Source organism: Mustela nivalis, assembly GCF_964662115.1.
Source record: "Mustela nivalis genome assembly, chromosome: 14".
Classification (NCBI taxonomy): domain Eukaryota; kingdom Metazoa; phylum Chordata; class Mammalia; order Carnivora; family Mustelidae; genus Mustela; species Mustela nivalis.
In genome coordinates, this window is record NC_139033.1 from 11812590 (window position 1) to 12052492 (window position 239903).

The window sequence follows — 239903 nt, forward strand, 5'->3', positions numbered from 1 at the left end:
AAGACCCTGAGATCATGACCTGAGCTGAAATCAAGAGTTGAGTTGAACACTCAACCGACTGAGCCTCCCAGGCACCCTGATAATAAGAATATTATTAACAATATGAGTACTAATTTTTTTTTTTTTTTACAGTTCTCTTTGTCCTTAGATTTCATTTTTTAGTCCTGGAATGCACCAATTACTGTCTTAAAGTTCTTTTTGAGTTGTGTTTATTTAATTTTGCTTTTGTACTTAAGGATAAAATAATTACCTGGTCCCAAAGTCAAGTACACAAAGCAAGGTACATTCAGAGAAGTCTAGCTTATTCCCCTGCCCTCTCCACCCTGCCCTTAACTCGCTCTGTTTATCCTCCTAAGTGCATGTGCATGTATGTACGTGCATGTGTGTGTGCACATGTGCATGTCTAATGAAAGTAACGACATCTGTATACTCCTAGGTCCCCTGTGTCTTGGAGAATGGAAGCCTATCATACACTTGCTGGCACCTTGCCTTTTTCTTTAACAGTATCTCTTAGAGCCCATTCCACAACAGTATTTGAGTTCCTCTTGCCCTTCTCTGGCTCCGTGATCCTACAGGGTGGGATGTGCATACCTTATTCAACCAGTTCTCTGCCAGTGGTCCCTGGGGCAGTTCCCAGCCCGTGCCCTCATGGCAGTGCGGTGGTAAGCCACTGGCACGTTCGTCTTTCCGAGTTTCTGGCCCAGTGTCTTTAAGATAGGTGCACAGAAGAGGTATTGCTGGCTCAAAGGGTAAATCTATATGCTTTTTGTTAAGTTTGATATATTAATTTGCCAACCTGCCTTCCAACAACAGAAGGAAGCCCAAGATCATCTTTTGAGTGGGGAGTGGGAGGCAGCACCAAGAAGGACCCTCTCCTCTAGAAGTTACGGTAGGCCAGTGTGAAGCCTAGAGCTGCTACATTTTGCAACAAGGGAGGAAACTAGTCTGAGGAGAAAACCAACACAAGGGGAATAACAGGGCCAAAAGAACAGCAGACAGCCAGCCAGGCTTGATCAGACCCTACCTGAAACCTATCCTACTACCAGACTTATTCAGTAAAGAGGCAAATTTCCTTTATATAGGTCAGTTTGAATTAAGTTTTCTGTTACTTGTAGCCAAGATCGGCTTCTTATGTTTTCCATCAACTGGGTGAGTGATGGGGAAAAAAGGAGCTTCTCAATAAAATGGTTTAAAATTACTATCAAATATCAACAGTTGTATCATTCAAGTTCGTATATTTCTGTTTTCCAGGAAAAAAGTTCACAGATCACCTTCGTGGTCCAGCCCAACACCACACCTTCTGGTGGCAGATGGGGTGGAATTGTGTGAGAGGTCGTTTTTGGTGCTCCTTCTCCCTCTGCTTCCTTCTCCAACAGCAGAGGAGTGAATTCCTCCCATGCTGATGGGAAAGCATGTTGTAATCCCTCTAGATGAGCAGTCATAGCCTAAAGTTGGAGGGTGTAGAAAAGAAACATTGCCACCAGCACAAACTGGTGTGGCTCAAGAAAGTGGACGTTGCTGGTGACAGCCCAAGAAAAGACCCAGACCAAGCTGGGTAATGCCCGTGTTCTGTTCGGCGCCAAACCCGGTGCCGGTCCCGGTGTCGGCCCCCTTCCCTCCCACCTCATTGTGAGTGCCAGGCTCCGCCCTGAGCACAAGGTAGGTACTCTCATCCCCATTTGACTGAGTGATGAGGAAACTGAGGCAGATTGTTACTACTAAGCAAACGACACTTTTTTTTAAATTAAACATTAGCCTAGCCCAGTAGACACGCCCTAAACATGCACCAAGTGAATGAATGGTGCCTATTTTACCGGGGTTGCAAAAGCTGTTAACTCGTTAGTAGCTTTCTTCATTCAGGGATTATTTATGGCAGCTACTTTGCACCAGGCCCTGGGAAGACAGAGGACCTGCCCTCATGGATTCAGTCTGGTGGGAGGCATGCGCAGTAAGGCAAGAACTGAGTGTTGTGGGTAGGTGTGCATGAGGCAGGCACCTGGGGGCGGCCTGGTCTGGGGGTGTTGAGAGACCCTGCTGGGGAAACGCCATCGTGACAGAGCTGAGCATGAGAAGGGACGGCTGGACCCAGCTGGTGGGCACAGCATTTCAGAAGGAGGAACAGCAGATGCGCCAGCCATGGAGGAGGAGCCTGGCCTATGAGAGAAAAATCGAGGCCGGCCGAGCAGGAGCAGAGTAAAGGAGTGTGGGCCGGTCATAGAGGAGCAGACTTCAGACAGGCAGGGCCTCCTGCGTTTTGATCCCAAGAGCCAGGGGAAGCCAGAGAAGTTTGCTGAGCTTTGTGATTCAAGAAATAAGCACTTTATTCCTTAACTGGTGGTAAAGACATGTTTTTTAGTTTTATAGTATTCTGCATAATTATTTGAGTGTCTGTGATATTTCCTAACAAAGAGATGAGACTATGTCAAAACTGCTCTCAGTACAGTGTGGGGAGCAGGTCTGAGGAAGGTAAGAGCGGGTGTGCAGAGACTGTTACAAGCAAGACAGTGGTTACATGGCCTGGAGTAGTCGTCGTGGAGACAAGAGAGGATGTCCCCCCGTGACATTGCAAGGCAGAATTGTAGGGCTTCACATGAATCATAGGGTGGTTGGGTGAGGGGTAGGGAAGAATCAAGATCCTTTTTTTTCTTTTCTTTTTTAAGATTTTATTTATTTATTTGATAGAGAGCATATGACCACAACAAGCAGGGGGTTCATTCAGCAGAGAGAGAGGAAGAAGCAGACTCCCCACTGACCAGGGAGCCCAGTGCAGGGTTTGATCCTGGGACCGGGGGTCATAACCTGAGCCGAAGACAGATGCTTAACCACTTCACCGACGGAGCCTTCCAGGGACCCCTCAAGATCCTCCTCTAAGAGGAAAAGCCACATGCCTAACAAGAAGTTCTATTTCCATTCTAAAGACAACAGGCGGGCGCCTGGGTGGCTCAGTGGGTTGAGCTGCTGCCTTCGGCTCAGGTCATGATCTCAGAGTTCTGGGATCGAGTCCCGCATCGGGCTCTCTGCTCAGCAGGGAGCCTGCTTCCTCCTCTCTCTCTCTGCCTGCCTCTCTGCCTACTTGTGATCTCTCTCTGTCAAACAAATAAATAAAATCTTAAAAAAAAAAAATAAATAAATAAAAAATAAATAAATAAAGACAACAGGCACTAGCACCTGGTGCTGCCTAGTGGGGACTCTGGGACAGACAAAGCTGGCTTCAGATTCACCAGCGGTGACATGAGGCATGTCCGTCAGCCTCCCTGAGCCTCCATCTCTTTCCTTTAAGATGCTCAGTGGTTGTGAGTATTAAACAAGGGCGGGCACAGAGAACGTTTCCTCACACGGTGCCAGGCACAACAACCAGTCAGTGGAAGGGCTCTGTCTGGTTGTTATGGAAAATCTAGATTTTTTTTTTTAAGACTTTATTTACTTATTTGACAGAGATCACAAGTAAACAGGCAGGCAGGGGGTGGGGGGAAAGCAGGCTCCCCACCTAGCGGAGAGCACGATGTGGGGCTCAATTCCAGGACCCTGGGATCATGACCTGAGCCGAAGGCAGAGGCTTAACCCACTGAGCCACCCAGGTGCACCAAAATCTAGATTTTTTTAATATCTGAGTTGGCGGCAGGATCTGGTTTGGATCCCAGGTCACCAGCTTCATCCACTGGTTCTCAGGACTCCCCTGCAGTGCTTGACAGAAATACAGTGACCTGGCCTCACCTCCAGAGAGTCTGATTGGGAAGCTGGAGCCCAGGAATATGTGGTTTCATTGAGTTCCGTTCCAGAGTGATGCAGATCCTAGGGTCCACAGACCACACTCATAGAGGCCCTGTTCCAGACCCTACTATAATAAGACACACTGACACTCCCCCACCTCCCCCCGACACACACCACTGCCCAGGTGGTGGTAAAAAGAGGCCTGACCTCTCTGCCTCTGTTGGTCACTCTTCGGAGGCTGTGACAGCAACACCAATCAAACCTGCTGCAGCACAAAGGGAATCCGTTGGCCTGTGCAACTCACGTGAGCAAGGCAGCTGTGAGCGCAGCACGGTGTAGCCTCCCTCTAGCCATGAGATGCCTCTGCTCCTGTCTGTGTTGGCCTGACCCCGGGCAAGCCTTCTCCATATGCTGCCCCCCAGGCCCAGGTGCAGCCATCCTTGCAAATGACAGTCTCAGCAGAGGAGCTGTCAGCGGAGGGTCCCAGCCAGAGGCGCCCGTGGAGCCCCCCTGGCCTCGTGGGGTCAGCCACTCTCGAACCGCTTGAGCTGAAACTAGGGACAGCTGATGTTACCAGGAGAAGGGGGACAGTTGCCGAGCAGGAGAAAACTGAAGACGGCCACCACACTCCAAAGGGAGCGCTGCGATGAGAACTATCCCTGCAAACAGTGAGTTCTGGCAGGCGTGAGCCCCCAGTCGCCAGCCAGAGATGGTCAGGCTATAGCCAGAGAGCACTTTGTTTTGTTTTAAAGATTTTATCTATTTATTTGACAGAGATCGCAAGTAGGCAGAGAGGCAGGCAGAGAGAGAGGAGGAAGCAGGCTCCCCGAGGAGCAGAGAGCCCGATGTGGGGCTCCATCCCAGGACCCTGAGATCATGACCTGAGCCGAAGGCAGCATCTTAACCCACTGAGCCACCCAGGCGCCCTCCCAGAGAGCACTTTGTAAGGTGCTGCCCCAAGAACAGAAGTTTTCTTGCAAATACTTCTCCAGCCTCTAGACCTCAGCTCCTAGAATGTCCTTCCTCTGCTTTTTCCTAACCCAGGAAACCCAGCTTCACTATCACTTTCCCCAAGAAGCCACCCGCCCCAGCCACCATGTGGCTTTGCCTTCTGTTTGACTGTAACCATAGCTCCCAGAGGCAGAGTGGGCTCGAGTCCTGCCCTGCCCCTTCATAGCTTGGTGACCTTGGACAAGGGCCTTCATTCTCTGGGCCCTGTTTCTCTCATACATCTAGTACCTGGCCATTTCCCGAAGTTCTCCCTGCCCCTCCTCAGCCATCATCAACTTCTAGCTGTGTGCACGATGCTCGAATAAAGGCATACTTCTCGTGGTCCCTTGGCGCAAGGTGTCCCGGGGCTAAGGGCTCCCCATGGGGTGGGAGCAGCAGCGTAGGAGCCTGGTCTGAAGGGACGGCAGGCATGCATCTGGCTGGCTCACACCCTCAGTCTTGCTCCCTGAGATGCACGTGCTGCCACCTTTGACCAGAAGGAAGGCCCCAGGAGTGGCAGAGCAGTGATCCAGAAGCCACTCCATAGAACGGAGCCACCTTACCTGCTCTGCAAGTCAGGCCTCCCACCTTTGGCAGGAGAAGTACCTTCGAGTTTGCTGAAGCCATGATAATTTGGGGCCCTCTGTTGCAGCAGAACATCGCCCGAACTCAGAGTCCCTGCCTCCCGGGGTTGGTTGTGCAGGTTAGAGAAGATGTGGTCAAGATGCCTGGCCCGGGGCCCAGTGCGCAGTGAGCGCTCCCTCGGGCGGGTGGCTGTTCTCTGCTCCCAGTTATCCTAGCCGTGCGCTCCGTGGGCCTCATGCGTATGAGCGGGCTGTTGGCCGGCCGCCTCCCGCACTGGGGCGAGCACTTCACGCTGGTGCCTCTGTCTTCTCTCTCCCTCAGCTCTTGCCTGGTTCCTTGGATGCCAACAAGAGAAACGAACTCTGGCCAATTATCGGAAGACTGCAAGGCGCCCACAGGATGGCAGGGGAGGCCGAGACCCAGGCTTGGCACAGACAGACGTCACCGTGGCTGAGCTGCCACACTGCTGATCCCGCCCAGATGTGAGCAGATGCCAACAGTGCGGGGTCTCCTTGCGCCTCTCCCCCCAGGCCCCTTCCAGAAGAGGGGACACCTTGGTGAACACTTCCACCAGAGCAGACCCAACAGCAGTAAGTTCATTCCCCAAAAGGACAGTAAAATGGTCACTGAGCAGCGAATGTCCCAAGTATGGATGGGGTCTGGATGCTCTTGGAAGTGAGCAACAAAGACCCCGACCCACACAAGAGTGAACTCCATCACCTCTCAAAAACGGATGCCTGCATGTGGCTGCTCACGGTGAGTGGGTCGGTGGGTGGTCAGCGGCATCACTGGGGCCCAGGTGCTTCCCACCCCTGGCTCCGCCCTCAGGCTTCAAGCAGGAGCTCCAGACCTGAGGAGGAGGGAGAGAGGAAGGCCCCTCCTGTGCCTCTCCTGGGAAGCCCTTTCTGGAAGCGTAAGTGCAAGGAAAGATGGAATCACCAAAACGGGTTTGGACTAATCTCCTGAGTGGAAGGAAGTTGAGGGGTTAATCCCAGGTCCACTTCTGGGCAGATGAGGGACCCATGCGGTGGCAACTTCTCCAGCTGGTCAGGAAGGCTGAACCACATGGTTGAGTATTTTCCATGAGTAACCAGCAGGTGGAACAAGGCAGTGCGGCCCAGTCCTTGAGTTCGAGGTCCTGCTCGTCAACATGAGTCAGAAGATACTTACAGGGTCTTCTGCCCTCATCGCCCCAACGTTAAGCCTCACCCATGTCAATAGGCAGGGAAGATTCCAGAGAACTGGAGAATTCGGCTCCCAAGCATTAGCACCCACTGCTCCTGCCGCAGACAGGTAAGGAGTCCATTGAGAACCTCAGAGAACGTGTCCCGCCCCGGCTCTGCCGCTGACCGGCCGTGTGGCCTTGTACCTAACTTTCAGAGTCGCTGTTTTCTGCATGAAAGTGGGGACAAATACTCAGCACACGTTTGCCCAACATTCTTCTATTCTAGGGACCATCTAGGCTGGGGGCTCTGCGTGGGCCCTGCCAGTCCTCCCTCTGTTGTCCCCTCTCTCGGCTTGGTTTTGTGAGCGGCCACTGCTCCGGGTGGTCCCTGAGTCTCTTCTCTGTGTCCCTCTTCTCTGCACTGTCCCTCCCGGTCAGCCCACTCGCCTCAGCTTCTTACCCTGACACTTGGACCACTGGCCCCCTGGCCTCCAGGACCCACACACCTTTGGCTTTTTCTTCTACCTCCAGTTACCCTCTGTGGCCCCTCCACAGGCTCTCCTCCTGGCTCAGCCTCTAGCTCAGCGCTGGGCCCTTTGTCCACACCCCGGGAGGAGGCTCTCAGCCTGCTTCAGGGTTTTCGATACCAGCTCTGTGCCGACGACCCCCTCAGAGGAAAAACCCCACGTGTTTCTCCACGTCCTGTACTTTTGTTTCAACAAATGTGTGGGTTTTCCACACCCAGGAGTTCCGGCACTAACAGCCTGGAGTTAGCGCAGACCCCACAGGCTAAGTGCTGTCCCATGAGACCCCGCACCCTGCCCCCCACTACTTCAGATGCCATTTGAAAGTCCAGGTCGTCACCTGTGCCTCTTTCATCAACCAGACGTTCCCATGATCCCTCCGCGGGTTTGATAACTTGCTAGGATGGCTCACAGGACTCGGGAAAATGGTTTACTTATAATTAAGGATTTATTCTAGGACACAAGGCACAAACAGCCAGATGGAAGCCATGCACGAGGCAAGGTTTTGGGCCCAATACCTTGGGGCCCTCTCCAGGCATGTAACCTTCCCAGCACTTCCCTCCACCTGCTCACCAGCCAGGAGAGTCTCTCGACTCTTCCACTTAGAGGTTTTTTTTTTTTTTTTTTTAAGATTTTTTATTTATTTATTTGACAGACAGAAATCACGAGTAGGCAGAGAGGCAGGCAGAGAGAGGGGGTAGGCAGGCTTACCGCTGAGCAGAGAGCTGGACGCGGGGCTCGATCCCAGGACCCTGAGATCATGACCCGAGTCGAAGGCACAGGCTTAACCCACTGAGCCATCCAGGCGCCCCCGACTTAGAGTTTTGACGGGAGACTCCATGGTGCACTCACAGCTGATTCACTCACTGGCCCCTGCTGAATCCTGCAGCCTCCAGTTCCCTCCACTCCCCCGGAGGCTGGGGAGTGGGGGTGAGGAAGGGGGGTAGAGGTGAGACTGAAAGTTCCTGCCCCCGGCAACCAGCTCCCCCCATCTTTGGGGGTTTTCCAAAAGTGACCTCATTCACATACACTCAGGTGTGTCGGAAAGGGACTTGTTATGAAGAACGGCAGATGTTCCTTTCGTCTTTATCACTTCTGGAGCCTTTTCAAGAGCTGGGGGCAAAAACCAAGTATTATAAGATGCTCCTAGTGCTCTTATCCCTTAGGAAATTACAAGGGTTTTAGGCGCTCTGGTCAGGAGCCATGGGCGAAGACCAAAATATCTATTTCTTCTATCACAACATCACACCCCGAACCCCTCTCCCAAGTTCCAGATTCAAATCCTACTGCGCATGTGACCCCTCCACTTCGATAGTTCAGATATAGTCACCAACAACTGGGCTGTCCCCTCCCGGGCTTTTCTGCCCCAGGGGTGGCACCACGCCACACTCGGGCGCACTTCCTCGCCTTCCCCCTCCATGTCTGGTGCACACGCCGTCCGGTCTTGTATTGGTTCTACCTCCCGAATCCCTGCCCATTTTTCTGTTCCTACTCCCAGCCACTACCTGGCCTGCTCTTCCACTTGTGCCTTCCCTGAGACCAGCTCCCTAGCCCGCCACCAGAGCTCCCTCAGGAAAAGCAAACCGTATCAGTGGATGAAAAAATAAGCAGACCATGGCACAGCCACAGAAGGGGATATTCAGCCACAGCAGGAATGAGGTGCATGGAGGAACCTTGAAAACATGCTGAGTGAAAGAAGCCAGTCGCAAAAGGCCACATATTGTAGGACTCTGTGTGATGGAAATGTCCAGAACAGACAAATCCACAGAGACAGGAAGCAGGTCCCTGGGCGCTTGGGCTGGAGGGGAGAGTGGGAATGCAGACCAGCTCCTGAATGGGTACCAGGTGTCCTTTTGAGATAATAGGGAAGTTCTGGAACGGAGTAGTGATGAGTACTGTCCCACATTATGCATGTACTGACCGTATATAACGGTTCAAGTAGTAAAGCTTATGTTATGTATGTTTCACCACAATAATAATTTATCTTATCTTGACCCTCCCCTGCTTAAAATTCCCATGCCTTCTTGCACTTCGCATGAACTCCAGTGCTTCCTGTCCCCTGCTCTCCTCTATGACCTACTTCTCCCCACTCTCTGCCCCTCCCACCATGTTGGGATAATTCTGGCTTCCTTTTGGTTTTTCACCAAGCCAGGCTCTTTCCCACCCCAGGGCCTTTGCCCATACTGTTCCCACTAGGTAGAAGGCTTTCCTCTCCCTTCATGATCAGCTCTCCCTCAGTTTTCAGTGTTAATTTAAATGGCACAGAGAGGCCTTCCCCAACCCGCCTACCTCAGTGGGACCCCCTCTCTCTCCCCAGCACTGTAATTCTCTGCCATAACCCTGTGGTCGTTTCTTTCACAATACCACCACTGGGTCTTTGTGTGCCTCCCTACAGAGACTAAGTTCCTTGAGAGGAAGTGGGCTCTGTCTCATTCACCTCTGCGTTCTCAATGCTTAGCTCATAGTTGGCACTCGGATGCTGCTTGCTCAATTAAGGAAAGAACATCAGCTAGCAAGGGAAGGGATGGAGGCAGGATTTAAAGCCAGATTTCTTGGATGCCGACTCCTTTCCACTCCTCCACGTGATTCTGAACTATGTATAAAGCAGAAGCTTGAACCAAGTACCAGAGGAGGGGGTCAGAGTTAGCCATAACCTTTTAATGTAGTGACGTGATCACGTACAGGTCCACCAGGCTTGTGTGGCTGTCACCTGCTCTAGATGAATCACACCCGCTGGCGAAGCAGCCTCTGGACCCAGACGCCAGAGGCAACTCTGGAAAATCCAAACAGGGCCCCGGCTGAGGTCTCACGCACTTCTCTCTCCTCCTTGCTCTTTCCTCGAATCCTCCTAGAGCCAGGACCAGGGTTTTGCCCTAGAAAGGGAAGTAGTCAAGTGCAGCAGCTGAAAACACTGGCCCGGAGGAAACAAAACCAGCAGAGGCAGCCCTCTCTCCCACTGCGTCGAGCCAGAATGAGCCCATGCCCTGGCCCAGTGCCAGCTCTCCTGGGGCACAAGCAGACCAGACCCAGGGCTCATGCTCTGCCCTTCCTCAAAATGCTCCCCAAACATTAAAAGGCAGGCTCCCAGAAAGCTCCTGGGACAGTGACTGACTTGTCCTTGAGCAAGCTGGGCTTACTGCTCGATAAGAAATGTGCAGTGGGGGGCAGGGACTCCCTTGTGCAAGAGGACTGCGTTGGCATTGCTCAAAGCAGAGGACAAGTCCTTCCTCTAAAGCGGGAGTTCCTAATGCTTCTTTGCAACAGGGGTCCTCTTCTCCGGGGCAATGTTTTTAACTCTGTAATACAGAATGCCTTGCATTACAAACGATCCATTATCTTGAAATGCTGCTATTGAATTATTATTTATTTTTTAGATTTTATTTATTTATTTGACAGACAGAGATCACAAGTAGGCAGAGAGGCAGGCAGAGACAGAGGGGGAAGCAGGCTCCCTGCTGAGCAGAGAGTCCGATGCAGGGCTGATCCCAGGACCCTGAGATCACCACCTGAGCCGAAGGCAGAAGCTTTAACCCACTGAGCCACCCAGGCGCCCCTGAATTATTTTTTAAATTGTGATAAATACATGAGAACTGACAGCTGGTTTAGTAACTACAGGAATCTTGAAGCAGTGGCGACTATAACCTAGATTTTAGGATATCTGCAATAACCGTCTTGTGATTTGAAGATATCTGTGATGTCGGTTGATGACAAAGCCGTGGGTACTGCTAATACAAGTGTGGGCTGTTACCTGCATTCATCACGGCAGGAAATGTTCAATTTCAGTTGATGAAAGCAAAGTAATTTTTTCCTATCCTAAATGACCAGCCTCTTAGACTCTCTGGACCGTAGAGGAACGTGCCGGAGCCTTGCCTCCCCAACTCACATGGGAGCTCTCTGAGGACCGAGCTGCTTATCTTATAGTAAGTTTCTGGAAAGGGTCTGCCTACCACACGGCAGGCATCCAACATGGCTCTGTTGAGCCCCTTGGATCTTCTAGGCAGATAATCACATAGATCACAGATGGGACATTCCCTCTTTTCAATCTTTGTCCTTCTCGCCTCCTTTCTTGTTTCGCTGCATTAGCTGGGGTCTTCCCTACGATGTGGAATAGAAGCAGTGACACTGGGCAGCCTTATTCTCAGTGTTCATTTATTAATTCATGCCGTAGAGATGTAAAGCACCTACCATGTGCCCGATGTGACAAAACTGAGATCTTTTCCTGTCCCACTGAGGAGACTGAGGCATTCTGTGGACAGAAATATTGAGAACATGACCAAATTCTCCCTACTTGCTAACCTGCTCTCTTAGGAGCCTGATTGCTCAAGTATACGGAAATAAGTCCCTGCTGGTGGTCGCAGGCTCAGGGCACAGCTAAGGCTGGCAGCTGTGGGCTTCCCCTGGACCACAGCAGAGCCGGCAGGGAGGCAGCACGTGGGAAGGATGATGAGAGATCAAGCCAGGGGTCCGGTTGAGGCCACCAGCTGTCTGCACTAAGCTTGTCACTGCAGGCAGAAGGAATTGTTAGAGCCAATGGAAAGAGGGATGCAGCCCTGGGGTGGGCAGTTAGGTGATACCTGCTGATACCTGTTCTCTCCGCCTCTTCCCACTCCTGAGGGAGTGAATGCGGAGACCAGGCCAGTGCACACACCCTCCACTCTGTCCAGCGGGCACTGGTAGGGGAGGGACATTGTTAATTAAAAACAAGATTGGGGCGCCTGGGTGGCTCAGTGGGTTAAGCCTCTGCCTTCGGCTCGGGTCATGATCCCAGGGTCCTGGGATCGAGCCCCACATCGGGCTCTCTGTTTGGCTGGGAGCCTGCTTCCTCCTCTCTCTCTGCCTGCCTCTCTGCCCACTTGTGATCTCTCTGTCAAATAAATAAATAAAATCTTTAAAAAACAAACAAACAAGATTGATGTGTAAAATGGACCAGAATAGGGGGCGCCTGGGTGGCAAAGTCGGATAAGCGTCCGACTCTTGGTTTTGGCTCGGGTCATGATCTCAGGGTTGTGAGATCCAGAGTCTGCTTGAGATTCTCTCCCTGCCTTCCCACCCGCCCAGATAAATATTAAAAAAAATAAAATGGGCCAGACTGGGGTTAAGGACTGGAATAGGAATGTTGCAATAAGAAAATGTGACCGCGAAGTCAGATGAGACTGAGTTGTTTTTGTTTGTTTTTAAGAGGGGAGAGAGCATGGGTCGGGGGAGGATGGGGGAGAGGCAGAGAGGGAGGGAGAGAGAAAGAGAATCCTCAAGCAGACTCCCCACTGCGCGCGGAGCCTGACTCGGGGCTTAATCCCAGGAGCCTGAGATCATGACCTGAGCCAAAAATCAAGAGTCCGACACACAATCAACTGAGGCACCCAGGCTCCCCTGGACAGAGATGTTTTTAAGAGAGCCTACTGCCCTACAGGTGGGGGGGGGGGGAACAGGATTGGGAAAAGGAGACTCCATGGAAGCCAATGGAAACAATACCACCCTGATAGGCAGACGACAGCCCGCCTCCCCAGATGTCTCCATCCCACTCCCCAGGATTCGTGAATAAGCTACCACACCTGGTGGAAGGGACTTTGCAGGGGTGATTAATCAAGGACGTAGCCAAAGGGGATTATCCAAGTGGACCCAAGGTCATCACAAGGTCCTTTCAGGAGGGAGAAGGGTCAGATCTAGTGGAGAAGGGCTGATGATAGCAGAGGTCAGAGGGCAGCCGCCACAGCTGAGGAATGCAGGCCCGCTCTGGCAGCTCCAAAAGGCAAGAATCCCCCCCTAGAGCCTCCAGAAGGAACAGAGCCCTGCCATGACCTTTGATTTTAGCTCTATTAAGACCATTGGCACTACTGACCTCCAGAGCCCTAAGATAACAAATCTGTGTTTTAAGCCACTGGGTTTGGGGTAACCTGTTACAGCAGCAATGGGAAACTAATACCGCTCCCAGGACTGAGACTCCTGCCCCCAACTAAACCAGAAGCAGGGAGATGTGAAAGAGAGGGCCTGCTCCACCCCGAGGTTTGGGACAAACGGTCTTTTTAGGAAGACGGAAGCTAATGGAAACTGATTCCAGGACAGTGCCAGGAATGAAGTGCGAGCAGTGCTGGGGCACCCCGGGAGGAGAGGGACATTGCCGCTGGGCCCGGAAGGTAAGGAGTCCCCCTGAGCAAGGGGGCTCAGCCTCCAGGCAGGAAGGCACCCTCCTCTGGCGCGGAGACCTCCTTCCCGCATTCAGGAGTGGCCGGGCCTGCCGGCTTCGAGGTTGGCCATGCCTTCAGGACATTCTGCCCACTCTCCAACCTCTGCATGGCACATACAGTGCAGGGGACAAGCAGAGCCACTCAGAGCCACCCCTAAGGAAACCGGACAGGGGGGCCACCGGACATCAGGCCCAGCCTCCCCGAGTGCGTATGGTGGGGAGGGGAGTGGACCCGCCCCCACTCCATCCCGCCGGAGGAAGGAAGTGGTTCCCTCCTCCCACCCCTTCCCTCTGGCTAGCCTGGGACCGGATTCTCGTGATTCGCGATTGGCTCCCACGGGCGGGACCTTTGTCCATCTGCAGGAGCGCAGGAGGCCCCGCCACGCCCGGGCCTACGGAGCGGGAGGGGGCGGGGGAGGGGGGCGAGCCGGAGACCAACAGGGAGACAGACGGGCCAGGGCTAGAGCCCCGGCCCGTGGCGGCGCAGGGTTAGAGGGCGGGCTGGGGGGAGGGGAGGGGGCCAGGAGGAGGGGCGGGCAGGGAAGGAGGGAGGGGCCGGGCGGCTCCGCGGGCGCCGAGCTCGCAGTCGCTGCGGTGGCCGCCGGCGGTTGGGGCGCAGGGTAAGTGCTCCGCGGCTGCGACGCGGCCGCGCCGGCTGTAGGCGCTCTCCCAAGCCGTCCCAGCCCGAGCCGTCCGAGGAGCGGACCCTCACCCTCCCCGACCCCCTCCCCCAGCCTGCCTGGGACCCCGCCCCCAGTTGCCCTCGGTTCCGGCGTCTGACAGCGCCGGCGGGCGCGGGCGGACTGGCACTCCCCCGGGGGCCCCTTGCCCTGTGCAGGGAGTACTGGAGTCCGCTGGAAACAGGGCAGGAGGCCTGGTGCCGCGGGACCTGGGAGGGAAGCCCCTCTTGGCCTCAGTTACCTCCCCTTGAAAACGGGAGCATTGATAAGAACTACCCTTTCGTCCCGGGCTTACCGTGCAGACAGGTGCCTTCATCACCCGCCGAGGGCAGCAACAGGTGCGGTGAGGACCACGCTTGTCTCGTCTTACAGGTGAAGACGCCGAATCTCGGGCCAAGCCACTTGCCTTGGGTCACCTGGCCGAAGCAGGCAGAGCCAGAACCTACACCCAGGTGTGTATGAACCCCTAAATCCTTTTATTCACCATCCCTGCCCCTCTCTGCCCCCCCCCCCCACCCAGGAAGACTGCGGGGGAGAAGTGAGGATGAAGGTAGTCCTGGGTACCCCAGGAGGAGGCTGAGATGAGACAACCGCCGGGGCCGCATCCCTTCACCTGGGAATACCCCCCCCCCCAAGATTTTATTTATTCATTTGAGAGAGAGAGCATGAGCAGGGCGAGAGGCAGAGGGAGAAACAGACTCCTGGCTGAGCAGGGAGCCCGAGGTGAGGCTCCATCCCAGGACCTGGAGATCAGGACCTGAGCAGAAGGCAGCTGCATAACTGACTGAGCCTCCCAGGCACCCCACCTGGGAATACTTTTAACCACTCCTCTCTTGGGGCAAGGTGTGCTGAGGAAAGAGAATGGTGGGTTGGGGACAGGTTAAACTGCAGGAGGCAGCGGTGCTGCCCCCCACAGGAGCTTACAGACCTCTCCCCACCATCTCTGCTGGGGGCAAGGGCCCTTACAGCCCCACTGTGGGGCTTCATCTCTTCATCACTCCGTTCCCTCGACTGTCCCGGGGGCTAAGCATGGTACTTACCGTACAGCACTGCTGAGATGAAGTGAGACACTTGGTACAAATGCTTAGCCCAGCACCTTGCCCAAGGCTACCACGGAGCTATGCCCACCGCCCCCACACACACCCTCCAGCTTCTTCCCTGTCCCTCTGAAAGCACACCTCTGTGCCTGACACCTTTAACCTCGGGTCAGTCAGGGCTCTTCGAGATATGCACAATTTCCGGACAGCTTCTTGAGTAAGCCAAGGCTGCCAGTGGCAACTTCTCGCACTCTTGAGTCCCTAGGGGAAAGACTAGGAGGAGCACCATTTTGAAAATCTTTGGGCTGACGTTTGCACAATTCCAGAACCACTCCAAGGTCCCCAGGCCCTCTGCGATCACAGGTTTAGAGAGAAGGAGGAAGCCCTGACTCTTGTTGCCCCAAACCGGCTCCTCATCTCCTCCCCCTACATCTGAGCCCGCAGCGGGTTCTGCTCCTCAGCATGTTCTGAATCTGACCAGCCCTCTGCATCATCTTTTGCCTCCCAGCCACCGCTCTTGACCTCAGCATTGCCTCCCAAGCCCTCTGCAAAGTCAGACTCTTGTGTCCTGCCCCTGTCCTTGCACCGCATGTTCCCTGCAGACCCACTGACCTCCTCTTTCTTCCTTGGACCTGCTGGGGTTTTGTTTTGTTCTGTTTCTTTGTTTTTGTCCCCTTGGGACCTTTGCACAAGGCCTTCCTTCTCCAGGGAATACTCTTCCCGGCCATCTTCTTGTGACTTACCTCTTTGCAACTCTGGGACTGCTGTCCAAGTTGCCTCCTCGCCTTCTCACGTCTTCCCTGACCACTGCACCTGCAGGAGCCCCACTCGCCTGCTCTCTTCCTGCATTACCGTTACTCCTTCTCTTTCTTCCCATGCTTAGCCTCAGGGGATCTTACCTTGCTTACGTGTTTCCCTGGTTCCCTGTTTGTCTACCCAGCTAAAGTATCTGTCTCCCAGTGCCCTGACCTTTTTCTTCATCACTTCGGATTCCCACCCAGAACCCAGCACAGTGCCTGGCATGTAGTAAAAGTTCCAATTTTGTTGTACAATTGCCAGTCATGTGTGCAACCGTCAGAGTTTGACTTGTCATTGCTTAACAGCCTTCTTTCTGTATTTCTACATAGACCTCAGAATTGTTATTCCTTCTAACAGCCCGCTGCCTTTCTCAGCTGTTCTCTAAAGTGGGGCTTGTGGCGTCTTTCCAGGTTCTAGCCATCATATCCAAAGTAGCTTGTCCACATTGCACCTGTGTTTTGGTACTCAATGATTTGAAATAATAGCTCCAAACTGATGTGTTCAAGTCAAGAGTATGATTATTTTGAATGCACTTGGCACTTATCACCAGAGGGCTGTTAAGGAAAAACAATGCCTGGCAGTGTGCAAGTTTCCCTACAGCCCCACAAGCACTGAGTTTTATCACTTTTGTTTTGTCTAGTTTAATGGAGAGGTCATGTATGTAATTTTCTGTTGCTTGAATTAGTGAAGCTGGTTGTTTTTCTATAAATGTGCTCTTTCTATTTCCTGCCTTGTGAAGGAAGGAAATCTCCAGGGCACCTTAACAGCTCCCTTCACCTTTGCCTGTGCTAAAGGTTCCACTTGAGCCCGTCTCATGAGAGCAGGGTGAGGGCCCCCAGGGGCTAGAACAGGAACACACTGAGCTAGCTGAACTGTGCTGGTTGCAGAAGCCATCCTGCCAGTCGACCAGCAAGAAACCCTCTGAGAGGCCCTTGTGCCTACAACCCATGCTACTGAGGAGAGAAAGAACTTTATTTTTTTGTTTAAGTCTTTATGAAAATTTTTTCCAGTTGATATTTTTTTCTTAAATCATCAAAGGACACGGTGTGCAGGGTTATTTATTAGAACATTGGGACAGCAAAAGATTGGGAAGTAATCCAAATTCTGATCACTAGTGGGACTACTACACACATTCCTCCAGGGGAACCTTGTGGAGTCATTCCAAGGAGTGCATTCAGTATAGCGCGTACTGATTGAGAACAACCAGAAATACTGTATTAGTCTCCAATAGCCGCCATAACAAATTACCACAAATTGGATGGCTTAAAGCAACATAAATGTATTACTTTACAGTGCTGGGGATTTGACGTCCACACTCTGTCTCAGTGGGCCAACATCAAGGTGTTGTGTGGCCAGGCTGCATTTCTTTTTTTCTTTTTTTTAAAAATATTTTATTTATTTATTTGACACACAGAGAAATCACAAGTAGGCAGAAAGGCAGGCGGGGCGGGGGGAAGCAGACTCTCTGTTGAGCCGAGAGCCCCATGCGGGACTCGATCCTAGGACCCTGAGATCATGACCTGAGCCAAAGGCAGAGGCTTAACCCACTGAACCACCCAGGTGCCCCCAGGCTGCATTTCTTTTGGACACTCGAAGGGAGAACCTCCAACTTTTGGAGGCTATCCACATTCCTTGGATTGCAGTCCCTTCCCTCGGTCTTCAAAGCCAGTAGTGTAACATCTTCAAATCTCGGACTCCAGCTTCTGCTCCTGCACTCACATGTCCTTCTGTCTCTGATGATTCTGCTCTATTCAAAAAGACCCTTCTGATGACATTGGGGTCACCTGGATAATCCCCATCTTGGGAGCCTTATTTGAATCGCATCTACAAAGCCCCCTTTGCCATGTACAGTGACATATTCACGGGTTCTGGGGAGTAGGACAGGTACACCTTTGGAGGGAGGGGGTTCATTATGGAGCTTACCACACCCTAAAGGGAAGTAAGCAAGGTTTCAAGCAGTGTGTGTGTCGGCTCACATTTGTTGAAGTTTAAAGAAGAGAAAAGGAGTAGATATAGATGTGCTTGCAAAGGCGTAGAATACCCCTAAAGACCACACAGGAAACTGCTAAGAGTGGCTGCTTCTGGGAAGAATGGGTAGAAAGGAAGCTTACTAGTCACAATATATCTTTTTGAATTGTTTCAGTTTTTTGGTACATACCTGTGTCACCTACATTAAAAATAAATTTTAAGAACTAATACATACTCATTGTAAAGGGTCAGACCTTCCAGGAAGTGAAGGAAAATACCTACAAAAATCAGTCCCCTCGACCACTCCCTTTTTGTCCAACAATAACCACTGTAAACAGTTTGGCTATATCTTTATGGACTTATTTTTAAAAATGCATATGTAATTTTTCACAGATTGGGTCATACTATATATATTATGCTGTAATATATATTTACATATACAATATATGCACTTTTTTTTTTTTTTTGGACAGAGAGATCACAAGTAGGCAGAGAGACAAGCAGAGAGAGAGGAAGGGAAGCAGGCTCCCCACTGAGCAGAGAGCCTGATGTGGGGCTTGATCCCAGGACCCTGGGATCATGACCTGAGCTGAAGGCAGAGGCTTTAACCCACTGAGCCACCCTACATATACACTTTAATGTATGTCTATGCGTCTTTATTTTTTTTTTTAGTTTAAACTGGAGTGAAATTCACATAACATGAAATTAACCATTTTACAACTCTGAACAGTTCAGTGGCGTTTAGTGCGTTCCTGATGTCACGTAATGACCACCTCTATCCAGTTTCAGAACATTTTCATCAAACCAAAAGCAAACCCTGCCTCTGTTAAGCAGTCAATCACCATCCCCCTCCCTACCTCCTAGTCCCTAGCACCCACCAGTCTGCTTTCTGTCTCTGTCTCTGTCTCTGTGGCTTTGCATATTCTGGGTGTTACATATCAGTGGAATCATGTCATATGTGAAGTTTTGTGTGTGGTTCCTTTGATTTCGTGTCCAGTGGAATCATGTCATATGTGAAGTTTTGTGTGTGGTTCCTTTGATTTCGTGTCCTGTTCTAGGGGTTCATTCATGCTATAGCATGGGTCAGGACTTCATTTCTTTTTAAGACTGGATAACGTGCCACTGTATGGGTGGAACATCTTTCATTCATCCATTCATCCCCTAATGGACACTTGGGTTACTTCCACCTTTTGGCTAAGAGTTTTTTTTTTTTTTTAAGATTTTATTTATTTATTTGACAGAGATCACAAGTAGGCAGAGAGGCACGCAGAGAGAGAGAGAGAGAGAGAGGAGGAAGCAGGTTCCCAGCTGAGGAGAGAGCCCGATGCGGGACTCGATCCCAGGACCCTGAGATCATGACCTGAGCCGAAGGCAGAGGCTTAACCCACTGAGCCACCCAGGCGCCCCAGGCTAAGAGTATTTTTGTATATGCATTTGTCTGAGTTCCTGTTTTCAATTCTTTTGGATATGTACCAAGGATGTGCATCCTTCTACATAAACTTTGAGCTTTATGCTATTTTCAGACACTGTTAACGTAAGCAAGTTAAAAATAATTTGTATCAAAGTGTCGCAAAGCACACACTAAGATAAATGATAGCAGGATGTCAGATCTAGACCAACGTTTTCTTATTTTCCAGATCCAGAGAGGACAGGAAAATGGCTGCCTGGGATGAAAAGGTAAATTATTTCTGATGGACCAGCAGTGTTAAAGGACCCCCCCGGGCTTGAAGACCATTCTGTTTGGTGTTTCAAACAGGATAAAGGGAAAATACCTGTTTGGGATGCTTCTGCTATCCCGAAGTGTTCAGTCGCAAAAGTGAAAACTATAGTAGGAATTCACAAACCTCAAGATACCCCAGTAATCTGAATCAGATCCTTTAAAGCCCACCTCTGCATTTTAATAATAACCATGTGTCATGAGCCCCGGACCTTCACCTCACTGAGACCTCTGTCTCCTTATCTGGAAAAGGGAGAGAAAATTACCCTTGTTCCAGAAGGCTTGTTGGGAAGAGTTGAGGAGACCGTGATCTCAAAATGCTAGGCTGATACTGCCCATTTTACAGAGAAAGACACTTGGGCACAGAGAAGTAAAGCCACTTGCTCAAGATCACACAGGTAGGAAGTGGCAGAAATAAGATGTCACCCTGGCTTTACCTCCTGTATCATGTGATCATCCCAAGCAGAACTATTAAACTCTGTCCTTGATATCTGGGGTGCAGGGTTGTTGGGCTTGGGGGGACATCTGTTATGAAGGGTAAGGACAAGGTAGAAAGGAAATGTGGCTTCCGTTTTAGTTGTTTTGTGGGAGGTTCCGGGGGAGCTAGCAGGTAGAGCTGGGGGCTCAGGGTAGCAGCAGGGTGATCAGTGAGTGTCCAAGAAGCAGGGTCATGGACTGATAGTGATGCCCTTTTAATGGTAAGAATCATTTGGATTTTAAGGCTGTTTAGAGTGGCAGGGAAGTGGCCCATGCTGTATGCTACCAAATCTGATTTCAGAAAAGTTGGAATCTGGGGAAAATGTTCCTCTTGGAATTCGATGAAATATAGCAGGAGAAGCATTAGCAATCATAGCATGAACATCTCCTGAGCACCCACTCCGTGCCAGCTATGTGCTCAGCGCTTTCTGTATGTTTGGTTGTTTAAGCCTCTCAACAACCCAGTGCATTAAGTGCTGTTACTTCTTTCCCGCTGTTACAGATAGGGAGATTGAAGCACAGCAAGGGTTATCGATTTGCCCAAGGTCACACAGCTGGCCAGAGGCCCAGACCCACGCTGCCTGCCTTCCACGCCCTAAGTACGGATGAGTGATGGTGCCCTGTATGCTTTTCAGACACAGTCGATCCCAAAGATAGGCTGGGTCTCCCGGGCAAAGAGCTCCTGGCAGGAAGGGAGCAGAGAAGGGGGATTGCAGCGGCAACAAGGGCTCTCGGGGGCAGATTCCTTCCCTCGACGAATGTTTATCCGTGCCAGCGGTGTCCCGGCACCAACCTCATCTGGCAGGCTGTACCAGCAGTCCAGCAGACGCTGGTCCCTGCCTGCCTGTGGCTTCCTCTTCCGCTGAGCGAAAGATCCCTGTCAAGTCACAAAACAGTGCGTGTGAAGGGGCACGTTTGCCGAGCCATTAAGGAGTGGCCATGGTTCATGTGGGTCCCTCCCTGGGACCACTGAGATCAGAAGGGCCTCCGACCGCATCAGATCACAGGCCTCTCTGTCTGACACCTGGAGGGCTGGAGTAGGTAATCAGGTGCTGAGGGATGACCGGGAAGGTGTTGTAGCAGAAGAAGTGGCCCTTGCGGAGGCCCCGGAGCAGGGCAAGGTGGGGAGGGAGCAGGGGCATGGCAGGAAACTGGCGGGGACCGGCAGCCTGGGAGGGATTTGTGATTGAAGTGCCCAGAACCTGGGGCCACAGTGGTCCTGGCGTGTATGCAGAATGGGGGACTGATGTTCAGAGGAGAAAGACCACTTTCCTTTGGAGGGTCACGGAAAGTTCTGCAGAAGAGGCAGCCTTTCAGCTGGGGCCTTGGGATTTGAACTCATGGAATCCAAGGAAAGGGCATTTCCAGTGGCAAGAACAGGATAGACAAAGACCAGGAAGCGGGCTCTCCTGTAGAGCTCCACAGAGCAGAGCAGAGCGGAACGGGCAGGGGCGGTGATGGAGGAGGGAGAACCCTGGGGCCAGAGCGGACTCTCTGCCAATCTGGAAGACGCTAGTAGACCACCTGCTGCTCTGTGGCTCCAGTGGGTGGACGGCCTGGATTCCAATCCTGCCTCCACCCATGGTGGGCTGCATGACCTCAGACGAGTTTCTGAAACTCCCCGAGCCTCCGTGTGCTTGGCCATGAGTGGGGTCAACAGTCCTCCCATGTACTTGGGTATTGGACGTACAGTGCCTGCCACCGCAGAGTGAGGAACTCCAGGAGTTCAGCGATTTTCATTCATCAAAGGCCAATGGAAACACAATTCCTACTTTCCATCACTTGTAGTTCCCTGTGAAAGCAGGCAAACCAAAAAAGCCAAAACACTTGGTGCTGGTTATTCTGGGGTGAAACCAGCTCATACCTAGTGAGGGGCAGGATCACCCCCTACAGTTGTTCTGGATAAAAATTCAATAGTGTGTGTCCAGAATCATGGCAGTATTCCTCATCAAAACTGGTCCTCTCTCTTAAAAGGAAATGACCCAAAAAAGGAAACTAACTGCTAGCACCCTATTCCATAGCCCGTCAGGTGCCATTGATAGGAGATGTGCCATTATTTTGTCCTATGGAGAAACGTGGTCTTGGAATTGGTGATAAACGTGCTAAAAATGAGGAGAAATCAGAGTCCATAGTGAGAGCATTAACTTCTTGGTGCAGTTTCTTGGCTGTTAAAAAGGCATAAATCTATGCACCTAACTAGCAGGAAAAATAAAATACAGAATTGTCTGCCGTCTTTGATTATAATTAGAGAGAAAGAGACCTTAGGTGGATAAGAAGTCTGGTGTGTTGGGATTATCATGAATTCCTTTCCTTTTGCTCCCGTTTTCACGGAGCTGAGAGAAAAAAATCTAGGGTAAAGGTCTGTTCCCTGGGGTGAATGACAAGCTGGGGTTGGGGGCTGTGCAGGGGATCTGACTGACTGGAGCCAGGGAGCTGGTGGGGTGAGGGGGAGAGGTTGAAGGCACAGAAGCAGCAGAATCACAGAATGGGGGTGCAGAGCCAAGGGGGGGTGGAGGAGGGAATAACTTCCGGGACGGGGGAGGGGCACAGAGGCCCGCCAGTACCAGGAGCTGACAAGAGCTGGGGAATATTGGGCCAGGACCACCTGTAGCAGTTGAACCTCTATTGAGTCAAAGGACAAGTTCCTTTTAGTAATTTACCCTTCTGGAGTTAAAAAATTGTTTTAATCAATTGCTTTTAGGAGCTTTTGAATTGTCCTGCTGCCCTGGTGTCTGAGGGAAAAATGGCAGTGTCGTAGGAGGAACTGGTGGGGTTTTTCAGACCTGTCTCACCCGTAGGCAGCTCTGCAGAGCCCATCTCCTTGTGCCTCTGAGTTCCTCTTCTGTGAAATGGGAACAGTGATACTCCTTCTCGAAGTGTGGCGATCAGAGCTGCTCACTGAAGCAGGGCCGGGCTACGGTAAAGTTGCCACCTGGAGCAACCTTCGAGGTTGTTCTCTGGGTTCTTGGCCATCAGCTCGCCTCGTCCTCCTCTTGGATGATGCGTGTTACCAGCCACATCTGGGGAACCTGGGAGCCAGTGTGCTTAGCCATCGCGCTAGCCCTTTGCTCATTTCTCGTGAGGCTCAGGGTTTACTTGCCGTGCCGGTGCTCACCCGCGGCTGCACATGGGAGGTCCCAGCACCCAGGCCACCCCCAGACCAACCGAATCACGATCTTGGGGCTGGGACCACGGCCTTGGGTTTTTTAAAAGCTTACAGGTGGTTCCAAAGTGTAGCCAGGGCTGAGAGGCACCGGTTAGACTGCGGCTGGGGAGGGCCTCTCTCCGTGGGCTGCTTTGCAGTGAGGCAGGGGAGAGGGGCGTCCTGAATTCAGTTCTTCCATCTTTTCCTGGCCAAAGCATTGCTAAGACGCTGGGGCTGGGAGTTGCCCGGATGACTCGGTCAAAATGGTGATAGGTCTTCGTTTCTGGCTGAATAACTGTTGTTCTTTTTTTCTTGATATGTTTTCATTTTCTTTATGCTTTCATAATAAAATAACATGACTTACGCTTCCCAGTTAACACGGCTGATATCACATACTTTGAGCAGGGCTGTCTCCTCTCTGGCAAACCCTTCCCAACCCCAGGGAAATAGACCAGGCCTGTGCTCCGAATACCTGTGTCCCTTTGCAGCTCATTGGTGACTCCCGAGTCCTTTAACGGGCTGCTGGCTGTCATTTAAGCAACGGAGTAGAATAAAATGGAAACCACCAGAGTGCTCGCACAGAGAAGCTTGGTCGTAGATCTCGTGTCTGTCAGTGTGTATTAAAAGGCAGGATTAAAATTTGTTTTTCTCACTGAGTAACCCTGGGCTGAGCTCCCTGCCCAGCGCCCAACCAGGGTGATGTTCAAAGAGGTCGTTGCAAGAAGAGGGGGCTTTGGGTCAGGCAGCTTCCCTCCGAATTCTCTCTCTCTGGCTGTGGGCCCTGGGGCAGATTGTTTGGCTTCCCCCAAACAGAAGTGTTTCGGTCCCTCCTCCTGGGGTTGTTGCAGTGTGTTCTGGGGAAGAAGGGGTAGGGGGTAAGGGGGGTGGTTAACGCCAGGCTCCTGCTACTACAGAATGTTCTTTCCCCCATCTTCTCCCTCCCCACCCCCCCACCCCGGGCCTCGCCATCCTCTTGGCCATCCAAGGCTGGGAGATGACTCAAGATGGGAGGGATCCTGACCCTGCAGGAAAAGGAGAGAAATGTTGCAGCATCCCCTGGGGTACCTGGGCCTCGGTCGGGTGCCTTAGCCCGTAAGCAGCAGCCCCCACAAGCTGGTCAACCACCAGTGGCGGTGGTTTTTGTCAACCTCAGACTTCCTCCCCGCCCTAGAGAAGGAAAAGCTGCCACGCTTATTTAAAGACTTCCCTGATTTTAAAAATAGGCATTCCTCAGAACCCAAATCCCCAGGGTGGGGGGGGGCAGCAGCCCTGGGGCAGGTCATCTTGCTCCTGGAGGTCGTCCTGCCTCCCCACAGAGGAGAGTTTGCTGGGGCATGGCGGGGGGGGGGGGGGGTGCGGGATTCGTTCCACCATCCAGGCTGTGTTGTGCAGGAACATGCAAGACGGGCCCTGATAGTGGGGGATAGACCCAAACACAGGACTCACTCAGTTCCTCCAGGAGCCAGTGGTGACCCTGTGGGTCAGGTGTCTCCTGGGAAGCTTGTGAGAGACGCGGTGCTGGCAGTTTCTGCGGGGGGCCGGTCACAGGGGTACCTTCTGTCCAGCCCTTGCAGACTCCCCGAAGGAAAGCAAGTGTTCCCAGTAAGCCCCGTTGCATACACAGTCTAGGCCCCGTGAGCTCTTCATATCAGTGAGTGATGGAACCTTCCAGATACTAGCCAAGGGCCAAGCAGGCCTTTCAAAGGATGGCAGCCTCAAGCCTGCTCTGCCCCGGGAGTGATGGGATTATGTCTTGAGACTGAGACGTGCTCTCTGGCTACTGATGGAGCTGCTGTGTCCTCCATGTGAGAGGGGGGGGTGAGGCTGGCTGGTGACAGAGGGTGGGAGAAGCAGGTGGCCCCGGGGTTCATGATGAATAGGCTGTGGGGGAGGGGAAGGAACGTGAGCACAGGGGGACAGCTTCTCTGAGTATGTTTTAAGCGCCCTGGACTAGAAGACAAGAGACCCAGGCACATGCCCAGGACTGTCTGCTGACTGGAGGCATTTGCTGGGTTATAGGGCCTCAGTTTCCCCATCTGCTAGGGGAGGGAAGGTTGCACCTCAGAACCTTGATTCTATGTCTCACAAAATCCTCTTCTGTGGCCTCAAAAAATCAGCTTTTCTGGTATCTGTTGTTTTCCCCTCATTGGCAGAGCATTTTAGCAAGAACAAAACTGGTAGACTTGAGTTCATAGTGGCTGGCTTTACCACTTATGTTTCTTTGTTTTTAGGTGTTTGTTCTGTTCCATTGTTTTGGTTTTCTTACCCAGAGATTCCAGTAATGGATGTATTGATTCAGTCTCCTTCCTGCCTGACCCCCAAATACTTCATTCACCGTTCAGTTCTCTGTAGATGGGATCTCCCTCCAAAAATGGCTATTTCTTAGGCTTACATCTGATACAATAAAATCTGAAAGTTTTTCTTCACCCTCCAACCCAACCTCATGCCCTTCTCAGAGGGAATATTTGATTTGGGTTATCGATTTTGTCTATTTTTTTGGTTGTTGTTTTTTTGTTTTTGTTTTTGTTTTGTTTTTTAGATTTTATTTATTTTCGAGTGAGAACAGGGGGAGGAGCTGAGAGAGAGAGAGATTCTCTAGCAGAGCCTGACACAGGGCTCAATCCCAGGACCCTGAGATCATGACCTGAGCTGAAACCAAAGTCAGATGCCTAACTCACTGAGCCACCCGGGCGCCCTGATTTTGTCTGTTGTTGACAAGGATGGCATATGATGCAGTCTGGTCCACAATGTGCTGGGTCTCACTTAGAGTCTGTTTAGATCAAGGATGCCTCTCTGTGTCCGTGCCTACGGGTACACCCCCGATCGCCCTCTGAACAGCCGCCTGGGGTTCTCTAGCACAGGTCTGCCGCAGAGTGTGTAATGTTGGACTTTGAGGTCATTTCCAAGTTTGGGCTGTCGTAGCATCACTCTAGGGACCATCCACGTGCTTACGTGTGAGTCCCTTGTCAGGTCAAATGATAGGGACATTTTAGATTTTGATAGAAACTGGTTAAGGCCGAACTCCTTCTTTGCTCTCATGCCTGGCTCATTGGAGAAACTCATTTTTTTTTTTTAAGATTTTATTTATTTATTTGACAGCATGTGCACAAGCAGGGAGAGCAGCAGACAGAGGGAGAGGGAGAAGCAGGCTCCTTGCTGAGCAGAGAGTCCGATGTGGCTCAATCCCAGGACCCCGGGATCATGACCTGAGCCCCAAAGGCAGACACTTAACTGACTGAGCCACCCAGGTGCCCCCAAACATCTTTTCAAAAATGAAAGAAACTGCCCTATTGCCCTCCTAAGACGAGTACCCCTTCCCTAACCGCTGTTATCCTGCCACACCATGTGACTCTGGGCAGTGGATCTCTTCTCTCTGCGCCTCAGTTTCCCCCTCTGGAGTGGAGAGCCTGCCCTGTCTACCTCTCAGGATTGTTAGAAGCTACAAGTGAGAGTAGAGGCGGGCGGAGGTGGCCTGTAAGCTGTGACCAAAAGGAAGAAGTTGCTGCCAGGATGGGTGGCAGGAACAGGCCTTTCCCAGTGGTTTTGCAACCTCTGAAGGAGACTGCTTTCTCCTCGGAGCCCAGGATGAACATGTGGCCCATGAAGGTAAAGGGAGGGAGCAACCACCCATCATCGGCTGACTTGGGTGCATGTCTCTGCCTTAACTTCCTGGAGCCTCTATAACAAATAACCACAAACCAGGTGGCTTAAAACAACAGAAACGTATTCTGTCAGTTCTGAAGCCTTGAAGTCTGAAATCAAGGTTTTGGCAGGGTTGGTTCCTTCTGGAGGCTTTGCAGGAGCATCTGTTCTCTCCCTCTCTCCCAGCTTCTGGTGGTTGCTGGCGAGCTTTGGCACCCTTGGCTTGTAGACGCAGCACCCCAGTCTCTGCCTCCATCTGCGCATGGTCCCCTCCTCGTAAGGACATCCGTCTTTGGACTTATGGCCCACTCTACTTTCAGGATGATTTCATCTCAAAACCTTTTAACTAGTTACGCCTGCAAAGACCCATGTTCCAGGTAAGGTCATATTCTCAGGTTCCAGGTGGAAGTCCATGAATTTGGGGGCAGCTATGTTCAACCCATGATACGGCCCTAGAAGGCAGATCCCCGTCCCTGGCCCCAGAGCCCTGTGCTCTGAAACACGGGCTCCCAGTCACAGCAGCCCAGGAGCAGATCCTGGCTCTGCCATTTTCCAAGCGCATGACTTGGGACAAGCCACCAGCCTCACCGAGACCCAAAATGATGGCCTCAACCTCAGGGGTTTGTTAGGGACAAAATTAAATCGTGCATTTATAAGGAATTTTAGTGGTATGTTAATATACTGAAACAAATAACGGATCAAACAAAGCCAGACTGAGGTCATGGCTCTTGCATCTTCCTGGAGTTTTGGGGCAGGTGATGCTGAATGATAAGCAAATCAGGTCCCCAGAAGTAGGCTCTGGGAGGGAGCAGGGACATGGGGACTTCAGGGACATCAAGAGTCTGCCCAATTTCTTTAAAAATACCTTTCTCTGTGATTTGTTGGATGACCACAAAATAGGGACATTTCCCCTCCTACGGGGGATAGTTTCTGACCAAGCCCGTAAAAACAGACATTCCTAAGAACATGTTTTGTCTCTCTTCTACATCTGTTTTTTCTCATTTCTGCCCCCTCTCTCCCAGGCAGTAATCTTTCTGGGATGATACTTATCGTGTGTAAAAGAGAAGTAGGTGATGCATTTACCTTTCGGGGGTAACTCTTGTGGTTTGCTGTTAATTCACTTGTTACATAGTTACCGAACCCCTGCGTGTGACTGAGGGGGGAGGAGTCCCTGCCCCCCCCCACCCCCAGAGTTTGCAGACCAGGGCAGGAGACAGACAGCACTGAGATGCCACAGCACTCGATAGTCAGTAGCAAGAGAGGGAAGTAGAGGAAGAAGGCTCACGCAGCAGGTGGCCACTAGGGTAGGCCTCCCCGGGGAGGAAGAATCTCGAGGTCTGTAAGATCTGAAAGAGCAAGAGCCTGCAGAAGGCAGAAGATTCAGCAGCCAGTAGGCACAGGTGTGCCTAGTCCTGGAGCAAGAGGGAGTGAGGCACTGGGTGCATCTGGGGTGTGGCAGAGGCAGGGGCCCTGGGGAGGAGCCCAGGGGCTGGAGAGACCAAGAGAGCTTTGCTTTGTCCTGAAGGCAGTGGTTGGCAGGGGGCAGGGTGGGAAGCCAAAGGTCCTGGGGGAGGGGGCAGGTGAGAGCAGGGACACAGCCCCGTTGTCCCTGCAGAAGGGGGACCCTGGTCCCCCTTTCTCGTGTGGATAAAGGGCCAGGCAGGAGGCCAGGTAAGGAAGGAGGCTTTGCAGGCGTCCAGGCAAGCAGCACTGGCAGCAGGAGAGGGTAGGAGGGTGAAGAGAAGGCGGGCGTGAGCAGCCTTGTCTAGGAGGTTAGACCGACAAGCCTAGAAGGAGACAGAGGAGCCTGAGCTGAGCTTTGGCTCCTGGCTTGGGCAGCAGCGTGAAGGTGATGCTGTGCGCTAGGGAAACAGGGAAGGATAAGGGGATATGGGGAGGGGCACGTGGGTGGCTTCCTCGGTTAAGCGTCCGCTATTGGCTCAGGTCATGATCCCAGGTTCCTGGGTTCGAGTCTCCCACCAGACTCCTTGCTCAGCGGGGAGCCTGCTTCTCTGACAAATAAATAAATCTTAAAAAAATAAAGAAAGGAAAAGAAAAAGAGTGGGTATGGGGGAAAGAGAAATCAATTCAGTTTTGGTCCTAGGGGAACTAATGACCTGGAAGGGTACCAGACAGCAGGCTGGAGACTGATTTGCACACGAGACTGATTTGCAAATGTTCTCAAGGTTGAGAACACAGGTGTGCTGCGACCACCAAAAGGGGAGAGTTGCCCAGCATGAGCACAGGGTCAGCATCGGGGTCTAGGGGACTTCCAGGGCTGTGGGCGCAAGGACATGGAGACAGGAGAGAAATCAAGAGGAAGATGGTCAAACAGAGCCAAGTTAACACTGAGAGGAAGCAGGACGGTCAGGGTGGGAACCCCGTTGTGCACTTTGGTACGGAAGCCTGATCCTGGAGAGAGAGGTGTCAGGTTGTAGTGGGGCAGCAAGGGTTAATGTGGGGGACATGGAGATGGGAGCTGTCCAGTGCCAGGGAATGTACTGGTTTTGATTCTTGGGGTGGCAAGTGACAGAAACAATTCGATCTGGCATAAGCCACAAAGGGACTCTGTCGGTTCCTGAGACTGAGGAGTCGGGGGGCGGTGGGGGCTGCTGCAGAAGCAGGTGGCCGGACGGTAAGCAGAGGAGTGTGATATCCCCGGACGGCGGTGAAGCTGGAGGACTGGGAATGAGAGTTTGTGTTGCTGAAGAAGAACGGTGGGCACCCATGGGGGGCTGGTCCAGGCCAGGCCCAGAGGGTGGTGCGCTCTCTGAGTAGCTCACTGAGTCAGTCCTTCCTCCCGCCCAGGCAGGGTGGGAGGAACCCGAGAGCCCAAAGTGGGTGGTGAGTTTGCCGAGGCCCACGACATTTTCATGAACAGCTATATCTTTGACCTTTTCTGAAACTTCTCTGCTCTTGGTATGTCACATTTTTGACTTAAAACCAGAGTTGTTTTCTGCTCTGCTGGGTGCCATAAATATTTTCATCCCAAATTACTGAAAGTTGCTTTTTACTGGTCGCACGGTTTCAGAAAGAAAATTTTCCTCTCCTGTAAAATATAAATGTGGTTTTTGCAAAGCACCCCAAGGCTGCTACCATGCTGAGAACTAGCACCGGAAGTTTCCATCTGACAGGTAAAGTGTTTTAGGGGGGAAGTTATGGCCAGGAGCTGCTCAGAGGGCTTCAGGTTAGCTGCAGACCTGGCTCTTGGTCACCCATGGGACCCTAGCAGGGGGGGGTCCAACCCGAGACAAGCAGACCACTGCCCTCAGCCAACGGATGCTTGATGGGCTTCTGCTCTAGGTCAGGCGTCCCATGAGACTCTGGGGACACAGGCCTTGCTTTCTTGGAGCTTAACTGCTAGTGTGGAAAGAGGAGTCATAAACAAATGGCCACATACACCAAAAAGTTCTGATTAGAAACTGTAAAAAATACAGAGAGAGGTTATAAAATTGAGAAGTGTTCTGATTTAGATTTTATGGGTCAAGGAGGGCCTCTGTGAAGAAGGGCCATGTCAGCTGAGCCTTCAGGCTTGAGTAAAAGTGACCACGCTCAGAGTTGGAAGCAGAGTAGTCCAGGCTGAGGGTAGAGCCTGGGGAGAACACAGAACTTGGAGGGACAGAGGACAAGCAGCGTGTCTGGAGTGTGGTGAGCAGGTCATGGAAGGAGATAAGGACAGATCCCACAGGGTCGTGCACAACATAGGAAGACTCTTGGATTTTTATCCAAAAATCAGGGGGCAGTGATACAAGCAGGTGCTGAGATCAGGGGTGAGGGTTTACTAGGCCTGCTTGGGCTACTGGTTGGAGAACACCCTGGAAGAACTGGGTCCAGGGAGAGAAATCCACAAGGAAGCTTTTGCAGTCTTCTCTTTTTTTTTTTTAAATATTGTATTTATTTATTTGACAGAGAGAGCACATGCACAAGTAGGGGGAGATGGAGAAGTAGGCTCCCCGCTGACCGGGGAGCCTGATGCAGGGCCCAATCCCAGGACCTTGGGATCCGGACCTGTGCCAAAGGCAGATGCTTAACTGACTGAGCCACCCAGGGACCGCGAGGCCATTGCAGTCTACAGGGTGACAGGATGAAGACTTGGGCTGGGGTGGTAGAAGAGGAAGAGATGAATAGCATATGTGGGGAGAGGAAAGCCAGACATGCTCCAGGATCATGGATGCAGAAGGAACCAGAAGGTTCACACTTAGGAGGTTATGCACAGGTCATAAGTTCTCCTTGGACCTCTTAGAATCTGAGGAAGCCTCAAATCAGGAGCTCCTAATGCACTTGAATTCTACAGAAGACGGGGCAGAGGAGGCCATCTAGAATCCAAACTGTGGGATTCCTAGGGGGAGCATTTGGGGCATTCTCCAAACTCATCACCTCCAACCTCGCCCTGCAGTCTTCAGAGTGTGGACTTCCCCAGGGCACTTAACAAGAAAATGTTGGGGTTTGGGGAGGCTTCTGAGAGAGGTGGTATCCTTTGTCCAAATTGGGAGCTTGGAAATGTCCATCATAGAGTAGATGAAAGGACAGTGGACTGAGGGCAAAAGAGTTGGAGTTCTGTACTCCCAAGTGCACTGAGACCTTGAGTAAGCCCGGGGTGCCCATCTCAGAAGTGCTCCCATCTCTGAAAGTGGGGAGATCAGGTCATCCCTTTGGACTCTAACCTTTCCTGAGCTCATGAAACCTATTATGAAAAAAAGTATGCATCAAAGGCGTTCTGTTGGAGGGAGATAATTTTATTTTACTTTGGAAGGTGTAAAAATATAAAAGAATACAAATACTGGGCACCTGGGTGGTTCAGTCAGTTGAACATCTGCCGTTGGCTCAGGTCATGATCCATGCCTGGGTCAGCCCCGAGTCTGGCTCATGGCTCAGCGGGAGTCTGCTTCTCCCTCTCCTCTCCCTCCCTCTGAACCTTCCCTTCTCGTGCTCTCTCTTTCTCAAATAAGTAAATACAAACTTTTAGAAAAAAAAAATACAGATATTATGAAGTACTTATATAACCACCACCCTAAATTGACAACTATTAACATTTTGTCCTATTTTCCTCAAATCTTTGTGTGATTTAAAAAGATGTTTGTCCATAGCATTCAAGTACTTCTTTTTTTTTTTTTTTAAGATTTTATTAATTTATTTGGCACAGAGAGACACAGTGAGAGGGAGCTCAAGCAGGGGGAATGAGAGAGGGAGAAACAGACTCCCCACTGAGCAGGGAGCCCAGCACGGAGCTCAGTCCCAAGACCCTGGGATCATGACCTGAGCTGAAGGCAGATGCCCAATGACTGAGCCACCCGGGTGCCCTAGCATTTAAGTACTTTTTGACTCCTTCGGTTCTGAGCCCTTGCCCCTCCCTAAGGGCAAACACCATCTTGTATTTGGTGTCTCCTTTCAGTCCATTCGTTTTTATGTTTGTCCTCCCTGGTGTTCATTGAGCTTCTTGGATCTACATATTTATATTTTTCTATCAGATTTCAAAATGTGTTCAGCCCATTATTTCTCCAAAATTTTTCTGCCCCAGTCTCTCTCATCTTTTGATACCCTGGTATATGTATATTAGACCGCTTGATATTATCCCTAAGGCTCTGGGTTTTGTTCCCCTACCTTTTTTTCTCACCATGTTTCCACTTGATATTTACTATTGTTCTGTCGTTAAGTTCACTGATCTTTTCTTCTACAGTATCTAATCAGCTTTGAGCCCTTTCGGATTTTTTTTTACAGTTTCCTTTTCTCTTTTTAGATTCTCTATATGTTCCTTCATTAAGCTCATATTTTCTTTGAAATCCTTGAACATATTTATAATAGCTATTTACAAGTCTTTGTTGGCCAATTCTATTATACATCCATTTTGGAAAACTAGTGTTTCTTCTCATTATAGGCTATGGTTTTCTGCCTTACTTGTCTAGTAATTTTTTTTTTAAGATTTTATTTTTTTGACAGAGACACAGCAAGAGAAGTAACACAAAGCAAGGGGAGTGGAAGAGGGAGAACAGGCTTCCTTTGGAGCAGGGAGCCTGATGTGGGGCTTGATTTCAGACCCTGGGATCATGGCCTGAGTCAAAGGCAGACGCTCAACAACTGAGCCACCCAGATGCCCCTGTGTAGTGATTTTTTTATTGTATGCTATACATTTATAAATGCTACATTGTTGAGTATATTTTGTTGTCCTCTGTAGTAGAATTTGAATTTTGTTCCAACAGGAAGTCAGGTTACCTGGGGATCTGCTTGATCTTTTCCAGGCTTCTTTTTAAGTATATTTGGGACAGGTCTAAGGTAATTCTTACTATAGGGCTAGATTATGCATACTAATAAGGCATGACCTTTCTGGAATTTTGACTAAATTCTCAGGGTGTTCAACAAGATATCTCTACTCTGGATGTTTGGAACTCACACATCTCCCAACCCAGCCTTGTGTCATCTCTGGCAGTTTCTCAGCTGTTTAGAATTCAGCCAAAGTTGGATTTTGGGGGATTTCCTTCTCTGTAGAGCTTTCTAGTCTCAGGTACTTTGCCATGCACATTCTTGAGGGAGGAAGGCTCAATAGTCTTGCTGCCATAGTCCAGAAAGTACCTTTAGGCAGAAAGCCAGGGTGAGTGTGGGGGTTCACCTTGTCTGTTTCTCTTTTCTCAAAGACCACTTTAAATTTCATTCATTGTATCCAGTTCTATAGTTTTTTTATGGCAAGAGCCCTAATCTGCTACCAGTTACTCTGTCATGACCAGAAGCAGAAATCCCCTTCTTTTGTATGTTTACACTTCCATTTTATACATTCCCAAAACAGCATATAGAAATACTTTGCATGTATTTTTAAATTTTTACCTAAGTGGTATTATGTTCATATTCTTCTATATCTTCCTTTTCAATTCAAAATATATGTTTTTTGGGGGGATGATGGGCAGAGGCAGAGGGAGAGGAAGAGAGAGAGAATATTAAGCAGGCCCCACACCTAGCACAGACCCCGAGATGGGGCTCAGCCTCACAACCCTAAGATCACAACCTGAGCCAAAATCAAGTCAGACACTTACCTAACTGAGCCACCCAGGTGCCCCTAAATGCAACATATTTTTAAGTTTTCTAATTTAGAAATATTAGAAAAGTATTTTTCTAATATATAGTCTAATAGTCTAATAATATTATATAATATATATTTTAAAAGACATTTTTCAAATATATTTTCTTATATAATATCACTAATAAGTGCAATAAAGAAAAAGATTTGAGAGAGAACACGTGTGCCCATGTACAGGAGGGGGCAGAGAGATAGAATCTTTAAGTAGACTCCCTGCTAGGTGAAAAGCCAGACACGAGGCTCAATCTCATGACCCATGAGATCATGACCTGACCTGAAACCAAGAGTCGGACACTCACTCACTGAGCAAGCCAGGTGCCCCTCAACATATTTGTAAAGACATATGCACATTTATGTATTCATTTAGTCACTTAAATATTTGGATGTTTTTGAGTGTGTATTAAGTGCCAGACACTGGATAGGCCATTAGCTCGAGATGGAAAAAGTTCTCTCATGGACCTTAGAGTCTTGGAGGGGGGTGGTGTAGGCAGATAATAAACAGATAAATAAGTTCATATGTAATGTCACCAATAAATGCGATAAAGAAAAATGAGGGGCGCCTGGCTGGCTTAGTCAGAGCATGAGACTCTTGATCTCAGGGTTGTGAGTTTGAGCCCCATGTTGGATATAGAGATTACTTAAAAATAAAATCTTTAAAAAAAAAAAAAAAGAAAGAAAGAAAGTGAAGCAGGGTAAGTGGATATGGTGTGGCTGGGGGAGTGCAACCAGACCAGGTTTCAGCAGAGGTGATATTTGAGCAGAAGCCTGACCCAAGTGAAGGTGTGAACCGTGCAGTTGTCTGGGGAGGGGAAACATTTCCGGGAGGAAGGCCTGAGTATGCTGGGGAAGGAAAAAAAAAACACACACATGTGAAAGTTTTAAGGAAGGGCAGGGCATGATCTCATTTCTATTTGAGAAAGTTCTTCCAATTTCTGGATGGAGAATGGACATTGGGAGGAGGTGGGAGTCTGCTGTAGTCATTCAGGCAAGAGACAGCAGGAAATAATGGGGAGAAGTGGTCGTACTTGGAAAGGAGTTAACAGGCAGGGCCAGCGAAATTTACTGCTAGATCAGAAATTTTTTTTTAAAGATTTTATTTATTTATTTGATGGACAGAGATCACAAGTAGGCAAAGAAGCAGGCAGAGAGAGAGGAGGAAGCAGGCTTCTTGCTGAGCAGAGAGCTTGATGTGGGGCTCGATCCCAGGACCCCGGGATCACAACCTGAGCCGAAGGCAGAGGTTTTAACCCACTGAGCCACCCAAGCACCCCTGCTAGGTCAGTACTGAATGAAGAGAAAGACATTTAAAAAATGATGCCAAAGCTATTGGCCTAAGGAACTAGACAAATGAAATGCCCTAAACTGAGATGGGGGTGTTTTGGGTGTCAAATGAATAATTCTGCTTTGAACATGCATGCTAGGTATAAGAGAACTTCTAGATAAGGAAGGGTGGATGTCCTTAGCTGAGACTGGGATTGGAGCTCGTGTTTCTGTAGAATCCACGTACAGACGGCTTTTAAAGCTGTGCTTCTGAATGGGAAGCTACCGGAACTGAGTATGGAAAAGAGACACCTGAGCCCTCGGTATGTTGATACTTAAATGTAAGGTCCTCCTCTTAGGGAATCCAGCAAGAGAGACTGGTAAGAAGTAACCGTCGGGCTGGGAGGAAAACCAGGAGACTAAGGGATCCTAGAAGCCAGCAAAGGCAGGAGTGACCTGCCGTGTTCAGTGCTGCTAAGTGGGTAGCTGCGGATGGCATCAGTGACGTTGAGTAATGCAGTTCATCCATTTTTGGGGCTCTGTAGCTGTCCCTCCTTCCTCCATCTCCCACCATTTAGGTGAACATTTGCGGTGATCATTCTTGAACAAAGCACTGATTCGAGCACATGTGGGGGTGTTTCTCTCTGGAGCCTTTCTAGGGATGGAATCACTTGATTATGAAGAGAGAGATGCACAGCTTCGACTTGACAAAGCAGTGCCAGATTGTTTCCCAAAATGGTGGTGCCAGTGTCAGTTCCTATGTTCAGTGTTCAAGAGCCCCCACTGTGTCACATCTTTGCCAGTATTTGCTATTGCAGACTTTAGAATTCTTACCATGCACATTTTCCTGAGTCCTAGTGAGGTTGTGTCTCTGCCATTTGGGTTTCCTTGTATATGACCTATCAATACAGTTGCCTAGGGGTGCCTGGGTGGCTCAGTGGGTTGAGCCTCTGCCTTCGGCTCAGGTCATGATCCCAGGGGCCTGGGATCGAGTCCCGCATGGGGCTCTCTGCTCAGCAGGGAGCCTGCTTCTCCTCATCTCTCTCTCTGTCTGTCTCTCTGCCTATTTGTGATCTCTCTATCAAATAAATAAATAAAATCTTAAAAAAAAATACAGTTGCCTAGTTTTTAAAGGAGTTGTCTTTTTTTTTTTAATTTGTATGATTTCTTTATATATTCTGGACACAGAACTAAACAATGCCTATTAAGTACATTGCAAATATGTGTGTGTCCCACCCAGTCTATGGTGTGTCTTTCTAGGGTTGTGTATGGTATTTGTGTGTGTGTGTGAGAGAGAAAGAGAGAAAAAAGAGAAATATAAAAGCTTTTAGTTTTGATGAAGTCTGTCCATTTGTTGTGTGTCTTATTTAAGCAACCTTTCCCTATTTGAAGGTCATGATGGTATTTGCTTATATTTTGTTCTAAGACTTCTAATTTTTTTTTTAATTTATAAAAAAAATTTATACCTGTTACAGTTAATGCATCTGAAATTTATTCTGTGTAGGGTGTGAGGTAGGGCTCTTTCATGTTTTTTGTTTTTTTGTTTCCTATCATGAAGGTCAGGTGTCCTGGCCTTTCCTGCCTTTTCCCACTGATCTGTACGCCATCTCCATCACACCCAGTGCCCTACTGGGGCATGGGTCTGATTGGGCTCTTTTTTTCCTGTTCCACTGATCATAGTCCCCATTCTTGGACCCTTACCCCAAAGTTTTCATTATTGAACTTTATAGGAAATTTGATATCTGGTAGGGTCCGTTGGGCAAAGGGAAGATTATTTGCTTTCTGCCTTGAAGGCACTTGTCTTTAAACCTCTGTCCATCACGCACTTCGAACAGCACTGGTCACGCTTAGGAAAATGTATTTGCTGCTCACATTTCAAGAACTGATCTGTGGCATGAAGGGGGCGGCCCTCCCTTTTCTGTGAAACTCTGGGTACTTTTACTTTTGGCTTTCCACACCCCTGCCCCGCCAACTCTCACCTCCGGTTTTTCAGGTTGTGATGTCTCTGAACCATGGGGCCGCTCTTCCGGTATTTACACGTGGTGGGTATTTTGTGACCGGGCTGTGGTACTGATTTCATTGGTTATTGCCAACCAGACCATAGTGACAGGCCTGATGGGGTCTGGGGTTTCCTGTTGCCTCACCGGCACCGGGACTCTGGATTCCAAAAATAAAAGCACGAGAAACCACCGTGACCTCACGGTCCCCGCTCGCCTGGTGCTCCGAGGGCCACAGGGCTCTCTTCCTCCCCGTGGCCTGGCCCAGCCTGGGCCCTGCTCCCTGCCAGAGCAGCGTGAGGTCCGAGCGGTGTGGACGGGCTCAGAGGCCTCCCCGCCTCAGCGCTGCCTCTGTTTCCCCTGCCCGCAGGCCAGCTCCCGCAGGGCCAGGGTGGCCCCGACCCGGAGGATGAGCAAGTTCTTGAAGCACTTCACCGTTGTCGGGGACGACTACCACGCCTGGAACATCAACTACAAGAAGTGGGAGAATGAGGAGGACGAGGAGGACGAGGAGCAGACGCCACAGGCAACCGCCTCCGGGGAGCAGGGCAGAGCCCCCGACCCGGCGGCGGCCCCCGACCCCGCGCCCCGGCCCCCCCTCGACTTCAGGGCCACATTGAGGAAGCTCTTCAGCTCGCACAGGTTTCAGGTAGGCGGGCAGAGGCCCAGGATGCCTGGGGTGGGGCAGAGCCGCCAGCCAAGAGTCACGAGGCCGGGGTGGGGGCCCGTCTCTGCCAACGCCCTGTTCATGTGACGTCGGTCTCCTGAGCCCTAACCCTGGGTCAGGCGCCCCGTCCAGCGCTGGGCAGACCCCGTGCCATCAGGGGTAGACTCATGGTTCAGACTCAGTGCGAGCTTTGTCCCCTGACAAGTGAAGGAACAAAATGTAGGCTGTCCATACTTGGACGTGAGGAGGAAGGAGGCAGTGACCTCTGCCGTGAGGGGATGAGCGTTGACAAGGGGACACTCAGAGAAGCCAGACACGCAGGACCACCTGTTGTCTGAGTTCGTTGATGCGAAATGTCCACCACAGGCAAACCCACAGAGAGGACGGCAGACTGGGGGTTCCAAGTCAGAGGGAGGGCAGAATGGCAAGGGCCTGCTTAATGGATACAGGTTTCCGCGTGGAGTCATCGAGACGTTCCAGAATGGTAGTGGTGATGCTTGCACACCTCATGAGAGTGCTTGGTGCCCTTGAACCATATGCCAACTTCAGAATGGTTCACATTTTGTCACGGTAGCTTTAGGTTATGCAGGTTTTACTACCTACACAAAAAGTCAATGAAAAGGTAGACATCGGAGGCAGAGAAAACGTTCTTGCATTCATTCGGCCAATACCGAGTGTCTGCCCTGAGTTGAACAAAGCCAAGAGGATCCTGCGCCTCCCAGACTTATCACCCTGGGGGCTTCGGTCTCCTATTTTGTGGAGTGATCTGCCTGGTGTAGCCTACCGCTGACCTCCAGGTGCGCTGAGGGGAGAACACGAGAGGGACACACGGACTTCAAAGAACAGCAAAGGGTTCAGTGTCTGTCAGCATCTTCTGACTTTGAAGGACAAACGCAGGCCGAGGCTGGTGGGTCCTGTCTCAGCCCCCAGCCCTGAAGTGGGCAGGCAGGTGTCTGGAAGCCTGTTCTGAGGGCCCCAGGAGAAGACAGGAGGCCCAGGACACTAGGGAAGCACGTGGCCCCTTGTCAGCCCAGGTCCCGTAATGGAGCCATTCTGGGGACCCTGTGGCAGGTGTCCTAAACCGAAATAAACTAGTCCCTCCCCACAGCTGACTTCCCCTCTGGAAACAGAAACAGCCCTTGCCTCTCCCATGGCCGCCTTTGTTCCAGGGTAAAATAGAAAAAAAAATTTTTTTTTTATTTTGGTCTTTTTCTCGCTTTCGCATAGCTTAGAAAAATGAAACAGGCCAAACTCCCCAGCAGGCCTCACAGCTCAGTGCGTTCCTCTGTGGCTGTGACAGGAGAGGAAACATGATATTAAGTTGTTGGGGTTGAAATCCCAAACCCTCAATTTCAGAAGCAGAAGGAGCCAGTTTCCTTCCAGCTGCAAGGGGAAGCCGGGGTCTCCCTGCTCTGGGAGGTCCTTCGGCTCCTGACGGGGCCACAGGGCTGCCCGCTGAGCCAGGACCTCTAAGGAGAAGCAGCAGCCTGACCATTGAAACATAATCAGAGATGCTTAGTCATTCACTGGACAGTTCCTTCTTGAACACTTTTGCAGGGGGGAGGCGGTGGAGCACAGAGCAGCAAGCATGGGGTACGCCCCTGTCCTTACTCTGAGGACCGATGGTCTGTGGAGAGGCAGGCACTCCAGGAACCATCACCCGGACTGATGCTGGTTGCAAGTGAAGAGAAGCCCTCTGTAGGGAGACAGAAGGGGGCTCTGAGAGATCCTGAGAGGAACACGTGACCTAGGACTGGGTGTCAGGACATGTGGTGGAGGAGGCGACATTTCATCTGATACCTGAAGGTTGGCCAGGGGTAGCCCTGTGAATGGTGAAGAGAGGAACTTTCCAGGCAGAGAGACTGTGTTTGCAAAGGGCCCAAGATAGGAAAGGATCTGCCGCACTCCTAGAATCGAGAAGGGTCCATATGGCTTACGAGTAGCGAGTAGAGGGAGAACTTGGTAAGACAGGAGGTGCTAGAAGGTCTTCTGTGGGCACTGGGCGGCCATGGAAAGTCTAAGTGTGTGGGTGGAGGGAGTGACATGACTGGATTTGTGGAGGGGCTCAGGGAGACCAGCATGGAGTGGGGACACCAGTTCAGGGCTTTGATCTCAGCCAGTAGAATCAGCACACGAGAGGATTCTGGAATCCCTTTCTGGGATACATTCTCTCTACCTGTTCCCATGGTTCGAAGCAGCCTAGGTGGCCTGGTGTACAGTTAATTGCCGTCACTTCTCACACAGGATGGTTCAAGACAGGAGGGAATACGGGGCGTGTCGGGCCTCTGTGGAATCCGTGGGTGGACAGCGTAGCTGAGCCAGGGGCGGACAGTCGTGAAGGTCAAGGAGCTTCACTTCATTATCTGCTCACTACTGCGGGGCCCTGTACTAAGCACCCGTCCCACGTTACCTTAGGTCATGCTCCGGCTGTCATTCGAGGGAGGAAAATGTGGTCAGCCCTATTTTCTCCCAGATTCCCACGGGAGGCTCATTGGCCTTGAGAGGTGGGCCAGGGTCGGGGGAGGCTAACACGGGAGCCGGCCCAGGGCCAGCGGGCGCCTCACCACTGCCTGCTCCTGCTGGGCCCAGCCCCTTTCGGCCCTTCTGGGTGCGGAACTAACCAGCTTCCCTGAATTCTCGGTGTTTCTCTTTGTGACATGATTCCCCTCCGAAACAGCACTGCCTTGTGAAGTGGCCCATTCAGGGTCTGGGGATTAGTTGACAGAGGCCAGGACCGGGACCCAAGCATTGTAGTTTGGTGACCTTGGGTCAGTCTGTCTGGCTCCTCTTAACTGAGGAGCTCACATGAAGTTGGTCGTTGTAGTCAGTAATTCAGTGGCATTTATGTGGCACTTCCACATGCCGTGCAGCCAGCACCACTGTCTCTTTTCCATCATCCCAAAAGGAGATCTGGTACCCATCCTACAGTAGACCCCAGACACCGCTGATCTGCTGCAGGTACGGACTCGCCTGCTTTGGGTCTGGCTGCTGCTCTCGGCCTCATGGCTTTGCTGCACACTCCCACCGTGGTATGTGGCAGCGGCTCCTTTTTTTTTTTTTTTTTTAAGATTTTATTTATTTATTTGACAGAGATAACAAGTAGACAGAGAGGCAGGCAGAGAGAGAGGAAGGGAGGCAGGCTCCCCGCTGAGCAGAGAGCCCAATGCGGGGCTCGATCCCAGGACCCTGAGATCATGACCTGAGCCGAAGGCAGAGGCTTAACCCACTGAGCCACCCAGGTGCCCCAGGGCTCCTTCCTTTTACGGCTAAAAATTCACTTTGTTTTTGATGTCTCTGTGCCTTGGTTTTAGACCAGATGAGCTCTCATGTCCTGTTAGCTCTAAAATAAAACCAAGGATGAAGGAAGAAAGAAAAGGGAAAAACCACCCGCCGGAGGCTTGAATCTTTATTGAGCTACTGAATTTGGATATGTGTGAAAACGTCATTACTTTGCCGTGCAGTTTTCACAGTAAACCACGTGCTCAAACGCTTTAATTGCTGAAGCGATTAGCTAGGGGCTGAAGTGGTCAGGAGGTTTACTAGTCCATTTTTGCCAAGGCCTGTTCGGTTCACCTGAAGCTGCCGGCACTGGCGAGAAAACGGCAGATGATCCCAATGAATCCACCTGAGCGTGTCGGATGGAGGAGGCAGGGTCCCGAGGGAGGCAGGGGGGGGGTGTCCAGAATTCCCAAGGGAAGAGAGGGGTCACACACTGTCTGTTGGGGTTCCTCCCGTTGCTGTTTCCACCACCCTGCCATTAGGGCCCCCAGCAGTGTCCTCACCACCTCTGTCGCGCTGGGTTCCCCACCGTCGGTGAGCGCGCACACTCCCGGCACCCTGTCCCCACCATCTGCCCATCACCCCCCCCCCCACGAGCCTGTTATGTGGACGGTGGACGTCGCTTAATCCCACTGCTTCAAGGACGGCAGTCCCTGGAGGTACTTCCATGACTCAGATCTCTGAGGCAGATCTTTTTAATTATCTATTGAGCATCTGTTCTGGGTGTACCCTGGCAAGAAAACCTCCAGAAATAGGAAAATTAAAACTTAAAAAAAATTTTTTTTTGCCATCTAGGAATTAGCAGTTTGGCTTGAGAGATGCTGAGAAACAATGAATGAATACGGAGGGCCGGTGGTGACTGTCACTCAGTGAGCCAGGCAGAGCAGATCTGGGAGGACAGGCAGTGCCCCGGGGGGCCCGGGGCCGGGAAGGTGCGCAGCTGTGGGCAGCGGCTTCCCCTCCCTGGCATCTTCACCCAGTGGTTTTCCCTAGATGTGTCTGGCCCTTAAAGATGGAAGGAGGGTCCCTTTTTAGGTCTCATGGTTTCTCTCTCCTTCCCTTGGTCTACAGGTTATCATCATCTGCCTGGTCATTCTGGATGCCCTCCTGGTCCTTGCTGAGCTCATTCTGGACCTGAGGATCATCGAGCTTGACAAGAATGACTACACTGCCAAGGTAGGGGGCCAGCGGCCCGTTGATACCATTCACTTATGGGCGCCTGGGTGGCTCAGTGGGTTAAAGCCTCTGCCTTTGGCTCAGGTCATGGTCACAGGATCCTGGGATCAAGCCCCGCATCAGGCTCTCTGCTCAGCAGGGAGCCTGCCTCTCTGCCTACTTGTGATCTCTGTCTGTCAAATAAATAAATAAAATCTTAAAAAAAAAAAAAAATACCATTCACTTGTGTCTTTCCGGAGGTGGGCAGAGGGGGGCTGAGAGCACCCTTCTGGGAGTACCAAGTCCTTAACAGAGTTGACTGGGTGCTTCTAACCAAAGAGCAGAGAAAATGTCTTCTTTCTTATAGACAAGCATTTACTATAAGCAGGAAACCTCATTTCACTCGATGGCTCGAATCTCGAGTGGTGCTAGACCACTAAGCTGAGGCGTCGTCACTGCTTCTAGATAGAGGGAGGGTCTGACCAGGAAAGGGATACTGTCCCATCTTTAGTGGCAGATGAGCTATTTCTCGGCCTGTCAACATTCTGACGTGGTCCCCATGCTGGAGATCTGCCCGCTGTTTATTCCCCAGTTCACAGCTGCTGCCTGAGCCCATCTGAGACATTTGTGCAGGCTTCCCAAGGCAGCTGCTGGCTCTTCCTCTGTGGCCAGCCCGAGGCCTTCCACAGATGGGTGAATAGTTTTCCTCTCCCTCTACTTTTAACATGATCAGGGACATACCTGCTGTACTGTCTTTAAAGTTTTTTTTTTTTTCTGAGAGAGAGAGAGCACAAGCAGAGGGGAGGGGCAGAGGGAGAAGCAGGCTCCCTGCTGAGCAGGGATTTCCCCCACAACCCCAACCCCAACCCCCCCACTGCCCAGGATCATGAGCCAAAGGCAGACGCTTAACCAACTGAGCCACTCAGGTGGCTGTCTTGTGCCTTTTCCTTCAACTTTTTATGATGAAAAATGACAAATACACTTTTTGCTACATTGCTTTATCTCTCTCTATATATCCATAAACACGCTCATGTATTTTCAACCATTTGAAGGTAAGTTAGACATCAGGACACAAATACTTCAATATGCCTAAGAATAAGGTCTTTCTCCTACAGAACCATAATCGCCCCTAAAAAATTATTAATAATTCCGTAATGAGCAGCTTATATTCAAATTTCCTCATTTGTCCCAAAAATGTTATAATAGTTCTTGGTTTGTTTTTTTTTTTTTCAAACTAGAATCCAGACTTCTGATACGATACTTGGTTATATCTCCTCAGGCTCTTTTAATTTAGAAGAGTTCTCCCACCTTTTTTTCTTTCTTTTACGGTTTTATTTGTCAGAGAGAGAGAGCACAAACAGGAGCAGCAGCCCGCAGAGGGAGAGGTGGGCTCCCTGCTGAGCAAGGAGCCTGATGTGGGACTCCATCCCCAGGAGCCTGGGATCATGGGCCTGAGCCGGGGGCAGATGCTTAACCGACCAGGCATCACTCTCCCGCCTTCTTTCCCACCCCGAGTCCAGCCAGTCATCTCGTAGTGTGTCCCACGTTCTGGATTTGTCTGTTTCCCCAGAGGTCCTTCAACTTGTTCCCTTAATCCCCGTGCACCAGAGGTTAGGTCCAGAGGCTCCGTGAGCCAGAGCGTTCAGCTAGTGGGCTGTTTCCTTTACAGCATGGCATGTCACTACAGGGCTACTCGCTGGCATCACCAAAGGCAAAAAGTATGAGCTCCTCCACTGTCCAGGGCCACTCTCCCTTTGCAGTTAGAATTTGCCATGCTAAGATCCTCTTCCCCAGTTCGCATCCACCGACGGTCACTGCCCAAGTCAGTGAGTACACTGGGGGATGCGAACTGAGATTTCTGGCATTCATTCTACATCTGGTAGGTGGGTGGCTTTGTTGGTTTTATACATTTATAGAAGAGCTTCCTTTTTTCCCATATGTGTATGTAGCACCAAGGACTCATGACTTTTTTTTTTTTTATTCATTGTATTACAATCATAGTCATTCTGTTCAGGGTCCAAATTGTCCTGCTAAATTTCGTCACCGTCTCTTCAGACTGATTGCTCTATCCTTTTAAGATGACTACATAGTCTTTGAGCATTTCCTTGCTTTCTGGCCCCAAATAATGTCCCAGTTGCCTTTGTACTTTCCCTGTCCTAGAATGAAAATGGTTACTTTACTGAGAGCTAGTATTTCTTTTTTTATAAAGATTTTATTTATTTGACAGAGAGAACACAAGTAGGCGGGGCGGGGGGGGGGCGGGAAGCAGGCTCCCTGCCCAGCAGAGAGCGCGATGTGGGGCTCGATCCTAGGACCCTGAGACCGTGACCCGAGCCGAAGGCAGAGGCTTAACCACTGAGCCACCCTGGTGCCCCAAGAGCTAGTATTTCTAAATCAAGATCCAGGAAGCCTCCTCAATTACCATCTACCTAAGTAATCATTTTTAGTCAATACCTAGGAGTCAGCCTTGGTCTTTAACAATTGCATTGTGCTCCCTATGGAGGGACTGTAAGGGATTTGACAGGTGCCCTCCAATAGAATTTCTATTCTATGAACAAGGTAGAAAATCTTATGTCTGCAAATGATGCTACAGCAAAGATCCCTACAACATGCCTTTGTGCCCGTGTGAGCAGAGCTGTGGGATGAAATACGAGCATTTGGAATTACTGGGCCGAAAGGCATGATGGTTTTCAAACCTGTGTGGCCCCAGTCAGAGAACAGCCCCTGGGGAGTTTGGGATGGGTCAAGTGCATTTGCTCTGTGGTGCCCAGGCAGGGGCTCTGCAGCCCAGCACATGTGTGCGCCCTGCTCCAGCCTTTGGGCAGCCCTGGATCGTTCTCACTGTGCCTCTTCTGTCCTCTCCAGGTCTTCCACTACATGAGCTTTGCCATCCTGACCTTCTTTATGATGGAGATATTCTTTAAGTTATTTGTCTTCCGCGTGGAGTTCTTTCACCACAAGTTTGAAATCCTGGACGCCTTTGTGGTGCTGGTTTCCTTCATCCTCGACTTCATCCTCCTATTCCAGAAGCACCAGTTTGAGGCTCTTGGCCTGCTGATTCTGCTCCGGCTGTGGCGGGTGGCCCGGATCATCAACGGTATGTCCCCTGTCCTCCCAGGCCACAGAGGGACAGCTGGCTGGGCGGAGCCTGGGACTGGACCCAGAGGTCATGGTTCCTCCTCTTCCTGGCTAGTGTTTTCTAGAGAAAAAATGAAGTGGTCTGATTCGGTGTCCCACCACTGCCTCTGTGGCTATAAATTCATACCAAGTTACAGATCCTTTAAGAGGAACCACTTTTTTCCATTAGGCCTCGTTTCCATGATTATTAGAAGATATTTGTAGAAAGGGTCAGACTAAACTTTGATTAAGTTCCTCCAGCTTGATTCTGAGAACACCTTTGTTTTTAATTTGGTGTTTCCTGAAGAATGTTCTACCGAATCCCATCCCTCTCAGAAGGACACCATCCAGAAGGGGTGAATGAAGTAAGCCGACAAATGCTGGACACTAGATTCTGCCCCTTCAAGGAAGTCAGAGCACTTGTGGGCATGAGGAAGACTGAGAACGCCGAGTTTCCCAAATTGACCAAGTGGGGAAGTAACACCTGTTAACCCGTTGTAGACTTTGGTTGTAGGGAACACTCTTGGGGAAATGGTGGAGGTCCTGTTCCTCACACACACCCTCGTGGTGTGGGGAGGCTCCGTGTCTGAGAAGCCATGTTTCTGCTGTTAACTGCTCAGCTCTTGGGGAACGAACCCTAGTCAGAGGTGCCCAAATGCTGTGAACCCACCCCATGAGTCACCTCCAGTGCTTCTGGAAGTCTGGTATAGACCGTTCACAGGGTGTCTATTTTTGAAGCGCTACCCAGTGATTTGGGAGTCCCTAGATGAGGGCCCAGCACGACAGGCTCAGTCATCGCCAGGGAGCGAGTGAGGCAGGCCTGTCCGACACAGCGCTCCTTCACTGGGCAGCACAGTGGGCCCTGTCCCAGCCTCGCCTGCTGGCAGGAGTGTCACGTCTCCACCACAGGGCTGGGTGAGGGGCTCTGCCCGTGGGCACCGGGGGCTCCCCCTGGCTTTAGAAGCCAGTGTGGATATACTCATGAAAGCCCATTAAGAAGATTCATTTGGGCTCTGTCAAGGGAAGTAAAGAAAGTTTTTCCACTTACTATTGAATATGCTTATGTTAATTGATTACTCATTTAATAGAAAAACGCTCTGTGCAAAGGTTATATATCACGGAGGTAGATAAACCATTACGGTGAACGACTCATGAACACAATTACTACCCTTTACTCTCGTATCACACCATGGTGAGATTTGCTTTTGCGGATAAACCAAATCCCTGAGATTTGTTCACTTCCTTGGTCTGGATGGTGGCAGGCCACAGGACTGCCTAATGCCCGCTGTGGCACTGCCATCACATTTTGTGGCAGGGCATGAGAGGTCTAAAAAAGCAACACAGGGTTCAGTTGGACTCAGACAACCAAGAATGCCAGCGACCAGGGGCCGGTGCTCCCGGGCCTCACGCCCACCCAGTCCAGACATGGCCGCTCTCCCGTGGAAGGCCCCGAGCATCCCCAGTTGCTGCACATTCTTTTGAGGCCACGTCCCCACTGTGACTTGGGCATGTGGGAGCCATCAGACATGGCTGATGTCCCCTCTGTTGGCCAAGCCTTAGCTGTTCACCTGACAGCTCAACTCAACTGGCTGGGCCTGTGGGAGGCGGAAAACCAAAAGTGGCAATCTCCCGGCTCGGCAGCAGCGCTGTCGTGAACAAGCTCTGTGTGAGGGAGTTTCACACTCCTCTGGCCAAGTGACCAGTAAAGGATTCCTTGGCCCATGTGAGCGGGAGGGAAATATTTCCCGACTGGTTAGTGAGGAGCTCAGAAATGAAAAATCTGACCTTCCTGGTTCTAATGCCTTTAAGCGACAGACCGTTTTGTCTGCCACCACTCTGCCCAACTGCTGTATACACTCAGAAGGAAGACGGAGGTTTCTTTTCAAGTGGTTAAATCACAAACCTGTATCACTGACACCCTCAATTATTTTACAGGAATAATTATCTCAGTTAAGACACGTTCAGAACGGCAGCTGCTGAGGTTAAAACAGATAAATATACAGTTGGCCGCCAAGATCCAACACCTTGAATTCAGCTGCTCTGAAAAGGTAAGAAGACACTTTGGGAAAATGCCGTCTGTTTGCCTTTAGCGCGGTGCTTGTCCCTGCCAGGTCCTTGCTCGGACACTGCCCTTGGCTCAGTTTTCCTTGTCCTCTCAGATTAGGCATCGCCTCCTTCCCCAGAGCTGTGCCACGTGCCCCTCCCTGAGGACCTCTTGTCACTGCTGTCCCCCGGCGGACCCCAGCTGACTGTGGCAGGTCTGCTGGCAGACCCCACCAGGAGCGGAGCATTCATTCAGTTTTGCGTCCTTGGGGCCCACTGGCGAGGTGCGGCAGGTAAACTGAGTTATGTATCTGCTTTTGTAATGACAGGAACGAGAAATTGAAAGACTGACCAAGCTATTGAGACAGAACGGACTCCTTCCTGAGGTCAACTAGACGTGTGCCTGCTCCATCCCAAAGAGAAGACCCCTGCCTCATGGGTGTGTACCTCTGAGGACAAAGGCAGCTGCCCGCCCCCCAGGGCCATTTCGGCGGGGGGGTGGGGGGAGGAGGTTTGGTTTGATGCTTTTGCCTCCCCCCACCCAGCTCTGGTTTTGGGGGCCGGGAGGAAAGTCTGTGGGAAGGCTTGCTCTGTCTTGGCATGACCGAGAGCTTCCCACCCCATTCTCACCATGTATCACAATGTACCACAACCTATGTCTTCCCACGTTGAACTCTGGACTGTTGCTTGAAAATGAACGACAAAGCTGGAAAACTACAAAGTTGTATATAAAATTTAATCTCATCAAATATACTTTTTCACATTTCGCATGTATAAGGAACCAAGGCGTCCTCTCATATGATGAGCATTCTGAAAGACAAAAGAGGAAAGGAAGCTACCTTAGCTACCAGCCCGTTCTAGAAAAGTCTTACTGTCTTAAGCTGTTCTAAACAGCTCCTCCCCATGCAGATGCCGCCAGAGGCTGTTCTCAGGTGCGCAGCCCCCTCGTCTGCAGCCTCCATCTTCTAACTGCTCTACCTTGTTCCACCTCCTGACAACATTTTTCTCAATTACTGTACAATTAACATATAAAAGCAACTCCTTCCCTTGGGCCCTCCTGCTCTGTTCTTTCCGGCATCCACCGCTTGGAACTGCTCTGCGGCATCCGGGGAAGCCCACCACATGGAGAGCTCCGGTGCCGGCCACTGAAACCGCAATTAGACCGACGACTCCACAGAATAAAGACACTGGGGGCAAGATCCCCTCATGAGGCCGAGTCCTCTACTTGCAGGATTTTATACACAATATTTTGCTACTTTTGTACTCGTTTCTGAACTACAAACAATGAGTATTTTAAAAATAACTCACGCTGAAGCAGAGGACGCATAAGCTGGACCAACCCTCGACACCTGCTCTACTTCCGGGTCTGTGCCCTTTACCATCGTCCCAAAGGTGCATTTGGTTTCCACACGTGACCTACATGCTGACGGGACTGGAAATCACCAAGACCAGACGGTGCCCCGTTCTAAGGTCCAACCGAGGAGAACAAAATTTCCACAAGGAGGGGGGTGTGTGGTCGGAGGGTAACCCCATGGGTCAGAGGCAGAACACCAGGATGTCTCCAAGGAGTCCAGGCCCTACAGCACGCGATTCTAGAGGCGATTAGCAACTTACGTCAGACAAACGGAAAGAAGAAATTAAACGGCAGCTTGGCGTTGATGGTTGGCCGAGCTCTGAAGCCTGCCTCGGCAGGTGCAGATGCGTCCACAAAAGTAACTGCAGTGGAAATGAGAACCGTCCTCTCGCTTCCTGAGTTGGTCTGTAATGAAGAGAGTGTTGCAAGCCCTGCCTTCCGCCGTGCGCTCACGTGCTCAGGATAACAAACCGGGACAGGCCGCATTCCCTTCGGCCGGAGCACGGTCGGTGCCTCTCCGAGGCATGCGACGGGCTCCTCGGCTGCTCACTTGGGTGATGGAGTTTTTCCCTAGGTTGTCCTAACCCACCAGTGTCGGTCACAACTCCATTTTCGAAGAACTTTAAAGATCAAATCTGAACAAGAATGCTAGTGTCGACTGTTGTCAGTGGGATTTTTTTCTCTAATAAAATGATTGCTGAATTGTTTTAAGAATTCAGATTAAAGTTCAATAATTCTCTCACGAAATAAATTTCATTATCACACTTGAGTTTTGCCTGGACTCACATCTTTACCCAGACCTTGAAACCCAAGTTAGACCTACCTCAGGAAAGGAAGATGACAGGAGACTTGCGGTCACATTTACTACTTTAGCTTGTGGGTTTAGTAAGGACCCGTATTTAGTCCACTTCACTTCTATCACCAAAGCCACAGGGAGCTGGCAAGAGTCCTACACAACAAAATGCCATTAATCAATCTGAACATTACACAACCTCATGTCAGACTTAATCTGCAGTTCAGAGTTTTAATTATAAAATGTTTCACATATTACAAAATGTTCTGAACAAGAGAGTGAAGAGACTCGAAGTTCAGATAAAAACAGCTGAGAGCACATATTTTCAAGTACTCAGTGCTCCAAAAATATTTTAACACCTAAAGCATCATTTTCCATCCTCTCCTGTTTCGGAAGAAGCTGGTATTACTTGGAAGTTGTGGAGCTCCCAACACCAAACCATGGAACCTTGGGCCTTAACAGCCTGACCTCATCCAGCTCAGAGATTCCCAAGGAGAGAAGCTGGCATTGGGTGGGGGGGGAGGGAGAGGATGGCATTAGTCATAGAAGTTAAACCCAATTGCTATCCACAAGAAATAGAAATGCTTTCCTTTATTTAACCTCATCACTTGGCGATTAAGCTGTTACACGGGGTTGGGGGGATGACACACAGTGGAGTCCGTGAACGGTAAAAGACACGAACTCTGAATTCTCCGTGTGGCCCGAGCAGGTTGGAGATGTGGGAGCGGGCCTGAGGCCTCTGCCCCGGGAAGAGTGGCCACGGGGGCCAGGGCCTTCCCAACCTTGTCCTGGGCCTTTACATCGTGTTTGTTGGCAAATGTGATAACCACTGAAGCTGCACGACAGGTAGAAAGGAATTCTACTGTAATATTCTACTTCTGTGTATGTTTTAAATTTTCCCACAAAAACAAGCTTTTTAAAATATGCCTCTTCAGGGCATGAAAAGCTAGCAAGCCTGCTAAATTTGGTTCCTGCCAAAGGCACGGATGGAACTCCTTAGCTGGGAACTGCCTTTTAGGAAGGTTGCAGGCTGGAAAAGTCGGTGAGGATCTGTTATTAGAAGAGGCAACACGCAGCCAGCAGACGCGGGCCTGGCGCAGGCTCAGGGGCCGCTGCCCCCTGAGTTTCCTGCAAAGTAGGTGCAAAACCCGCTCCAGGCCTCTGAGCTCCCTGCACCAGCACAGACCTGACAGTGCACATGTCCGCGCTGCCTCTCCTCCCAACCTGTTTTCCCTACTGAGGGGCCAGCAACAGTGTCTTCGCCCGTCTCTCAGAAGCCAGAAGCCAGGCGCCTGCTTCACTGAGGCCGCAGAACTGAGCCAAGACTGAGCAGCTGAACAGCAGGGACTGAGTCATCAGCGGGCTCTGCTGGGGACTCAGGAGGAGGCCGGATCAGAGCTGGAGAGCGAGTGCTCACCCCCATTGTCCCCCGGCTATAAATATGCTAAGCAGATAATGAGAGGCCTGAGAAGCTGCCACCAGCAAAAGCTGGGCGATTACAGGATAAGCGGGAGAGCGAGCCGCCCACACTGACGGCTGAGACAAAAGAGAAAGGTGGGCAAAGGAATCACGTGTGATCAGGAACCTCTTTGTAGGACGTCAACTTCCATTAGACTCTTCGGGGAACTTTGGAATGGAAAGCGCTCATGCGTGGGCTGCCTTCATAGACCAGGGCACAACGTCTGGGACAGGGATGCCCACAGGAGGAGTCTCGCTTCTTGCCACGGTCCTCACACTCCTCTGTCTCATGACGATGCCTCATGTCACACCAATGATCACAGGAGCAGTCAGGATATGGTGGTGAATCCCTATGTTTGGAGCGACCCCGAGGCCCCACAGATGTCACCTCATTGAACTCAACAACCACATGAGGCTGATACTAGAGATCTCACTCCCTATTTCACAGACGAAGAAACAGCTCAGAGCCTCAAAGGCAAGAGAGCTAACAAAGGGCAGAATCAGTTTTCCAGACCCAGGCCCATCTGATAACAAAGCCTGGGTTCCTGCCCAGAGCCACCCGCTGCCTCAACAGGTGGCTCCCCTAGCTGCCTCTACCCGCCCCCCCCCAACCCCGGCAGGGGGGGGAGAGAGACAACTCACAGGTGGCCTTCAACTTCCCCTTTACCTTCACGTGGGATGCCTGGGTGATGAAGTGGACCGGCACCCAGTCCAGCACATCCTGGGCCTGGGAATTTCCGAAAGGGGCCACATAGTCCGGGAAGCCTTGGCCCTGCAGGAGGCTCTTCACTCTCCGCACTGCGAGCTGGCACGTCATGGCTTTGGGCAGTCTTTCGGGAAGGAAAAAGAGGCCAGTGGAATGGGGCTGTTGTTCACTCCAGCTGTTCTCTCGGGCCTCACCAACACGCATGCCCTCACCAGTTGCCTTATTCTCTCTCCAAACGGATTATTTGACAGAAGCCAAATCTCTAACTCAGAAATCCTGGTTGGCCAGGGAGAAACAAAACAATGTTTCCCAAACTGCATTCCATTGAGAGGCTCTGTACAAGGAGAATTCTGTGGCCAAAAGTTTGGGAAATATTGCATTCCTATGTCCCTCCTGGAGCACACCATATTAAAGGCTCTTATATTAAAGACTCACCATATTAAAGGCTCTGAGAAGTCCTTATGGTAAGGAATTGTGTTTTTCACTTCAATCTGGTGTTCCTCAAACACATTAACTGTACCACAGACATATCCCTACTGACTCTTTGGAAATGTAATCCAAGGAACACCTTCTGAGAAATACTGGTCTAAATGGATCAGAACCAGTAATGTAAATGGTGTCTGTTAGTCTAACAAAACAATGATGTAATTATCCTGGGGGGACATAGTGGCTGTGTGGTAGGGCAAGGGAAGAAAGGGGAAAGAGACAAATCCTTGTCTTCCATAGTGGGAACTCAACAATTCATAAAACCAAAGTGTTAGGAAGTAGTATTACTAGGAAGTAGGTTATCGACAGATTTGGCGGTAAATTTTCAAAAAACCAGCTATAGGAGCTGCAAGTGATTGCCCGCAGAGTGGGAGAAATGAGGGTAGGAGCTGGCATCTTTATAAGCCATGCAGGGCTGTTTGACATTTGACACTATATATATGTTTGATAGGAGAAAGATAAAAACAGAGGTCACATTCAGGCTTCTGCTCCTTGGGTTTGCTGCAATACGTATATTAAGATTCAGAAATACTGGAAGGACTTTCAAGCAAAGTATTTTTACTGTGACCTCAAGTGCTGTGCAACCTTAAAACCTACAAAAGCCTTGGGATTTGTACCCTGCCACATGTGACTGGAAAAATGACTGCAACAGTTTTCCTCTGGATCACGACAAACGGTTTATGGTTGTGAAAATTACAATTAGAAAACACCAGTACAGTCACTAGTGCTAATGGGTCACACCGCGGCTTTCACAGGTGCTCGCTGGCTGATACGGAGATTTGATCAACTCAGACAAGTTGCAAAAGCAGCAAGTTCTTCTCTTACCTTAATTTACAGCCAGACTGCATGTCGTAACCAAATAATACTGGGGCCCGGATCCCCTCCACTGCGAAGCAGTCTTGCTCGGCTAGGCTACGAAGAATAGTAAGTTGTCCGAATCTGTTCATGGTCTGAATAATCCCAGATATTCACAGAAAGTTAAGGGACTATCACCCAGGACTAAAGCAGTCTGATTCTCAAACCATGGTGACAGGTGTGTGACAGGAGACATGACTGAAACCCAAATATCCCTTCTCTGGGCCTCTGTGATCTTGACAGTTATTTCCCAGGGCAGAGCAAAAAATAGTTCTATTTTCCTTGAGTAGATTCTCAGAAGAAAAATCCTCAGAAACTGTTCCTCCAAAATCATTCCAAGTTTTCCAAATGACTAAATTTAAGAGTTTTTGCTTGCGTGTGTAATTAAATATATCTAAAAGTCTGTCAACTTTTCTGTCCTAAGATTTTCATTATAAACCACATTTCCCGGGGCCATGCTGTTCCACCCCCAACCACCAGTGTCCACATGGTCCTGTCTGCTGTGCAGCAGATCCACCACCCCTAGAGCAACCCCTCTCCAAGGAGTCCAGGCCAAAACTACCCTCCAGCCCCCAGGACCCTCAGCAACAAAGGGAAGAGCACCACACACACATAGACCGGGAAATCAGCCTTCTCCACAGAACCAAAAAGGATATCCCTTCTGAGGCCGAAATCCGGCAGCTAACGGGAGCCCCACGACATAACCAGGGTTTCCGCTGAGAGGAACTGGCTTTGTATTTTGCTGAAAGACAATGGAGAAATGCCCCCCATAATTTTCATTTTAATAAGGAAATAGGGTGAAAATAAAACACTTCTCACAGTCAAATCTGGGATTTCTAACCAATAAAAGAATTTCTCCCCCTACTCAGACCTATAAATATATCTGCTGAGTGTAGGAGTACATCGTTCTATAAAAGAAGGAGCTCCCGAGGAGGAGAATCTTATTCCAGGAAAGGAAAAAGATACAAGGACTCTGCCTGATTTTGTTACAAACACATGCTACATAAAGCCCTTTGTTTAGTACAAGTGGAAAGATGCTAAGACTTCTCAACAGATCTCTTTTTTTCACTAATAAGTTGTGATTTTTTGACTTGCAATTAAATACATGTACAACATTGATCAAACTCACCTGAATGAAATGAATTTCAAACTTCTGCTCAAGTGCAACCACTGCGCGGCTCACCGTCCCCAGAAGGAGAGCGAGGCCAGCCTGGGCTACCTCCCCTGCGTCTGTGTACGTGATGCTGTACTTCGCCTGAAAACAAGAGGGAACTCCACACACACCTGTGCCCGCTGCGTTTCGGAAGCTGCATCGGGAACTCAAGATACACAGAGTGGGCAAGTCCTTTCCCATTTCTCTACTCGTGGAAGCTTGTCTCTCCAGTCCCCTCAGCTTTCGGGGGGTAACGCCTCAGCACCACCCCCCGCTGCCAGGGCCATTTGAGCCTCTCTCTACCTAGTTACAGGAATTCCCAGTCAGCAGGTTTGAACAGAACGTGATCGATCTCTGCAGGGGAAATCTGTTAAAACAACAGCAACAAGGACACATTCTGGGGCGCCTGGGTGGCTCAGTGGGTTCTGCTCAGGTCATGATCTCAGGATCCTGGGATCGAGTCCTGCATCGGGTTCTCTGCTCAGCGGGGAGCCTGCTTTCTCTCTCTAACTGCCTCTCTGCCTATTTGTGATCTGTCAAAGAAATAAATAAAATCTTAAAAAAAAAAAAAAAAAGAAAGAAAGAAAACACACCCTGACATATTCTTGAAAGTCCCTAGGTTTGTGGAGAAAAATCACACGTGACTGTTTCAGAGCCCTTACCTAAAGAAGCATCCTCTAATGGTACAGCGGGCCGGCAAGCAGGAGGGCAAGTCAAGAACCAATACCCCAGGATGAGCCAGAACCTTCTGCGGAGGGCGTCCAGTGACCCCTCAGGACCATGTGGCTTGAGTCTGCCACACACAGACTCATTTGGCTTTCCATGCCAAATCGGGTACCTACCTCGAGAACGACGTTAGTGCAGATTTTAACATCCCCAACCTCGACAAGAGTCTGGTTCAATTCGACCGTGTCCTCCAGCCGGGTCAGTGTTTTATTCAGAGACTGCACGAGGACGGACTGAACAGTGACAGGGATCTGCGAAGGGAAGGAGAGCCGGCTCGCGGAGGACACTGCCCCGCGGAGGACACTGCCCCGCGGAGGACACTGCCCCGCGGAGATGAATGGTCCCAGGGACAAGAGCCTGAAGATAAACCTCCGCGAACACACTGCTGAGCAGGGAAAAACACGCAACAGCACAACACGCAATCTCTTAACTGTCACTCGCAAAAATGCAGATGTTTACACATGCATGCCCGTACATAGGAATTACTAGAGAATATAACCCGAACTTAAAAAGTGGTTCTCTCCGAAAACCTACGTTCACACAAAAACTCGTACACAAATGTTCTCAGCAGCAGTCATACAGCCAGAAACCGAAAACAATGCAAACGTCCATCAACTGATAAATGGAAAAATAAAATATCTTATATCCATATAAAACAATATTATTCATCCATAAAATGGAATAAAGGGCTGATTCATTCCACCACATAGATGAATCTTGAAAACATGCTAAGTGAGAGAAGCCAGACACAAAAGGTCACATATTACGTGAGCCCATTTATAGGAAATGTCTAGAACAGGGAAACTCGTAGAGACAGAAAGTAGATTAGTGGCTGCCCAGGGGCTGAGGGAGAGGAGTGGAGAAGAACAGGACAGCCGGTTAATGAGCACAGGCATTCTTTCTGAGGAGATGAAAATGTTCTGGAAGTAGGTGGTGGTGATGGTTGCACAAGCTTGTGAATGCACAAAAAAACACTGAATTGTACACTTAAAAATGGTGGGTTTTACGGTACATGAATTATAGCTCATTCACACACACTCACAGCTCCGTCACACCGCCCAGCGCGTGCACGCGCTCCCCGCCACAGCACAGCGCCTACCAGTCCGCGCAGTCGCTCTGTACGTGCACGTGCTCCACAGTCCCAGGACACATGCCCCTAATCCCCACACCCTCCCTGTACACAGGCTTGACCCAGTTCATGCACAACCTCTACACACACCCTTACATGTACATACTGGGCGGTGGGATCATGGGAAGAGAAAACAGAGACAAATCTTTCAAGCAGAATCAGGAAGTCCTGAATAACCCAATGCTATTAAAGGACATCTTCCATGTGTGGCCACTGGCAGCAGAGTGACAAGCAGCGAGCAATCCTTTATACGGCTCAGCCCTCTAAGGAGTTGGGCCTCTTCATACTGTGTGACAAATCTGACGCCCGCACTAAATGGCAGCACTTCGAAACCACTGTTCAGGAAGGAATCTACCTTGTTATCTAGTCATTTACATTGCTTTCAACTGTGCCCTCAATTGTGTACCAGGCTGTTTATAATCAAAATCACTAAGTATTTAAGCTGTCATTTTATAGATAAATAAATAGTCCTTAGCTGTCTGCTCCCATGACCAAGAAGACCTGTGACTGTCCTTATAAGTCAAACCTCTAAGAATGTGACATGGTTCAGAGGCAAAGACAAGCTGTCATGTGACAAGGGTGGCCGAAGGGCAACACCAGTCCCCACAACACCGTCTGTGCAACAAGCCCTGCGGATGAGCGTGAGAGCTACGGAGGCGGTCCCTGGCTACGAGGTCGAGAGCTCTTCAGCTTATGTCCTCGAAAGACAACCCTGGAGTCCTTTATCTTTATAACCTACTGATCCCTGGTTCCGCAGTAATGCAGGCTTCCGAGAAAATGCACACCCTTCCACACCAGCCTCTGACAGAGCCGTTCCAGTGGTATGTGGGCATGGTTGGCAGAAACCAAAGGGTCCAAGTTAGACAAGCTTTGGAAAGACGGAGGGACGAGTGTAGATGGCAAGAGCTGCCCTGGTCTATCAAGAGCCACTGGAATGGTCACAGAATGAAAATGGTAGGGCTATTCTGGTTTCCTGAATGTCCTATTCGGCCGTATCCCATTCCCACACTACCCTGTGGCAAAGGACTAATGGATACTTTTTTTTTTTTTTTAAGATTATTTATTTATTTATTTGACAGACAGAGATCTCTGAGAGAGAGAGAGAAGAAGGGAAGCAGGCTCCCTGCTGAGCAGAGAGAGCCCGATGCGGGGCTCGATCCAAGGACCCTGGGATCATGACCTGAGCAGAAGGCAGAGGCTTTAACCCACTGAGCCACCCAAGCGCCCCATAACAGATACTTAACAATGAAATTATAGAGCCATAACTTCATCTGTCATGGTTTAATAGATATTCAATAGGTAGATTCAATAGATTCAATAGATATTAACTATTCCAGGCAATCCTAACAGGCTGCATTTAATGAGAAGCCTGGATCCAATATTTATATTCATCACCTAACAAATCTTGGAAGTTGCCTTTTAGAAAAGAACTTCAAGCAAATCTCTGATATCAGTTGACATGTTTGTCCATTAGAACTCTGGTATCTGAGTTATAAGCCCCTGTCCACCACTTCTGGACTGCATGGCTACAGGGTGCACAGAAAGAATATGCTTGAAGCTTGTAACTGGGGGCCTGGCACAAAGTATAGCTCATCCAGGGTCGTGGTTGAGAGTAAGGTCTTTTGGGGATTCCTGTTCCAGGTCTGCCACTTCCTCACAGCCTTGAGCAAGCTAATCCCCTGCTCTCTAACTCCTGCGCCAAGGAGGGACAAGAACAGGACCTGCCTCGTGGGCTTACTGGACCACTAACAGACTTCAAACATGCACAGGACTTAGAACAGAATATGGCACACAGTACATGCCTTCCCGTAACATCCCATCATACTCACAGTAGGTCTTCCCTGCTTAACTGAATCCATCTCCTAGGCATCCACTCATTGAACACACAACCCACTGAGTGCTCAATACATACTAGGCCCCGCCTCAGCACTACAGATATGTCATGAACAAGGCTGATGGGCTTGCTGCCCCCATAGACAGTTCAAAGTCTGAATGGTAGAATCAAAGCACTTTCTAGAGGCTAGAGGTATTTGAGAGCTAGTCTATTATATGGTTTTCACTCTCTGTTCCTGGGAGCCACAAGGTTCCTCAGAAGGAAAAAAAAAATAGAAAAAACAAACAAAACAAAACAAAAGATTCCTCAGAAGGACCAAAAAGAAGAGAGAAGTGGAGGCTGGGCAGGTGGAGGGCTCTGGCCCCCACCCCCGCTCCAACCAGGGGCTTTGGATTCAATCCAAGTTACACACTGGGAGAGTTCTGCTTGAGATCACATTTGAAAAAACTTTGTAACTAAAACAAGTTTGAAAAACACCTTCACAGATGAGGAAATCCAGGCCCACACATAGAGGTGTGAAGTCCAAAGTCACAAGACCATTTCCTTCCAAGTGTCTACCTCAGACACGTCTGTATCTCGAGACTTAATGAAATCAGTGACAGCAGGTATCACTGTCCCAACTGCCACCTGGGTGCCAGACGCTGCACAGAGCCTGTCACATGCACTCCCCCACTGGGACATCACGTCAGCCTCGGGGCGGACACTTACCATCTGCTGGACAACTGGGGGGAATGAGGCACATGTCACAGGAGAAAACGATGGCAAAGCTGAATTTTGAACCAAGGCCGGCCAATCCCACAAGCTCTGGGAGACCGTAACAAGGCCAGCGCCCCGGGCCTCCTTGGGGACTGTACTCACAGACCCAAAAATAAGGGGTGTTAGATCCATGTTCCTTTGCTCTGACATATCCACAGAAAGATCTTGACCACCGGATCACAGCCTGACAGAACCCCTGAGCTGGGGTCCAATAGAACCTACACCCACAACTCGACCCCTGAAGCTACCCCAGGAGTGTTCCACCCCTACACAGGTGTAGACATACACAGGCAAGAGGTTTCCATCTTCTACCAGAGACAGACAGTGTCTTGGGAGCTAGCCAACTCTGGACAAGAGACCAAGACCTCAAGGGAGGCCAGGAAAGCAGAGAAGCCGATCATACCCATTGTCCGTGAACACAGTCCTGCCATTTAAATGTGAAGAAGTGCTAACTGCAAAAACAGGGAATTTGGAAACCTCCCCCTTTTGTAATTACGAAAGGTTGGGCCACTACAGAGCTTCCTCATTTCATTCTTTTGGCAAATGTTCTTACTGGTAGTAAGGTATCCTTGTAACACTAAGTGTATTCATTTCAAAAGGCTTAGAAGTAAGACAACGTATTATAAACTAGCTTACTTTCCATCAAGAAATACTCTTACCTCTGCCTCTGTTCTTAAACCAGGAACCTAAACAAAAAGAAACAACAAATTTTGTTAAGTACCATGAAAAGCATTTTTATTGCTTTTTCAGACTTCGGGTTAAAGGGCATAATCACCTTATTAAAGACTTCATAAGGAGGAAAACGGAATTTCCTTAATCAAGACTGACAACCCACGTATTTTCATATCTATGTCATAATCAAAGAGGTAGCTGCATCTTCCTTCTATATTCATTTCCTTCATATTGGAAGCTTCATAGAACACAGCAGCCCCACAGAGCTGGTCTCAGAAGTCTCCCTGCTTCAGCGTAATCATTCGGTACTTTCCACATGGTCACCAGTGACACAGCGCTGTGGGGAAGATGTGGCTCCTAGTCTTCTGGTGACCCTGCTGTGCCCGTCCACACCAAAAGGCCACCATTGCTGGCCCAGGAAATTTCCAGTGCCTCCTAACTGCTCTTCCCACCTACAGCCCGAGCCCCTCAACAGTGAGCTCCTCCCTCCCCAACAGAGCCAAGGACTCCTTCTAAAGGAGCCCTCCCTCATTTCCCATCCCCGCCCCCCGCCACTTCTCGTGAGGGGCGAGGGGGCAGAGTAGACATGTTTGGGGAGGCCTGTGCTGAGAGAGTTGTGCCTGCACCCCTGACAGGCTACAGCCAGGACCGCCAGGAGAAGGCATATAACTGGAAGAATTCACAGGCCTACGTAGCTGACTTATGAGAAGAGGGGAAGACAGAATGGGAAAGGAGAAGAAAATCTTCAACTCAATCCTGAAGACTGCAGTCCAGATGAATACTGATGTCATGGACCACCCTACTCCCTTCCCGTTCCCTCCAAAATAAGGAAATCAGGTGGTGGAAATTCACAATAATCATATGATTTTTTTTTATCATTGAACAAAATCTTCACCTCTTACAACCCTCCATGGCATGCCCCAAATAAGAGGCCCAGTGGCCTGTCCTATCCCACTAGGCTTCAGTCACTACAACCAGAAAGAAAGGGCCTCTGCACTGTCTTGACCTCCCATTGACCTCTTCTTTGCCAGCAATCCTCTTTCCTGCCTGTTCGTTCCTGCTGATTTGATCTGACAACAGAAAGTGGATTATCTTTTCTGGCCTCTCAGGTATCTTCTTGGTGCTAATGTGATCATTTCTGTCACAGACATTAAGATGTTTTTATAATTTCTGAAGTTTTGTGTTATTAAATAAAGTCCTTTTTTTTTTTTAGGAGAAAGAATTATTGGTTACCATCAAAATGATTGAAAGCCAAAAACAAAACAATGAACAAAAGCAAAATATGAACTATATAAAAATAAAAACCATTTAAGTGATTATTTCAGTATCTTTGGTATCAGCATACCAAAGAACTAGAGAAGAAAAATTTAAACTTGAGTTGTCAATCATGTACTGCAATTATTCTATACTTGTCATACTTCAAAAGGGTGAAAAGAACAGAAAACAAATCTGACGAGTAAGTTTCACTTCAAAATAATTCTTACCCTCAGAATTTTAGGACTGCTGTAATAAGCCATGCCCAGGGCTTCAATTTCTTCACACTGTTCCAAATTTATTCTTCTGGTGCACTTAACAGCTTGGTTCACCAGAAATGCTAGAAATCATAACATTCCCAAGGGGGGGAAAAAAAATGAGAGAATACATTTTTCAACTGTTCAATGGTAACTAAAAAATTGTAATCTAAGTAAAACCATAAAATAAGTTATAACAGAGATATACAACATGTTTAAAAGGGCTTAAAAATTATATTTTTAGGGGTGCCTGGGTGGCTTAGTCATTGAGGATCTGCCTTCAGTTCAGGTCATGATCCCAGGGTTCTGGGATCGAGCCCTGGCCTGGGCTCCCTGCTCACTGGGAGACCTGCTTCTCCGACTCCCACTTCCCCTGCTGTGTTCCCTCTCTTGCTGTCTCTCTCTCTCTCTCTGTCAAATAAATAAATAAAATCTTTTTAAAAAATTATATTTTTAATAGGTAATGCTCTCACATGATTCAGAATTCAAAGGGCACAAAAAGATACTGAGGGACTGTCCCTCTGATGCTTGTCCCCTCCGACCCACCCCCCAGCCACCACCAGAGACAACTGCTTGTCCCCAGAGACAATCAGCATCAAGTTTATTGTGTATCTTTCTGGAAATATTCTATGCAAATAGAAGTGTGTGTATACATATATTTTTAGTATTTCTTTCCCCTTTTGGTAAAAAACAAATGCTATATATTCTACCCTTTGCTCTTTTTACTGACAATGTATCCTGGAGTTCAGGCTATCTTAGAACATGAAGAGCTTCCTCCTCCTCTTTTTTTTTTTTTTTTTTTTAAGGGATAATTAGTATTCTATTATAGATATGTCATAATTTATTCACCAAGTTCCGCATTAACAGACACTTAAGTTGTCTTTGCCATCACAAACAATGCTGCAATGTACTATTTTGTAAGCGGGCCAGATTCTGTAGGACCAACTCCTAGAAGCAGAACAATGGGTCAAAGGGCATATTCATTTGCAATTTTGACACATATTGCTAAATTGCTCTTCACAGAGATTGTAACAATTTGCAGTCCTGCCAGCAGTGTAGATAAGTGCCTACTCCTCCAGAGCCTTAAATTTCTTAAGCTTTGCCAGGCCATTACATGGAAATGGTACCTCAGTTTGGTTTTAAATTGCACTGTTCCTATTGTGAGCAAGGTTGAGTGTCTTTTCAACAGAATCCATTTCTGTTCCTATACGAAATGATGCTTCATTAAGGCCACATGTCACCATACGCTACTGAGCTCGCTTCTTCGCAGTGGTGCTGTCTTAAGGATTAGAGAGCCGCGCCTGAGGCCTCCCACTGCCAAGACGGTCACTCCAGAGACTCTGTGAGGCTCCTGAAAGGAGAAGCACGTCCTGTGGGAGGCGGCTGTGTGGGCTGTATCCCTGCTCCACCACTGCCTGAGTGAGCCTGAACAAGAGACTGAATGTTTCTCAGGTTCCTCGTCTAAAAAACGAATAGCACGACCTTCAGGGATTACTGCGGCAATCAAATGGGAAAACACATGGAAGCACACAGTAAGTGCTTAATAAATACTAGTTATTGACAAACTTTAGCTCCAGTGGAGAAAGAACTCTCCAAAAACTAGAAGGGTTAAACAACTGAGCAGGCTGGCTTCAGGTAGTGAGTTCCCCATCACTACAAGTGCTCAAGCAGTGACTGTGTGTGGTAGAAAAGATATGGTTGGAAATCTGACCTGCGTAACCTTTGAGGCCTCTTTCAACTCTAAGACTGTTCCAATTTTGAAGCCTGTTTAATTATGACTACTATAAATTTAAGCTTAGAGCAAACTATGTAGAGAGAGAATGAAAAATACCCAGTGTCTTACCTGCAGGGTTATTATCAGTGCACAGAGATGACATAAGGGGAGAGGGAAATCTCAAGAAGGAATCTGAAGTCTGGAGAGGAGCCCCATACTGCAAAGAGACCAACCAGTAGGCGTTACGGCGCTATGAAAGCCTTCATGCAACACACACCGGACACCTACCTTGTGCTAGGCAGCGTTACGGGCACCAGGAACCAAGTCATAAGCAAAAAACCAGATGCGGTCTTTGCCTACGTGGAGCTTACACCGGCTGCTCCACCCCTTTCTTTCAAGGATATGTGTTTCTGTGTATGTGCATGTTATTTTATTGGCAGGCTTTCTTTTTTTAAGATTTATTTATTTTAGAAAGAGAGCGTGTGTGTGTGTGTGCACGCGTGTGCACACACGCACGTGCAAGGATGCATATGCAAGCAGGGAAGGGGCAGGGGGAGATGGAATCTCAAGCAGACTCCCAGGCAGAGTGCAGAACCCTATATCAGCTCCATCTCACAACCCTGAGATCATGATCTGAGCTGAAATCAAGAGCCTGATGCTTAACCGACTGAGCCACACAGGTGCCCCTGCAGGCGTTTTTGTTACAGAATTCCTCTAGAAAGGTATATAAGAAATTGACATAGTGTCTGCCTGTGCAGACAGGAACTGGGTGGCCAGGAACAGGGGTGAGAGAGGTGGTTTTTAAATTTTATTTATTTACTTGACAGAGAGAGAGTTCACAAGCAGGGGGAGCTGCAGAGGGAGAGAGGGAGAAGCAGGTCTGCACCGAGCAGAGAGCCCAACATGGGGCTCGACACAAGGACCCTGAGATCATGACCTGAGCTGAAGCCAGATGCCCAACAGACTGAGCAGCCACCCAGGCGCCCCAAGGTAATTACTTTTTACTAGCAGTAATTCTTTAAATAATAACATAGTACACATTAAAATCATAACACTGATGGGCTTTCCTTCCCCAAACCAAACCACATAAAACCTTTCCCCAATATTCAGAACAAAATTTACAGCTATTGTGCATACAACCAATTTTCTTTTTTTTTTTTTTTTTAGATTTTAATTTATTTATTTGACAGAGAGAGATCACAAGTAGGCAGAGAGTCAGGCAGAGAGAGAGGAAGGGAAGCAGGCTCCCTGCCGAGCAGAGAGCCCGATGCGGGGCTCGATCCCAGGACCCCGGGGTCATGACCTGAGCCGAAGGCAGAGGCTTAACCTACTGAGCCACCCAGGCGCCCCACAACCAATTTTCTTGAATTTAAAAGTAACCAAATGCTTGGGCACCAACAAGGATATGGGGAAACAAATCCTCTCCTTCACTGGACCTGGAAATTTAAACTCCTGTAATCTTTCTAGAAGGCAATCTGACATGGATATTTTAAATTTCCATTCATTTTGACTAAGTTGATCCAGTTATAGGAAGGTATCCTAAGGATTAAATCAAAGACACAAGTATCTATAAGAATGTTCATTCTGGATTATTTATAATAGAAAAACTGGAAACAAATGTCTGTTAATGGGTCAATAATAAAAGCTGATAAATACACAGAAGGGATACTTTTTATCATGAATACATGTAGCTTCAACAGTGGCTCTACCAAGTTACTTTCCTATATAGAAGTTTTTCTTATCAGTTAAATGGAACAATGACATATCCCTTTCAGGGTTGTGTGAATTAAGATCTGGAAAGCTCTGCAAGAAATGTTAACTTTCACACTGATATGAGAAGATGCATAAGATTTATCACTGAATAAAAAAGCAAGATTACAGGGCGCCTGTGTGGCTCAGTTGGTTAAGCAATTGCCTTCAGCTCAGGTCATAAATAAATAAAATCTTTTAAAAAAAGAAAGCATGCTTACAGAACAATGTAGATGACTATAAATCTTACTTCTCTACAATACTATACATATATTTTTATAGGTACATTTCAACCAGAATATAAACCAATCTGTAAACAGTGATTTGCAATGTGCATTTTAGTGGACACAGGGGCCTTTCCATCCCAGGTACCTCCATATTTTTAACTTTTAGAACTAGCACATGATGCTTCCGTATTTCTCTTTAAAGATGCTTCCAGGGCCGCCTGGGTGGCTCAGTGGGTTAAGCCTCTGCCTTCAGCTCGGGTCATGATCTCGGGGTCCTGGGATCGAGCCCCACATCGAGCTCTCTGCTCAGCAGGGAGCCTGCTTCCCTCTCTCTCTCTCTCTGCCTGCCTCTCTGCCTACTTGTGATCTCTGTCAAATAAATAAACAAAATCTTTAAAAATAAGTAAATAAAGATGCTTCCCAAAAATCTGAAACTTATTCAAAGTTAATATATACAGCATTTACAGGTTTACTAATGAATGTATATAAAATAGCACATATCTTCCTTAAGTCTGCAAAACTAAATAGAGCTTTGAGAAGAGGACCCAGGCACCCAACCAATCCACTCCGTGCCCCTAGCAATATGACTCAAGACCTCTGCTGCGTCTTTTAAGATGGAAAAGTACAAAGATTTCTGCAGAGATAAATGCAGGCTTACTAATGAATAAATAACTTTAACCCCTATGTTAAAACTCAACTACTCATTTTTAATTTTTGTGATCTTTGATTTCTAGGCACGAACATTACGTCTTTACCTCTATAATGTGAATTTTGTCTTGAGGAAGCCAATTTTGCTAAGAATATACTGAAAAATTAACTAACAAGGATGGGATATTTGCAAGAAGATGAGTGAACTTAATCAAGTTCTTGGCTCACCTTATATTTAGCAGGAGTTAGAGTGTCCGACTGGGTTGAGAAAGAAATCTCTGATTCTGAACTGAAGGAAAAACCATCAGATGTTTTCATCAATTTATCAAAATTATTTTCATCAGGCACTTCTGGATTAATAAAGGATAACGCAGGTTTATCTGTTTTTAGAAAAAGTATTCTAAATCAGCATACAATATGTACATGATATATATAACATAATATTTTGGAGACAGTTTTTAGTCGCATTAGGTTAATGTGTAAAAAACAGCCTCTTTCCATATTTACTTTACCCAGAATTTCTTGAGTCTTATTAAATAAACAGGATCTTCAGACTCAGCCTGCTTCTCTAATCGTGTGTAAGTAACGGTTTCTAAAGCCTTCAGGCAAACAGCACAACAGAAGGCAATAATAACCAATCTTTCTCCAGTCCATGGACTGTGGAGCCTGCTGCATTTACCTCTAAGGCAAAGCTCTCTGCAGATGGCCAAGGGACAAATGATTTTTTTTCTACCCTCACACAGCTACCTCCAAACCAAAGCCCAGGAGAATAATGTGCTGTGTATAGGATATCTTGGGAGAAGGAGGAAATGGGCTGGTATGTTCACTTGCCTGGTGTTATGTCACAGAATCTGACAATGACTGAGCAGCCATTACTTTAGATTACAAATCCCAGAACACTGGGTAGCTCTGGGTGGCTCAGCCAGTTAAGTGTCCGACTCTTGATTTCATCTCGGGTCATGATCTCGGGATTGTGAGCTTGAGCTCCGTGTCCATCCTGGGGTGGAACCTGCTTAAGATTCTCTCTCTCTCTCCCCTTCTGCCCCTCCCCCTCTCCCCTCCATTCTCTTCCCTTCTGTCTAAAAAAAAATCACAGAGCATTCGCCTAGTTTTAAACTGCAAGGGAACAAATTCAAAATATAAAGATGTTCTGAAAAGATGATGAAGCTTAATTGATAAAACCATAAATACATCTCTGATCTTAGATATCTTGTTAACATTTTAAACTTAACATGTACTTTGGATCTAAATACCTATTTGAGCTAAATGCTCAGATAAAAATAAAGATCCTGTTTTCATGCAAATATTCTTAGTAAAAATAAAAGAGAAAAAAGGAAATTGAAACCAAAGCTGAACCTGATTTTCAAACATTAAACCATGAGGAAATTAAAAAAAAATTACACACACATAACCTAAATAAACCTAGATTCCTATACGTGTCTACATATTATAAACATCAGTGAAATAAAGACCACTACAAAGCTACATTAGTTTTAAAGAAAATGCTCATGCCCAAAGGTCTATAAAGTTACTTGCAGCAGCGCCTGGGTGGCTCAGTGGGTTAAAGCCTCTGTCTTCAGCTCAGGTCATGATCCCAGGGTCCTGGGATCAAGCCCCACATTGGACTCTCTGCTCAGCAGGGAGCCTGCTTCCTCCTCTCTCTCTCTGCCTGCCTCTCTGCCTACTTGTAATCTCTGTCTGTCAAATAAAATAAATAAAATCTTTAAAAAAAAAAAAGTTACTTGCAGTGGCCTGTGAAACAGCCTCAGAAGATGCACCTTAGCCAAACCATAAAATTATTGCTTTAAATCTAACTGAATGAGACATATTTCCATAAAAGCACTTTTAAGATTTTATTTATTTATTTGACAGAGAGATAGAGAGTAAACACAAGTAGGCAGAGAGGCAGGCAGAAAGAGAGAGAGAAGCAGGCTTCCTGCTGAGCAGAGAGCCCAACTTGGGGCTCGATCCCAGGACCCTGGGATCATGACCTGAGCAGAAGGCAGATGCTTAACCAACTGAGCCACCCAGGTGCCCCTCCATAAAACAACTTTTTAAAGAAAAAACTTCCAGGGCTTCTCAAAGCATGTCACCATCAAATACTTACAGTTTGTAATATGAACGCAGAAAATAGATGGATTAATCTGGTCAACAAGTTTAAATATCCTTTGAGGTGGATCTGCTGTAAAATTCAATGAATAGATGGCTGCTTTCTGACTACAAAACTGACTATCACCCCTGAAAATTAAAAAAATAATAATATAAAATGTTAAGGCATATGCACACAATCTTAGCTAGATTATTTTAAAACTGTCAGATGCCTGTACCGTACTGTGTTAACAACTCCACGGAAGATATTTATGAAAGCATGATGTTAGAACTGAATCCACTTTTACTTAGTTTTTTCAGTGCTAAAGGGTCTGGCATTTGAAATTTTTTCCTCTAACAGGGAAAATATTAAGACAGGTAGAATAACCTTAAAGGAAACCTTGTCAAGTATGGAATACAGATCAGGGTATAATTTTGATGTAAAGGAATCCTGTAAACTCTGACACAATCAATCACATAAAATTTTGCACAACTTCAGATTGTTTGTTAGTACCCAAAATGGATTCAAAATTCCTTTAGAATAAAGTGGTCTTTAAAGGACTGTGAAAATCAGAAAATATTAAGTCATCTGGAAGTCTGGGGGCTTAGAAGTTAGGGTACAGTCAAGACTTCAACCAATCCCAGACTTAAGAAACTCTAATCAATTTGATACAGATATAGTGTGGAGATAGAGATGCAACAAAAAAGGATCCCAATTTACCCACTGCTTTAAAGCCTTTTCTCAATATGTATTGCCCCAATATTTCCCATGTCATTGATAAGTTTTTGCAATATTATACAAAATGGCTTCACTGTATACCAACTTACTAAGATACTCCAATTTGTTTTAGCCAAATCTTCTGCTGTCGATTTGGGCTATTTCTAGTTTTCCCAGATTAATATAATACTATAACGTCATCCTTGCACATATATCTTTATGAATGTCTCCAGCTATTTTCTTGGGCTAGGCTCCCTGAAGTAGAATTGCTGGGTCAAAAGCTAGGTGTGTTGTTCAAGGCTTCTGAGACATACAGCCAGATCTCCCTCCAGAAAGGGAAGATGCTCGCTCACCAATACCACAGTAAGAGTGCGTAGGTCCCTGTGCTCTTGCCAATAATAGATACTATCCAGTTTCTCCCCCCTGCCAATTTCATGGGCAAAAATCTGTTACCTCGTTTTAATTTGAATTTTCTCATTTACTAGGGAGCTTAAACATTTTTCCATATGGTTATTGCTCAGTGGTATCTCTTCTTCAGTATGGTGCTTCTTCATATCTCTTGACGATTTTTTATTAAAATGTTTGTCTTCTCAAAAAAAAAAAAAAAAAAAGGAATATTTTCTCATTGGTCTGTGAGAATCCAGATCTTTAAGAATCTCTTCTGAGGGGCGCCTGGGTGGCTCAGTGGGTTAAGCCGCTGCCTTCGGCTCAGGTCATGATCTCAGGGTCCTGGGATCGAGTCCTGCATCAGGCTCTCTGCTCAGCAGGGAGCCTGCTTCCCTCTCTCTCTCTCTCTGTCTACTGTGATCTCTCTCTGTCAAATAAATAAATAAAATCTTAAAAAAAAAAAAAAAAGAATCTCTTCTGAGTATCATGAGTTGTAAATACTCTTTTCCTGTTTGTGACCTTTCAATTTTACAGTGCTTTTTGTTATATAGAATCATTCTTTTTTTTTTTTTTTTTTACAATTTTATTTATTTATTTGATGGAGAGACAGCGAGAGAGGGAATACAAGCAGGGGGAGTGGGAGAAGGAGAAGCAGGCTTCCCACTGAGGAGGATGCCTAATGCGGGGCTACATCCCAGAACCCTGGGATCATGACCTGAGCCGAAGGCAGACACTTAACGACTGAGCCACCCAGGGGCCCCGAATCATTTTGGTGCATTATCCTTCCCCCATCTGACTGGAATTACACTTATAAATTAAGTTTTTATAAGTTAGTTTACATGTTTACATAATGATTCTTCCTATCCCAGTACATAAACTATTTCTCCATTTAGTCAAATGTTCTTTTTTTTTTTTTTAAAGATTTTATTTATTTATTTGACAGAGAGAGAGAGATCACAAATAGGCAGAGAGACAGACAGAGAGAGAGATGAGGAGAAGCAGGCTCCCCGCTGAGCAGAGAGCCCCATGCGGGACTCGATCCCAGGCCCCTGGGATCATGACCTGAGCCGAAGGTAGAGGCTCAACCCACTGAGCCACCCAGGCGCCCCTAGTCAAATGTTCTGTCACTATATTTCAAGTTTTCTTCACATAAATTCTGAGTACTTAAGTTTTTTCTTTTTTTTTTTTTCTTTAATTTTATTTGTTTATCAGCGAGAGAGCACAAGGTTGGAGGGAGCAGCAGACAGAGGGAGAAGCAGGCTCCCCGCTGAGCAAGTAGCCTAATGTGGGACTCGATCCCAGGACCCTGGGATCATGACCTGAGCTGAAGGCAGACACTTAACCAACTGAGCTACCCAAGTGTCCCTTAAGTTTTTTTTTCTTATATGACATTTTTTTTTTTAAGATTTTATTTATTTGTTTGACAGAGACCACAGTAGGCAGAGAGGCAGGCAGAGAGAGAGAGAAGGAAGCAGGCTCCTCACTGAGCAGAGAGTCCGATGCGGGGCTCGATCCCAGAACCCCTGGATCATGACCTGAGCCGAAGGCAGAGGCTTTAACCCACTGAGCCACCTAGGTGCCCCTTATATGGCATTTCTATTGGGTGTTATGAGTAGGATCCATTTCCATTATATTTTTTGATGGTTACTGCTGAAGTATAAAGAAGCTATCATTTTATAAGTGGCCACTTTTCCAAAAGCTTTGTACAGTTCTAATGGTGTATCAGCCATTACTGTGGACATAAAGAATATTTTTGAAAAAATATAAGTAGTATATATGAGAAAACATCTAGCACTGAAAAATTTACAAGGCCTCTGGGTCTTATAGGATGTGCAGGAGTCAGACAGAGAAGAAATGGCTAATCCAAGGGTAAGAGTGGCATTTGCCAAGGATGGGTAATGTACTGATGTGGTCTAGAAAATTCTGAATACCAAAGTTAGGCGGCATGGAGGATTCAAGATGGAGTTAGTAGGAAACAGGATCTGAAAGAGTTTGGGAATGGATCTAAATCCAGGCTAAGGAGTCTGTAGGGAATGAGAGCTTCTGAAGGCTTTCAGCAACTGAATGACAAGATGAGGTGTGAGCTTACACTGAGGGAGGAGGAAGGGACAGACACAAGGGCTAGTGTGAAGGACACAGCAGACTGGAACTCCTTACTCTCCCCCTTCTAGTCTCCCAGAGTGGATCCATTTCAGTTCTGCATATTTCTCTAGTCATGACCTTCAGCATGGCGGGGAGGGTACCTATTCATTTGTATCTTCCTCAGTTCCCTGCCTCCAGGCTTAGTCCCTGTGACCCATCATCCGTGCTGCGGGAGAACTGCTTCAGATGGGAATCTAATCCCCTCACTCCCTGCAGCCCTGCAGAATTCAGGACAAAAATCCAATCCTCTCAGCATACACACAAGACCCCTCGGGATCGGCCCGTCACTGTGGCACACTCCTCTCCGCCCCCTTCTCCAGCCACACTGAGCTAACTGCAGTTAAGGCAACAGCCATTCTCCTTCACCCCCAAGACTCCGCCACGTGGCTCCCTGGACCTAGAATGCCTTCCACTGATTCCATGCTGACCAGTTTCCACTCATCCTCCAGAACCCAGTTCAAACTGTCTTTTCTAGAAAGCGTTAACTAGTCCAATAGCCTAGGTTAGAGCCTACTCCTCTGAGTTATCTCAGTGCCTGGGGCAGAACTGCCAGCCACTCCTTTATCTCTCCACTCAGTGGGCTCCAGGAGGGCAAGGCCGCATCCAGCTCAACCTACATCCCTGGTGTTCGGGAGAGGTCCGGCATGGTGTGAAAGGAGGCCAGATGTAAGAAGGCGGAGGGGAGGCAGGAGTCAGGGTAGCCCCCAGGTTCAGGCTTAGGTGTCTGAGAGAACAATGGTAGAGAAGTCAAGAGAATACTAGAGGGTGTGTTAGGGGTAGAGGGGAAAAATTCATTCACTGATTCAACTCACTTCTCACGAGGGCCAACTACGTGGCCGGAGTTGTGCTAGGCACTAGTGGCATAAGGGATAGTATTCTTGCTCTCAAGTGAAGTTTACATCTAGTGAGGAAAACAGATATTAATCCAATAACCTTAACAATAAATTTACAAATCATTAGATGATAGGATTAGCTGTTAACTGTTTACCAGATGTAAACCTACATAATGAAGATAATCAATTAGTTGGGATTATCAATTTTTATTTCATTATTTCTACACTTCTTATTTAGGAGAAAGTCATAAGCAAAACTAACTCAAAAAAATTCTGAGATCCTTTCCTGAGGGCACTATGGATTCAGCTCTAACTTCTATACCAGGGGTCCACAAACCATCCCTAGTGTTATAAATGATGTTTTACTGAAACATCGTCATGCCCATTCATTTACATGGCGGCTTTTGCTCATCAGTGGTAGAGGTGAGGAAGTTGCAACAGAGACCACTGACCTCTGAAGCTTAAAATATTTACAATGTGCCCTTTTACAGAAAAAGCTTGCTAACCCACAACTAAATAGTCTATATCTAAAATTCAGTATTACCTAATGAAAGAAAAAATGTCATCTAAATTAATAGAGCCAAAATCTCACTCTCGGGCTTTTGATACTTACTAAGGCAGAAAAGCAGAATGATTTCTAACAAAGTCTGAACCGTGCTGCAGTCCAGATACCCAGAAAAATAAACTGACTACAGCAACATACCATTCTCCAAACATTTTTAGAACATTAGAAGCAGACTCCGTTTCCCAATGGTCAGTAATATACTTTCTCATGAGGGGCACCTACCTGGGTGGCTTAGTTGGTTAAGTGTCTAATGACTCTTGATTTAGGCTCAGGTCATGATCTCATGGGTTGTCAGATGGAGCCACAGGGCTGCCATGGAGTCTGCTTGAGATTCTTTCTCCCTCTGCCTCTGCTCCCGCTTGTGCCATGTGTGCACTCTCAAACTGATTAAAATCTTATATTTCGGGATGTCTGGGTGGCTCAGTGGGTTAAAGCCTCTGCCTTCGGCTCAGGGCCTGATCCCAGGGTCCTGGGATCGAGTCCCGCATCCCTTCCTCTCTCTGCCTGCCTCTCTGCCTATCTGTGATGTCTGCCAGTCAAATAAATAAATAAAATCTTTTTTTTTTAAAATCTTATATTTTGGGGGCCGCCTGGGTGGCTCAGTGGATTAAGCCTCTGCCTTCGGCTCAGGTCATGATATCAGGGTCCTAGGATCGAGCCCCGCATCAGGTTCTGAACAGAGAGCCTGCTTCCCTGCTCTCTCTCTCTGCCTGCCTCTCTGCTACTTGTGAGCTCTGTCAAATAAATAAAGTGTTTAATTTAAAAAAATGTTATATTTTTTAATTTTTTTTTAAAGATTTTATTTATTTATTTGACAGAGAGACAGCGAGAGAGGGAACACAAGCAAGGGGAATGGGAGAAGCAGGCTCCCCATTGAGCAGGTAGCCTGATGTGGTGCTCGATCCCAGGACCCTGGGATCATGACCTGAGCTGAAGACAGATACCTAATGACTGAGCCACCCAGGCGCCCAATTAAAATCTTTTTTTAAAAAAAGACAGTTTTTTATGGGAAAAACACATTGTATTTCCAAAAGCATTCAATCTATCAAGTATCAATTGCTACAAGACTAAATTTAACTATCTCTGAATAATAATTGGTCCCATCCTGAATAAATTAACCTCTTTTAAGTGCTGTATTTTTCAAAGACCTTTGAAGTCTGAATTACAAGAAACAAATCATTCAGAGGAGATTGTTTCTTTACCTTGTAATCGACTGGGAATATCTTCCATTGTTCTCCTATACAATGTGAATTGTGACAATTCCTGGTAGATTTCCGTATCAGAAAAGTACAAACAAAGCTTTCCCATCTAATTTTTTGTTACAAGTACTATGTCCACAACAAAAGCTGTAAATTCAACTGCACTTTCCACCCTAGGCCACTTACGTGACACAAATTCACTTATAAAGCTGTCCACGTTATCTGTTTACAAATCAGAATGAAATGTAATTCAATCTCTGAATACAAAGATTTCCTTATACTCTGTCTTTTGCCTGCCCTGTCATCCCACAGGATGCAAATAAGGGAGAGATACTCTTCTGCAGAATGGTCTGGATAGCATGGCTTCCTAATGAAGCAAAATTCAAGAAACCCAAGTTTGGGTTTGGGTGTTTCCACCTAGAAGATTTTTCACTTTCTGTCCCCAGATTTTATAATCTTGGACCAATGTCATCAAAACTGCATGGGAAACCAACTTACATGACAACTGGAACTGAACAGGCAGAAAAGACACTGACATCCGTGGAGCTGCAATCAGGATCACAGCAGCAGTTGACGTCACACTGAGCGGGAGTCAGGTCACAGACGCACAGAGCAGCAACTACAGAAACAAAAGAGGTGGGCCGCAGAACTTCGCCACCAGCGGGGAGTGACTGCCCCCTGCCACTGCGAAGTGTTGAAAGTCCATTTCATACAAAAGGTCCGTTTTATTTTTCCTATTGTACTTTGGGGGCGATCTATGAATTGAAAATTAGTCAGTTTGAATGCTTCTCAATCTGAGGTTTCCCCCAAGTAGCCAACTAATCATCTGACTCACTTGGAAAATGCTGTTTGTGCTCCACCTACAAAGACTCTGATTTGGTAAGCTGACTATGAAACCTAGGCATTTGTGTTTTTCAAAAATTATCCAGGTAATGCTGATAATTAAAACAGGTTTAAGAACTAGCATGCTGGGCGCCTGGGTGGCTCAGTGGTTAGGCCGCTGCCTTCGGCTCAGGTCATGATCTCAGGGTCCTGGGATCGAGTCCCGCATCCGGCTCTCTGCTCAGCAGGGAGCCTGCTTCCTCCTCTCTCTCTCTCTGCCTGCCTCTCTGCCTACTTGTGATTTCTCTCTGTCAAATAAATAAATAAAATCTTTAAAAAAAAAAAAAAGAACTAGCATGCTAAATCACTTCTCTGCCCTTCAGAACCACCAGCAGGTCAGCTAGGAAACCCAGACATGTTTTTTAAAAACTTTTCAGATGATGCAGATAATTTAAGAACCAGCATGCTAAACCACTTGCCGGACCATAAGTACCACTGGTGTAATAGTACAGATTCCCCTGCCCCTTCTCTGGAGATTCTGATTCAGAGGAGGAGCCCAAAGAAGGCCACCAAGAATCAGGGTTCTCAAACTTCTCTCTCTCTCCAGACGTCACCTGTGATTTTGAAGCTGAGCCTGCAATCACAAACTATTGATCAAGAATCAAGCTGATTCGGGTGCTTTGTACTTGGGGTTCTGGAAATATCTTTGGTAATTTGTTTTTAAGATTTTATTTGAGAGAGAGAGAACATAAGCGAGGTGAGGGGCAGAGGGAGAAGTAGACTCCCCGTTAAGCAGGGAGCCCGATGTGAGGCTTGATCCTGGGACTCCAGGACCATGACCTGAGCCAAAGGCAGACACTTAACCAACTGAGCCACCGAGGCGCTCCTGTCTTTGGTAATTTAAACAATAAAGCATGACAGGGATAGAAATCTCCCCACTTCACAACATTTTTCTTTTTTGAGAGAGCACATGAGAAGGAGTGGGGAGAAAGGGACTCAGGGTGAGAAAGAATCCACACCCACTGAGGAGCCCCCATGAAAGGCTCAATCTCACAACCCCGAGATCATGACCTGACCCCAAACCTAGACCTGGAAGCTTAACAGACTAAGCCACCCAGGCACCCCCACAACATTTTTAATAATAATGACTCTCTGGATTTTTAATTCCCTATTTTATTCTGTCAAACAGGGAAGAAAAACACCTGTTTAAAGATGGCAGAGCATAAGAATGAAAAACACAGAAATCATAGTAGTAATTATTGCTGGGAAGGGGAGAATAAGATCACGCTTGTCTTACCTGTAGGATTTCATTGTTTCAAAAAAATCTCATTCAAAACAAACAAGGATCTCAAGGAAATGGCGGTAGAGAGTCCACACAACATTTTGACTTGCATGTATGAACTATTTCACAACAAAAATGAGCTTTAGAGAAATATAGCTCAAAAAGGGTAAAATAACATACATTGGAAAGAAGTGTATGACTAAGAAGAGGAAGGTTTTGCCAATAAATACACAATCCTTTCTTAATCTGAGACACAGAAGTCTTCTCCTGTAAGTTTATATACTCCCCACTCCAGCCAAGCACTCTTCCATGTGCTTAGTAAAATGAAAATGCAATTCACGCATGCTAATATATAGTGTTTAGACTCCCTGCCTATGTATTTAAAATTACAATCTTGATTTTCCAGAACTCAAAGCGCTTTTAAGTAGCTCTAAGACTAGTAAGGACAGAGCAATAGTGTTTAATAACTCCACTGGGAGGGGGGAAGGTCTCTATCCAGGATGTGAGTGTCCTTAATCAACTAACAAGTATCAGCTGAGCACTCCCAAGGTCTGAGCAGCTCTCAGCTGCTCTTCTACACCTCTTAACATCGACATGCCTGGCTCTAGAGCAAGATACTAAGGAACAGAGCTCAGATCAAGATTAAAGTTATCACTTTTCTCTTCCACCTGTGATCTACCCCACACATGGTGTCCAGTTTTCACTCACAGTCAGCCCCTGCTCCTGTCAGTGGTGTTACCTAAATATACCTGAAAAATGGGGATGACACACATAACAGGGGATTAAATGAGATACATTACAGACAAAAGGCTTAGCACAGGGCCTGCTACACCGTAAGCAGTGAATAAATGCCAGCTGTCATCTATTATTACTTTCCAGGTCTAAAGCTGGGCCCTTTAAGAAGACAGAAGTGCAAATTCATCCCCCCCCATGCTGGAAAATAGCCCTGAACACATGCCCTAATAATGATGGTTCAAGAATAGCTTCATTCTGGGGAGAAATCACATAAACAGATGGAATACTTAGATGGATAAAAGAAAACCCAGTCCAAAAACCGTAGAGAATTTTGGATATCGAACACTATGCTGCAGTCTGTCCCCATCTATCACTTATTTACCGTCCCTACTTATTTGGTAAATCAACAGTTTTGATATAAAAGCTTTATTTAAAAAAAAAAAAAAAAAAGCTTTAGGGGCGCCTGGGTGGCTCAGTGGGTTAAAGCCTCTGCCTTGCGCTAGGATCATGATCTTAGGGTCCTGGGATCAAGCCCCGAATCGGGCTCTCTGCAGCAGGGAGCCTGCTTCCCTCTCTCTCTGCCTACTTGTGATCTCTCTCTCTGTCAAATAAATAAATAAAATCTTAAAAAAAAAAAAAATTTTTTAAATTAAAAATTAAAAAAAGCTTTAGGGGTGCCTGGGTGGCTCAGTGGGTTAAAGTCTCTGCCTTCGGCGCAGGTCATGATCCCAGGGTCCTGGGATTAAGCCCCACATCGGGCTCTCTGCTCAGCAGGGAGCCTGCTCCCCCCTCTGCCTCTCCGCCTCTCTTCCCTCTCGGGATCTCTGTCAAATAAATAAATAAAATCTTTTTAAAAAAATAAAAATAAATAAATAAATTTTAAAAAGCTTTAGTATATACTGAAACAGAAAATGTACTTTTCCTTACTCATTTTTTTAAAAGATTTATTTATTTATTTGACAGAGATCACAAGTAGGCAGAGAAGTTGGCAGAGAGAGGGAAGAAAGCAGACTTCCTGCTGAGCAGAGCCCGATGCGGGGCTTGATCCCAGGACTCTGGGATCATGACCTGAGCCAAAGGCAGAGCTTTAACCCACTGAGCCAACCAGGCGTCCCTCCTTACTCATTTATACTTTTATTTATACATATATACTTATTCCTTACTAACTTACAAAGGAGGCCTTTTGGAGAAATGATGATTCAAGAACTAAAGCCTGAGAGTACAAGGAATCACCCAAGGATGAGTTTTCTATGTACTAATACTGAGCCTTACTTATCTTTTTCTCATATGAAGGGAGAAAAAGAAAAGAAAAAATATATATATACTGCACACTTACTGGAGTTACAGAGGACTTAAAGGGTTGTTGTGGTGGTTTTTTGTTTTTGTTTTTGTTTTTTGTTTTTGAGATCACAAACCCCTTTGAGAAACTTGCTCACTGCTAAGAACCCTCACCCAGAAAAATGCATATTCACAAAACTGCACTCTGAACATCTCAGGGTCACAGCCATCCCCTTAAGTCACCCACATCAAATCAGATTATAAAATATTCACTAATGTCTAACTCCAGAATTAGATCACTTTCTGAGAAATGTGTTAATTATCCTTAATGATGAATCCTAAGTAGTGGACATAAACCCTCACCCCCTAGCTTCCCACCTCTAACTCAACACAGGAGGAATTCCGGGGTTTCATATTTCAAGTCCTCAGACAGGGGCGTAGTCACATTTAGTAAACTAGACTTCTGGCGTTTCTTTTTGATAAATGAAAAGTTCAACACACCCTATGCATTCAGTTTCCACAACTGCCCAGAAACTTCGGATTTACGTAATTTCATCTCTGCTGCTAAGGTGCAACGACTCGTTCCTTATTACCTTTAGCGTTAATGTTGTCCAGGAAAACTGCAAGTAATTTCAGAGAGTTTAAACTGTCCCACTTACGCTCCCAAGTCTCGGTTTTCTCTTCCGAGGAGGACAGTGAGGTCTACCCTACGGGTTCCTGAGACAATTAACGCCTATGAAATACTCGGCAATGCCTGTACACAGTAAGTGTTCAACAAACGTTCACTATCATTAGGACAGCCTCCTCCGGGCTACCCGCTCCAGGTTGGATCACTCTAGATCCCCAGGAACTACCACTTCGTACCCACCGTCCGTGACCGGGGTGGGCCTGGGGCCAGAGGTGGGGACGGGGGCCTTGGGAGTTCCAAAGGGCCTCGGAGACAAGGCGGGTCGGGGAGTCGTCCGGGCTGCCTCCGTAGAGTTGAGGCCCTCCGTCGGCACAGGTGGAGTAGCCCTGGTCTGGGCGCTCACCGAGGCCCAGCAATCCAGAAGCAGAAGCAGGAGCGGCCGAACGCCCAGCGGCCCCATGGCCAGGCTGAACGCCGCGCCAACCGCGGCGGGGACCGCGCGTTGCCTGGCAACCGTGGCTGCTCGGCGCGGAGCATTACGGGAAGGGTCCCGCGAGGCCGCGCGAGACCGCGGGGGCGGAGGGCGGGGCCTGGACAAGGCCTGCCACGGAGGGGCGGGGACGGGGACGGAAAGAGGGCGGGGCCAGGAAAACGCACGGAGGCGGGGTGGTGTGAGGCTGGGGGGGGGACCAGGACTTGAGAATGCCAGCGGTGGTTTCCAAGCGGACAGCGGCTCTTGTTTAAAAAAATGCATATTTCCAAGGTCTGACCCTGGATTTAGACTCAGTAAGTCTAGAGCAGTGTCCAGGAATCAGTATTTTTAACAATGGTCCTGACGTAACCCGTGAGGGGACGGATTTGGGATCCTATCTCCCAAAGCTACTAAATAACGAAAGAGCACAGTGACCACTTCATCGTCCTTGAATTTTCTCTGTCACACACCGTGACAACATTAGCTTCGTGTTTTTTTGTTTTAGATGGCCGGATCTAAGGAGGTCGCCAAGTAACTTCTCTTCATCCTGTTGTAATAATGGGGGGCAAATGAGCACTTAACTTTTTACAAACAAAAAAAATTGACAAAAATTAAGTAGAATGATGTGTGTGTTTTAAACGAAACAAGCAAAAACAAATTGAAAAAACTCTGCAAAATGACATGGAGACCACAAGACTTGCTTCAGTAAGGCCCCTCCAATCAACTGGCTGATTTATAAATATACCCCAGCCCAGGGATGTTGGCTATATGGTTGATACTTAATTTTCTTACCATTCAGAAGTAAATGTCAAATTAAAATGTCATGGTATTTACTCAAACACATTTACCAATTCAGGGAAAAAAATGCCCAAATGGTACATATACGCAGTTTATTCAGTTTATATAACAAAGCTAATCATCAAAGAGGCGCCTTGAGCATCTTTCTCTGGCATACCACAGAAAGTGTAGAAAAATAAAATTGGATCAAAGGTGTACTACAGATATTTCCTTTTTTTTTCCCCCTACAAAGGATTGCTTTAACATCTGACTGAAATTCTGGGCCATTTTTAACAATTGATGTAATGCTTTCCTTTAAAAAAAAAAAAAAAAACAAAAAACAAAACACAACAAAATAAAACTGTATTTTCCCAACCTTTATTTCATAACTTCTAAACCCAGGACTTATTTCTGTGTTTTTGTTTTTGTTTTTTAACTTCCCTTTACTCTTTACCTCCAGATACTACTTTCTTTTCTATTCCTTAATATCTGTGAATCACTTTGTCTTGTTTTCTGTTTTAAAGTTGTAGGTTGCTAGACTAAACTTTGATGAAGAGTCCTTTGGCCATAACATTTTCATTTTATGGTTCGGGAAATCATCTCAAAACCCCTTTTTGTCCAATCTCAAATACTTGGTAGGTTGCCCAAAGGTAATTTTATGACATCTTGCAAGGCTGAAATGAGGGCTACATCAGCTCAGATCCATTTTGCAAATCTTGGGAACACTGAGACTTTTCCTTTCACAGGTGACCCATTTCTGCCAGGCTTTTTTCATCTTTCAACCCAGAGGATCCTTCCTCCCTTCTTTTTCTCCTGCCCTTGGCAAGTTCCCTCATGAGGATGGAAGGGCACAAGGAAGACCAAGATCAATTTCTGTATTTTATCCAAAACTGCATCATTTGGGTTGTGCATAAATGTTTGTGATTTAAAATGTCCATCTGTTTCTCTAGGATTATTGGCGTTCTCAACTCCTTATAGTCTGCCAACATTGGGAGGAATCGAGACAATTCAGCTTTTCAGAATTCTGCATTTTGAAGCTGCCTTATATGAGGAGCCTGAAAAACCAAAGACAGGAGTGATAGGTGGAAAAACAGCTAAGGCTGACTTTTTAACACAGCACTAACCATTCTGACTTGATTTTTGGCATGGTTTGGGGTGAACTGGTTTCTAACCTATCTAAAATTGGGTATCCAGTTTTTCCTATCTTTATTTGACTTAGCCAAATACTTTCCAGATAGAGAGGCAGAACCATCAAGCTTTATAAAAGAATTGCTTAGCACTACAAGAAGATCCTGTGTGAGGACAAAGGATTGACTCTGCCCACTTTGGTTGAAGTGAGCAGTCCAGTAATTGATTTCTAAATCAACACCCAGAAGAAAATAATCCCCAGCTTCTCTCCTCCTCCCATTCTTCATGTGCCAAATCAACCACCAGGCATCATTCTTGTTCTGAAACATTATGGGGACAGGAGGACTGTTTGAGCAGTCTTCACATTCTTGGAAGTTCCCAAATTTACAAGTTTGACCTTTCCTGAAAATGAGGTAAGAAATATGGTCACAGACAAACACTCATTGGAATGAAATAAGCATTTCTTGCTTACCAAATAACTTTAAAACTGAATCCTATTAATGGGCTACACTGCAGTTTGAATAAACTAGATAGGTTTTTAAGAATCATTTTTGGTTTTGTTATTTGCATACTGAAACACAATCACAATCAGAGTTACAAAAAATACCACTATACACTGCATTGTGACCAGATTTGACATTTTGCCATATTTATTCCATATTTCTTTTTAGTCATTTTCATGAGGGATAATATGTATACAGTATAAATTTCTTTGTGTACAATTAACAAACACATATGGTCATGTAACTACAATTATAGTCAAGATACAGAACAATTTTACCACCCCCAGACCCTTCCCCCTGGTCCAGCTCTTTAGGGCAGTGATCTATTTTCTGTTCCTAAGATTTTCCCTACTCCAGACTGTCACATCAATGGAATCATACGGTGTGCAGCTATTTGAGCCTGGCTTTTCACTTAGCCTGAAGCCTTTGAGATTTATCCAGGTAGAACCATCCAGTGGTTCCTTTTGTTTTTGTTTTTATGATTTTATGTATTTATTTGACAGAGAGAGACAGCGAGAGAGGGGACACAAGCAGGCAGAGTGGGAGAGGGAGAAGCAGGCTTCCTGCTGAGCAGGAAGCCCTATGCGGGGCTTGATCCTAAGACCCTGAGATCATGACTGAAGCTAAGGCAGCCGCTTAAGGACGGAGACACCCAGGTGCCGCCAATGGTTCCTTTTGTGACTGTCTTATTACACTTTGTAATATCCTTGAGGTTCATGCAGGGTATGGCATGTGACAGGATTTCCTTCTCTTTAAGGCTGCAGAATATTTCATATATATATGTGTGTGTTGTGTATGTATATATGTGTATATATACACATATATATGTATATATGTGTATGTATATACATACACAACACACACACACATATATATATAACTTTAAAAAAAGTTTATCTGAGTGTCGTTGACACAATGTTACATGAGCTTCAGGTGTACATCATAGTGTTTCCCTAAGTATATGTATGATGCTACATGCCCCACAAGTGTAGCTCCCATCTGTCACCATGTAACACTATTATAATATCATTGTGTAGCCTTGGCACCCTTATTGAAGAGCGTTTGGTATATATGCAAGAGTTTATTTCAGTCCATTCCTTTTTCTTTTCTTTTTTTTTTTTAAGATTTTATTTATTTATTTGACACAGAGAGAGAGAGAGAGAGATCACAATAGGCGGAGAGGCAGGCAGAGAGAAAGAGGAAGCAGCCTCCACGCTGAGCAGGGAGCCCGATGCAGGGCTCCATCCCAGGACCCCAAAACCATGACCTGAGCCAAAGGCAGAGGCTTAACCCACTGAGCCACCCAGGCGTCCCTCCACTCCTTTTTCTTGCTGACAAGTTTTCCATGATGGATATACGCCAGTTTCTTCATTCACCAGTTGAAGGTTTTGGGGTCTTTCTAGTTTTGGACAATTACAAATAAATCCCTATAAACATTCATATACAGATTTTGTGTGAACATCCATCTTCATTTCTGTGTTGTATGGCGGATGTCTGTTTAATTTTACAAGAAACTGCCCAACTTTTTTCCAAATTGACTGGACATTTTGCATTCCCACCAACAAGGTAAGAGATTTCTAGTTGCTTCACATGCTCATAAAAAGTTGGTATGGTCAATTTTGTTTTCATTTTCATTTTTAGCTATTCTAATAAGTGTGTGGCAGTGTCTCATTGTGGCTTTATTAGTGGGCTTTTAATAAATTCTGTCATCTTGTGACAGCACTCTTACACTGCATTTTAATCTTGGGGTGCCAAAAGCGCTTGTTAAATATCAAATGAAGAAATGAGTTCTTCGTTTTTCTATAGACAAATAACCTCAAAAAAAATGGAAGTGAGTTGTCCTCTCCATGCCCCTGAAGGGCCCTGCTTTCCCCTCCCCCACTTCTATTTCTATATCTTGGTAAACATGTTTTCATCATTGTCCTCAGGACGTACTTGTAGTTCTGCTTTTATTCACCCTTGACTGGAAGCCTGTCAGTGAATTCTTCCTGAGGCCTGAACCTGCTTCAGTTTGCCCTGTCATGGGGTCAGTCATTTCTATTACAGCTTGTTTCAAAGCACATACCTTTTGTTAACCTAAATTCGTTGGAAAGAATGTGGAGACCAAAGTGAGCAAACACAAGGTTGGGTAAGCCTGTGTCAAAAGCCTCAGCCTCACACTTTTGAAGTATGTTTTCCTCCCCCAAACCAGGACCCATGATCTGACAAGTCTGCATATCATTGTGACGATAGTGAAAAAGTTGGAATGTCCTGGAAACTTCAGAGTTATCATGGCCATGGTTATAAAAAATCTGGACGGAGGGGTGCCTGTGTGACTCAGTCGGTTGGGCATCTGCCTTCGGCTCAGGTCCTGATCCCAGATCCCCAGGATCCAGCCCTGTATAGGGCTCCCTAGAGGAACCTGCTTCTCCCTTTCCCCCTGCCTCTCCCTTCCACTGGTGTGCTCTCTCTTTCTCTCTCTCTCTCTCTCTCTCTCTTTTTTTTTTCAAGACTTTTTATTTATTTATTTGACAGGCAGAGATCACAAGCAGGCAGAAAGGCAGGCAGAGAGATAGAGGGGAAAGCAGGCTCCCCGCTGAGCAGAGAGCCTGATGCAGGGCTCCATCCCAGGACCCTGAGACCGTGACCTAAGACAAAGGCAAAGACTTTAACCCACTGAGCCACCCAGGCGTCCCGTGCTCTCTCTCTTTAAAAAAAAAAAAAAAAAAAAAAACAATCTTGGGGCGCCTGGGTGGCTCAGTGGGTTTAAGCCTCTGCCTTCAGCTAGGGTCATGATCTCAGCGTCCTGGGATCAAGGCCTGCATCGGGCTCTCTGCTCAGCGGGGGGCCTGCTTCCTCCTCTCTCTGCCTGCCTATCTGCCTACTTGTGATCTCTGTCTGTCAAATAAATAAATAAAAATCTTAAAAAAAAATCTGGATAGAATCAACACTAATTCCAAATTCTAGAATCCCCATCTCTACATTATTGTCAATTTGTTAGGGAGAAAAATCGTCTAATGAGAAAAGATTTTGTTTTTATCTAGGTCTCTTTGGTCAAACACGCAAACTGATATCTCTTTTTTATCTAGATCATTTGTTAATTCATTAAAAGAAAGAATGAATGGCCTTCTGATCTGAATCTAGCTATAAATTCTCCCTCAAAGACAGCTTCTTACTCCATGGGATAATAAAATATCAGTCATATTTTAACTTCTATCCCCTCCAACAAGAATCATGAACAGGCCTAAAAATTTCCTTTTAAAATGTTCTCTTTAGGAAATGACAGATGCTGGTGAGGATGCGGAGAAAGGGGAACCCTCCTACACTGTTGGTGGGAATGCAAGCTGGTGCAGCCACTCTGGAAAACAGCATGGAGGTTCCTCAAAATGTTGAAAATAGAACTGCCCTATGACCCAGCAATTGCACTACTGGGTATTTACCCTAAAGATACAAACGTAGTGATCCAGAGGGGCACGTGCACCCGAATGTTTATAGCAGCAATGTCCACAATAGCCAAACTATGGAAAGAACCTAGATGTCCATCAGCAGATGAATGGATCAAGAAGATGTGGTATATATACACAATGGAATACTATGCAGCCATCAAAAGAAATGAAATTTTGCCATTTGCGACAACATGGATGGAAGTAGAGTGTATCATGCTTGGCGAAATAAGTCAAGCGGAGAAAGACAACTATCATATGATCTCCCTGATATGAGGAAGTGGTGATGCAACATGGGGGCTTAAGTGGGTAGAAGAAGAATCAATGAAACAAGATGGAATTGGGAGGGGGACAAACCATAAGTGACTCTTAATCTCACAAAACAAACTGAGGGTTGCTGGGGGGAGGGAGGTTGGGAGAAGGGGGTGGGATTATGGACATTGGGGAGGGTATGAGCTTTGGTGAGTGCTGTGAAGTGTGTAAACCTGGTGATTCACAGACCTGTACCCCTGGGGATAAAAATATATGTTTATAAAAAATAAAAAACAAAAAATTTTTAAAAAAATGTTCTCTTCAAGACATAAGAAGCTGGTAATTTTAACAGTTTCTGGGGAGAAGGAAGGAAGGTGAGTCACTCTTCGATCCATTGTGCCTGTATTACTTTTCATTTAAAATCAAATTGATTTTTCTTCAGGTACCTGGTTGGCTCAGTCTGTGGAGCATGTGACTCCTGATCTCAGGGTTGATTTCTTTCTTTTTTTAAAAGATTTTGTTTATTTATTTGACAGAGAGCACGCAAGAGAGAGAACACAAACACAGGGTGTGGGAGAGGGAGAAGAAGGCTTCCCATCAAACAGAGAGCCTGGTAAAGGGCTTGATCCCAGGACCGTGGGACCATGACCTGAGCCAAAGGCAGACGCTTAACTACTGAGCTATCAAGGTGCCCTTCAGGGTTGATTTCAAGCCTCATGTTGGGAATAGAGCTTACTTAAAAGATAAATTTAAGTGAACGTGAAAACAAAATAAATTTTTAAGACATATGTTCCTCAACATTTTAAAAAAATATTTTATTTATTTATTTGACAGACAGAGATCACAAGTAGGCAGAGAGGCAGGCAGAGAGAGAGGAGGAAGCAGGCTCCCCGCTGAGCAGAGATCCCGATGATGCAGGACTCCATCCCAGGACCCTGGGATCATGGCCTGAGCCGAAGGCAGAGGCTTTAACCCACTGAGCCACCCAGGCGCCCCTTGACTTTTTTTTTTTTTTTAAGATTTTATTTATTTGAGGTTGGTTGGGGGATGGAGGGAGAATCAGGCTCCCCACTCCGCAGGGAGCCTGATACAGGCTTGATCCCAGGACCCCAGGATCATGACCTGAGCCAAAGGCAGATGTTTAATTGACTGAGCCACCGAGGCACCCCTATGCTTCTCCTCTTAATCATCATTCTTATATTCCATTAGGGAGAACAATTAGAAAATAGGGCAAAAATTCTTCCTTCCTCCCAGCTTTGCCCAATGTCTACTGCTTAAAGTACACTTGAAAACAAATTTAAAACGTTGTGAACATTTTATAAGTCTAACAAAAATTAGACTTAAACAAATACTGAAGTCTTCTGTGATTGTACCATAAGAAATGTTTACTTTCAGGAATTATCAAAAATATATCACTCTTAAAATTTCTTTTAAGGATGGCACAAAGGGAGACCATTTTGCTGCCCCACATACCTTCTGTCGGTCACTGGTCATCATGATTTGCAGGCTGGCTCTCCATTCTGACATTTCAGAAACCAAATCTTTCCAGATCAGCCCAGCATTACTGGGCTATGATAAGCAGATCTTCCAGAGATCATCAGGAGAAGAATTGTCCATTTATTGCTCCTATTTATCCTCCAGATTTCACCTCCTCCATGAGGCCCTCTGGCCCTAACCAGAGGCAGAGTCTCACAAATTTCAGAGCAAGGCCAGTCTCAGTCAATCTAGTTCCATCTCTTATTAACTGGGTACTTAACTTTTCTGATGAGATCTACCATACTGACAGTTCCCATTAAAATCAAGACTATGGGGCACCTGGTTGGCTCAGTCAGTGGCCATGTTGTGAGTTTGAGCCCCATGTTGAGTATAGAGATTACTTAAAAATAAAAATAAATAAAATCAAGACTAGAGGGTTTTTTTTTTTTTAAAGATTTCGTTTATTTGAGACAGACAGAAAGAGCACAAGCAGGGAGAAGGGTCAGAGGGAGAAGCAGATTCCCTGCTGAGCAGGGAGCCTGATATGGAGCTCCATCCAAGGACCCTGAGATTATGACCGGAGCAGGGAGCCCAATGTGGGACTCATTCCCAAGACCCTGAGATCATGACCTGAGCCCATGGCAGAGGCTTAATGACTGATCCACCCAAGTGCCCCAAGACTTAAGGGGTTTTACTTAAACATATCGATTTTGTATATGTATTTCTTTTCTCCCACACTATAAAGGTCAGTTCTCGATAACACCAACATAATTTATTACTTGATCTATCCCAAAATACACATTTAGCACAGGGCTAAGTCTCAGAATAACAATGTCAACACTATCACCAAACACCTGGGTATTGAAAAGACAGGAGGGACACCTGGGTGACTCAGTGGTTAAGCCCCTGCCTTTGACTCAGGTCATGATCCCAGGGTCCTGAGATTGAGCCCCACATCAGGCTCCCTGCTCTGTGGGAAGCCTGCTTCTCCCTCTCCCACTCCCTGTGCTTGTGTTCCTCTCTCTCTGTCAAATAAATAAATAAAATCTTAAAAAGAAAGAAAGAAAGAAACAAGAGACTTCTTTGTAGCTGCACACTTTCATTTAATTCCTCTGCTTTTATCTTTTTGCCTCCACTCTTTTCTCTGAATGCTATCTCTGAACTTCGAGCTGTTCTGTTTGATGTTCTCCAGAGAATAAACAGCAAATCTTCTGCAAGGATCAAGGCAAGGTGTCACAGGAAGAGAGTCTGAGGTTATGCTACTGGAATCCTAGGATATGTTACTGGTACAATTAATGGTCTGCTTTGACTCTCACCTTTCCCCATCTCTGCACCCCACCCCGCCCCCTGAATAGCGGTACCTGAGACCTTCAATCCCTGAGCCCTTCTGGGACTCTGCAGCTGCAATCGGCTTGCTTCTCCTTGGCAACTCCTTCTGCAAGACCTAGGGCTTCTCCATTCACCCAAATCCTCCATCCACTTTCTAGCCTCCAAAAAGGATTTGACAACTCTCTGGAGCAGTCATGATCTCTCCCGTTCCGTGTGGGTTTGGACCTTTTCGCTCCCTCTTCCATCATGTTAGTAGTGTTTCGGGAGAGCGCAGAGATAAGTGAACGGGCCTTATCTACCATGTTTCTCTGTTCCATGTAAATGTGTTCCATATCAGGAGTACAGAGGTATCAGACTGAATGATGAAAAGTACACCCACGGTGTTTGGGTCCAGATCCCTGGTTCTGCTGCTTGCAAGCCATGTAATCTCGGGCATGTGTCCTGTGCTCACATTCCTCATATATAAAATGGGGATAATAGCAGGACTGGTTGCAAAATTGTATGAGTGTGTGACATGGTACTGGACGCTTATTAAGCACTCTGAAGGTTTAAAAATGTTATTAAAGAAAGGGTGTAGGCTTCCTTAACTGGAAAGGACAAAATGAAGTGCCTAGTGGGCTCAGTCAGTAAAGCACACTGATGTGGGAAACAAAGGCAGAAGAAAAATTATTAAATTTCCTTACTACCTAGAGCCCTCTGACAAGTCTTTGAAACAGAGTGACAATCTTCTATGGACTCAACTGCCTCAATGTTGACCGTTTGCTAAGGGCAAAAGGCAATCCTAGCCACTGTCCCGCACCGCCCCCCCCCCAGGATCCTGTAAGTCTACTTTAACATATAAAAATTCCTTTAGAAATTTCCTTTATCTCTAAACCCCCAAGATACATGTTGGTAATCATCTCCCGAAGCATATCACTCACCGGAATACATCTGAACGGTCTCATGACTCAGGTTTTATTAGCTGGTAATAAATGACCTTCCCTCAACAAAAGCTAGCCCCCTCAAGGTACTGGAAACCTTGTTTCCAAAATTCCTTAGAGACTTATGCTATCCTTAACCCCCTCCCAACTTGGAAGGATATAATGGGTCACTCCTCTTCACCCCAGTGCAGCTCTTTCTGCCCACAGGTCTTGTCCCCATGCTTTAATAAAACCACCTTTTTGCACCAAAGATGTCTCAAGAATGCTCTCTTGGCTGTTGGCTTCAAACCCTAACATTCTAGGTCACACACAACTCCTGATCTCTAGGTCGTGAATTTATGAATCACTAGGTCATGAAAAGTCCCAAGTTTGATGTACAGCTTATTAAAAAAAAAAAAAGGAGAGGACAAAGTGATATTGATTAACTCTGCCAAAAGCTAAGGAAGAACACTTGATTCTCTGATGGTCTTGTCCTCAAGTTGACTATATTCTCAAGGTTTAGCAGCTGTGAATCTTGCAGTTTCATATTTGTCCTGCAGGTGGCAACCTTTGTCACCAAAACTTGGTTCTCAGCCGGCGTTGACCCTGAGGGGAAAAATGTACCCTCTATCTTCATTCCTCCTTTGGTTTAATCATTTTACTCAGTATTTACTGAGTACCTACTGTGTGTCAGGAACCATGGAAACAACAGTGGTCAAGTACATACCACCACTGCCTTCTCAGAACTTAAGAGTTTGCAACAGCTGGGGCATTTAATTCAAAGAACCTGAAAGGACCCTTCTTCTCCCACATTCCTCTCCCCAAAAAAACCTTCCATGTGACTGTGCAAGTATGAGGCACAAGCCCTAACTGGAGTCCTACTAAGAAACAGAAGGCCCTCTTGAACGAAAATGATGCTATAAAGGACATTACTTATCACTAGTAATTTTTCAGGCCTACTGGTACTTAAAAGATTTTCATAAGCCCCACCCTCCAAGGAAAGGGTTGGGAGGCTAAGGGCCATTGAGATAGTTACCAACATAGAAAGGGACATTGGGGTGTTGGAGTGGGTGGATGGGAGGCTTTAGGAATTACAGGCCATAGATAACAATTCTCAAATGTCCCCCCCAATTTTTAAGCCATACATCTCCTTTTGAAGAAAACTTATCCAGAATTTGGAAATAAGACCAAGAGATGGCAGCATAGTTCTTTCAATGTTATCTAAGACATTGTCGAACAAGCCCACCTAAGGATGAATTCTCTGGCAGGGGTCTGGAAATTTTTCCTGTAAAGGTCCATATAGCAAAATATTTCAGGCTCTCAGGCTATATGCTCAACTATTCAACTCTGTTGTCTTAGCACTTTCTCTTGTTGTAGAACAAACACAGCCTTAGACAACATGTAAACTAATGGCTGTGACTGTGTTTCAATAAAACTTTATTACAAATGTAAGCATCAGGGCCAGATTTGGCCCCCTGGTGTAGATGTAAGCCAGGGAATGTACCTTTGTTTGCCAAGTTATCTACTATTGGTTAAAAGCTCAGGTTTTTTGTCTGAGAAAGTTTCAAATCATTCCTGTCCAATGGTGGCGGGGGGAAAACCCTGAAATGTGTAGTCTTTATTACCCTGTGGAGATTAATCAGTTTTTTATTTAAGTTTCCTACTTCTCAAAATGCTCTCTGACCCAGCTGTTTGCTTTTTAACAAGTGGAATAAATTTTTCACATGTTTATCCTCTGTTTGAATGAGTCATGTTGTAACTTTTGACATTGTTTGTTATACTTTTATTGTTCCCCAGTAATTAGTAAAACCCATTACTTTCGAGCCCTGTGTTACCATGGAGGTAGCAAAAAAAAAAAAAAGAACCTCGGAATTGCATTCCAATCTGTTGTCAAACTCAGAGGACAGAAACCCCCTGTAGTAGGGACAGAGATTTTGTGCTTTTGGCAAGGAATTTTTTTTTTTTTTAAGATTTTATTTATTTGTCAGAGAGAGGGAAAGAGAGCGAGCACAGGCAGACAGAATGGCAGGCAGAGGCAGAGGGAGAAACAGGCTCCCTGCCAAGCAAGGAGCCCGATGTGGGACTCGATCCCAGGACGCAGGGATCATAACCTGAGCCGAAGGCAGCTGCTTAACCAACTGAGCCACCCAGGCGTCCTGGCAAGGAATTTTTTTTAAAGCCCATATCATTTCTCCCACAAGTCCCTTGGCACGAATAAGGTACAATTCTTTATATTTCTAAACAATACACTACAGAAGGAGTCATTCATCTTATCCAGTCTCAGACACTCTCTGGGCTCTCACTTCCACATTTTAGTCCCAAAATCCTGGCCTCCTTAAATACACTTTTTTAAAATAAGCACCTCACCAAAGTGTTATAAACTAAATGTTGACATTCCTCAAAATTCATATGTCAAAGTCCTAATTCTCAGTGACCATAATTGGAGACAGGACTTTTAGGAGATAATTAAAGTTAAATGAGATCATAAGGAAGCGGATTATGGATGAGGTAATAGGCAAGCCAGAAAGAGAGGCCTCAGAAGAACCTAGCCACACTGACACCCTGATCTCAGACTTCCAGAACTATGAGAAAATAAATTTCTGTTGCTTAAGCCGCCCAGTTATGGTATTTTGTTATGACAGCCCAAGCTAAGACACGGCCCAACCTATTCCCACCCCCCAGGACATTTGCACTGGCTGTTCCCTGTGCGTGGAATGCCCTTCTTCCAGAACTATAAATGGCTAGTGGTTTTTTCTCAACTTTTCATTTAGGTTTCAGATCAAATGACATCTTTCAGAGTCCTCTGCTCACCCTAATGGAGCCTCCCCACTGTAATCATGTACCTGATCACTAGTGAGATCACCTATCTCTTCACATGTCTGTTGGACAACTGCGTTTCTCTTCAGAAATGCCCTCGTTAAAAGCTAAACTGAGGCATATTAAAAATTTTAGGAGTTTCCTTGAGCACAAATCATTTGAGGTAGTACCAAACCGGAAGTGGTTAGGAGCACCAACAGGAGCTAGGAGCAAGACTTCCAGGAAGACCAGGAGGCAAAGCAAGGAAATCACTTGATCAGCTGTACGGTAAGTGGTTGCCTTATGTGAGAGAGCCCGGTTGGCTCTTTGTGACAGGTTGTCCTTAGGTTTGAATTTCATAACCTTGAGGCACCTACAGGCTTATCTTTGGGTTTGCTTATGTAGGCTGTTAAGGCACTAAGCCACCTCACTCTAACAGCTTCTATGTATAATTAATTTAATACCCTGTTGGTCATTTCTCATATCTTTCTACTTTTCTATTGAGTTCATTTTCTTTACTATTGTGAAGAAGTTCTTTATGTACTCTGGATACTAATACTTTTTGACTTTATGCATTATAAATATCTTCTCTCAGTCTATAGATTATCTTTAAAAAAAACTATTTTTATGATGCCTTTTGTTGTGCAGAAGCTTTTAAAAACGTTACCTGTGGTAAAATATACATAACATAAAATTTAAGATGCCCTTTTTAAGTTCAGTGGTATTTCTAAAAAAGATTTTATTTATTTATTTGACAGAGAGACATAACGAGAGAGGGAACACAAGGAGGGGGAGTAGGAGCAGGAGAAAGCAGGCTTCCTGCCGAGCAGGAAGCTTGATACAGGGCTCTATCCCAGGACCCTGGGATCATGACCTGAGCAGAAGGCAGATGCTTAAGGATTGAGCCATCCAAACTCCCCAGTTCAGTGGCATTAGTACTGAACTAGTACTAATGTATTAGTATTGCTCTGCAGCCATCACCCCATCCATCTCTAGAACTCTTTTTGTCTTCCCAAACTGAAACTCCATACACATGAAAAAAAATAACTCTGCATTTCCTCTACCCTTCAGTCCACAGTAACCACCATTCTGCTTTCTGTCTATATAAAGGTGACTACTCTACGTATCTCATACAAGTGGAATTCTATATTATTTACCTTTTTGTGTCTGGCTTATTTCACTTAGCATAATATCTTCAAAATTCATCCATGGGGCGCCTGGGTGGCTCAATGGGTTAAGCCGCTGCCTTCGGCTCAGGTCATGATCTCAGGGTCCTGGGATCAAGTCCCTCATCAGGCTCTCTGCTCAGCAGGGAGCCTGCTTCCCTTCCTCACTCTCTCTGCCTGCCTCTCTGTCTACTTGTGATCTCTGTCTGTCAAATAAACAAATAAAATCTTAAAAAAAAAATTCATCCGTGTTTGAGGAGGCATCAGAATATCCTTCTTTTCTAAGGCTAATATTTTTATTGCATGGATAGTAGATCCCACATTTTATGTATCTATTCACCCATAGCTGAACACTGGTGTCGCTTCCTCCTTTTGGCTATTGTGACTAATACCGCCATGAACAAATAACAGTTCAAGTTCCAGCTTTCGGTTTTTTGGGGTATACGCCCAGAAGTGGAATTGCTGGATCATACGTTTAATTTTGGAGGAACCATCATACTGATTTCCCCAGCAACTACACCAGTTTACATTCCCACCAACAGTGCACAAGGGTTCCAAATTCTCCACATCCTAGGTAACATTTGTTATTTTCTGGTTTATTATTATTATTACTATAATAAAAACAATACTTATTATATAATATAGTAACCATCCTAATGTATGTGAGGTGCCATCTGTGTGGTTTTGATTTTCATATCCCTAATGATTACTGACGTTGAGCATCTTTGCCTGTGCTTATTGGCCATTTATGTATCTTCTTTGAAATTTCTATTCAAGTCCTTTGCTTATTTTTTATCCTTTTTTTTTCCTGTTGTTGAGTTGTGAGGTTTTTTTTTAACATATTCTGATATTAACTCCGTATCAGATATATCATTCCCATACATTTTCTCCCATTCCATGATTGCATTTTCACTCTGCTGATTATAATCTTTGATGAAAAAAGTTTTAAATTTTGATTTAGTTTGATTTATCTATTCTTTCTTCTGTTGCATGTGCTTTTGCAGTCATGACTAAAAATTATTGCCAAATCCTATGTCATGAAGATTCTTCTCTATATTTTCTTCTAAGAGGTTTATAGTTTTAGCTCTCATGTGCAGGCCTTTGATTTATTTTGAGGAGCTTTAAATGTAATCAAATTGATCAAAATTATTCTTTTTTAAAAAAGATTTTATTTATTTATTGGACAGAGAAAGAGAGAGAGAGAGATCTCAAGTAGGCAGAGAGGCAGGCAGAGAGAGGGGGGGAAGCAGGCTTCGCTGAGCAGAGAGCCCAATGTGGGGCTCGATCCCAGGACCCTGAGATCATGACCTGAGCAAAGGCAGAGGCTTTAACCCACTGAGCCACCCAGGCACCCCATGATCAAAATTATTCTTAACCACATGTACTCTTTTATTATTGAAGCCATCATTTCTCATCCCAATATGCTTTTGACCACTGGAATTTACTCTTACTCTTGTATATTGTATGAGTTAGGGGTTCAGTTTAGGTTTTTTCTCCAGAGGGATAACCAATGTCCTCACACCATTCAAAAATAATTTTTTTCCCCAGGGTACCTGGCTGGCTAGGTAGGTGGAGCATGCAACTCTTGATCTTGGGGTTATGGGTTTGAGACCCATCTGATTACTTAAAATTACTTAAAAGATTACTTAAAAATAAAATCTTTAAAAATAATAATAATAGGAGCACCTGGATGTCTCAGTTGGTCTTGGTTTCAGCTCAGGTAGTGTGGTCTTGCGTCGGACTCCACACTCAGCTCAGAGTCGTCTTGGGATTCTCTCCCTCTCCCTCTGCTCCTCTTCTGCTTGCACTCTGAAAGAATAAATCTTTAAAAAATAATAAATAATGGGGCACCTGGGTGGCTCAGTTGGTTGAGCGACTGCCTTCAGCTCAGGTCATGATCCTGGACTTCCAGGATTGAGTCCTGCACTGGGCTCCCAGCTCCTTGGGGAGTCCGCTTCTCCCTCTGACCTTCTCCTCTCTCATGCTCTCTCTCATTCATTCTCTCTCAAATAAATAAATAAAATCTTTTTAAAATTTTTTTAAAAAATAATAAATAATAATAATTGTTTCCATTAACCTGTAATATTACCTTAGATTCCTCCCATATTTCCATAGATGAATGTGTCTCTTCTCCCTCTTAATATCTGCCTAGCTGAGCCTTCAGAAACTCATTTATTCCCTTGTCATATCTGTCTGGTTGGTCTACTAATATCACAGTTCTAGCTTAAAAAAAAAAAAAATCCCTGCCTTCTCCCCTCCAGTTTAGTAAGCCAATCCCTTATTTGTCTTCCATCTTTCCGCTGGTTCTGTTCTGTAGCATGACAGAAGTGTATTTTAAAAATAAAAAATAAAAAAAATCTTCATCCCTCTCTGATTTCCTCACCAAACATGTTTCCCAGAGACAAAGTCTTCTGGGAAGCATCATTAACTGCCCTCTTAGCTTTCTCCACCTCAATTCATAAAGAAACACTGCCTCCTGTATAATAAGGGTTCTATTCTTTTCCTTTGTTTTCATTAATAAAATATACCCCATTCTGTGAGTAAAGGCAGAGTCTGAGCTCCCTAAATCCAAAGCCATGATCAAGGTTTACTCAGTTAGCAGAACAAAGCCATCCTGGGATCGCAGTGGTGAAATGAGCCTTACCAGCGTGTGACAGACCAAATAAATGTTAAGAAATCAGCCCCTCCATGGGTCTGGCTCATGGCCCCAAAGGAAGCTCAGAATAGCCCACAGAAGAACGGATTTGAGGTTGTTAACTTTGTGGCATCCACCTACACTCTGTGTTCCTGCTGCAAGGAGGCTACAATCTCACAAAGAGCTCTGCAGACCCTGTATAATTTAGCTGCCTTGGCTGTTTTAAAGTCTAGCCTAAAATTTTGCTGAAAGACATTCTACAAGAAGCAAAAAACCTATCCTCCAGAGCCTAAATATTTGAAGACTAAAATTCTGCCCTCTATAGAGTAAGCCTTTCCTGGGACAAAAAGATTTTTTCCCCCCAATAACCTAATCCCTGTCCCCACCACCTGCTGAGGTCAAAGCTGTGCTCACAGGGGTAAGGTCAAGGCCTGCCCAAGAGGCCCTTGTACTCAGGCCACTGCCAGTTAAAATCCTACCAAACAACTGTAGCTGTCATAAAATACCCAGGTCAAAACCCACTTGACCCACAATTACCTTTGAGCCTAGGGCCCTGACTGCACCAGAAACTTGATCTCCCTGTGCTATTTTAGCCCCCAAATGTCAGTCCTCCTGCCTGTCTCTCAAAGCTTTCTGAAGAGAAAATGAACAGGTTGGGGGTAAACCTATGGGGTGATCATTAATTACACCCTCCTCGGTCTTTCCATATTCTATTTTTTTTTTAAAGATTTTATTTATTTGTCAGAGAGAGTGAGCGAGAGCGAGCACAGGCAGACAGAGTGGAAGGCAGAGTCAGACGGAGAAGCAGGCTTGCGGAGCAAGGAGCCCGATATGGGACTCGATCCCAGGACGCTGAGATCATGACCTGAGCCAAAGGCAGCTGCTTAACCAACTGAGCCACCCAGGCGTCCCAGTCTTTGCAAATTCTAAACCCACTGAGAAGTTGATGTATGAATCGGGCAGCCGGGGCTCAAAAGTATCAGCTTTATGGATAAGGCTGCTTGAAGATCATGGCTTCTGGGTGTTCTCAGTTCCCCCTTCTGGATTACAGAGATCCTCGTGTCGGCTGGATTACTGCAAGCCTCCTCCATAGGGACAGGCTCCCCAAGTTGGAGGAGGAAACATGAGTACCCCAAGGTCAGACCACAGCGAGAAAGAAAAAAAGAGAAAGGGACTGGGCAACATGCTCAGGATCTTCTCCCAAACCCACGAATCAGACAAAGCACTCCTCATCTCAAGGAGGCACAAAAGGAAGAGCCCAGAAGTTTGCCTTCACTCGTTTTTCTAATGAGGATTGGGAGCTCCTCCTCCCCTATGTGAATAAGCAGAGGATAATTTCCCTCCTCACAGCTGCCTTTGGTTTGGGGACTTATTCTTGGTTCAATAAATGTAACCATGGTACCTGGGTCACATGACATGTTTGTCAGGCTTCACAGTGTTGCAAGCCAAACTCAAACAGACTTGAGCAAAAAAGGGAAATAATAGACGTTCAGGGACTGTTCCTTTTGCAGGTAAAGTTGGTTTCGGGGGTGTGCTCAGTGTCACCAGGCCTCTCTTTCTTACCCTCTGTAGGCTCTGCTTCTCTTTGTATTGCCTTTATTCTCAGGCCAGCTCTTCCCGAGCACTGGCAAAAATGGTCATCAGCAGCTCCAGGATTGTAGTCCACCAGCTTACAAACCCTGGTGAGAATTTCTCCTTCTTAATACTTTTAGCAAATTGCATGGTGGAATTTCACTGGCCTACCTTGGGTCACGTGCCTTCACTCTGGACCAATCACGGTGACGAAGAGAATGCCGTGCTCTGATTGGTCAGAGCAGGGCCATGTGTCCACCTCGGGTGTTGGATTACACCTGCAAGGAAAATCAAAATACTATTATCAGACAATGGAGGGAAATGGATGCTAGGTGGGAAAAAAACGTGACCATCACACACAATGCAAAGCAAGGTAAGTTGGATGAAAAGAACAACCTGTGGCTAGTTCCTTCAAAAGAGATTGGCCAGGCAGGCACCAGGAGCTTCCTAGAGACCTCTCCAGTTCAGCCCAGCTCCACCCATGAACTTTGTAGGGGATGAACATGTTTCTTGCTCCCTTTCTTCAGCTGTAGAATAAATTACTTGTTCGGTGTGATCTCTAAAGTTCTTTTGTTCAACAGCATTCACGTCCCAGATTTATTCAGCGCCTGGACTTGCCATGCAGTGTTCTGGAGACTTGAGATAAAGTAGTGAATAAAGTAGACAGAAATTCCCTGCTCTCGTAGAACTTACGTGTTAGTCAGGGAGGAGCCAAACAGTTGACAAAATAGATGAGTCCTACAGGCTGTGAAGGAAACAGCAGGTGGGACTGTCGGGTAGTCACGTGATTAGGTTGTCAGAGCGGATGGTACAGGTAAAGCAGGTGTCCATCGTTCTCACTCTCATTCTTCTTCTCATTACTATTGTTTATTATTTTATTATAATTGTAATAAAACTTATTACTTTATTATTGTCACTGGCATATGTAAAGCATTTGGTGACCCCTTCGTGTTTCCAGCTTCATGCAGGTAAGCTTAGCAAATAATGATCTCTGCAGTAGGTCCTCAACTATTTTTTATTTATTTATTTTATTAAAAGATTATTTACTTATTTACTTATTTACTTACTTACTTACTTACTTATTTGACAGACAGAGATCACAAGCAGGCAGAAAAGCAGGCAGAGAGAAGGTGGGGGAAGCAGGCTCCCTGCTGAGCAGAGAGCCCGATGCAGGGCTCGATCCTAGGACCCTGGGATCATGACCTGAGCCAAAGACAGAGGCTTTAACCCAGTCACCCAGGCGTCCCCTCAACTATTTTTTAACCTTAGATGCAATTCATGCACTATAACATTTGCCCTTTAAAGTGCACAGCTCAATATTTTTTGTATAAGGTTGTGCAACCCTCACCACTATCTAATTCCAGAACGTTTTTATTACCCCAAGAAGAAACTCCACACCCACTAAGAGTCACTTCCCATTCCCCCACACCCAGCTTCTGGCAACCCCTAATCTGCTTTCCGCCTGTATGGGTTTGCCTATTCCAGACATTTTATATAAATAGAAGCATACAACATGTGGTCTTTGGGGACTGGTTTCTTTAATCGAGCATCACCTTTTTGAGGGTCATCCATGTTGAGGCATGTGTCACTGCTTCACTCCTTTTTATGGCCAAATAGCTCCTAGACTCCTTTCCTAGCTCAGTCCCTCATTATTCTTCATTCAGACTCTAATGTGGAACAGTACATCCTTGTTCTTCTCTGGTCACACTCTGCATTTGTTTAGTTTCTATATCTTCCACTCACACTGACCATCCCCTTGTCCCCCTGCCTCAGACCTCTCTCTGTGCATTCAGGTCTCTTCTAAATGTCACCTCTTCGTAAAGTACCCTTAGTACTTCTCCCACCCCAACGGGTCCCATTTCTCCTCCTCATGCTCCTTTTTTATTTTAACCGATGATGTTTATTTTTTCTATGTATTTACTTAACTTTAACCCTCCTGCTCCACTGTGATTGCCATGAAGGTACCAATGTCTTTTGTCCTTATCCCACAGCCTCAGACATCACAAAGTGCTCTTCAAGTATTTACTAACTTGCATTGCATTGTTATCACCCAGTCAGTGGTATTTGGGGGGTTTGGGGGTTTTTGTTTGTTTGTTTGTTTTTTGTTTTGCCAGAGAGACAGAGAGAGAGATCATAAGGGGGGAGCTACAGACAGAGGGAGAGGGAGAATCAGGCTTCCTGCTGAGCAGAGAGCCCAGTGTGGGCCTCAGTCCATTATGACCTTAGCCAAAGGCAAAGGCTTAACCGATTGAGCCACCCAGGCATCCCATCTACCCAGTAGTTCTAAGGGCAGGGGAGCAATTTTGTCCCCCAGGGGCCATTTAGCAATATCTGGAGACATTTTTGGTTGTCCTAACTAGGGGGCGAGGTGTGCTACTGGCATCTAATAGGTAGAAACCAGGGAAACTGGCTAAGCCCCCTCCAACGCACAGAACAGGGCTTTATGATAAAAAATTATCTGGCCTCAAATGTCAGTAGTGCCAAGGTTGAGAAACATTGCCATAAACTAATTAGTGCTCCTTTTGAATAGGTTAGCAAAAAGAAATTAGGAGAGATCAGTGCACCACTCTGGCAGAAAATCATATTAGGCATTTTTTTTTTTCTTTTTTTAGGAGCTGGGGGTGACTCCAGTGCAAAGCTCTTTCCTAATGCCACAGAGGTGCCCTGGGAGCACAGATGGTATTTTCACCACTTGTTCCCCTTTGAGAGTGACAACTGACCTCCCAGGAATCTTTGAAGTGCTAGGAATGTAATTCTGTTAAGGAAGAAAACTCTTGGGGGCTTTTTAAATCTATCGAAATGTCAAAAGGGATTTGTGCTTCTGGGGGAGGGCAAGAGAAGGTGCTTTTTTTTTTTTTTTTTTTTCAAAGTACCCTCTTCTGACTTCCCCACGATGGTGAAACTTTTCTGATCTGTCTCTGGAATAAATGATTCAAGGGAACCTGAGGCCCTGTCTCCTCTTCTTTCCAAAAACTGCAAAGGAGCTTTAAGAAAGGATTCTGTTCACATTGTGCTGTGGGTGAACAACTCATTTGCAGGAAACTCAAGGCACCGGTATCATTTAACTGGAAACAGCAGCCCCATTAGAGCAGAGGTTACCACCTTCAGAGTCACATCTTAGGTTCCTGCTTGTCTCATCCGACCGGTTCTTATGAATGACATGGAAATTAAATAATATATGCCCTGAAAATGAAAGGTAGGAGCAGTCTGAAGAAGTCTGACAAGGCAAGGAATAGGGGTTGACATGCTATTTTAAAAAGTTTGTCCTTGGGGTAGAGTTACCTGACATCCTGGCTGGGATTTGGTAGTGGTGTGTGTTGCTTAAAAGAACAACCTTTAGCACAGCTGGCATAGACATAAATGCCAAGCAGAGGATCCGCAAGCCTCCGCCCCCTCTTCTGGGCGTGCTCCCAATTCTTGTGGGTCATAAAAAATAGCAAGGTGTGACTGCGATCTTGGAATCAACCATAAATGAACTTTTTCTTAGTCCACATACTTGACAAAATGCCGCTCACTATGCAAAGTGATTTATTGCATCCAATTTTTATGAAAATCCTTAAGGATAGAAACATATAGAGCACTTGGCACACTGTGAAACACAGAAGTGTTTGATGATGATAGTAATTAGGATAATGGAACAATGCACTTTGAGTGAATGTTTGGCAGGACTTCCAATATATTAAGAAAGGTATAAAAAAGAATCATTTGAAGAATGAAATGGAAATCCCCAGAGTAAATACACTAATGTCAAAAGTGAACTGGAGGGTGCCTGGGTGGCTCAGTCAGTTAAGCAACTGCCTTTGGCTCAGGTCATGATTCCAGACTCCTGGGATGGAGCCCCATATCAGGCTCCCTGCTCTGACCCTCCCCCATCTCATGCTCTTTAGCTCTCTCTTTCTCTCTCTCTCTCCCTCTCTCTCTTAAACAACTAAATAAAATCTTTAAAAAGAAAATGAACTGGAAAAGGACCAATGCATCTGGGTTATAAATGTTTGTTTTAAAAAAAACTAAAAATTATTCCAAATTGGATCACTTGTCTCAAATCTCAGTTTTCTTTTATTTGTAATTACTCTTCATCCAATCATTCTTTTATCCAACAAATGTGATTTTTTATATTATTTATTGTTCCTATTCAGTTATTCCTTCTTTTATTCAACATGCACTTACTAACTCCCTTACCATGTGCCAGACAGTACACTGGATTCTCATAATACAATGGCAAATGATGTTTTGCCCTTAGGGAGTTTAGGATCTAGTGAACTATTCATTCATTCTTTCATTCATTTAGTAAAGTATTTACTGTGTGCCCATGCATTCTGGGGATACAGCAACAAAGAACATAGGACCCTGAGGTAACAAAATTATTTTCTAGTGAGTAGAAGGAAGAGCAAGAGGATAGGCCCTGAAGCATCTGTGAACATGGCTGGAGCCCAGTTAGTGAAAGGACATGGCATCAGATGAGATGGAGAGGTACGCAGGGGCTAGATTATGTAAAGCCCCATCAGGGATAGTATGTAATCTGTACATTCATACACACATATAAACGTATTACACATATTTTTTTTTAAAGATTTTATTTATTTATTTATTTGACAGAGAGAAATCACAAGTAGTCGGAGAGGCAGGCAGAGAGAGAGAGAAGCAGGCTCCCTGATGAGCAGAGAGCCCGATGCGGGACTCGATCCCAGGACCCTGAGATCATGACCTGAGCCGAAGGCAGCGGCTTAACCCACTGAGCCACCCAGGCGCCCCCGTATTACACATATTTGATGAACTAATCTTTCCATTAGAATACAAACTGCTTGTTAAATTTAGCTATTTAACCTAAATAATTTCAGAGAAAGTGTGTTAGTAACAATCAAAATCTGGAGAAGGCTACTGTGATGTCTTTGTTAGGGGTGGGCTGAGAGCTGAACAAAAAAAGCAAAGTAACTGCCTTTCTTGTCAGCGGCTGTCCCTCTGAAGAGAAGAGGTGTCAGCCGTGGAAGGAGAGAACCAGGGGCCTCATCTCTGCAAGTCTTTGCCACTGCATGACCTGTCTGGGCACTCAAGCTAGAAGTCAGAAAACCTGCTTAGACAGGTGGACCCTCAGGAAATTTAAGATTTAGGGCAAAGAAATTTGGGGCCTGGAATTGTTTATCCCCAGATTGTCAGAATCATTTGCAAAGTCTGAAACACTTCTATATGATATATCTATAGTGGCCATTTCTTTATCTCCATCACTATCTGCCTGTTCACCCCCCAGTCTAATACAGACAGTAATAGTTCCTCAAATTTTCCTAAATATTATGTAAAATTCTTTCCAGACTGCCGCCTCTAAACCCTTCCGGTATATAAATTCTGGAGATGTCGCTAAAGGGGTGTTCTTCAGTTTCTTAAGGTATGTATTGTGGAGTAATACTACATGACCTGACCCTGGTTTCTTTTGGGTTTTTCTTTGAAGGGATGGTGGGCTTATTTAAAACAATAGCCTTTAAAATATATGGCTAAAACAGGGAGGAAACTTTCAAACAGCCCATCTGTGATTTTCAATAACTTAATTTAGGTTCCTTGTGCGGGGAAACCTCCCAGGTTCTGGATGCTAAGCCATGAAGTAGAGAGACTACAACTCCCAGGCGAAATTGCGTCCACACCCTCTGCGCACGCTCGACCTCGGAGACTATATAAGGCAACGAGCCTGAGGGGGCGTGGCTTGGGCCTGAGCCGCGAACTGTGGGCGGGGCCACAGGCGTGGCCATGGAGGGGGCGGCGCTGCCGGCGCGGCCCGGAACACGCTAGTGGAGCGGAAGATGGCGGCGGCAGCGGTGGCTGCAGCCGGGACCCCACTTGGGCTGAGGTGGAGGAGCCGCCGGCTCTGACCTCGCTCTGGCTCCGGTGCGCGCGGCGGAGCGTGTGCGAGGCCCCGCGCGTCGGGCAAGGGCGGCGGCGGCGACTCTGCGCCGCCCTGAGGAGCGCCCCGGCGGCGGCGCTGCTGCGGCTGAGGAGCGAGCCGGCTCCGGGCCTCCGCGTCCTCCTGCTCCCCGGGCCCCCCGCCTCCTCGGGGGGGCGGCGGCGGCGATGTTCTCGGTCCTCTCGTACGGGCGGCTGGTGGCCCGCGCCGTGCTCGGCGGCCTCTCGCAGACCGACCCCAGGGCCGGTGGCGGCGGTGGCGGTGACTACGGGCTGGTGACGGCCGGCTGCGGCTTCGGCAAAGACTTCCGCAAGGGCCTTCTCAAGAAGGGCGCGTGCTACGGGGACGACGCGTGCTTCGTGGCCCGGCACCGCTCGGCAGACGTGCTCGGTGAGTCCCCGGCCCGGGTCCCCCCGCCCCAGCCCCGGATCCGCCTCCTGGGGACTCCCCTGCTCGGGGCTTCCCCAGTTTTTCCCCAGTTCCTCCGGGCGGTGAGAGGAGCCCGAGAGCCAGTAGTAGCTGCAGGGAGGGAGCGCTTACTATGTGCCAGGCGCCGTGCCAAGCGCTCCAAGGTGCGTTTTCCGTTGCAACAACCCCCATTTTAGAGATGAGGAAACTGAGCCGCAGAGCGGTCGAGCTTTGTGCTCAAGGTCACACAGCCTGACAATGTGACCAGTTTGTCCGAGTCCAAAACCGCACTGTTAGTCACTCGGCTGTGCCGGTCCTGACGACCTCGTCCCTCCCCCCGGAGACACCTGCAGACACCTAACCTCGCTCTTGTTCCCTCCCCGCCTCCTCCCTCTGCGTGCCTCGGAGATCTCATTCTTCGCGTGCTCCTGACGCCACAGCCTGACCACAGGCTGCGGGATCCAGAGCGGACTGACTGTCGTGAGCCCCAGACAGCCCAGCCGCATTCTTTCGCCGCCTCGATGGGGACCAGATCTCCATCCTTTTCGGAGTCTCTCAGGCGATGGCCTGGTGAAAAAGCACTCGCAGTGCATTCTCCCAAACTGCTCTGGCCCACTTGAGGTCACTTGGGGTGGAAGGGAGTCTCCTTGACCCAAAATAGAATGGTCGAACCTTCTTCAAACTGCCGCAAAGAAAACCTTGAGAATTGGTTAAAGCATTTTCAGGCCACAGGTGCTTCCAGAGGCCTATGCCAGTTACACCTTTGGCTGGGAGACTTGCGTATGAGCTTATAGAAAGGGCTAAATATAATTCACAAGCAGTCAGAAAGTTTATCATAATGCATGTCTTTGGAGACTGTGTGTATGCCTTCGAAGCATTTGCCATTAAATCTCCTTTAATGAGTAAAGCACTTCCTTTGAAATTGAAGGGCATGCTGTCATTGAACTTGGGTTCAAATGTCACTTCGGTAGCACTTCTCAGGTGAGGTTGAGTTTTTGACTGCTTTAAATTTCATATGCTGAGGCACAGTTTGGCATTGGAACAAATGGTCCTGTAACTTTTTATGACAATAATTATTTTTTAATTTGATTTCAGAATAACTGCCCATTATTATCTTTGTTTCTACTACATGTAGTGTTTGTGAACATGGTTACTGGAAATGTTGTTCTCAGTTTATGAATGACCCCATTAGCTGTGTTGAAAAAAATCATTTAGTGTTTAGGCAACACTCTTGATGTTAACTTTAAGAGGGTAGGGAAGTATTCAATAGGAGTTCAGTAGGATTCAGAAGGAGCTTGTACATAGAAATCATACAAATTCACTTTGAAGTCAGCTTGACCCTGACTTAATATCTTTTTTAAGAGGCTGTCAATAGCTGTCTTTTCCCATTACATTTAGAAGCTTCATTTAATGAGCTTGTGACCTGTGCTGCTTTTTCAAAATTGGAGTCAGTGCAACAGAATAGGTAATAATGAGCCACTAACGTTCCCCCCTTACAAATCTGTGTGCTGGCTTTTGTGAAAGATTTGCAATTTGATTAATGATTTGGGGACATTTTAATGAGTCCAATCCCTATGCTTAAGCTTGATTTTAAATTTTTTTTTAAATATTTTATTTATTTATTTGACAGAGAGAAATCACAAGTAGATGGAGAGGCAGGCAGAGAGAGAGAGAAGGAAGCAGGCTCCCTGCTGAGCAGAGAGCCCGATGCGGAACTCGATCCCAGGACCCTGAGATCATGACCTGAGCCGAAGGCAGCGGCTTAACCCACTGAGCCACCCAGGCGCCCGATTTTAAATTTTTTGAAGGCTACCTTCTTAATAAAGTGGGGTATTTATAAGGATATGGGGAATTTTGGTCAGACCCATTTTGAAAAAAGTATAAACCTACCATCTTGGCAGAAACCCTGCCAAACCTGGTTCTCAGCTTTGTCAACCTGTCTCTATGATATGTGGTTTGGGGCAAGAGCCTCTCAGCTCATTTTCCCCATCTAGACTAGAGGATGAAGGGAGTGGACTGACCCTTAGGGACTTCTGACCATTGTATCATATTTTCTTGTGTTTTGAAAAAACCTCACCCTTCGTTATTTTGCACCTCAAATAACAGGCATTACTTCCTATTGTATTCACATGGGTACCTTCAGTGTATTTCTCCTCTTTTATATCTGGCACCAAACCAGTGGTTCTTAACTTTCCTTGGTTCACAGCCTCAAAAGTCTTGACTGCCCAAGGGCTCTCTCCCCAGAAAAATGTGCACAGAGTCAAAATTTTGCATAGGCATTCAGGAACTTCACTGACACCCGCTCCCCACCCCCCCCCCCCACCCCCGCCGCCGCAGAGTCCATCAGTGTACCACTTAGTGGTCCCTCCACAGGAACCAGATTAGGAACCACAGCTCTGTACCCCTCTGAAAGGAATACTGCCAGACATAACCAGACAGGTATTGCTTAGGTGACCTAGGGTTGGTCTTTGGCCATATTTGACAAAGATTTATTTTGAGAGAGAGAAAGGGAGAATGTGTGTATGTGTGTTTGATGTACAAATCAGGGGAGACAGGTTCTCTAGGACTGTCCTGTTTTGGAGGAGCTCTTCCAGAAAGTCATCTTGGGGTCCACCTGAAACAACTTTTGAGTAGGCCTCATTTGAACTTTGGCTTCTATAAACCAGTTTGTGTGGTAGTGACTTCTGTTTTATTGACATTACCCTATCACAGGTAGATCTGATTATTTCTTGAAAGAGGTGAAGCATCTCAGCAAGTCCTTAGTGAAGCTTTTCCTCCGGAAGCTGGAGTTGTAAACTGAAAAGCATTAAAGGACTATGTTGAATAATGTTATGTTGAACCTCAGTGCTTTGAACCTCCTAGTTCTACAGATAATTCATTTTCTTTGGGTTAACATTGTGTTTATTGCTAAATATATGTACAACTCACTGTGCTCATCTACAATTCCTTGAATGTTTGGAATAAAAGCTGTTTATTTCTTTTTTCTGAGAAAGAGAAAGCTGTTTTATTTCTTTAATTTAGAATTGATCTGTTCTATTAGTGTACAGTGACTAAAAGTACTTGGTGCTTTACAGCATTTTTGTAGTGTCCCCACTGGATTTCTTTTAGGAAAAACCGACTATAGTGGGTGTGGTGAGACATAGGAACCACTCCTATCCCCTGGGAAACTGGCAAAGGTGCTTTCTCTTTATTAGGTCCAACTGGAGTAAACCAATACCATCAGGAGCTATGTGCACTTTTTTTCTTCCTCATTGTGGCTAATCCCAAGTTCTCTTATTACTCTATATGGCATGGATGCCTAAGTACACAAAAATATGAGAGCTGCCTAGTGTGTAATTGCTAGGCCTCCCACAGCTCTAAGCTGCTTAACAGCAGAATCAAAGACTGGTGAGAGTTGTAAGACTTAGAAACCCTGGACGCCAGTGAGGAAATGGAGGCCTACAGAGGGTCAAATGATTTTGCTAAGGTTATTCCACTAGTATGGCCGAACTAGGACCAGCACCAAGAGTGCGCATTACATACAGTCCACTTTCTGTAGCATCACTAGTTAAGTTTTCCTGATAATAAGGGTGAATTCAAAACCAGTCTTTTCAGGTATAGTTTGTCCTTCTACTGCTTTTCATGCTTGAGGGTGTGTGTGTATATATTTACAACTTCTGTGTTCACACAATGACTCATAATTAAAATGCAACAGAAGTTCCTCCGCATGCTAAACCACAGTTTACTGAAACCACTTCTTTAAGAAAAGGCAGCATGATCTATGCCATGTAAAATCTGACCTCGGAATAGAGTTGTAAAGTAATTCTTATAAAACTGCCGGTGTTTATTGAAGCTTGATTTAACTTGAAACCTTAAAAAGAAATTAAAGCAATTTCATATTCTAGCCTTTGGATATGATTTTGATTGTGGTCAGGATTTTTGAAGTGTTTTTGTGAGTAATGCTAGTCTTAAAAGTAGTTGTCTTAAGGTATAAGAATTATGTGAACAATATAAGGATTAAAAGTTTATTTAGGAAGTGAGTAGATTAGTTAGAATTTTATGTTTTCCAACAGTCATGATAATTTTAATATATTTGGTAGAACCTCAGTAGCTGAAAGTGAATTATCCTTTTAATAACAAAGTAGTCACATTGGGGGAGAGTTTATGTGTGCTAATTTAAGCCTTTGAAGAAGTCATCTTTGGAATTTCCCTCAGCTAGATTTTAAGCTGTGTCAGGAAACTAGTTTCATTTTTATATAGTCATAATTTTCTGAAAGTCAAATTTTAGCCTGATTTACCTCTTGACAGCAGACATGACCCTGGTTGAATTTTTAAAAATTGAGATACAAGAAAAAAAATTGAGACACAGAATTTATCTGTCAGAACGTTTAGCTTTTAAAGTAAAAAATAAATAAATAAAAAAATAAAATGGTGGCATTTAGTATGTTCACAGGGTTGTCCATCCACCACCACTGACCAGTTCCAGAACATATTCACCACCTCAGAAGAAACCCCTATGCACTAGCAGTCACTCTCAGTCTTCCCTCCCTCAACCCCTGGCAACAGAAAGTATAAGCTGACTAGAGATTTGCCTATTATGGACATTTCATATAAATGGAATCATATAAAATGTGGTCTTTTGTATCTGGCTTTTTTCACTTAATATATTTCAAGGTCGACCCACATTGTAGTTTGTCTCAGTGCTTTGCTCCTTTTTATGGCTGAATAATATTCCAATTGTATGGATATACCATGTTTTTTATCCATTCATCTATGAATGGACATGGGGTTTTTTCCCCAGGTACTTTTAGCTGTTGGAATAGTGCTGTTACGACATATCCATGTACAGGCTTTGGTGGAACATATGTTTTTCATTCTCTTCCATTTTTGGGTCTTAACTATAACTTTATGAGGAATATAGCTGTTTTTTATTTTATTTTATTTTAAATATTTTTATTTATTTATTTATTTATTTGACAGATCACAAGTAGGCAGGCAGAGAGGCAGGCAGAGAGAGAGGGGAAGGGAAGCAGGCTCCCTGCTGAGCAGAGAGCCGAAGGCAGAGGCTTAACCCACTGAGCCACCCAGGTGCCCCATAGCTTTTTTTTATATAATTATTTTTATATACTTATAATCGAGCAAGGAAAATATTTTTTTAAAGGTAACAATCAAATGTAAGCTCTAAGATTAATCAGTACTTTGTTATTATTATTTTTAAAGATTTTATTTATTTGATACAGAGAGACAGACAGAGAGGGAATACAAGCAGGGGAAGCGGCAGAGGGAGAAGCAGGCTTCCCGCAGAGCAGGGAACGCAATGTGGGGCTTGGACGCTGGATCATGACCGGAGTGGAAGGCAGACGTTTAACAACTGAGCCACCCAGGCGCCCAGTACTTAATTTTTTTTTTTTTAATTTTTTTTACTTTCTAAAGATTTTATTTGTCAGAGAAAGAGAGAGCACCATTAGTGAGCAAGCACAAGCAATGGGAGTAGCAGGCAGAGGGAGGAGGAGAAGCAGCCTCCCCACTAAGCGAGAGTCCTGATGCTTGACTCATCCACGGACCCTGGGATCATGACCTGAGCTGAAGGCAGACATTTAACCTACTGAGCCACCCAGGTGTCCCTATTCAGTACTTTAACTATGCCTGATTTCATAATCTGTGTGCTTTCAAGAGAAAATTGTGGACTATTAAAGGAAATGGAGGGTTGTGGGTTCAGTGAAAGAGCTTTCTAGGTCTCATAGAAACAGCAAAGCTTAAGAAGCCACTAACCACCCCCCCCCCAAAAAAAGAAAGAAAAAGCCACAAATTTGACTAGTTGCTGTCTGACTTTTCTGAGTGTTCTGTTATTGTGTAATAAATAAGATTACAAGGTTGATGGTTAGAGGAATTTTGCTGTTTGGTTTTTGAACTCTTGCTCCCTGATACTTTTCTCATTTTGCTATACAGATATATTGTACTTTTCAGAGGCTGTTATAAGGCACAATTTTTTTTTTTTTTTTGACAGAGAGAGAGAGGGATGACAAGTAGGCAGAGAGGCAGTCAGAGAGACAGAGGGGAAAGCAGGCTCCCTGCTTCTGAGCAGAGAGCCTGATGCGGGACTTGATCCCAGGACCCTGAGATCATGACCTGATCTGAAGGCAGAGGCTTAACCCACTGAGCCACTCAGGCGTCCCTAAGGCACAATATTTTTAAAGTCATTTCCTCATTTGTTAAACTGTCAAAACTTGTTTTCTTTTTTTTTAGTCTTTAGAAATTCTCGAGCTTAGTTTTAAATTTCCCTAATTTTCAGCTTCTCTCAGTGTGTTAATCTTTTTAAAGAATTTTGGATGAATTTTTTGTAGAGCAAGGAATTGAACTTTGAAAGCATGACTGTTTATACTTTTTCGAAAATACTTTTTTCTTAAAATGTTTTAAATTGTAGCAGGAGGTAAGAGACACGCTTTAGTTGGTTGTAGTGGGGTTTTTGGGGGGGGACGGGGAGGGACTGGATCAGAGGAAGCTCTTCCCTGAACTTTAGCACAGCCTTATGAAACTGGGCAATACCAAAACTTGAATAGCTGCAACAGTATCCAAATGGAGTTTGTACTCAATTGTGACTCAAGAAGCATTATACTCAGGCCACAGTATTTGACTTACAACCATGTTCTTTGAGTAGACGCTTATGTCAAGTTCAAGCTAAATGTCAAATGCATTTTATGTAGGTCCCCATGCCTTTTAGAGAGGCCTTACTTGGGACTTCAGGTTCAGAATTTTCAGAAAAATGCTTTAGAAAAGTAAGTTAACATTAGTATTTCCTTCCTGAAGAAATTTGACTTTTCAAACAAGAAGTTCTAGTTAGTGTACCTTGTGAGTTTGTCTTTCAAAATTAGTGTTAACTCTTGGTCTCATTTTAAGAAGTGGCGCTCTCTCTGTCTCTCTCAAGTAAATAAATAATAAATAATAGTAAAATAATAAATAATAAAATAGTAAAATAATAACAAAGTACTGAATCCTAATTTTTTTTTTTTAAATATTGTATTATTTATTTGACAGAGAGAGATCACAAGTAGGCAGAGAGGCAGGCAGAGAGAGAGAGGAGGAGGAAGCAGGCTCCCCGGTAAGCAGAGAGCCCGATGCGGGACTCAATCCCAGGACCCTGAGACCATGACCTGAGCCGAAGGCAGTGGCTTAACCCACTGAGCCACCCAGGCGCCCCTGAATCCTAATTTTTGTCATTAGTAATAAAATTTAGTGATCTGTTTTGTTTGGGAGTTGTCAAATATTTTAAAAATACAGTAGTTTTCAATCTCCTTGAGAGCTAAAATCATTTGTTTCCTATTAAACAATACACACAATTTTATAGAATTGCATCATAAATCAAGACTTTTTGCAAAAACTGACTCACTGCAGAGGGCATTGGACTGAAAACACATACTTAATCATCTAAACTTGATGTGGCGAGTGGCATAGCTCTTTCAGTTTAGTTTAAAATTTTGAGGAAAAAAGATGCTCAGTTCTTTTGAATAAGATCCTGAATAGAATTTTGGGTGGATTGAGAGGTGGGTGTATAAAACTTTTCCTTAAAGTGTGAAAGTGCTTCACTCTTTTTCCTGAGCATTTATTCAGCATCTTGACCTAAAATATGATTCATCTTATCAGTGCTTTATATATAGTGATTTAGATTTAACAGTGTGTTTTGTGTTTTACATTGTTTGATCTTTTAACTATGAATAGCTGCTTACTTATCTCCACTTAATTTGCCTCTGTTTCCTTATGTATAAAGTTGACTCATCAATAAAGTCAGCATAGTTAGTAGCATAGCTGGAACTTGGACCTAAGTTTCCTGCTTGTGTGTCTAGTGTTTTAAGTAAATGCTTTTGTTTTTTGGTTGTAAAAATAACACATTTTCAGAAAAGCACAGTATAAAACACCTGTAACTCATAACTGAGCTATAGTCAGTGTGGTTTCCTTCAGCTTTTGTGTATATAGAATTGCATGTATACATACTATTAAATAAAGTTTAGTTAATATATATATTCTGCTCTGTAGTGTTATTTTTATTTAATGTAAACTGAGCATATTTCCATGCATAACTGCATAGTATTTTTCTGCACATATAACCCATGATTTGTTTAATAACCAGTTCTCTATTTTTAGTTATTTAGATTATTTCCAGTTTTCTTTTTCTTTTTAAGATTTATTTACTTATTTATTTAAAAGTTTTTATTTATTTATTTATTTGTGAGAGAGAGGCAGTTTGGCAGGCAGAGGCAGAAAGAGAAGCAGGCTCCCTGCTGAGCAAGGAGCCCGATGTGGGGCTCAATCCCAGGACTCCGGGAGCATGACCTGAGCCGAAGGCAGCGGCTTAACCAACTGAGCCACCCTTTATTTATTTTTTTAAAGTCTTACTTATTTAACTAATCTCTGCACCCAGTGTGGAGCTTGAACTCACAACCCCAAGATCAAGAACTGCATGCTTGGGCATCTGGATGGCTCAGTTGGGTAAACAACTGCCTTTGCTGGGGTCATCATCCTGGAGTACCAGGATCAGGTCCTGCATCAGGCTCCCAGCTCAGCAGGGAGTCTGCTTCTATCTCTGACCTTCTACCCTCTTATGCTCTCTGTCTCTGTCTCTCTCAAGTAAATAAATAAAATCTTTAAAAAACAAACAAACAAAAAAAACCAAAACAAAACACATGCTTTACCTACTGGGCCAGCCAGGCGCTCCAATTTCCAGTTTTTTTGTTTTGAGTAACATTAGAGTGAATGAGTATCTCTGCACCTGATACTTCCCTAGAATAAATTCCTCTAAGAGTTCTTGAGTCAAAGGCTGTGAACATTTGCAAGGCCTCTGATATGACTATTAGCATGGATCTCTCCAGAAGGGTTATGCTAATTTATACCTTCCAGTTGTTATGAAATCACTGTCATCAAAAGCTTATTGTTGATCTTGAGTCTGTCACATTTAACAATTTTATACATTTACCAGGTTCTTAAATAGTTGTCTTTGTGGTGAATAAGTTTGGTGAATAGTTCTAGAATTGATTGGATTGTTGGTATGAATCCCACGGACTACAAAATGACTGCAAAAACTTTGCCAGAGACTACAAAAGTGACTTACTACAAAGAGTGCTTTCTGTTGAAAGACCCAGTATTATTTTGACTCAGGCCAATTCCAACACATTTTTGTACCGGTTTTTCTTTTACTCATTAACAGACTATTTTGAAAAGAAAGGGAATTTCTTTTTGTGTGTGTATGTGTGCTGCTTTGACTATACATTTTGACCTTTCAAGGATGCTATCATCCAGGAAGTTTTTTGGCTTATCAGAATTAGTCTATGCTGTCATTTGATGTAGATGAAAAAGATTAGCTGTGCTGAATGAAACAAAAAGTGCTTCTGTTTTCACATCAATGTTTGGATATAGCACTTTTGGATAAGAATATAGATGTGAGCTATTTGCATAAGAGGTAGAAAACTGTTTATGGCCTCTAAGTTAACCACTGATTGTTAATATGGTCATCAGTGTTGCTATGAAATGAAGTCTATACAAGGATGTCTTATGCATACATTTTTTTTAAGATTTTATGTATTTATTTGACAGCACAAGCAGGGGGAGTGGCAGGCAGAGGGAGAAGCAGGCTCCCCACTGAGCAAGGAGCCTGATTGATGAGGGGCTCAATCCTAGGACCCTGGGATCATGACCTGAGCTGAAGGCAGATGCTTAACCCACTGAGCCACCCAGGCACCCATGCACACACTGCTTTTAAGAATTCACTTCTCGGGGCACCTGGGTGGCTCAGTGGGTTAAACCTCTGCCTTCAGCTCAGGTCATGATTCCAGGGTCCTGGGATTGAGCCCCGCATCAGCTCTCTGCTCAGCAGGGAGCCTGCTTTCTCCCCCTCTCTCCCTGCCTGCCTCTCTGCCTACTTGTGATCTCGCTCTCTCTCTAAAAAAAAAAAAAAAGAAGAATTCACTTCTCGGGGTGCGAAGTCCGGCATCGGGCTCTTTGCTCAGCAAGGAGCCTGCTTCCATCTCTCTCTGCCAGCCCCTCTGCCTACTTGTGATTTCTCTCTCTCTCTCTCTCTCTCTCTGTCAAATAAATAAATCTTCAAAAAAAAAAAAAAAAGGAATTCGCTTCTCTTGGTTCTTGAGCAACAACCTTGATCTTATCGTTGCTTTTTTTGTTCTTGTACGCTAAATTCACTGAACAGTCAGTAGTCTTTGGATAACAAAGTGTGTTTTGTGAATAGGTTCCATGTACGCATATTTATTTACAGATCATCTGAATTCAGTGAAGTAAATTAATGCTAATCCATAACTATCTTTTATTCTTTTATCAGAATTTCAAATTGAAAAATGGTTGACTGGACTTTTTGTTAGTTAGGCTTAGTTTATTAGACTTTAGTTAGTTAGGCTTAAAGAAGAAGCATATTCTCCATCTTTTTAGGTGGTTAAAACCAAAGTAGAAGGATATGGGGCAGTATTTTTACTCTCTGAATCATTATTGAAACTTCTCTGAACACATACATGTATTGGTGTAATAAGGAGAAAGGAAAATTTGGGAAGCCTAAAATGGATTCTTTCCTTTAAAACTAGGTCATGTAATAAATGTAATGTTGTGTGTGAAAGATAGAGCATAGCTATATATTAACCTTTATTTTATAGTTTCTAAAACAGGTTCCCTTTTCTTGCCATATGACTTAGAATCCCAGAATCTTAGATCTTAGAAAAAGGAACTCTTGGGAGAATTTGTCCTCCTGCCCCTTAGTTCACAGGTGACAAAACTAAAGCTTGGAGAAGTCATTTGGCCAGTGTCCTACAACCAGTTAGTAGCAAAGTAAGCTGGGAGTGGTGCCATCCCCTGACTCTTTTTCAGGGTTCTTTCCATCAAACTTTCTTACATGTTCTGTGAGAGGAGCATCCTGTAGCTAGCTTCAACCCAGAGCACACCATCTCGTGCAACTCTAGGTTGAAACACGGGATGCATTCTCGTTTTGGAGTTCTCAGATGGAAGTTTGTACACTTCAGATGGAAGTTGGTATTCTAACTTTTCGGTACAGTCAACTGAGTTCATTGTTTACTGGTTGTTTCCTATAAGTCCCTGATGGGTGCTATGAAGAAGACCAAGAATAAGAGAGACTTCAGTCTGGCAGGGAAGGCCACAGAACAGTACGAAGAATACACACACATCAGGTGTTGTGGAAGCATGGAGTCAGGTCTTAATGGATAGGTTTTTCAGTAATTGAGGCAAGTGAGAAGAATGGTCAGTCTGTCCAGGTTGAGGGATCAGCAGATAGAAAAGATTAAGATTCTTCGAACTACAGCTGCTTTATGGCTAGAGAGTAGTTTGGGCTGACCAGGTGGCTTTGGGAGGACGGTTGAGAATTGTTAGAAAATAGGTTGAGACCAGACTGTTGAAGGTCACAATTGCCATGTTAAATAACCGGGTTTCATTTTGGGGGGTTTTTTGTTGTTGTTGTTAGGAAGCTATAGAAGATGTTTTTGCTTTTGTTTTGGGTTTGCTTTGGTAGCCTTGGAAGAGGCATCACATTGAAATGGTACAAAATTCAAAAGGTGTATTCTAAATTTAAAAGGGTGCAGAGTGAAGTCTCTCACTCTTGACTTCTAGCTGCAGGTTCCTCTCCCGGAAAGAACTAATGTTATCAGTTTCTTGTGTATCCTTCCAGAGAATTTTTTTAAAAGATTTTATTTATTTGACAGAGAGTACAAGCACAGGGAGCAGCAGGCAGAGGGAGAGAGAGTGAAGCAGACTTCCTGATGAGCAGAGAGCCCAATGTGGGGCTTGATCCCAGGACGCTAGGATCATGACTTGAGCCGAAGGCAGATGTTTAACCAACTGAGCCTCTCGGGGGTGCCCTGCTCCTCCTCCCCCCACCCAGGATGTTTTTACATATAAAAGTAGAAAAGTGTATATTCGTGGAAGGTATTTGACAAGAGTAATATGGACATAGTAATCTTATAAAAAGCAAAAAAGAAAGAAAGGAAAGAAAACGATACAGAGTGTAATGGGAGAATAGGAAAGCAAAAGACCAGTTAGGAAGCTACTGAAATAGTCTGAGCTAGAAAAGGCTTTAACTAGGGCAGTTCTGAGTAGTCGGGCTTCAGAAATATTACAGAATCAATAGGACTTCTTGATAATTAGACGAAGAGGGTGAAAGAGAAAAGAGAATTTGAAGTTGGTTTTTGAGGTTTTGCATCTGGAAGCCTCCTTAAGTTTCTAGCCTATGGGTGTGGGTGGGTTGGCTGCCATTAATCAGGTTAGGATATGCAAGAGAAGGATCAAATTTGGGAATGGAAAAACAGGATTGGGAATGGAAAAACATGCATTTCGGAGATGGAATCATCTGGCTCATGTAATGGTTAAGTCCAGCTGGTCTTTACTGAGTTCTGCAGTGATTCTCATTAGGGTCACCTGTGCAATTTGGTTTTGATCCTTTGCTAGAAGATCCAGGCCCATACTGGACAAACTGACTCAGGAGGTGGTGCTTGGGTAATCTCTGTGTGCAAGAATTGAGAACTTTGGTACCATGTACTAGACCAGCCTCCAGAGATGAAAAAGATGGTTGGTTAGCAATGGAAAGAGACTCAGCCCTGAAGAGGAGTCACAATATAGAGAAGGGGAAAGGAGATAGGAAAGTTGTGATAGAGGTTCTGTAATTATTGTAATTATCTAAGGAAGTAGTTTAGGCTAATTTATGTATCACTAGTTGTTACAAGGTTTTCCATTTAAAATAAAGAATATCTAAGTCAGAACCCTGGCACCTAGCAGGCAGCAGGCAATTAAGAAATAATTTTTTTGGGGGGCCGCCTGTGTGGCTCAGTTGGTTGGGCAGCTGGGTGTCTCAGTGTGTTAAAGCCTCTGCCTTCCGCTCAGGTCATGATCCCGGCGTCCTGGGATCGAGTCCCACATCCGGCTCCTTGCTCAGCGGGGAGCCTGCTTCTCCCTCTGCCTCTGCCTGCCATTCTGTCTGCCTGTGCTTGCTCTCCCTCTCTCTCTCTCTCTGATTAAAAAGAAAAAAAAAAAGAAATAATTTTTTTTAAAGAGATTTGTTTATTTAAAAAAAGATTTGTTAAATAAGATTATTTCAGAGCCATTTCTGGAAAAAAGAAAACTAATTTCTTCAAAGTGCAGGTGGGTCTGTTTTTCCTTATGTATTTTTTAGAGACATAAGTTTGTTTCTTACTTACTGTTAAATGTTTAATGAGATATTGAATGGTGGTGGATGTCTGATGGGAAAAACTGAATGGACCACTCATCTTTTATACATTATCTGTGAGTGGGAATTATCTTTTGGTTGTGACCACAGAACAGTGTTTGTAGACTACAAACACCAAAGATTGTTTTTTTCTGATGACTACAGGCCATACTATTCTCTGTGCTGTTATTTAATCTTAAAGATAGGCATAACTCTTTTATTGCATGTTGACTGGGAACTGAGCATTGTGGCAGGTTTTCTTTAACACATTATCCCTGTTCCTCACATCAGCCTTGTAATTTCCATTATTATACCCATTACAGGTGAAGATACTAAGCCTCCGAGAGCTACCCAAGGTCACCTTTGGTACACTTAACTCTAGTCCTGGAGCTGCAGTTTGAACCCAAATCTGACTCCAAAGCCTGTGCCCTTGCCTCGTGTGTATACACTGCTTTTCAAGTCAAATGATCATTTAAAACTTTGTTTTACTGAAGTGATCTTTACTGAGTCTGAATAGTACTTTGATATTAGCTATTCCTAGGCTAACAGTTGAGCAAAGCCCCTTCATTAAAGCAAATAAAGACCTCAGTTGAACTAGTTCAGTGGACCACGGGGACTTGGGTGGCTTTAGGCCAGCCCTTTCTTTCTGGGGACCTCCTTTATGCCTGAATTCCTGCAGTATATGTCGTTTGGGGCTGATTGCTGGTCAGAGGTTCCTGGAGGAATGTAATAGGCATTTACCTGGAGGTCAGGTTTCTCTGCTCTTAGAGCTCTAACCTCACCTTTATTACTGCACTTTATCCGTATTAGTCAGAATCTTCAGGAACTGACCAAATTGCTTCTATCCTCAACTTCCTCCCTCATGGTTTCATCCTTCAGGGATCGTATCAGCAACTTCTTTTCTCCATGAATGTTATTCCTGATTCCTTTAGCTAGATGTAATCTGGTCTTCTTACTTTAGTTTTTATTGGTGCATGTTTATTTTGTTAGAACCATTTACCATAAACCTCTCCAAACCCCTCTCCCCTGCCATAGTCACTACAATTTGATTTTAAGCTCCATGGGGAGGAAATCTTTTGTTCTATGTAAATTCCTTTAACTGCTTTTCAGTACAGTGTCATGTATATAGAAAAAGTTCAATAAACCTTTCAATAAAAATATTTTTTAAAAAATTTTTCAGTAAAGGGGCGCCTGGGTGGCTCAGTGAGGTAAAGCCTCTGCCTTCGGCTCAGGTCATGATCTCAAGGTCTTGGGATCGAGCCCCACATCGGACTCTCTGCTCAGCAGGGAGCCTGCTTCCTCCGCTCTCTGCCTGCCTCTCTGCCTACTTGTGATCTCTTTCTGTCAAATAAATAAATAAAATCTTAAAAAAAACAATTAAAAAAAATTTTTTTTCAGTAAAAAAGTGTTGAGTAACTTTAATATTGTGTGTAAGTGTAAAATGTAGCTCTAACTGGATTTATATAGTTTTTTTTAAATCCCTCCCATAATGGTAATATACATACTCATTATTGGAAAATGTGGAAAATAAAAAAGAAGAAAAACAGTTACTGGTCCTGTCACCCAAAGATCATTACTTAATTAAACAGCATGTAGGGAAAAAAATGAATTAGTGTTTAGAAATTAAGGGACAGTTCTCCACTTGGCAGGGTTATTCACAGAAATTATGTTCTCATTTTTTTATAAAAGAGTGTTTGTGCCAGAGCTACATGTGACTCTTGACCTCTCCCAGAGGGTAGTATTTCAGTAAAGGCCAGCTCTTACTTTTATAGAGGGGTGAGAAAACCAGGGAGGTAAATAGTAACCTCTTTGGGGTTAGGTCAAGGATATATAGCTTAATTGTCATAAACATTAGGTTAATCTCTAAGACCAGAATTCTAGATCTAATCTTATAAATTATAAACAGAATGAAAAATTCTTAGCCTAACAGGCCAGTACAAGTAAACACACATCAAATAGCTAGACTTTAATTGCTGCTATTTTCTTATTTAAATGACAAATTATTAGGTGTTATATAACATTTTCTAATATCTAGAAACTAACAGGAGTCTCAGCTTTAATAGAAGCCCTTAATTCAATAACACAGTAAGAGCCCTGCCCATACTGTCCATAGTTCACTCTAAGTGTGAGCCTGTGATTTGCCTGTTGCTTTTTTCTATTCCGAAAGCATTGCTAACTGCATTTAGCATTTGGGAAACATATGTTGCAGCTCATAAAGGAGTGAAATTACCTTTTCTGTGACTTCACCTTTAACTCTTCAGTTTGTGTGGTGAGAAGGTAGTGATTCCTACCCAAGTCTGTAAGATACCCAAGGTCCCCAGGCCACATTGAGCCAAGTGTTCCACATTAAATGTTTGGTATTTAAACAGAAGAGCTAAAGTTAAAAGAAGAACATTTTATTTTAAAAAGGTTGGCTTTAGGGGCACCGGGGTGGCTCAGTCAGTTAAGCATCTGACTCTTGGTTTTAGTTCAGGTCATGACCTTGGGTCGTGAGTTTGAGCCCTGCATTGGGCTCTGTGCTTAGCTTGGAGTCTGCTTGGGATTCTTTCCCTCTCCCCCTCTCCTCCCCCTGCTCTAAAATACTCCTCTCTCTAAAATAAAATAAAATCTTAAAAAAAAAAGTTTGACTGAGTTTCTTGAGTTTCTTTGCCTTCACACTGTCATTTCCTTACCCTCTTTCCAGCATTTTTCACTGCTTTTTCTTTTTCTTTCTTTTTTTTTTTTTTTTTTTTTAAGATTTTATTTATTTATTTGACAAAGATCACACTGTCATTTCCTTAACCTCTTTCCGGCATTTTTCACTGCTTTTTCTTTTTTTTTTTTTAAAGATTTTATTTATTTATTTGACAGACAAAGATCACAAGTATACAGAGAGGCAGGCAGAGAGAGAGAGAGAGAGGGAAGCAGGCTCCCTGCTGAGCAGAGAGCCCGATGTGGGACTCGATCCCAGGACCCTGAGATCATGACCTGAGCCGAAGGCAGCGGCTTAACCCACTGAGCCACCCAGGCACCCTTTCACTGCTTTTTTAAGCAAGGTAGCTGCCCAGAATAGTCTGGAAGTTACTTTCTCTATATAATGAAGTATTCTGGGCAGTAGGTATGAATATGTGTGTGTGTGTGTGTGTGTGTATATTTTAATTTGATTAATTATGAAGTAATTTTGTGTTTACTAAACTGGAAAGGAATAGCTATTTTGTTTGGAATTCTAAAACATAAAATGGACCATTTATTCCTGCGTTGGGGTCCTTATTGGAGTTTTAACTGCCTCAGACAGTTTCATTTCTTTAGCAGAATTTGAGTTTTGCTTATAGGTTCCACTTTAGCACGTTTTATTATGGGATTGAACCTTTCTTCCTTTTCATTCTTTCAGCTTCGTTGCCTCAGCTTTTGAGTTATCTATTCTGCTTAGAGATCTTGAGTTCTTGAGTTCTTGACGTAGACTTGGTCTCTGGAGAATCAGAAGAAGCAGGTTTCGTTGTGATTAATGCAAAGTGGTTGCTTTGGGGAAACTTTTTGCAAAGGGAATATATCACTTGCTTGTTAAAGCAGGAATAACATCATAATCTATATAATTTCACCTCTAGAGAACTGAAAGGACTGTTGGTCAAAGCAAATTGTACTTTTCTGAATAACTCAACTGTTGAATTTTTTTTTTCCAGTAATCCTTTTTGTTCCCTTTGGGATAATTATTTGCAGATACAACATTTCACAGTCCTGAATCACAGGGGAGTGTTCTTAATGCCCAAATAGTTGAGGCTTCAGCAATGTTGATACAAATATGATCTGTTCTATTTGGTAGATATTAAGCTTATACTCTGATCTCACTTTTCTTTAGTTATAATGCTTCATGTTGTGATGTCTCTAGACAAAGAAGTTTGGCTCTGAGAATACTAGATCCTAGTATTTGAAGAAGAACCTCTTCATCTGAAAAGAAGCTGGCTATCGTACTGCAATAAATACCACCTCACCAGTGCCTCATTAGATGACTACTTGCTGCAGAAAATGTAAAACCAGATATCATTATCCCTCCTTATTCAATTCTTGTGATCGAGCCAGATTCTTACTCAGTTTCTCTTCTGGAATTTCAGTTCACTATCAAGTACCCATCCTAGTAGATAGATGTTTTGCTAATGGAAAAACAATCCCTGTAGAGCTGTCTTACTTTATTAGAGTGTGAGGCTCAATGTTAAATGCCTCGAGATCATCAAAGATGCAAGAAATAAAGCTCTTACCGTTGGGTACTATTTAATATTTGAAATTCTGCCAGTCCTTTTTTGGATAAAATAAATTTGCCATTTTTTTCACTGATACCTACATTAAAATAGAAATTTAGTATTTATTCTCTAGGCATCACTATCTTGTGGAAAATGTTTGCTTTGTAACTGATTACATGTCAGTCTGAAGATGATTGTAGTAGAAGGGCTTAAGAAGAATAGCAACTTCATGCCCATGGCTAATAATGGAGGACAGTGCTAGAGAGAAATGGGCTTAGTTCAAAGTCTTTTTCAGGGTGAGCCTTTTGCAGCTACACAGTTAGGTGACCATAAATAATTGGAAAATTGGGATTTTTAAGGTTCCACAATTTCAGCTTACCGAATCTATTTTCCTTCACTTTTTGGCATAGAACAAAGGTATTAATTAAAATTCTCAGTTTAATAAAAAGTTGAATGATTTTTAAAGTACAGTAAAATTTTGTTTTTAGATGTTTATAACCAAAGCAAAGACAAAAATGTGTTAGAAAAATGAAAATTGGTATTCCTTTAAGAATTTTTTAATAAAAAGATAGACTTAAATGATGGGAAACACATCGGAATTACCCTTTCTCCTTTTCTCTTAAGTCTTCACTTTAGAAAAACAGTCTCTGGGAAGCTTAACCAAAATATTCTGTGAAAAATTGTAATTATATATTTTCTAATTGATTATCTCTGACTTCACAAAACTGGTATTTCCATGCAAATAGTACATAAAGGAATTATCTGCACTCTATAGTCTCCTCTCAGCCTTCTGCTTGGCTATTTCAGATATGTAACCATTATCTTAATCTAATAACGGTTTTAATTGGATTTTTGGGTCAAAGGAAACACTTAAGCTAAAGGTATGCTGACAGAATGTCATTAATGGAGACATAAGATGATTACAGTGAGTTAAAGGAAATAACTTCTATATTCAGTATAAACTCTTGGCATTCAAAGACTTCCCAGTTATAAACTCAGCCTACCTTTTCAACTTCAGCTCTTTTCATCTCTAAAGAAATTCTGTCATTCTGCCAAACTGGATACTTCCTTGAACTTAATCAGCTATCATATTTGTGATTGTAATTTGATGTCTAGAGTAAGGCGCATTTCACAAGTGAGCTCTTTGGCCAGGAATTCTCATTCCTAAAATCCCCACTTGAATTTATTACTGTCTGTGCTTTCTTTGACCATGTCGTCTACCCCAGTGGTTTCAGTTCCTGATCTTTGTCAAAGATTTGGTGGCCCCGATTGCCTTCCCAGTTGCAGACTCCTAGTTCCTGACTTCATATAGAACATTTCCCTAAAAATGTCCTCCTGGCACCTAAAACTTCGCATACCGCGAGACAGAATTAAATGTCTTCCAAAGGCATTTCCAGCCCTTTCCCAACTGGGGAATCATCTAATCAGTACTCATTCCTTGAAGTCCAGAAATCTACTGATATAAAATACATTGATATCAAGTCCAGGTGTCTTTCTGTATTCATTCCTTTGTATTTCCAGTGATTATTTTATTTTTCTTCTTACCTCTAACCTAAAATCTTGCAGCTGATGCCTGACCTCCAACCTCTTCCCAACCCATTCTCTCCATTGCTATCAGGATTTCCAAAGTACAGATTGTAGGGGCGCCTGGGTGGCTCAGTCGGTTGAGCTTCAGACTCTTGATTTTGGCTCAGGTCATGATCTCAGGGTCCTGGGATTGAGTCCCCCACAGTTGGGCTCACGTGCTCAGCAGGGAGTCGGTTTGAGGATTTCCCTCTCCCTCTGCCCCTCCCCCTGTTCATGCTCTCTTTCTCTAAAATAAGTAAATCTTTTTTTTTTTAAATTAAGTTCTTGGGGGCACCTGGATGGCTCAGTGGGCTAAAGCCTCTGCCTTCGGTTCAGGTCATGATCTCAGGGTCCTGGGATCAAGTCCTGCATCGGGCTCTCTGCTTAGCGGGGAGCCTGCTTCCCCCCCCCCCTCTCTGGCTGCCTCTCTGCCTACTTGTGGTCTCTGTCTGTCAAATAAATAAATAAAATCTTTAAAAAAAATTAAGTTCTTGGATAACGATTCTCGGCCCTCCACAGCTTCAGCTCCTGTCCTGCATTTTTCAGCTTCTCAGCACTTAACCCAAACCCCCAGGCACACCTAATTGCCCTCCATTTGTTTCCTGTTACTATTCTCCCTTGCCTGTGGAAATCGGGACTTACCTTGCAAGGCCTAATGTGAATGCTATTTCCTAAGCAAAAGCTTGCTCCATTCCCACAGTGCCCCATGGGCATTAACCATTTGCTCTTAACCCCCCACCCCCCATAGCAGCATTTCTGGGAGCTGTTTGTCTAGTTCCTGCGCGAGTGAATAGTCTTTGCCCAGTAGAAGGCGAGCTTCTCATAGGCAAGATGTGTCTCCCTCAGTTCTCTATTTCCTAATATTTACTCTACCCTTCATTTGCTCTTAGAGATGTTCTGATTCTTTGCTGTTTCGTATCTTTGGTGTCTTAAGCAATCTCTCCTTTAACAGTTGTTTTCTTTCCCTTTGAGATGTATTCTGAGTGAAATTTCTCTTTGTATCTGGATTAATTCCACTGTTTAAAAGGTGTTCTCCCTTTGTGGATAGAAGTTTTTGCTTGTTCATGAGAGGAAATACTCATTTCCTTGTAGAAATAACCAATGTGAATTAAACTAGGTTTCAAATGTACCTGTGGTAGGTTATTCTGGTTTTAGCCTGATTCTAATCCCAACTATGACTTTTCCTCTTACATAATTTGTTCTTTGTAAGTAAATTATTTATGTATACTAAGGCCTTTTTACCCCACGGCTTTATTGAACACTTTATGTGCTTTTTGAATCTCCTTTTTTCCCTAAAGAGATTTCACCAGTGGAGCTTTGCATGGTATCTTTTTCCCATAGAAAAGCAAACAGGTGCTTGAAAGGTTGCACTCTATTCTGGGAGAAATCTGATTAATGTTGAAGGGCTGTGTCAGGTCAGACTCTCTAACCTGCTGACAGATTATTTAGTGAGTGCCAGGATCAACTCTCAACGTTATCTCAGATTTTAATGGTTTTCTTGTGAAGGGCATTTGTAGATGAAACCACTTTGTATTTAAAACTAATTGTGGCTCTTAGATCAGACACTGTTTAAAGAGAAATTCTTTTCTCAAGCAGGCAGTAATTTGGAAAGAATGAATGATTCATCAGATGGAATTGCAAGGTTTATAATTGCATTCTGTATTTTAACACAAATTGTTGCATTTAAAATAATGGTGAGGACAAGTTGCTTGGCTGGCTCAGTTGGTGGGGCTTGAGGTTCTTGATTGTGAGTTCAAGCCCCACATTGGGTGTAGAAATTACTTAAAAATTAAATCTTTAAAAAATAAAATAAATAATGGTGAGCTCTTACCCCTAATGAAAGGGGTAAAGAACCTCCTATTAAACTACCTTAAATTCTCTTACGAATTTCCAGATATCCTCAAAACTGCTTGAAAAACAGAAAAAAGTAATGCTTCTTCCTGGTAGGGTAGACCTTAGTCATTCCTTACACTTCTCTCTCCCCACCACTGCTACACCCCTGTCCAGTATACCAGTAAGTCCTTCTGTTTCACTGGATCTCAAATCCCTGCATTCTGACTGTACTGCCACCATTTCATGACCAAGCTACTAAGATAGACTCCTGACTCGTCCCCTTTTTCTGCTCTTGCTCTCCACACAGCCAGCAGAAGAATCTGTTTTCTTTCTTATTATTATTAGTTCTGTTTAAACTTTGTGTAATGGCAAATTTCAAATATGTAGCACGTCTCATTCCACTTCAATTCCATTCATGGTCAATCTTGTTTTATCCACTCCTCCGTCACTCCTCCCCCCTATTTTGTAATAATCCCAGGCATCATATCATTTTTTTTTTAAGATTTTATTCATTTATTTGACAGACAGAGATCACAAACAGGCAGAGAGGCAGGCAGAGAGAGAGGAAGGGAAGCAGGCTTCCCGCCAAGCAGAGAGCCCGATGCGGGACTCGATCCCAGGACCCCGGGACCACGACCTGAGCCGAAAGCAGAGGCTTTAACCCACTGAGCCACCCAGGCGCCCCGCATCATATCATTTTTTAAAAAGATTTATTTATTTTATTTTATTTATTTTTATTTATTTTTAAAGATTTTATTTATTTATTTGACAGAGAGATCACAAGTAGGCAGAGAGGCAGGCAGAGAGAGAGGAAGGGAAGCGGGCTCCCCGCCGAGCAGAGAGAACCCAATGTGGGGCTCGATCCCAGGACTCTGGGATCATGACCTGAGTTGAAGGCAGGGGCTTTACCCCACTGAGCCACCCAGGCACCCCTGGATTTATTTATTTTAGAGCGAGAGTGCAAGTGCCTGGTGAGGGGTTTCTTGCAGAGGGAGAGGGAGAAAAAGTTTAAAACAGACTTCATGTTGAGCACAGAGCCCCACTCAGGGCTCAGTTTCACGACCCTCAGATCATGACCAGAGCTGAAACCGAGAGTGGGGTACTTAACCGACTGTGCCACCAAGGTGTCCCCAGACATATCATTTAATCAACTGATTTGGAACTGCCCCATAATGAAATTTTGCCTCCTGGTTGGCCACAAAAGGTAGGGAAAGTTGCTGCCCCGACAGTGATGTTGTCTGTCACCTTCTTTATACTCTGCCCATTATGTTCTCTCGTGTTTTTCAGAATATATTCCATTTCTGCTGAGAAATGCCATCACCAGAAAACATGTTTCATGTGTTCCTTTCATGTTAAGCCACTTTTTTTCTGGGATGCATTATATAGGCATTTTCCTACTTTTTGTACCATATAGGTTCTTTAAAATGTGTGTGAAAAAAAATTTAATAAAATGTGTATGAAAGTTGAACATATAAAAAATGCAAGTATATGTGTAGGGAGGATGTTTAATGCTCAGCAAGCCTTAAAAATGATAAAATCCCTAAATATTTTTATTATGAAGTCAATACATGATCATTATAAAATTAGATTTCAAACTATAGAACAGTATGAGGGAAAAAGCTAAAATCTCCGTTTGTCTACTGATCACTTGCGTCTCTTATTTCTAAAACTACCATTAATACTTACAGATCCTTCCAGAAAGGTTCATACATAGTTACTTAAATCCTTAATATTACATGTATAATATATATATAATCTTTTAGTTCCCTCAGTTTTTTTTTTTTTTTTAAAGATTTTGTTTATTTGAAAGAGAGAGAGCCTACAAGCAGGCAGAGCAGCAGGCAGAGGGAGAAGGAGAAGTAGGTTCCCCATGGAGCAGGGAGCCCGATGTGGGACTTGATCCCAGGACCCTGGGATCATGACCTGAGCCGAAGGCAGCTGCCCAACTGACTGAGCCACCCAGGAGCCCCTCCCTCGGTTTGTTAGAATTTGGTAAACAGAAATTGATTTTAATTTGAACAATTAGCTTAGTGTTTTGCAAGTAGTTGAATAGGATATAGTATGATTTTGACTTTGATGTCTTACTGACTTTTTTTTAAAGATTTTATTTATTTATTTGACAGACAGAGATCACAAGTGGACAGAGAGGCAAGCCAGGAGTGGGGGAAGCAGGCTCCTCACTGAGCAGAGAGCCCGGTGCAGGGTTCCATCCCAGGACCCTGAGATCATGACCTGAGCCGAAGGCAGAGGTTTAACCACTGAGCCCCTGAGGCGCCCCTCTTACTGACTTTTTTGAACACTAGTTTCCTCTTGATGAAGGAGTCTTGGAGGGACTCTGAACTCATCAACAGCTCTAGGGACCCTTGAAAATCTCTGTATCATTGCTGTCCAATAGAAATATAGTATGAACCACACGTGTCATTTTAAATTTCCTAGTATTTGCATTAGTTAAAAATAAACAGGTAAAATTAATTTTAATCTTTAGCACATTCCATCCAAAATATTTTGTACTAAGTTTTCGAAATCCAGTGTGTATTTTATTCTTTGAGGACTTATTAATTTGAATCAGCACCATTTCAAAGGCTCAGTCATCAAGTTCAGTAGTGGCTGTTGTATTAGACAGTATTAGGCCTGTACAGAAAGGATAGTGGTTGTCTCTGAGGGAGGAGGAAAGAGGATGATGTATGTTCTTAATTTTCTTTCTTTATTTCACACTTACCAAAATTTGAAGTTAGAGTTTGCTGTTTTTGATATTCTGAATGATTGCCAGCTCTGTTGTATTATCACTAGTTTCAGCACAATTTTCATTCTTATAGAATAAAGATGAATAATATAAATACTTCCACACAAAGATGATAATCCTGCTGAAATTGAACTCTTGGCTAGTAGGCAATGCCACCCTGTGGTAGCTCAGGTATTTATTTATCAATATATGAAAGATCAGATTCAAAGAAGAAAATGGGGAATAAGAGTTAGTGTGTAGTTAAATTTCAACACTTTTCATTCTGAATTTCAGGGTAGATGTATGTACTAGTCTGTAATAAAATGAACTGTTAAGAGGAGACAGGGATAAGAATTTGAGAAGTTGGTAAGAATACTCTTTCAATGTAATTTTTGTTCTGTTTTGTTTTTAGGGGTTGCAGATGGTGTAGGAGGGTGGAGAGACTATGGAGTTGATCCATCCCAGTTCTCAGGGACTTTAATGCGGACGTGTGAACGGTTAGTAAAAGAAGGACGGTTCGTCCCAAGTAATCCCATCGGAATCCTCACCACAAGCTACTGTGAGTTGCTGCAAAATAAAGTACCTTTGCTTGGTAAGTAGATAGACTGTGTTTCCCTCAGTAAAGAAGCGCATGAGATGGTTAACAGCAAAACTAAGAAAACCACTTAGCAGCCCAGCTTTTTTTCTGAACTTCTTTACTCAGCAGAGTTTGATAGAGAAGCTATGTGAGCTCACCAGAATATATACTACTGCTCCGAGGGAATATAAATAGGTATGGCCATTTTAGAAAACAGTTTGGAATTATGGAATAAAGTTAAATGTAGAAAGGTAGTATGCCCTAGCAATTCCACTTCTGGGTCTACACCTTAGATTAGAGAAACTCTTGCACATCTGTATATTAAGAGATGGGTATAAGAATGTTCTTGGTAACATTGCTTAGAATAGCAGGAAACTGAGAACCACCTAGAAGTCCACTTACTGTAGAAGAATGCATTTTAAAAAGGAACAGCTTGGGGTTCTAGTGGCTCAGTCAGTTAAGCATCTGTCTTCTGCTCAGGTCGTGATCTCGGGGTCCTGGGATTGAGCTGCGTGTCGGGCTTCCTGTTCAGTGGAGAGTCTGCTTCTCTCTTTCTGCTCCTCCCCACAGCTTGTGTTCTTTCTCTCTCTCTCTCAAATACAGAAAGAAAAGGAACAACTTAAAGCTGCATTCAATACTCAGGAACATGTTGTTGAGGGAAAATAGAACATTGCAGAGTACCACCCAACAGTCTGATTCCATATTTCAAATTCAAAAACATAAAAAAGTAAAACTATTTTGTTCAGGGACTCCAAAATAGGATAAAAGAAGAAAGAAAAGTAAGTGATTGTATAATTCAGGATAGTGGTTCTCTCCAGGGGTGGAAGAAAGGGATCTGGTATGTAAAATTAAGTTGGGGAGTTCAAGTTGCAGATCGGCACCCCAGACTGCTAGCAGGGAGCTGATTAGTCTGTGAAATAGCATGGCACAAAATAAATCCCCATTAATCTTGTACTAGACAACTTCCAGGGCCGCCTGGGTGGTTCAGTTGTTAGACGTCTGCCTTCGGCGCAGGTCATGATCCCAGGGTCCTGGGATCGAGTCCCACATCAGGCTCCTTGCTCAGCTTCTCCCTCTCCTGCTCCTGTGTTCCCTCTCTCGCTGTCTCTGTCAAATAAATAAATAAAATCTAAAAAAAAAAAAAAAAAAAAACTTAACAAATACCTAGTGTGTGTTTATCTGGTATGCTAATGGAGCATTTTTTGGCCAAGCTTCTACATTTGTTTGTTAAATGGTTTCCTGGGAACTTACCCAACAACTTACCCAGCCTTCTGAGCAAGCTTTCAGAAGGGTGTTATTAAGTTTCTGCTAGTTGCCAGGATCTTTCTGGTTACTAGAAGTAGCCTCCCCACCGAGTCACTGTCCATATTAAAAATCAACCTCTTTTCAGTGTTAATGGAGTTCTCCACGTTGTAAAATTTTGCCTTCAATTTAAATCTTTTATAAGAAGGGGTTCTTTTCATCACGCTGCCATCTTCTGTGACTAATCAGCTTGTTTTCCTTCTATCTGAAGAGAAACCTTGTCTTGAGGTTTCAATATACCGCTTTGTCTTAATCCGCTATTTTGGACATGCAATCTGGAGCTTGCCTGGCACAGTGAAACATCCTAGATTCTGTTTCTAGCACCTCTCTGTCAACTTGCCATATGACTTTGGGCAAAGTACTTAACCTCTGACCCTTTTGCTTTGTTTGTTAAATGGAGAGATCTTTTTTTGTGAAAAGGAGCGGCTCAAAGCTCCATGCAATACTCAGAAACAGGTTGAGGGAAAGCGGACATTGCAGAATATTATCTGATAGTCTGACATCTAACAAAGGGCCTATAGATACAGATTCCAGGTCCCAATTCCTGCCTGTTCCCGTGAGTCCTCTGCCAACATCCCCCTATCCATTTACTATGACTTAGAATAAGCAGTTGGAAAACACCTGCCCTGATTTTGAACTTTGAAAGCTTCGGGGTTTTTTGCTGTGTTTCTTCCTTATCCCTCCTTCCTTTCCTGTTTACTGTCGTATAGCTTGAAGATCTTAAAATAAATTTAAGGACTTATTAGAAGTTTTCTTACACTGAATATTATAATCACTTTTCTCGTAAAAGACATGTTGAAATAATCCTTCATTACTATGTTTGACACATAGACACTTCTCTCACCTAATCTATGTACATACCTCTAAGCTTTTGTAACTAAGTTCAAGCATTTTTTGGCAAAGACAGCCTACTGAATTTTACTGAACCTCAGATATAATTGCAAATAATGATAACTTTACAAGATTAGGTAATCCTTTAAAAAAAAAGATTTTATTTTATTTATTTGACAGAGAGACAGCAAGAGAGGGAACACAAGCAGGGGGAGTGGGAGAGTGAGAAGCAGACTTCCCACCGAGCAGGGAGTCTGATGTGGGGCTTGACCCCAGCACCCTGGAATCATGACCTGAGGTGAAGGCAGACACTTTAAAAACTGAGCCACGGAGGCATCCAATCCATTTTCTTTTTTAATCCAGTAATTGCTAAAAAGCCTGTAACACAGTCCAATATAAAGGTCAAACACCTATTTCTTGACAATTTCTAGCTGCTTTTAGATCTGGGTTGACATCACAGGCTAATTGTTAATATGTATTTCCTCAGAAACTCTTAGGTGGAGTTAAGTCTTAGGGAGCCAGCATATCTTAAGAATTTGAGGGGTCAGTCCTAATAAGGTTCTTTCTTTGCTGCACAGAATGTTTCGTAGTAGTTTGCAAAATTAGGGGATATATATTATTAGGATAAAAATATTTCCGTCTTAGCATGAATGATTTGTTTGGGTGCCTGTCTGGGTTTGTCAGTGGTCTGAGCATGAGATGCTGTTGTTCTCAGCACTTCTTTTCTTCTTTTCCTGCTTGTTCCTCTCCAAATACATACGAATAATGAGCTCTTCTCCCAGTATTAGGTTCTCAGGGCCTGAGCCATGTGCACACATCAGTTATATGAAGAGGCAGAGGAGGAGTATATACTCCAAGCCTACATGATTCTGTAAGGCTGGGCTTGTCTTCTTTGGTGCTGCTTTGCATATTAAAGCTCTGTCACTCACAATGACCATTTTGACTCTAACTCAGCGGGTGACAGCCACCGGGGTAGCAAAATGATAGCCTGGGTCTGTCAGTGAGTAATAATGAGTCAACACAAGTCCTTCCTGCCCCAGGATTTTCAAGGCTCTACTACTCATCTGTCATTTTTCCTTCTCAGATGAATCCCATCAGCTTTCAGAAGATCTTTTGTGTGGTGATTCTATTGAAGTGTGCACTGAGTTAAGGAGGAAGGGTAATTGGTGATCTTAACTGTACCATAAGCTGTGCAGTAGGTTATCTGGCAGCACTGCCAGTTAGTTACAGTGCCTTATTCCTCTGATGTTTGATGGCTGGAGACTAGATAGCTTAGCGTTAGGGTGTCAGGTTAGATAACAAGGAAATGGAATTTCTGAACATTATGATGAGATAAATGCTTAAATTTAAGGTTTTTTATATTGTTATACATTTTCATCATACATCCTTCATCAAGGAAAAATATCAGAAATTAAATTATCCATAATCCCTCCGAGAAAACTATTATTATTTTAGTGATTATGCACCTTGATTTTTTTCTGTGTATGTTTCTGTGTAGAATAATGGTAATAGGAATTGTGAATATACTGTGTGCTTACAGCAGCCTCATGAGGTAGGTTCTTTTGCTTTTATTTCCTATTTTGTTAGGAAAAAACTGTGGCATAGAGAGAATAAGTGACTTTCCCACAGTCACACAGCTAGAAACCAATGGGACCCTGGGATTTAACACAGCTGGCTCCTCAGCCTGTTTCTGTTGTTTTGCTTTTAACCGTCATCTTAACAGTTTAGCTTTTGCCTACTATTGGTTTATTTTTTAATTACATTAAATTTCACTTTTTTTGATGTATAATTTAATTTTGATAACATTTTTTATTGAAGGAGACTTAAATACTTAAAATCTTAAATACTAGCTTGAAATCTACTTGTTTCACTTATCTTTCATTTTCAAATATATTTCTCTAATAATCTAAGTGGCCACCAAATAGCTAACACTGTGTGATATAAGTGTTCGATATGATTTAACTAATTTTATCCTCACAACACTAAGAGGTAGTTATGGTCTCCCTATTTTGTAAATGAGGAAACAGGTCCAAAGAGGTTAAGTAATTTGTCCAGGTCACACAGCTAGTAAGTAAAAGAGCCAGCATTCAGAGGCAGGGAGGCTGACTGCAGAGGTCTGTACTCCTAAGTATTATATGACAACGTGTAGCTTTTTACTCTATGGATGTACTGTAATTTATTTAGCTGATTCCTTAATTTTAGGAGTGAGGTTCTTTTCAGTTCTTGATCTTTTGATCTTAAGCAGTGTTTCTGTACTTATTTTGTTTACATCACTAGTTGTTTCTTAGGAATTGCTAAGTCAAAGGGTGAGCATATTTTTTAAGGTTATGTTGCCGTTTAGAAAGTTGTGTAGTGGGGCACCTGGGTGGCCCAGTGATTTAAGCCTCTGCCTTTGGCTCAGGTCATGATCCCAGGGTCCTGGGATTGAGCCCCGCATCGGGCTCTCTGCTCAGCGGGCAGCCTGCTTCACCCACTCTCTCTGCCAGCCTCTCTGTCTACTTGTGATCTCTCTCTCTGTGTCAAATAAATAAATAAAATCTTTAAAAAGAAAAGAAAAAAAGTTGTGTAGTTTAACTATGTTGTCACCGTGGATGACATGGTGACAACCATGTTCCCTGCATTCTTGCCAATACCATGTGGTATCTTTTGACTCTTGTTAAACTAATGGGCAAAATAGCTACTAGTGCGATGATGATTTTTTCATATATTTACAGATTGTTTACATTTACTTCATGGTGAACTGTTTATTTTTCTATTTTGCCTTTTTTTTTTTTTTTCCTTCCCTGTAGGTATAGGTTTAAATTTTAGTGCTTGAAAGTAGTGTTACAGGTTGTACATCAGCTTTTCAGTCTCAGGAAGGTCACCTGAGCTGTGGGCTGCAAAGGTACACAGAGCTTTTTGCTCTCTGTGTGGAATGTGGTCTCTTCCCTCTGAACATTAATAGTCTCTGTAAATTGAACAGGATGATTGCACAGGCTACCTGGGAAAATTGGTTTTGTCAATTCGTAGTGACTCAGTCTCCAATGAAGGTTCTTCATGACCTCAACAGATGGAAGTCTGGTTAAAAATTGTAGTTATGTGCCCTGTCTTAAATTTCAGTGAATTTCATGGAGAAGGCTTCCTGCCAATGACTAATGAGAAATGTCAAGAAAACATAACATTCTTATTCTGGCATTTAAGTATTAAAACTTAATATCTCAACAACATGCTTTTGAGCATTTGGCATAGATTATAGTATTACTGAAATGAAATAGTGTGATTAAATACCAGCCATTTTTATTGTTTTCTATCTCTGCAAACGGAAGAATTCAGATTTCAGGGGCCTGCTTCCTATATGTAATATAAATCCCTTTTTCTTTTTTCTTTTTTTTTTTTTTTAAGATTTTATTCATTTATTTGACAGAGAGAGATTACAAGTAGGCAGAGAGAGAGAGGAGGAAGCAGGCTCCCCGCTGAGCAGAGAGCCCGATGCAGGACTCGATCCCAGGACCCTGAGATCATGACCCGAGCCGAAGGCATCGGCTTAACCCACTGAGCCACCCAGGCGCCTCTAAATCCCTTTTTCTTTCCCCATCATGTTGACACTGATCAGGTTACTATTGCTAGTTGTTAGAGGTACCAGCATGACTAAGATAAGCAAAGGAGGTTCCAAAGTGGCTTTTTGAGGTGATGGGATAAAAATTGTGGATGCAAAGATAGCCTTGGAAGAAAAAATAAATGGAGATCATTTTTGATTCTAGGTAGCAGTACTGCCTGCATCGTGGTGCTGGACAGAACTAGTCACCGCTTACACACAGCAAACCTGGGTGATTCAGGCTTTCTGGTTGTCAGGGGTGGTGAGGTTGTGCACCGATCAGATGAGCAGCAGCATTACTTCAACACTCCATTCCAGCTCTCAATTGCACCACCTGAAGCCGAAGGAGTCGTCCTGAGTGACAGGTAATCTCCCCCCTCTTGGCCATTATGAGTGAGTGGGGCATGGCTGCTCCTCCTCCTGGCCCCTTTAACTACAGTAGAGATAGGCATTTTCAGTTGTCATGTACAATAAGAAGGTCCAAAGAGAATATTCTCATCAAAAGGACCTCTTAGTTTGACTTCAGAAGATATTTTGCAGGCTCTTGCAGCCAAGTTGAATTCAAATAAACACCCAATAATTTGACAAGACTGAAAACACTCTTCAAGCTTATAGAATATCAGTTTTTCATACCAAGACCAACATGGTACATATGGTTATAGTTGTTAAATTGTGCTGGAGAAATGAGTCATTGTCCATGCATGCCACCGCCTGTACAAGATTTTGCATATGTTAGGGAAAAGTTCAAACAGACATCTGCTTTATTTATCAGAACAACTTCCTGATTCTCGGGGCCTTCTATTATGTGCATCAAATAGAACTTTTAAATTGTCAAGACCTTTCCAAGACAATAACTACTTTTTTTAAATCAACTTTTACAGTTTATTTTTTCTAAGATGAAAATACAGAGTGAGGCTAAGCAGTTTCAGATTCCTCTGCCTGTAACAATTTTATAGGACCTGGCACAAACACTGCTGGTGATTCATAAATGTTGTTAAATGGGTAATGAACCTTTTGTAAAAATAGAAGTAGTCTTGCAAGTGTCTATTGTCTCTACTTAATAGTTCTCATTAAGCCAGATCTTGAGTACAAACTAAGATAAAATGATTATTACTGCCATTTTTAAACTGAAATAAGTATATTATGTAATTAGTTATTCAGGATTGTCCATCTAAAGTCTATTGCTGACTCTTAGCTAGAGGGAAGCATTTTTTACTGTCAGATTAGGTATGTTACCATAATTGGAACAATAATTCATTATAGGCCCTTCTCCAGTTGGCTGTAGTATATATCTATCCATATTAGCTACATTGGAGTGAGGAGAAAGCAAAAGCCCAAGGGCTTGGTAGATAGCAAGCTCAGCTAACAGTTGTAGAGAGCAGTGTTTTAATTTTCTTTTATTTGATTCTTGTTTTGGCGTCTGAGTGCTAGAGCTGCTCTGCCGTATCTCACAGCCTATCTTTGGGACTGTGTGGTTAGGGCAGCACTCTGCCTGGCCTGCCAACGAGGTGGAGGTTGCTTCCCCTGGAGCCCACAGACAGCTTGCTAGCATGTGACTTCAGCTCGTGTTTCAGTGCAGTCAAAAGTTTCCAGCGGCACAGTATGTTCAATCAAAATGGGCAAAGCTTCAGCTGGCGGAACACCAAGCTCATGGGTGGGAGTGTTGGGAGAAGAGGACGAACTGTCCAATGGTAGTGAGTCTCGCACAGGCAAGATAGCAGAGACACTCCTGAGGAAGAAAAACCTCAGCATAAAATAGAGCTTTGCTGCCAACCTGGTCATTAATCTAAACTTCTAGAATCTGATTTGTTTCCAAAATCTGAGCAACTGTGAAGTGTCTTGTATTGTTTTTCGTTATTCCACAGAGGGAATCGACCTGGTTTCCACCAGTTTTAGTCTTTTTTCCCCTGCTGCATGAAAGTATTTATTTTCTTTTTTACTTAGTTCCTCTTATCTGTCAAATAGAATTTTAACCTTAATTTACAGGTTTTCCTTTAGTAGCCTTTTCTATAAAGTGTTTGTGGTGTAAATGCGTTAAGTGGAAGTTCCTGGCCAAAGCCCATCACAGCACTGTTAAACGCGCCCCTTCTTTGCTCAGTCAGGAGAGGATGAACCTGAAATTTTCTCAGTGTACTTGGTGTAAATCCCCAGCAGGCATTGGTGGGCTGTTTGTTTTTACGTTTTCTCTTCACATATTTTATAACACGTCAGTGACACAAGTTTTGGGGTCTTTCTGTCAAACTTAGGGAGCTTTGGTTCTGGCTCCTCCTTTCTGGGTCAGTGTGTAAATTTTTTCTTTGCACTTGTTCCCTAATTACAGGTTAAGGCAGACTTTTGGGCATTTCACCATTCCCTCACTTTGGAGGCTTGGATTCAGTGAAGCTGCCTCTGGAAATGGCTGGGAACCAGCCTTTGAGAGGGCCATTAATTCTTTGACTATATGGTCTTTTCTCCCCACTGGGTGTACATCCCCTATACCCAGTTCTTGTATGTTTTCATCAGGTGTTATCAGAAAAAAGCCTTCCTTCTATCCTTTTTAAAGTTTTATACAAAAAGATGTAGCGAAAAATCTATCTCCTATCCCATCCCAACAGCTTCTCTCCTCAGAGGCAGCCAGTATTATCTGTTTCCTTGTGTCCTTCCAGATTTATTCTCTGCGTATAGAAGCAGCTGTGTCTATGGGTCTTCCCCCTGCTCCCCCGACACACCACTGTCTGTACGTTCCTTCCTTCATTAGGAGATCCCAGCCACCCCACCCCACCCCCATATGGAGGGTTAGTTACTTTGTTTCTTCATTTATTAGATATTTCTTCAAGACCTGCTGTGTGCCAGACACACTAATAATTTAATACTTACTGTGGTGAGCACTCTTTAAGCTCTGAGAGACACATAGTTCTTACTCTGCCTTACTAGTCCCTAGTAGTCCATACTCGTATGGACAGCTTGCTAGCATGTACGGAATACCATTGTAGTAAGAAATACCATTGTAGGTATTTCGTGTGTATTAATTCTTATGGGATTTGCATGTTCTTATCCATAGCGCTCTGTTGTTCCACTATACTCAGCCTCCTGAGAGCCAGAGTCAAGCCTGCAGGAAACTGATGAGTAGAAAATGAGTAAGAGAGGCTGGAATTTGGCTATAAAGATTTAGGAAATAAAGACTCATTTCTACTAGGATTTTGCATGTTAGTTCTGACTCAGAAAAGAATCCTTTCTTTTAAACCATCTGTGACTAATCATCAAACTTAGTTTTACTTGGTAGAGTCAGTTAAGCTTTTAAAATAGTTATATCAGATTTTTCAATTAATTTTTTTCAAGGTTAGGAATTTCAAAATGGTTTTATTATTGATTCTGTTATTATAAATTAGTTTTTCTTAAAGGCTCATTGCATTGTAATATAGTGCCTGTTGAAAACTTTGAACCTTATCTCTGAAGGCCTCTCCTAACTTTGCCCCTACCCTGTCCTTGTCACAGCCCGGATGCTGCTGATAGCACATCTTTTGATGTCCAGTTAGGAGACATTATTCTGACGGCAACAGATGGACTTTTTGACAACATGCCTGATTATATGATTCTTCAGGAGCTAAAAAAATTAAAGGTAATTAACTCACAGGTTGGTTGATGGAAACAATGGCCCTCTCTGGGCAGCTAAGTTTTACTGGTCCAATTGTATTACCTCTTTCTGTAGTTTTGGAAAAAGCTATATTGCAAATTGAGGAAGACAATGGTTCTGGTCTTTCAAGCAATTGTAAGGGGAAATATTCACAATTGGAGAACTTGAGGGAAAAAGAGGTTTCTCACCCACACCTTTAGTAAAGTGGTAAAGGCTGGAAAGCCCAGATGAGAAATTTCTTGTATTTTTAATGGTATTAGCTCCTGGCTGCCTTAATCCTCTTATTCTTTTAACAAACCCGGCAGGTGTTAAAGTTGGAAAAGACAGGAAATCCCCACACTAGAGCCAGATGAGGGCAGCAGGCAGCCAGGGGCCTTCATATGACCTGAGCTGTCAGCAGTAACGAAACAGTTCAGATTTGGCCCATACAGAAAGTGGAAGGAAGTGAAAACCAGTTTTTCCATATTTTCCTGGCTTTGAAAAAGTACTAACTCTGGGGGAAATTAGTCTTTTCCTATGTTCTTAACACTAAGCAGTATTGACTGTGAGCTAAGTTTCTAAACTTTTTAAGCAGTATTTTCCTCACCTTTAAAATGGGGGGTACCAAAGGTCCTACTTTATAGAGTTGTGGTGAGGATTACCTAAGACCCTGTGTACAAAATCCTTAGTGCCGTGCCGCATCTGTGGGGTGCAGTAAAGGTCAGGTGCTTAGATGGTGCTAGCACTGTGCTCTGTGTGGTGAGGGGGGAGTAGCAGAAGCGTCACATTCCCTCCCCATATGGGACTTATGTTTCTAGTGGAGGAAGACCGATAATACAAAGAAAGAAATATATGATAAATGTTGGTGGTAGATAAGAAGAAAAATAAAGCAGGGCAAAGGAATAGAGAATAAAGAGGGCTACTCTTTTTAGAAAGATTGGTCAGAGAAGGCCTCTTCGAGGAGGGGACATTGAGGCCTTTTATTATTTATACTGAAACTATTCCGAATCTTAGCATGGTTGAGCTAAAATGGACCTTGTTTCCCATCCCCGTTTTACAGATGAGGAAGTTGAAGCAGCAAGGATAAGGGTATGACTCAAGATTACACAGCTAACCAAGAATCTTTCATCATGATATAAAATTCTAAAGGTATTTTCAGTAGGACAACTGGCAGCTCTTACTTGGAGAGCAAACCGTGGTTGGCCAGGGTTGCATTCCTAAGCAAGGAATCTTTTGAGGTCACCCTAAAGTGCTATCAAAATCTGCCTTTTTAGTCCCGTCCAATTTTAGCAAGAATACCTTAAGAATTCCAAATGAGAAAAATCGCAAAAATGAAAATCCAGACTTTAGAGCCAAAGGCCACCCTAGCAAAGGGTGACATCTGGTTGACATCTTGTGCAGACTCACTAGTGGTCCTGTTCATTTTACTGAAGATGCAATGTTGTATAGTCTTCTCTAACTGTGATAAAACTTAAATGGTGGAAACTGTGGTTAGATAAATGTTACTGTCTCAAAAAGTGATATTTGCAAGTAGTACACTTGCATGCCGAAATCATGTGAGGCATCATGGTAAAAATAACTCCATCATCCTTTCATCTTAGAATTCAAATTATGAAAGTATACAGCAGGCGGCAAGAAGCATTGCTGAGCAAGCCCATGAGCTGGCCTATGACCCAAATTATATGTCACCTTTTGCACAGTTTGCATGTGACAACGGATTGAATGTGAGAGGTAAGCATTCCTTAGGAAGGTCATAGGGACTGACTGGGGACATAGTGGGATGGGAGCATTCTTGGCTGTGGGCTGAGGTAAACTCGAGCACTGGGGTGAGACTGGTGAGGTGTCCTTTTCCAGCTGTGAGCCCATGGCTTTGAGCAAGGTCAGCAGGCCCTAACACTGGAGGTCAAGAGCAAGTGCATGTCATCATGTCTTCCCCACCGAGGATATCCTCCAGAACTGTACTTTGTTGGCTGTAGAGGCGGGCAAAACCTGAAGCCCTTTATTGCCACCACAGCACTGCTTGGACCTGAGCCCAGAAGGCCTCCAAGTCCTCCTAGAGGCCCTGGACATTCCTAACAGTTTAACATTCTGCCCTTCACGGGTCTGACATTTCACTTCTTCCTTCCCTCTGGCTTTGTGGGACTCGTTGACAATATTTGCCTGCCAAATTACCACAGCAGATTTTGAAGAGGGAAGCAATGTTAAACTGTCCTTGCCTAAAGAGTCCTTCTATCTACTGAACAATATGTAACTTTGGGAACAGGCCAGTAGCTCAGTCTTAGGGCTGGGATGACATGTTGGTGCTGCTATATCAGAACTCATGGATTTGGTCAGTTTCTTGCTGATACAATATTATGACATGTAAAGCATTTCTTAGCCCTCCAGGAATTATTAAAATAGAAAAAAGCACATGCCATAGCTGTTTGGCAGATTAGAATACAAGACTATTCCTAGTTTCAAAACATTAGATATGTTTGTCCAAATTAGGATTGTGAGTAGAAGCCTGTAACTTTCTCGTCAGGCAGAATTTATCTTAACCAGATTTTGTCTTTACTGTGATTGCTATAAACAGAGGATGTGGTGGCCATTTTAATAGAGCGCCTGTTGTAAAGAAGCAGTGAAGGTTTTTGTTTTTTAAAAAAAACAGAACAAAAACTTCAATTGAGTTACATGTAATTTTTTAAAAACAATTCTCTTTATCAAGTGTTTTCTTTTTTCACTAGAACATAACCAAACCTGCCTGAATTGCAAGCATTTGTCTCTTAGTACTTTCTTAGGCTTATATTTTTAATGGACTTTTCCTTTTAAGATCTGTGAAGACATTTTCATTTTCATTTTAGGTGGAAAGCCTGATGACATCACCGTCCTTCTTTCAATAGTGGCTGAGTATACAGACTGACTCGCCTAGGTGTCCGCTCTGGCCTTCCCTTTCATCTTCCCAGATTCTCCCCTGCCATGTGTGCTGATCCTGCTGGCAGGACTGTTTCTTTGCCACTGATCTTGATGGCCAGTGATGTAAGCCTTTGCCTGTCTTTTTGAGACCCGGTTGAGATCTTTGTGGAGAACCACTACTGTCGTTCACTAGCTCGTATCTGCCAGCAACTTTGAAGAGATTTGAAGATTGACCTTCACTTCTTACTGTCCTTTCTATGATGGAATGAAGGTTTTCAATGCCAGAATGGCTATTGTGTTTTAAAAATGGTTTAAGTATTGAAAATGAGTGATGTTAGTAAAGTGAATTCAAAATTACAGTGTGTAAAAGGGATTTTAAAAGTCTAACACAAATTGTATGTTATGGTACATCTACTAGAAACATACATTATCATCAAAAGAAATGTTACACGTGTACTATACAGTCTTTGTTATGATGATTGGTGTGGCTTTATGTTTTCATTATAAACTCCTATTTTTCAGGGGCTTATAATTCTGCTCTAAAACATTGCTCTGGATTATGAAACCATCATCCCAGGAGCTTTTTGTTAAAAATTGGAAGAAAAATTTAGTTTAGTTCTATGGATGCAAATGTTTTTCTGGTTTTTAAAAGATGCTTAATTGTGCTCCTATGAGGAAAGTTCCGGCAGTTTATTGATTAGTCCAAATTATAGACTTGTGGCCCCAAGGCCGCCTCCTATGCAGGAGGCCTTGGGGAGCCTCCCTACCAGATTTTTTCAATGGAAATATTACCCAAGATTATAAAACTCCTCAAAGCCTAGGAATTTTAATGTTATGGCTGAAATTCCTCCCAGCTCTCTGATAGGAGATCCCTATGTGGGAGCTCTAGGCCCACAGGCCTAATAGGTTGAGAGTGGACAGCTGTAACTTTGAATCTGGTTGGGTTTTGATGTTCCTGCTACTCATAGTCTCCCTCTCAGACCTTTCATTACTAGCCTTGCTTTCCATAGAGCATGCACCAAATTCAGGGAGTCCGTGTGAAAAGAGTCCTGTGGGCAGTGGCAGCAGCCCAAGAGCCCACGAGGAAAACTCCTGGTGATGATCTGACATTTGCATTTGCCCTACACAGAAATTTAGGGGTCCGAATCAAGCTTAATGTTTACAGTTTCCGAATAGCCATCTTGCAGTGTATAGTTTCCTTATAGAACTACCCTGCATTCAGTTTTCCCTTTATCTGCAAGCTCAAACTTATTTTTAAGGTTTATGTACAAGTCAACTGCTGTAAAGATATATATTTTTGGGTCAGTTTTTTTCCTTCATTAACTTGGTGGTAGAAAAGTATATATACTTAGAAATCCTTAAATTAAAGCCATGTTTTATATATAAGTCAGGTAACATTGGTGTATAGATGAGAATGCAATTAAACCTGATGAGGATCTACTGGAGGAGAATATGGAAAGTGTCTTTCTCTAAAGGAGATACTTCTTCCCTGGTTTATTGCATTAAAACTTATGTTTGAGGTTACCTCAACTTGTTTTAAAAGATTTTGTTTTGTGAATTTGTACTGTATATTTGAGTAACTGTCAAGCTTTTGTTTTATTTAAAATTGTTTAACATGTACCATGTACATGTCATTACTATATTTCAATGCATCATGCTTGTAACAGGCATTTCATTTATAATAAGAATGAGTTATTCATTTGTAAGCCGTTCAGTAATTTATCTACTATTCCTAAATTGGCATAATGTTAGATATCTATTTTGAATCACCTTTAATTACATGTCAGAATGCCTTAACTACCCTAACTTGACAAAACAGAATTCTTTGGTAGAAGAGATAAGGGACTGGGCAGGGAGGGCTGGGTGGAGTTACATTCTGTTTAAATAAAGAGTACCCATCGTGCTGCGATAAAACATGGAAGCGTGAGTGGCAAGTGGCAGGGTATTTATTTTGCACAAACTGTTTGCAGTCTCTGTGTATTTAAGAAGTAAAGAAAGTTGCATCCAGAAGGGTTTTGTTAGAAGGAATACATTTATATTTGGGCTGACAATTTCAGTTCTTTTGTTTGGGTTTTTAATTATTTCTGGTCAGAGGTATGTAGCCTTATGATCTGGATATATTTTGCATTAATTTTCCAATGCCTACATTAAATTCCTTGTAAGAGCAGTGCTGGTCAAGTCACTGGCTTTTCTCTGCTCTCATTTAACCCATCAAACACAATCTTTATAAAGCTAGATTGGTGATGTTTTACATGACTCATTTAATCAACTTCGTCTTTTTTAAGAAATGACCATTAGAAATCGACAATATTGGTGTCAGTGATATGAAAATAGTTGGAAAAGAATTTGAGTTTCACAATGGAGCTGACTTTGGACCTGGCCTATAGATTAGTGACACAGAATATTTTCTCTCTTTTCTTTTTGCCCTGTCCTTTGTGTGTGACACAATTAATTTTATGACTGCCAGGGAGTGATTGGGGGGGGGTGGTGATCAGTTGGAGTGCTGCTTAACAAGTAACACTCCTTCCACTCCCAGTAGTTAGAGGCTCTGCTGGACCCATACTGGAATTTTCCAGGTCACAGAACCCAAGTCTCTGTGGGGTGTGACTGCAATATACCACTTGGTGGGTCTGATTCTGAACTTGATGTGTGTTAATTGCATTTTAAATCAAGCAGAATAAAACACACACATTTGCCTCATGTAATGGACTTTTATAACAAAGAGAATTTGGATTTCTAATTTACAAATGGCAAATTATCCCTCTCTGGATGCACCAAAGACCAGTAAAGTTTATAGCTTTTCCATCTATATTTATAAAGCAATACTGTATTATAAAAATCAATATTTTTATCACATGCTTGAAATTTTTATTTTATTCTGTTTTAAAATGTGCACTCTAAACATATCAGAACCTTATTTCTTCCTGTGAACTTAAGCTGCCTGCGCACAAAAAAAATTCACTGAATGGATAATGCAGTAGAGTCCATTGGGCTCTTAAAAACTGAAAGAAGAAATGGGGGTAGGGGAGACAAGTTATTTGTCCTGAATTACTGTACTGGCTTGACATGGTTGATAGGTACTAAATCACAAAAGAATCCATTCCAGGTATGCATGTCTGGGGGGTGGGCTGTGTCTAGAGTAGAAACTAGATTTCAAGCTTTGCATGATAGGAGAGTGTCCTCTTCTAGCAGCTGCATTTGTTCCAGATAGAACAGTCGCCTTCAGGACCACCTTTAGTACCACCAACCTACCACATCGAGTAACAAGGCAGAATTGTGGGAATTCACGGAGTCAGTTGTGAGCATTTTGGAGATTGTAAACAAGATTGGCTAGAACTGTAAATGTTTGTACTTTTGAATAAGTTCATGGTTCCTTGTCACCTTATACCAGCTATCTTTGTTAGAAGCTACAGCATCCAATTTCACATAGAAACTATCACATTTTTGCAGTTAACAAATTTCACAAGATCAAAAAAATCCCCCAAATCTGCTTATAAAATTGAAAATATGAAGCAGAAAAGCATTTGGATTCCATTCATTTAAAAAAATTCTTTGCAAAATTGAATTTCTCAACTAAAAAGCGACAGTGTCCATGTCAAATTTTTAACTGTTAGCAGGTAGTTTGTGGCAAAGATGGCTAAATACTGAAACAAATTTGAATTTGTGTATACTAATGAGCTGCTTTTTTCTGTTGAGACTATCATTATTTGTCTTACCCAAGAGGCAATGACCTGAATTGGATGTCTGAAATATAACTTATGCAGGAATAGTTCTGTAAATACATTTAAATAAACTGTAAAGATATTTAATAAATATAGTATTTATACTAACCTGTGTAACTCCTCTTAATTTGAACTGTTACAGAGTAAGACACCACTCCTTGGCATTTCATTGGTTTCTATATCAAGTCCTCATTTCCAAGCCTCTTAGTCATTCTAGCAGGAACTCAATTTGTAGCTGTCATTTTCTCTCTTTTACTAGTTTATCCCCGAGTTCTTTTTCACCAGCTGGTTTACTACATCAGTTTAGCTGCCTCAAAAATTTCATCAAAATGGACTGATAATTGAATGAAAATATAGATGTTTTCCCAACTGAGAAGGCTTTTGCATCTTCCAAATGGTGTGGAATGAAGCCACAAAAAAATCTGGTGTCATTTAAACTTAACATTCTGTATGCAAATTCTAAAACCCAAATTATAGATAATTTAATAGTGTAACTATCTTTTCCAGACCGGTGCTGCACCCAGGCAATTACTGATGACCGTGCCCTCACAACCTATAACCCTCGGCCTGTTTCAGTGAGTGAACCAGAAACTTCACCGTCTGCAAGCTCTATAGTTACTCGAGTAGAAATGCTCTCTTTGTCGTCTTCTGCATCTGTCAGGAATATGTGAAATTCAGTGTTAATCATCACTGTAAGCATAAGATATGTAAATCTTTAGCCTACAGTGTGAAAGGACTTGAAATTATGTGGGCATTGCCAATTTCCACAAAAAGCTTGGTGAAAGCCACTTTCATTCATTGAGGAACATTTTGGGACGAACTTGAGTTTTTATTAGGTTATTGTGGGTAGCTCTGACTCATCACTAAGCTACAAGAGCCAAATTCATTCTGGTTTTAGTTAGAACTGTGTTCACAGTTCTAAAGTTTACTAATTCACTCAGCCACCTTTGTGTATGAATTCCTCACAAAATGTAAAGTACAACTGCTTGCCAGTTAACATTTCCTTGTGATTTGTTGGTTTCATAAAGACTTCACAGTAAGACATTGCGGAAGTCAAGAGTTCATTAGGTTGTAACTGACTGTAAACAGGTTCGGGGGAGGGAGAGGCATGCATCATATTATGTAATAATGGGTTTGTGCCAGATTTCTTTAGTCTGTTTGTTCAGGTAAGAAGCTAATTCTTAAAGGGGCAAAGAACAGAGACATTCATCATCTACCTCATTTTACTCCAAACCTAGGCTTTTGCAGTGGAGGTTGCTGCTCTATGTCAGATAATACAGAAATAATTTAAGCAGCAATTCCATTAAATTAATTTCTGCATCCCACGGCAAAATGTATATATCACATGTGAAAATCAGAACAATTTAAGGCTGTAAAATAAAATTTCACAATTTATTAAAAGACTCCAAAGTGAGGGGGGTAGCTATATATTTTTATTCTTGACCTTTTTTTCAGGGATTATTTTTACTTAAAATCTTAACAAAATATAAAAAGCGACGGACAGAAAGTCATGGCATTGCATGGGAAAGGACTGCATAGCTTTTAAATATGTCTCAAAGCACCAAAACTCAAATGTTTGCAATCAAACACAAAAGCTACCTACAAGTCACAGAACTATAGGCCATATTGATGCACTCTAAATGGCTGCTGAAAAAAGTCTAAATACCTTTATAAAACTGGCAAAGAAAATGCTAAAAGCTCTAGTGTGAACGTGCGTTGAATTGAAGAATTCTAATGAGCTTTTTCCCTGCACAGAAGACTTCTGCCTCCAAGCAGCATAATGGGTTTTAAGCAAATATGTACACTTAACATGCAGCTATTTCTAGATATGGCTGTTACACAAGATGACGATGTTTAGCAAAGCAGAAGCCCATCCTCCCATTTCAAGGAAGTCCAAGACAGTATCTCTATAGACTAAATGTGAAAACATGTTTGAGACGCAAGTGAGCTAACAAATGGGCTGGGGGCCAATTCAGCTATCATTAAGTGTCAGAATGTGGAAGATCTGCCATTATTCATGTCCTCTTCAGTGTCACTTGCTGTTGCCAGACTGTCAAAAGGATGGTTGAAGTGTTCTTGCTGGTCAGAAGAAACTGCTCCAAAGAACATGCAAGAAAACTGGAGGGAAAAAAGTAACTCCACTGTTCATTTGAGCAAAAGTCAGTGCTCATTAGATGCTCCAGGTAACAGCCCCTTTTCAGAAACTTGGCCCATGTGGTCTCCCTAACTTTGATGGTAATGGTTCATGGAACCAAACCTTCATGACTGGTATAGCACATCCTAAAACAAAACCCTTTCCTGCCTAAAAGGAACAGTTTGGGATCAGTGATCTTCTGACTCCTCTGCTGGAGCCATTAAAACTCACACCAAGGGGGGCACCTGGGTGGCTCAGTGGGTTAAAGCCTCTGCCTTCGGCTCGGGTCATGATCCCAGGGTCCTGGGATTGAGCCCCGTATCGGGTTCTCTGCTCAGCAGGGAGCCTGCTTCCTCCTCTCTCTCTCTGTACCTGCCTCTCTGCCTACTTGTGATCTGTCAAATAAATAAATAAAATCTTTAAAAAAAAAAAAAAAAACTCACACCAAGGGAATGATACACAAAGGGACCCTCTGCAGGCAATCCTACTTGACTAATCCCTCTTCTCCCCTTCCCCTCCTACTGCAGCTGAAGCTACCACCCCCAGCTACAGCCAATACTTCCCTCCCAGTCTCTGCCTCTCAGGCCCTCCCAGACTGCTTCTCTGTTGAATAGGAATACCAGCACTTAGGGTGCCTGGGTGGCTCAGTCATTGGGCATCTGCCTTTGGCTCAGGTCATGCTCCCGGGGTCCCGACCCTGGAAGCCTGCTTCTCCCTCTCCCACTCCTCCTGCTTGTGTTCCCTCTCTTGCTGTATCTCTGTCAAATAAATAAAATCTTTAAAAAAAAAAAAAAAAAAAAGGAATATCAGCAATTAAGTGTCTCTCATCTTTAAAATACAAATAGCCTTGGGGGACCTGGGTAGCTCAGTGGGTTAAAGCCTCTGCCTTTGGCTCAGGTCATGATCCCAGGGTCCTGGGATTGAGCCCCACATCGGGCTCTCAGCTCAGCAGGGAGCCTGCTTCCCCTTCTCTCTCTGCCTGCCTCTCTGTCTACTTGTGATCTCTGTCTGTCAAATAAATAAATAAAATCTTTAAAAAAAATAATAAAATACAAATAGCCTTATCCCATTCCGCCCCCTGCCTCAACTATTGCCTTACCTCTGCTGTCAAGCTGTCTACCTTGACTGTCTCCATTTTCTCATTCTCTGATTCCTTAGTCCTGTTTCTTGCTAATACAAGAAATACCACTTCACAAACTGTTTTTATGGTCACCCCAAATCACCACATCCTTAAGGCAATGACCATTTTCAGTATTTTTTTTTCTTAAGATTTTATTTATTTATTCATGAGAGAGAGAGGCAAAGGCAGAGGGAGAAGCAGGCTCTCTGCTGAGCAGGGAGCCCAATGAGGGACTCAATTCCAGGACCCTGGGATCATGACCAGATCACGACCAGACACTTAACAACTGAGCCACCCAGGTGCTCCCATTTTCAGTCTTCATCCCAGTTGATACTCAAGACACTTTCTTCTTGTCCCTTCCTCAAGCCACAGTCTCCCGGTTGCTTTTAGACTTCTCACCTGGCTGGCCCTCTTCTGCCCACCCTTTGAATTAAGGTTTCTCCATCCCAGCACTACTGACATTTTGCGTGACGAGTCTCTGTTGCAGGGGCTGTGCTGCCCAGCAGAGGTCCCTGAGCAGCGTCCCTGGCCTCTACTCACTGGACGTCAAGTATCAGCCCCCTTCCCAAATTGCACCATCCCAAAATGTGTCCAGACGTTGCTCAATATCCCCTGGGGAGCATAATTGCCCCAGGTTAAGAACCACTGCTTTTTGTGATGGTAGTCCTCTCTTCTGTACCCTCTCCCTAGGAGATTCCATTCATATCTCTGGCTGAAATTACCACCTATATATGCCAGGGAGTCTCAAAGTTAGAATTTGAACTTCAATCCACATATCCTGCTACTTACTTGATTTCTGTAACTTAACATATCCAAAACTGACTTTGTGATCTAAGTGAGCAGTGAACCTGTTTCTCCAAACCTAAGTCTTTCTGAAACCTCTTTTTCCTTTAACCTCTATAACCAAAACAAAATCCTGTTACTTTTACCTCCACAGTTGGTTGTCATCTTTGGCCACGCCCCTCCATCTCTACTCTAAGGGATCACCATCTCCGATGCTACAACTGAGCTTCCACTCTTGTTTCACTGTATCCCATTCTTCACACGGTAGCTGCTTTGTTCTACAGTTACCTTTTAAAAATCCAACTCTGTACAATGCACCCCAAATAAGAAGATACCTAGGAATAAACCTAACTAAAGAGGTGAAAGACCTGTTCTCTGAAAACTATATAAAAAAGATGAAAGAAATTGAAGACGATACAAAGAAATGGAAAGACATTCCATACTCATGGACTGGAAGAACAAATATTGTTAAAATATCTTTACCACCCAAAGCAATCTACACACTTAATGCAAACTCTATCAAAATACCAACAACATTTTGGCAGAACTACAAAAAACAATCCCAAAATTTATCTGGAACCACAAAAGAACCCAAACAGCCAAAGCCATCTTGGAAAAGAAAAGCAAAGGCTTCACAATTTCAGGAGGTATCACAATTTCAGACTTTAAGTTATATTACAAAGCTGTAGTGATGAAGACAGTATGGTACTAGTACAAAAACAGACACAAAGATCAATGGAACTGAATAGAAAATACAGAAATAAGCCACAATTATATGGTCAGTTAATCTTTAACAAAACAAGAAAGACTATCCAATGAGAAAAAGAATGTCTCTTCAACAAATGGAGTTGGGAAGACTGGACAACAACATGCAGAAGAATGAAACTGGACCACTTTTTACACCATACACAAAAACAGATTAAAAATGGATTAAAGACCTAAATGTGAGACCTGAAACCATAAAAATCCTAGAAGAAAACACAGGCAGTAACTTCTTCAACACTGGCTGTAGCAACTTTTTTCTTGGTATGTCTCCTGAGGCAAAGGAAACAAAAGCAAAAATAAACTATTGGGACTACATCCCCCCGCCCAAAAAAAAAACCAAAACTGTTCTACAGCAAGGGGAACAATCAACAAACTGAAAGGCAACCTACAGAATGGGAGAAGATATTTGCAAATGACAGAGCCAATTAAGGGTTAGTATCCAACATACATAAAGAACTTACAGAACCCAACACCCAAAAAAGAAACCAATTTAAAAAATGAATGAAGGGTGCCTGGGTGGCTCAGTGGGTTAAGCCGCTGCCTTCGGCTCAGGTCATGATCTCAGGGTCCTGAGATCGAGTCCCGCATCTCGCTCTCTGCTCAGCAGGGAGCCTGCTTCCTCCTCTCTCCCTCTCTCTCTCTCTCTGCCTGCCTCTATGCCTACTTGTGATCTCTCTCTGTCAAATAAATAAATAAAATCTTTTTTTTAAAAAAATGGATGAAAAGGGCACCTTGTAGCTCAATTGGTAAAGCATCCCACTCTTGATTTCAGCTCAGATCATGATCTCGGGATCGTGAAAGCAAACCCCAAGTCAGGCTCTATGAAGAGTCTGCTTGTCCCAGTTCCCCTGCTCCTCCCCACTGTGTGGGCACTCTGTCTGTCTCTCTCTCTCTCTCTCTCTCTGAAAGAAATAAAATCTTAAAAAAAAAAAAATAGAAGACATGAACAGATATTTCTCCAAAGAAGACTTACAGATGGCCAAAAGACACATGAAGATGCTCATCATCACTTATCATCAGGGAATTGCAAATCAAAACTACAATATTACTTCACACCTGTCAGGATGGTTAAAATCAACAACACAAGAAACAACAGGTGTTGGTGAGGATGTGGAGAAAAAGGAACCCTTGTGCACTGTTGGTGGAAATGCAAACTAGTGCAACCACTGTGGAAGACAGTATGGAGGTTCCCCAAAAAGTTAAAATAGAACTACCTCATGATCCAGCAATGGCACTACTGGATATTTACCCAAAGAATATAAGAACACTAATTCAAAGTGATACATGCACCTCTATGTTTACAGCAGCATTATTTACAATAGTCTAAATACAGAAACAGCCCACGTGTCCATCAATTGATAAATGGAGGAAGAAGATGTATATATATGCAACAGAGTATTATTTGACCATAACAGAGAATGAAGTCTTGCTACTTGCAACAACATGGACAGATGTAGAGAGTATAAAGCTTAGCGAAGTGAGTCAGAGAAAGACAAATTCCAAAATGATTTCACTTATTTGGAATGTAAGAAACAAAACAGGAGAAAAATAAGGGAAAAATAAGACTGAGGGCATCTGGGTGGCTCGGTTGGTTAAGTGTCTGCCTTTGGCTGAGGTCATGATTCCAGGGTCCTGGGATCAAGCCCCACATTGGGCTCCCTGCTCAGTGGGAAGCCTGCTTCTCTCTCTGCCTCTGTTTCTCTTTGCCCCACTCATTCTTTCTCTGTCTCTCTCAAATCTATAAAAACAACAAACAAACAAACAACAACAACAACAAAACCCCAGATTCTTAACTACAGAGAACAAACTGATGGTTACCAGAAGGGAGGGGGACCAGGGGATAAGTGAAATGGGTGATGGGGATGAAGGAGTACACTTGTCAGTGATGACCACAGGGTGATGTATGGAAGTGTTGAATCATTACTGTACACCTAAAGCTAATATAACACTGTAAACAAACTGGGATTAAAACCTTAAAAAAAAAAAAAGTCAGAGGCAGAAGGGAAAACCTCACTGCAAAACTAAAACTAAGGCTAAAAAATAGTATTTAACAGACACTAAAAAAAAATTTTTTTTAATTTAAATAAAACAAGGCACCTGGGTGGCTCAGTCAGTTAAGCATCTGCCATCAGCTCAGGTCATGATCCTAGGGGCCTGGCATCAAGGTCTGCATCACCCTTGCTCGGTGGGGAGCCTGCTTCTCCCTCTTTCTCTGCCTGCCACTCCCCCTGCTTGTACCTCTCTCTGTCAAATAAATAAATAAAATCTTTAAAATTTTAAAAAAAAATCCAACTTTGTCAGCCCTCCCTGTTAAAGTTCTTCAAAAACCTTAAATGCCAAGGTACTTAAGTGGCCATTTATGTGGCTTCCAGGACTCATGAGGCATGATCTGGTCCTCAACAACTGCTCTAACTTCTCCCTGTGCCATTGTTTCCCCTTGGCTATCTGCTTTCTGCTATCTGCTCAGCCAGCCTTCACTTCCTTAAAACCACCACACTTCCTCCAGCACAGGGACTTTGCACATGCCATACATGCACCCAATTCCACTACACTAATCTCTCTAGCTCAGCCCAAACACCAGTTTCAGGAAGAAGGCTTTCTGACCTAAATTTGGTCAGTCACATCTTAAATCCTCTCAAAGCATCCTGAACTTTTCCTTTATTGAAATCATCACAATTTTTTAAGTTAGCACATATTTAGTCATGTGACTATTTCTTTAATGTGTATCTCCCCCCAGTCTATAATCAAGTTTAGGAATTCTTGTTTATTTTGCTTTCCATTGTATTCCCCACATCTAAGACACATGACCCTTAACAGATACTTATGGGAATTCTGTGGTAGTTGGATGAATAAATAAATGATTGACCCCTGTTCTGGCTCATTCTCACATATCAGAGAGTGAAGATGCTCTCTGCAGAGTGGCAGTTTGACAGCAGCTGTGGAATTCTATTTCAGATGGAACACCCCAAATTAGCTGTGATAGAATGCCCCCCCCAATGGTACATCTTAATCCCAAGAACTTCTGAATATGTTCTGTCATGTGGAAGAGGGAGATTAAAGATAGTAGATAGAATTTAAGTTGCTCTTCAGCAGACTTGGACCATCCAAGTGGGCCCAATGGTATTACAAGGATCCTTAAGGTGAAGGGGGGAGAGGAAGAATAAAGGTCATGGTAAAGTGATGTGAAAAAGACTTGACCAGCCATTGCCTGTGGGTTTGTTTGTTTGTTTTTCATTTTATGAGCACATTTCATAATTTTATTAAACTTTTAAAAAATATTTTATTTATTTGAGAGAGCATGAGCAGGGGAGAGGGGCAGAGGGGGAGGAAGAAGCAGGCTCCCCGCTGAGCAGAAAGCCCAGTGCGGGGCTTGATTATAGGACTCTGGGATCATGACCTGAGCCAAAGGCAGATGCTTAACCGACTGAGCCACCCAGGTGCCCCCACTGCTGGTTTTGAAGATGGAAGAAAACCACAAACCAAAGAATGCAGGTGACCTCAAGAAAGTAGGAAAGGCAAGATTGTTCCCTAGAGGCTCCAGAAAGGAACATACCCCTGTCAACACCTAGATTTTAGCCCAATGAAGACCCATTTTTGGAATTCTGACCTTCAGATCCTTGAGACAATAAACTGGTGTTGTTTTAAGGCTCTAAATTTGTGGTTATTTGTTCTAGCAGTAATAGGAAATTAATACAGTATTGGCTTTGATTTTAACTAGAGGCATAGTCTCATTTGCCTCTAAAGAATTTAGCTTGGACCAAGGTCAAGATCCTAAGGCTGGAAATGACCTAAAGATAGCACCTGTGTCCATTCAGTGTATATCACATGCACATAGCTCTTCATAATGTTTATGGTGCAATATAGTAGACTAGAGAGCTTACATTTACTTTGGTTTTTGAAAATTGCCCTGAATTTGCTATTAGGGTAAATAGTCTTTGCTACCCTCTCTGTACTAAACCTCTGTACGTCACTGTAAATATAATTTGGACAAAATGGGGAATGGAGGCACGGAGGCCATGGGAAGGCTCCCAATAGTTTGGGTGGAAGATGATAAGGGTCTAAATAACAACCATATTGTAATTTCAGTTTTGCAGGAGTTTGCCACATTAATGTAAATAATACCCTTTAAAATAAAACTTTGTTGGGTCACCTGGGTGGCTCAGTCTATCAAGTGTCTACCTTCGGCTCAGATCATGATCTAAGGGTCCTGGGATCGAGTCCCACATTGGGTTCCTTGCTCAGCGCAGGGTGCAGAACCTGCTTCTCCTCCCTCTGCCTGCTACACCCCCTGCTTGTGCTCTCTCTCTCTGTCAAATAAACAAATAAAATCTTATTTAAAAATAGAGCTTTGTTTTTAAGAATTGAAGTGGCATGATGGGAAAGTTGAAGAAGAGTCCTACAATGGTGCTCAGGGAGCTTACAATTCTTTATAAATGTCACTTTCCCTAGTGAGGAAATGGAAATTTTCGTGAACTTCAGGGAAGCGAAATGGTCAGAAAATGTTTTTGTGTTGTTACCTTTGAAAAAGTAAGCACATTATGTGTGACCAAAAGCACAGGAGGAGAAAAATGCTTCTGTATAATGAAAGACAAATTTCAGTTTTCACCTTATGACCAAGCTAGTAATACACAAGAGAAAATTGCTGTAACTGCTAGGCATATAATAGGTATTCAATAAACACAGCATCAAACTGAATAACGAATGGTGTTTACTACCCAATTTTACTGGCCTAAAAGTCTTTTATACAGTGTAAGATAATGACTTTTTTTTTAAGATTTTATTTATTTATTTGACACACAGAGACACAGTGAGAGAGAGGGAACACAAGCAGGGGGAGAAGCAGGCCTCCTGCCAAGCAGGGAGCCCCACGTGGGGCTCGATCTCAGGACCCCAGGATCATGACCTGAGCCAAAGGCAGATGCTTAACAACAGAGCCACTCAGGCACCCCAAGATAATACTATTTCTCCCTTCAAATTTCTAAGAAACATATTTCAAAACCAATAATAATAGCAACAGTAAAACAAGCTTGAATAGAACATTAACATAAACATGTTAAATTGGGACTTATTATTTGAGATACTTCAAACTCTAATAAATCATAGTTCTCTTCCCTTCAATAGATATCAAAAGGTTTAACACAATAGCATTCTGTAAAGCTTATCATCCAGCTAGTAAAATGTTGGTATTAGAATAGGTTACTAAATGGGACTCCACTATGAAGTAACTGGTAATATTAGTTGGGATGAAATTTATATTTGTACTACAATGAGTAAAGGATTTCCCAACCCAATTTGAAAAATAAAATGAGGACACTTAATCTTAAAAAGTAGATTATATGACTTTAGCATACCATTTGTATTCAAAGATTATCCTGTGAGCAATCATAATTTATTCTTTAATACAAATGACCCAAGTATCTACTTGAATATACTTTGTTGCTCAAAGAGCAATTTAAGCTCTTGTACTGACAGCCCATAGGTCAGGCTGCTCCATTTCAGATTGCTTTCTCCTATCAAAAAGTAAGGAAACTATTTTCAGGACATTAGGGTGGGCCTGGGCAAGGAGGCTGCCAAGGGAGACAGGTAATTCTTGACTGAGACGTGGTTGTGCCTCAACGTTTTCCTTTTACCTTCCTCAGATATGAAGAGCCTGGCGTCTCCTCCGTGTCGCTGACGCTGCTTTCTGGCACTTCACTAATGTCTCCTCCATTCACTCTTTTCATTATAGGGCTGCCACAGTTTTCCAGCACAGGAATATCTGTTTGAGTCTCATTAGGATAAAGCCTTTTGGGTGCTGTTTTTCTCAAGATACATCCCGGGGCCTTGCTGGTTACATTTTTACCAGTCTTTGAATTGTTGTTTGGTGAACACATCGGATCTGACCTGAGGTATTAACGGATTAAATGAATGAGCTTTTTGCCTGGAAATGTACATGTTTATGTAACTAATGAAACAATAGGGGATGACAATGAGAACACTAGTTTAGAGAAGGTACTGAAACAACACAGAACTGATTGTTGAAAGTTTAAAATTTACCTCAAAAAAGTTGAAAATAGAACTACCCTACGATCCAGCAATTGTGCTACTAGGGATTTATACAACAATACAAAAATACAGATTTGAAGGGGTTCGTGCACCCCTATGTTTATAGCAGCATTATCAACAATAGCCAAACTATGAAAAGAGCCCAATGTCCATCGACTGATAAAGAAGATGTGGTGTATCACTTCTCAGCCTTTTGGCTAAGATTAAGTGAAGATGATATGGTGTATATAATGGAATATTTCTCAGCCGTCAAGAAGAATGAAATCCTGCCATTTGCAACTAGGTAAACAGAACTAGAGTGTATTACGCTAAGCAAAATACATCAGTCAGAGGTAAATGCCATATGATTTCACTCTTAGGTGAAATTTAAGAAACAAAACAGAAGATCATATGGGAGGGGGAGAAAAAAAGAGAGAGGGGAACAAACCATAAGAGACTTTTTTTATTAACATATAATATATTATTTGTTTCAGGGGTACAGGTCTCTGATTCATCAGTCATACACAATACAGAGCAAACACCATAGCACATACCCTCCCCATTGTCCACCATGCAGCCACCCCATCCCCTACACCCCCTCCCCTCCAGCAACCCTCAATTTGTTTCCTAAGAGTCTCTTCTGGTTTGTCTCCCTCTCTGGTTTTGTCTTATTTCATTTTTTCCTTTCTTCCTCTGTGAGCCTCTGCCTTGTTTCAGTGAGATCATATGATAACTTTCTCTAACTTACTTAGCATAATACCCTCTAGTTCCAACCACGTTATTGCAAATGGCAAGATTTCAATTTCTGATGGCTGCACAATATTCCACTGGGCGTGTGTGTGTGTGTATCACCTTTATCCACTCATCTGTTGATGGACATCTGGGCTCTTTACATAGTTTGGCTATCATGGACATTGCTGCTATAAACATTGGGGTGCACGTGCCCCTTTGGATCACTACATTTATATCTTTAGGGTAAATACCCAGTAGTGTGATTGCTGGGTCGTAGGGTAGCTCTATTTTCAACTTTTTGAGGAACCTCCAAACTGTTTTCTAGAGTGGCTGCACCAGCTTGCATTCCCACCAACAGTGTAGGAGGGTTCCCCTTTCTCCGCATCCTTGCCAACATCTGTTGTTTCCTGACTTGTTAATTTTAGCCATTCCGACTGGTGTGAGATGGTATCTCATTGTGGTTTTGATTTGTATTTCCCTGATGCCGAGTGATGTGAGCACTTTTTCATGTGTCTGTTGGCCATCTGGATGTCTGCTTTGCAGAAATGTCTGCTTATGTCTTCTGCCCAAACCATAAGAGACTTAGCAATAGAGAACAATCTGAGGGTTGATGGAGGGAGGTGTGGGGGGAGGTGTGAGGTGTGGGCTAGATGGGGGATGGGCATTAGGACGGGCACTTGATATGATGAGCACTAGGTGTTATATGTAAGTGATGAATCACTGAATTCTACTCCTGAAACCAATATTGCACTCTATTTTAACTAACTAGAATTTAAATAAAAATTTTTTTAAATAAAGCTAAAGTTTACATATATGATTACTTAGAAATTTTCTCTACAGATTCAAATTCTTTAGTAAAGCAACCCAGTGTGCATGTGACAAACCTGTGATATAGTAACAGGGCCTGGGTTAGGAAAAAAAGTCAAATCATTATACATCTATATGATAAAATTCTATACAGTTATTAAAAATTGTGTTTCTAAGTCATAATCAGTGATAATGGAACATGTTCACAACATATTTTGTGAGAGACAAACAGGATAGAAAACTACATATCCTATATGATCCTGATCTTTTCTTAAAACCTAATGCAAAATAAAAAGTCTGAAAGAAAAAACAGTGAGCCAAATGTTAACAGTAGCTATCTCCAGATGGTGCAATTTATCTTCTTTGTACTTTCCTCTGTCTTCCAAATTTCCCATAGTACCTTTAAGGTACTTTTACAGTGAAGCACCCTACACCAAAAGAAAAAAAAGTGTGTGGGGGAGGTGCCTGGAAGGCTCAGTGGGTTAAAGCCTCTGCCTTCAGCTCAGGTTATGATTCCCAGAGTCTTGGGATCAAGCCCTGCATCAAGCTCCCTGCTCAGCAGGGAGACTGCTTCCTCCCCTCTCTCTGCCTACTTGTGATCTGTCTGTCAAATAAATAAGTAAAATCTTTAAAAAATGTATTTTTAAAAAAAGTTAATGAGACAAAAGAAAGAAAAACAAAGGCTGTCCCCTTGTCTGAGAAAAAGTTCTAGGCAGTGAATAGAAAACTTACCCGTGAAGCTTAACACTGTATCCCTCCTAAAAAACGACTGCCAAAACTGGAAATGAGGTTTGGGTAATAACAAAGATAAACCAGACAGTCCCGTCAAATTCCGATCAGAATAGAAAAAGCAAATGTCTAGCGTGTGACTGGTGATATTCCTATGCTAGTTAGGTCCCACTGCAGCTCTTCCTGACTCAGTCAATATTTCTGATCGTCTCATGTTTTACTCCTCCATTGTTTCCCATATGAATGCCAATGAACTCTTTCAGAATAGGATTGCAGTGGCTTTCTCTAATAAAGATGTTAAAACATTGGCCTTACCTTTTTTGTTTTTGTGAAAGACACAGTGATTGCGGAGAAGATGCTCTACTTGGCTCATCAGCTAATGTAGCCAAAATAAAGTTAGCTTCCAATAACATATCATCGATACTTAAAGCCATAGGTCTAAAAACAGGCAAAGTAAAAGCAAGCATCATACACGTTTTCTGAAGGACATTAGGAAAATTAGAAAATGACACTTCAGGAGTAAAAAGAGACAGTAAAAGTCAAAGTCCTATTTGTCTTTTCACAAAGGAACATAGTCCTAAGAGCTGAAAAGATCCTTAGACATCATCAGATCCAATTTCAAAAAGAGCATCTATCCTAACCCAATCTCTGAAATTTTAGTTCTGAAATGAAATATCATAGTTTCATAAAAATTAGACTCGTTTAAGCCATGTTTAATTTTATAATTAGGCAATTAATTTAGCACCATGTCAAATTTATAAATGTTTTCACTCTGCAGAATGTATCTTTCTCAATTACCAATTTAAAAATGTCACGTGTGGCATCTTTCAAAATTTCCATTTGGTAAGTGTTGCTAGTAAAGTTAAGGAATTCTTGAGGTATGAATTAATTTCAAAGTAATCCAAAGGGTTTTATTATTGATATACAACAAAAGGAGGGGAGAGAGGAAGGAAGGAACTCAGAAAAGTTTCCAAGGACTTACTTCCCAGGAAAATCAAAATGAATGGCTATAGGAGCATGTGTAGCTTCTGAAAATGTCAGCATTCCCTGAAAGAGAAAAAGAAGAAAAATAGTTGGAATCTTCATTTAAAAAACTACCAGCGAAGGTATGACACAAATTTTTGTTTACCTTCAATTCTTTGAAACAGAATGTTATTTCAGTATCAACTCCAATTTGAAAGAAGTCAAACTCTTCCGGGCCAACAAACATTTCACTGTACACAGAATTGGTCAAATCTGTTCAACATTATAGGAAAAGAAGGAATAGGATTAGTTCCAGGGGTACTTGTTAAATTTTAATATGAAAATATAACTGTAAGTGGTAGATTAAAAAAAAAATTGACACTCCTTCACTGAGAAATGGGTTCTTTGTCTGTGTTCCCTCCCCTTAAATTTGGGTAGTTGGGTTCTCTGACTGCTAAGATATGGTGCTATAAATGACCTGGGACTGGTTTCTGAGCCTGGGACTTAAGAGACTGGCAACTTCCACTTCCTCTATCCTCGGTCCACTTCCTCTACCCTACAACACTCACTGTTAGAACCCACCATGCCGAGTTCATGCTATAGGAAGGCCAGGTTAATGAAGAGGCCATATGTGTGTAGTCACTCCGGCTAACAGCCCAGCTGTGCTCCCAGCATCAATTATCAGCCATGTCAGTGTGCCATCTTGGATGGATTCAGATGATTCCAGACCCAGCCACTATCTAACTGCAATTGCATGAGACTCCCAAGTACGAACCATCTAGCTGAGCCCCATCAACCCACAGAAACATAAGAATAAATTATTTGGAGTTTTTCACTACAAAAATGTTTGGTATACACGCTCAGAAAGACACACACACGAATCATTTTTCTACCTTTTTCTCATTTTCTTTCTTTTCTAATTGAAGTGCAGTTCACATACAGTGTTAGTTTCAGGTACATAATATAAAAATTCAACAACTCTTTATATTTCTCAGTATGCATCAAGATAAATTGCTCTTAATCCGCTTTATCTATTTCATCCATCCCCCCTCTGCCAAGCACTAGTTTGTTCTCTGTATTTAAGAGAATGCTTGTCTCTTTTTCTTTTCTTTTCTTTTTTTTTTTTTAAAGATTTTTACTTATTTATTTGACAAAGAGAGGGATCACAAGTAGGCAGAGAGGCAGGCAGAGAGAGAGAGGAGGAAGCAGGCTCCCTGCTGAGCAGAGAGCCCGATGCGGGACTCGATCCCAGGACCCTGAGATCATGACCTGAGCCGAAGGCAGCGGCTTAACCCACTGAGCCACCCAGGCGCCCTTGTCTCTTTTTCTTTGTTCATTTGTTTTGTTTCTTAAATTCCACGTATGAGTGAAATCATAAGGTGTCTTTTTCTGATTGACTTATTGCATTTAGCATTATATTCTTTTTAAAGAAGATTTTATTTATTTATTTGAGAGAGAGAGGGCATGTGCAAATGAGGTGGGGGGAGGCAGAGGGAGGACAAGCTGACTCCCCCTTCAGCAGGGAGACTGATGCAGGCTCGATCCCAGGACCCTGAGATCATGACCTGAGCCAAAGTCAGGCCACCTGAGCCACCCAGGCGCCCCTAGCATTATGTCCTTTAGGTCCATCCATGTGGTTGCAAATGGCAAGGTTTCATTCTTTTTTATGACTGAGTAATATTACATTATATAAATACCACATCTTCTTTATCCATCTGTCTATGGTGGGTTTGGGTTGCTTCCATATCCTGGCTATTGAACACAGGGGTGCATATAACTTTTCAAATCAGTGTTTTCATTTTCTCTGGGTAAACATGCAGTAGTGGAATTATTGGATCATATGATATTTCTATTTTTAATTTTTTGAGGAACCTCCATACTGTTTTCCATAGTGGCTACACCAATTTACATTCCCTCCAACAGTGCACAAGGGTTCCTTTTTCTCCACATTCTCACCAACACTCATTATTTCTTACGTTTTTGATCTTAGCCATTCTGACAGGTACAAGATGATATCTCATTGTGGTGTTTTTTTTTTTTTTCTCTTTAAAGAAAGGCAGACTACCACATGCAGCACCTTACTTGGATATGTCTGGATTCTTGGATGCTTGGCTACCCTACAATCTCCCGCAAATGGACCTTGAGAGTTTGCTTGAAGACTAGCAGGGAAGCACAGCTATTCATATACCCTTGAATAGTCTTCCCCTCTTGGGAAGGTTGTCCTCTGAGAGCATAGCTTTGGGAGGGACACACATGGAGTGGTGAGGTTCCCCACTCACTAGGGGGATACCCGCCTAGCAGCCAGATCAGCTGAATCAATCCTGGCTGTCTACGGGGTGACTGGTGTTTCAGGCACATGGCCCTCACATCTTCCTTGTGGTTTTGATTTGCATTTCCCTGCTGATGAGTGATGTTGAGCATCTTTTCATGCATCTGTGCCCATCTGTATACATTCTTTGGAAAGATGAATATTCAAGTACTCTGCCCATTTTAAAAAATTTATTTATTGATTGATTTGAGAGAGAGAAAGAGTGAAAAGAGAGAGCTGGAGGCAGGATCAGAGGGAGAAAGAATCTTAAGCAGACTCCGCTCTGAGTGCCCGACATAGTCTTGATCCCATGACCCTGAGATTACAACCTGAGCTGAAATCAAGAGTCAGATGCTAACTGACTGCACCACCCAGGCATCCCAATCTGCCCATTTTTTAAATTGAATTACTTTTGATAGCTTCATAGTATTTCATTATCTTTACTCTACCAATCTTCTGGTACTAGATCTGAAGTACAGAAGATGTCCCAAACTATTAAAAGACCTTACCTCTGGATAGTGAGATTTCAGGTGACTTTTTTTAAATTAGTGCTTATTTTGTGTCTTTATTTTCTTCAATGAACACAGATTAATATAAGTATAAGAACAAAAGATAAACAGTATATATATATATATATATTTTTTTTAAAGATTTTATTTATTTATTTGTCAGAGAGAGAGAGACAGAGGGAGAGAGCGCGAGCGAGCACAGGCAGACAGAGAGGCAGGCAGAGTCAGAGGGAGAAGCAGGCTCCCCGCGGAGCAAGGAGCCCGATGTGGGACTCGATCCCAGGACGCTGGGATCACGACCTGAGCCGAAGGCAGCTGCCCAACCAACTGAGCCACCCAGGCGTCCCAACAGTATATATTTTTTAAGGACCAAACACTACCCCAGAAATCATTCCTATCAAACAAGGAGGTTCATGTCACTTCCAGTGTACTGGCATAGAGGAGTTTCAAAAATAGACATTGAGTCCCCAGTCAACCATAACTATAACTGCTCATTAGAAAGCTGCTCACAGGGGTACCTGGGTGGCTCAGTGGGTTAAAGCCTCTGCCTTCAGCTCAGGTCATGATCTCAGGGTCCTGGGATCAAGCCCTGCATCAGGCTCTCTGCTAGGCAGGGAGCCTGCTTTCCCCTTTCTCTCTCTGCCTGCCTTTCTGCCTACTTGTGATCTCTGACTGTCAAATAAAAAAAAAAAATTAAAAAAAAAAAGCTGCTCACAAGGGACAATGTCTTCTGGTTACTAAATGGCCATCTTTATTCAGAGATGGCATTATGGAATACAAAACAGATCCTTTCACTAGCCAAGCATATATTTTCTAGATCATGCACTTCTGAGTGTCAAAAAACAATGTTAGCTAAGACTAGAAAGAAGCAATAATGGCACAGTGGTAATGAGCCTGTGCCTTGGAGCCTATGTTCAGATAATCCACACTTACTGTGTGACACCAGACAAGTCACTGAGTCTCTTCGTGCCTCACACAGAAAATGGTCATAATAATAGTACCTAAATCACAGGTGTTACAAAGATCACATAAATTCATAAATGGAAACCATTTAGAAAAAAAAAAAAAAAAACATGGAGGGACACCCGGACGGTTCAGTTGGTTGAAAAGCCAACTCTTGATTTTGGTTTGGGTCATGATCTTGGGGTCCTGGGATCGAGCCCTGCATCAGGCTCCCCAGTCAGTCGAGAGTCTGCCTAAAATTCTCTCTCGCCCCCCTCCTTCTGCCCATCCCCCTGCTCACACTCTCCTTCTCTCTCAAAATAAATCTCCTTTTAAAAATTTAAAAAAATTCATCATGTCTTATCTCCACTCAATCTAGGTAACTTTGGAAGAGCTGACTTAAGAAGTATTTGGATTTTCTGCCATGTGTATTTGCCATCTGGAATATCTTACATCTCTAGTTCAAAGCTACTTTTTCTTATGTGATTAAAGATAATCCCAATTGGATTGCTGGCCTCTTAATTTTTCTTTATGATAAACACAAAGGGTGATAAAAGATGAAAAACGGGTGTCTGGCTGGCTCAGTTGGAAGAGCATGCAACTCTTGATCTTGGGGTCATGAGTTCAAGCCCCATGTCGGGTGTAGAGATTACTAAAATATAAACACATAAACTTAAAAAAAAAAAAAAAAAAGATGAAAACCAGACCTTAAAAATCTTAACTGAAAATATACTTTTCTCAGTAACAATTCTCCTAATTTTAAAATAACCTGAATTTCAAGGCCAAATATTTTAATTATTGATTATATTCCATTTCCTGGATCTCTTAAAAATTTTAATGATCTTTCTACATCTTACTGCTCTTTTTTTTTTTTTTTAAAGATCTTACTTATTTATTTTACACAGATCGAGAGAGATCACAAGCAGGCAGAGAGGGAGAGGGAAGCAGGATCCCCACTGAGCAGAGAGCCCGATGTGGGGCTCAATCCCAGGACCCACTGAGCCACCCAGAAACCCCTTTATTGCTCGTTAGACAAGAAAAAAATGTTATGCCACCAATGTTCACTGTATGGTCAGTCATCAAGAAACCCGGGGAGTGACATGCTATCCAAGAGCCACAACAGATGTAGTCCTTACCCATTGGTTCGTCACTGGAACTCTTAAGGCAAACACTGAGTGGGGTAACAGCAAGAGTAACTTCTTCTTGACTTGATGTAAAAAGAACAACGGCCTCAGCGAGCACTCTACAAATGTAAAGAAAAGTATTATGTTGCTTGAAAAGCAAGAAGAAAGAACCTTATTAAATGGGACTTGGATCTTTAATCTGGGAATAAACAAGGTTAATCAGCTGAGATTTTTTAAAAATTTACCCCCAAAAAAACCTATCTTCTTTTTTCTGTATGAGCTGCAATATTTTTAGCATATTTTAAAATTCATTTGAAGGCCAAGAGAATAGTAAAATATATTCTTAGTAAGACATGTGAAAGCTATGGAATAAACCAGACACTGGAAGGAATGTCTTCAATTCCATGGTTTTATATACCCCATATATATTTGTAATGGCTTGCAATCATACCCCTGAGGGAGGTACCAGAAAACATTGCTGTTCAGAAAGAACCGGGTGGAACCATGCTGGAGACGCGGGTGAGGGGTAGAGGTTTATGAGCAGCCCGCTACTTATATTTTCTTTCCATTTGTTACTTGCCCTAGATTATTATTACCTATTACTTTCAAGGTTGTCTTGACATCCCAAATGCCCTTTTATCCTGGGCTCCCTTTTTCAAAATAGTTGTATTGATAAAGAATTCACATACAGTACTTCACAGATTTAAAGTTCTTTAACTTGTATTTCCCTATCTACTAAATAAGTTGAGCGCATTTTCACGTGCTTTTCAACCATTTGTATATCTTCTTTGGCAAATGATCCATTCAAATCCTTTGCCCATTTTTAAAAAGATTTTAATTTTATTTATTTGACAGAGAGAGACACAGCAAGAGAGGGAACACAAGGGAGTGGGAGAGAGGAGGAAGCAGGCTCCCCGCTGAGTGCAGAGCCCGATGCGGGGCTTGATCCCAAGACCCTGAGATCACAACTCAAGCCAAAGGCAGATGCCCAACAACTGAGCCACACAGGCACCCAATGCCCATTTTTAATTAGCTTATCTTTATTACAAGATCTGGGCTACTTATGAAATTGAAGTGTTGTCAGATAAAAATGAGATTCTTAGAATGTATGTAATATTGACGTTAACCTGATGCTAGACATTAGCTCAGCTGTGTTTCTTGAGGCCAAAATGTCAGGAACACCTACCAGATTCATCTAGGAACTCTTCCAGTGTTATGGGGGTGGTGTTTTATAAGATACCAAATAACCTGATACAAAAAAATTACAACATAAATGTGCAATTCAAAAAGGAAGAAAAATACAATCATTAATAAATATATGAAAATATGTTCAAGCTCCCAAGGAATCAACACAACAAAATGGACATCTAATAATTCAATTTTCTACCTGTCAACTTAACGAAAATTTTAAAGATTGATCATGTATGTTACTTGAAAGGACTCCCCTACACTTCTGGTGGGAATGTAAATGGACACAACATTTAAGATAGTAATTTGGTAGTCAAATTTAAAATTTGGTAAGCCTTTGACCCAGTGATTTCATTTCTAGGACTCTGTGTTAAGCTTATAAGGTGGCCCCACAGTGATCCCCACCTCCTGGTACTCATGCCTTCCCACAATCCTCTGCCCCTGAGTATGGGCTTAACTTACCAAGTCACTTCTAACAATGAAAATGGCAGAATTGATGATATGTCAGTTCTGAGATTAGGTTATAAAAAGACTTTGGCTTAGGGGCACCTGGGTGGCTCAGTGGGTTAAGTCTCTGCCTTTGGCTCAGGTCATGATCTCAGGGTCCTGGGATGGAGCCCCACATCCGGCTCTCTGCTCAGCAGGGAGCCTGCTCCCCGCCCCCCGCCTGCCTCCTCTCTGCCTACTTGTGATTTCTCTCTCTGTCAAATAATAAATAAAATCTTTAAAAAAAATTTTTAAAAACTTTGGCTTCCGTTTGTGAATTCTCTCTCTCAATCGGTCATCTCAATCAACTCTCTGTCTTTCTGATCCAGTGGCCATTTTGTGATGATAATCAGAGAGTGCACAGAGAGGCCTGTGTGGTGAGGAACTGAGGCCTACCACCAACCTGACTAGTCAGCTTGGAAGTTAATCTTCTGAGACCTCTCCACAGCCATGTCAGTGCGTGTGGGAGTGAATCCCCAACCAAGTCCAGCCTTCAGATGAGACCACAGCCCTAGCTGACAGCTTGACTTCAACTTCATGAAACACCTTGAGCCAGATACCCAGTTAAGCCATACATATAACCATGAAGTAATCAATGTCTGGTTTCTTAAAGCTCTGAGTTTGGGGGAAATTTGTTCCACAGAAATAGGCAACTAATACACTTTTTGTGTGTGGCAAAAAGCTGGAAGCAACCTACTTTTTCACTAATAGGATAATGGGTAACTAAATTATGGTTCATACAATGAAAAAATTATACAATCATTCCAAACAATAAGATTGATTTAAGTGAACTGACACAGAAACTTAAAAAAGCAAGTTGCCAAATAATAATAATAGGACATTTTCTGTGAAAAAAATGACATGTATGTGTCTCATAAATAATATAAATGTGAGAGGGAAGAAGAAGGAAGAGAGAAAGAAAGCTATCCATAGCTATAGGGAGAGGGTGAGTTACAGGGAAATTGGCTATATATGGAAGAAGATGCACAAGGATATACACCAAATTGCTGATTGATGTTACCTCTGCCAAGTGGGAGAGAGAAGACAGGTAGAGGAGAAAAAGTTTTCATTTTTTATCTTTACAACCCTCTATAAATTCTAGATGTATTACAAGGAGCATGTATGGCTTATGTAACTTAAAACACAATAAGGATAAAATATCTTTGGTTCACAAAGTAATTAATGTTTAATGCTACAGCTTAACTGAATAATTGGGTGCACTTTTACTGACAAATGTACCTAACTCATTCTCTAAAGAAAAAATGCAAACACTTGGGGTAAATCAGTTTACATTAAAAATGTTAATGTTTCCTTGCGTTGTGTGTTTCATGACTCAGACAGAAGGCAATATATAAATGCAAAGTATTATTAGGTAATATATTTTTCTCTTGGTATCACTTAATGTAGAAAGCCACTAATGGAATATTTTTAGAACTTTCTTGCCACTAAATCATATTGCTACCACTAATAAATTATATTATCTACTATTATCTTTCTCAGGGTTCCCTCTTGACCTTGTAAGGAGATTTTTCCAAGTCAAATGTTAGCTTTTTTTTTTTTAATGTTAGCTTTTTTAAAAAATGTAACTGACTTCAAATTTTAATTAAAGGCATTAATTATTTACTCTGCTCCCACATTATACTCAGAAAAAGAAGAAAACACCAGAAAATTCATTACCTTGGTTGAATAACTAGTGTATTAGAACACATACTCTTTTCAAAAATAACTTGCAAGGGCTGACTTTCCTGAAAACACACATTATGAGTTCTTCTAATACCTTAAAAGGAATAAAGCAATTCGTTAATCATTTTAAGTGCGATGTAAACTATTTAAAAAGTATAAGTTTCACAGCCACGTTAAAATAATAAAATTAAAGAAACATTTCCTGTCTGGCAGGTGCCTGTAGCTTGAAAGAGTACTATTTTATGAAATGTGTTTATTGCCCCCTAGTGGACACTATGCAACATGCCATATCCCCGGACAAATTGGGCAGTAGAGCTCCCAAGTTCTGAAATACGGTTTTTTTCTTTTCTTTTTTCTTTTCTTTTCTTTTCTTTTCTTTTCTTTTCTTTTCTTTTCTTTTCTCTTCTTTTCTTTTTTCTTTTCTTTTCAAGATTTTATGTATTTATTTGACAGAGAGAGATCACAGTAGACAGAGAGGCAGGCAGAGAGAGAGGGAAGCAGGCTCCCTGCTGAGCAGAGAGCCCGAGGTGTGTCTCGATTCCAGGACCCTGAGATCATGACCTGAGCCGAAGGCAGCAGCTTAACCCACTGAGCCACCCAGGCGCCTCTGAAATACAATTATTTCTCAAACTGTATGTAAAATAGTGATTGCCCACTACAGTTCATGTAGCTATCATTCTCTTTCACTACCTTTCATCCAGGTCTGCTATATCTGGATTTCTGGTAATGATGAAGGAACATCTGGTCTGTGAATTCTTTTCCTCTGAGAGGAGGATGAGGGGAAGAGTGCATCGTCATAGCAGCTATGGCTCTATGTGCCAGCAATTGTAGTACGCATTCTACACACATTACCTATGGTCATCACAATATCCCTATGGGGTAGGCACTTAGTCTCAGAAGAGGAACCTGTAGCTCGGCGAGGCTGACTTTTACAAGGCCATTTTAACAAGGGTCGGTAGAATGTGAGTCTAAGTTTGAATATATAGCCCATGTAATAAAATCCAAATGGACTTAACTTTCTACAGCATATTAATGTTGTGGTAGGAATCAAAAGGACTCACTAGAAATATTTCTCATCTAACTTGGATTTTTTTTTTTCTTTTGGGGAGGACGAGGAGAGGGAGAGAGAGAGAATCCCAAGCAGGCTCCATGCCCAGTGCATGAGCCCAACCCAAGACTCAGTCCCACAACCCCAAAGATCACGATCTGAGCTGAAATCAAGAGTTGGACGCCTAAGCAGCTGAGCCACCCAGGTACTCCTGGATTTTTTTTTTTTTTGACACAAAATTAATAATGGCAACATTTATTAATTTTGTTAAGAATTTACTCACCACCTACTATGCACAAAGCTACATTAGTTAGCTTTTGCTGGAAAACAACTCACTCCAAAACTTAAGTGGCTCGAAATAACAAATATTTGTTATTTCTCACAATTCAGCTGAGTAGTTCTGGTTTCAGCTGGCTTGGCGGTGCCTGGAAATCTTGGATGGCTTCACCTTTATGTCTAGGGCCTCCGCAGGACAACCGGCACAGCCGAGACTGCTGGGAAGGCTGAGGCTTCCCACCACATGGTCTTAATCCTCCAGAAGTCTACTGTGCAGCACTTGTTCTCATGCTGAGAGAAAGGTTCCTGCCTTCACGGGGGAAGCTGCCAGGCCTCTTAAGGCCTAGGCTTGGAACTCACACAAAATCGCTTCTATTTAATTGATAAAGCAAGCCCACGGCCAGCCAACATGCCAGCTGGGGGAACAGACTCCGGCTTCTGAAGGGTGAGGAGCAGCAAATAATTTGTGAGCACTTGTTTGGTAATCTACTACACGGGGACAATTTTAGGAGCTAGGGATTAGCAAAGCACCAATTAGACAAAAATCTCTATCCTCACAGAGCTTACCTTCTAGGGAGGGGAGATGGACAATAAGAAAATAAATAAGTATAATAATTGATAGGTCACGTCGTAACAAAGGCCACAGGAAAAAAGCAAAGCAGAAAGGGCATTAGGGGGTGCCAGTCATGGTAGATAGCAATTTTTTTATTTCTTATTTATCTGTTTATTTGAGAGAGAGAGAGAGAATGAGAGAGAGAGAGAGCATGAGAAGGGAGAGGGTCAAAGGGACAAGGAGGCTCCCTGTCGAGCAGGGAGCCCGATGCGCGACTCCATCATGGGCCTCCACGATCATGACCCGAGCCAAAGGTAGTCGTTCTACCAAGTGAACCACCCAGGTGCCCGAGTAGATAGCAGTTTTAAATAGGAGGTCAAGGAAGACCTCATGGAAATGAAGCCATCTGAGTAAAGACTTGGAGGAGGAGCAAGCAATATGATATCTGCAGAAGAAGCTTGCTAGGCAGAGGGCTTCCAACCCGTGTAGGACCTTACTGACCATTGTAAGATCTCTGGCTTTTCCCCTGGGTAAATGGGGAGGATTTGCAGGGTGGGGATAGGAATTTGGAACACTGAATGACATATCCAACCTACTACACCTTTGCACTCCTCCATAAATTTTTGGATATACTACAAAGAGCATGGCACTGTGAGGAATTACTGTGATTTCAATTTTGGGAAGACACAAAGCTCAAAAGTTGGCACAACTTACCCTGTTTTAAAAACTATTTTCAAGTTACTTTTGGAGCAACGGGTATTAGATGCTTGTGGTCTAAATTTCAAAAGATACCAAAGAGCAAACAGTGGAAAGTCAGTCACCCCCAGCCCCTGACTCCTGCCCGCCCCCCTCCCCGTATCCTCCACAGAGGGAACCACTGTTACCAGTTTCTCCAGTATTCTTCCAACACAGCCTTGGTATATACAGCACGATCAAACCTCTAGAACATACCTCAAAATATTTCACTTAAGTGAGTACTGGCATTGCCAAAGATGTCCAAGAAGAGAATGTCTAATTTCTTTGTCATTCCTGATGCTCCTTTTCTTGCCACTTGCTGTCTTCTCCTTTTTCCTTATAGACAAGTGCCAAACACTTTCAACCTATACCTTTGCTCACCCTGCTCCGTTCTGCTCCCTCCTCACAGGAGTTTCCACCTACTGGAAACTCATCCAGTTGTGGTGCCCCAGTTGTGGTGCCCCTAACCACAATGCCTTCCCTCTCCACCTTTCTCTCCTTTGAATCTCTGGTCCAAAGAACATCCAGTGTACCCTCTTTATTTTATCTTACTTTTTTAAAATAGGTTCCACGCTGGGCACAGAGCCCACATGGGGCTTGAACTCATGACCTTGAGATCAAGACCCTGAGCTCAGATCAAGAGTCAGACACTTAACCGACTGAGCCACCCAGAAGCCATCCACTATACTTTTTAAAAAAAAATATTTTATTTATTTATTTGGCAGAGGGAGATCACAAATAGGCAGAGAGGCAGGCTCCCTGCTGAGCAGAGAGCCGGATGTGGGGCTCAATTCCAGAACACTGGAATCATGACCTGAGCTGAAGACAGAGGCTTTAACCCACTGAGCCACCCAGGTGTCTCCACTATACTCTTTTTAAAGCATGTACCTCTTCACTGCGGCTTTTCTAGTCTTCTAGTTTAATAACAATTTCCCTTGATAGGCTGCAAGTGGGGTAAACATTTAGAAGCCCTGTTTTCTCCTCGGGTCATTTATGAACTTTATCTTGCGCTGCGCAAAGTACTGGATTGTAACGAGATGAGGAGTTCTGCGTTAGAATGAGAAATGATTTTCATTGAGAAAATCTTACTGTGAAAAACAACAACTGGGTGCTTGGTGGCTCAGTCTGTTACGCGTCCAAATTGATCTCAGCTCAGATCTTGATGTCAAAGTTGTGAGTTCAAGCCCCACACTGGGCTCCATGCTGGGAAGGGAGCCCACTTTAAAAAGAAGAAAAAAAGGGGCGCCTGGGTGGCTCAGCGGGTTAAGCATCTGCCTTTGGCTCGAGTTGTGATCTCAGGGTCCTGGGATCGAGCTCCACATCGGAGTCCCTGTTCAACAGAGTCTGCCCCTCTCTCTCTCTCTCTGACCCTCCCACCCACTTGTTCATGGTCTCTTTCTCCCTCCCTCCCTCTCAAAAAGAAAAAAAGAAGAAAAAAGGATAAAAACAACAACAGCTGAACTAAAGCAAATGCTTAGTCATACGTTTGGCTTAAATTCTGGCATAAGCTCCTTATCATTTCCCAGACCGGTAACAACAGTTTGGGGCCCAGCAGCCAGGTCACGGATCATTCCGAGTGGTAATGTCTCACGCCATCTGCTCCTGGCCATGGGCCTCCCGATGCTAGGAGAGAATTCTACTTGCCACTTCATGAGCTCAATTTGGAACTTCCCTCAATGGGTCCAGAGAACTCTTGCAAACCTGAAGGGGTATGGCTAAGAAACGACCATTATTCTGGAGATGTGACATTTGTAGGGTTTAGAATTGTGGAGGTGAGTGATCCTTCAAAAATCTTGTAAGTTATTCAAATAGGACCCGATCCCTATAAGTTCACTGTTAAGCGAGTTTAAAGACATTAGCGCATCTGTAAAAGGCCCTTGGACAAAAACTTGAAACCCTGAAGTGGGAGGCCAGCCTTCTTGACATCACTTCATTAACACAAGCATATAAATCAAAGTTTTATTTTCACCCAGTAGCCCAGGGCTCTCCTCTCCTCTGCGCCTCTCTGCTGGAGTGCTGTCCCCTTGAGCCAGCACGGGACATGGGACACGTTAGCATGTGGCGTCTATCCGAGTGTTCTTCAGGAGCTCAGGAACTCACCTGCACCAACTCTAGGGCCAGTGCAAAAAAAGTATGGAGAATTGGTGGAATTATTAGTAAAATAAATATTTCAGGTGCGTCTTGGTTCCTGATGATACCAATCATTGTCTCCTACTCGTAGATGCTAAACAATTCAAGAAATCACTGTTCTGGAAACTTTTCGTGGTCAGATTTAGAGACGTTAGTCTTTTTTAGTAGCTCGTGTTTTTTCAATTGTCTTCTATCAGTAAAGAGCGCCAAATTTACATCACTGTCCTTAATTCCTTCCCAAATCCCAAACATGTATTTCTAGCAGCTTATGAGCTCTCTCTACCCAGGTGATTTTTCTCAACTAAATTTGAACCGTGTTTCCCCACCAGGTTCTAGATACAAAATGACAAGCATAATCTGCCGTGTGCATACAGTTTTGGAAACTATAACCACACCAGTTACGTACCAGCATCCACGTCCTCTGGTCCCCTTCCCTCCTGAACTGGCCCTTCGCCATTTCGTAGCAATCCTGAGTTTCAGGGGGGATTAACTCTACTTCCAGCATCCCTGATAGGCCCTCATTGGTGCAAATCAAACTGGGGTAATCTTATGCCCTCTGCAATTAAATTTGAACCAGACACTGCACTTAGAGATGGCAATGCCCTGTCCACTAGGATTAATGTAAGTTGGTGCAGTTAGGGCAAAGCCAAGCGCTTTTGTTCACTGGATAAGTGAAGTAAGTCTCTCACTCCCACTGGCTGCTGCTGCAGAAAGCCTTAGCTTTGAAAGTCTGTAACAGAAGCTGGCCTTAGGGTAAATCACATGGAGGAAAGCAGAATTGAGTGAATTTTAAAAAGAAAAGGAAAGAGGTGCCTGGATGACTCAGTCGGTTAAGCCTCTGCCTTCAGCACAGGTCATGACCCCGGAGTCATGGGATCGAGCCCTGCGTCGTCGTCGGGCTCTCTGCTCAGTGGGGAGTCGGCTTCTCTCTCTCTCTCTCTCTCTCTGCCTGCCTGCCTCTCTGCCTGCTTGTGATCTCTCTCTCTCTCTCAAGTAAATAAATAAAATCTTGGAAGGGAGGGAGAGAAGAAGGGAGGGAGAGAGAGAGAGAGCGGAAGGAGGAAAAGCAGTAGCAGCTGCGGCAGCCTGGGTCAAACCATGTCTATGACCTAATTTCGAACTTTTCATTACACGAGCTGACATTCCTCCTAATTATTAAAGTCAGTTTGAGTTGGGTTTTCTGTGTGGGTTTTTTTCTGTTACTTGCAACTCAAAGCATCCTAACTCCTACAGCTTGCCTACAAAAGCTATTAAAAACTGACCAATCACAAATATGTATTAGACATTAGACATAATCAAGGCACTTGAGAGAGTCTTCAGAAACTGAAAAATGGGCTGTTTAAAATCTAGCTGGAAATAAGTGATGAGGGTCACGGTAACAGCAGCAATCACGGACTACGTAGTCCTCTCTCCGAGCCAGACACCATGCTCTGCTTCGCACTGACAATCCTGGTTCCCATTCACAACAACCCCGGAAGGTGAGGGCCGGTAAGAAATATCCCTATTTCCAGAAAAGAAAATGTGAGTTCGGAGAACTCATTAGAGAAAAACTCTCTAAAGGCCCGATACACAAGGCAGGCCATCTTAGATTTCTTCCTAAGTTCACATGACTGTATGTAAACTTTGTTCGAACCAAAAGCCTGATGTATTGCCCGCCACATATGCAAAGTCCATCTGCTTTGTGAGTGAGTAACCTAAAGGAAAACCATCTTGTCCCTGCGGCATCTCAATCAATGCTCCTGCTGCCCGCGCTCCTTTACGATGAAACTCGTGATGCCTGCCTACATGCTCATCTGTAACTTTTTCAGCTTTTACAAGATGTAAAAATGTACATAAGCCTCTAGAAATTGTTCATCCTCTGGAGCACCCTCTTCCCTGTGAAAAGTGTTTCCTGAGCAGTTGTCCTAACTTGGGCTCGAATAAAACTCTCTTACTTTCTGAGATCCTAAAAAGTTTGTTCAATTTGCTTTGACAAAGCTTATGTATTTTCACAAGCAAATAAGAAATATAGAAGAGGGGCACCTGGGGAGCTCAGTCGGTTAAGCAACTACCTTCAGCTCAGGTCAAGATCCCAGGATCCTGGGATCAAGCCCCACATCGGGCTCCTTGTTCCGCACGAGCTTGCTTCTCCCTCCCCTTGCTGCTCCCTTGTTTGTACTCTCTCTATCAAATAAATAAATTAAATCTTTATTTTTTTAAGGATTTTGTTTGTTTTTTTGTTTGCTTTTGTTTTTACAGAGAGAGAGAGACAGCGAGAGAGGGAACACAAGCAGGGGAATGGTAGAGGGAGAAGCAGGCTTCCTACCAAACAGGGAGCCCACCATGGGGGGCTCGATCCCAGGACCTGGGATCATGACCTGAGCCAAAGGCAGACGCTTAAGGACTGAGCCACCCAGGCACCCCAAATAAATAAAATCTTAAAAAAAGAAAAGAGGGGTGCCTGGGTGGCTCAGTGCGTTAAGCCACTGCCTTCGGCTCAGGTCATGGTCTCAGGGTCCTGGGATCGAGTCCCACATCGGGCTCTCTGCTTAGCAGGGAGCCTGCTTCCCTCTCTCTCTCTCTCTCTCTCTCTCTCTCTCTGCCAGCCTCTCTACCTACCTGTGATCTCTCTCTGTCAAATAAATAAAAAATCTTTACCAAAAAAAAAAAAAAAAAAAAGAAAGAAAGAAATATAGGGGAATCGACACCCAAGTCTGTGATGTCAAGGCCTGCTAAGCTTTTAATTATGCTCTTTATGTGATTCTGCTATTATGCAAACTAAAATTCAAAGAAGAGGGGAAATCATGTTAAATCATTGATATTTTGCAGGGAAAAAATTGAAGAATATAATAGAATATGAACTTAAAATATTAAGATAACTGTCAGGCAAAGTAACAGATATAAGATCATTGTAACACTATCACAACCTTCCAGAAGACGGTTCCACTACAAAAAAAGATTTGGGGGGCGCCTGGGTGGCTCAGTGGGTTGAAGCCTCTGCCTTCAGCTCGGGTCATGATCCCGGGGTCCTGGGATCGAGCTCCACGTTGGGCTCTCTGCTCAGCAGGGAGCCTGCTTCCCCCCCCCATCTCTGCCTGCCTCTGCCTACTTATGATCTCTCTCTCTGTGTCAAATAAATAAATAAAATCTTAAAAAAAAAAAAAATTTGGGCTTATAATATCCCAAGCATGAGCTTTTTTTTTTTTTTTTAAGATTTTATTTATTTGACAGAGAGAGACATAGCGAGAGAGGGAACACAAGCAGGGTGAATGGGAGAGAGAGAAGCAAACTTCTCACCGAGCAGAGAGCCCAATGCAGGGCTCGATCCCAGCACCCTGGGACCATGACCTGAGCCAAAGGTAGATGTTTAACAACTGAGCCAGCAAGGCGCTCCAGGAATGGGCTTTTTAAAGCATTCAATTCTACCTGCTAACTTCAAATAAAATAGCAGCAGTTATAAAAGTTGTAACTAGAGCTAACACTTAGAAAATGTGCCAGGCATTTTTTTTTAACACTGTAGAACTCTAACTTCCTATAACTCACTGAATCCTTACAAAAACCCAAGAATGCTGGGACGAACATGATCCCCATTTTACATCTGGGGCAAATGAGGCACGCAGAGGTTAAATAATCTGCCCAAAGTAGCAGCAAGGAAAGGACAGGACAGGATCCTGCCCCAGACCTTGTGCCCTCCAGAATTCATGCTTTTCACCATCATGCTAGAGATACTCAAGCATGTAAATGTCTTGTGAGTAAAACATTTGAATATCTACCCGGCAAGGCTATAAGGCAGGAAATGTGATTTACAGTTTGGTGTGAAGGTTCTTTCTCCTATTAGTGGGGCTCGACTCAAAGCCAGGCTCGGCGACTTACTAGTTCTGTGACCCTGGGGGTGTTAACACACTTCTTTCGGTCCCAGATACGGGACTATCTGCCCGCCAGATCCAGGGTTATCTGACTATCTGACTTCCGATACAGGCTGCCATTATTCCTTTCTGTTCTTACTAAAGAACACTGTTACCAAGGCACTCTCACAGAATATCGTCAAGTAGCCAGTTAATTTTAGAAACACCTATTATTTGAATTAAAGTGGACATTAAAAAAAAAAGTGGTTTGTATGCAGGCAAAGCTTGTGCCGCTGACAAGTCAGAAAAGGAAAAAATTATTACCAATTACTTCGTAAAACTTCTACGGAGACGTAAGATAATACTTTTCAAGTACTTAAACGGCTCTACCACAAAACCAGATTCTAAGCAGGAATGCAGTGAGAAGTCTTAATTTGCACTTTGAATACTCCAAACATAAAAAATACTAAAAAAAAAAACCAAAAAACCCACACAGTGCTTTAAACTAGCTTTAATGACACCTACCATGTCTGCAAAAGAATTGAATGACGACTTTGCACTGATCGGATCTGGTGAAAATTCTGCAATTCTCTACATTTCTTTCGAGGGAATTCAGACATCTAAAGATGGGCAGAATTGACTGTAACACAAATACAACATAGAACAGCACATACTTAATACGGTTTTGGTTAGTTTAACTAACAAAAGAAGAGTATGTACATTCATAAATAGGTTTGGCCGGGGTGCCTGGGTGGCTCAGTGGTTTGGGCTGCTGACTTCAGCTCGGGTCATGATCTCAGGGTCCTGGGATCGAGCCCCGCATCGGGCTCCCTGCTCCGCAAGAAGCCTGCTTCCCTCTCTCTCTCTCTCTGCCTGCCTCTCTGCCTACTTGTGATCTCTGTCTGTCAAATAAATAAATAAAATTTTAAAAATAAATAAATAAATAAATAGGTTTGGCCTACATGCTTTTTGTAAAAAATATTTTTAAATTTTTATTTCTGTTTTGAACTATGTGACTATGTAATGTCAACCTTAAAAATAAAATAGCCAATGGGGTGCCTGGGTGGCTCAGTGGGTTAAAGCCTCTGCTTTCGGCTCAGGTCATGATCCCAAGGTCCTGGGATCGAGCCCCGCATTGGGCTCTCTGCTCAGCATGGAGCCTGCTTCCTCCTCTCTCTCTGCCTGCCAGATAAATAAATAAAATCTTTCAAAAAAAAAAAAAAGAAAGAAAGAAAAAGAGAATAGCCAATATTAATTTCTTTTCTGGGTTCAGAAGGTATTTTCCCCTTCTTTTAACACTGTTTTTCCCTCTTTTTTTTTTTTAATTAAATTCAATTAATTAGGGGTGGCTGGGTGGCTCAGATGGTCAAGCATCTGCCTTCAGCTCAGGTCATGGTCTCAGGGTCTGGGATGGAGCCCCGCATCCGGCTCTCTGCTCAGCAGGGAGCCTGCTTCCTCCTCTCTCTCTGCCTGCCTCTCTGCCTACTTGTGATCTCTCTTTGTCTGTCATATAAATAAATAGAATCTTTCAAAAAAATTTTAAAAATAAATTCAATTAATTAACATAGTATAATATGAATTTCAGAGGTAGAGTTTGATGAGTCATCAGTTAGTTACATGTAACACCCAGTGCTCGTTATATCATGTGCCTCCTTAATGCCCATCACCCAGTTACCACAAACCCCCAGCCACCTCCCCTCGAGCAACCCTCAGTTTGTTTCCTATAGTTAAGAGTCTCCTGGGGCACCTGGACGGCTCCATCAGTAAAGCATCTGCCTTTGCCTCAGGTCATGATCCTAGGGTCCTGGGGTGGAGCCCTGCATTGGGCTCCCTGCTCAGCAAGGAGTCTGCTTCTCCCTCTGACCCTCACCCTACTCATGCTCGTGCTCTCTCTCTCTCTCTCAAATAAATAAAATCTTTAAAAGAAGAGAGAGAGAGAGTCCTTTATGGTGTCTCCCTGATTTTTTTTTAAAGATTTTATTTATTTATTTGACAGACAGAGATCACAAGTAGGCAGAGAGGCAGGCAGAGAGAGAGGAGGAAGCAGTCTCTCTATTGAGCAGAGAGTCTGATGCAGGGCTCGATCCCAGGACCCTGAGATCATGACCTGAGCTGAAGGCAGAGGTTTTAACCCACTGAGCCACCCAGGCACCCCATGGTTTGTCTCCCTGATTTCATCTTATTTTATTTTTTCATTCTTTCCCCTTTGATCCTGTTTCATTTCTTAAATTCTACATATGAGCGAAATCATATAATTGTCTTTCTGTGGTTGACTTATTTCATTTAGCATAATACCCTCTGGTCCCATCCTTGTCATTGCAAATGGTAAGATTTCATTTTTTTTTTTTAAAGATTTTATTTATTTATTTGACAGACAGAGATCACAAGTAGGCAGAGAGGCAGGCAGAGAGAGAGAGAGAGGGAAGCAGGCTCCCTGCTGAGCAGAGAGCCCGATGCGGGACTCGATCCCAGGACCCTGAGATCATGACCTGAGCCGAAGGCAGCGGCTTAACCCACTGAGCCACCCAGGCGCCCCAAGATTTTATTTTTTAAAAAGATTTCATTTATTTCTTTGACAGAGAGAAAGATCACGAGTAGGCAGAGATACAGGAGAAAGCAGGCTCCCCGCTGAGCAGAGAGCCAGATGCGGGGCTTGATCCCAGGACCCTGAGATCATACCTGAGCCAAAGGCAGAGCCTTAACTCACTGAGCCACCAAGGTGGCTTAATTTAATTTTTTGATGGCTGAGTAATATTCCAATATTCCATTGTACATATATACCACATCTTCTTTACCAATTCATCTGTCAATGGACATCTGGGCTCTTTCCATAGTTGGGCTATTGTGGACATTGCTGCTATAAACACTGGGGAGTCCTGCATGCCTTTTAAGCCATGTTTAAATGCAGAATAAATGTTATGTCCTGTGTAATAAAAATTTCTACAATACCAGAGAAAACCAGGGCCTCTTATATTTACCTTCATTCCCAATTTGCAATTTAAATTTGATGTTTTTGAATCATTCTCATTTACTTTCACTGAGGTTGACCATTGATAATGTTGAAAAAACAGAGGAGAAAAGAGGACACATCCGTATGCTGACCGACAAGAATTCACAGATCTTAGAGCAAGCTGAAAAATAAGAGGTATTAAGGAAAAAACTTTTTTTAAATGATTAATTTTAAAAATTCTATTTTGTTTACGACTGCAATTAAATGTGTTCCAATAAGGCTGTGGGATGGTAACTGCATTACATGGACTACCTTATACATATGAATTATTATAAATATTAAATGGGTTGTGTCATCATTGTATATTGAATTTGCATACATCTCCATACATGGATACACATCTATATTGAAAACATGTAAGTATTACCTCTAAAATCTTACATGTTGAAATTGTAAAGTTGTAAATGCCTTTAACTTTAATGCAATATAAGTTGACAAAAGGCAATTTAAAAGGGGGTAAGAAGATGGCCGCAAAATGACAATCTCTTGCCTTATCTAAAGTGAGAAACCAGCAGTCAGTGCCAGCCGACGACTGCCACCTGGGAATGCTGGCCTCAAACTGTCAGATCTAAGTTTTTAAGAGAAGAAAGAAACTCAGATCTTTACGTGGACCTTCCCCATTTCTAAGCTTAGGAAATTTTTTCATTTGGGGCACCTGGGTGGCTCAGTCCTTAAGCGTCTGCCTTCGGCTCTGGTCATGATCCCAGGGTTCTGGGATCAAGTCTCTCATCGGGCTCCCTGCTCAACGGGAAGCCTGCTTCTCCCTCTCCCACTCCCCTTGCTTTGTTCCCTCTCTCACTGTCTCTCTCTCTCTCTCTCTGTTAAATAAATATAATCTTAAAAAAAAAAATTGAGTGCACGGGCCTCCTGGGTGGCTCAGTGGGTTAAGCCTCTGCCTATGGTTCAGGTCATGATCCCAGAGCCCAGCAGGGAGCCTGCTTCCTCCTCTCTCTGCCTGCCTCTCTGCCTACTTGTGATCTCAGTCTGCCAAATAAATAAATATAATCTTTTAAAAAAATAAAAAATTTAAAAAATGAGTGCAATCCCACAAAACATATCTAGCCTCTTGACCATCCGTTTGCAAGATCTGATTTAAATCTCATGTGTTTCTCTGCATGATCTTATAATATGCTTTCAGTGTATTCAGATATGTCAAATAAAGATGAACAGTGAAAGGAATAATTACAATTTCTGGGTTTCCAAATTAACATTCAGTCTGGACTTTAAACATCTTCTTTTGCCTTAATAGATGGTATATCTTACTTACACCTTTTTCAGATGGGTCTAGCCACAGCTCGTCACTGATTCGTGATAGAGCTTGGATTGCTTTTCCAAATACTACGGAGAAAAAGAAAGGTACTGCTTATATTCTTTCCTCAAACAATAAATACAAATCATAGGACTACTTCAGCATTCATAGGACTCAAGTTTTAATGCACAAAGAACAGTGTTTTATAGACCAATGCTAAAAATTGTTTTAAGTACATAATACTCTTGACAAAATGTAAGACATATAGTAAGAGTTCAATAAATTTACAGTGTGTGCAAAATGATAAATTGCACACTCTTCCTTTCTGTATATCTGCATGGAGCTACTGTGGCAAGCCAATTTCCATACTAACATATTTTTAGACTTGGTTTAAATACATATATTACCTGCCTCCTATCCCCTCCCAAAAAAGAAGCGTGAAAACAGAGCATGGAGGGATTTGAAGGAATTTAATAACTTCACGGGTGGCAAGGTCAACACAGAGAAATTAGAGGCATTCAAGAGGCATCTCTGATATTTGAGGTTAGCATGCAAGATGCCAGATCTTCCCACCAAACACACTCGGATGCCGTGTAAGGAAGAGAGGCTAGGCTGGGTGACATATCTGTTTAATCCGATATAACAGTATTAATATTCTTAACAATTATGAATAAGTACAAAATGTGGCAGATAGAGGATACCGTTGGGCTCTATGCTCAGCATGAACTCTGCCTCTCTGTCTCCCAAATAGACAGATAAAATGGATGGCCACATCAATCGACAGAACAGTAGAAAAAAGAAAAGATTCCAGAACATAAAATCAAATTATAATGCTTAAGAATCAGAAGCGTGTGAATTGGGGATGCCAGCCTGAAATTGAGATAGAATGAAGGGGGCCGGGGTAGGGGGGAGGTTAGAGGCATTTCTCCCTTTTTACCACTTCCTATTCAACACTTTTTCCTGGAGCTGCCTGATGAAGATCTCCTACTATGTTCCAAGTACAACCCACCGCCATGCGGGCAGAGCAATGAACAGGACAGGAATGGATCCTGCCCTCCCAGAGCTTTGAGCCCTGTCCAGGAGGAAAAGCAAAACAATCATACAAATATTTGTTTATTGAGAACTGCGCTATATACACTGCTAGAGAAGTTCTAGAACACTGAGAACCTGTAACAGCCGGGAGCTTGTGCTTCCCTTTCCTGTTCATTACTACCGTGCCACGGATGGCCTCAACCCGGAGGAAGCTAACCACGACACAAGACGCCCTTCTACGGTCACTTCCACGTTACAATCTGGGGGAAACCGTTCTTCTCTTAAACAGAGACTTTCTGGGGTAACTGATGTGTAAGCACCATCGACAACACAGCACAGTTCCTGCGCCGTCCCGTCTATTACTGAGCTCTTTACATGCCCGTTTCATCTGTTTCAGCCCTACAAGCCCGATGACGAAAATGCTGTCATTATTCTCGTTTTTACAGACGAGGAAACGGAGCCCCCACAGTGATTCAGTGAATCGTCCCAGGTCCTACATCGAAAAATGGTAGAATCCGGAATAAAAACCAGGCTGATGCTTTCCTCGTGGGACTAAAATACTTGAACTGTTCAAGCCTCTTTCCCCCCAACTCCTCCTCACGCAGTCCTTATCGTTCTGCGTTTGAGGCCCGCATTCCAAATCTCTGTTCCAATGGTGCAGGTTCATTTCACGGACACTGAAGACAATAAATACTACGCATTAATCAAAGCCGATAGGCCCTCTTCCTCCCCTCGGAAGCTACTAGGAGCCTGGGTGGGTGGCGGTGGTTCACGGCCGGGCCTTGTGTTGCCAACCCCTACACATAACGGACAAGGGGGAAATCGCCCCCATGAACCTTATAAGGTCTCTCTCTCGCTCGCTCGCTTGCTCTCAATCGCCCTTTTTTTTTTTCTTTCCCTTTTCTACATAGGAAGGCAAGAAAGTCGCTCCACCTTTCACCTGACCGCCGCTCATCCCGCACTTCAGCATGGCCGCGGCCCCTAACAAGCCCCGCTCCAAGGCACGCCTCTGCTCGACGGCCTCCAGATGCCCGGATGTCGCCCGCTCTTTTCGAGGCTTCGAGATTTTACTCCTCCCCCCCGCACCGCCCCCCCCCGCCACCATTTCCCAAGGAGCAGCTACGTTTTACGGCGGAGAAGGGCCTCAGCGGGCCCCCGTAGGCCGGCTTCCGCCGACTCCATCTGTCATTGGTTGAGAGCGAAGTGGGCGGGTCGCCGAGGAGCCCGAGGAAGAAGGCGGCGGCGGCGCTGGTAACTGAGCGGAGCCCAGTGACAGGATGGTGAGGACGGCGGATGCGGCGACCGAGGCCTAGCTCTTGGCCGCGGTGCTGCGTCGTTGGGAGCAACTGGGAGTCTCTAGGCGAGGGCGTGGGCCATTTCGGAGTTGGTGGCGCGCAGCCCAGGGCCAGGCCTGGTGAAGGCTTAGGGGGAGGGCAGGAGAGGATAAGGAGAAGCCACCTCTGGGTGCGGCCGGCTCTGGCCTCGCACCCCCGACCCGGGGGCCAGAGGACGCCCGTGGTTAGGAAAGGGCCCGTCTCAGCGGCTCGTCCAGTCACGAGACCCGCACGCCCGATCCGGAAAAGGCCTTTAGGCCTGGGCCTCCGGCTTCCCCGAGACAGGGGCATTGCATCCCCTCCGTTTCCAGACGTTTCCCTACTCCTTTCCCTCAAAAGGCACCTCCGGCTGCTTGGGGTATGCTGGTTGCCACCGCATGTGTTGGAAGCTGGCTTCTGGGATGCAAAACGGGAAGTAACGAGCATAATCCCCTATCCATTTTAATTTGCCTTCTGGGGAAAAGGGGTACAAACTATCCCTTTCGCCCTTGAAATAAAGTGCAGCTGCCACTGAAATGTGGTAGGGAGTCCCCAGGGGACTGGATTTGGCTCTTAGAATGGCTGGAACTGTTGTTTTCTAAAGGGTTTATGAGCTCCCTGAAATTAGAAAATTTTTGAATATGTATGTTTTTTCAGGTAAAGAGCCAGTGCTGGCGCCAAGGGGGTATTTTCGGGAGTTTTACCTCAGTCGTTCATCAGATTGCCCATCCAGCTTCAGGGCTGGCCCCCCACGCGCTGGCCTCCAGTAGGTTTCTGCCCCAAGACCGTCCTACCTAAAAACTCTGGAGCTGCTACTGAAGAGGGCTCATAACTGTAATCAGATTTTCAGAGGTGCCTTTCACCCCCTAAAAAGTTAAGAACGTGTTCAAAAAGAGCTCCGATTATCAGTATTTTTGCTATTTGTGTTGCTGAGGGTAACTCTAAAGGGACTTCTCTTTCCGATAAGCATCCATGGTATTTTTAAGATTATCAGGGTTCTATGACAAGCATATCCTTTAAGGTGGCTTATAGATGTGACAGCCAAAGATTTACGGTACATGCTTCTTTGGTGTCTTTGTATATGTGAAAGGCGTTAATCCCGTTTTTTATTTTTGCTTCTAAACAGACTCCAGTTCAGAATGATCTGGTTTACAGTAATTTGGAGACAGTTTTGAGAAGATGACATGATTCCATACTCATGTTTCTCAAGTTTTTTTGAAAGATGAACGCTTTTTTAGGGTAGTAATACTGGAACCTAACTTGTCACCTGAGATAGAATTGGGCAAAATTTAGCATTAGCTGAATCTTTTATGATTAAAAACCTTTCACTTGGCAAAGTAGACTAGAAATGTTCAACACTTAGTAATGTCCAGTGTCAATGGGCAGCAAATTCAGGTGTGGAGAGGGTCCAGTTTTGGCTGGAGGAATGTTTTTGCTCTTTTATCATCTTTAGTTGGTGACTTCACCATCTGATAATTTATTCAAAATGCTGTGTTAGATCTATACAAAACAAGGATCTAGCTGTGGCATAAATTTTCCACCTGCTAGAATTTTGAGCATAAGAGAATTAAAATGAGTATACTTGAGGAATAATTAGTCTTTAAGAATCCACCAAAATGTTAGCTTTCATTTACATTGTTACTGATGCATTTTCCAAATTGTCTTATAAAATTCTAGACAACAGGAAACAAAAGGGGAGGAAGGCAATATAGAGAATAAGATGAGCAGAAAAAATTGACAAGGCAGTTTTCCTTTTTCTTTTTTTACAGTGTGTGTATGTGTGTGTCATGTTTAAAAATACAGCAAATGGTTCTTTTGGTGATGTTTTGAGCAAAGCCAATTTTTAACATTTTCTCTCATAACACCCAGAAATCATTAACAATTGTTTGCGTATTCATTTGATATGAGTTTTTCGTTGCTCTGTTTTTGGTTTCTTTTCGTTGCTTTCTTTTAACATTGGTCATGTTTCACCCTTTTTTTTCATTCCCCTGTCTGCAATCAACTTCTTCATTCCACTAAGGCTGGGCACAGAGTAAGTTTCTTCTCTTAGCTCGTACTAACAGCGGTGGTCGGGTGGCTGATTACTGGGATTTTCACCCTTTTACAGTCTCTCCAATAGGAAGTGGCCAACTTCCTATGCTTTGATTGGGTTGGTTCTTATTTGAATTTAATAAGACTGCCAGTTCAGGATCTTTTGCTGTCTCAAAAGACTATAAACTTTGTCTAACCTGAACTGTCCAAAGTGTGGAGTTTGGGCAAGGAAATTCCGCAGAGTATGACATCTGTTATGCGACACTATAATGTAGTCACCTACGTGAAACAAGAGTCTTAGTAAGAATCTTTACTAGTTTGAAATAATTTTTGTTTGGTCATTCCTATAGTTTTATCTTTAAACTGCTAATAATCTGGGTACACTTGGGCATAATCCAGAATACATGATAGAATTGAGGTCATTAATCATTATGAAGTATCATATCATACTAATACCTTTTTGAGCACATTCAGATTGAACAGCTCATTCATTATCAGTCCCAAAGATTTTCATCCTGCGGTAGACGTACACCCGTTATGAGTTTGAGGTTCTTTTTTTTTTTTTTTAACTATAGAAATCTATTTTTTTTACCTTTTTCTCAAATGCCAGCTTCCCACATTAACTATGTACTTCAGTCCATATCCGAAGGATTCCCCTCTAAAGATGAAGACTGTTCTCTCTCCAGGTACTTTTGCATTGATTACCCATGAGAGTTGAAACTTCATAGTTGTTTTTAGTTTTACAGTAAGATGTCTTATCCACGAAGATCTGGATTGAAACCGTTTTTTTTTTTTTAAGATCTTATTTATTTGACAGAGAGACACAGCGAGAGAGGGAACACAAGCAGGGGGAGTAGGAGAGGAAGAAGCAGGCTGCTTGTGGAGCAGGGAGCCCGATGTGGGACTCGATCTCAGGACCCTGGCATCATGATCTGAACCAAAGGCAGAAAGGCAGGTGCTTGAGGTCTGAGCCACCCAGGCGCCCCTGGATTGAAATAATTAAGTCACTGAACAAATACTAGCTGAAACTGCTCTTTAAAAAGAAGAAACTTATTTAACAATTTTTAAAGTATGCTAATTTTGTAATCTTGCATTACTTCAGTTACTCTGTGTCCTGATAACAGTTCCTTTCCTTTGTAATCATGTTGATATTTGTTGCAAGATGAGTCAAGTTTGTTTTAGTAATAATTATAGTTTCACACATTTTATTTTTGATTAATTTTAGTTCACAAAGTCTATGGTGGCAAAACTATTTTGTTTTTATTCTACTTTAGATACTTAATGTTTTCTTGGATGATATTAAGGAATAGTCATGCCTTCTTTAAAAGGAGTTAAAGGGCATGTACATTTATGGATGGGATGTCTGTATGGGAAAACATCCTGTTACAGAATGAAGGTGTCTGTACTAATCAACAGCAAGAAATTGATAATTGTCCTTTGGATGACAAATATTTAAAATGACCATTGACAATATTCCATTAAATGACTGAATTAAGTGATGTTAATTTGTCAAATTTTGAAATTGTAAAATTAAAATTTTACAAGATTGAAGTTTTTTATTCTGTTATACTTAAGTGCAAAATTTATTTTTGTCATCTGAGACTGTATTGCAACTCTAAACCACCTCCTGCTAAATTTATCACTTATTTAGCTGATTTCTTTCTCTCTCTCTCTCTCTTTAATGCTCTAATGCACACGAAAGACTTAAAATGTTATTTTAAGTTTGGGAACCAAACTGAGGATACATAGGCCGTTTAATCTAGGCAGTAAAAATATAACAGCGAGGATTTCTAATTAGAAGAGAGAACAGAGATCATAATTCAAAAGCATGTGTTTGTCCTATTGAAACTCTTTGAAACATAGGCTGTTTTGTTTTGTTTTTTTAAGATTTTATTTATTTATTTGACAGAGATCACAAGTAGGCAGAGAGGCAGGCAGAGAGAGAGAGGAAGGGAAGCAGGCTCCCTGCTGAGCAGACAGCCCGATGCGGGGCTTGATCAAGAAGCCCTGAGACCATGACCTGAGCCGAAGGCAGAGGCTTAACCCACTGAGCCACCCAGGCGCCCCACATAGGCTGTTTTTATTCCTTTGTACTATATAGCTAATAGTTTTTAGTGACAAATATTGTAACTTTTGGCTGCTTTTCCTCTAAATAGTTTTAGTCTAGTAAACATAAATTACAGAATTTTTTCTCTGTCACTACATTTTTAACAATTCTCTTCATTAATGTTCCTGAAACACTGGAATCAGTACATTATGTTTGACATTATAGCTGCAGAAATATGAATTACCATATCATTCAAAAATGCCAAATTCCATAGGACCCCACAGTATATTTTTCATTTTGCAATTTTTAAAATTCAGTGTCATTTATAGGTCTCTAAATGAATTGCTTAAGAAAGCCTGATTTTATTCTTGGTAAGTAGAATGATGACGTATATTGTGTATGCACACTGTTTATGATCAGAATAAGGCTGATTAGAACACAGTATGTTACCATACGTGTCTTTGTTTAAATGGTCATGATAACTATATGGATAACTTCTACTCTTTTGGGTTCTGGAATGTCTGCTTAGTTTAATTTACAAGGGGAGTTAAAGTTAAGGAGAACATCTTGTTTTGACGTCATGTTTGACATTACCCTTGTCTCACCTTGACACTTTAAAGTTGGTGTTGGTATTAGGAGACCTGCACATCCCACACCGGTGCAACAGTTTGCCGGCTAAATTCAAAAAACTGCTGGTGCCAGGAAAGATTCAGCACATTCTCTGTACTGGAAACCTTTGCACCAAAGAGAGTTATGACTATCTCAAGACGCTGGCCGGTGATGTTCATATTGTGAGAGGAGACTTCGATGAGGTGATGTATTTCTCTTTCCATTCACAAATATTACTTTTCTTGATACTTACATGTATAAGCTTTATCCTTTACACCTGAGTTTCTCAACTGTCATGGTCTTTTTATTGTTGTTAACTTCCCCAATACAATTTACTTACACTACTTTTTCCTTACTCTTTAAAAATCACCATGTTAGACTAAACAGATTACCATACTTGTTCTAAACTGCTTGATATGGACTAAAAGTGATTTTGTCACTTTTTTATAGTACTTTCACTTAGTTTATAAAGTTTTTATTACAGACTTCTCACCACTGCCTTTACTACCCTGTTCCAAGCCACCATATCACTTTCCTGCTTGATATGGACTAAAAGTGATTTTGTCACTTTTTTATAGTTCTATCACTTAGTTTATAAAGTTTTTTAAGATTTTTTTTTTAAGATTTTATTTATTTGACAGACAGAGATCACAAGTAGGCAGAGAGGCAGGCAGATAGAGAGTGAGAGAAAGAAGCAGGCTCCCTGCTGAGCAGAGAGCCCGATGCGGGACTCGATCCCAGGACCCTGAGATCATGACCTGAGCCGAAGGCGGCCCAACCCACTGAGCCACCCACGCGCCCAGTTTATAAAGTTTTTATTATAGACTTTTCACCACTGCCTTTACTACCCTGTTCCAAGCCACCATATCACTTTCCTGTGTTCCAGCTTCCTCATTCTACCCTTCCTCCCTTCATAGTTAGTTCTCCAAGTAGCAACCAGTGTGATCCTTTTTAGGTGAAGTAAGATCACATCACCACTATGCTGAAAACCCCGCTGTGGGTCTTAACTCCAGGGTTAATTATGAAGGGGCATGAGGAAGTTTGAGAAGGTGATAAAACTGTTCTGGGTCTTGGTTATGGCAGAGCTTACATAATTGTAAGCATTTGTTTGCTATTGTAAGCAAATTGCATTTGTCAAAAACCCTTAAATTATACATTAAAAAGAGTAATTTTAGTATATGTGAATTATACCTCAATAAACCTGACTTTATTTTTTTTAAAGATTTTATTTATTTATTTTACAGACAGAGATCACAAGTAGGCAGAGAGGCAGGCAGTGAGAGAGGGGGAAGCAGGTCCCCGCTGAGCAGAGAGCCTGGTGCGGAGCTTGATCCCAGGACCTCGGGATCATGACCTGAGCCGAAGGCAGAGGCTTTAACCCACTGAGCCACCCAGGCACCCCTAAACCTGACTTTAAAGAACAGTTAGAAGTTCTGAGATTGCAGCTTTGTTCATTAGTTAATAATGAGATTTTAGGCAAATTACATCTTTCTGGCCTCAGTTTCCTCTTATGTAAATATGATTGGAATAGATGATTTTTAAGACCCTCCGATCATACTAACATATTATTCAACATGATAAATCCGATGTGTGAAGAATTTTCTTTGCATTTCTGGGAATAGAAGCTTTTTCACAAATCATTTTTAACTTCATTGGTGCTGTTTACTAGTGTTCCTTAGTACAAAACTGAATAAGCATAGTGTCTTTTTCTTTTTTCTTTTTTTTTTTTTAGTGGATTTTAAAAAAGAATTCAGATAACCTTTCCCCTGGGGGCGAAAGACGGAGATGAGAAGGGAAGGGGCAGATTTCTTGTCAATAAACAGAATATAGGTTTGGTTTGTTAAAAACATTTGGGGTTCTGTGTATATTATGCTAAAGACAAGTTGGGTTGGGGGCGCCTGGGTGGCTCAGTGGGTTAAGCCACTGCCTTCGGCTCAGGTCATGATCTCAGGGTCCTGGGATCGAGTCCCGCATCGGGCTCTCTGCTCGGCAGGGAGCCTGCTTCCCTTCCTCTCTCTCTCTACCTGCCTCTCCGTCTACTTGTGATTTCTCTCTGTCAAATAAATAAATAAAATCTTTTAAAAAAAAATAAATAAATAAATAAAAATAAAGACAAGTTGGGTAGCAAGAATAAACAATTTTTGCTTCTGATTTAGCTTAACCACTTACTAATGTGTGACCTTAGGCAAATTATTTTAACCTTTCTTTGCCTCAGTTTCCTCATCCATAAAGTGGGAGTCATAATAGAACCTACCTCATAGGATTGTCAGTATTAAATAGGTTGATATTTATAAAACCTTTAGTGCCTGCTTCATACTAAGTGCTGTATGAGTGTTATGTGTCATTATTATTTGAAGCCATCTATATAAAATTAAAGTCTGGGATATAATTTGAACACCTAGCTTATAGGTCATATACCTAGGATTCTTAGAGGAAACTAACAACTTTAGGGGAATAATTATTCTCTACAGCTTTCCCTAAAGAACCCAGATTCTGTTTTAAAAAAAAAAAAAAGATAAACACGAGGCAGGGATTGCATGATAAATTCCAGTTTCCCGGAAATAAGGTATGTTTTGAGCATAGTTGTAGCCTTAGAGACTGAGGAGTAATCATATATTTAGTAAATGTGTTGGTTGTGGAGCACTGTATCAAAAGATCCACATGGGATTAAATACTTAACCAGGTTAAGTACTAAATCAGTTGTTCTTAAACATCAGCATCTCTTAAAAAAAGAAAGTGTGTATGTATGTATATGTATATGTGTGTGTGTGTATATATATATATATATATATATATATATATATATATATATATATAATGTCTTTTTCTTATTCTAGAATCTGAATTATCCAGAACAGAAAGTTGTGACTGTTGGGCAGTTCAAAATTGGTTTGATCCATGGGCATCAAGTTATTCCTTGGGGAGATATGGCCAGCTTAGCCCTGCTGCAGAGGCAGTTTGATGTGGACATTCTTATCTCGGGACACACACACAAATTTGAAGCATTTGAGCATGAGAATAAATTCTACATTAACCCAGGTTCTGCCACTGGAGCATATAATGCCTTGGAAACGTGAGTAGTAATTCGGGAATTTTTTAAAGTTAATAATTGCATGTGTGACATTTCATGAAGGAGGAATACAACCATTTCAATAATTACAGCCTTTTGGGCAATCTTCTTTTGGTGATTATTTTCAATATATAACAACTAGAATTCTCCTTGAATCCAAATTGTTATAAATTGAAATTTTTAGTGCTGGTGCTTTTTAGTACAAAACACTGACGTTATTTATATTTTTTTCCAGAAACATTATTCCTTCATTTGTGTTGATGGACATCCAGGCTTCTACAGTTGTCACTTATGTGTATCAGCTAATTGGAGATGATGTGAAAGTAGAACGAATTGAATACAAAAAATCTTAAAAGCCAGGCCTGTCTTGCTGGGTTTTTCTTTTTTCATTCCCCTGTTCAAATCAAGTAATTAAACATGAGCCACAAAATTGTATCACTTTTATAATATTTTGCAGTAAAATATATCATCTTGTTAATACAATGTTCTAAGCTTCTTGTAAACTATAAGAATATATTCTGTTTCCATATTTGATTTCTATGAAAAAATGTCCATCATACAGTAAATGGTCATGCGTTAAGAAAAATTTATCCTTGTAAATATCTTCAAAGTTGATTATCTGGAACTTTATTACAAAAGTAGTGCATGAGGAAAATGAATCTAGATTTTCTTGTATACGTTTTTCTCTCCAGTAATAAACAGTTACCTTTCATTTATACTTCCTTGATAAGCTGTGTTTTAATTTTTAAAAATCATGAAAATGAGAGACCATATGAAACTGTGCCTAAGCATTAAAGTGATGAGGTAGATGGGTTGACTTTTGGGGCTCTCTCATTTCTCACAGTGCTCTAGAGGTCATTATGTTGGGCTCAGATTTGATTTTCTAAAAAATATACTATATTGACATATTAGCAATAATTCCTCAAACTGTTTCTTTAAATTGCCCTATTCCTATATTTCAGGTTTTAATTGTGTATGTACACACACACACACACACACATATATATATTTTTAAACCAGCGTTTAGAAAGGAAGCACAGTAGAGTGAATATATAATGTAAAGAGTCTTCTTGGTACAATTACTTCCAACTTATTCTGGTTTGAGAGTCCAAGCGTTTGGCAATTTTCATAAAATAGAGCAAGTTGATACTTCCCATTTTTAAGTTGTATTCAAGCAGTAAATATCAAGTGCTATTTTGTATCAGACTTTCAGAGCTTTCCTTAACCAGATCAAGAAAATACTTGGGGCCCCTGGGTGGCTTAGTGGGTTAACCCTCTGCTTTCGGCATGGGTCATGATCCCAGGGTCTTGGGATCGAACCCCTCATCAGGCTCTCTGCTCAGCAGGGAGACTGCTTCCCCCCCTCTCTCTTTCTGCCTGCCTGTCTGCCTGCTTGTGATTTCTGTCTGTCAAATAAATCAAATATTTAAAAAAAAAAAAAGAATATACTTATAGGGGATTCTCATGTTTTTGTTCTAGGACTTACTATATGGAGAAAAAGAATTAATCAATTTATTGGACAGATTTAAAGAAAAATAATACAGTTTTAAGCGACAAGAAAATTTTTAATTGTATCTAGCTAGAAATACAAGCATATATTACACATAACTTTTGTTACACAAATATCATTAGTACATGGAACTACATCAACCAGTTAATTACACTGTTGTAAACATTTCTGAACAAACTAAAATTACTTAATGACTTCACGGTGAGTAACAATACTATCCTAAATGTAGAAAGAGGACACAATTCACAACCCTCCCCCCCTTTGGCACCTCATCAATTCACAAGACTCAAGTTCACATCAGGTGTTCTCCTTGTTCTTCAATTGACATCGATTGCATACATTTATTTAGCAAATCTTCTTCCTTTTTTTCTTCATTCATGTATGATTCAGAATCATTTGTAGAAACTGTAAGAAAAATAAGTTTATAATGTCTGTTTTGGAAATACAGGTGTATTTCCTGAAAATGGAGATTTGTATATAAGAACAGCCTTCAAAATGACCTATCTTAGTAATAACCCTTTCACAAAAACAAATGGCTTGCAATTTTCAAAACTTAACCACTTCCTCCCCCCAAATCCCTTACTTTCCCAGTAAGTACTGTAGTCAGCCAAGTTATGGTATAGCACATTTTCTGTCACTAAGTCCTATATTGTCTTCACATGTCAAAATCTTTTGGTTACAGGAAAGTCATAGCTTCAGCATTCCCCTCTCCGGAAACATGAAGCTGCTACTCCTCTCTCAGGGGTCACAGGGACTTTCCTCCAACCTGGGTTCCTCCAGCTATTATTTTGGGACCTAGACTTACTTTTTCCCCTGCCATAACCCTCCTTTCTTGGACTGTCACACAGCATTGGGATAGGGGTTCTGAAGGCCTGACTTCCCTACTTCCTATTTGCTTCCCTACTCACTGTAGGAACAACTACGACATTGTTTAACTTCCACTTAATCCTTCCCACTTTATCAATTCTGAGGAATCCTTCTGAGCATTCTTTCTTCCCCTTTGATTTTCTTTCTTCTCCTTTTGATTTTCCCCTTTGGCCCTTTAAATTTTGTAGTCTTCTGAACTTGAAGGATCCTTGGGCACCTGGGTGGCTCAGTAGGTTAAGCCTCTGCCTTTGGCTCAGGTCATGATCTCAGGGTCCTGGGATTGAGCCCTGCATCGGGCTCTCTGCTCAGCAGGGAGCCTGCTTCCCCTTTTCTCTCTATGCCTACCTGCCTCTTTGCCTACTTATGAGCTCTGTCAAATAAATAAATAAAAATTTTTAAAAATGCTGATGAACTGGGGCACCTGGGTGGCTCAGTGGGTTAAGCAACTGCCTTCGGCTCAGGTCATGATCTCAGGGTCCTGGGATCGAGTCCCGCATCAGGCTCTCTGCTCAGCAGGGAGCCTGCTTCCCTCTCTGCCTGCCTCTCTGTCTACTGTGATCTCTCTCTGTCAAATAAATAAATAAAATCTTTAAAAAAAAAATGCTGATGAACCTGTAGGATCCTTTATGCTGATACTTACCAACTCTGGACTTAATCTGAGTTGCTCTGCAAAATTTTGATACCACTTGGTTGGCTTGCTTCCTGGTGTGTTGAATATTAAACAAAATTTATATATAGGTGATACAGCCCTCATTAACTATGATGCCATACAAAATACTTTGTCCCATCCAAAAATGGCACTATCTCATAAAAGTGCTATGGCTTGAAAAAGTCATGTTTATGGCTCTGGGTTCTAACAAATTCATTCTGTTAAAGTCTCTGACCTTGATATTGTAAATACCTTTGTTTAGAAGTACCTTGAATCTTACTCCCCTGAGGTGAGTATGTTCTTTTAAATGAAAGCAGAAACTGTATTTCATACTCACTTGGAGAATTATAAGCAAATCACATTCTAAATTTTAATGTCTTCTGTAATAGAAATGAAATTAATGGGTTTATATTTTTTTTAAGTATAAGATCTTTCAAAATGCATTTTTAAAATTCCACATTTACCTGATTGCATGAACAGTTTGCCTGGTTTTCTAAAAATCTTCAGTGACTTACATCTTGTTTTAGATGCATATCCAGTTTTTAAACTATAAGAAAGAGAAGCATCTTAATTGGGATCAGCAAAATCAACAGTTGTCTAATGCATATGGAGGACCATACAAATTCTTTTTATTAAGCTGCCAGCATCACCAAAAAGACTCTTTCAGTCTCCTATGAGTAATTAGCCCTGAAACACAAAGCTAACTATTTTAGTGCAGGTTGAATAATCAGTCTTCTTATTCTTTTTTCTTATTTCCTTTTTTTGTTTATAGTTTTCTCCTGTGCAGAAGCAACCATATGCTCCTTCTGGAAGTGTTTGTACTATTTTGAATTTAAGTGGAAATTACTGAAAAGGCCAGTCTTGCCTATCTCTAGCTGATCAAGAAATTTTTACAATTCCACAAAATGTGTTCTAAAAAGAGTGGCATATTCCAGTGAGATCAGTAAAGAGACTATAAGATCCTTTTGTGCTTTTCGTCTAACCTCTTCTGAATTTAGCCAAATGAACCTATTAGGAAACAAGCTTTAATCTCATTTAGCTACCGTTCCAATAAAATTGGGGTGTATTTTCCTCTTTTTAAACAACAAGAAACAGACCCTTCTTTGTTTCTCACTGGTCGCCAAAGGGAATGCTGTAGGATCATTTCCGGTGCGGGTACAGCGGCCATGTCAAGGGTCCCTGAGTCCACTCTCTCCAGTTGGTGTCGCCATGTGGTGCAGGGGTAATGCTGCTTCTGTGAGTAACGAGAACCGAGGCGGCTCCTGTGATGAGTGAGGATACCTGTCATACAGATCACCTCTGTTAGAAGACCCTCTGGTGTCTTGTGAGAACTAGTGAGAAACGAACGAGGTGCACCTGCCTGGCTTTTGTGAGCTGTGCTGGATCACGTGCATGTACTGCCTCTTCATCAACGTCCGTAGATAGTTGGCGTTATAGATCTTAGCGATGCTACACAGATAACGCTTCTGGCCTGTGGTGAGGTCTGGATGCTAAAAGACAAGATTTATAGGTACTGTAGAACAAGTGAAATTCCTCATCTGAAAGGGTCAATGTTCAGGAGAGCTGCACCACACGTACATTTTGCTTATTCAAATTCAGCTATGCTAATCTGGCCGAAAAGAGAAAGAAATGGCCATTTAAACAGCACACGTGGGTCCACCTGCCGTTTCCACTCAAGTGATTCTGATGTGTCTGAGGGGTGAGAACCACTGCCCTAGGAGAGTAAGGAGAGTAGGGATATGCTGCTCTGTACGTGAGTCTTAGTTCCTGTGTGCCTCAGTGAATGTAGGCTTCTTGCCCTCTAAATACAATTTTTGAGATATCCTGTGGCATCTGAAAGCGACTCAACTACTCTACTTGGTCTTAACTAAAGAAACAGTCTTGGGGCGTCTGGGTGGCTCAGTGGGTTAAAGCCTCTGCCTTCAGCTCAGGTCCTGATCCCAAGGTCCTGGGATCGAGCCCCACATTGGGCTCTCTGCTCAGCAGGGAGCCTGCTTCCTCCTCTCTCTAACTACCTCTCTGCCTACTTGTAATCTCTGTCTGTCAAATAAATAAATAAAATTTTTTTAAAAAGAAAAGAAAAAAGAAACTCTTTTCTAGCACCAGAAGAATAACTGTCTGTGTTGAACATACTGAGGGATAGTCTATGGGTCTTTGGTAAAAGTAATTTTAACTAAGATTTTCACTTGCTGATTTTAGAAGATAACACTCACTTAAAATGTATATATATGTGTGTATACACAGGATTTACTGAACTGAATAGGTAAATCCAGGGAAAAGTCAAAATGTTGGTCAGATAAATTGACCAATTTGCACAAATCTATTGTAATCTTCATTTGCACTGCTCACAACGATACTTCTGGCAGTTATGACCTTTAATAATGGGTAATAGAGGTTAGACCGTCTTAAAATGCTGACAGCCATTTTCTTTATTTGCTTCTTTCTAATTTTGCAGACCTTCAGTGGAATCTGAATGAAAATGAGTCTGGGTTTCCATCTCTGGAATGTAACTTTCCTTATCATAAAGCCCTCAAAGAACTCTTAGGATAAAGAATCTAGGGATGCCTGGGTGGCTCAGTGAGTTAAAGCCTCTGCCTTCTGCTCAGGTCATGATCCCAGGGTCCTGGGATCGAGCCCGCATCAGACTCTCTGCTCAGCGGGATGCCTGCTTCCCTCTCTCACTCTGCCTGCCTCTCTGCCTACCTGTGATCTCTCTCTCTGTCAAAGAAATAAATAAAAGCTTAAGAAAAAAAAGAATCTATAATGATAAAAATCCTTGTATTCATTTCATGAGTTTACTCAGCAGATAGTTATGGATTCCTGGATGTATGCTGAGTGTACCTTATCTTCTGAAGTGCCTTACCCTCTAAGTAGCTCATCTTCAATAATAAGTTCATCTCTGAATACAAAGAATTTGGTACTTCAACAAAATATTGGTATTTAGTTAGCATACCTTTAGAAAGGACGCATCTGTCATTGATTTAGGGATGTGAATTGCTTGAATTTGAGGAGTTTTCCACAACTCTTGCAGCTTGGCTATGTGTGTGTTCACTTTGTGTCCATCTTTGATTCTGTCTGTAGGCAAGGACATACTATGTGAATTGCATGAGCAAACATCAGCTCAATAAACTGATTATTAATATCTATATATTTACACGGGTCTGTGATTATCCTGGAGTAGGAGTATGAGTCATTCTGTTAAATTTGAAGAGATTGTATGATATGGCCATTTGGTTTTAGAGCATACAAAACTCTTAAGATATTTATGAACATTTACTACATATATGTCATTATATATAGACTACATTATTTTGAGCTCAGCTGAGATGCAAACTGTTGACAGTAGCTTATTTTTGTTAGCTGACTGTATTTCAGACCACATTAAACGGGAATATACATGCAGAACTTGCACTGTAAAGATTTACAGCAATATTTTATCATTCATTTGACTTGAGCATATAGTATTAAAGTCAAGATAGAATAACACAAATTTTATATCTTTAATGAGACAGTGTTAAAAGGGCTTTGTAGAATTTTAATAAAATGTATTTTTACACAGCTTCAGTTATTTCAATGTTTTTAATACTGATGTGGATAGATTAAAAGAACAGTCATTTAATAAAAATAAAAGTTGAGGCATATCTCGAAGAATGAAACTAGTTTTCAGTTTCAGATATTGCAACCAGAAACTTAATTTAGGGTATAAACTTCAGTAGCACTTTGGGGAAAAACAATTTTCACTGGGAAAATTTAACTAGTAAATAACTCTTTTTATAACACTCCCCTTCTTCTCACATACTCAATCCCTCCCTCCAGACGGCTTTCTACCACTATGGTTAGTATCACTGTAAATCAGTTTGCATTTTCTTGAGTTTGACATAAGTGGAAACATACAGTATATATTCTGTTTGTCTAGCTTCTTTCACTCAACATAATTATACTGAAATCGATCAGTGTGTGATATGTAGCAATAGTTCATTTCTTTTTATTGTTGGGTTATATTCCAATATATCACAATTTGATTATCCATCCACCTGTAGATGGACATCTGGATTGTTTCCAGTTTTACGCTAGTACAAATAAAGCTGGCAGAACAGATTTCTAAGTTAAAAGCTTGTATTTAGGAAGGCAAATTAAATAGCCATGGTTTTGTTTCAGTACTGACAACAAAGGTCACTACAGTTTTACATATTAACTTTATTTATTTCTTCCAGATTTTGACAAATTGGGAGAGTTAATTCAGATAAGTAAGGGTTATATGTGCTTTACTGAAGACTAACTAGTTTGCCAACAAATGGAAAATTCACCTGGAAATTATGTTATTATGACCTTTAAGATATAATTTGGAGTCTATAATAATAAAATTTAAATTTTTTAAAAAATCCTTTTTCAAGTCATAAATGTGGACTAATTATCTAAGAATATATCTTTGTGTCTCCACTCATCAATATTTCTGAGATGTGTTATTGTAGCCTGGACTGAAATTCAACTTCTCAAAACCTTGATGGCATTTCTTTACAGAACATGAAACATTTAAAAGTATTAAGGGCTCCTGGGTGGTTCAGTCAGGTAAGCAGCTGACTCTTGATTTAGAATCAGGTCATGATCTCGGGGTCTTGAGAGTGAGCCCCACATCCCAGCAGCAGCAGGGGGCCTCCTTGAGATTCTCTTTCCCTCTGTCCCTCCCCCTCTCAAATGAATAAATCTTTTTAAAAAATAATAGTTAAAGAGAAACAACCAACTGAAAAATGGGCAAAAGACTTGAACAGACTTTGGATGTCTCCAAGGGAGAAAGTACAAATGGCCAATAAACACATGAAAAGATACTCACTATCGCCACTCGTTAGGGAAATATAAATAAAACAACAATGAAGTCCCATTTCATACTCATAAGGATAACTACCATTTAAAAAAAATGAAAACAAGTGTAAGCTAGCATGTGGAGAAACTCAGACCGTGTGCATTGCTGGTAAGAATGTAAAATGGTGCAGCTACTGTGGAAACAGTGTGGTGGCTCCTCAAAAAATTAAACAATGATCACCATATGGTCCAACAATTCCATTTAAAAACCACAGTATTTATATGTATATATGCATTTTTAGGTATGTATATACACATAGATAAGTGTCTGTGTTTTTCTCAGCTTCTGTAAGGACTATGCATTTTCCAAGGAAGGGAATGAATCCAGGTTTCTAGATCATTGAACTGAAATTGCTCCCCCCTTGGGGCACCTGGATGGCTCAGTGGGTTAAGCCTCTGCCTTTGGCTTGGGTCATGATCTCAGGGTCCTAGGATGGAGCCCCACATTGTGCTCTCTGCTCAGGAGGGAGCCTCCTTCCCCCTCTCTCTCTGCCCTGCCTCTCTGCCTGCTTGTGATCTCTGTCTGTCAAATAAATAAATAAAATCTTAAAAAAAAAAAAAAGAAAAGAAAAGAAATTGCTCCCCCCTCAAAAGAAAAAAAAAAATAGTGATATGCCTTTGGGGGTTTGTCTTACTCTTAATTCCATCAGCTTTATCCTTTATTTCAAGTGAGAGGAAAATAGCAGCATTGAGAAATATTTTATATGCTTTGAAGTTGTTCAAGTTAGAAATTTTTCCTTCAATTTATAAACCCCAGGCCATACTCTGTGCTTTTCAAACATCAATTATAACACAATTCTTTTCAGATTCATTGCTATTTTGAAGCACTCTTTTTAAAATGCTTGATGTGAAATGTCTTAACAAGAGAGAAAGAACCTGCTGGATTGCTCTGAAAATCTTAAAGACTAAGGTCACCAGGATGCTAATAAAGTCTATTTTTAAAACTCCATTATGTTTGTAGTTATAGCAAAATTAGCATCTCTGAACCATGTATTTTGGTAGGTATCATCTGCTTTATATGTTCTACTTACCAATACCTTTGGAATTCTGATAATAAGAATGTCCAGCTGATCTGTTGGAGGGAAAAAAGGATTTAAATAATATGTAATAATTGACAGCTTTATAAGCATTAAAAAAAGTATTTCAAATGAAAAAAGGCAGTATTGCATATGCTTTTTACTTTTCATGTTTCTATCAGATGGAATATCTTGCAAATTTTCTCCTGTAATCCTGGTTATATCCTAATGGCCCCAGGCTTTTTCTTTTCTTTTTTTTTTAATTAGCCCCAGGCTTTTTCAAAGTGGGTTATCTGAGGTTTTTACTATACTAGAAAGGATTTATCTTAAGCCAGATTTGGTCTTACTTTTAAGGCCTTTTAATCTAATTCCTGCATTGAGCTCAATAAAGAATTTGGGCTTCTGTGTTATCTGTGGTATTTCCTGGCTCTCTTTACTTTTAATAAAGTAACTTGGATATGAAAAAGACTATCTTCTTCTTTACTGTACATAATTAAGGTATACTGGAATTGATAAATTGGTCTGGAATGTTTCTATTTTTGTACAAGTTCTTTTTTTCTTCTTTCAAATTAAGACAGAACACACATCCTTCCTACTTCCTTCCATTTATTCAGTGACCAAGTGTTCATTGATCTCCTGATATATGAGGATCCAGCACTTAGTCAAACACAATAATGAACAGAAAAGAAAGCCGAGACCCCATCTTTAACAGCCTTCTAGGGGCCCCTGGGTGGCTCAGTTAAGCGGCTGATTCTTGATCGGGGTTCAGGTCATGATGATGATCTGGGGGGGGGGTCCTCACTCAGTGGGGAGTCCGCTTAAGGATTCTCTCTTTCCCTCTGCCCCTCCCCCTCCCGCGGCCTCCGCACTCTCTCTCCCAAATAAATAAGTGTTTTTAAGAAAGTCTTCGATCCACTATATATATGTAAAGTAGTCATGGGTGCAGCAGGAGCCATGACTGTGAGCTTTTGGAGAAACACCCTGCAGCTTTCACTCTTAGGGAATAACTGATGGAAGCCGGGAGGTCCTGAAGACTAGTTGTCATCAGCATCCAGGAAATAATAGTAAAAAAAACCTGCTCAAAATAAAATGGATTTATGAAGAAAAACTTCAGGGGAAAGAAAATGTCAAATCAAGGTGCCTCTAATATTCATAATTATCTGTCATATCGGCATTATGAATTCCCTGGACCTAAAGGTGGCTAATGTCGCACACACGGAACTGATTTATTGACTTGGAAACCCTAGATTGAACCTGTTTCTGCTGGGCCCTCAACCCCCTCTTTTTTATAGAGATCCTGTGGGAGACTGCACGTTTTCCAGCAGGTTTCGCAGCGCCCCCTCGAGGCAGAAAAATGCACCCAAGCAATTGTCGCAGTTACCGCGTTTAGTCATTGCACCAACACTCAATCCTACCTCACAAGCCCTTCCCCTAAACAGTGAGTCGGCTTCCATCTGTCCTACCCCGAGCACAACAAAGGCTGTCCCCTCCTCTCACTTCAGTCCACCTGGGACGAGTCCTTTGGAGCAGCCAGCTCCCACCCCCTCCTCCACAGGGGATCACGACCCGGAGCCGGTCATCGTCCTCCCTAACCCTTCAGGGCCCCTCAGCCTCACCCGCCGCCGCCACCCTCGGTCCCGGCCACTGCGGGAGGCTCTGCGGAAGAGCTGCATTCTGTCCAGTCGGACACCGGACCTTGGCCGGGCATCTCCTCCCCGGTGCCCGGACCTCGAGCGGTGTGCGGAAGCAGCTTTCCCCTCTCCCCTCCCCCGTCAGCACGCGTGCGTCAGGCCGGGCGATATTGGGGGTGAAGAGGCGGACGCCGTATTCTAGCCCCCTCCGATGTGCTCCGGACACTGCCCGAATAGCTTCGGGAGAGCGGGGAGGGCAGATGCACGACGCTGGAATAAGTTGGGGGAGGGGCAGGTCTTTAGTTGATTGCGCGCTTGCACGGTTTGTGGCAGGGATTAGTACATGCCCTCTAAAACAGGAGGTGCCTTCCAGATCCTCAGTATTCCAGACCCTCTACAAATTTGCAAATCTTGAGTGTCACCATAAAGGTCAAAGACCAGGACGCAAATCAAGGACCGAAGTCCCCAGCGCAGGGATGCAGAATGTTAGCCGTTATCCGTTATCACCAAGGCAACCAGGCGTCTCTAGCATCCCAACTGCCAATTTCCGCCAGCTACTTCTGCGCACGCGCACACCGCCTTCCCTGCCCACCTCCCCGCGAGCCCTCCGCCCCCGCGCTGAAGTTCCCTGAGAAGGCGTTTCACACGAGATTTGACCTGCGGGACGCTCCGTAGTCAGGGACGTGCTAGAACAGAAGGCACAAAAAGACTTTGGATTGCGATTGGTTCGCACGTGGGGTTCCCGGAACTCAGTGAGCGCCGCGCGAAGGCTGAAGGGAGCGGGGCGGTCGGCTTCTGTTGTGAGGCGGGCTTCACGGACCACCGGGACCGCAGACATGCCTCGGTATGCGCAGCTGGTCATGGGCCCGGCCGGCAGCGGGAAGGTGAGGATTTGGTCGGAGAAGAGAAAAGTCGGAGAGCTCGTGGGAGGCAGGGAGGGGATCCTGGGTTCAAGCAGGGACGTTCTGGTCCAGACCGCGGGACCGATGCGTGCTCTGGGGACCCTTGGGCTTTTGGCTTGGCTTCTGCAGTCTGGGCTGTGGTGCTCGTCGTTGTGGTATTCAAAGGGGAGTAACTAACGGTGGTGCTAACGTTTAAATTCTACTTATGCCCCAGATACTGCTTTTAAACTCCCAATTCATTTCCAGAACAACGCTGTGAGAGAACTCCTGTTATTCCCATTTTTACGGATGGGAATTTTACAGAAAATGAGATACAGAAAGGTTAAGTTCTTTGCCCAGATCCCAGAACTACTAAGTGACGGCTGGAATTTGCATCCAGTTTTGTGTAATTCCAGAATCCGTCCCTGTCCCCCTCATAGAAAGTTCAAGTGAGGTCTCATTAAATCACTGTTTCTCAGAGCTTGACACATGGACTTCTGATATATAGAGACGATTTTAGGAGGTACATGGGCCTAACATTAATGAACATTGAATCATATTGAGAAAATTACTCCCTTTAAAATCCTCTTTCAGTTTGCATTGAAGTGAAATTGTCAGTTAGATGCTTGTATACCTTTAATACTTCTTTAATCAAGTCTCTTCAGAGATAAGATTTTAGAGCTTTTGACCTTTTTATTTAGCCAGAACAGAAAGAGCTTTAAGGGATTTTTATGGTTACCTTCATGTTATAACTGGTATTCTATTTACAAGAGAGGTGTGATTTTTTTCTTGTGAACAAGTATGAGTGGAGTAATATGAGAGACATTCAAATATAGAAATGGGTGAAGGTGTTAGTCAAATAACAGAAGTGTGAGAAGCACTGGAGCCTGTGGAGGTGTTGTTTGGCTTCAGTCTTTTTTTTTTTTTTTTATTCATTTGACAGAGAGAGATATCATAAGTAGGCAGAGAGAGAGAGGAGGAAGCAGGCTCCCTGCTGAGCAGACAGCCCGATGCGGGGCTCCATCCCAGGACCCTGAGATCATGACCTGAGCCGAAGGCAAAGGCTTTAACCCACTGAGCCACCCAGGCACCCCTGGCTTCAGTCTTGAACACATTGTTCTAAGGCTTGACCTATTCTGAGTGTAGGAGATCCACATATGACTGTAATGTAGCCCTTGCCTACCCAAAGTGTATAGTCTACTTGGGAAGATTGATAGATGCCTTGCCAATTAAAACATAGTGTGAGGGGCGCCTGGGTGGTTCGGTGGGTTTTTAAAGCCTTTGCCTTCGGCTCAGGTTATGATCCCAGGGTCCTGGCATCAAGCTCCACATCGGGCTCTCTGCTCAGCAGGGAGCCTGCTTCCCTTCTTGCCTCTCTGCCTACTTGTGATCTCTGTCAAAAATAAATAAAATCTTTAAAAAAATAAATAAAACGTAGTGTGATTGCATGGAGAGGGCCTCCTTTTCGGCAGAGAGAATAGTATGTCACAAAGGTCACTGAGCATGATAGAAGTTATTTTCTGTATTCTAGATGCATTTTCAGACTGATTATGTTAGACAAGTACTTCCCTACAGATTTTTGATGCCTACTTTTAGAAGTACCACTGACGTGTTCTCTGTGCTAGTCACTGTTCTGGACCCTAGGGATCGTATAGTGAACAAAACACACACACGCACACAAATCTCTGCTCTGGGAGAGTTTATATCCAAATATATTAAGTGAATTAGAAATAATTATCAAGCATTTATTATGTACCAGGTACCATGCTGGTCCTAGGCTTATAAAACTGAGTAAAAGACAGCCCTGCCTTTAAACAGAAAGTGGGAAAAAAAGACAAGTAGCCTAGAAATTTTAACATAGTATGTTAAGGACTAAATGAGGGATAAGGAATTCCCTAAACCAAAAGTTGCAAACTGATAGCCCACCTCTAGACTATTTATTGACCTCAGTGTGCTCTCATTTGGAAATACTTCCCCTTGCTTGGCAAGCACATTCACATCTCTTGGCTTAAACATACCCCCCTCTCTCTGCCCCCCGCTGAAACAGCCCTGACTATCCTACTTAGAGCTTTGTTTGGACTGTAATCATCTTGGTGGAGACATTGTGTGTTAGGTGCTGCATGGTATGATCAGAAGTCTTCCCTTTAAATTCCACGTGTTGCATGTTAGAGCAGCAAGGAACCTTTTTTTTTTTAAGATTTTATTTATTTATTTGAGAGACAGCGATCACAAGTAGGCAGAGAGGCAGGCAGAGAGAGAGAGGAGGAAGCAGGCTCCCTGCCGAGCAGAGAGCCCGATGCGGGACTCGATCCCAGGACCCTGAGATCATGACCTGAGCCGAAGGCAGCGGCTCAACCCACTGAGCCACCCAGGCGCCCCTAGAGCAGCAAGGAACCTTAGTGGTCGTGGAGGCCATCCCAGTTAGAGACAAGAAAAGTGCGGGGGCCGGGAGGGTGGGGTGCAGCACCTGGCTGGTTCATTTGGTGGATCCCACAACTGATCCTTGATCTTGGGGTTAAGTGTGAGCCCTGCGTTGGGTGTAGAGATTACTTAAGAATAAAATCTTTTTAAAGAAAAAGAAGAGGAAACTGAGGGGCAAAGTAGAGAAGCACTTTGGCTAAAGTTACCCGTGAGTCCCAGCCACGTCAGGATCTGGAGCCCAGTTAGGTGTCCCGACTCCCAGCCTGGTACCTTTCCTGTTTTCAGTCGCCTTCTTGGTCAGTGAAAGCATAGTTTTGACCTTTGTGGACACTGACCAAGGGATATAGGGTGTCCCTTGGGGTTGCAGGCGGTAGCACTACACTGCCTGTCGCTTTGACCCCCTTGTGCCTTGTGACGTTACAGAGCACCTACTGTGCCACCATGGTCCAGCACTGTGAAGCCCTCAATCGGTCTGTGCAAGTTGTGAACCTAGATCCTGCAGCAGAACACTTCAACTACTCCGTGATGGCTGGTGAGTCCTGAGCAGAGCCTCCACACTCCTTGAGGAGAAATAAGGGGGTGGAGAGGCCACGAGTGCTGGCTGCTTGGCACAGAAGCTGAAAACATAATTATTACAGTCTGCTGCCCTATTCCATGGTGAACAATATGAGGCTGAATGTCATTCGGTGACATCCACTCATGATGACATGTGCGACAGTATCCTTTCTTGGTCTTTAGATTAGGAATTAAGTGAGTAGAGTCCTCCCTCCTCTCTCATCACACTTCCCTTCTGTCCCCTTCCATGCTTAGTCCTGCTGTGGTGAATCAGGTTTACTGCAAATCGTAGTATAAATGAGCAGCTTAACTGTTTCAAGTTTTTAAAAATTCTTTTAGGTGGACCTCCTGTTCTTTCTCTCTAAAAAAAGAAAAAGAAGGGCACCTGGGTGGCTCAGTGGGTTAAAGCCTCTGCCTTTGGCTCAGGTCACGATCTCAGGGTCCTGGGATCAGGCCCCACATCGGGCTCTCTGCTCCGTGGGGGAGCCTGCTTCCACCCTCTCTGTCTCTGCCTACCTCTGTCTGTCTACTTGTGATCTCTCTGTCAAATAAATAAGTAATCTTTAAAAAAATAAAAATTTTACAAAAAGAATTTTATTTATTTAATTTTTTTAGTGGGGCAGAGGGAGAGAGAGAGAGAGAATCTTAAGCAGGGTCCACGCCCAGTGCAGAGCCCAACTTGGGGCTTGATCTCACAATTGTGAGATCATGTCCTGAGCCAAAAATCAGGAGTTGGACACTTAGCTGACTGAGCCACCCAAGCGCCCCTCAAATAAAATTCTTTTAATTTATTCATTCAGATGTCTTTTGAACACCTATTTTTGCCAGACACCAGGGTTCTAGCAGAGAACAAGGCAGACATTATCCTAGTTTTCATGGACTTTTTGGCAGGGAGATGAGCAAAGGGATAAACATTACAGATTGTGATAAGGACTGCAAATTGGCCGATGAGAGGAAGTAACTGGGGAAGTTGTTTTAGGAAGGATAGTTGAGAAGAAATCTCAAGAAGAGAGATTTGGGCCCAGACCCGAAGATAGTAATGTCCTCACCAAGCTGGGGAGAGGCCTTTCAAGATGAGGGAACTTCAGATCAGTAAATAGCCTAGAGATAGGAAGGGGTTTGGTATGTTTCAGAAAAAGCAAAGATGTCAATGAGCTGGAGCATCAGGAGTGAAGGAAAGAAGCAGGTCGGTGCTAGTAGGACAGGAGAAGTTTGGGTTCTGTCCTGTTTTGTTAGTCTGTTTGAACTGCCTTAACAAAATACCACAGATGGGGCAGCTTAGAAACAACAGAAATGTATTTCTCATGGTTCTGGAGGTTGGATGCCCAAGACCAGGGCACCAACATAGTCAGGTTCTGGTGAAGGTCCTCTTCTAGGTGGCAGACTGCCAGCTGCCCACTGTGTCATCACAGGATGGAAGGGGACAAGGGATCTCTCTGGGGATTTATTAGAGCACTAATCCCATTCATGAGGCACCATCCTCATGATCCAGTTGCCTCCCAAAAGCCCCACCTCCTCTTAGTATCACCTTGGGCCTTCGGTTCTCCACATCAAAATTTTGAGGGAACGCAGACATTCAATCTGTAGCATTGAACAGGAGAATGCCATTGGAGGGTTGAAACCAGGGAGAAGATTGACATCTGATTATTTTAAAGATAACCGGCTCTCGGGGCACCTAGGTGGCTCAGTCAGTTAGGTATCTGCCTTTGGCTCAGGTCATGATCCCAGGGTCCTGGGATCAAGTTCCAGATCAGTCTTCTTGCCCAGCGGGGAGCCTGCTTCTCCTTCTCCCTCTGAATGCCACTCTCCCTGCCTGACATTAATAAATAAGTAAAATCTTAAAAAAAGAAGAAAAGAACTACTTTAAAAATAAATAAATAAAGCTAACTGGCTCTCCAATGAAAAATGGACTCTAGGGCATCAGGAGTAGAAGCAGGGACGAGCAGGCTGGCTATTGCACACGTCCGAGAGGCTTGTATTAGTGTGGTCATGGTGGAGATAGAAGCAGATGGATTCAGTATCTACTTTGCAAGTAGAATTAGCAGCATTTTGTGGGAGACTGAACCAGAAGGGTGTAAGAAAGGGAGAAAACACCAAGGGTGGCTCTTACTAGACTGTGACTGTCATACTAGATATGTGACTTGAATTGCGGAAGAGTGTGTGATAGCATTTATCAGGAAGGAAGATAAGTCTGTTCAGGTTTGGGGCCATTCTCTTTTCACTTACTAAGCTTGAGACATCTGATAGATATCTAAAAGGTGATGTCAAGGGGGCGCCTGGGTGGCTCAGAGGGTTAATCCTCTGCCTTCGGCTCAGGTCATGATCTCAGGGTCCTGGGATCGAGCCCCGCATCGGGCTCCCTGCTCAACAGAGAGCCTGCTTCCTCCTCTCTCTGCCTGCTTGTGATCTCTCTGTCAAATAAATAAATAAATAAAATCTTTAAAAAATAAAAAGGTGATGTCAAGGAACCAGTTGGATACAGTAGTCTGCAACAAGGTCTGGCTTAGAGTTATAAATATGCGAGTCAGCAGTATATAGACAGGACGTAATGCTCGAGGACTAGGTGAGATCATTTTAGGAGGAAATATGCTGAGAGAAGAGAACCCAAAACCAAGCCTTGAAGTTGTCTGATCATCAGAGGTCTGGAGGGGGTGGTGGAGTCCATAAGGTCAGAGGAAAGCCAGGAAAATGTAGCATTGCAGAAGCCAGGAGGAGAGACTGAAGAAGTGGCTTGTGTGCTTGGTTATGTCAGGCATGGCTGTGAAGTTGTAGAAGATGAGGATGGAGAAGTGGCTGTTAGATGTGGCGGCGTGGAGATGGAGGCGACTTTGCCTAGCAGTTTCTGTGGAGTGGTTTGAAGAGTGACCTGAAGGTGATGGCCGCATCCGCGGAGGAGATGGGGAAGTTTCGGTGTGGAGGGAGAACTGGAGGGGGTAGGAGGGTCAAGGGAGGTTGCCTTTTAACACTGGAGATGCTAACCGGAACGGGCTTGATTTGTGAACAGAAACATCCGGTAGAGCAAGAGAAACTGAAAATGCCGGACAGTGGGAATAACTTCAAGAGTGAGAAAGGGGAGGGAGATCCCAAACAAGTGGGGAGTTTTCCCTTCGCTGGGAGTAGGGCGGGTTTTGTTTTTTTTTCCCTTCAAAGTTTTATTTATTTATTTATTTATTTATTTATTTATTAAGATTATTTATTTATTTATTTGTCAGTGATAGAGGGAGAGAGAGCGAGCGAGCACAGGCAGACAGAATGGCAGGCAGAGGCAGAGGGAGAAGCAGGCTCCCTGCCGAGCAAGGAGCCCGATGTGGGACTCGATCCCAGGATGCTGGGATCATGACCTGAGCCGAAGGCAGCCGCTTAACCAACTGAGCCACCCAGGCGTCCCCAAAGTTTTATTTTTAAGTAATCTCTATACCCAGCACGGGGCTTGAACTCACAGCCCTGAGATCAAGAGTCGCAGGCACCACCGACTGAGCCACCAGGTGCCCCAGGAACAGGATGCTTCTTTTGTAACTAAAGGGAAGGCAGGGTGGAAGATACTGTGTGATAGTGTAATACTGGTGAGAACACGAGAAATGCACTTAGGTTGGCTTCTGATTTCTGTTAATGACACGTGTGCCCTCAGGACATGATTGTGGCTGGAGGTGGGCGCACATGAGGTCGGGGAGGCAGGGGCTAAAAGAAGAGGAGGAGGTATGAAAGAGTCCTCTTCTGTAGGGAAAGGGATTGCTGGGGCGCCTGGGTGGCTCAGTCAGTTAAGCATCCAACTCTTGATTTTGGGTCAGGTCATGATCTCAGGGCCGGGAAATTGAGCCCCGTGTTGGGCTCCACACCAAGCATAGAGTCTGCTTAAAATTCTCTCTCTCCCTCACTCTCTGCCCCTCAAAAAAAAAAAAAAAAAGTTTTGCTTTTCTTTGGGATCATTTGGTCGCACCCAACAGAAAGCACTGAAGCCAGCTTACGTAAAGTGAGGATATTCATTGATTGATTGACTAACTGATTTTTATTTATTTATTGAAGATTTTATTTATTTATTAATTGACAGAGAGAGTCGCAGGAAGAGAGGGAACACAAGCTAGGGGAGAGGGAGAAGCACACATCCCACCGAGCAGGAAGCCCAACGTGGAGCTCCATCCCAGGACCCTGGGATCATGACCTGAGCTGAAGGCAGGTGCTTATTGACTGAGCCACACAGGTGCCCCAAGGAGGATTTTTTTTAAGAAGGAATTGGTGGGGGGGCCCTGGTGGCTCAGTTGTTTAGTATCTGCCTTGGGCTCAGGTCATGATCCCAGGGTCCTGAGATCAAGCCCCACATCAGGCTCCCTGTTCCGTGGGAAGCCTTTTCCCTCTCCCGTTCCCCGCCCCACCTTGTGTCCTGCTCCCCCTGCTATGTTCCGTCTCTCACTATGTCTCTCTCTGTCAAATAAATAAATAAAATCTTTTTAAAAACGAAAATTTAAAAAAAAGAAAAAGCAACTAACAAACTGAAGGTGGCTTTCGCTCTGTCTCTGCCTTTTTCTCCCTCTTACAGACCAGCCTTCTCGGCTTCCGGGGCCCCAGCAAGGTGCCACAAACCTCAGGTTCCCATCACTTTCTGGTCCAGATGTCTTAATGACTGACTTGTGTCCTTGAGTCATCCTTTTGGAAGATCCAGTTTCATTGTCCCGACTTAAGTCAGAGATTTACCCCTCAGATAGGGAGAGGAAGTACATAAGAAGGTATTAGCCACCAAAAAAAATAAATACATTAAAAAAAAAAAAAGAAGAAGGTATTAGCCACCTAAACGTGGCTATGAGTGAGGCAGTTGTCTGTGAACAGATATTGTAGGTTTGTGCACAGACATTAAAAACCTGTGGGAGAACGTTGTAAATACAGATGTCCAAAATCAGTAGTAGCAGAGAACTATGCGTATACCTGATCTTTAAGCCCCTGCTGTACGTGATTAAGCTACGTTATCTCATAGAGCCTTCATCCTTCAACCCCAGGATATATGATTTGTCCCTCATTTTATAAATAAAGTGAGGCGTGAAGAAGTTAAGTAGCTTCCCTGAGGTCGTGTTAAGAAACAGCAATTGGGGGAGGTGCCTGGATGGCTCAGTGGGTTAAAGCCTCTGCCTTCCGCTCAGGTCATGATTCCAGGGTCCTGGGATTGAGTCCCACGTCTGGCTCCTTGCTCAGCAGGGAGTCTGCTTCTCTTTCTGCCTCTCGCTCTTTTGCTCCCCTGCTTGTGCTCTCTCTCTGACAAATAAAATCTTAAAAAAAAAATCAAAAAACAGCTATTGGTTTTCTTGGTTTGGGTTTTTGTTTTTTTTATTTTAATTTTTTTTTATTTATTTGACAGAGATCACAAGTAGGCAGAAAGAGAGAGGAGGAAGCAGGCTCCCCGCCGAGCAGAGAGAGAACCTGATGCGGGGCTTGATCCCAGGACTCTGGGATCATGACCTGAGTTGAAGGCAGAGGCTTTAACCCACTGAGCCACCCACACGCCCCTGGTTTTGTTTTAATCATTTTAGAATAGATAGTATATATTGTTGTGGTTTAAAATGCTAAAGGTACAGAAGAGTAAGTATTCAGTAAAATGTCTCCCAGGTCTATGTCCCAGTAATTGGCTCCCCTCCCTGCAGGAACCCAGTGTTGCCAGTTTCTAGGGTGTCTTTCCATAGAGAATCTATGGATATAAGATCAGATATATGTATTATTATATATATGTAGCAGATCTTTGTCTTTTTGTTGTTGTTGCTGTTGTTAACACAAGTGATGGCATTTTTTTTTAAGATTTTTATTTATTTATTTGACAGAGAGAGAGATCACAAATAGAGAGGCAGGCAGAGAGAGAGAGGAAAGCAAGCTCCCCACTGAGCAGGGAGCCCAATGCAGGGCTCCATTCCAGGACCCTGGATTATGACCGGAGCGGAAGGCAGAGGCTTTCACCCACTGAGCCACCCAGGCATCCCATCACATCCATATTTAAAGAGCTTCTTGGCGGGGCGCCTGGGTGGCTCAGTGGGTTAACCCCCTGCCTTCGGCTCGGGTCATGATCTCGGGGTCCTGGGATCGAGTCCCGCATTGGGCTCTCTGCTCAGCAGGGAGCCTGCTTCCCTTCCTCTCTCTCTCTGCCTGCCTCTCTACCTACTTGTGATCTCTCTCTATCAAATAAATAAATAAAATCTTTTAAAACAAAATAAATAAAGAGCTTCTCCTTTTAATGGTTACATAGGAGTCCGTTGTCTGGGTGTACAGTAATTAAATTGGTTCCCACAAACACTACTACAGTGAATAATCATAAACAGATATAGTTTTTATACATGTGAGTTTTTATATAATTATTAACTACCACTAACAAGGGAAACAATTTTTGAATGGATATTCTTATATTCTGGGCCCTGTCTATCTTTTGCAGACATCCGGGAACTGATTGAGGTAGATGACGTCATGGAGGACGACTCTCTGCGATTTGGTCCCAACGGAGGATTGGTATTTTGCATGGAGTACTTTGCTAATAATTTTGACTGGCTAGAGAGCTGTCTTGGCCACGTGGAGGATGACTATATCCTTTTTGACTGTCCAGGTAAGTCAGCAATTTGAATGTGCCATGTTCCTTGAAGTTGTGCTAATTCTGTCCCGAGTGAGAGAAAGTGGACTGAGCCTTCCTAGCTCTTAACTACTCTGCAGTGAGATGCAAAGCTCTTATTTACTGGCTCTCACTCATTCAGTGAGTTTACTGAGTGCTCAGTTTATATGCTGGGAATACCACAGACACCCAGATAGCCATGGTCTTTGCCGTCGCAGAGCTCACGGTTAAGTGGGAGTGTTAGACACAATGAACAAAATCACCCAGATTATCACTTAATATTAATTTATGACAGGTGCTCCCCAGGAGTAGGAAGAGCATCACATAGCAACAAGGTTAGGAGGCTTCTGATCACGTGGCCTGTAAGCTGGGCTGTGGGGTGAAAGTGAAGGAGTCCATGGTCCAGGCAGAGGCACAGTGTGCCAGAAACCTTGACGCAGGAAGGAGTAAGGCGGGTTTAGGGCCCCAAGAAGGCCATTGTGGCCCGAGTGCTGGAAACCCAGGGAAATGTCATGCGGTGATGCTTGCAGGGGACAGATAATCACACACAAAACTTCTTTTTTTTTTTTTTTTTTTAAAGATTTTATTTATTTGACAGACAGAGATCACAAGTAGGCAGAGAGGCAGGCAGAGAGAGAGGGGGAAGCAGGCTCCCTACCGAGCAGAGAGCCCCATGCAGGGCTTGATCCCAGGACCCTGGGATCATGTCCTGAGCCGAAGGCAGAGGCTTTAACCCCCTGAGCCACCCAGGTGCCCCTGCAACACACACAACTTCTTAAGCCAGCTTGTGGGTTTTAGACTTGAGGCTGACCTAGCTGTGATCCTTTGTGGCTCTCACTTTATTTTCCCTCACTTCGTATTTCACTTTACCTTATTTTTTATTTTTAGAGAGAAAGCGTATGTGTGTACAAGAGTTGGGGGAGGTAGAGGAAGAGAGAAAGAGAATGTTCAGCAGGCTCCATTGGAGCTCGACGTGGGTCTCTATCTCACAACCCTCAGCCACAATGAAGAGTCAGACACTTAATGGACTGAACCACCCGGTGTCCCCCCTTTGTTTTAGAGAGAGAGAGAGAGAGAATATTTTCCCTTGATTTTAGTTGAACCCATAGAAAAGCACATACATCCTAAGCATACAGCTTGATGAATATTCCCAAAAAACACAACACCTTTGTAGCACTCGCTTTTGGTTCCCTTTTTTAACCATCTTATAGGAAAATTCTTTTCGTGTAGTTTGATGACTACCTATTTCCTGTTTGTATCAGTCTTGTCATGTTCTTCATGTAGGTCAGATTGAGCTGTATACACACCTGCCCGTGATGAAACAGCTGGTCCAGCAGCTGGAACAATGGGAGTTCCGAGTCTGCGGAGTTTTTCTCGTCGATTCTCAGTTCATGGTGGAGTCATTCAAGGTTTGAAGATCAGTCTTACTGATTTTTTTAGTCCTCCTTTAGGGACTCTGATCGCAGCCCTCTGGACATTTCAGAAACTATATTCCAGAATAATTTAGTATCCTTTATTATTCAGTTATTGTAATGACACATTTTTAACTCAAAGATGATGTTATGATATCGTATAGATTTGGGGAAACTACTTACCAAGAAAAATGAGGCAGATGCATATTTTATAAGTATTTTTAATTCTCTGAGTGCCTTTTGTCTAGTGTATGAACTCAATTTCCCATTAATCGCCCTTAAGGAATATTCAGTGGAAAAGAGGTTAAGATACCGTCTAAATTGAGATTTGTGATCATTGTAAAATTTTTTATTTTAGAGTGAAGGGAGAAGCAGAGGGAAAAGGAGAGAAAGAATCTTAAGCCAGCCCCATGCCCAGCACGGAGCCCAATGTGGGGTTCCATCCCACAACCCTGAGATCATGACCTTAGTTGAAATCAAGAGTTGGGCACTTAAACAACTAAACTACCCAGGCATTCCCCCTAGCCTCCCCTGCTTAAAAGATTTTATTTTTTAGTAATCTCTATATCTAACATGGGGCTCGAACTTACAACCCAGAGATCAAGAGTCATTTGCTCTGCCAACCAAGCCAGTCTGGTGCCCCATGATTACTGTAAATTAAATCTACCTCTTTCCTCCTTATTCAGTAACTACCTTTGGAAGCCAAGGGTCAACCATCTATCTAATTAGTAGACTGTCTTTTTTTTAGGATAAGCATTTCTTTTACTTAGGCCAGTTTTGTTTCTGTGAAGAGCAAAAGCCTCTCTTTTATGTGGAGACCAGTGAATTTTCTTCGCAACAGTTCCTCTTCCCTTTTCTGTTCCCTCCTTCAGTTTATTTCTGGCATTTTGGCAGCGCTGAGTGCTATGATCTCTCTAGAAATTCCACAAGTTAACATCATGACAAAAATGGATCTGCTGAGCAAGAAAGCTAAAAAGGAAATTGAAAAGTGAGTTCACGTCTTCCATTATCATCAAATCTTAATTGCAGAGATGTGATTATCTATTAGTCACAAATCTAGTTTCCTGATTTATTCTTCCTTTTATTTATCAGTTTTCTTTCTCACTTTCAAAGATTTCTAGACCCAGACATGTATTCTTTATTAGATGATTCCGCAAGTGGCTTACGAAGCAAAAAATTCAAAAAGTTGACTAAAGCTATATGTGGACTGGTAAGTTTTTCAAGTTTTTTTTAAATGGCCTGGTCAGCTGTTTACCCATAGCTAGGCAGTGGCAACCATTATAGAAAGCACAGTCCAATCCTGTTTCCTTGCAGAGGGGAGGAAGGTGGGGGCAGGCTGTGGACTGGCTGGTCAGTAGTTTAATTTAGAAGTAGTTATTATTGGTAGCTGATAAGTTAACTGACATGTCTATTATTCCAGACCATTTGGGGAGTTCAGAACTGTCTGTACCCTTTTGAAACTTCCGATGGTTGTTGAATTCAGATAAATATCTATGAAAGAGTAGGTGTCTAGTTAAGTAATAAGTTAATGAGTGCACCGGGAGGTTAGAGGTCAGGAAAATCAATGATGTCTTGCTTTTGTTCTCTCTCCCGCCTCCCTCCTCCTTCCACACACAAATGTTTTTAATCAGAAGTATAAATGGTTATAAAATAAAGTGTAACTTGAAAATTAAGTATTTTGTACAGCTTCAGAATGACCCTTTATGAAATTCCCAACGTGCAGATTGATGACTATAGCATGGTTCGATTTTTGCCTTACGATCAGTCGGACGAAGAAAGCATGAACATTGTGTTACAGCATATTGATTTTGCCATTCAGTATGGAGAAGACTTAGAATTCAAAGAACCAAAGGTAATTTTTAATCATTGACTTTTGGTAACCGTGTTTACCAGCACTCAGTGGCCTCCTGTGTAATCCCAGTAACTCCTCAGCTTTTGTCTTAGCAGCAGTAGTAACCTGGGCATGTTGAGGGGGTGTCTGAAATTGACATCTGTCCTCAGCAAACAGTATCAGTTTTACTCTGTTATTGAGGCACTGTTACCCAGTTTCTTTGTCCTCAGGGCTTGGGGGTATGTGCAGAGAGTAGATGAAAGCCCATTGAACTTGGGCCGCCCTCACATTATGGTGATTGTCATACGCCACTATCTCAAGCAAATTAGCCGAGAGCAAGTGTAAACTCAAGTTAAAATGCTTCCAACGAGGGGCGCCTGGGTGGCTCAGTGGGTTAAAGCCTCTGCCTTCAGCTCAGGTCATGACCTCAGGGTCATGGGATCGAGCCCCACGTCGGGCTCTCTGCTAAGCTGGGAGCCTGCTTCCTCCTCTCTCTCTGCCTTCTTTTGATCTCTGTCAAGTAAATAAAATCTTAGGGGCGCCTGGGTGGCTCAGTGGGTTAAGCCGCTGCCTTCGGCTCAGGTCATGATCTCGGGGTCCTGGGATCGAGTCCCGCATCGGGCTCTCTGCTCAGCAGGGAGCCTGCTTCCTCCTCTCTCTGTCTCTGCCTGCCTCTCTGCCTACTTGTGATCTCTCTCTGTCAAATAAATAAATAAAATCTTTAAAAAAATAAAAAATAATAAATAAATAAATAAATAAAATCTTAAAAAAAAAAAATGCTTCCAACGAGATATAAGTAATTTACCGCGAAGCTAGAAAGATTCTATCAGTCATGCTTTTTGCCTCTGTAAGAGACACCTACATTGCAGCTGGACATTATCTCTTGGAAGAGCATTATCTGAAAAATAGGTCAGCACGTCCTCGGTTTAACTTAGGGGAAATGAATATTTTCTGTTTTGTGTTTCCTTTGTGTCAGGAACATGAAGACGACTCTTCTGCTATGTTTGATGAATATTTTCAAGGACACCAGAATGAGTGAAAAATTTATGAGTAACTCTATATGTGAATCACCTGCGACTGAATCAGCAAGACTTTCTTTTCTTCAAAGGATGCAATACCAGAAGGCTACTTATTTCAATGAAAAAAGTAATACTTGGCTCTTTCTCAGCAGCATGCCTGAATCAAATTCTAGTTATTCGGAAATAGCTGGTGTTTTAAGTGGAATCTTTTAGTATTATTTTAACAGCACCAATTTAGATTTTAAATGTTGAAATTGACATTAATGCACATAGACTTGTATATAATATAAATGAGCATTTGTGATACAGTTAGGACCCAGTTTACCTTTACTTTTACTATTTGATTTTTATTGTTTTTGAAGGTTTTTTTTTGGAGAGGCAGGAATTACTATAACAAAATACAGTCATCTGTGTCCCAAGGGAAAAATCTGGAAGGATATAGTTAAGACCATTGCTTATCTGTAGGTCTGAGTTTTCCTACATTGAAAATGTATAGTTTATGTAATTAAAAAATGAAAAATAAATGTTTTAAAATATATATATGTATATAAATAAAAGAAATAGAAAGATAGCGCTAACCTTTCACTAAACTTCTGTTTTCCAGTCAGAATTTGAAACACTCAGCCTGGGCAAGTTTTTGAATGAATAAATTTGTCCTAGTTTCAAAACATAGTTCATGATTTCTTTAAAAATGCAGTTTGTAGTCGCTGAGCATTTAAAAATTTATACTTTCCTGGAATAATAAGAGATACACACAAAAATGCAAAAGACATTTTTTTCTTTTAAATATGTGCATTGGTTGAAGTGTTTTGTTTTCAGTGTCTTTAAGTTCAGTAGCGTTGGGTGTGAAAGCATGGAAAGTCAACAGATATTTCTCTAGCATGCCATGGCCAGGCCCTACTAAAGCAAAATAGAATCTAACTTACTGAGTTCTGCCAGATCTTATGCTAAGAAACATTTTACATAATCTCTTCCATTTAATAATGGGACCAAGTTTTATTGGCTATTTGGCCCTGGATAGTCCAACTAATACAAATTAAGCCCTTAAAAAAACCCACAACTGAGGTTAAATTTTTAATCATTCTTGGACTAGATAGCAGGAGTACACCTATAGTGTCACTGATCCATTTTAACTAAAGATGTGCCAAGTGTGAGGAACCATAGCTATCAGTGGTATCTTGTATTTGGGAGCTTAGGCTAAGGGCAAAAGTTTGGTATTTGCATCATGGTCCATTGGTGTGAGCTGTTGTCATGGGGGTAGTCAAAAGAACATGAGTGGGCATCCTGAGAATGTGCTGTCCCTCTTGGGGCCTCTCCCTATGGTCGAGTACTGGTGTTACTAATTCTTAGAAATTTTATTGTTATGGAAGAAAGGAAAGGCAACTTCATTTGCCCTCACTGCTCCTTGAGCTATTCTTCCTGGTTCAGGTTTTGGAGAATCCAGTGTGTGCCTCTGGGCAAGAAGTGAAGGGCTAGATTGAATTTCCTTCCCCTCTGGACACAGGTTTCAAAGACAAGTATGTCCATTCCATCCTCAAGGATTTCATTATCTTGGCAGAGAGCCTGACGTGATTCTTGGAAAAATTTACTGGTGGTTGCCAGGCACTGGGGATAAAATGGGAACACTCAGGGCAGACAAGGCCTTACTCTTGGAGCTGACATGAGGGGCCCTTGAGACCGTAAACAAGGAAACCATGATAAGGAATGTGGGTAGAAATGAAAACAGTAATGAAATGGATAGTGACAAAGGGACTCATTTGAGCTCAATGTCAAAGAAGGTTCCTGAATGGTACTATTTGCCCAGAAACCTGAATGAGAAATCAATTGTAGGAACATTGAACAGACTATTCTGTCTGAGGGACTAGCTGAAGAAATAGCCTGAGGCAGCAATGAACTTGGCTCTTAGGGTGATGTTGAAGAAGAGAATCAAGAGGATGTGACCACTGGTTGACCTTTGAACTGGGCCCAGACAATGGGAGATTCTTCACCCCTCCTACCCTTCACTGTGAGAGATGTTCTAAGGACAAAGACTGGAGGGAATAGGGTGTTGAGACCATTGGACATGACTGAATCCAGTTAAGGCTTCTGCACAAACTTAACAACAGTCTGGCAGTAGGCGGGTGAAGAGATCTACTCTTGTCTCTCCAGAGATAATGTTAGGAGTTAGTTGGCCAGTTAGGTAGTCAGGGTTAGGATCCCTAACAAGAAAATATGATGCAGTCAGGACAGCTAAAATAAAACAGCACTGACATCCTGTTTGCAGCTTAGACAGGACCGCACTGATATTCTGCTTTGCAGCCTTTGCAGAAATGACTTATGCAAAGCATCCTAAAATAGGACAACCACAAAAGCATTTGTCAATACCATAGGCAAGGGGCAAGTAAGACATAAGCTCCCAAATGTCAGCAAAAAATAAAAAGACCATCAACACGTAGACATCAACTAATAGGCAGATGCAAAAGAGCTCGTAAAAACCCCTAAACTTAGAAACTCTAAGGGTAACCCACTTGCATCCCCCTCCCTCTCCAGGAGCTTTGTACTCTTTCTTGCTCAATAAACTTTGCTTTGCTGCCCACCACTCTTCATCTGGTCTACCTCTTCATTCTTCGAAGTAGCATGACCAAAAACTGCAGGCACTAAGGGGACACAAAATCCTTTAACAATAAGCCTCACAAATAAGTTCCCTCACTTACTAAAACCACCACCTGTACATCCAGATTGGTCTGCCTCTTCAGTCTTTCCTTACCCTCTGTGTACAGGGGCCAGTTTGCAAACTAACACATGAAGTGCTTTGTAGCAATAGGTTAAAAACTGCACTTTTAGTATGTTCCAGGCTTGTGAGCTTTAAGCATTTTACATGTAGTTCATTTCATCCTCAGGAAACTGAGGTAAGTAGTATCTCCATTATCAGGAAACAGAGGCACAGAGAGGTTAATTAAGTTGCCCAGAATTACACTGCTAGGAAATGTTGGAGCTGGGATTCGAACCCAGAGTCCACTTTCATAGTTTTTACACAAGAAAAATTGGAGTGCAGAGTAATACAGAAATTCCTTCTAGAGCACGCCCCTTTATGCATTGTTAAATGCAGAACAAACCAGTTGGGTTCATTTATTCACTTATCAAATACTTATTGACGCTTACTATGTACGTCACTATTTCAGGTGCAGGGGATGCAATAGTGTACCAAACAGACAAAAACCCAACCTTCTTGACATTCACATGAATGGGGAAACAAATAGCAAAAGTAAGCTAAATAATAAAAGAATCATAAGGAAAAAGGAGGGAAATAAGGATGACAGAGGGGAGTGGAGTGGGTTGAATTTAAAATATTGTGATCCAGGGAATGCTTCACTGAAAAGGTGAACTCAGAAAAAACCCAAGGCTTCTAGAACCCAAGATCTAGCCCCACTTCGCGCACACTTTACGCATGCGCAGCACTCACAGTCCCTATGCTCGGGCGCCCTCTAGTGTCCCTTCGACTGCGCGCAGCCGCAGCAGCCCGCGGCGGGACAGCAAGACCGGAAGTGCGGCGGCCTCCCTTCACCCTCCCCTTCCGGCTAACTTCCGCTTACCCCGCCCGGACCGCCGGACCGGAAGCGCCGAGCTCGAACCCCATCCTCCTCGTCTAGCTTGAAACCGGGGCGCCGTCAAGATGCCGGTAGGGGAACCAGTTCGCGGTGTGGGAAGATGGCGAGAACTGGGGGGGGGGGGGGGAAGAGCGGCGAGAAATCGTGCATGAGCTGAGAGAAGGGGGCCGAGGAGGGCAAAGAAAAAGCGGGGCCTGGGAAGGGAAGAAGCGAGAAAAGGGGGCCGGTCGCTGTAGGATTGAGCCGGCCTGGGGGGTGTCGGGCAGGGGGGACGGGGCCGCGGCAGAGTGGGCCAGAGGCCCTGAATGTGCAGAGGAGGCTGTCTCGGCCCCTCTCGCCCCCTTCGCTCCAGGGCCGACCCCTTCTCTCGCTCTTTCTGTACTCCCTGACTCCGGCAGGATCCCCAAAGATTCACCAAAGCTGAGAAGCGAAGGGCTGTGCTTTTTATTTTTCATTTCTCAAGTCTAGGGTCCGGCTTCTTTTTCTCCTTCCGGCAGGCCCACTTCCTCTTCAGCCCTAGGGGGCGGGTCCCTCCCGCTGCTTTTCACTGTCATACCCACTTCCCGGACTCCTCCTCTGTCGCCCCGGCAGTGGTGGCCACCCTTAGCTGCCGGGTGTGGGGCCGTCAGAGCAGACGCAGGGTCCGCTCCTGGTTTCCAAGTGTTTCTGTTTTCGTGTGCCTCTAGGGTAGGAGTAAAATTGATAGTGGTCTGGTTGTCCTTCATTTCTGACAACCAGTCTGGTGGCTGTCACTATCGCCATCATGGTCTCCATTTTGCAGATGAGGAAAAGAGGTTCAATAACGTGATTACTCACACAAAAAAAAACATTACTGAGCGCCTGCTGCATGCCAAGTACTGTTACAGCAGTGAATAAGGCCAACACATCCCTATACTCAAGGAGTTTACCTTTTAACGGGGAGACAAACATGTAAATGTAAATAAAGAAAGAGATTTGGGCGCCTGGGTGGCTCAGTGGGTTAAGCCGCTGCCTTCGGCTCAGGTCATGATCTCAGAGTCCTGGGATCGAGTCCCGCATCGGGCTCTCTGCTCAGCGGAGAGCCTGCTTCCCTCTCTCTCTCTCTGCCTGCCTCTCCATCTACTTGTGATTTCTCTCTGTCAAATAAATAAATAAAATCTTTTAAAAAAAAAAAGAAAAGAAAAAAGAAAGAGATTTGTTTGTGGTTATTTATTTATTTATTTATTTGTCAGAGAGAGAGAGGGAGGGAGTGCACAAGCAGGCAGAGGGGCAGGCAGAGGCAGAGAGAGAAGCAGGCTCCCTGCTGAGCAAGGAGCCTGATGCGGGACTCCCTCCATCCCAGGACCCTGGGATCATGACCTGAGCTGAAATCAAGAGTCTGAACCACCCAAGCTCCCAGAAGATAGTTTCAGATAGTGGCAAATGCGATGGAGAAAATAGATGGATAACAAGACAGCTGGCGAAGGGGTGGGCGCAGGCTGCTTTATATGAAGCATTCTTGTGACAAAAAGGAACAAGCCCTAGAGATACTTACTTGATGAATGCTGTCGGTACCGTTCAGTTCCTGCTGTGTGCCAGACAGGCCCTGAGCTGTATACACACTGCATGTGAATTATCTCATTTAATCCTCACAGTGACCCTGTGAAGTAGATACTTATGGTTCCCATTTTGCAGAGGAGGAAATTGAGGCTCAGGGAAGTATAGTAACTTACCCAACAGTACTTGTGGTAAGGAAAGCCAAATTTAAGCTAGACTTTAAAAAAGTCCTGGGCTCATTCCTGGACTTCCCTGTGATTTCTTGCTTAATACCTGCCTCTTCCATTAGCTTGAAGGTTAGCGATCATACTGGTCTTGCATACCATTCTATCACCATGCCTTGCACAGAGGAGGTGCTTGCTAATTGTTCGGTGGGTGAATGAGTATGTGAATATATATGTATATGAATATATGAAAGAAGCACAGATATGCTTCATGTGTTACTAAAAGCCAGACATCTTATGAAAAGCAGAACTAGGAATCAGCATACAAATTGCTCTCATAAATGTGATTTCCCCTGCTCCTTTAACTTCTACCTACCCACTGAGAGCAGTAGATATCTCTTCATTTTATAAATTTGGAAACAGGCTAAGAGAAGAGAAGTGAGTCTTGGTCAAACACAGCCAGGAAGTGGCAAAACTGAAAATCTAGTGCTTGGGTTCTGGTGCAGCAATAGCTAGGGGGGCGGTATACCCCTGATCAATATGGTGTCTGCCTATTTTTGTAGCATAAATAACTCCCACAGTTACCAAAGTGATGTCACTAAACATGGAATTGGAAGATGCACAGTAGCACACCCCTACATAGTATTTTTGGCACAAAGATACAAAAGTGATAAGCAACCTTAAGATCATAAATGACATGAAATAATTTTTTTAAATAGGAAATAATGAATTTTGAGTATTTATTACCATGCTTCCAATATAATCTACTTAGTTGCAAGTTTATACAATTTAATTTTTAGTAATGGTTGCATTTGACAACCAGCTTGCCTCAAAATTTGTCAAAATTCCTCAAAATTTGGGGCACCTGCCTGGCTCAGGTGGAAGAACATGCAACTCTTGATCTCAGGGCTGTTGAGTTTGAGCCCCACGTGGGGTGTAGAGGCTACTTAAATAAATAAAAATATTCTAAAAATTGCTCAAGGGCACCTGGGTGGCTCACTTGGCTAAGTGACTGCCTTCAGCGTCTGGTCATGATCCTGGAGTCCTGGGATTGAGTCCCAATTTGGGCTCCCTCTTCAGCAGGGAGTCTGCTTTGCCCTCTTGCCCTCTTCCCTCTCAGCTCTCACTCTCACATAAATAAAATCTTTTTTAAAAAATTGTTCTAGGGCACCTGGGTGGCTCAGTGGGTTAAGCCGCTGCCTTCAGCTCAGGTCATGATCTCAGGGTCCTGGGATCGAGTCCCGCATCAGGCTCTCTGCTCAGCAGGGAGTCTGCTTCCTCCTCTCTCTCTCTCTCTGCCTGCCTCTCTGCCTACTTGTGATCTCTCTCTGTCAAATAAATAAATAAAATCTTTAAAAAAAAAAATTGTTCTAGAGGTGCCTGGGTGGCTCAGTCAGTTAGGCGTCTGCCTTCAACTCCAGTCATGATCTCAGGGTCCTGGGCTTGAGCCCCACATGGGGCTCCCTGCTTGGTAAGGAGCCTACTTCTCCCTCTCCCCCTGCTGCTCCCCCCTTGCTTGTAATCGCTCACTCTTGCTCTCTCTCAAATAAATAAAATCTTTAAAAATAAATAAATAAACATTTAAAAATTACTCAAAATTTAGCATTTCGTTTTCATGAGCCAGTAAGAGCCAGCTCCAGCATATCTCTGCTATCATCCTTTTTTCCTCCTCTCCTAGTTAATCTTGGGTGGGTTCCTCATATTTCCTTTGGAGAAATGTTACTTGTCTGCCCCACTGACATTTGTTCTCTTGGTCTCCGTCTTCTTACCTGGCTCGCCACTACAGGCTTACCACTCATCGCTCATGGATCCGGACACCAAACTCATTGGAAACATGGCGCTGTTGCCTATCAGAAGTCAGTTCAAAGGACCCGCCCCCCGAGAGAGTAAGTTGAAACTTCGTTCCACTATTTTCAGATTTTCGTAGGAAACATCCAACAACTCTCTGACATTATCAAATCAGGCAAATTCTTAGCTCAGTCCTCTGTCTCCAACTGCTCTTGTATTTTCTGTTTGCTTGGTAGATACACATTCTGGACTTTTCAAGAGCATGAGTATATGTTGTATCTAGTAAGAAAATGTATTATTGCTCCTGCGATCTCCTGGGTATTTGTTGAGAGGGAAGAGGAAATGTGCTTAATTCTCAACACTGTTCTGTCATCACTCTCAGTTCTTACAAAGTGCTTAATGCTGCTACTTCTGTAGAACACCATGTCCCCATCCTTCTTCTGTCATAAAGCTGGAGGGGGAAAAAAAAATTAACACCTTCCCCCATCTATACCTACTTCCTTTATTCATTTTTCAGGATCTTCATTTTCACAGTACCTCGATCTTAAATCAAGTGTCCTATATAACATTACACATTCTTTCTCTTGCTTTTTTCAATTTTATATCTTTGCTTTCTTTTTTGGTACTTTCTCTTTTCTCGAACCATTTCTTACGCTTTAGAAAGCCCCATTCTTTTTAGACTCTTCTGACACATTCTTAAATGTTCTGCCAACAATGTAATTTGTATTATATTACACGTGGTTTCCTTCACCCAGAAAGCATCTGCACTGAGTTCCATTCAAGGTTTTCAGGACCATGGTTTTCATTGCCAATTTTGTACTGGCCCCATCTTCATTCCCCTGCCAGACTATTTGACGTGACCTCTTTTTAATTTTGTTCTCAGCATCAGTCGAAAGCTCAGTAAAGTAAATAAATTTGGTGCGTCACCACTATTCTTACTTGATTCGGAAGGGAAGGAAAAGGAACAGATGGAGAAAAAAGACCAAAAAGAAAAATGCTCATCTAAACGAATGATAGCGCAAAGAAGGAATAAAAAATCAATATTGGGGGGCGCCTGGGTGGCTCAGTGGGTTAAGCCGCTGCCTTCGGCTCAGGTCATGATCTCAGGGTCCTGGGATCGAGTCCCACATCGGGCTCTCTGCTCTGCAGGAAGCGTGCTTCCTCCTCTCCCTCTCTCTGCTGGCCTGTCTGCCTGCTTGTGATCTCTGTCTGTCAAATAAATAAATAAAATCTTTAAAAAATCAATATTGGTCCAGATTCCTTGAGAAGAACTCTTCTAGATCTGTACAGAATACCATGTAGCATATCAGAAGGTGCAACTGACCAAGGATGGGGTAGATCTAATTACCACCTCTGCAACAATTCATGGGCCCTTGAGGGAGAACAGGACCCCAGGAAACCAGATCTTAATGGTTTCTGTAGACAGGGAATGAATCCCTAGGGCGTGGGATTAGAACAGAACTGCAATCATGAAGGAGTACAAGCCTGTGCTGTGAGCTGAATAACTGTCAGCATTAATTAAATTCATTTATTTGCATTCATCAGACACCTTTTTAACACCTTTGTGTGCCCAACACCCTTCTAGGTTCCAAATCTTGTAGCCCACCCACCACCACTCACATGGTTACGTTTAGAAGAACTAGCTGGTTTTGTACACACTGAGTCCTCTGAGGAAGTGTCTTTTCTGCAGATAAAAAAAATTGAAAGAACAGGAGTCTAGAGTTAGAATTCTGTTGAAATTCTTTAGCAGGGGAACGAGCAGGGTTAAAGACAGCTGAATCAGAACACTAAACCTCCAGGATTACTTTGTGTTTCTGCTGTATGAGAGAGTTAGCAGTCATGGTCTAGAAATATAAATAACTCTCTGGAGGGGAAAAAAAAAAACAAAACCTGTCTCTGCATTGCTGCAACCGCCTGCCGGATATCAAGACCCTGGGATTTTGACCTTTTTAAAGTAAGAAAAGGAAAACAAAAAACTGCCCAAGAAATTGTATAATGAGATCTGTCTCTGTTGAAACAGTATTTCTGGCTTTTCTCAGTCTCTAGCCACCTAGAACAGCTTGTACAAGTATATTTTAAGTCACAGTTTTCATAAAAAGAAAGACGTATGTGTGAACCCAGTGTGTTCCTAAATGACAATTGAGACTTCTTTTTCCCCTGAAACTGCAGTATGTTAATTCATATAAAATTACATTGAGTACTTCTTATTTTTAAACAACAGTTTATCAAAGTTAGTCTGTCTCACTCTATTTTTATAAATGCATTGAGAGATGTCTGGAATGATGTTCACCAAATGTTAATAGTAGTTATTTCTAGGTAGTGAGATTTAGGGTGACAATAAAATATTTTTCTGTACTGATTAATTTGTTTCTAATGAGTATACTTTTTATAAAAACAGTAAAGCTACCAGAATAAACCATGGGCTTATTTTTCTAGAAATTGTTTCTAAAGACCTTGTGTTTCAATGGCTTTGTTTTATTTCACTCAACTCCAAGACTTTTGAACATTGAGTGGGTTTTTTTTCTCTACAGCTTTGTCAAGTGTTATTTTTACGCTTAGCTAATGTTCTCTGCCTTCCTCCCCTTATGTTCTATTTAGCAAAAGATACAGATATTGTGGATGAAGCCATCTATTACTTCAAGGCCAATGTCTTCTTCAAAAACTATGAGATTAAGGTAAAATACAGAGCTTTTAATATTGAATTTAGTTTTCTGATGGGGATAATAACCTCCCTGGCAATCAGGGTTGTTCTGAGGAGTAAATAAAATTGAATGAGTTTGTATGACCTTAAAAACCCAGAATAGGGGGGGAAACACACACACACACACACACCCAGAATAGTGCTTAATATTAGACTCTGTATCAGTATTAGTTTCTCATTTTTCCTCCACAGTCTATACCATGGGTCAGCAAACTGGATAACCTGAGGGCCAAATCTGGCCCACTGTCTCTTTTTCTAAATAAAGTTTTATTGGAACACAGCCACATTCATTTTTTAATATATTGTCTATGGCTGCTTTCATGCTACAGCAGCTGGATTGAATAGTTGTGACAAAGACTTTTGTGTCCACAAAACCTAAAATATTTAATGTCTGTTCTTCCCTAGAGGAAGTTTGCCAACCCATGATTTAGATGTTTTTATTCATACAACATTAAAGAAGCACCTACTGTGTGGCAGTCCAGAACTAAAAAATTCTGCACTGTAGCTGTTATTTTTATATACTTTTGTGTCCTGGACCTGAGATGGAGAAATAAAGAAAAGTTCAGTGATCCTGACCCTTCCCTCAATTACCTTTTCTTCCTTTCTGCTCTTCTTTCGAGGAATGAGGTCAAAAGGAAGTTTAGAAGCAGGGTGGCAGAAAAGGAGAGGGGGAAATGGAAAAAAAAAGAACTTTTCTGAGTTCTTCCTATGAGCAAGTTACAGGAATGTCAACAACTTTTCTTGATAATTTTCTAGAATATGGAACTTCGATCTCTGCTTGCCAAACTTTGACCTTTTGGAATCAAACAGGGTGTGAAATCTTTTTTGTAGGCTTTCGGGCTACAAGTTGTAGTCTAAACATCCTATGATATTCACAGTGTTTTTTTGTATTTATTGCTTGGTCTAAGTGTGATGTTTGTAGTAGGTGTAAATAAATGTGATTTTGCCACGTATCATTCTCTCCTGAATGTCATATGCTCTTAAAAATAGGGGCAGGTATAGTTTGGGTTCTTTTTCAACTGTAAAATCTGACCCGAAGTTTGTGCCACTTTTGCTCAACACCTAGTCTTCACATTTTCATTTTGATTAGATCCAGAGGTGGGCTCTTGGAGCTTTCAAGAACAAGATACACAGGAAGTATCTGCTTCCTCCTCTAGAGTCAGGAATGCTTTTATTCTCGACAGAGATCCTGAAGTGAAAGGGTTTTAAAAATTAGCCAGCCATATGGTGCACCTCAGGCTTTCCAGGCTGCTGTGAAACTCTCCTTCCTCCCTGAGGGAGGGGCTGCCGGCACAGCTCCCTGGGACCCAGAGGCAGGGCAGCTCCACAGCTCCTGCAATTTGCAGGAGGTGGCTCCCTCCCCTGGAGCAGAAAGAAAGGTGGCTTGGGAAGACTGCCTTTGGCGAATGGGAGCTGTTGACGCTATAGAAACTACACTTGCACAGTTTTCGGTTGATCCTCAAAAGACAAAGCCCGAATTCATTTCTTGCACGTGATACGTTTTGATCAGGACTCTTTTTTAACTTTTGTTCCTCCCACCTCCCCCCGCCCCATTCCCTGCAGAATGAAGCTGATAGAACCTTGATATATATAACTCTCTACATTTCCGAGTGTCTAAAGAAACTCCAAAAGGTAATTAAACTTGGATGATTGTCTACCAGAAAAACGCAGTACTAATACATGTTCACCCTCCTAGCTATCTGGACTCATTGAGACTTTAAGGGCAAGTAGATAATACTTCCTTCTCCTTAGAGCAAGGACATAAGAGGAAAATCTGAATGTGGGTTCTAAACTTGTAGTTTAGTTGACTAATTAGAACATAAAGGGCCGGTGTGTTAAGGCTTTGCATGTATCTTCCCAAGAAAAAAATCTTTCTCAACCCCAATTTAAGAACTCTGAACCTAGAATATAATTCAAGGGTTCATGAGCTTGAGTAGGAAAAAGATTACGTTTTTCTTTTCACTAAACTTGTAACAGATTTAGCATTTAATTATTAATGTAGGCAACAACCCACAGTAGAATCAGCTATACCTTTGACTTTTTCTCCAGTAGAAGTCACCGCATTTTCCCTTTTTTTAAAATTTTATTTTATTTTTTTATTTGACAGAGAGAGCAAGCACAAGTAGGGGGAGTGGGAGAGAGAGAAGCAGGCTCCCCGCCCCCACAGCATTTTCATATTACATTTAGAGTTGAGGATATTTTGAAATTTCATTTTTACTCATTTCAGATAGTAGTTATTAGGCCCATGGTCTGGATCTTGTCATTTAGTGCATTAATAAAGAAGCACATTCATTCATTTAAAACATTTTCATTCATTTAAAACATTATTTTCATTTATTTAAATGAAATTCATTTAAAACATTATTCTGGGGACATCTGGGGGGCTCAGTTAAACATCTGCCTTTGGCTCAGGTCATGATCCCAGGGTCCTGGGATCAAGTCCTGCATCAGGCTCTTTACTCGTCACGGACCCTGCTTCTCCCTCTGCCGGCTGCTCCCCCTGCTTGTGCTTGTTCTCTCTCTCTGATGAATAAATGAATAAAATCTTTTAAATAAATAAATAAACAAAACATTATTCTGAGGAGTCCACAGGCTTCCCTGGATTTCAGAAGGGTACCCAAATATAGTAGTAATCCCAGAGATATCTACTTAGACTTAAAAAATTACAAATTCGATGTTATTATCTTTTTCTCTATAAAGTATGTATATGTGTATAATTTTTTTTTAGTGCAACTCCAAAAGCCAAGGTGAAAAGGAAATGTATACGCTGGGAATCACTAATTTTCCCATTCCTGGAGAGCCTGGTTTTCCACTTAATGCGATTTATGCCAAACCGGCAAACAAACAGGAAGATGGTAAGAACAGGGTTTCTACCTCCCTCTCGATGGCACAAGATTTCCTTCATTTGACTTTTTAGCCGCCCCCGACCCCCACCACTGTCCTTGTCTTGATTGATGTATAGGTCGAGAGCGGACTCCTTAGTACGGATATGATTTTATGAATCACTCTCACAGAAGATTCTTGGCAACAGGTGTAACCCATAGAGAATCTTTTGAACCAAAATAGTTATAAAACCATTGGGACTGTCATTTCTATTTCTTAATCCTGTTTAAATGTGTAGAAGTGTATTGCCAGTGTCATTGTGCAGACCAGTGACCAGCCCAGGAGGGAGGCATTCTCAAGATGTTCTTTATTGTTCTGCCTGCTCCTTATTGTAGAGGTGATGAGGGCCTACTTACAGCAGTTGAGACAAGAGACTGGACTGAGACTTTGTGAGAAAGTTTTTGACCCTCAGAATGATAAACCTAGCAAGGTAAGACCCTCGCTTTTATCTATTTAGTTGATAAATAACCTTTTCTCATGTAGCTACTATTAAACAAACTGAGGCTTTCCATGGCCAGAATATTTTGAGTTTCTGCATTGCAGTGTTAACTCCGAATATGTGCTTAGTACATGGTAGGGATTCAGTGAGTCACACTGCGCAGTGAATCGCATATAATAAACATTTTTGGTTGTATGTTTTTACATTAAGGCATTGTAAACCCATAGGGTAGATTTTTTGTGTGAGATATCTTGAATATATTAACATTTTTTTGTCGTCATAATTTTGACTGACATGTGAGTCAGAAAGACATGTTTTTACATGTGTTTTCAAGAAGTTTATAAGGGATGACGGGCCAAGATTAAATGTAGTCATTACATAAATTTCTATTCTGACCTTACCTTGAACTTGCACTGTGATTGACCACCACTGTTCATTCTGTTTTATCCCCTCCTATTAGTGGTGGACTTGCTTTGTGAAGAGACAGTTCATGAACAAGAGTCTTTCAGGACCTGGACAGTGAAAAGAGCCTGGACAGACACTTTCCACAGCCATGAGCAGCATTTTACAGCAAGATGTACACAGTTCTTTGCCTTTATTTGATAAAATTTTATACAGAAGAGAGAAGAGAGCAAAGTGAAGAAAAGTGTCTTCACTCGAAGAGCTCTTTATCAAGAATTTGGGTGAGGGAGGGAAGAATTGGTTGTTAAAGGGTGATTTGAACTTTCTGTAGTATTAAGCTGGTGCTTAATAAAAATTAAGTAAGAATAAAGAAATTTCTAACATTCCATGTCAAAAAAATTTATTGCTCATCTTTGACATTCACTTAAAATTTTTTTGAGATACTATTCACCCTCTTAAAGTGTACAATTCAGAAGTGCCTTTGTGGCTCAGTCAGTTAAGCGTCTGACTCTTGATCTCAACTCAAGTCTTGATCTCAGCATCATGAGTTCAAGCCCCACATTGGGCTCCATGCTGAGTGTGGAGCCTACTTCAATACATACATACGTACATACATACATACATACATACAATTCAATGGCAGTTACCCCTCCCCTGACTACCGCCACCTCTTCCCCTGACTACCGCCACCCCCGACTCCTTCAACCTCCAGCGACCGCTGATCTACTTTCTGTCTCTATGGATTTGCCCAGAAGAGGCAAATTTCACATAATAGGGTCATATAACATGTAGTCTTTGTGTCTCATTTCTTTCACTTAGAATGAAGTTTTCAAGATTCATCCATGTTACTACACTAATAGTTCTCCATTCCTTTCCTTCTTTTTTTTTTCTTTATTGTGGTAAAACACACATAACATTACCATTTTAACCATTTTTTTTTTAAGATTTTATCTGACGGAGATCACAAGTAGGCAGAGAGAGAGAGGAGGAAGCAGGCTCCCTGCTAAGCAGAGAGCCCAGTACAGGTCTCTATCCCAGGACCCTGGGATCATGACCTGAGCTGAAGGCAGAGACTTTAACCTCCTGAGCCACCCAGCCACCCCCATTTTAACCATTTTTAAGTGTGTAGTTCACTGGCATTAATTACATTTACAGTGCTGTGCAACCTTCACCTCTATGCATTTCTAAAACTTTCTCAGTACCCCAAACAGAAACACTAATCATTAAACCACTGATGACTGTAACCCCCAACTCCTGGTAATCTCTACTTTCAACTCTGAATTTGCCTATTGTGGCGCCTTCATTCCATACAGGTGGAATCCAACACTTGTCCTTCTATATCTGGCTTTTTTTTTTTATAAAGATTTTATTTATTTATTTGGCAGAGAGAAATCACAAGTAGACGGAGAGGCAGGCAGAGAAAGAGGGAAGCAGGCTCCCTGCTGAACAGAGAGCCCAATGCGGGACTCGATCCCAGGACCCTGAGATCATGACCTGAGCCGAAGGCAGTGGTTTAACCCACTGAGCCACCCAGGCGCCCTATATCTGGCTTTTTTTTATTTAGCATAATGTCTTCAAGATTCATCTATGTTTCAGCATGTATCAATACTTCATTCCTTTATATTGCTGAATAATATTCCAGTATACACACTGGATAGGCAATGGAATATTATATATATCATATATATAATTACATATCCCATTTTGTTTATCCTTTCATCAGTTTATGGACATCTGGATGGTTTCCAAATTTGGGCTATTATGAATAATGTCACAGGACATCCCTGTAATTTTTGTGTGGACATATGTTTCCATTTCTCTTGGTTCTGTAACGACCACTGGAATCGTTGAATCATATGGTAACATTGTGTTTGACTTTTTTTTTTCCAAAAATTTGTTAGAGAGAGGACAACCACGGAGAGGGGCAGAGAGAGAGAGGGAGAAGCTGGCTCCTGGTGGAGCAGGGATCCTGGTGCGGCCCTCCGTCCCAGGACCCTGAGATCATGACCTGAGCCAAAGGCAGACGCTTTACTGCCTAAGCCACCCAGGTGCCCATATAACTTTATGAAGAACTGGCAAACTTTTTCCACAGTGGCTTCACCATTTTACATTTCTAGCAGCAAGCAGTAAGGGTTCTTTCTCCATGTCCTCACCAACAGTTGTTACTTTATAGCTATCTGAGTTGTCACAAAGCGATTATCTCATTGTGGTTTCAATGTGTACTTTCCTACGGGCTGTTGAGCATCTTTTCATGTGGCTATTGGCTGTTTATGTATCTTCCTTGGGAAAATGTTTATACAAATTTGCCTATTTTTTTTACTTGAATTATTTGTCTTTTGTCGAGTTGTAGTTCTTTATATGTATTCTGAATACTAGGCCCTTATCAGATATATGATTTGCAGAAAATTTCCCCCATTTCTGTAGGGTTTTTTCACTTTCTTATGTTCTCTGAAGCACAGAGGCTTTTGTTTTGTTTTGTTTTAAAGATTTTATTTGAGAGAGAGCACGAGCAGGGCAGAGGGAGAGGGACAAGCCATCTGTGCTGAGCAGGGAGCCTGACCTAGGACTCAATCCTCGGACCCCGGGATCATGACCTCGGCCAAAGCCAGACGTTTCCCCAACTGAGCCACTCAGGTGCGCCAATGTTTTGTTTTTAAAGACTTTATTTGAGAAAGAGACCACAGGGGAGGGGAGGGGCAGAGAAAGGGAAATGGAGAAGCAGACTCCATGCTGAGCAGGGAACCGGACTTGGGGCCAATCCCAGGACCCCAAGATCATGATCAGAGCTGAAGGCAGATGCCCAACTGTCTGAGCCACCCAGGTCCCCCAGCAAAGAGCTTTTTAATTTTGGTGAACTATCATTTGTCTATTTCTTCTTTGGTCATTTGTGCTTTTGGAGTTCTGTCTAAAAAAAACCATCATGTATCCAAAACATCAATGGACACCTAAGTGTTTTCTACTTTAAGCTCTTCCATTTGGGTTTTTGATCCATTTTGAGTTACCTTTTGTAGATGATGTGAGGTAGAGGTCTAGTTCTATTCTTTTGTACACACAGCTATCCATCTTCTGTAGTACCATTTGTTGAAAAGACTCTCCTTTCTCTTTTGAATTGAATTGGCTCCCTTGTCAAAAACCAGATGACCATAAACTTTCTAGGCTCTATTGTCTGTCCTTATGTGACATTCACTTTTATATTTGGCCAGTTCTTAGCATTTAAGAGGTTTTCATTATTTGGCTAACAAAAGCAGCTATTATGTAGTTGTTCCAAATACTTACAGGACCATGAATTTCCTGGTATGTTGAAGTTACGAATTAGATAGTTCAGAAAGTTCCTTGAGTCCTTTAGATATAAAGTTACTGTACTGCCATCTCGATCAAACCTATATGTGTTTGTCCCTTACTTTAAGGCAGTTGTTTCTGTATCTACATTGGGGTTATATTTGACCCCAAGTACAAAAACCCCAGTTTGCAGTGCCTTGGGGATCTTATCTTTTATTTTGTTTCTGGAAGCAGTCCCTGAATGGGGTAGCCATTAAAAGATGTCATTGAAGATGCAGGCTCCTCTAATTTCCTTGCTTTACCCTTCTTTACATGCCATAGTCGAGCATCTCTAGATGCTCCTGCACCCCTGGCCTGGGCAGGAGGAAGTGGGAGAGCACGGGCACTGACGGGCATACCAGCTGAGTGCCACCTTGTATCTCCTCAGAAATCCTGTCCAGCAACTTGCACTATGTATCCTTTCCATCTAGCTACAAGGGAGTCTGGAAAGAAGAAAAAGTTTAGCAGAGCATGTTGCTACCTGATTATTTGTATTGTGCTGCTAAAGACAAAGAGAAGGTTATATAGAAGCAGAACTAAGTTTCAAATTGTATTAAAACTGAAACTTGATGGTGTTATTTGATAGAGTTGACCCTTAAACAATATGGGTTTGAACTGCTTGGGTCCACTTACAAGCAGATTTTTTTAAAATATTTTTTAAATGTTATTTACTTGATAGAGTGAGAGCACAAGCAGGAAGAGTGAAAGGCAGAGAGAGAGGGAGAGAGGCTCTCCACTGACCAGGGAGCCCAATGCGGGTCTCAATCCCAGGACCCTGGGCTCATGACCTGAAGGCAGACGTTTAACCAACCGAGCCACCCAGGTGCCCCTACATGCAGATTTTTTACAAATACAATACAGTAAATGTCATTTTCTCTTCCTTATGATTTTCTTTTTTTTTTTTAAAGCTTTTATTTATTTATTTGACAGAAAGAGAGATCACAAGTAGGCAGAGAGGCAGCAGAGAGAGAGGGGGAAGCAGGCTCCCTGCCGAGCAGAGAGCCTGATGCGGGGCTCGATCCCAGGACCCTGAGATCATGACCTGAGCTAAAGGCAGAGGCTTAAACCACTGAGCCACCCAGGGGCCCCTTCCTTATGATTTTCTTTAAAACATTTTATTTTCCCTAGCTTACTTTATTAAAAGAATATAGTTTTAAAATGCATACACAAAATATATCTTAATTGACAGTTTATGGTATTGGTAAGCCTTCCAGTCCACAGTAGGCTATTAGTAGTTAAGTTTTTTGGGAGTCAAAGTTATACACAGATTTTTGACTTGGGGTTGGGGGGAGCCAGTGCCCCTAACCCCCATGTTGTTCAAGGGTCAGCTGTATTTCCATTTGGTTTTATGGGTCATTATGTAATTATAACGTATGAGTTAAATGTACTTGAGCCATCTTCTTCGCTAAAGATCTGAGTTATGGACCAAATGTGAATTTCACATACCCAAGAGTATGGGTATGTAAAAACATACTCCACAGATACATGAAAGTCAAAAGAATGTTTTTCCTGGGTTGTGTTTTTGTTTTTATAATTAAAATTGTTATCTAAAATCAGATTCTAAGGGTACATGCATAATTCAGTGGTTAAGTGTCTCCCTTTGGCTCAGGTACGAGGATCGAGCCCCTAGTTGGGCTCCCCTGCTCAGCCCGGGAGTCTGCTTCTCCCTCTCCTTCTGTCCCTCCTCGTGTTCTCTCTCTCACTCACTCTCTCAAATAAGTGAATAAAATCTTAAATAAATTAAATTAAATTAAGATTCGGCATTTGGGTTTGAACTTCTGTTACAAACTCAGACACATGTAAGAAAGAAAGAAAACCACAGTGATTCAATATCAAGATTATTCATGTCAAGGTTTATTTATAACAGAAGAGCTTTTGTTTGGTTTGGGTTTTGTTTTTTTTTAATTGTGGAACCTTTGTGATAGCAGCCACTCACCATGATGCCTGTTCCATTAGTGTCAGCGGGGGAATCGCAGACAATACGAGCTAAAACCTGGCTTCTAAAACCTTTCCATTGGTGCTATATGATAGTAGGAGTTTTGTTTTGCTTTGTTTTGTTTTTAAATACACCTGAGAGAACAGTCTCCAAGGAATCCAGAATAAATTATACATGAAGGGTAGCATAGTGAGTTTTAAAATAGAGCTTTCATCAAAATGTAATGCCAGCATTAAGAGAAGATTGTTACAAGGTATGCATGGCTCTTTAGGGAAGGCAGTTTTGTAATAATTATATATTTTTTTCTTTTTAAAATTGTGTCAGAGTTTTAAACATTCATCCTTTGTGCTCAGCAATCAACTTTAAGCTTTGTTGAATGCTGAAACGCACACTTACACACCTGGAGTCATCTTTTCACAGAGAATGGGATGAATTGTGGTACCTCCATAAAATGAAATTGCAGCCATTAAAAATAATAAAAGATTCTAACTATCCTGTCATAGGAAGATATATTTATATACTTAATTAAGTCAAAAAAAAAAAGAGGACAGCATTATAGTCTGATTCCATCTTTATTGATTTAATTGTATGTACTCTGGGAAAAACTATGGGAGCACATACACCAAACCATTAACAGTAATTATCTTGGGACAGAAGCAAAATTACAAAGACCTGTCCCTTTCAAGTCATATGTACTGTAGTTCAGTCACATATGTGTTACCTTCATAAAGGCGAGGGGAAACGACTTTTATCAATTAAAAATTGATAAAAAATGAAATATTAGAAAAAATTAACATTAGCCAAAAACAGGCTAAGAACAACAGTCACCTTGTCTTTTTTTTTTTTTTTAAGATTTTATTTATTTACTCGACACAGAGAGAGAGAGATCTCAAGTAGACAGAGAGAGGGGGAAGCAGGCTCCCCGCTGAGCAGAGAGCCCGACTTGGGGCTTGATCCCAGGACCCTGAGATCATGACCTGAGCTGAAGGCAGAGACTTAACCCACTGAGCCACCCAGGCGCCCCTCACCTTGTCTTTTCTTCAGCATCCTGCTTACATTTATCATTTTAATATGCCACTAATAACTATCAGATGTGTAGAAAGATTGCATGAAAATACTTGAAGATTTATGAGAATTATCTTTTTCTGAGAATTATTTTATTTTGCATTTTTCTTTTCTCCAAAATTACAGTCCTGAAGACCTTAATGAGTTCATAGCTGTGTCCAGAAAGGGATGTGATACTGTTATACCGAAAGCCATTTGGTTTGTTTCTCCCTTCATTTTTGTTTATAGAAATTTGGAAGAGCATTCCATTAGGAGAGCATAATTTTAGGGCTACATCTGTTCCATGTTGATCTTGAGATAAATCACGAGTCATGATTTTCCTCTTTGCTTTTTACATGGCAGCTCTAATTTGCAGGTAATCTGGCAGTGTGCTAAACACTTTACATTTTAAAATCCCTTTTGACGCTTGCAAGAACTGTTGGGGGCAGTTACAAGTACTCCCCCCTTTCCCAGGGGAAGAAGTTGAAGCATACAGAAATTAGATAACTTGGGGCACCTAGGTGGCTCAGTGGGTTAAAGCCTCTGCCTTCAGCTCAGGTCATGATCTCAGGGTCCTGGAATCAGACCCCACATAGGGCTCTCCGCTCAGCAGAGAGCCTGCTTCCGCTCTCTCTCTGCCTGTCTCTCTGCCTACTTGTGATCTCTCTCTGTCAAAATAAGTAAATAAAATCTAAAAAGAAAAAAAAAAAAAGAAATTAGATAACACGACCAAACTCACACACCTGGAAGTTGGCAACATTGGCAAGTTAACCTGAGTCTTTTTGAACCAAGGTCTGTCCCTCTTGATCATTATAAGGTAGTTTATTTGTTACACTGCAACTTTTAGTAATGCATTCTGGCAACAAGATCGGGAGATTGCTGTATTCGTTCCGCTGGGCCAGCTACTGGAAGTAGGTACAAAAAAAGTAAATATGAACTCTGCTCTTCAAGGACCTTAACCATCTGATGAGAAATGTGTATAACAAGATAGAACCAAGAAATGCAGAGATTGGCTGGACTGCATAGCACTATAGAAGCTTAGAGAAAGGACAGGCTGTTATAGTTAAGGTACGCTGGAGAAGATTTCATGGAGATGGCCTTTACCTGATCTCAGAACAAGTAAGCCAGATTGGGCAGGCCTGATGAGAAAAGTGTATGCCGAGCCAGCTACGTGGCATGACCAAGCCTGCCGTGAAGGAAACCATAAGGGCGAAGAATATGGTAGGGAAGCAGCTGTCTTAGCAGGAGTTACGTTTCACATTTTTGAGAGCCAGGATCAAGCGTAGACCTTTAAACTTTATTCTCTTAGGAAGACAACAGGACAGATTCTTCATGCCAGCGCACAGTTTGCTTTAATCTACCACCATGAGAACCATTTGCGTGACCAACCATCCTGCTTTTGTTTCCTTTCCAAATCATTCCACAGTTTCTGCACTTGACTCTCAGGAGCTTTTTCTTTCTGTCTGTCTGTCTTTTTGTCTTTCTTTCTTTTTTGAGAGAGAAGGTTGATTTAGTTTTCAACTCTCGTTCCTTCTCAAGGGCTTTTTAAAAAGAGATTAATTAATTTATTTATTTATGAGAGAACACACACGGGCATGCACACATGTGCACCCGTACGCAGGGTCGGGGGGGCAAAGGGAGAGTGAGACAGGGTCCCAGGCTGACTCTGCGCTGAGTCCAGAGGCCAAAACCCAGAGCAGGCCTCGATCTCACAACCCTGAGATCACGACTAGAGTGGAAACAAAAAGAGTTGGATGCTTAACTGACTGCACCATCAAGGTGCCCTTCAAGTGCTTTTTTTTGGTTTGTTTTTTTTAAGATTCTATGTATTTATTTGATGGAGAGAGAGATCACAAGTAAGCAGAGAGGCAGGCAGAGAGAGAGGGGGAAGCAGGCTCCCTGCCAAGCTGAGAGCCCAAGGCAGGGCTCAATCCCAGAATCCTGAGATCACGACCCGAGCCAAATGCAGAGACCCAGCCCACTGAGCCACCCAGGTGCCCCAAATGCTTTTTTGAAAAATAGTTTTACTAACATATTATTTAAATTTTAGATAATTCATCCACTTGAAATATACAAGTCAGTGGTTTTTAGCATGTTACATTAATTTTTTAAAAGATTTCATTTATTTATTTATTTGTCAGAGAGAGAGAGAGTAAAAGCAGGCAGAGTGGCGGGCAGAGGCAGAGAAAGAAGCAGGCTCCCTGCTGAGCAAGGAGCCCGATGTGGGACTCGATCCCAGAACCCTGGGATCATGACCTGAGCCAAAGGCAGCCACTTAACCTACTGAGCCACCCAGGTGTTCCTAGGTTGCTTTAAAAAAAAATTACTCAGGGGCGCCTGGGTGGCTCAGTGGGTTAAAGCCTCTGCCTGCTTCCTCCTCTCTCTCTGCCTGCTTCTCTGCCTACTTGTGATCTCTGTCTGTCAAATAAATAAATAAAATCTTTTAAAAAAAATCACTCATTTGCCATTTCATCACATGTCCTCTTAAAACTTCTCTTTAAGCCATTATCTGGTTGTCTTATATTGCTATTGAAGCTTTTCTACATGGCCATGGGCCATGCCTATCATTACTGTGCTCCAATGCCTACAGAGGTGAGGTGCATACAGTAGGCACTCAATCATATATTGAATGAATGAAGCTTTCTGAGGGCCAAAGCTGACTGCTTCTCACACAGTAAATAATGTAAACATTCAGTGAATTATCCATTTAAATTTTTAAGCAGAGTGGTGAGAGGATGAAATCCGGATTTGTATAAGATTGAGTTAATTACAGTATACTACCCGAATTGGAGGGTAAGAAGATGGGAGAGAGAGATATCAGGGAGTAAGAAGCTTTATTAATGGTCCCGATGTAAGGTTTTAGTTGGGAATGCAAGAATAAGGAGAGATTTGAAGGACATTCTTTTTACTTTTTTAAAGATTTTATTAATTTATTTGATGGAGAGAGAGATCACAAGTTAAGCAGAGAGGCAGGCAGAGAGAGAGGGGGAAGCAGGCTCCCTGCCAAGCAGAGAGGCCAAGTCAGGGCCTGATCCCAGGACCCTGAGAATATGACCTGAGCCAAAGGCAGAGACTTAACTCACTGAGCCACCCAGGCGCCCCTTGAAGGGCATTCTAAAAGAGGATTCTACTACACTGGATTTAAACAGCTAAAGGTTACGTTGAGATTTTGAGTCTAGTTGACTTGAAAAATAGCAGTGCCTTTCATGAAAATAGGTTGAGTGACTATATAACTTACCATCCAAACTCGGGTGGTAAAAGAGCATGCTATGGTTAATTCTTTTGGGACAGGGGACATAAACTGGGATTGTCCTGAGGACTTGGGCTTGGAGTCCTTTGGAAGAGAAGCGGGACATGATTTTAATTCCAAGCACACTGAATTTGAGAGGGCAGCTGATGGCCTGGGTGAAATCCAGCAGCAAGTACAAATACACGTGAGAGATCAGAAATAGAAGTGAAGACATGTAGTAGAATTGGCAAGTAGAATCTGATCTCCGAGACAAATCAGCAGTTTTGAATCAGGAAGATGGAAGGAATCAGCAGGGATCAGTCTACAGTTGGTGAGAATGAAAGGTTGATCAATAAAGCTTGGGAGTCAGAGAGAGGAAGTTCTTGGAGGGGGTTGTTAATAATATTGAAATCGACAGGAAACTTTATTTTATGGCAGTTGAACGCTGACTGGGGCAAGCTCTCTTGATTTTGCATTTGTGTTTGAATGAGTTCGTTGTTCCAGCCTTACTTTTCTTTTCTTTTTTTTAAGACTTTATTTATTTATTTGATAGACAGAGATCACAAGTAGGCAGAGAGGCAAGCAGAGAGAGCAGAGGAAGCAGGCTCCCCACGGAGCAGAGAGCCCTATCTGGGGCTCCATCCCAGGACCCTGGGATCATGACCTGAGCCGAAGCCAGAGGCTTTGACCTACCGAGCCACCCAGGCGCCCCCAGCCTTACTTTTCTGACCATTTCATAAATAAGGTGGATACCTTAGAACCCCAGAATATTCCCTTGACAGGCACTTTTACTGAAAAGGGGAAAATCACTTGGAAAGAGAGTGCTATGTATTCCCTCCAGATTCTTTGACCTGAAGTTACTTTTCCACTTGAAAGGAAGGCTGTCACTGCCAGGAGACACTTAAGGGATGTTAAGTAATGTTTCCCTTAGAGCAATTTACAAGTGTTGTGTTTTTCCCCTTGTACAAAAGACAGATCTAAGAAAAATGTCTAATGCAGCTGGGAAAGATTTTCGTTCTTGGACTGCTGAACATTTAGAAATGAAATTAAGTGGAGCAGAACATTAACATTTATAAATTGTCCCTCTAATGTATCTGATTCAACACTCCCCTTATCCGTGGTATCCACATCTTTCAGCATCTAAATGGCTTACCTCAAAGTTCAGGGTCAGCTGTGTAACTGTTCACATCAACTAGCATCCCAGAGCCTCAGGCTCACCAAAAAAATGGAGTTTAAAAGTGAGATGACTAGAGGTGCCTGGGTGGCTCAGTGGGTTAAGCCTCTGCTTTTGGCTCAGGTCTTGATCTCAGGGTTCTGGGATCATCCCCCACATTGGGCTCCCTGCTTAGGGGAGAGCCTGCTTCCCCCTCTCTCTCTGCCTGCCTCTCTGCCTACTTGTCATTGCTCTCTGTCAAATAAATAAATAAAATATTTTTAAAAAATTGAGATGACTTCTAAAGTCCCCTCCAGTTCCAAAATTATCACTTTAGAAGATGATTCCATAAGAAAGAGGAGGCCTGGTCCCCTTGGGTCTCTTGAGTGTCCCAAGTAAGTTTAACGTTATATGTGTTCTTTAATAATATTAAAATCAGTGTGATCTGACTCTTTTTTTAAAAGATTTAGTTAGTTGAGAGAGAGAGAGAGAGAGAGAGAGAGAGAAAAGCATCCACTAAGTGCGGGGGATGAAGGCGGGGAGAGGGAGAGAGGATCCCAAGCAGACTCCTCACTGAAAGTGGAGCCTGATGTGGGGCCGATCCCACAACCCCAAGATCACCAAGCCGAAGCCAAGAGTTGGGAGCTTAACTGACTGCACCACCCAGGTGCCCCAGTATATTCTTTTATTAGGTTAATGGAACTTAACCATGAATCTATCTTACTTCAGGCTCATTTTAAAAAGGATTGTAGGAGGGCGCCTGGGTGGCTCAGTGGTTAAGCCGCTGCCTTCGGCTCAGGTCATGATCTCAGGGTCCTGGGATCGAGTTCCGCATCGGGCTCTCTGCTCGGCAGGGAGCCTGCTTCCTCCTCTCTCTCTCTCTGCCTGCCTCTCTACCTACTTGTGATTTCTCTCTGTCAAATAAATAAATAAAATCTTTAAAAAAAAAAAAAAAAGGATTGTAGGTATGCATGGGTGGCTGTTAAGCATCTGCCTTCCACTTGGGTCGTGATCCGGGGGTCCTGGGATCGAGCCCCACATCTGGCTTCTGACTCGGCCAGGAGCCTGCTTCTCCTTCTCCCTCTGCCTGCTGCTCCTCCTCCTTGTGCTCTGCTCTCCCTCTGTCAAATAAATAAATAAAATCTTTAAAAAAAAAAAAAAAGGATTGTTAAAAAAAAACTTCTAAAGAGGATTCTCCTTTACTTCTTTCTTTCTCTATAAATATTTTGTTTTGTGCACGCTTTCTGTGAGTTTGCCAGCAGCACAGGTGTATTTTAGTACTCTTTCTTTAAGAAATTACCAACTTTTCTCCTTCCATTTAGCCAGGGATATGTGCTGACTCATTCCTGTCAATACATAAACACGTTAGTTCTCCTTTCTTAAAACCCTCTCTTTATTTATTCTACTTTTCCCACCTGCTACCACCTATTTCCTCCTTCCCTTTACAACCAGGTCTTCTCAACCTCAATTTCGACATTTTAAACTTGATATTTAAATTTCTGCTCCACATTATTGGGGGGGGGGGGTCTGTCCTGTGCATTTCGGGATGTTTAGCAACAATCTTGGTTTCTAACCCCAGATGCCAGTTGCACCCCCCCCTCAAAAAAAAAGATCTGCAGACATTAGCAAATGGTACCCTAGACGCAAAATCCTCCCCACTTGAGAACCACTGCTCTGCAGCAAAGGAAAACTCTATTTCTACCGTCTTCACCTTTATTTCCTCCCATCCCCTCTTGACCACTCCCCTACTGAAATGTTGTCAAGGCCCTCAGCGACCTTCATGCTGTTAACCTGATGGCCATTTCTCATCATCTTCCTTAACCTCTCACTAGCACTTTATGAATACGCAATTGATTATTCTCACCTTCTTGGAACCATAGCCTTTATTTGGATTCCAGAGCATCACTGTTTACTTTCCTTTTCACCTCATTGGCTGTTCCTTCTCAGTCTCTTTCGCTGGTTTTTCCTCTTCTCTCTCACCACCTAAGGCCAGGATGCCCCAGGGTTAACTGTGTGCTGAAGCCAGTTATGTTTTGTTTTGTTTTTTAAAGATTTATTTATTTATTTATTTGTCAGAGAGAGCACATGCAGGCAGAGTGGCAGGCAGAGGCAGAGAGATAGGCAGACTCTCCGCTGGACAAGGAGCATAATGCGGGACTCGATCCCAGGACCCCAGGATCATGACCTGAGCTGAAGGCAGTGGCCCAACCGACTGAGCCACCCAGCCATCCCTGTTTTGTTTTGTTTTTAAAGATTTTATTTATTTGAAAGGAAGAAACCACAGCAGGGAGAGTGACAGGCAGAGGGCGAGAGAAAAGCAGACTCCCACTGAGCAGGGAGCCTGATGCGGGACTTGATCGCAGGACCCCAGGAGCATGACCTATCTTGTTTATTTATTTGAGAGAGAGAGTGAGAGAGAGAGAGAGCGAGCATGAGCAGAGTGAGGTGCAAAGGGAGAAGCAGACTCCCTGCTGAGCAAGGAGCCCAGTGAGAAGCTCCAACCCAGGACCTGGAGATCATGACCTGAACTGAAGGCAGACACTTAACGACTGAGCCAACCAAGCATACCTAGCTGTGGTTTTAATTTAAAAATATTTCAAATGTATTAAACAGTATAACAGCAGGCATTTGTATAGGTTTTACTGTGTGCTAGCCATTACTCTAAATGTGTTAGATACCATGATGTATCTAACATGTCTGACACCAAGAACAGGTCAATTTTTACATCCTCTCCATTTCTTTCTTCTTTTGAGGGGTAAACTTTATTTATTTATTTATTTATTTATTTATCTTAGAGATTTTTGGAAAAAGATTTTATTTATTTATTTGACAGACAGAGATCACAAGTAGGAAGAGAGACAGGCAGAGAGGGTTGGGGGGAAGCAGGCTTCCCACTGAGCAGAGAGCCT

The 239903-nt window shown here is 43.5% G+C and overlaps 8 protein-coding genes and 1 long non-coding RNA gene across 36 annotated transcripts; 5 read left to right on the plus strand and 4 right to left on the minus strand.

Moving 5' to 3' along the window:
• Positions 1-2637: 2637 nt before the first annotated feature.
• On the minus strand, positions 2638-14281 carry LOC309847793. 2 transcript variants are annotated; one of them, XR_014302623.1, is made up of 5 exons: positions 14135-14281; positions 9658-9848; positions 7687-8088; positions 3163-6678; positions 2638-2933 (listed from the first exon to the last, which is right to left on the minus strand). It is a non-coding gene; the product is annotated as an uncharacterized lncRNA (long non-coding RNA). The 2 variants fall into 2 exon arrangements; XR_014302624.1 differs by having other exon boundaries at positions 9686-9848; positions 14135-14255.
• On the plus strand, positions 13442-49330 carry HVCN1 (hydrogen voltage gated channel 1). Of its 13 annotated transcripts, XM_082698479.1 has the most exons (10): positions 13742-13779; positions 14212-14291; positions 19280-19319; positions 26810-27000; positions 36943-36991; positions 37317-37595; positions 41964-42068; positions 44913-45144; positions 47100-47212; positions 47537-49330. In XM_082698479.1, exons 5-10 carry the CDS (start codon positions 36962-36964, stop codon positions 47600-47602), a joined length of 825 nt encoding a protein of 274 aa, XP_082554605.1. In that variant the 5' UTR covers positions 13742-13779; positions 14212-14291; positions 19280-19319; positions 26810-27000; positions 36943-36961; the 3' UTR covers positions 47603-49330. The 13 variants fall into 13 exon arrangements, with proteins under 13 accessions (XP_082554607.1, XP_082554599.1, XP_082554597.1 ...); XM_082698477.1 differs by lacking the exons at positions 13742-13779; positions 26810-27000 and adding an exon at positions 13565-13647; XM_082698476.1 differs by lacking the exon at positions 26810-27000 and having other exon boundaries at positions 13717-13779.
• TCTN1 (tectonic family member 1) lies at positions 47930-78187 on the minus strand. 4 transcript variants are annotated; one of them, XM_082698440.1, is made up of 15 exons: positions 77896-78187; positions 73409-73529; positions 67086-67216; positions 65207-65358; positions 62484-62571; positions 60614-60723; positions 59117-59143; positions 54855-54989; positions 53989-54114; positions 53514-53601; positions 52830-52968; positions 51480-51642; positions 49385-49510; positions 48822-48966; positions 47930-48017 (listed from the first exon to the last, which is right to left on the minus strand). In XM_082698440.1, the coding sequence occupies exons 1-14, from the start codon at positions 78113-78115 to the stop codon at positions 48823-48825; spliced, it is 1770 nt and encodes a 589-aa protein (XP_082554566.1). In that variant the 5' UTR covers positions 78116-78187; the 3' UTR covers positions 47930-48017; position 48822. The 4 variants fall into 4 exon arrangements, with proteins under 4 accessions (XP_082554566.1, XP_082554569.1, XP_082554567.1 ...); XM_082698443.1 differs by lacking the exon at positions 47930-48017 and having other exon boundaries at positions 48783-48966; positions 77896-78136; XM_082698441.1 differs by lacking the exon at positions 47930-48017 and having other exon boundaries at positions 48783-48966; positions 77892-78124.
• A 23584-nt stretch (positions 78188-101771) lies between these two features.
• Positions 101772-142493, plus strand: PPTC7 (protein phosphatase targeting COQ7). The gene is made up of 6 exons (XM_082698551.1): positions 101772-102362; positions 126308-126487; positions 132346-132544; positions 135654-135777; positions 137373-137502; positions 138612-142493. The coding sequence occupies exons 1-6, from the start codon at positions 102140-102142 to the stop codon at positions 138668-138670; spliced, it is 915 nt and encodes a 304-aa protein (XP_082554677.1). The 5' UTR covers positions 101772-102139; the 3' UTR covers positions 138671-142493.
• A 1310-nt stretch (positions 142494-143803) lies between these two features.
• RAD9B (RAD9 checkpoint clamp component B) lies at positions 143804-179672 on the minus strand (the record flags this gene model as incomplete). Of its 3 annotated transcripts, none has more annotated exons than XM_082698486.1 (11): positions 143804-144503; positions 152818-153070; positions 155795-155917; positions 156462-156526; positions 156609-156715; positions 161338-161444; positions 164677-164776; positions 173774-173888; positions 176227-176379; positions 177526-177596; positions 179480-179672. In XM_082698486.1, the coding sequence occupies 9 exons, from the start codon at positions 176230-176232 to the stop codon at positions 144375-144377; spliced, it is 1005 nt and encodes a 334-aa protein (XP_082554612.1). In that variant the 3' UTR covers positions 143804-144374. The 3 variants fall into 3 exon arrangements, with proteins under 3 accessions (XP_082554612.1, XP_082554610.1, XP_082554611.1); XM_082698484.1 differs by having other exon boundaries at positions 179473-179644; XM_082698485.1 differs by lacking the exon at positions 143804-144503 and adding an exon at positions 147992-148105 and having other exon boundaries at positions 179473-179644.
• A 15-nt stretch (positions 179673-179687) lies between these two features.
• On the plus strand, positions 179688-188327 carry VPS29 (VPS29 retromer complex component). 10 transcript variants are annotated; one of them, XM_082698578.1, is made up of 4 exons: positions 179688-179819; positions 184551-184742; positions 187377-187612; positions 187845-188327. In XM_082698578.1, exons 1-4 carry the CDS (start codon positions 179817-179819, stop codon positions 187960-187962), a joined length of 549 nt encoding a protein of 182 aa, XP_082554704.1. In that variant the 5' UTR covers positions 179688-179816; the 3' UTR covers positions 187963-188327. The 10 variants fall into 10 exon arrangements, 2 of the variants coding, with proteins under 2 accessions (XP_082554704.1, XP_082554705.1); XR_014302592.1 differs by lacking the exons at positions 187377-187612; positions 187845-188327 and adding an exon at positions 182494-182569 and having other exon boundaries at positions 179739-179819; positions 184551-184708; XM_082698579.1 differs by lacking the exon at positions 187377-187612 and having other exon boundaries at positions 179745-179828.
• An 826-nt stretch (positions 188328-189153) lies between these two features.
• On the minus strand, positions 189154-198659 carry FAM216A (family with sequence similarity 216 member A). The gene is made up of 7 exons (XM_082698563.1): positions 198128-198659; positions 196527-196567; positions 193589-193710; positions 191996-192125; positions 191733-191916; positions 191100-191182; positions 189154-189524 (listed from the first exon to the last, which is right to left on the minus strand). The coding sequence occupies exons 1-7, from the start codon at positions 198217-198219 to the stop codon at positions 189412-189414; spliced, it is 765 nt and encodes a 254-aa protein (XP_082554689.1). The 5' UTR covers positions 198220-198659; the 3' UTR covers positions 189154-189411.
• A 121-nt stretch (positions 198660-198780) lies between these two features.
• On the plus strand, positions 198781-213503 carry GPN3 (GPN-loop GTPase 3). The gene is made up of 8 exons (XM_082698554.1): positions 198781-199026; positions 201868-201976; positions 208403-208570; positions 209858-209982; positions 210858-210973; positions 211099-211195; positions 211709-211837; positions 212793-213503. The coding sequence occupies exons 1-8, from the start codon at positions 198979-198981 to the stop codon at positions 212853-212855; spliced, it is 855 nt and encodes a 284-aa protein (XP_082554680.1). The 5' UTR covers positions 198781-198978; the 3' UTR covers positions 212856-213503.
• A 2744-nt stretch (positions 213504-216247) lies between these two features.
• ARPC3 (actin related protein 2/3 complex subunit 3) lies at positions 216248-226713 on the plus strand. Its single transcript, XM_082698580.1, has 7 exons — positions 216248-216493; positions 219888-219987; positions 222488-222564; positions 224154-224222; positions 225319-225445; positions 225809-225903; positions 226373-226713. Exons 1-7 carry the CDS (start codon positions 216488-216490, stop codon positions 226433-226435), a joined length of 537 nt encoding a protein of 178 aa, XP_082554706.1. The 5' UTR covers positions 216248-216487; the 3' UTR covers positions 226436-226713.
• Positions 226714-239903: the final 13190 nt, after the last annotated feature.

Bases quoted from the DNA above. Each gene is read 5' to 3' on its own strand.
- ARPC3 (XM_082698580.1), top strand. The intron at 219,988-222,487 runs GTAAGTTGAAAC...TGTTCTATTTAG, and splicing joins AGGACCCGCCCCCCGAGAGA to CAAAAGATACAGATATTGTG. The intron at 225,904-226,372 runs GTAAGACCCTCG...CCCTCCTATTAG, and splicing joins AGAATGATAAACCTAGCAAG to TGGTGGACTTGCTTTGTGAA.
- VPS29 (XM_082698578.1), top strand. The intron at 184,743-187,376 runs GTGATGTATTTC...TTCTTATTCTAG, and splicing joins TGAGAGGAGACTTCGATGAG to AATCTGAATTATCCAGAACA. The intron at 187,613-187,844 runs GTGAGTAGTAAT...ATTTTTTTCCAG, and splicing joins GCATATAATGCCTTGGAAAC to AAACATTATTCCTTCATTTG.
- TCTN1 (XM_082698440.1), bottom strand. From the start codon at position 78,115: ATGGGGCCGCTGGGCGTTCGGCCGCTCCTGCTTCTGCTTCTGGATTGC. The intron at 73,530-77,895 runs GTGGGTACGAAG...TTGTTTCTGTAG, and splicing joins GCCCACCCCGGTCACGGACG to TTGCTGCTCTGTGCGTCTGT. The intron at 54,115-54,854 runs GTAGGTACCCGA...TCTTGTTTTCAG, and splicing joins GCACTAACGTCGTTCTCGAG to GCGAAGTACAGCATCACGTA.
- HVCN1 (XM_082698477.1), top strand. From the start codon at position 36,962: ATGGGGCCGCTCTTCCGGTATTTACACGTG. The intron at 37,596-41,963 runs GTAGGCGGGCAG...CTTGGTCTACAG, and splicing joins TCAGCTCGCACAGGTTTCAG to GTTATCATCATCTGCCTGGT. The intron at 45,145-47,099 runs GTATGTCCCCTG...ATTATTTTACAG, and splicing joins GGTGGCCCGGATCATCAACG to GAATAATTATCTCAGTTAAG.
- GPN3 (XM_082698554.1), top strand. From the start codon at position 198,979: ATGCCTCGGTATGCGCAGCTGGTCATGGGCCCGGCCGGCAGCGGGAAG. The intron at 211,196-211,708 runs GTAAGTTTTTCA...CCCAACGTGCAG, and splicing joins CTAAAGCTATATGTGGACTG to ATTGATGACTATAGCATGGT. The intron at 211,838-212,792 runs GTAATTTTTAAT...CCTTTGTGTCAG, and splicing joins TAGAATTCAAAGAACCAAAG to GAACATGAAGACGACTCTTC.
- FAM216A (XM_082698563.1), bottom strand. From the start codon at position 198,219: ATGCCCGGCCAAGGTCCGGTGTCCGACTGGACAGAATGCAGCTCTTCC. The intron at 193,711-196,526 runs GTAAGTAGAACA...CCTTGCCTACAG, and splicing joins TCAGAATTCCAAAGGTATTG to ACAGAATCAAAGATGGACAC. The intron at 191,183-191,732 runs GTCTGTTTCTTG...TCTTTCTTATAG, and splicing joins CCAGTGAGAAACAAAGAAGG to TTTAAAAACTGGATATGCAT.
- PPTC7 (XM_082698551.1), top strand. From the start codon at position 102,140: ATGTTCTCGGTCCTCTCGTACGGGCGGCTGGTGGCCCGCGCCGTGCTC. The intron at 132,545-135,653 runs GTAATCTCCCCC...TCCTTGTCACAG, and splicing joins GGAGTCGTCCTGAGTGACAG to CCCGGATGCTGCTGATAGCA. The intron at 135,778-137,372 runs GTAATTAACTCA...CTTTCATCTTAG, and splicing joins AGGAGCTAAAAAAATTAAAG to AATTCAAATTATGAAAGTAT.